Source organism: Anthonomus grandis, chromosome 8 (assembly GCF_022605725.1).
Source record: "Anthonomus grandis grandis chromosome 8, icAntGran1.3, whole genome shotgun sequence".
Lineage (NCBI taxonomy): Eukaryota > Metazoa > Arthropoda > Insecta > Coleoptera > Curculionidae > Anthonomus > Anthonomus grandis.
In genome coordinates, this window is record NC_065553.1 from 9,553,826 (window position 1) to 9,842,183 (window position 288,358).

General features: G+C 29.9%; 15 protein-coding genes, 3 long non-coding RNA genes and 1 pseudogene across 29 annotated transcripts in view; 9 read left to right on the top strand and 10 right to left on the bottom strand.

The window, feature by feature from the left end:
* Positions 1-18,345: 18,345 nt before the first annotated feature.
* On the bottom strand, positions 18,346-21,058 carry LOC126739483 (uncharacterized). The gene is made up of 2 exons (XR_007661641.1): positions 20,911-21,058; positions 18,346-18,656 (listed from the first exon to the last, which is right to left on the bottom strand). It is a non-coding gene; the product is annotated as an uncharacterized LOC126739483 (long non-coding RNA).
* Positions 21,059-25,489: 4,431 nt separating this feature from the next.
* LOC126739776 (PRKCA-binding protein) lies at positions 25,490-32,311 on the bottom strand. Of its 4 annotated transcripts, none has more exons than XM_050445589.1 (8): positions 32,121-32,288; positions 31,142-31,275; positions 27,588-27,968; positions 27,431-27,533; positions 27,202-27,366; positions 26,844-27,037; positions 25,901-26,153; positions 25,490-25,844 (listed from the first exon to the last, which is right to left on the bottom strand). In XM_050445589.1, the coding sequence occupies exons 2-8, from the start codon at positions 31,219-31,221 to the stop codon at positions 25,569-25,571; spliced, it is 1,452 nt and encodes a 483-aa protein (XP_050301546.1). In that variant the 5' UTR covers positions 31,222-31,275; positions 32,121-32,288; the 3' UTR covers positions 25,490-25,568. The 4 variants fall into 4 exon arrangements, with proteins under 4 accessions (XP_050301546.1, XP_050301545.1, XP_050301544.1 ...); XM_050445588.1 differs by lacking the exons at positions 31,142-31,275; positions 32,121-32,288 and adding exons at positions 28,764-28,871; positions 28,933-28,987 and having other exon boundaries at positions 25,490-25,831; positions 25,888-26,153; XM_050445587.1 differs by lacking the exons at positions 31,142-31,275; positions 32,121-32,288 and adding exons at positions 28,764-28,871; positions 28,933-28,963.
* A 7,708-nt stretch (positions 32,312-40,019) lies between these two features.
* On the top strand, positions 40,020-40,840 carry LOC126739492 (uncharacterized). Its single transcript, XM_050445193.1, has 2 exons — positions 40,020-40,177; positions 40,234-40,840. Exons 1-2 carry the CDS (start codon positions 40,163-40,165, stop codon positions 40,705-40,707), a joined length of 489 nt encoding a protein of 162 aa, XP_050301150.1. The 5' UTR covers positions 40,020-40,162; the 3' UTR covers positions 40,708-40,840.
* A 3,371-nt stretch (positions 40,841-44,211) lies between these two features.
* On the top strand, positions 44,212-44,925 carry LOC126739846 (uncharacterized). The gene is made up of 2 exons (XR_007661711.1): positions 44,212-44,424; positions 44,617-44,925. It is a non-coding gene; the product is annotated as an uncharacterized LOC126739846 (long non-coding RNA).
* A 74-nt stretch (positions 44,926-44,999) lies between these two features.
* LOC126739845 (uncharacterized) lies at positions 45,000-46,356 on the bottom strand. Its single transcript, XM_050445662.1, has 5 exons — positions 46,229-46,356; positions 46,056-46,178; positions 45,726-46,001; positions 45,281-45,393; positions 45,000-45,224 (listed from the first exon to the last, which is right to left on the bottom strand). The coding sequence occupies exons 1-5, from the start codon at positions 46,284-46,286 to the stop codon at positions 45,135-45,137; spliced, it is 660 nt and encodes a 219-aa protein (XP_050301619.1). The 5' UTR covers positions 46,287-46,356; the 3' UTR covers positions 45,000-45,134.
* A 4,028-nt stretch (positions 46,357-50,384) lies between these two features.
* On the bottom strand, positions 50,385-51,299 carry LOC126739567 (cuticle protein 65-like). Its single transcript, XM_050445322.1, has 4 exons — positions 51,144-51,299; positions 50,927-51,094; positions 50,675-50,813; positions 50,385-50,569 (listed from the first exon to the last, which is right to left on the bottom strand). The coding sequence occupies exons 1-4, from the start codon at positions 51,153-51,155 to the stop codon at positions 50,502-50,504; spliced, it is 387 nt and encodes a 128-aa protein (XP_050301279.1). The 5' UTR covers positions 51,156-51,299; the 3' UTR covers positions 50,385-50,501.
* Positions 51,300-56,035: 4,736 nt separating this feature from the next.
* On the bottom strand, positions 56,036-58,361 carry LOC126739364 (cilia- and flagella-associated protein 299-like). The gene is made up of 6 exons (XM_050445011.1): positions 58,092-58,361; positions 57,875-58,034; positions 57,676-57,812; positions 57,440-57,616; positions 56,378-56,943; positions 56,036-56,319 (listed from the first exon to the last, which is right to left on the bottom strand). The coding sequence occupies exons 1-5, from the start codon at positions 58,249-58,251 to the stop codon at positions 56,858-56,860; spliced, it is 720 nt and encodes a 239-aa protein (XP_050300968.1). The 5' UTR covers positions 58,252-58,361; the 3' UTR covers positions 56,036-56,319; positions 56,378-56,857.
* A 4,834-nt stretch (positions 58,362-63,195) lies between these two features.
* On the bottom strand, positions 63,196-64,036 carry LOC126739112 (cuticle protein 70, isoforms A and B-like). Its single transcript, XM_050444643.1, has 3 exons — positions 63,879-64,036; positions 63,666-63,806; positions 63,196-63,606 (listed from the first exon to the last, which is right to left on the bottom strand). The coding sequence occupies exons 1-3, from the start codon at positions 63,888-63,890 to the stop codon at positions 63,448-63,450; spliced, it is 312 nt and encodes a 103-aa protein (XP_050300600.1). The 5' UTR covers positions 63,891-64,036; the 3' UTR covers positions 63,196-63,447.
* Positions 64,037-70,070: 6,034 nt separating this feature from the next.
* LOC126739771 (cuticle protein 64-like) lies at positions 70,071-79,982 on the bottom strand. Its single transcript, XM_050445580.1, has 2 exons — positions 79,691-79,982; positions 70,071-70,478 (listed from the first exon to the last, which is right to left on the bottom strand). The coding sequence occupies exons 1-2, from the start codon at positions 79,952-79,954 to the stop codon at positions 70,092-70,094; spliced, it is 651 nt and encodes a 216-aa protein (XP_050301537.1). The 5' UTR covers positions 79,955-79,982; the 3' UTR covers positions 70,071-70,091.
* Positions 79,983-82,210: 2,228 nt separating this feature from the next.
* Positions 82,211-82,624, top strand: LOC126739772 (shematrin-like protein 2). The gene has a single exon (XM_050445581.1). It carries the CDS (start codon positions 82,211-82,213, stop codon positions 82,622-82,624), a length of 414 nt encoding a protein of 137 aa, XP_050301538.1.
* Positions 82,625-86,061: 3,437 nt separating this feature from the next.
* Positions 86,062-93,730, top strand: LOC126739089 (tyramine beta-hydroxylase). The gene is made up of 11 exons (XM_050444606.1): positions 86,062-86,215; positions 89,464-89,675; positions 89,737-89,886; positions 89,939-90,205; positions 90,769-90,966; positions 91,023-91,107; positions 91,165-91,331; positions 91,381-91,566; positions 91,637-91,824; positions 93,348-93,502; positions 93,556-93,730. Exons 1-11 carry the CDS (start codon positions 86,131-86,133, stop codon positions 93,639-93,641), a joined length of 1,779 nt encoding a protein of 592 aa, XP_050300563.1. The 5' UTR covers positions 86,062-86,130; the 3' UTR covers positions 93,642-93,730.
* A 6,537-nt stretch (positions 93,731-100,267) lies between these two features.
* On the bottom strand, positions 100,268-120,238 carry LOC126739098 (casein kinase II subunit alpha-like). 3 transcript variants are annotated; one of them, XM_050444623.1, is made up of 5 exons: positions 119,734-120,238; positions 106,059-106,222; positions 105,113-105,223; positions 104,569-105,051; positions 100,268-100,714 (listed from the first exon to the last, which is right to left on the bottom strand). In XM_050444623.1, exons 1-5 carry the CDS (start codon positions 119,775-119,777, stop codon positions 100,413-100,415), a joined length of 1,104 nt encoding a protein of 367 aa, XP_050300580.1. In that variant the 5' UTR covers positions 119,778-120,238; the 3' UTR covers positions 100,268-100,412. The 3 variants fall into 3 exon arrangements, with proteins under 3 accessions (XP_050300580.1, XP_050300579.1, XP_050300577.1); XM_050444622.1 differs by lacking the exon at positions 119,734-120,238 and adding an exon at positions 116,502-116,639; XM_050444620.1 differs by lacking the exon at positions 119,734-120,238 and adding an exon at positions 111,163-111,410.
* A 3,802-nt stretch (positions 120,239-124,040) lies between these two features.
* LOC126739115 (protein brawnin) lies at positions 124,041-124,317 on the bottom strand. The gene has a single exon (XM_050444645.1). It carries the CDS (start codon positions 124,315-124,317, stop codon positions 124,156-124,158), a length of 162 nt encoding a protein of 53 aa, XP_050300602.1. The 3' UTR covers positions 124,041-124,155.
* Positions 124,268-124,733, bottom strand: LOC126739113 (small integral membrane protein 4). The gene is made up of 2 exons (XM_050444644.1): positions 124,492-124,733; positions 124,268-124,416 (listed from the first exon to the last, which is right to left on the bottom strand). Exons 1-2 carry the CDS (start codon positions 124,643-124,645, stop codon positions 124,325-124,327), a joined length of 246 nt encoding a protein of 81 aa, XP_050300601.1. The 5' UTR covers positions 124,646-124,733; the 3' UTR covers positions 124,268-124,324.
* Positions 124,734-127,308: 2,575 nt separating this feature from the next.
* Positions 127,309-131,979, top strand: LOC126739110 (brain protein I3-like). Its single transcript, XM_050444641.1, has 3 exons — positions 127,309-127,660; positions 129,188-129,382; positions 131,275-131,979. Exons 1-3 carry the CDS (start codon positions 127,618-127,620, stop codon positions 131,424-131,426), a joined length of 390 nt encoding a protein of 129 aa, XP_050300598.1. The 5' UTR covers positions 127,309-127,617; the 3' UTR covers positions 131,427-131,979.
* Positions 131,980-137,240: 5,261 nt separating this feature from the next.
* LOC126739118 (uncharacterized) lies at positions 137,241-138,310 on the top strand. The gene is made up of 2 exons (XR_007661555.1): positions 137,241-137,571; positions 138,116-138,310. It is a non-coding gene; the product is annotated as an uncharacterized LOC126739118 (long non-coding RNA).
* Positions 138,311-142,944: 4,634 nt separating this feature from the next.
* Positions 142,945-154,361, top strand: LOC126739091 (cysteine sulfinic acid decarboxylase). 2 transcript variants are annotated; one of them, XM_050444608.1, is made up of 6 exons: positions 142,945-143,048; positions 149,844-150,418; positions 151,315-151,501; positions 151,559-151,739; positions 153,470-153,630; positions 153,707-154,361. In XM_050444608.1, the coding sequence occupies exons 1-6, from the start codon at positions 142,958-142,960 to the stop codon at positions 154,156-154,158; spliced, it is 1,647 nt and encodes a 548-aa protein (XP_050300565.1). In that variant the 5' UTR covers positions 142,945-142,957; the 3' UTR covers positions 154,159-154,361. The 2 variants fall into 2 exon arrangements, with proteins under 2 accessions (XP_050300565.1, XP_050300566.1); XM_050444609.1 differs by lacking the exon at positions 142,945-143,048 and adding an exon at positions 147,109-147,345.
* Positions 154,362-166,605: 12,244 nt separating this feature from the next.
* Positions 166,606-288,358, top strand: part of LOC126739084 (cell adhesion molecule Dscam2) — a 163,900-nt gene continuing 42,147 nt past the window's right edge. For 2 of the 6 annotated variants that reach the window (XM_050444598.1, XM_050444599.1), the window contains exons 1-10: positions 166,613-166,897; positions 251,523-251,763; positions 255,775-255,860; positions 255,914-256,075; positions 261,028-261,174; positions 265,676-265,793; positions 275,024-275,136; positions 277,447-277,585; positions 277,650-277,852; positions 279,239-279,383. In XM_050444598.1, coding sequence (XP_050300555.1) covers positions 166,852-166,897; positions 251,523-251,763; positions 255,775-255,860; positions 255,914-256,075; positions 261,028-261,174; positions 265,676-265,793; positions 275,024-275,136; positions 277,447-277,585; positions 277,650-277,852; positions 279,239-279,383 — 1,400 coding nt within the window. In that variant the 5' untranslated portion in view covers positions 166,613-166,851. Of the gene's footprint in view, positions 166,898-251,522; positions 251,764-255,774; positions 255,861-255,913; positions 256,076-261,027; positions 261,175-265,675; positions 265,794-274,904; positions 274,945-275,023; positions 275,137-277,446; positions 277,586-277,649; positions 277,853-279,238; positions 279,384-288,358 lie in introns of those variants that run through there. The other 4 variants (XM_050444594.1, XM_050444593.1, XM_050444596.1 and 1 more) reach the window with 4 other exon arrangements.
* On the top strand, positions 173,531-175,538 carry LOC126739101 (tubulin alpha-1 chain-like; annotated as a pseudogene).

Genomic DNA, 288,358 nt, shown 5'->3' on the forward strand with positions numbered 1-288,358 from the left:
CATCATTCGACTCACAGTCTTGCCGACCATCCAGATGCCACCATCCCAAGAGAAAAAGGACGGTTGCGGTTTGACTGTGATGGCGCGCTCGCTGGAAACTGCTCGTTGGTCGTTTGGTGGCGTAAGAAGTTTTGTGTGGATTGGTTTGGGAATTTTAAGCATTACAAGGTATATACCAAAAGTTACTTTAGAAATATTCTATAAGGATTGGATAAAATTTGATTGACTATCTAAGTATCAACCTGCTTCAGTTTTACTTGACTTATAGGAGTCCATTTTGGGGACGGCACGTCTCAGAGTTTACTGTTACTGTTCGAGACTATGGTCCTTGTCTTCAAACTCTAGATGAAACAGTATATATACAGGTTTAACTGGAAAGTCACATATTGAGGAACTCTGCTCCAAATTATCGAAGTTCAACTTGTACACTGAGAAACGTTTATTTTGGATATTTTTACTCCCTAATGTTCCTGTCCACTTTTTGTTTAACTGGGGCCATTCTGCTCAAACTTTCAAAATATTTGCATTGCAACGAAAATGCGTGAGGGTAATTTCTGGTCTGGGCTACAGAGAATGCTGCAGGTTGGAATTCATGAAACTGGGTATTCTTACATTACCGTGTGCCTATATCTTGCAATGCTTACTGTATGTCAGAAGCAATGTTCGTGGGCTTATATGACTCACGCTGATATTCATTATCACCAAACTAGAAACCACAGATGCTTGCTGCAGCCGTAAGACTCTACAGATCCCATAACGGCGGTACTTATCTTATTATGTGATACAGTGCTTTAATGTGTTGCCTGTCTCTGTTAAGGAACTACCGAGCTAAACATGCTTTTCACTCTCTTGAGGAATATCTCTGGACCAATTTTACTGATGTAGACTGATTGGTCTTTGCCTTGTGTTCTGTGTTATTATTGGTTTTACTCTGTTTATTGTATTTTTTCTTTTTTAGAATAATGATTTTTATGTATTTTGTTTATTTTTTGACTTGTATCAGAGTAATTTTTAGTTGTTAATTCTAATAGATGAAATAAAAGTAAAAAAATAAAATAAAACGAATACTAAGAAAAAATAGATTAAATGGAATAACTAAGAACAAAAATACATCATATTGGTATTTTCTCTAAAATATCATGCATCATTTTAGCTAGTTTGAAATGATGACGGTTGTAATAATTAAAATCTTTACTCTTAATTACCAAAACCATGAATGAGAATTCAATTTTCCTCCTATTTTCTATATAATTATTTCCTTGTTTATTAATAGTGTCTGGATTATCTGGAAATAGTGTTTTTTGGGTATAATCGGTCCAAGCGAACAAGAAAAATATCACTTTATTCTCATCCTCGTCTAATTTTCAAAATGAGATAAGGATATATAAATGAGAATTCAATTTTCCCCTTTATTTTCTATATCATGATTTTATTTTATTAATTGTGTCTGGATCATCTGGAAATACTGTTTTTCGGGTATAATTGGTCCAGTCAAATAAGAAAAATATCACTTTATTCCCATCCTGGTCTAATTTTCAAAATGAGATAAGGATATATAAATGAGAATTCAATTTTCCCCCTATTTTCTATATCATGGTTTCATTTTATTAATAGTGTCTATAATATATAGTCTATCTGAAAATAGTGTTTTTTGGGTATATGCATACATCCTGATCTTATTTTAAAATTAGAAGAAGATGGGAGAAAAGTGACATATCTCTTGTTTTATTGGACCGATTTTACCCGAAAAACACTATTTCCAGCTAATCGAGACACTATTAATAAAATAAAACCATGATATAGAAAATAGAGCTAAAATTGAATTCTCATTTATATATTCTTATTTATTTCATTTTGAAAACTAGAAGAGGATGGGAAGAAAATAATATTTATTAAGTGATATTTTCATTGTTTGATTGGACCAATTGGATGAAATCAATGGTTTCAGGTATGTGTTTCAGGATTAATAAATGTATATTTTCTGCCTATTATTTTTATAATACAAGATTATTTCATTAATATCATGATCAGTTTCAAATTCAACGAAACCACTATAAAGCATGTATCAAATTAAAGTAGACTATGATCTCCAGGCTTCTCTAAACGTGTATTTTACAAACTATATACATCTTGGAACAAAATCAAGAGAAGGGTCATTTAAAAGGCAAGATATTTCAAAAATGTCACGGTTAGTGCACACTACCGCTCTATAGTAAAAAGTGCGCTGTGGTCGTAAATTGGTAAAAAGAGTTCTTAATTCAGGTGAAAGTACTCGGCCAGGTGGTTGAACCTGTGAATAAAGTCTATCGGGTGGAACCGATAAGGTGAATGCTCTGTAGATTAATATTTTCGTGCATTTTGTAATTTTTGGTAGTGGTACCATAATTATCGCCATACCAATAAGCAATTTCTAAAAAAAATCATGTTTTTAGTTGAAAATTGTTGTTGAGAATCCCTACTTTTCATCAAAATATTTTTTTGGTATGTATAGCTGCAAAAATAATTTTGGTGGTTACGAGTATTATAGTTTGTGTCGCAGTACATGCTAATCTTATGTAATATTTCTTCTGGGACGCTAGATTTCGTATAGGAAAATGTTAAACTTCTAGCAACTAGCAAATTTCTTCTACAGTAAAATCAACCCAACCAAACCCAAATGTTTTTAGGAGTTATAGAAAAAGTATTAAAAAAAGTAGAGAAACATTTTATTCAGACTTAAACATGGAAGCAAAGAAGTATTTCTTATGTTATTCAAACCGTTACGATAATTATTTACTCCAGTTTTATATATTTACCGCTTACCCTCGTATACATTTAACTTTCATACAGCTCCTGGATATCCAAGTAAGTGCACCAAATAGCCTGCTTTATCCAGAATGGGATTATGCGCATTAAGGGAATGACTAACGGGAAAACTCGCCCTACTTTCGACTTTGACAGGGAGGACTTCGCACGAGGCTATCCAGATTTAGGCTAAGGTTATTATTCACCGGAAAGTTTCTCTTGTTGATGTATACGTAATTTATTTGGAGCTTAAACACTAATTTTAATGCCCAACTTTAGATGACTCATAGAATGATGGTTATAAAGTAAATTTTGTGTGTTAAAAGCACTAAACTTACATTGATAAACAGCTCATGGCATAACAGTTTTACATTTATATTAACGGACCACCCAAAATTCGGTGTTGACTTACTTTGTAACCATTTTTGCGACCAATCAAAATACGAGCCGATAAGGGTTTATTGAAATATTAGCTTAAATAGACCCACCCTTATATTCGTCTAAATCTATCTTTTGGCCTATACTTAACGTTATTGGAGGGTCGATCGCCACCCCCTAAGGGTTCAAAATTACCTAGATTTATCTTAAAGAGACATTCGAGGCGGGTACCTACATTCGGGTCTGAACTAATGGATTTAAAGGGTCCACAGCTATACCTGCAACTTTAGATGAATCTGGTGAAGAATCATTTATTAAATTTCAAGAAAGCTACATTTAATTATACGTACTTTTTTGAAGTAATTATGATATATGTATAAATAGGGTGTTAACAAATTTTCTGTTAATGTTTAATGTGGCACGAACACTGAGAAGAGCAAACTAGCTCAAAAAACGTTTACTATGGCGAGAAATTAGACCAAGTTACTGATGAGTCTTTCCTTTGACGATGGAATGAAAACAAGATTTAGAATTCCTGAATGCATTAGACTGTTTCAAAAAAATTGCAGCAAAACCTTTTTTAACATACTTTTAATTAATTTTGATAATCATCATTCTTGAAAAACTCTTAGTACTGGGATACAAATTTCACAAAAACTTAATTTTCTTTCAGTTCGTGTCGTACATAACTCAATTAGTTCAAATAGGTGATTTAATTTGACAAGATGCCAGCCTATTTTCGTTCAAGAACCTGTAGTTATTTTCCAGTATAAAGTCATAATTCAAAACCATTAATATAAACAAATGCATTATGTATTCAGAAGACTATGATTAGGTCTTATATATTTTTTTAAATGAAACACTCGGGTTTTAACATAAATTTATATTGAAATTCACGTAATTATTCCGTGGCTAAGTAATATAAGCTTGAATCCCACTCTAATCTCTATAAAACCACGATCTAACTATACCTTTTTGTAAAGCTAATATAGATTAAGACCCACATTTCATGCTATATAGTACGAAAATAAATTCTTTAATGTCACTATATATTTTCTTTGTTCGTTCTAATACACTTATACAGAGACCCTCACATCACCAAGGAAAGAGTGAGATTCTTCACTATTGATCGTTGGATGTCCAAATTCAAGGCATGCGCAACGCCTCAGGCGTCCCTACGACTATTATTGGGGTGTACGTTTTGATATAGAAAATTATTTTTTATTATGATGGTTCGGCAGGCGGCTTGGATAACGCTGCTTGAAGCGGCACAAGAAAATACGAATTATTAATTTGACAGATAAGATAGCAAAGTTGCAATTTCTTTACTTTCATTTAAGATTTGCTTTTGCTCATTGACCTTAATTGGAAATACTAGCAGGTGTCTAATTAGCTTTGTGGAATATCCCATAAAATACAATTTGCGACATTTATGGGAAAAGTGGTTTCCTTTCTATGCCATTTGTTGAAATTGGTATGACTAACGCCTGTTTTTAATATTTTGTTACTAATTTTGTTTAATATTATTTTTATATTTTTTAATATTTTTGTTTAATATTTTGTACACCTGTTATTAATCAAAAGTTGCAATTTCTTTGCATGTTTGTCGTTAAACTTGATAGATAGTTTTTCGAGAGTTAAATCCATAAATTTTATTTGTGAGCAAAGTTTCTAAGACAATATCTGCTAAATATCCCCTATTTTGTTTTATCGAATTTCATTAAGCAGCTTTTGAGCTATATGAGTTTCAGCACTGTCGCCACTTTGAAATCCAAATTTCCTCAGTGGCATCTACTTCCTTTGCAGCCAGATATCTCAAAATGAGTTACATCTACGGATTTGACTTATTAGCAAAATCTTTAAGACAACATCTGCTAAATCTTTTACTTCTTATTTTATCGAGATTCGTTAAGTAGTTGTAAAAATATTTGATTTCCAGTCCTGTGGTCACTTTGAAATTCAAACTACCTCATTGGGATCCATCGCTTTTGAAGCGGAATATCTCACAAGAAGTTAAGTCCACGGATTTGATTTATTAACAAAGTTTGTAAGCTAATATCTTTTAAATCTCTTACTTTTTATTTTATCCAAATTTGTAAAGTAGTTTTCGACATATTTGAGTTTTAGTCCCGTGGTCGCTTTGTAATCCAAACTGACTCATTGGGCTCAACTGTCTTTAAAACCAGATTTCTAAAAATGACTTAATTGCACGAATTTCAGTTATAAGTAAAGTTTATAAGACACTATCTGCAGAATCCCCCAGTTTTTGTTTTATTAAGATTTATGCAGCAGCTTTTCAGTTATCTGATTATTAACCCTATGGTCCATTTGAAAACGAAACTTCCTCATCAGCATCTACTTTCTTTGAAGCGAGATATCTTAAAATAACTTAAGTCTATAGATTTGACTTATTAGCAAAATTTGTGAGACAACATCTGCTAAAGATCTCACTTTGTATTCTATCGAGATTCGTCAACTAGTTTTTGATATATTCGATTTTAAGCCCTGTGGTCACTTTGAAATTCAAACTACCTACCATTGGGATCCATCGCCTTTGAAGTCGAATATCTCAAGAGGAGTTAAGTCCACGGATTTGACTTATCTTCCTCAATGGGGTCTACTATCTTTGATTTGAGACTCAAAATCTCAAAATATCTCAATGATTTTGAAAGATATCTTGTAATAGTAGGCAGTGCCATGACTAATTTTATTATATTATTGACTAATTATATTTTTTAAATAATATAATTTCAAAAGATTGTAGCTTAAAAACCTTTATATATGCATCTAGTTTTATATTCACACGTTACAATAATTTTCATTTATAAATTATGGCTACTACCACCGGAAGCGGAATAACTAGTAAAAACGGATGCTAGCACACTAATTGCTAGCATTACAGTTGATTTCGTAAATACCTTTTTATTAATTAAATCTTTACATTTTGCACTTTCAAAAGATTTTTTAGTTTTGCTGGTTTCTTTATAAATCTCGTTTGATCCAGGTTTGTTTTCATTACAGTGTGATATTTTTTCTAAAAGAGTCATTTGTAGATGACTTATACTGCAGTGAGGTTGAAACATGGCCGTTGTTTAGTACAATATGCTACTGGGGTAAATTTGAATGTGTATATATTTATTGGTTTATTTGAGGAAAGCTAGGCAGCCTTTAAATTTCTCATATTATTGATGATAGATGGTCAAGTCGTGTTGAGCCTGACATACATATTAAGGATCTTGGAGTAATTCTTTTCTTATCTTACTTTTCATCCGCATATTTTTAAAATCTATTCAATTTCATTTTTAGCATGGTTTGTAAGAGAAAGGTACATCCTTTGAGGAAACTATATTCCTTTTTGTTATTTGACAATATATTAATTTCATTTTATTTAGTATTGGTATTTTATTGTTCTTGTTGAACAACGCTATCTTATTTCTTGAATTTTCTTTTTTCATCTTTAAACTGTGTAAAATATGCTATATATTATATTATTTGTTAACTAATCTCAATTAGATTAGGTTATTTTTGTTTACATTTTTATAACTTTTCTCCCTCCTTGTCTCTGTTTTTAGCGAAGGCTTTTGTTAGAATAAGATAAAAATTGTAACGAAAGATTCTAATCAACAGAATAATAATTTTATTGGTAATGAAAACCATTATTTTCCAATATTTCTCTAGGATCTTCCGATAAGGGAATACTGCAAATTGAAAGAAAAGAAATTAAACAATTTATCTTCATTTAACACTAAAATTTTGACCAACGTAATAAATTCAAGATTATTTAACAGAAAAGCTCTTATCAAGCAATATCAAGCAAACTATTTTTCCAGAAACTTTGACAAATTTGGAGTTTTGCTTAGAAAACTGGCATAATTAAAAAAAATATAGGCAAACTATATTGTGTAATAGTTTAGTTAGTTTAATATTACATCTTATAAACGCAAACCTTTCTTAAGCTAAGATATTTTCATACCTCTTAGATGCACTGCACCTGGAATGTTGAATTTACCATGTCAGATGAGAACAACACAAAGTCTCGGTCTCAAAATTTGTTATTAATTAATTATACTTTAAGTCGTTACACGTGTTTCACTCCTTAGAGCATCATCAGACCTTAAATAGGTTAAAACCCGACTAACTGGGTCACATTATACACACACTGAATAATATGTTTTTTTTTTAGTAAGCATATTATATTTTTTCTATTTCTTCTCACTAATTTGCATATTTTTTTTAGATTAGATAAGCATTAATTATATCTTCTTAACAGTTAATGAAGCACAGACGAGAGAAATATAAAAAAATGGTAGATGAAAAAGTCTAGAAATAAAAAAATAACATTCGAACCAAGAAAAAAGATCTGAAAAATATTGAGATACTTAGAAAATATTATATTAACATGAGAACTAGATAAATTAAAATGAAAACATAGAGACAGACAAAGCAGCATACAACATTAAACAATAAATTTTAATAAAGCTTCTAGAATCATATGTCTGTCAACAGATAGATAAAGCATATAACAGAAATACTCTTTTAAATTAAACACGTACGTACTTGAACACTTATTTAGCAGAATTTCTAAAAATTACAAGAAATTTGGTTAAAATTTATTGTGATGTTTTATTTCAAATATTTATAGTTTGCAATATTTAGACATTCTTTTTGCCTTTGACTTAACTATTGTCGATTTCCAAACAATAAGCGACAACCCATTGTTTGCACAAAACGGTATAGACGCATAAAGAGCGCACATGCATACAATCGACAGTACAGAAAATCTAATAAATCATAGATCCGTGCCCAATAGAAACTACAATAATTCATAGACCACGTCCCAGATAAGAAAAATAGGTTACTGGGTCAATCAATGTCGAAAACACACACAGCCATTCTGTATACCGCAATAGGGTGGCGCCCGTACAGAAATTTTGGGGACGCACCTTATATTGATTTTTTTTTGACATGGGGCTAAGCCTTTGTTATATCTTACGCGTTAATGTGCTTAAATGGTGCTTATCTACTTGAGCTGCGAAACGTGATGACAACGGAGTTATGATGGGATCATATTAATATGTGCTTAAATATAAAAGTGCTGCGTTACAGTTTTAGTTAAAAGAGTTAAACAATGTTAAATAAATACGTGCATGCACACAGTAGCTTAAATCTCAATTACTGTCACTATTAGTTAAAAAACTTAAGTAGTATCTCCTCATGTCTTTCCAGATAAGACGATAAAAGCTACACTACACTGATTAAAACTAATAAAAATTAAGAATAATAAAAAAAATTCCACTCGAGAACTTCTTGATATTACAGGTTTTATAGGTATTGAGGCTCCATCAATCCCTTCCCAAGTTAGTGTAACACAAATCTATCCGATGGAATTTAGATCGGGACTTTTCGGTTGCCAGTCCATAACTTGTGGTAAGAAAATAATTTAGTTCTAATCCTGACCGTGTACGGTTTTATTTTTGTATTATCATATTGACATACACATCCAATTTTGAACCAATGTGCGTATCTCTATTCGGTCATCGCCTCTAGTCAAAAGAACAAATAGTGCAGAGCGGTCATTTAAATATATCTCACCACAAATGATAATTAGATTATCTCAAACATTCTCATACTCGTAAATATACTATAATTGTTGTCCATTGTTCTTTGGTGTAGGGTAATTGATACCTCCATAAACCATTATCAAAAAACCGTCACCAAACGAAGTTCTTCGACATGAACTGAAGAGGGCGAGATATAGTTGCCTCCACCAATTGATGTTAATTTCAAATTGCAAAACAGATTTACTACTAACATTTTATGTTAAAAACAATGGTTAGAGTCACTTGTTTCTTCACTCAAATTCTAACGGATTACTATTTTTGGTGACAAGAGTATCTAAGAATGTAACTTGGTTATTTGTTTCTTGTTCGAAGGCAAATTTAATAGATGGAAAACTGTTTTAGAGTTGTTCTACACAGTTATTAATATTGCATTTGCTTTTGGCAAACACATCATCAACATCTTATCTTAACCAAACTCGTGAAAAGTATTGGAATGTATTATTTGCATTTAACTCGAAAAAGGTTCATGAAGCTCTGCTAGAAAGGGCGAGAGGAAATTACCTATATCTATATCCTCAAGTTGGTCATAATACCGAATTGTTGTATTGAAAAATATTTTGTGACATGCGAAGTTTTGTTAATTTAAATATTTCTCGGATAATATCGAAACCATTACTTTCCAGAACAAAAGTTCAATCAGATATTCCAAAGTTTCCGGTATAGAAACGCTTGGGACAACAAAGAAAACTCAGCGAACGAAACAAGAATTTCATCTTCACTTCAAGTTGGGGATCCTATAGTGGAGATAAATACTGATCTTATTCTATTGCCAGGTTTATTGATTTTTCGTAAACAATATAATTTTAAAATTGTTGGGTTCGAAAGCTGTAACTTGAATTTATCTCAAGAGGAAACAAGGTTTTTGCAATTCAATGCTGCTTTAACATGCGAGAGTTTAATATATTTTATTTTGGTAAGATTTATTAAGATTCGTTGGAAATTATTTCTTTAGCAAATCCTTTCCAAGACTTTGGCAAAATATCGAATTGATAATTCAACACTTCTATAAGCTTCCCTAGCAGTTTGAAGCTGGTTTAAAATTAAGAAGTTTATTCAGAACATCAAGTTCTTTCTCATTAAAAGACGGAGAGGACTGATTCTCAACGATATTAACTGGTTTTTCTTTTATGTGGCTTATCCTTTGAGTCAACTTTTTAAGTTTTTATTTAGTAAAGAAAACTTGCTAATATATTTATGCTTAATAACTTCAAACACGTCTTTTTAAAAATCACTCCATGATTGATACTCAAAATAAGTTTCTCTAAAAGTAAGCTTTTTAAAAGGTGTGTATGTTTCTATAATATATATATAATTATAACTCTAAAATGTTAAAAAGTTTTGATTATTGGTAACACTGTTTTGTGATTCGAGTATCACACCAAAGATTCCAACCATAGAACCTTCAGGTTTATTTGTCAAAGCTACTGCTAAAAGGCTCTGCCAGCAGTACAATTGATGATAAAAGAAACCGCAAAATAGAATATTCGTGGAGAAAACTATACTAGCAGGTCTTGTGATTTATTGAACTTATGCACTTATTCAGTTTATATGCACTCAATCTTATTTTCATTGCTTCTGTCACCTGATACCAGTAATATCCGTTACCTAATGGACCACAATTTCTGTACCTATTAAGTCCCTTCTTGAATAAAATCTTTGGAATCAACCTATAGGCAAGTTAAATATCTGAAACACTCTCGTTAATCTCAATTATTTATTTATTTTTAAAAGCTTAACGTGAATGTACGCTAGAAATTTTATTTATTTTGTAGAAGTAGGAAGTGAAGTCACTTTGAGTATTTAACTTATATAGAAAAGTTTTCAACTCAGGTTTTAACGTGTTTTACTGTGGTTATAAAATGTTTGTGGCTTTACGAGTATTTCAAAAAGGGTTTTTTCTTCTTAGGAACTAGTATTTGGCAACGGATGAAATGCTTTTTTTTTAATGTTTTTTTAAACAAAATGGCCCGTTACTGCAGCAAATATCACACCTTCCTTCCTCTTTTAAATTAATCCCATTAAGCGGAAAACTACACTTCGACGTATATATAATTCATATTCAAATATAAAAAGCATTTTCAAAAATCAAACTAAATGACAGACAGAATGTGTTAATAGTTTTAGCATTTGAATTTATAGTCGGTTTCAAATTCAATCCTTGAAAAATGAGCAATGTATTGTATGTACATTCCCACTATTCCAACTTTCAAAGAATTTAATTTTAATGTTAGAATATTTAAAGTTTGGAATGGTTATTTTTAAACTTTTGTTAAAATTGGAATTCCAAAAATAAATAATAAGCTTAATGTTTTTTTAATTGCTAAATATACTTACGGAATTTAAATTTGTTTTGAAATTAGAACAGGAAAAGTATTTGAAAAAATTAAAATTCAAGTTGATTTTATGTGATTCTGTAGACGCTATAGTTTGTGTAGTGTCTCTGTTACAGAATTCATGGTTTAAGTTAAAAAAGGTAATAGAGCAAGATCTCTAGTTCTGATTAAAAATTGGATATGTTGATTTGGACTATTTATGCATATTCTGGCCGTCTAACGGATGCCTTAAGGTGAATTCAACTTATTTTATATATATTTTCACCCTCTCCTCCTTACGTTCACCCCTACAATCTGAACTGAAAAAAGTGAAAAGTTAAGGATGTAAAAAAGCTGAGGGCACCATCATTTTTCGACATTCTAACTTCGTATATGATTTAAATGAAATATGTGCTTGTATGGAAAAGGAAATAAAACATAATATTCGAAAAGAAAAACCTGAACGGTAAAAAAAATGAAGGAGCTCCAAAAAAGAAATCCGTTTGCCCTATCCTCCCCAAATCCAAGCCCATCAAGATTAAAGGAAGGGTCGCATTTCAAAAGAGGGTGCGGTAGCAGATACGCAAAATGTTCGTAAAATACCTTGACCCAATTTCGGCCCTTTCCTCGCCCTTATAATATTAAGGACTAAGGGTATTTGTTTTATTAAGAACAATCTTACAGAAATGTAAGGACCGGATATTAATAACGCTTATAAAGAGATTACAAAAATAGGCTTTTATATAAGCAAATATAAATTTAATAAGGTTTATTTTTGTACATTACTTAAAATAATTTACATTCGCTAATCGCGTAGATGTTACCATTCTCAAGTATTCGGTGTATCTTCTCCTATTTAGACCTTTATTGTTATTTGTCGTTGCGATGCGGCGAAACCGATTCGGGTGTGTAAATCGTACCTAATCTCTAGACTCTCAGTTTTCGGTACCGTAGGTATAATGGTTTTTACATATCGTTCCGTTTCACTATCAAGAATGTAAATATAAGTTTAGATCGATCCACATCAACCTTTGTGTAGTTTACTAGTTTATATGCCTGGCAGCCTCTATTTCTGTCTAATAAACAAACAATGAAAAGAGGTCAAGCCGAAAATAAGAGAGCGTACCGCGTAATGTAATGTTGGTAAATTACGGTCTCAGTAAATTTCTCGATGGGAAAGGAGAATGCGTGCTTAGAAGTTCAGTATGCATGGTTGAGACTGATTGCATGGACAGAATCGTGAATAAAATCTCCAGATAAAATGTATAGTTAGTTAATTTAAAAGTAATTTAATGTATAGATAGTCCCGTGTTTCAAAGTGATGAATCGACATGCTTTTAAACTTATTCAATAAAGAAGCGAATAATGCATTTATAAAAAATACAATTTTTCTACATCAATATATCGATTCCACATTCGTTTTTCAATCAAATTGCAAAATTAGAAATTGATCGCTGTACCATCCGTAAATTAAGGAAATTTAAAACTTTTCACCAGCTTAACTCATTTAATTCAAACCTCGTGTAATAATTCTGAATTTTTTGAATTCTTCCTAAAGTCTCAGATGTTTTCAAATCCATAAACGGTATCACAATAATGAAACTTTGCAGATATTTCAAAGTATGTGTAGAAAACTTTTTTAATAAAGTTATCTATTGAGGATTGTCGACCCATATACTTGGAATAAAACAAATTACTTAATTTTGGTTAAATTCTACCTATTTTTGTCGCAGCTTCTGTTTTGTTTCCAGATTTGTTGGTTTGTTCTATAAGCACCTACAGACCTCTAGGGACTGCCATGATGTTAGTTTTAGTTTACGGACGTTTTATATTATATTTATACAGTTATTTTGTTATTTGGTCTTCCTCCACTCACATTTATTTAAATTCAAAGCAGCTTTAGTATACGCGACGTGTTTCGAACATATATGTTTATATATCGTTTTATTATTGACTGAGTTCGTGTGAGTTAAGTGTGATCTGTGATGCATAACAAATCCAAAAGCTTATGTAACTGCATCTTTAGTCCCAATTAAAATTACGTTTAAGACATCAACCCTAGTCAATTTCTACTAACTGATTTATTTGATAAATATGCCGACATTATGTTGTAATTTTACAATAACAAACGGAATTTGGGATATTTTGGTACTTTTTTCTTTATTGCGGCAAAAGTGATCTTTTCTTTATCAAAGAAAAATTTCTTTATCTCGAGAAGCATTATATTATATAAAGGGATTGACAAACATATTATTTATAATGATGCATTCATTTTTAAAAAAAGTGTATTAAGCCCTGTAAGGGGTAAGAGATTGTTTTAATAAATTTAAAGAAACAACGAATACCCATGTAAATTTATCAGTTGCGTCTTATGAGACCAGTATCCATAGTCCAGTGTAAGAAGATAACTATTATAATAACTTTAAGTCTGATAGAACTCTTTCCCGAATCTTGCACATAGAATTATACTTATGATACTAAAAATTTAATAATATCGTCATCGTCGTTGGATAAAAGGTGTCAAGAAATTATTATAAATTTCTCACGCAGATAAATTTCTATATAACTAACAGCTTTTGAAATTTTAATGATATGAATGATCTTGCACTTGGAATTTATTCAGAACGTCAATAATTCTTATAGCTAACCTAAATAACAAAAATTATCACTTTCATGAAAAAACGTTTTTCTTCAAAGTGTTTTAATGAAGAGATGTCAAGGTTCTAGGCTAAAACCGTTTTTTTTTTATCAGAACTATACCACTTGATTGATTATATCGCACCTAGTATTGTAGTATATATTTAAGTATTAACTAAAATAATAATAATTTATATAAATGTAAGCGGATTTCTTAAAAAACATCTCCAGATCGCCAGAGAGCCGATCCAGCAAAATTGCCGAGCACGGCAAGAGGCAGGAAATGCGACGCGGTACTTCTCAGTCCCCGGCCTGACGCGCTCGCGAGAATAAAATAAGTTGAATTGTCAAGTTGGCAAATTAAAAGTTGGTTTTGTAAATTTAATGACTTTTATTTAAGGGTATCAACCCCAAAATATTACTACTGTTTACATAAATTATTTAATGATGTAGACACCGAGGCATTATTTCTTTAAAAACGAAACTTGTTGTCAAATAAGCGGTTTTCTCGTAAACAGAGAATACAAAAGTATTTTCTTTTTTTTTATAATATCCTGATTAACAAATGTATTATCATAGTTTTTTCAACATCTATAAAAGACTTTTACAAAATTTAACCGTCACTGTAGTACTCACCATTAAGGACATCTTGAGAACTCTACTCTTCTTCAAAAATCTTCAAAAATCAACAAAATAATCCGTTCTAAATTATCTAATACTCGCAGCATAACTTAGAAATTTATGGTATGGTTACCTCCCATGATGGTGGAAATGCGAGTACTAGATTTTCTAGATTTTAGCCAGGAATTTCATATGATGAATCGTAGTTGTCATCTTGATATGGTTTCAAGAGTCAGCCTCTACAATGATATTTCATTCTTGCAATAATGAAACTGTCTTGACGGATCTTAAATAGGCATCTAAAATATTTTAGATTTTGCAGTATCGGATGGTAAAGTTGTAAAAAATATTTTTTTTCGATAAATTTGAAATTTTTATTGATATTTTTTTAAGAATTGGCACACAGTGTGCATTCAGAGCCATTTTCCGATACACACTTTAAATTTTTATATTCACCGTTGGCGTTCACGTGGACGCTAAATTGATTATTTCTGAAAATGAAAACTGATTATAATTTATTGACAAAGGTTTTCTTTACCTCAGAAAACTAAACCATGCTTTCTAACTCCTAGTTTTATCTAATTTTAACTTGAAAGCTCATCATTTTGTTACTTCAAAATACTTCAAAAAGCGCAAAATACTTGTTTCATATTAACATTTGGCATAAAACATATCTCACTAATCACTAATCACAACTAAATCTCACTAATCACAAACATGTTCAGGTGTCAAATGTTTGGCATATACAGTGGCCAAAAAAAAAGTAATTTCTACAATGGTATTAACACTATGTTTACAACAACCCAAGTATTTATTTTCACCGTTGTCGGATCTCTAGCATTTTTTACTTCATAAGTTCTTTTTTTAAATACATTTCTCTGGACGAAAAAAATAAGAGAAATACAAATTAAATTTGATGTTTTTGTGTGATCAGATCTTTTTCTAAATTTAGTGAACGGCATACAATTTTAACAATAAATCTTGCAAAACATTATATTCTTGAAGAAAGGCGCTTAATAAATTAGTGAAAATAAAAGTTACGCATTTATTTCCAATGCTCTAAAAAAATTACCCTATTTGTTTGATTTTTGATTTTCTAAAGTTTTAAAGCAATAACAGGTTACAAATAAGCCGCCAGAAACTCGAGGTGATTGCACATGACACGTGAGACACTTATAAAGACATATTTTTGATATCTTTTGCAAATACTTATTAGTACGAGAAACATAAGAATATGTCTGGAGGCAATGAATTTTCATGGAAGCGTACCCTTTTTGGAGCAAAAATATATTTAACAGAGAATAATTTGCTTGAGAAAATGTGGAGCATGTTAACTAAATGTGGAGAGAGCTAAAAAATTAGAGTTGCGGGCAAAAAAACTTTAAACTACTTTCTTTATTCTATTTAAAAAATTCGTTTTACTATAAGGGTTCTATTGGGTTAGTAATTAAAAAATGTTTGTTGCAAAATTTAAAAAACTGTTTATGTGAGAATATAAACTGGCCTAAAAGTATATAAATAATAATATGCAAAACTCTGCATTATCTACCAGAGAAAAAAACAAATATATTTTTACTATTAATTAAATTAATATGATTAAAATAATTAAAATGTACGTGTAGTATATATGCGCCAGAGGAATTTAATAGCCTGTTATAGCATTATACCTTGGAGATAGCTCGGCTTAACACATTTTGCAAAAAAACACGCAGCTTTAGAATATTTGCTGCAGTAAAAAATTTAAGTTTTTCCAAAGTTAGATCACTAATTAGATCTGCCAAATGTTAAGGATCTGTCCAAAGTGGTGTCCTTAAGAACTGTTATAAGTGGGCATTCAAAAAATAGGTCTACAAATGTTTCTTTTACATGAGAATTACACACCGCTAAACATAGGTCTTCTGGATTAAACTGGTAGGATATGTTTTCAATTGTGAACTTACAAAAAAAATTATTTGATGTACGAATTTCTACCATACGTCTTATTAATGAAAATTCACACTTAAAATTCAAATAATTTGCTGGTGTAAGCATTTTTCCATTGAGTGTTTGCACATTTGAGTATTTTTACACTCACTCAACTTTAAACAAAACTATTTTAACCGGTTTTATGAGAAGAAATTAAAAAAGCTTGGTATTCTAACACCGTCATGCTACTAAATACTATTGATTATTTTATAAAAGATTTAATTGCTTTTTGTAAATATTTTTTAGAATACTCTTATTGTGTTAGACACTTATATTATTTGAAATTAAAACTTATTTGTTATGCTGATAAAAATATTATGTTTTGACTCTTCCTGCTATTCATCAAAATAACTGTTAAGTAAATAAAATACAACAGTGATAAGTTTTTTTTTTTAATTCTACATGAAAAACTACAATACTCTTATTTTTTCGGCCTTAACTGTAGATACTTATTAAAAAATCCATGCAATCCGTCTCCGCCCCCCATATATCTAACACGTGGAAGCATTTAGGTCAACACAGACGTTGCATAATCCCAAACGAGGTCGTGCGAGACGCCCGTGGCGCCATCTTGGCTCTTCCTCTAATAAAATAAATTCGCTGTTCTCCAAAGTTTTTTTTTCCTGTTTTTGAGCGGGTGAATCTACGGAATATCCGGAGATTTCGAATTTCGACTGTCGCAGGCAGATGTGACGGGGAAAAAATAAAACGACAAGTCATTGAGATACGTTGTGTAATCTTGCTGGTTGGCATTTGTTTTTTAAAGACTGAACGAAGAATAATGAACGAGGAAACTGCGGTATAATATTAGTACTAGACACGGATATTAATAATTAGAATTTATTCTACTATAAGTAGATATTGATAAGTCGATCTTACAATACTTTAAATTGTTCGTAAGCAAAAATATTAGTCACAATTTGTTCCATTGAAATGGTTTTTATTTCGATTTTCTTTACAAAGAATAATATAAAATACTTTCAGTGAAAGTAACTCAACAACATGTCTTGTACATTCTTATACTATGTAGTTTTACTTTTGCCATCTATGAAACAACTCCAAAGCATTTGTAATATTTTTGATTTGACCGCCATCTGTAAGTATATAGTATTACTCACTATCCAATAATAAAATGGATATCTGTACAAGAATACTGTTTGTACATATAATGGCGAAAGTTTGTTTGAACGAAATTGAATTATGAGGAAAAAAGTGGAAAAAGACGTACAAGAAGACTTGAGCAAGTTTCAGAGAAAAATTTGTGTAATTTCCATATAAGTATATGGTGACCAAATGTACAGGATTTGGATATATTGTAAAGCATTGTGAAAGGATGTGCAGTTTTTGTTGTTACGTATGTTTGTGTAAATAAATGTAAATAAATAAAATAAACAAATTAATAGAGAGTTTTTTGACATAGACTCAAACCTTGGTGTGTATAATCTATACCAATTTTAAACTTTTTATTACCTTATGATGGACACCGCTGTGGCCGAAACATGTTGGTATTTTTAAAACGAATCTCTAGAACAACTCCAGCATAGAATAGTTCAGGAATACCGTGCTATATCAAGAGAATCATCTGAAAATACACGTGAAAGTAGTCTTTATTATTGTCGTCAAAATAACAGAGATCATTTTCAACATTTAATTAAATAATGATAAAAATTTCAAATTTGTGTTTTCCTTGATAAACAATGAAGAATTTTTTGAAATGTGATGTATCACTCGACCTCCCTTTCTATTTAAGATTTTAGGGGTGTATCTCACCTTGTCCAACGGGTAGCAATCAAGTTTTTAAATTGTCACCCTGTATGTCTTCTTGTACGGTATAGCGGGAATTTTTGATATATTGTGTACAAAATTCAAGCTACTTATTCACATTAAGGAATATTTGAAGCAAACGTTCGCATCTTGCCATTTTTTTGATTATTGGCTAAGAAAGTATAAAACATAATTAAACTAACTCAATTTGGACTTAATATTACTCATTAACAAGCAGCATAATTAGGCCAAAGTAAAACACATTTATAATAAACATTTGATTGTTTAATTTCATAAAAATACTCGTATATAAACTGTACAAAATATCTAAAAATTCTTTTAATCTACATTTATTTATCGATGATAATCCCTGGTAACCATTGCAAAATATTCATTCCGAAAAAGTCCAACTTATAATTTTTTTTAAATTTCTATCCCCACCATGGATGTACCGGATGTAAAGGTACAGGGTGTGCTATAATTGTTTTAGTATAAACTGGTACAATCGCTGGTGCCGGGGCAATCACTTTAATTGGAGCAGGATGGTAGACTATCGGAGCTGGATGGAAAAATCCTGAAATATAATATAATAAAGATAAACAAAAAAAATATATATAGCATGAAAAACTTTGTATTGATATCTAAGACAACGTTTAAAGGATATTTTTGAAAATTTCTAATTTTATTCTTTATTACATATAATAAAACGATGTAAAAATTAACAATAATGTACGAAATAATTATCAAATTTACAAAAAAAAGTAGAACATAATTTAACACAGCACTACTTTTTCAAATTAAAATAACAAACAATAATAATAAATAACAATCAGGTGATTTGTACAAAAACACCAGATCATTGTTATTTATAGTACTCGAGTATTATCTAAAGACAGTATGTGAATGAAAAAAAGCTGACTTTTGTATCGCGGTATTTTTAATTTTATTAGAAGATAACTTTAAACTTCTACAAAAAAAAACTAGAAAATGTGTATTATAACTAGTATAAAAGAAAACTTTATAAGGTAAGTTTTTACTGAAATACAAAAATTGAGAAGAGTTAACAAAATGTTAATTTTTTATTTCAATTGAATCACTGAATTCCTTTTTTCTGATCATCATAAAGTTATCTGTAGATATAAAAATAAATACAAACAAGCTACAAAGAGAAAAAAGGAGTATCCTGTATACAGGGTATAAATAAATAGATGCGAAAAATTTCAGGGGTTGATTCTTACTGTATATGAACGTATGTCCTAAAAGGCGTAACTTTTGAGATATCGGGTTGTAAAGATTAAAGAAAAATATATGTTTTTTTTTATAATACCTGTAAAAACCTTGTAGATATTTGAATAAAATTTGGTATGCATTTTTTATGCATTAAAAGGCATTTTCTGAGTCTCACTAATTTTTTTTATTTGCCACTTTTTTTTATTTTTTTTTTGTTTTTGTAATTCTCATTTATTTCTGAGCAAATTTGATCTCTTGACTTTCTTTTGTCCGAGGTTGCGTATTCGATTAAAAAAATTAAATCCATCTACCTAAATGTATTACGTGTTTATTATTAATGTTTAGATGTGATTCTAATTTTTGTTTTAAACCAAATGAAAGAAAAAGAAATTAAATAACTATAAAAAATGTTCAAAATGACCTCCCTCTGCCATTATGCAAGTATACGTCGCCGCATTCGTCGACGAATCTGATAAAAAATTCCGGGAGAATTTTGAATTACGGCACATGAATTAATGATTCGATTTCTCAAGTCATCAATATCCAGTACCGGACACTGATACAAATTAAAAAAATTTGTGAGCCTCAGAAAATGCATTTTGATGCATAGAAAATGCATACCAAAATTACTAAAATTACAGGAGTTTCAGAGGTATTGTAAAAAAACCTATATTTTTATTCAATTTTTACCACCCGGTACCTCAAAAGTTAGGACTTTTAGGATATACGTTCATATAAAGTTTTTTCTTAAAATTTACCAAAGAATCAGCCCCTGAATTTTTTCGCTTATCTATTTATTTATTTATTTATAAGGTGCAATGAAAAATTCAAAAGTTTAAAAAATTTTAGATTTGATTTTGCAGAATATGACTGAATTCATCCACGAACTAGAAAAACATTAAACCTTATCCCAAATTTGAGGGTGAATATTGAAAACCATAAAAGGTGCATGATCGGTGAAATGTGCGTCCAGCTGTGTAATTTAATGATTTGTGAAATGCCCTCCAAAAATTTTAAAAAATCCGAATATTTCTGGAGCAAAAACCGAAAATTCAAAAAATAAAGAATAAACACTTTTTCATGGCCACTTTTTTGTTCTTAAAAAACAGATTTTTTTTACGTTTTCGTTTTTTTCCGGATATCTCTGGAAATATTCAATTTTTTATAATTTGTAAATCGCATTATGGTTCTTGTTATTCTTACGGTTTTTGAGCATAATAAATAATTGTATTAAATTTCTTTTTTCCTGACAATTTTTAATAGGCTGAATCAATTTAATTAATATTTCCTTGCACACTTTTTAATTTTTTGTTTCGAAAACTAACTCAGAAGTTTGATATAGGTGTAAAAAATGTAAATTAATTTATTTTCTTTTTCCTTTTAAAATATAACTCTACCTATATTATCTATTATATAATTTTTGGTTTATATTTAAATTAATTGCTATTTTTCAGATAATTTTAAAAATAACATAATATATCTAAATTTTTATTTTTGGAAATTAAGGTTAAAAGCTGGTTAAAAAAATATATTTCATTAAATTAAAAAACGATATTTTCAAAATAATCCAAAACTAACAAAAAAATTGTTTTATTTACCTGGGGCTGCCAAACAGCAAATTAAGAGAGAAGAAAAAAATAGTAAGTACTTTAACATTTTAATGGGTATTTATTATATTTGTATTTAGTAGGAGACTAAATGCAACAAACTAGCGTTTGCCCAGGTTTTCCTGTTGCATTTATACCTTTTCATGTTTGGATGAATGGCAAGGTAGCCGAGCTGATCATCTGTAAGGAAAAGTGTAGGAACAACAGAGTGACAATAAATCTTCTTATTGCGTTCTTTAGTTTTCGCAAGGATTACATTAAGTTTTCCCGCGATTTTTAATTTTTCTGTTGTGAATATAAAATTTCAATCGCTAAAAATACCGAGAAACACCATTTATTAAGCTCTATAATTCACGTTTTATCTTTAATAAAAAGGGGGCCCAAGATTTAAAGAATTAACCTGGTATATTTAATTTAAAACAATATTTTCTTTTTTTTGGGATGTCCTGTTTGTTTAAACATGAAAACTGTTGTAAAATATGAACCAGCTAGTTTTCTTTGTAATTTTTAACCAAGCGCTTCTAAGAATAAAAATAAATCAGTATACATAGTTACAATAAAAAAAATTATTAGATCCTCTTCACTTTTACACAGCAAATACAAAAAACAAATTTTGCTATTCGACCTATCTAATAATATTAAAAAAATGTTGAAACTTTTGCAGACACTCTGTATATAGTGTTGCGATGGTGTAAAGAGAAAGACTAGATAATAAAAAATCAAATTTGCAATAGTGTTGCTAAATTCTTAATAACGTTAGCGACCAATTAGTTAGCCCTCATGCGATCCGCTAACAATATGCAAATTTTGTTACTTAAGTAGTACAAAGTTTTAAAAAAAAATAGTACAGTTTTTGTAAAAAAAACGTAATTCAAAATCAAAATGTAACGTCATTTCAAAATCTCCTTTTGCTTCTGACAATCGTTCGTAAATCTCATCTCGTTAAATAGAAGCACTTTATTGCAAATGAATTAAATGAAAATGTTAACAGTATCCTTGGACAATTCGATCGAGTATTTTTTTTATTATATATGTGTGACAAGCGGTTACCATTACTTATACCTTACTATGTTTACCTAATTTAAGTAAAATTAAGTTACTGAGTTAAATTTTGAGTTTAATTTTAAAGGTATGAAAATAAATAAATGATGCATTTTATTTTCAATACAAAATTTAAACAGATTAATCAATCACATCTTAAGATCTGTATCATTAGGCAATATTTTATGGATTCATTTTAAGCACTTGATTACTAATATTAATATATAAAGTCATTATATAACGCAATATTCCCGGACCTTCAGCACAAACCAGTATCTGTGTTTTTAAACAATTTTAAAAAACATATGATATATGTAATAATATAAAATATATATAATAATCATATTAAATTCTGATTAATTTAATATAAATTATGCAACACCAAATGTTTTTTGCATTTTTTTTTCTTTTCTAAGTATTAATATGTAACTTACTATTAGAAAGTGTAATTTTATATGGATTTTATTATAATTATTTCTTAATCTTTGTTTATTGAATTTTCTTTTAGTTCCTTGTTTTCATTTTTCTAATGTCATCTTTTTTTCTCTATTAATAAAACATCTTTTCTAATTCAGACCTGGCATTTGGTAATAAATAGTATTTACTCGGTTAATTTAAAATATAAATTTCAATTTTATTGTTGCTTATTAAAATTAGTTATTTTTAGTTAGTCTAGTTATAAGGGTTGAGTGGAAGAACACTTTAGTGAAAACTGAGTATTACTGAAGTGAACTCAGCCTTTTTCTTTTATCTTTTGCCTTGCAGATACTGTAATTCTGTTTTTTTTTTTGTTGAAAGAAATAAAGATTAATATTATTATTACTAATTATTATATTCCTTAAAAAACATTAATTAATTCTTCTGTTCAATAATTGAACGTATGAGATATGTATAGTAGTATTTTATAAATTTATATTTATTTAAATAATGACGTCATACCCAACAAAACAGGTAACATTAAATTATACTATAATATAAATGTTATTATAATAATTTTATACAAAATTATACCTTAATTGTATTTTTAAATTATTTCTCTTTTTTAAAATAAGAAATATTTCATATATTTATATTTTCATAAAAAAAAATATTTTTTAATTTAAATGTTTTTAGATTCTATACCGGATTTTCACACCGTTCAATGTAAACCTAGTCAATAGTACTCTCTTTTATATGCAGGACAGGTGATTAAAAAAACTTTTGATTATAAAAATGCTGACTATTCACGGATGTATCGGAAAATTAAAAATCACGTTATAAAAGTGTTACCTTGTAGCAAATATCCTAAATTTTTATTCTATTATATGGTATTTGTAACAAATAATTAAGGATTTGTATAAAAATCTGTAATCAAAAGGATTAAAAATTAAGTTTTTGTAAAAATAACGTCCTAATCTAAACTAATAGTTTTGTACAGGGTGGGCATTTTATTAGAGGCCTCTCGAAAGAATATAATTTTATGGAACTTTTATTTTATTACATTTTTGTTTATACAAGAAATTCTGTTTGTTAGGATACCCTATATTATGCACTCTACTCTTCGATTAAAGTATTTTTACGTAATGAATGTACTCGTATACACATATTTTTACTCCCTTTAAGGATATTTAATATTTTTAGCTGAAATCATTCAAAACATTATTGCTGATTAATAAACTATAGGTCGCTTCTTTTATTTGAGTCTTCAAAATTATACCGAGTGTTAAATATTGACGTTAAAATTTTACGATATTTACACTTTGTTTAATAGGATAATTTATATATTTTTATGTTGTCTATTTAGACTTTTCCCTTTTAGAGAAAAAAAAATGAAAACTCCAAGTCTCAGTCTCATTTTTTCATTTTTTTTTCTTTTTTTGGTTACGTAGGTCTCTTTAAGATAATGGACGAGTTCTTTCAATTTTCCTTTTTATCTGATATATTTCTATACATACAGACTCTACCTCAATATGCACAAATTATACAAACAATGTATTTCTACATACCTATGAGTGATCAAAGATATTGAAATTTGAATACTAACCAACAAAATAAAATAAAACAATATTAAAAATCTTAAATCCATATCAATTATAAATGCGTTTAAATTTAAAAATTAGGTACTATTTATGTAGTAAATTTTTAATATGCCCTCTTTGGATAGATTTTCCATTTTTTTTAACCTTATTCTTTAGGTTACAGTAAAAGAAAGTTTAGAAACCAGCAATATATATTTATATCAAACAAAACAAAATTAAAATCCTACGTCAATATCATCATAAAAATATATAGGGTCTTTCATTAAAAAACATTTTTACTTAACTTAAATATTGTAAAATTTGAACGTCAGTAATTAACACCCTGTATACTTTTGAAGATATGCAAATGTATACCCTTAGTTTATTAATTAGCATTAGATATTAAAGCTACTTCATTTTAGCACCACGCAATATCAAAGACAAGACAAAATAAAGATGTGTATATGAATCTATTAATAAAAAATATTTTAAAATAAGTAGCAAAGTTGGTATTTATGTCTAACGAACAAAATATACTGTATATACAAAAATGCAATAAAATAAAACTACTTTTATAGTTAAAAAGCCTACCACTTACATTTTATTAAACAATGTAGAATATATTGATGGACTAGCGCAATATATGTTTCATTAAATACAATGTCTTCTTAATATAATACTAAACTTAACAATATTAGGACTTCTAGTAAGTAGAGGCACCATTATATTAGTTTTTAATTTTCAAGGGTGTTTCGCTTATCTCTTCTTTATCAAATACAGTTATATTTTCCGTTACGGTTTCTATATCTTTCACATCTTCACTACTATTTATTGGCACTTCTGTTACGTCTACTACAGGTTTTTCGGTTTTCTCTGCTGTCACATTTTCCGCTTCCTTTCTCATAGATTCAACATCTTTTACAATAAATGATCCTATTGGAAAAATTGCAAAAACTTCTCCATTTTGATACAGAAAACTCTTTATTTGCCATCCTTCTTTGGAAATGACCAATGGAACCTTAACTTCAGCTTGTCTTGGTACTACAGGAAGATGAACTATTGGTCCTTCTAAATTATAAAACTTGGGAAATACATCTTTTCGAAAGCTGAAACTGGTGGCGACTGGTCTTCTCGAGTACAAAGCTTCTTGAGTATGAATTATTTTATTTTCTGCCACGTTTATATAATTTGGTGATGGGTATACAATTCTTGCACTAGTGAGGTGCAAAAGGCACATAACTATGAAGTATTTCGGCATTTTGGTAATACTGATTTTAATTTTTTTGAGTGTTCCTATTTATATTAAAACGTAATTGGTGAATAAAAGAAATGGTGCGCGGTCCTTTCTTTTTTGCATCTCTGTGTTGTATAAGGTATTAGATTTTTTATCAATACGTTATGGTTAAATAAATTTCAATGATAATAAATCAATAGTGTCTTTCTATAACAATTAAGTTTTTACGGTCAAATAAGCACCTAGTTTAATAACAGTCATTTAGTATAGTTATATTATCAGCTGATCTTAAACAACATTATTAAACCATTTTTTTCAAGATTTTATTTCATAATAAAATATACACCAATTTCCTAAAATTTAAATTTAACATAAAACTACTCTAACATTGGCAATAATTCTCCCTCTGCAATATTAGTGGTTTTTCTAGGACTCTCTTCCAAACATAAAGTAGACAATAATGTCAGATTATCCATGGCATCATAGTTTGGTTCCTTTTCAACGTCATCTGTCATTGATAAGCCTGGCAACAAAGGACTGAGATCTTCACTACCATTAGTCTCATTTTCTTTTGATATTGATCTGTTCAAAATTGCTTCGCTGATTTCTTCGGCTGATGAATCGATTTCCAAATCGTCACCTTCATTAAAAACCTATAAAAGTTATAATTATTTAAAATATCATATCGATACCTACAAAATTTACATACAGGTACTACAGGCATGGTACTCTTATATTGAAAAGCACTATTGGACAGATCTACTTCTACAGGAAAGAGAGCAGGTCCTGATACGGCGGCTAGATGCTGCTCATGCATTTCGCTAAGGGCTTTTACTATACGGACGAGTTGTCCTCCAAGTTGCTGGACGTGTTTGCTGTCTAAAAGCTCCATTTTTACTAAGACGTCTGCACGGAGCTTCGCGAAGCGCGTTCTTGCTAACTGTCGACATCGTAAAATTAACCTAAAATTTCGAATAATTCCTATAATTGCTTTATAGAGGGTGTCATTAAAATGGTGTAAAAAAATTCGCGGGGTGATAAATCTCCTAAAAATGGTAAAAAAAGTTCCTATAAATATAAGGCGAAAAATGTATTTTAAGAAAGTTAAGGGCACTGAAAGGTGAATTTAAAAAACGGTAACTGTAGGTTTAAAAAACGAGATAAAATTTCGAAAAAAAATCATCTGCCATAAATTTTGACCCTAAACCAAATGGTGATACTGAAAAATAATTTGAAAAATTTAAAAGTGTTGTTTTTTTAAAAGTAGGGGGTTGTTTATTGAATAATTTTTTTGAGGTTAACGGAAACTGTTTTCCCACTTAGATTTCTTTTTTAAAACTTTCTAGTGCATCGATTTTCACGATTTTTTCAGGATGCATTGATTAAAATAACTTAACAACTTCATTCTGGGTTCGCATCTGATCCTCAATCCTAATCATCAATAATATTTCAATTTTTAAATTTTCCGTTACTTAGTGCATTTTAGTAAAAAGAAATGCGTTTATTCTGTATAAAAGTATGGTATGCATGTGGTACATTAAATTTTAATGGATTAATATATAAGGTGTCTTATTAAAATATGAAAGCTACCACATGACACTCTGTATAATGGTAAAATTGTTTCTTCTATTATTTTTTTTGCATAACTATACCTGTATTCGTAGTTTCCTGTTTCAACTCTATAAATAGGTTCCTGTAAGGCAGCGTATCCGCACTCTTCATCATCCATTTCTTTTACTTTTAAACAATATGCTAAATATTCAAATTTCGCGTCTGCATACTTCTTCACTGTAAGTCTTGTGTCAGGAATAGCTTTGTGGAGATAGGTGCCCATATCTGATAAAACCTTAATAAAAAATATGTCAGTACATACAGTTTAACTAGGCATTTTACAAGAATTATTTTCCTGATATATTGGTGAATATAAGAGAAATAGGATTTTATTTATTAATATACTTGCATGGTAAAATGTCAATGTTACTATTATTATACAAGTTTTAGTTTGTTTACCGGTTTCGCTTTTTTAATCATATCAATCCCTGCCTTTTCCATATTTCTATGTTGTTCCCCAAAAAGTCGGAATGCCTCACTTGCTCTAGGTTGTGGTTCTCTTACAGCCAATGATGCAAATACATCTCCCATTGCTTTTATTGTTTGAAGAAGTTCCACATGAGCCTATATTAAAACAGCTATTTATAAACACATATTATTTACATAGAATCATTCATTTACAACTTACATGTAATACCCTTTTGCAATGATCAACGAGTCCCCTGTACATAAGTTCCGTGTCTTGAAGTTCTTGCATCTTTTTGACTAAAGTATCATTGCACAAAATTGCTCTGGATGAAAATATACAAAATAAATCATAAAATTTAACAAATAAGGCAACAAACCTTGATAAACCTAAAGCGTCAGCAGTGGAAAAACTCATATTCTCTACGAGTCGATGTTTCATTTTCTTCAAAACAATATCTAAACTTTTTCCTTGTTGAGGATCGGCATGTAACTTATTATAATTAATCACCACCTCCTCTTTTGCAGCTTGGATCATCTTGGCCACCTCAACTTTAGTTTTTCCTTTAACGGGTTGACCATTGACGGAGACCAATTCGTCACCTGATTGAAGGGTTCCATCTCTACTAGCCGCGGTGTTGTCAAATATTTGGACTATGTAAAGACAAGGACAGTGTGGTGCTCCTCCACCTATGCTTATACCTATAAGGTTGTTTTCATCTTTTTTCACGGTTACGCTGCCTGAAGTGACAGTCATACCCCTGAAAAAATTTGTAAATACTGAATATTCATTAATATGGAAAGTTTTTTGAACAGAATTCAATTCTAGTCTAATCTAAATTAATTTTTCTTTCTTATTACTAGTTTCTATAATAAAACAGAGGTTTAATTGGAATAGACATCGTATTGATTGTTAAAGGTACGGTTCTCTTATATATAGTTTAGGAAATGCTGGGTATGGATCGATGTTTTATAAGTCACTATCGTTGAGTTTTTAATGCAAAATATGGTCATATTTGTGATCTATAAAAATACGTATTCTGTCAAATTTCGACAAAAATAATTTTTTCGGTGAAAAATTTTGTGCAGATTTTGTTAAATGATTCTGGGAGGATCAATAATTTGAACTTAAATCCAATTTAATACAACTATAAAAAATATTGAAACTCTTAGTTTGTTGATGAATTTTGAATTAAATGCAGTTTCCAACAAAAAAACAAGAATGACAAAAAATAATAAAGTTCCGAAATTTTAAACGATTTTCTCAAACATATTATCGCAGATCCCCAGTATTTGTGAGATGAGATGATGAAATCGAACTGAACTGAATTAGCAAGACACTATTAAGCTTATGAATTAACCTGGTATAATTTCTCCTCTTTTAATAATTTCAAATAAAGACCTTAAAAAACGTCTATTATTAAGATTTCTACATGTGTTACTTCTAAGTCAGTAAGTGGCAAATAATCTCTCAAATATTATTTTATTAACTAAATAAATGTTTTCAAGAGTTATTAGACTCTAGCACTACACTATCCATTACTCTTTGTCCTTACAATGTATTTTCAGGAAAATACCAGTCTTTCTCTAAAATCTTTAAATCCTCTTCCTGCGTAGTTTTTTCTTCATAACAAGCTAGTTCACCTAGTCCACTTTTTTCATCACTATAACATTATGATCAACATTTACTGATTTCTTAAGGTACATAAATATAGTTGTACTTACAGGACAGGAAGGTGCATTTCAAAAGTACTTGGCACTTCCACAATGTTGTCACTCATTATGTCTCTTACGTTTTTAATAATGACTGGAACCTTTGTTGTAAAAAAGAAAGTGTTTTGGTGAAGAGATGAAACTATTTTTTTTTGCTAGCCTACAGCTTAAGCTTTATAAAATTATTCCAAGAACATAATAAAATATGCCTTAGAATTATTATTTTCTTTATTTACTACCGAATTTTATAAAAATTAAATATGGTTTTTATATTAATAAGAACCCCTTATATACAGCTTGTTCTAAGTTTAACTACATTTGTCTAAAAAGTAAAAATGGTTTTGTTGAAGCTATTGTAACAAAATAAATTGAAATCTTAATTATCATTTACCGCAGAAAAAATAAAAAAAATGACTTCGAAAGTTAAAGAATTAATAAAGAAAAAATTTAATTTCTTTGGGATCGTGATCTTAGAAATCAAAAACGCTTATCGTGTTGAAGGTATAGAAATAAGAAAGCTATCATCATTGTTATTTTGATTTTGAATACTGCTGCGTTAAATAAATAAGATAACTCGACGAGGCACCCTTGTCTTGTTTTTCAATGCTAAGATATTCTTTTTCTTCCAACACTTTTTTCCCCAATTTTACTTTAAATTATTTAGAGTTTTAAATTCCCATATGTTATACATAGATCTAGATTTATTCTTAGACCTGCATGGCCGAGATATTGCGGTTTTCTCTTTTTCACTTCTTATAGGATCTCAACGTCTTTCTTCATTCCTCTCAGGGTCTCCATGTCGGCAATTTGTTCGATCCATGAAATTCTCAACATCCTACTATAGATCGCATCCTGAAGGCTTCTAATTTACGCTTGCCATGTACATACGTACACCAAAAGGTTAAACAAAGGTACGCCAATATTTTAGCATATTAATTCTTAGGTCCAAGATCTCGACTTGCTCTGTTTATAGCTTCTTGAACCTTACAAAGATTGCATAGGCTTTCTCAATGCGAATCTTTATTTTTGACTGATAATCCAGAATGCAATATAGACTTCAAATACAAATAAGTAGATAGCAATGCTATCGTTTTAGTAAAAATTTTCAAAAATTTTAGTAACTAAAAAAGACAGTTAAAAATTAGGGTCATCTATTAAGCGTATTATGATAAACTCTTAAAAATAAAAAAATTACCATAAAATTTTAAAAAATCAATAAATAAATAACTTAATTTTCCGGAAACAATAATTATATCTTAGGAACCAAAAGAATTGAAAATACAAAAAAAATAGATTATATAATATGAAAGGATATCTATTTTAGTATTTTTCAAAAACTTAAAAGAAATGGAAGCTCTATTTCAAAAATTAAAATAAAAGTTCAAAAAATAGAAATTATCCATAGAAATAAACTGAATTATTAGAATCGTTATTAAATACATAAATTAAAATTTACCAGAAAACAGAAAACATAATAGTTATATTAGAAAGTAGCGCTACGAACAGATGCAATATACTGGCTCGATACAAAAACCTTTTTAAAATGTTTGCCTGTGGTAATGGATACTTTCCGAAAAAAACTAATTGTTTAAATGTTATTACGCCTTATACATCATACTTTGTTACAAAATAATTCACTTAATTTTGTCCTAATTTTGTTATTACATTTTTAACATTTTTATACTGGTAATTCCTGGGATAAATTTTCTATTTTTTTAAAACTTGTGTTTTAAACTAAGTGATGACACAGGTAGTCGACCATTTTACTTTAATTACTTACTATTAGCACAGTTTTTTTCAGTTTTATCATTTTGCATGTTTGATTAGTAACTGTATCTATGGTTCTTAGCAAAGAATGTTTTACTTTGACTATTAACTTCAATGTACTAAAATTTTAGCCCTTTTATCATTGTAGGTCTTAAGGTACAATACAATTTGTCATACTTTATTGATGAACTTACTCAGAACAATTTCAAAAAAGCAATAGAATACTACAATTTCTAGTATTTCTTTTTGGTACTATTGACACTTGCAAAAATATCAATTTTTAAAGAAAACTATGCTCCTTCTGAGGCTATAAATAATAATGCTTAACGATAATGCTAAAACATCAAGGATTCCCATCTTTTAATAAATTACCCGAATTAGTGCTATAACAGTTTTTCTAGGCCACTCTGTATGTACTTAACTAAATAGCATAAAATTTAAATAGGTACATTACATTTTGTCTTCAAAGTCCCTATAGGTGTAATACACGTGCCTGTAATAGAGGGAGCCATGCGTGTAAGGAGGATATGCCATGTCAGACAGTAGATAAATTGAGCAAACTAAAATTTTCTGATCTACTTGCGTGCACTAAAAATAAAATGTTACTACTACAAAAAAGCTTTAACTCACATTAAATTAAGAAGATAATAAACGTTCGATGTGCTATTTATCGTATGCACATATATTAAAAGATAAGGGCCTTTTGTATAAATGTAGGAAAAAGCATATGCGGGTGTTAAATAGGAAAAATATAGACAACAATGATAAAATTGGGTTGAAAAAATTTAACGTATAAAGTGTTTGAAGTTGAAGACTTTTAAAAATATAAACTAAAGGTATTTAATCAGTAGGGAGAAACTTTGAAGAAAACAAAACGTTAAAATATGAATTTTTTTCTTAATATTTTTGGAACACTTTTTACAAACATTCTGAGTTTTTTTTTATTTAGAATAGTTTGAATATAATTTTCGTCGTGAAATTCATTACCAAAAATTCTAAATTTTAATTTTATAATTTGAATTTCCAATCTTTATACTAATATCAATATTTAAGAAGTTGGAACATTTTTGGACATATATTAACAGAGATTGTTCAGCTTATTTTTATGCAAAAGTTATCGTACCTGAAGCTTTATGCTTACTTATGAGCCAGAATATGTAAAAATATAGATATTGCTTAAGTGCCCTAAAATCTTTTATTTATCACGATTAGACTTTTTGATTTGTTAAAGCAGATGTTGCACTAGAAATTATAAATATTTTAAAATATACACAATCTATCATGCAAACATAATATTTTGACCAAACTATTTACACATTTACAATTATTCCTACTCCGGATAAACCATATTATATCGAATGTATATTCCCACTGGCAAAGAAGATCAATAAACAACATCGAATTGTAAACAGAGCGATTGCGACACTACTCACATTTTGTCTTCCTCTAAAAAGTAATCATACTCTAAGTCGAACATGCCTCCTTACTATTTTTCTATATTTTCTAGCCTACGATACCTATTTTCTAGCATGAAACTAGGCTGTAGGAGTAAAAAAATACGCTCGCACCAAAAATATTAATGGATTTGACACTACAACCGTTTGACGGACCGTAGTTGTGACGGCGCTAAGTTGACGGTGGCGTCGCGACGCCATATTTTTGCGCCGTTGTCAGATGGAACGAGAAGCTTGGTTTAAATTAAGGTTTATCAGGTCATAATTAAGGGCGTCTGTAGAAGTTATTAAAGTGAGCGAGCTTCAGCCCTGGGGGGTAAAAAAGGAGGAAAGGAGGAGGATATTCAATTACAGTATCCAGAAAGTTCTCCGTTTTAAAATTCTAAATTGATACATCTAAGAGATTTCTCGTGTGGTATTTATATATGAATAGTAGTTTAGTTTTTTTCTCCATATTGTAAAATAAGTAGTTAGAAATCATTGGGATTCGGTCTGTTTAAATAAAAATCCTTTATTATATTTACAGAAGCTCCATTCTATTTTGCCACTAATTTGTACCTTCATCAGAAGGAAAGCTAAAAAAGAAAGGAACTACACACTATTAAAAAGTCCAAACGGTCAAACCACCAAATACATCTTGAAAAAATAGGAACACCATTATATTCAAAAACAATAAAATACTTACAATTTGGAAATAAATTAAAGGGATCCTTTGTTGTGTACTTAATATGTATATGTCTCTTTCAATTCTCGAATTTATTTCCAAATTGTAAGTATTTTATTGTTTTTGAGAATTGCGTTCGTATTTTTTCAATCTTTATTTGGTGGTTTGACCATTTGGACATTTTACTGTGTAATCCTTTTGTTTTTTAGCTTTCTTCCTGACGAAGCTATAAATTAGTTGCAAAATATAGAGGTTCTGTAATTGTCCTTAATATCTTTAACGTATATTTGAAACTGTATTCCTGGACCATGGTATTTTTTTTTAAATTGCGGTAAAAGACACATTTATTGAACACCTACCTCGAGTTTATTTTTCTTCTAAAACATGTTGCACAATGTTATTTTTGGGCTTGTTGTCCAACAATGCACAAACGATATTTTCCCAAAATTTTGCAATTCTCATGTTCTTTTCAGTTAATTCCTTGAATACCGCATTGAATAGGACAGTGTTTGTCAATAGTTCGACTAGAATATAGTAATAGCTATACATATAGTATCTTTTTGATCCGAAATATCAACAAAGCATTTTGCTGTATTTTAATTCACTATTATTGATGGTTTCAACATATTACCTTTTCTTGTTAGAACGTAAACCATGTTTGGGATATCTTATATTGTCAAAAATAGAACATCGTGCTTTTCCCTAGTTAGGAACTACAACTTTCGTGTTCCTTTTGTGCATCTTCATTTCGCCGTTTTTCAATGTGGCACTTATAGCTTTAAAAATATGAAATATTCTCAATTAGGAAAGAATCTTAGTAATTTTATCCCTTTGGAAAATGTGTATTTATTAAAATTATATACCAGAAAATTTCCCATCAAAAAGTATTCTCGAAGTTTTCTAGCAATTTCAACAGTTTTTGAGAAAATCGGTTTAAAAGTCACTGGGTACTGAGAAAAACCAACCTTGCCTAGTGAAGTCACATTTTGGCCTCTAACTTGAAAACTGTTACTTAAATGGAAAAAGTGCAATGTATACATTAAAATTATGCAATGAAAAACTTACTTTCAAAAAGTTTCTTTGAATTTTTTTTAAATTTTGATGGTTTCTGTGAAAATTGGTTTTCAAGTCAAGGGTACTAGAAAAATCTGAACCTAGTAACGTCACATTTTGGCCCTCTAACTTGAAAACTGTTACTTTAACGAAAAAAGTTTACTTTTAAACTTTTCCATCTGTCTATCTAGAGAACATCATGAGCCTAAAGTATACTAAATCTGCTATGCTTTTGGATGTTTTGTTTGATTGAAGTATACATTAACTTTGGTCTTATTGGTCTTATAAAGAGAAGATCGAAAGAGTCCTAACACATAGAGCTAAGAAAAGTAATCAGATGTGGGCTTTGTATTTGAACTAGTCCTACCTTTTGGAAAAAATCAAGTTGAAACGATTGACATACAGAATCTTTTTTTGGCAAGTTCCATCCAACTAATTATAGCTTTCACTCTTTTAACGATACATTTTAAGGGTTTATTAACAACAATGTGTGCTTGCATGACATTCTTGGATCTAATTATTCTGATCTAATGATGAATAAATGATTTAATATTTTGTTGTGTAATATTTAAGTTTCAGCAAAAGAAATTATATTAACGTATAATTCTGTTTAAATATAATTCGGGGGACTATTATATTCTTTGACTTCAAGCAATTTCATGAAAATGATCGTTTGAAAATGCTCTGAGAAAAGTGATGGAATCTGAGTTTGTTGAAAATAAATCTTATTCCACAAATTGGAATAATTTTTTATTGTTTCTTCTAGTTCATTTTTTGTAAATATTCTTCTAAATTTGATTTTAATAATATTGAACTTAAAATTGCAAAACTTCTAAAAAATCTAAAACTAAAAAATTGGTTACATGCATATAAATTAAAGAAAAAAATAATAAGACAATTTTAATTCTATTTTACTCAATATAATAATAATGTTATCTATAGGGTTAGCTTATTGTATTCTCAGTGATAAACACATTTTCATCAGTAAAGATCATATAATAAGTTTTAACAATTTCACGGTTCAAATGAAGTTTCTTAAATAGTTTTATAAATTCAGTAGGGTTAATTAGTAGACTTGCTCTAATCTGAATAATATTAATATTCAATAAAGGTAATTAAAGAAATTTCTTTAAGGCACTTATTCCTAATTTATTTATTTAACCAGAGAATAACAAGGAAAATAAGACAGAAAATCATAATTTAATTTCTATTATACATGTATAAATCTTAATTTATTTTTTCCTTAACGACCCTTAACTGAAAATATTATATGAAAGTTGTCTAAATAATTAGGAGTTTACTGCTTTAAAAAATTAAATAATTTACTAATAGATTCTTACTTATACTAAAAACCTGTTATTCTTTCAGTTTCTGGGGAATTAGACAAATTTAAAAAATATATATTTTATAATAAGAGAGGTTCTAAACTATCAGTTCTGTTAAATTTTGGCTTATTTTTTTGTACTTTATTTTTTATCAATTTCGATCGATTTTATCGATTTTTTCATTTGTTAACTTTATGATTGTCGGAAAAAATTGTAAATAAAAATTTAAAATGAATGAAAAATAGAGAAAAAGAAGTTGAACATATATTTTGTTAAAAAAAATAGGCGAACACCTGTAAAATAAAAAAAACAATGGTGTATCGTCATCAATGGTATATCGGCGAAAAATGGCGACATCGTTTTTGCCGATATATATTTTACCCGTTTTTTAATTTTACTAAACTCTATACAATCTTTTATCAACATTGCATTAACATACAAAATATATTATAAATACATTATTAGCTTATTTTAGTATTATAATATTAAAATATATTAACAACTAAAAACTTATAATACCTAATTTGAAAAAATTATATTCCAGCTATCTAAAACTTATTCTACATTAACCAATAATACCTCCAGTCACTACTGGCTTCCTAGAACTGCTCTTCTTAAACAGTTTTTCAGTGTTATCCCTTTTTAGAATACTCACAGGAGAAATCGCACCTCCTGCTTCCACTAGGGGAGTTTTCGACAAGTTTTCTGTCTCCTCTTGATATACATGATGATTCTCTTCTTCTGGTGGCAGTACTGCACCTCCTATTACACCCCCAACATCACTTCCTACAACATTTTCTTGAACAGGTCCTACTATACCTCCAACAGGACTAGTACCAATTATTTGGGGGTGAACTGGTTGAATCAAAATGGGATTTGACGAAATTATGTGTGGTACATGGTATGGCAATATTGCAGGTGTCGCTATATATGAAGGTTTTCTTACATTTAGGTCATGTTGATAAGTTTTGTGAACTGATGATTGAAATTCGACAGCAGGATCAAAATTTTCTGTTAGTTTTTCAGATTTTTCAACTGGTTGGGAGTTTATTAGTGTGGTACTTAAGAACAAGCAACTTATGATAACAATAATATCAGAATTACTCATGTTGTTTTAGGGTATGAGATGGTACTGATTCAAATCAATTAACTCTTTTTATTTATATGCTTTGAATTTTTTAATTTGTAGTTCCTGTGATCCGAGAATTAAACAATAGCGTGGGAAATTTAAAAGAGCCAATAAACTTTTTGTCTAGTATAGTTTGCAATAGATTTTAATTACTGAAATAGGTAAATTACCACGCATTTTAGATGCAGTAATTATGCAGTTTAAATTCAATTTAAAGTTGAATGTTTAAGTTCTGTGAGGTTGGGAATTATAAGTGGAACCTATATTGGTATTCTGTAATTGCTTATTAAGGTTTAAATACTTAACCGAAGCTAAATAGAAAAACTTGTTTAGCTACAACTCCAATATGAGAATTCATCAAAAACAAACAAAAAATAGATCAAATACCATTTTTATTTCTTAAAAACTAAAAACATATCACAATGAAAAAGCCATGGCCTCATAATAAGAATATCAAAAAGACATCCAGCAATCTCAAAAGATCTTTGAACATAATTCCAAATAATTTAGTAAAGAGCGGGGTAGCTAGTGTACGCCACTGGAATTGGTGCAGGGACCGCGACTGGCGCATGCGCAGCAATAAGGGGCGCTGACAGTGGCGTAGCTAGAGCATGATTAACAACGTGCGCTGAGTAAGATGATGCATATGGAACGGAATATGCCGCTGGTAGAGCTGCAGGGACTGCGGTGATCACGCCTCCGAGACAGCTCGAGATTGCTAGGACTGCGAAGATGACGATGGACTAAAATACGAAAAGAAAATTATATTTTGTATCCTAGTTACTAGTATAAGAAGTAATTTAAAAAAAAGTTGCTAAACTAGTACTCATATGTATATACGTTGGAACACTTATTTCTACGGTTATAGTTTTAAATAAATAACTTACGATAATCTTTGAAGCCATTATGCACAAGTGTTGTTTATTTGTGAAGTTCAAATTAAACTGCCTTCTCTGCAAGAAGTCTTAGTATTTATACTTACAATAATTTCCTCCATACCTCCCAAATAATATGGCAAGTGCAAATTGCGACAAAAAAAATTCAATATCGCGTTATACTTTTGCAATCGATAGTTATATCATCAATATAACGAAAGTGATTAGGAATTCCGGTAGCATCGATTTAATTTGGAGTATTATAATGGGGTATAAATATGGAATAGGTTAGAGATGGGCTGGTGTAACGATGGAAATCGATGACTTGAATTCATAAATAATTTTCCCTCCGTTCAAATCCCTATTTGGGATTCTCAATCATCTGCATAGTATCTGCATGTAATTAATACAACATATAAGCTTAATATTTTGCTCTGTTTTAGTGCAAACCTTAAAAAAAAATTTAAACTATTGAATAGCTTAATTTGTATGCATGCATCCCCTTAGATTAGGCACTCTTAGATGAACATAAAATAAGCATAAAAAAATTCGATTTAAAATTTAGTATTTTTATAATTTTTTTAAAACTATATCGTATGTCAGCTGATAATGACAATGTTGCTCCAGCAAAAAGTGAATATCTCAATAAATGACTTATTATGATTAGATATTGGAATACGCTTTCGGAAAATCATTGAGATATGGCAAGATTTATTGATTACCATTGCTTAAATAAAAGAGAATTAAAATAAACAAGATTCCTACGAAAGTGTTAAATCAAATAGTTTTTTTTTTATTTGTATCAAATCCTAACGAACGCTCCTCGAAATTGAACAAATTATACGTGATTCTAGTAGCTACATGTTTAAGAGTGATCATTGTCGGTAATATAAAGTGGAATGCAGCTTGTAGAATGCTTCTAGTTTAACTCTATAGATAAACGGAACTTGGATTTTTTTCATTTGCTTATAGAATTATTATATTTAGAAGAATTCTGTCCTATTAATTGAAAAAGGAAAAATTAAGAAATTGCAATCGGAATCTCTCCATGTTACATTTCCAATATTCGTTGTAATTCGATATCGATTTTGCTAACTATAAATCCGCCCTGATGTACGTTTAAATTGCACTTTCATTATACATTTGCGCTTAATGAATACTAATTTTGTCCTAGACAAAAAGTTACTACATTCATTATATCGTTTAGTATACAACTGATTAAGTTTTACTGATTATTAACTACATTTCATATCTCGTCTTTAGAAGGACATCATTGAAGCGATTGAATTAAAAAAATGTTCTTATGTCGGTGAATCATATTACAAAATTATTAATAATGCCATTAAAGTCACACGTCTTCCTCCGTTTCATATATCACCAACTATACGTTTCTTTATCAACCCTATTAACAAAATTAAATGAAAAAAAATTTTTATATTTTTACTTATTTAGCTGTTCTAAGATACCATATGGCACTAACAGATTATATGCATCTGATAGCAGACAATCAAGTAATTCTGCGTTTGTTCTACTTTCACAACCCACATTTGAATAAAAGATACTCGTATGTATACAATATCTGTATAACCTTGGTGACTAAACTTGCGCATTCTTTTTTATTACTTAAAACATTAAAAATTATGTTTTTAAAAATTCTGTGTAATTTTGGATAATTTCTCAATACTCAAATATTTATTTTCATAGACTCATACAAATAAGTATCGGTTAATGTCAAAAAATAAATCTATAAGCCTTAACCATACAACTTTTAAAATGTCTTAAAAAAAACAAACAAAAAATCTACAATTAACTAAAAACTGATAATATAAGAAAACAGTACCATACATATATATCTTTTTTTCATATATAGCTTTTAATAAACAAACAAATACCAATTATGGAAGTAGAGAGAGAATTTAAATATTCTGTTGTATAAAAAGAATTTAATTGGAAGATTTAAAAAAAAAAAATACTTTCATTTACAGAATTATTAAGATAATTTTATTCATCAATTATTACCGATACGTACCGACTAAAATAATTTGAAACCCCAAAAAAATCTTTTTCTATCAAATATATATTATTTTCTTTTTCTAACATATATATATATTTTTTTCTTCTCTTTACCCTGTCCAACAACCTTCGAGAAACTATATAAAAAAATTATAAAAAAACAAGGATAATGAGACCTAATTTATAAAAAAATAAAGTAGTCTTAAAAACGTTGAAAGTACCTAAGTATATCTTTCCGTTTAAAATTGTAACAACATAAAGAAATTATCTTGCTACAATTGTATCGACATAAATTTCATTGGCAAGAACCTTAGATGCACTGAACACACAAATATCGTAATTTGATTTGTATCTAAGTTAAAAAAAAATCCAATTTTGAATTAAAAGTATAAAATCCGATACGCGATTCACCGTACGCTGATTATTAATTAACTCAATTCTGCTAATTAATTCATCCTATATAATAATCTTTATTAAATGATCTTCAAATATCAGACATCGAGGTGATCTAGAAGAAAATTGTATAGTAAATTAGAATGCAATGTGTGCGTGAGTTTTTTAAATATATTCTTTTAAATATATTTATTCTGGATAAACCATAAGTACTTTATCCTCCATGGTCTTCATTTTTTCGTACTTTGATAAAGCCATACTTTACTATGAAAGTTACAAAAATTTCACTGTTTCCCAAAAATCTAAAATTCGATCTTATTACATTTTAATTAATTATAATTCAAATACATATCACGTATACCCTTTGAATTAAGCAACTTCTTCGCGACATGTACATACATACCTACAATATAATCGATTTCACCAAATCGTTCTATAAGGATATGCAAAACGTAACATATTATCACCACCACTTTTACCAAGTATAAAACCGATTTTTTTTTGACGAAATGTATCAGTCGCTATCACCTTTTTACACGTCGACATTTTTTTAAGATCTCTAATTTAAAATGGCTTTCCTAAAAGTAAGTACGCCATTTAATAAATATTTTACAAATTGCAACCACATACATTTTTTCAGATTGTTGCATTTGCTTTACTTTCAACCATCTACACCACCCGGGCCAGTGTCATAGCTCCACTACCAGCAGTACATGCAGTCCCAGCGATCCGTTACACCAGAGTCGCTCCACCAAGTGTACTACCCTTCTCAGCTCAAGTCAGTACATTCACGAGAAATCTCCATGTGTTAAATGCTCCTTATGCCGCCGGTGTCCTTCCTGGTGCTCCCGCTATTATCCAAAGAGCCCTTCCTATCGCTCCTGCTCATATTCATCCTGGTCACATCCATTCTGCTCCAGTTTATCCAACTGCCTTTGGTGCCTCTTTGGCTCCTAGGGTACTGCCAGCTCCAAGTGTCCTGACAGCACCAGTCGCTGGATATCCGTTGCACGCCCATGGTGTCGTTGCGCCTGTAGGGAGGTCTGTACATGCTGTTGCTCCCGGTGTACCCTTTGTAGAGCCAGGGTTTGCACATGCCTCATTGTTAGGATAAAGCGTTTTAGTGATATTTAGGTTTTTGTAAATATTGTTCAAATTGTATGTTTCGCAAATGTGTGTATGTTATAGTGATGAGTTGACTGATGCATAGGATGTATAAGAATAATTAAAACATATATTTTATAAAATATTTGTTTTTTCTTCTTTAATAAATCAACTACGAATAAAACATATGACACGTCCTTAAATTAGAAGTTAAAGGTAACAAGGACAAAAGATTGTTTAAGTAAATTCTAAGGTGATTAGAATTAAAATATATTCATTGATTATTAATGCTACTTAATGGTGAATTCATTTAATTAATCAGGGGCGTAGAGGCTTTAAGTATTCATGTCTTGAGTGTTTACATCTGACACTCAATTTCTATTTCAGATTTCTATAAGTGTTAGGGATGCAAATATAATGAGACTAACAAATGCAGCAAAGTTGGTGTAAAAACGTTTAATCTGAGGTAGATAATTTTTTTCATATAGTCATTAAAGGCAGTATACTCTCGCCAATAATGGAAGGTATATATTCAAAATGTGTGTAGTGCATTGGATTTCAAGTCTACAATTTAGAAACCTTTCTGGATTATTTTTTTAATTTTCATAAACAGCTCGGGTAGCTACTTGGTTATTTCCTCACAGAATCAACTGGAAAACGCTAAAACAACTTGACATTATTAAAATTTTGTTAGTAAATTTATAAATAAATAACAACTGCACATCGTCTGACAGAGTGTTTGTATAGTGTAGCGATTGTACGCGTATATTTACCTTATCAAATAAATTTTATATATTATATATGATAAATATTAATAACACTTCAAATTTCAAAATGCCGTAAAATTTAAGCCTTGGCGGCACAAACTCCAAAAAAAGACTTAAAGAAACAAAGCGCATTACCCTAAACTCCCAAAAAAACTTCAGAATTTACAACTCAACCATATCCAAGTAGCCGATGAGATGCGCAAACGAAAGAGTGAAAAAGTCAATGTGCAACAGAGGCAGAAAACGATAAACTTAAGACAAAAATGTAAATTCACATCTTTTTATTGAGTAAACACTCTTTCTCTACTCTCGGCATATTTTATCCGTGAAATTTACGAATTTGCCTAACTTTTAAGGATCCCTCAAACTAATGCGCAAATTTCGCAGCGGAATCATAACGTAATATTCGCAGTGAAATCCGCAACGGAATCCATAGAGAACCTCACATCAAAACGAATTTAGTTAATTACGAATCGTATCATATATGTCATACTTTCATTATCAAAAAGACATATATAGATACACAAAAAATGTATACATCTTCAGATGAAGAAGAAGTCCTTGTGTTACTTGCACTGAAAAAAGGGTAATTTAAGGTAAAATTCAGATCATTATCTAAAAATAAGCGTGTGTTTTATTGTGCATCCGATTTAGGAAAAAAAGAAAATGGGTTCACGATATTAATAAAGAAAGACTTCTGCATGACGAATATCATACATTGATGGCACAATTACGAAAATACGAGAATCGATGTTATATCTATTTTAGAATGACTATAGATTGTTTCCATACATTTTTACATCTTATAGAAAATGATATCCGAAAAGCAGATACAATTTACTGAGAGGCTATTTCGCCCGAAGAACAATTAGCCATAACACTAAGGTAGGTAATAAAAACATCAAATATTTCAAAAGCAGTTAAAAAAATATGCCTACCTGTACATATTTTATTATTTAGTAAAGGCTATTTATTTCTATGCTAATGGATTTAATGAGTTAAAGTAGCTAGAAGCTGATAATTCTTCTGCACCTGTTTAGTATCTGATGGCATCATCATGAGCTTGGTTGGTTAGTGTAATATAGCTGTTTTCCGAATCTGGTTTGTAGTATTGAGAGCCTTGTGATTGATCGAAGAATGCAGTATCGTTTGGAGTCATTGGAGAATAAAGAGATATCAGTGACTTACTTTGAACTACCTGTACTTGCTGGTCTAGGTTGATAGCTATTTGAAAAAATTTCTTCCGACTGAAGCAACTCCTGTTCCATGATGATTTGCGCAATTTTCAATTTCAATTTTGTCTCAATTTGTCTCCGAGGAGAGAAACTTTTTATGGTACAGGCGCGAGCCAAAAAAACTTGATCAATTCTATCATTCGCCGGGCCCCTTGTTTAATTTCAAAACATGTTATCATATCTTTCACAGAAGTTGACTGCTCAGAATTGCGCTTTCTGTTTGCCTTGGGTATAACAACTGGAGTTTTAGGCACAGGTGTAAGAGTAGAAGCAATACTCGAAGTAGGTGCAGGTAATACCAATGATTGAACCTGAATAATGTTCATATTTGGTTTTTGAAAAAAATGCCAGATTGTATTTCTTGTAACTCTTGACTCTTACTAATTTGTTCTGATTCGGAAATTTCACTTATTTCTACGCTCTTAGCTGACTCCATATTTATCAATGCTGTGGATTCTGGTGAATGGATGCCGCTAACATTACGTATAGTTTTTTATATCCATTTTTCACTATTAGTTGCCACTTGTCCTATTTTAGATCTATTGCCCGTATAATATATTTAGCATAAGTATTGCGCCGATACCTCCATTTTACTGCTGGGGACACATTTTATACAACAGGCCATTGTTTTATAGTTGGTTTTTCTACCGTGTGCGGCATAGTTAAGTGTGTGAAGCTTTATGCCAAAATTTGCAACCTATATATTTACCAGAACCCGCTAGAGACTCAAGAAAAAAGAAAAAATCTCAAGAAGGTTTTAGATTTACTTTTGCGGCTACTTGGATATGGTTAAGTTGTAATTCTGAAAGGAGTAGTAGGTCAACACAACCGGTAATGGTAAAGACTGCAAGTTAGCCGATTTATAAATCAATTATTCGCTGATAAAAATAGTTAGGGACTAAGAGTACCAATAATCTAAATAGTCATGAAAAGGTGAAAAGATGTTTTAATAGTGAATTTTGTAGTATCATATAGTTCTAATGTAGGAGCTTCTGTTTTAAGAAAAGGAAATCTAGGAAAATATCAAAAAATTCAAAATATTGACTTTAAGACATAAGAAAGCAGCAAGGAAAAAATAGGTGATATTCTTAACTTCCTAACTTAAAACTTAATTTGGTTCCAGTTAATTCCAGAATTGGTACTCTATATTCCGCATAATATTTAACAAAGAAGACATCTCTACTTTAAGTACAATGCTACCAAAAAACCTTGATAAATCTTTGAAAAGATTTAAATGTTTTTGATTGAGTTGATCAGAATAATTTTGCTCCTAAAAACCAGAGTCCAACCAAATTTGTGGTAAATATGGCGAAAATATATAAAAAAGCTATGCATTAAGTTAAGTAATATGGACTTAAGTTAACCTTGCTTTTAAAATAAAGCAGAAATTATTTCTATTTGTGGTACCGCCACTGGTCATATTTCAAATATTACCACTCTAAATGCATTGGTGCATATAGCACACCTTTAAGTAAAAATAAACTTTTAAACCTCCATATAAACCGTAAAAAACATTTGCCTAAATAAAAATGTTTTAAATTTATTTCCAATTACTGAAAGGCCAATTTAGATGATTTTGAAATATTTTATTGGTGGGAATATTTCGTGATTAATATAAATTATCGGAATAGTGAGGTATATGGTATCAGTTGATCAATTAGCAGTATTAACATTATTTTATTATCTGTTTTCACAGTATTTGTCAAAATGTTCAAACTTCGTATGGTAAGTATTAATAATTTTCACCCTTTAATTTAGTTTATTAATTTTGTTATCTTCAATTTTTAGTAGGTAATGTTAAACGAGACTGACTACTAGTTTATGGTATTTTAAAATGGTTTTTATTTTCTAAATCATATTGTGCTCTATTCTCTTTTTCTATTCATTCTCTTTAAAACAATATAATTTTTCTTTTAGTTCGTGTTTGTCATGCTCGTAGCCATGGTCGCTGTAAACGTCATGGAAACTGAAGCCTCACCATCACCAGACCATAAGGCCGAATCTTACCAAAACCAAAACTTAAAGGCATATCACCCAACCAAGGTGGAAATCAAAATTCATCATGAGGAACATCATAAACACCATGGAGATGGCGGTGATGATTGAAACGTTTCTGCTAATTAATAAAGGACCTTTGTGCCATATTCTTGGGATGAGCAACTAAATTTTTTAACCTTTTTGTTATGATTTTGTTTGATAGTTTTAATAAAGTTTTTGGTTTTGTATTTATACTTTATTTATTTTAATTTATAATGAAATTCTATATAAAGTGTTTTCAGGTTAAAAATAAACGAAAAGAATTAAAATAAGCTGCAATTTTAATAAAGACACCCTGTATATTTATTTAATATCACACACACTTTTAAGCTATTATTAATGGCAGATATCTTTAGCTATGCTACAAGTTGTGAGGTTTTTATGGTAAGCTAGTCTTCTTAGTAGTGCCCATGTTCGTGTCCATGTCCATTTACTGCAATTGCCACTGGTCTTATTTGGGTGCTAACTACTGGTACTTGTGATACCGACTAGAAAAACATTAAAGTTTTACTTTTGAAGCTAGAATATTAAAAATAACATTTACTTGTTGAACAATCGATCCAGGATGGATTATGTCAAATCTGGATTGGGTGCTGAAAGCCGTTGGTACAGATACTGCAGGACCAGATGGTACTGTCACTACTCCTCCACTTGTTACTATAAATTTTTTTCAAAAGTAGTTTCTTGTCATTGTCTTTCTGAATTAATATTTTATTAAAGCATTGAATAATATGATAATGAAGCACAATTTTTGCAAAACCTACTAAAAAATAAGTAAACTTCATCTGTTAGGCACACTGATTTAAAAAAAATTAGCTAATTCTTTGAAGCTTAGCCTACAGTTCGTCAACATTTATAATTTCTCTTCTATCCACCCACATGTACGTATGAATTATGCCTTTAACAAATTAAAATACCCGTTTGGCTATCAATAATTCATATTACTTATAGTACCACTCATTTAATAAATAATATTATGAAACTTTTACCTGAGCCAACTGCTACACCAACACCGCCTCCTCCATTTACACCTCCAAGTCCTACTCCACTTCCTCCACCCAGGGCTCCTCCAATACCACCGCCAATTTCAGCCCCAATGCCAGCCCCAGTTCCTGCGCCTAATCCAACTCCAATACCGCCTCCAAGGGTTCCAAAACCGTTGGTACCGCCTGATACTGCTCCGTAAGAGTAGCTAGTGCCTCCACCATATGCAGATGCGCTGCTTACGGCGGTTCCTGAAGAACCTGCTCCTGAACCGCCTGCTCCTAAATAAAACACACAATTAGTAAATTATAAAAAATGCGGTTTTGATCCCCTACCATTTGCTGCTCCTCCTAGACCTATTACATTGGCTCCCAGAACACCAGCGCCGCCACTAAGACCTGCTCCTCCAAGGCCCCCACCAGAGCTTCCGCCAGAAGATACTGCGATTCCATAGTTACCTAAAGAATTATATGAATTTTGAGTGAATGTGATGAAAATATATACATACCTATATGACTTGCACTAGCAAATGCAATAGTGCTTACTAAACAGATAAAATTCTTCATATTTACTAAATTATGTTGTTTCTTTGGTGAGTACTTACTGTGTGATAAAACAAGTTAGTTCTGTCTCTTATATATATAGTAAGATATGTGCCATTTGATATACAAGTAGTAACCTGACTCGGTAAAATTCTAGGTATATTTTTTTTTGTTATAAGGTCGCCGCGGTAAGTATATATTTCTTTAAAAATGTTAATAGTGGTATTTTTTTAAATATGTATTAATATTATTTCTTTTTTTTGTTTTTTTTTTCAGCTACAATTAATTTAAAGGTAACTATAACTTATAGTATCTTATTTCACCTCAATATTTCTTACATACATTACATTTAATTTTACGTTTTTTTGCTTATCTTCGAAGTTATTATGATAAATATTGCTCCTTTTAAACTATCTATTCTGATCTATTTAAACGTTTAATTTTTTTAATGTTGTCATTTGCCTAGGTATGATTATGATCTAGAAAATCCTAAAGTATTTATGATGAGGCAATCTGCAATCAAGAACGCAAATGTTAAAGTGATCCAAAAGTTGGGACGCAATTCTTGCTTTTCTATTCATAATTTTTTAAACACTGAATATATGGTATAGCAAACGTCTTCAGAACTTCGTTATAGTATTAAAGGGTTTTTTACCCATTCGTTAGGTTTAAGTTAAAACAGTTGAAAATAGTCAACAGTCAAAAAAATAGCCAAAAAAGTCCTAGTAGTTTATTAACTTATACCTACACTACAAAACACGATCACTTACATTACTAGAAATATTTATTTTCACTGTATTTGTTTACAACTATTTGTGCCTGATTTCAATCTTATGCCAGTATTTCGAAGTTCACTGTACTGAACTGACAACTGACTCCTAGCAGTGACGCCGCTTCTTATATACTCGGTTGACCATTCCGGAAGATTCGCTGACCTTCGAGATATTGTGTTACTGTCGGTGTGCCATTTGTCTTCGGAATTTTTACAGAAACTTTTTCCATCTTTTGCCTTGCTGTAGTTTGGGGTGCTTTGGGCCACCACAGCAGACCTCCATACGTAAAGGTTGGTAGCACTGCCCTTGAGGTTATTTCAGGTTATCATCATGGGTTGTAACAATCAGGGTAACATAAGAATAATTTCCCAATGCTTGATTGTTTATCGCAAATATTCGTTTGAGCTTAACTTAGAACGCAGAGTTACCTCTCCTCTAAGAGTTTAACTTCTTCTAACACAGGAATTTCCTCATCTAGAGGATCTAAAAGTCAACCAACTTTCGCTATTGTTAAATGGTACTATTGTGGATTTAGGATGACTGATGTCCTTTTTTTCTGTGTCCATCACAAAGCCGGCTGCAGTCGGTCTCTTACTGTTGTACTTAACTTGCTTTTGGCTTTCATAACAAAGTTATCCGCATATTATATGTATAATGCTGTGTTCGGGTTCCTTTCGTTTTAAGAGTTCAACACCTTGTTCCAGTTAGTTATTTCCCAGAATCTTCTCTATCTTGGATACTAGTGTATGTAGCGCTCACTCTGTTAAATTTCTTTCAATTTCTCAGGTGTCTTGAAAGCAAATGACTATTTAGTCCAAACTAAATGGTCTAAAAGATTTTGCCTTGCATTTTAGTCAGCTTATTTATTAGAGTTTGTGGTCCTTGTTGCATCATTGCTGGAACGATACCGTAAGGGACAGCAGATTTGTCAAATGTGCTTTTTATCTATTTTATCTTCACAGCGAGAATCTTGTACACTCTGGGGTACTTTTTGGATTCTCACGGTACTTTCTCCAAAAAGCCCCTTTCGCCTTTTGAATATTGTACTCTGTCAAGAGTGTTCTATATGTGTGCCATCTACCAGCATTTTACCTCAATGATCATCTCGTCAATCATCTGGATAAGTTCAATCTTGCAATGTCTTGTTTTTAAGCCGCTAGTTCTACTGTATCGAAAGCCTTTTTAAAGTCAACAAATATCAATTCTACATATATTATATCCTCCTATCTTTATTGCTTCTATGATGACAGTGTCATTCCCTGGAGCTCTATTATTTTACAATTTTTTCAAAGCCATATTGATGCCATCCAGAGAGATCTTCGAAATATTATCGAAGCCCTAATTTTAAACCCTTATTCGCAGATATTCCTCTGGATTTAGATTTAATTGTTTAGTGTGTAAAATGATTTGACAATTTGTAACAAATTCTCTATTCGACGTGATATAAATAAATAAATAAACCTGTAATATGCAACAACAAAATATTACATAAAAGGTAATATTCACATAATGTGTTCTTTCATGCTACCCGAAAAATACAGTATTATTGGGCAGTTTCAATACTATACTAGTAAATGCTCAACTCATTTCTTAAAATAAAAACAATTAAGGTATATATGAATCTAACAGAAGAGCCTTGTATTGAGCATGCCCTTATTGAGTTGTATACTTCAGAGTTTAACAAAAACCCTGATAGGCAAATGAGTTTTGAAAACCATTAGTTCTATGCAGTGGTATTTGAAATTTTAACATGTGTCTTTGCTTGTGACTGTAAATCTTGTCTTGCTGTGAAATGATCATGTAAATTCTATAAACAAACTGATCAAAATGTAAAGCTGCTCTCCGTCCATGTTTTAGTATTTTATTTTGAACATATATTGGTGGTGTGGGGTCAAATTTTCGCATGTTAAAGACAAATCTAATAGAGGCATTTTGAGCTAACTGAGATTTGTTCTTTTTCCGAGAGTGAAATCATTGTGAAAAAGAACATTGCAGTAATCTAGCTGTGACTAAACAAGAGCCCCCATAAGCATTAATTTGATATTTTTGGGCAAATTATATTTAAATTGATACAAACTTTTAAGTAAAGCATACATGCAATTTTTTATTGACATGTACGTAGAAGTTTAGGACCTCATCAAAAATGACTCCAAGATTTTTTGAAAATGCTGAATAAGGAAGAACACTGTTATTTATATGCAAAGTAGCAAAACTATCTTGAAGAAATTGTTTTTTAATTGTATTAGAATCTATGAGTAAGTATGTGCTTTTGTTAGTATTCAAAATCATCCCATGCTGTTTTGACCATTTAAATATTAAGTTCTCGTTAATTTGCTGCATACATTGACATGCATTATGAGGACGAAAGCCGGATAACAGCTATGTCATCTGCATAAAGATTTACAGAACAAAACAGAATCTGCTCTGCAAGATCCCTAGAGTAGATACTAAATAATAAGGGCTCGGGATACTACCCTGGGGAATTCCATAACCAGTAATAACAGGTTCAGATCTTGCTCCATCAAGTTCTACAATCTATGTCTTCAGTTGAAGAGAACTTTAGAACCATTTGCAAACACCCACTGAAAAACCGAAGAAGTTCATTTTGAGCCAACAGCATCTCATGATTTCTGAAATCTAACAGTACCAGGCAAGAAATACAAGAGGAGCTCATATTGGTTGATATCTCGGAAGCTACTTTGGTCAGGGCTGTAGCTGTTCCATGATTTTTTTCAAACCAGACTTTACTGAAAGTTTAATTTCATGTATATTTATAAATTCAAGCAACATATCCAACATTAATAATTCAAAAATTTTGGCAAAAATTGGTAAAAGGGAAATTGGTTTTAGCTCTGAAGGCTTGTGATATTACCATCCTTGTTCTTGAGTTTGACAATTTCTCTTTTCTCACTTATTAGTTTGCATCTCATTACTTTCATCCGTCATTGAAAGCTCCTGTTATTGCTTGCACTATTGCATCGTTTAAGATGTTTATTTTGGAGTATTTTACTAAGGAGATCTTCTTATTGCCGTTTATTTCTGTGTCCATATCTTCGTTCGTTCTATTTTAATCATTTTGGGTTGTTAGTAGCTAGTGTTTACTTCGATAATTGTTCTTACCGTTCGATGGTCGCTTGATTTTGCAAATCTTTTGTCACATCTTTAAGAGTATGTCTTTTATCAGTTATAAAAAAGTCTATCTCTAGTTCTTTGTCCTTTTGTCTGTGCTCTTCGCCTGGTCCATCTGCGCTTATATAAATATCAAAGATATTTGACAATCTCAATAGCGAATAATTAAAGACATTATGAATTTTCAAGCACCTAAATACCAAAATTTAAAAAAACACAATTTTCTTTTAAATAAATGTTTTATTAACTATAATAAATTAATTAACAGTAATTGCTCATCTATTTACGAAAGGGTCTTTGCATTAAATTTTCGATGTCAGTCTCCGTGGGTTTTTGTTTAGTGAAGAGCTAATCCTCCATAACCGCCAAGACCGGAAAGACCTAATCCTCCGTAGCCACCCAGACCTATAATTAAACATTTGCAAAATTTTTAAGAAAAACTAGTTATATTTGGAAATATTGTATAATGACGTTCTTAGGGTGCAAAAGTAAATGAGAAAAAACTCTTACCATGTACTCCAATAACGCCGACAGGGGCAGCAATTTTAGTGACAATTGGGGCAGCAATAGGCGCAGCAATAGCTTTGGTTACTACGGGAGTTGGATGAAGAGAGATCAAGTTGCTATTTTGATATGAGGTAGCTCCAGCCTATGAATAAACTTATAACTTATTATTCACAATTTTACAGCCCTAATTAGAAACCAATGAAGAAAATAACAAAATGATGAAGTGTAGAATGTTATGTAGATTGATAAACTTACTTTTACGGCAATTGTGGGAGCAGCTATAACTTTATGCCCCACAGCAATACCTCCCAATCCATATCCTCCAAGGCCTCCAAGACTTGCGTAACCGCCATAACCTCCAAGTCCTTCGTCCAATGATATAACTCCAGCAGAGGCAAAAGCGATAAGAGTAGCGATAACACACTAAGTAAATAATTGAAAAATATGTTTCTAATGAATATTGATAACTTACCAACTTAAACATGTTGATTTTGTTTTGTTAAATTTTCAAATTACTTATGAAAGAAACAGATAAACTTTTCGGAATGATTTTCTCACCCCAGTGTAAACGTTTTATAGTAATGCATCCTAAAAAATTGCAACCCCACCCATAGGCGGGTTATTTATTATTATTTAAAGTAGTTGTTCTATACGTTAATTATGTCAAAAAAATCATAAATGTGGAACAAGGGCCTCCAGATTAAAATCCACTCATTCATACATAACCCGTTGTGTTTCAAGAGCTACAATACCGGCATCGAACAATTTTTTTGCTGATTTCTTGACGTGAATAGGCGGCGGTGTTATATACTTTTACAGAGTCGAACTTAGAAAAATAAGAACATTGCAGAGGTTACTTTAGACTTCGTGGATGTTCTTTCTTTTTAATAAAAGAGAATTATTTGAGCTATAATGAAACCACAATTAAAATTACGAATCATATTTAAATGGGTCTCAAAGAAAAATAAAAACCTGTTAGTTAACTGGGTATTTAATAAACAGGGATATTAAGTAATTAATTAATTATAGTGTTTTACAAATGTTTATTATGAAAAAATATCACGTCAATATATTACAAAATTTTTTCTATTCTGTTAAAATGAAAAAACATAGACTGTTTTAAAAACTTAATTAAAATTGCTTCACTAAGAAAATAGCGTATTAAAATTTAATTATCAAATTGGACAAAAAACGTCCCCTTGAACTCACCTCTTACTTTTTATTATAACTCTTTGGATTGTAAAAAAAATTCTGATAATTTTTCCATGCAAATCAAATTTCAAAATATTATGACTTTTCTATGAATTAATATTTATACTTTACCGATATAAATTCACGCATCACATGCATTTTAATATTTTAAAGTAAGAATAATATCATTCAGATTGAAATGGTTCTAAAAAGTAATAAAATAATTACTTTAAAAATAACAGTGAATAACTTATCATTTCTATTATTAATTTATATTATTTTTCTAAGATTTTTAAATTACTAGTTTATAATATTTTCTCAATCAGCATTTTTTTTCAAATTCTATTACATGTTTGGTTTAAATTGGTTATTGTAGGCTTCATAAATCTTTGATATAAATTGAAAATTAAAAGTAAAAATTAATTTAGTATAATTTTGTAATTACCAGGACAATTTTTCCTTGAATAATATTATGGTAATGCCTCTTGAGTAATGATACATTCTTAAGTTTATAAAAAGTGGATTTTTCATAAAACATAATTTAAATTAATCTATAATATAATTTCTGCATTTTAAATTATTGCCCAATAAGGGATCAATTTTTTTTGTATTCTTCAAATTACATTATTATTAGTATATTCTTTCTTATATTAATTTTGAATTCATTGATTGAATTTATTTATTAATATTAAAATTTTTAGGACTTTTTAAGACTTATTTGAGATAAGAATGCTTTAATATTTCTAGACATAATATAGCTTCATTTAACTCGATTTTGAATTTGTTGCTCCTTATTTACTTAACTCTTAATATTTTAACTTATTAATATCAATTTAAGATTAGCAATCATAAGATTAATTATATATTTTATATTTATTAATATATTATGATAATTTAATTTTAATTTTAATCAATTTTATTAACATATCGAACAAGCATAAAAAATTAAACTATTGGGGTTTTTTAGACAAATTAAGTACAATCCTGTCCTGTAGATCTTATAGAGATTTATCTGCTTAGCCATATGATTTAATGCAAATGAAAAATTAAAATTGAAAAGCGAATCTAGTTTTATGATTGCCAATCTAAACCAGAAAAATGCTACTAATAGGTTTAGCGAGGTAGCTGCCTTGTTTTTGTTTTTTTTTACAGTTTAAATTAATTTTACTCTTAATTAAAATATTAATTTAAATTGGGTTTTACCTTAAATCATATTTTGCCAAAATAAATATTTTAAAAATGATACATATCTACAAGTAGAAACGACAGCATTATCAGGCCTAAAATCAAAAATATTATTTTAAATAGAATAAAGGAATAATATATGCTGTGAGACCGTGACTGTGTGCTTTCTTTCTTTTCGTTTGGATGTTAGTTTCTTTGAGAAGAATGAATGAGATTTTTTTATTTAACAAAATTAATGTTTTTTAAATATATAACTGTATATTTATCAATGATTTCAGTATATTAATACTATTTTTACTTTTCAATTTACTGAATAAATAACTCCTCAAATGCTGCATCTACTATTATTTTAAAAGTTATGAAATCTTATAGCACCTATTTAATAACGTCTAAAAATTTTCTTAAAGTTATGCTGTCAAAGTTATATATCATTTCTAACATAATTTGATAGTGTTTTAAGCACATTTTTTACATATAAATTAAACCATTCAAACAGGCCTTACAATGCTTGTAAAAATAAAATAGGAATATTTCCTTTACACAATAATTTAATTACACTAAAAATTGTTCATCAGCATTAATTACATTAAAATAATATAGGGTTTGATTATGGTAGTCAACTTTGTTTCTATAAAATATCGCTAAAAAAATAAAATGAAGCATTATAATGCATGATTTTAGTTTTAATGTATCGAAAATATATTTATAAAGCATCGTGCTCCATTTATTTTATATTAATTTTCTTTATATTTTTTTTGTTTTTTAATTAAGTATTTATCTGTATCTCTGATAATTTAGGTATAATTGATTATTTGTGATATCATTTTCTCATTATATATGTTGCTATCGAAATAACGTAAGTAGGATATTGTTTTAAAAAAATTTAAAGAAAAATAATTTAAGTCCTAATAATTTTTACAAGATCTTAACATTTATGTCGAATAAATTGCTTTGCACACAGTTTTTAAACCTCTTTCAACCTATGGATGCCTATAGATCCCAATGAGAATTTTTGTTCCGAATTACCTAAATAGCCGTGTCCCAAAGTTGAGTAAATTTGGACACAGAGCTTTTTCTTTAATTTTTTTTTAAAATATAGTTTTCGGAGAAAAACATTTTTTTAATTAAAATATTTCTAGTGAAAAGAATCAATGCCATCAGGACCCAAGAAAAATCATTCTATGGAACGGGACCAAATTTGAACGAAAGAATTAGACAATGGGTACTAGGAATGGTGAATATTTTGAACACGTATTAAAATTCCAAATAAAAATAGTACACTAAATTTCACTTTCATCCGTCTAATAGACTCTGAGATATTCCAATAAATATTAAAAAAAAAACAATAGTTTAAACAGCCTGTAGACAGAAAACCAATTAAATTTTGCTATTTTAAGCTTAATCGTTTTATTTTGATGTTATATGCATGCTAGGTTCACTTAATTACGAGACACCCTTTATATCTGGGTTGTTCCTCGAATATACAGGTTGGGGAATCGATCATTATGCATAGAGAGGTGCTTAAAGGCGAAATATGGCAACGCGCATGCACGCGTTTCGTGCGTTCTGCTACTCGCAGGTTATGTCGTTGTTTTTCAGTACGACATAACTCGGAATGGGTAGGTCTATTTTTTACAATATATTTGAAAACTTATCCTATTGTATTGTCGAATTGCCTTCATAATACTCTTTTGGAAGAATTATAAGTAGTCCTAATAAGTTGACAAAAAAATAATAGCACTTTAAAATTCAACAGTGAGCATGCAGTTACACAGCAAAATGAGGCGTGGCTATATAATTATTTCTAATCTGTAAAAAATAAAAATAACAAAACCCCATATCTATTCTATATCAAGACATCGATGAGAGAAAGCGCTGTTGCCATTACTTCGGACAATGGTACTCTTTAATTCTCCAACCTGTATACGACATATTTAAGATTTAAAATTAGAATATATTAATTTAATATTCATAAGCAAAAATTGCAAGAAATTGCTAATAAATCAAATTTTATACAGTAAGTACAGTAAGCTATAGTCTATTTCAAATAAGTAGAGAGTAATCAAACCTCATTAAGTATGCAAAAGGAGTACAGGGTGACCCTCCAATAACGCATATGACTTCCATAATTTGAATTGCGAAATTAATTCTTTTTACGGAGTGTAGGTAGTGCCACTCGGATTTGTCCTCAGTTTGGATCAGTTTATTAACATTTTCTATTGTTATCTATCAGATAAACACTGAGAATTGTACAATAAGGCATGCAGATTGGGTACTACTAATATAAATTAAATCAAGTAACATAACTTTATTGAAACGTTAAAAAAATAATAATTCATAATATGGTTTTAATAATTTAAAAAAAATTTCAGTCATCTGATTTAAATAAAAAATGATTTATTAATTTAAATACACCATGAAGTTTACATTACATTCTCGATTTATTCATTAACTGGGTACTAGGTTCACCTACGCCCTTAAATGACTACAAAAATTTTGGAAATTAACATTTACTCTCTACCTTTTTGAAATACAGTATAGAGGAGTGAGCTTCGTAAATTTCTGAAAATTTGGTAAAGTTAAATAAGGGTAAAAATATTATCTTAAAATGTATATTTAAAAAAACACACTCGTAATGCCCCAATACTTCTTTAATATATGTAAGGATGTAAAGTATCTAGATTATTACATTTCATAATCTATTAAATTGAATATTAATTATTTTTGAAGATTTATAATTTTATTTCATTACCTAGATATGGCTTTTAAATAAAACATACCTAGAATATACCAGCAATGTATATGATACTGAAATCTTCAGGAGACATTATTAATATGATTATCTATAATTATTAAGCTGAAGCTTAAACATTCGCACACCATTGCTGTTGGAACTAAATTTGTGCAACTGATTTTTATTTTATTTCTGTTGGCATTTATTAAAACCTTATTTCGATTGACATAATCGCTTTTAAGGAAACGCAAATCTTCGTCACAACACTATATTTATTAAAATTAAAGCACAAGAATTAAAATAAAACTTTGGATGATGCTCATTTAAAAAAAAGCCTTTGAAAGCCAACGATTACTTATTTGCCATCTCCACCTCCATCTCCATGCTTCTTTTCTTCGTGGTGAATCTTAATTTCTACTTTGGTCGGATGATAAGCCTTCAAATGTTGGTTTTGGTAAGATTCAGCCTTATGACCTGGAGCAGCTTCAGTTTCCATTACATTTACAGCAACCATAGCAACAAGCATAACAAAAACAAACTAAAAAAAAATGTTGTATTGTCACTTTTGTTAAATGTCCGAACTTTAAAGAACTTACCATTCTCAGCTTGAACATGATTGTTTAGTTTTATAGCTTTAGATACACCAAAGTAGACAAATTAAATTGAACTGATGCTTTTCATTTAATTTAATCGCTATTTTATATAAATCAGATATCCCTGCTACCAAGAATATCTAGTATGTTTTAACAACACCCTTTCAAAGTTAACCAGTCAAAAAAACCTATTGAAATTAGCAAATTTGTTTACTAATTAGCCTAAAATATACATAATATATGTTTAATTTAGCAGGTCTATGTTAATATTTGCTCTCGTTACATGCATCATTGAATTTTAGATTAAATTAATCCAAATGCATTTTATTAATCTAGTTGGCCGGTATTTGAGAGGCCAAAGTCATAATAATTGTTAAAATTTAATTTAAAAAAGGTTACATTTTCTTTATAAAATCGTATATTTAATTTACAAGCATACATTTGTAAATTTTTACCCCTAAATAATATACCCTAACCCTTAAATTAAATCCTTTGCCGCACAACATGATCAAATATGATACAAAGCTCGTACAATTTGGAGTAAATGCGTTTTCGAGAGGTATTTTGCCCTTAAAAAAAATCATTATGTTAAAACGCCAATAATGTAATAGTATTAGACACATATCACAATGCTACATACTAAGTAATACACGAAGACATAAATCAGAACAAAAATAATAAAATAAATGTACCAGATCATCACAAAATAATTAGAACACAATTAAACTTTTTTGAATTAGTGATAAGTCAGTGAATCTTTGTAAGTATAGTATATCTGAAGTCAATAAAGTTATTGTTTAGTTCAACAACTTCTTTCATTGATTTCAGATAAGATTTTTAATTTTTTAGTCAAAACTTTAAATACAAATAAATCAGCCACATCTTGACATACAATTTTTGCAAACAGATGATAATAAAAAAAATTTTTAAAAAATCTATATACTTTGTAACCAAATATGAATAGCTCATTTAAATTTAAAAATCGTGACACACTATAAAAATTCAAAAATTATTAATTTAATTTTAAACTTAGCCTGTTATTATTGATGATAGAATTAAAATTACCTGGAGTACTCATGGGATCAGGATTAATAATTTTTCTATCGAATCGATTTTGAAAAAGTAAACCTTTCTGAGGATGTTGCAAAACCTTATAATTACATGAATCGTTCGAAACCACATCACCTGATTTCCAGTGATAGAATCCCAGATCCGATTTTTTAGGCATTAAAATCTTCTTACCTAAAAAAACAAAGAATAAGTTAGCTCCCCAAGAGCTCCCTTAAAAATATTAATATTACCAGCAAATATAGGCTTCCAATCTTCATTAGTAAGTCTTTCAGTATAGTCAATATATCCAGATATTTCTATACCAGCATTGGTAAAGGCTCTTAAAAAAACAATAGTCGAAAGAACCCCTATTCTGTTAGCCCTCTCCCTAATACCAAAATCAAAGTGAATATTAATATTAATATTTTATTTATGTACCTTAAAATATACCTAGCAGATAGTTCCTTAATGAAATGATCTGCATCTGGAGCAACTAGACCTTCACTGGATAACTCGTAAGCTTTGTAAGGAGGATAAAGGTAGTTTAGAACAGCTGCAAGTCTTTTTTCAAATTGTTTTCTACTAAGGGTTTCTCCAGAGCTTCTGTATCCTTAACGATTTGAAAGTCTATTGTAAATTTAATTAAAAAAGCCATAATTATGTTTACCTAAATTTGCAATAGTTCTAGCAACATCCACGCTTTGCAAGTAACACGCATCCTGAGAAGTAGCTAGCGAGTCTAAATATTCTTCGTAACAATTAAATCTTAGCAGCGTTCGATCTGCTTCGATTTGGGGTGTTGCTTTAAAGAAATACCTCGCTGCCATGATCGTAAGACATAAAGTATCACAGGATTCACTTTAAAAAAATTGCTGATAATATTTTACATTGTTTGTCAATGGCAATTATAACTATTTTGACACGTTAATGACTAGTTTCTAAGGTAATAGGTAAATGGGTGGATTTGTTTTTCAATAGTGCAATTTGTAGAATAAACTGGATAGTGTTCAGAGAAAAGATTACACATGTAAGAAAATCAATAACAGCTAGTGAAGAACCTTTGGTGCTTAAGCAAAGATCTGGTTTAGATATCAATATTCTATCCCAGAAGAGGGCCACTCCTTGGGTTGATGAAGCCACAAAATTTATGAAAAGTGTAAAAGCTCTTTAGGCTTTTCTGGCAGATACTACAAGTGCTTTGAAAAAGAAAAGTGCCTAATTTTATCTTTTAAAACTGTAGATTTTAAACATGATTTTAATTCGTACTATGAAAGCTCTAAGATCAAGTAAAAGTTACACAATATTAAACCCAAGTTGAAAATTGATATCCGCAATCTCCTTATATAATGTGACGTCTCTTTCAGAATATCTCATACACATTCGTTTATAAGATAATAAATTTAAAAGAAAAATCTGATAGATTAATAGATCTACTTAGACGAACAGTTTAAACAGACTAAAAGTAAAAAAAAAAAATTTGTTTACATGATTGCACCAGTAGTACACTCGATCGTCTATTCTCTCTATAAACCTTTTTAGTTCAGAAGGACTGTAAAATAAAAATAAGCATCTTACTATAAAAAGTTTTAAATATAATTAAATTAGTCAATTATTTAAAGTACACAATAATTATTTATAACATAACATTTTTCAAAAATGGTGATATTCAAGTCCGTGATGATTATAATGTCCTAACAAGTGTCCAAAATCCTTGTGATGATGTTTGGGATAGTGAATAACTGGAACAGCCTGCTTGGTAACAACTGGAATCACTTGCTTTGTTACTATAACTTTCTTAGTAACAACTGGTACTAGTTCTTTCGTAATATAGGGATGTAGTGGTGGCTCATGAAAAACAAATCCACTTACAGCTGATATCAGTACTAAAAATAGGGCAAACTTTGCTAGTGCACTCATTGTTACTACGAATTGAAAATATACCTTGTATTGATAATTTTTTAAAAAATTATATCTTTTTATACTCAATTTTGGCACATTATGTAACTGTTAAAAACCAAGTGTTTCAAGACCAAGGTCGTGACTTTTAAATGTGGTTAAAAAAAAAGAGATTTTTCCTTGCTTGGAATTTTTATGCTTGAAGAATTATGACCACAATTATTGTTACTTAATCTATAATACCTGAGCAAATAAAATATCGTTCCTTAGCTTGCATTTATTGTAATTTTCCGAACAATCTTGCGGTCAAATATTATTACAAAAGTTATGCCTAAAAGAAAATACGTTATATAGATTTTTACGTTAATAATCTAATAAACTAGGCAAACTTAATGAATATGATGAAACCGTACGTGAATATATAAAAAATATTGTTAAAGTAATATGTATATACAACGTGTTGTGGTGTAAGCTCCTGTTTTGGAGTCGTATTGAGTGATTTGGATCCAGAAATAAAAGAAATACTGGATGTTAGAAGTTGATAATCTGTGTTGTGCTTGTGAATAGTAAGGATTGCTGATTTAACTAGCTATAATTTTGTTTAAAGATAAAATTACATAAAATCGTTGTTTTACAACGTTGCTAACGCATTTCTTAAAAAGTTTTTACAACTATGGAAGTGATGCAATGCGGGTTTTGTACCCAAGCTTGTTATTCTAAGGAAACTAAGACACTTTTGTTTGGATGTGCATGTGACAATTGCGGAAAGGTTTCTTGTAGCGATTGTAGTAAAATATCCTCGCAAGAGATTAGATGTGCAATCGCTAAAACTAGAACCGTCTTGATATGGTCCAAGGATTGCATAGATAACTTTACTAAATTCACTTCTGAAGGCAATTTAAATAATTCTGGAATCCTGATCATTGTTTGCGCGGTCCTCTTCTATGATATTTGTTAGAGCTGGGTCGATGGCATTTTATAACAAATCTAAGTACATATCGCCTGTTAAATTTCCAGGGATGAAAAAAGAGCCTACAATGGAATTTCCTAAAATACCAGCCCATACAACTTCTGGGGTGTTGTATGTAAGTTTCGTAGAAAATCCTTGGATTGTTGTCAGCCCAATAACGGCAATTGTGGCGATTCACTAAACCATTTAGCAAGAAAGAACACTCGTGCGGAAAATACACATTAAATATGAAATTATTATTGTTTAACGCTCGCTCACTCATAACTTCGCAAAACTGCAAGCGATGATCAAAGTCGTCTTCATTCATTCACATTTGCTTCATTCTTGCACTAAGCGAATTTTATAGGGATGGAACTTGTATTTCTTCAATACCCTGTGGACACTTATTCGAGACACACCCATTGCAATGGCCAATTGTCTTGTTCTTAGCGTACTATCTATTGCAACTTTCCCCAATACTGCAATCTCAATAGCTTCATGAAACTATGCATTTTCAATATTCCTCTTTCTGTTATCAACTGAACCTGTTTCGCGAAACTTTGCAACCAATTCTCGGACAATTTTTCCAGAGAGATATTTCTCAGGATGCCGTTCATTAAATAAATCCGCGACCCGATTTCCACACTCATTGTTTTTAAAAAAAAAGCTCAATAATCTCTACTCTTTCTGCAATTGAGTACACCATAATTGATGATAAATTTAAAGGTTCAACAAGTTTTAAACACTTTAACCACAAAACAGGTATCTAGCACAACTACTTGACCTGATTTAAAGGTGAAAAAAGAAACCGGATATTTTTAAAGATGTGTTCTATATTCACTCTGGGTTCAGTCTTACTCTCTCAATAAATTTTAATGATATCGTCACACATTATAGTTCAACTTTCAAGGGCCCATATTTCTTGAACGAGTGACTCGATTTTTAAAAACTAAGCAGCGTTTTTTAGGGAATGGCAAGACCTTTCTAAGGATGTATCACTTGACTCCCCGTCCTATTTGGAAAAAATTAGGAGTTAATAATTTGACATAATAAATTATGTCAAAAGTTGTCCCCCTGACAAATATACTTGACGTATTTTTGGATTTTGCCGAAAAGTTTTTTCCTACCCTGTAATGCCTTGGGGTACGTTTTCGATGGGCCACCCTGTATTTATTAAGTTCGTAGTGTAATGCGGTAACAACGGCAACTCCGGTGCAGTTTTCACGTACTGTGAGTCTGCGTCATTGCAGGTGGGATGAGACATGCAGTGTTGTTTTGCTTCTCTCTTATAAATCTTTCTAATCTAATAAAATCTTTATGTTAATACTGACAGCTTTGTAGTACTTTTGAGATCTGTCGTCGTTCAAACATTAACCTCAAAAAATGGGCGAGATTTACTGGCTTCGCCATTTTCATTATCCACCTAAGAGAGACAGTAATTAAGTTAGTAACACGTGACATTAATGCGAATTAGCAGCTTATGCGAATTAGAACAAAAACGCATTGGATGTGTTTACACACCGGTTTTAAGAAGATGCTTTAACGATGACGTTAACCAGTTGTTCTTTATTGTCCTAACCTAAATAATTCATTGATACATTACTAAGATTGAAGATAAGGCATACCACAACAAAATCAAAGTGACAATTTTTTCTCCCTGTTTTTGTTAGTTGGCAACGCTGAAAATTAATGCGAATTTGGATCTTCTCACATATATACCGAACATTAATGCGCATTACAGGGAGATCATCCAAATATTTAAAACGTTTTAAGTTAATGCGAATTAGGACGCCTAAAACGGTTTACGAGTGTCTACACATGCGTTTTATCTTAATTCGTATTTCACTAATACGCATTAGCGATTACGTGTAAACACGGTAAGTAATTATTGGAGCAATGTAGGAAATTTGGTTGTTTCTTCAAATAATTTAAATTAATGTAAGATAAATGTATTGGTCCCTTTAAGGAAACTACTCCAATGTTAATGTTAGCTTGTTGGTTTTAATCTGTAAACCCACATTGATGAGTTTCTTCTTTATAGAGTCATGATGAAGAGACCTATTTATTTTCTTATTTTGACAGCATCTCATATAAGGGTATTTGAAAAGGTAGGTAGAGGCAAGAATACTTGGAAGTTCTTTAAAGTCGCACCCGTCCTAAGAAGCTTTAGTTAGCTTTACCTTTAGTTGGTTTCCAAAATAAAGATTAGCAGGTCAGATATAGTTTGTTTTTAATAATAATATGAAATCTAAGATTTTCAGTATAGAAGTCTTTTGTTAAATGACTTGCACAGAAGTAGGGTAGTGTCTGGCGTATTAAAAGTTAACTCTAGGATGTAATTTAGTGACTAGACTTAAACTCATAGAGATTCTTACCTAAGATTTTAGTTAATGATTTTCTTTTCATAGTTATCGATGTACATAAGACTACTTTTTTCTTTTAGGGCTAACATTTTCCTAACTTTTAGGTTCTATGGAGATTTCTCAACCTGATGTTTTGGAAAATATATCAGGATATCTTATTGCAACAAGAGCATCCTTAAATTATTCCTCAGAACAAAATAGAAATTTTGATTATTTTAGCTAGCTAGATCGCCTAATTTTAGGAATGATTAAATAATAAAGAACAATAATTTAGTAATTTCAGAATTTTTTTACCAAAAAATATGTCGATCCTGGACATATTATTTACATATACCTCTTAAGAAAGTGGAAGTAATTTTTTTTCTGAAATTTTTTGTGTAAAATAGTTGTCAATATAAAATGTTACACATTAATAAAATTAAAAAGGTTTAAATAATACTAACTACACTTAGCAATAAATCATTTTATTAAAATTAATTAAATGTGTAAATTAGTCTTTTTTAAAAACTTCATTAAAAAAAATAACTTTACAATAAATGGCGAGTACTAAAAACACAAAAATATTGCTTTTGAAATCACAATTTATTAATACAAAAATATATATAATCTATAATATTTACATCGCAGTTTGTCATGCTATTATCTCATATTTTTAAAATCTTTTATTAAAATTACTTTAACAGTTTGGAAGTACATTTTTTTTAATCAGGACTTTATGCATAATATAATTTATGCCAATAAAATTTAAAAAATCATGTAAAATTGTTGTAGGAACTTTGAATGTACTGCCAAACTGTCTAAAATAAATATTTATATTAATGCAAATAAGGATAAGGAGCAGCAATTAATGGACTTTTAATAATAGTGGGAGCAGGAGCATAATGCACAGGAGCGGCGATTAAGGGTGCTGCTTTGATAACAGGTGCGGCGACTACTGGAGTTTTGACTACTATTGGCACGTGAGCAGAAGAGATCTACATAAAGTTAAAAAAACCAAAGTCGCATTTTTGTTTAAAAATATTAATTCTTTTACCTGTACGCTATTTTGGTACGATGTTGCCACAGGTACGTGTGCTTTTATAATAGGGGCGGCTACTATAGGAGCATGATAAGCTAAAGGTTCTCCTAAGTATCCAGCGCTAGCCAGACAGAAAAGAGCAGATAATGCAATAGCCTAAAAAATATGATAATATAGGTAACATTTTTAAAAAAAAGTTTTTTTTAATATAATTTAAATAATACTTACAATTTTGAACATTTTGTTTAGTAATAGTCACAATACCGTTTAATAGGAAACAATAGACAATGTAGAAAAGTAAAGTGACAGCCGTTTTTATACCCCATCAAGTAAAGGCGAAAAAATCGGGGCCCATTGAATTGACCAAGAGAGGAAAACGCAACGGACAGGTCAATGTCGTGACGTAAAGGTACTTTACAAATGTAGTCGTCTTACCTAATTTTTTCTGCAACGCCGTATATTATTGTGCGTGATATACTTTATTGCATTACGGATTTTTCAGTCTTAAGTGCTCCAGCATTTATAATAAATATTTTATTTCCTTGTCGTATGTGAAAAATTAGTTAAATATAAAGCAAACTAAAATTATATACAAAGTGTTCCGCGGCCAAATTTCATGACGTCGTTTGTCATTGAAAAATATAAAAAAGGCCTATACATGAACCCAATAATACAGAATCTTTAAAATACAGGGTGTAATTATCTAATTATCTTAAATTATTTGTAGTCTATACTGTGGGCTTAATAACTTAGTTATAAGTATCAATTACTGGACATGACAAATTTTAAGAAAATACAGGGAAAATTATAAAGTATTTACAATAATTATAAAAAAAAAACATTTTTTTTTCAGAATTTAACACACTATATCTTGGAAACTACTTATTTTCAAATACAGTTTATAGAACTTCTTTAATATTTTTAATGCAGTCCGGGCCGCTGAAGTTTTTGGAATACCTTGTAAGATTTGATGAATATATCTAAACTAATAGTATTTTGTAGTACAACGAATATGTTATATATACAGGGTGGGGAGTCTAACTGGAATAAATTTGCTAGCACTCTTGAAGAAAATATGAAAAAAAAACGCAAAAGCAAGACGCTATTTCGAGAAACTTTGACACTGAGTCAAAGTTGTCAAATCTCCAGGACATGTATGAAATCCTTAGACAAAAACCACCCTCGATAACCCAGGATACAAAAGTGGATATTCTACAGAGTTTTGAAAAATCATTTATCATTAAAACAAAGTTGTAAAAATTTAGTTGTAAAAAGTCAGCAGGAAGAAGAGCCTTTAAAATGAAAGCAGTTTATGAGCTGCTAAAGGACGATAATAGTATCAGAAATTTTTCAATTTAAAACATTAAAAAAAACTTTGATTTTCTTAACTCAAAAAATTGACCAGATGTCATTTTGAAAATTTGTACACATATTCCATGGACAATTTTGTTGAATACCTATTTCAGCGTTTTGCCAAATTCGTAAAAAAAATAATACAATTTTTTTTCTCGAAAATATTGATTTTTTTGAATATTTATTAGACACAAAGTTCATAAAACAAAAAATTGACCAGATGTCATTTTAAAACTTTGTACACATATTCCATGGAAAATTTTGTTAAACACCTATTTCAGCGTTTTTCAAAATTCGTACAAGAATTTGGAAGAAAAAAATTCAAAAATATTGTTTTTTTTTTAAATCTTTATTCGACACAAAGTTCATAACTTAAAAAATTGAACAGATGTCATTTTGAAAATTTGTACACATATTCCATGGTCAATTTTGTTGAATACTTATTTCAGCGTTTTTCAAAATTCAAACAAGAATTTGAGAAAAATTTTTTTTTAAAAATATTGAATTTTTTTTATATTTATTCGACACAAAGTTCATAACTCAAAAAATTGAACAGAGGTCAAGATAGACAATCAGAGGTCATGTTGATTCTAGCAGCACTACACAGGTGCAGATCAGCTTTTGCACCATGAAGAGAGATTGTTAAGCTGGAATGGATATATAAAGTTTATTGGTTGGAGGTGTGCGTATTCACCATTATTAAAAAGTCCTAGTAAAAAAGATACAACTTTATAAAAATATTTTATTGGTTCACCTTGAAAGTACAGTTCGGGGCTTTTAAATTTACATATGTATATTTTAGTGGACAATTTTCTCTTATATTTTGAAATATTACTAAAAATTTTATACTTCTGATTCTTGATAATATTGTAGTACTGGTAGTCTTAATGAAAAGAACTCCAAGTGATGTAATAAATAGTTATAACCTGAAATATCTAGACCAATAGACCGTAAAAATGCACATTTTTAATCGTGCTGTACTTAGCTTTTAAATCGCATTCAAGATCATGACTTTCGTTAAACTAGTTCCTTAAATAATGGTCGATTTGTCATGTGATAATCTTCTGGTCTTTGCATTTTGTAATGGTTTTGTATACTGAAAATAAAAAATAAATCATTTTGAAGGCCTTTTTTTATACCGTAAATGTCTAATAACTACTATTTATAGACAAAGATAATGTATCTTACTACGCTAGAGAAGTACCTACACGCTAATAATGGCCTTATAAATAAAAGGAAATGTTGATACAGTGACCTTTTGTTAGATTTTCTTCTGATTGAACATCACGATTCATCTGTTTACATCCGATGTATAAGTAATTGTATGTAATGTTCCAAGGTAATTATTGCAAATGTGTTTGTTTAAGCTTATGGCTTAGTTTCCTTTTAAATTTTTATATGTACTAACTCAATAAAGATTTATAAGACCTAGTTTATAATTAAATGTCTGCTGCATGGGCCAGAAGAACCATTATCTGCACTTAATGGTATCGGTAATTGTAGGTGTTATCTAGTCTTTATTACCGATTGATCACTTACACCTTGTCTGCCTTGCGAAATTTTTAAAATACGAGTTCACATTTAGTAACAGGTCATATACACGGTGAGTCTCCAGGAATTGTAGCGATTGTCTGTGGATAAACTATGATTAGGAAAAATCTGAAATGTTGATAGTATACTAAAGTCGATCATAGTAGGCTCAACTTCGTTATTTTAAGTGGAACGCTCTATGAATTTCACATTTTTTAATTCTCCATCAGAATCTAAATATTTTGGTGTATAATGTCCGATACCTCTTTAAGTCTTACCATTTTGACATATTTATGTTTTTGTGTCAAAAATTACATTTGCAGAACCTGAAATATAACCGCCTCTATCATTATATTTTGATACGGCTCCTTGTAAATGCAATGAAATTTCGATAATTATTAATAAAGGTGGTCAAATAACAAAAAAATAAATGAAGTTTAATAAGCAGTCTAAAGTATCTTTTTCAAATGAAATGCCCGATTTTTATTATATTTAATTAAATTAAAATAGGAATAACTTTGTGAAGGAATCTCCTATTCCTAAAATTTGTACTTTTTAAAATATTTGCGACATGTCTTATATTTGCGACCTTAATAAAAACTTTCCCAAATTTGGATACATTTTCAACTTTAAACTGAATTATCTTTAAAACGTGGCAATAAGTTAACAGTATTATAAAGCAGACAATTAGTCAATAGTAACATATTGAGATCAAACTTAAAAAATATACGTTTTATTTGCCAATATTAAATTAAACAATAATTTTCATTTGGCTAGCATTAGTGACGTTAAAGTAAAATTGTTTTACAATTCCACGAATTCGGGGCATTTCAATTAAGATTAAGCCTCAACTAACTAAAATAATTAATTAATTGATTTTGATTAAGTTAAAATTTATTTTACAATTCCAGGCACTTTTTTGAGATTTTTTAAATTTTAGGCATTTAAATTAAAAATATATTTTAACTATTTGAAATAATTAAATAATTAATTTTTAATTGACGTTTAAGTTAAAAGTTATTTTGTAATTCCAGCCTGTTGACTTTTTTGAGGTTTTTTAAATCTCAAACATTTTAATTAAGATTATCAATCCACTGTCTGAAATAGTTAATTAATTAATTAATGACGTTAAAGTCAACATTGTTTTACAATCCCAGATGGTTGAAAATCTTAATTGAGAATAAACCACAACTGCCTGAAATAATTAATAGTAATTTTTAATTAACGTTTAAGTTAAGACTTATTTTAAGGTCTTTTGGAGCAGTATTCACCTACATAGGAATTTTTCCTAAATTTTATATAAGGTCAAAGAAAAATATAAGTTAAATAAAATGAAGTGATGAAATAAAAGAATATGAATGTTTTATATAGTGCTATTTTATTTAAATAGATGCTTAAAATGCTTTCTATTTGGCGCTAAACAAAAATAATAATATTTTTTAAACTCATTTTTAACATTCCCTGGAAATAGATGCACACTTTGTAATAAATCCGTTGTCAAAGATAATTAAGTACTTTACACTGAATTATTATTTTTTTCAGAAAATCAGTTGAATATTCAGGGGGCTAGGGACGAAGCTATGACTCACTATGTTCTTCCCGTGAGGTATTTTTTACATGATGCGTTTCCAGATCAGTGGATTGCGAGAAGAGGTCCCATGGAATGGCCGGCGACATCACCAGATCTAACACCCCTCGACTTTTTTCTCTGGGGTCATTTAAAAACTGCTGTGTTTAAAACGCAATCAGTCATGATCTTCGGCATCGGATTATTACAGAATGAGCATCTGTTCCAAGAGAACTGTTTCAAAATGTGAGAAATGAGTTTAAAAATAGGTTACACTTTTGTTTAGCCCAAAAAGGAATGCATTTTGAGTACCTTATTATATAAAATAACGCTTATACTACACTTTGTTTTATTTAACTTATACGTTTCTTTGACCCTGTATAAAATTTTGGAAAATTTCTGGTGCGCGTAAATACTATACACTTTAATTTAAGGTATCACGAAGAGGGTGGTGCCATTTAAAATTTTGAGGTTGGGGAGCATCGAGCCCAAGGGGTGACTCGCCCTATAACCAAAGTGGTTGTAGTTCCCCCTATCTGTATAACAATTGTACTAAATTGCGCTTTTCTAACTTTTTTAGTTTCAGAAATATTTGCATTGAAAGTTTTCAACTTGATACCCTGTATGTGAGAAGAAAGACGGCTGAATGTGTTGGTCAATAATCCCGGAGGTTTTCTGCAATACATTCGTTACTGTAATAAATTTTAGTTAATTTTAACCAATATGTTTTTACGCTTTTTACTATATTAAGTTTTAGTTTAAAAGAACATCGAAATCTTAAAAAAATATTTTTTTAACTTATTCATATAATATGGTTTGCTTAAATTGAAACTCAACTTTCCAATGTAAATTAATAATAAATAGTTCCGCGTTATTTAGTGAAGATGTATATAAATTGATATTAATTCTTGGCTCCACTTAATGAAGCAAATGATTTTATTTCTTTTGTTTTTTTACGCTGCAACTTTCTGATGTATCAAGAGATCTATCGTATAAAGTAATTAGGAGAATCTAAACACAGAATAGCTAATTTAAATTAGTAATCACTCAGAGCAATAAAAAAACTTATAAAGGAAATATAATAAACCAGTGCATTTAAAGAATATCGTAATTATGTAAACTTACGTAATTATGTCATAGGAGAGACATAATTCAAAAAAGTAGTCCATTTTTCTCAAAGAGACCTCTTAATAATAAAAATTTAGAGATTGGAGGGACACAAAGTCAATGGTCTCTTGGTTTATGTTTTTTTTTTTTTTTTTTTAACGATTACACGTGTTTTGGCATCGTCAGATCTAAAATAGAAAGCAACCCTAGTATAAAAACAATAATGCATAGACATAAATTACAATATATGACTTACCGGCAAAGCTATTATTTAAGTTAAAACAAAAATAAATACATAAAAAATAAAAAATAATGCTGACGTTCACATAAAATCCGGTGTCAAAACTAAATAAAATAAAAGTGAAAAAAACAAGCAGAATAAGGTTAAGTTGAACGGGAGAATGGAAATAAATCAAAAAAATAAAATAAAAAGTGAAATATGACTTGGTCGAGAAATGAACCAGAGACCATCGGGTTCGTAGGCAAGCGCTAAACATACGTGCTATCCAGGTTATGATAAATATTGTTAAAAATTAAATGCGGTTTAAAGGAAAAAACATCATTCACAAAAGACAGTACAGGACTCTTTTTTGCCCTTGTGATCTCAATCTTCTCTAATAAGTCAAGCTTCTTTCCCTTGGGGCACTCATGAAGGATTTTTATTTTATTGTGTGAGAGACTAAGTCTTCACATATTTAGGCTTATAAATATCAATACGTGAGGAATAAGAGATTGCTGCTAAGAAAATAAAGGTATCTATTAAACAAGCATTTTAAAAAATAAAGAAAACACATATTTTTTCATTGTATAAAAAGAATAATTTATTAATAAAAACAAAATTATAAAACTACAAATGCCCACAAAACATTCATTTACTACACGCCTCAATAGTAGTGTCCATGTTCAAGTCCGATTCCATGTCCATAGCCTAATCCATAATCATGTCCGTATCCATGGCCAAACCCATGTCCTAATCCATATCCATAACTACTATATCCTAACAATGGTTCATGATGATAACCAACAGTGGGAATTACGGTTTTCACAATTGGTGCTGCAACTACCGTTTTAGCTATCACAGGAGCGGCATATGTCTTCACATATTCAGGTCCATGAATGTCAATTCGTGAAGAATAGGAGGTTGCTGCTGGAAGGGCATGGTAACCGCCAAGGTATCCCGGTGAAGGTGCACCGTAAGCAACTGAGATAACGCACAAAGCTACTAAAGCGAGTTGTTGGTACATTTTCTTAGATGGTTCTATTAAGAACTGCTAAATTGTTTTGAATACAAATTAGCTTTAGACAAGGGTATTTATACAAATGTGAACCACAGTATCCTGTGGTTGAAGCACGACGAAGAATGTCGCGTCATTCACCAAAGGAAAACTCTTTCGTAACGCTATTTTTTTGTCGGAATATGAATGTGAGAAAAATTGGTTATTGTTCCACTTGGTTTCCCACGATGACCGTCAAATATATCGAGAATATAGCACAAAGTAATTATAAAAATTTGATTAAATAATTTCCATGTCTTAACGTATATTTTTGTGTAATGTTTTGTCGGTGGTTTGAGGTTAATTTGCAGGGTTGCCTCTTGCGAGAATGCTAACAGTGGGAATTTATTATGTTTTTTCCTGTAAAATTTGGCGGTCTACTTGTATAATTTGGAAGTTTATTTTATGAATGCCTCGTTAGTTTTTATGAGACTAAGTTTAAAAGTTAAATAATCTGTGGTAATTAGCAAAGGAAATTATGAAATTAGCAGATGATTATGACGACAAAGTTATCATTTAAGGCTAATATTTAAAATATCAATTTAATACAACATAAAAATCTTTAAAAAATGTACTTTAGTGAATTCTTATAAATATAATTGTCTGACTGATTTTCCTCCAACAAAAATCAGTTTTTTTAGACTAAGTAAGATGTCCTATAATTAATGGATTGTAAGCGCGATAAAAGCCTTACTACGCCTTAGGCTAGGCGCTAACATAATTTTTGTATTTAATATATAAGTTGCAAAAAAGTGATTAGATATGTACACTTTTGGACTTTGTTACTTAAGATACAGCTCTGTAAGCTCTAAAATTTATAAATCAATAATTCTGCTTTCTAAAAAAATCATTAAAGATGACTTTAGAATTTTAAAGATATTCTTTATAACAAGAGTTTGTTTTTTATAAGAATTTTTCGATAAAATGAGTATAGTATTAAGCAATATGATCTAAAAAGATGACTTAGTTTTACAGAATTAAAGTTCATACTAAGATCACGCAACATAATCACACTATTAAACTGATAATTTGAATATATTGGTATCTTCTAAATTAACTTACTGATATTTTTAAGTAGCAGGACAGAACCAGAAATATTTTAGTCAGTAGTTAAAGATACAAACATCCCTATCTACATAACGATCAAACTCAAAGTTCAAAAATCATTATACACTTTAATATCCTTATTCTGTTTTGCATTCATTTTATAACTATAATTTTATATTCATTTGAATTGAATAAATAGGTCAATTAAGCTGTCCTAATGTCCTTTGTCTCTTGATAATGATTCCGTGTACGGTTTGTGGCATAAATTCCTCACAACTATTATACGTTTTTTATAACAAGTTACATAATTATTTAACAACAAATACGTCGTACCATCGTCCTTAGCATATTATAGGGGAATTATTACAAAACTAGAACATCCTCGTCTAATTTGAATATTAATTATAAAAAAAAAAATAATATTGCAATTATTGGCATTTTTTTAAAATTTGATTGTAAAGTTGACATGCGGGTAACTATATAAGAACATGATTTGCTTATAAATAATTTATTTTGTTTTCCAACTTTGCTTGTCCGGCTTAAAATATATAGTTTCATAATGTTGAAATTATTTGTAGTTTTGATCGGGTTTGTTGCAGTAGTCCTAAGCGCCCCTGCTCCTGAGGCACAACCTGATGCTGATCCTAAGGCTTCATACTTCTCGGGATATCCACTAACAGGTAATTTTCGCAATTTAAAAAATAAGTAAGATTCTTCAAGTTTTTATTAAAAAAAATTACAAAAATAATAAAAAGTAAATGCGATTAGGTCGTGTAATGCAGAGGAAAGGCTATATAAGCAAAAAGTGTATTTATTTATTTACAGGCTTAAAGCTCATTATCATAAAAAATACATAGCTAATTGAAACTTATTTATAAGAAAAAAAATTAAAATAAAATATTTTGTCATAATTTACAATAAGAGTAACTACATTGTTTTAAAATAATCAAAAGTTGGTTTATTTGGTTACAAATTGATTGATTTAAAATTAGATTTAAAAATATCCAGTCAAATTTATTAAGTATTTATTCTCAAATTATGCTAATAGTTTAGCAGAATAATTTATATAATTGTTAAGAATTTCGTAGCCAAAAAGATGCTCATAGTTTTTCCTTCTGAAACTCAATATTTTAGGGTTAAGAACAGTATAATCAAAGTCAGTAGAGATATTAAGCTTGTAACTAACTGGCTTGTTCTTGTAGCGTTTGTTCTAGGGAGTTTTTATGCACTACATAATACGGTGACTACTAAATCATAGAGATTCTTTAGAATGGTTAAGTTAATAAATTCGGTAGTGTTTATTTAAAAAAAAAACACAGGATTTTTAAGGCTTTGTAACACCATTGAGCAATACGATTAAAGGGGACTTTAAAATTAAAGGTCACACGTTCACGTTGATTGTATCCAGCAAGTCCCAAAAGTTATGTCTAAACTCATTTAAAATTATATTTAATCGATGGACTTTTTTGCAAAAACGTGGAATAGTGCGCGGAAGAGTAATAGATCGCACTATGTCTCGTCCGCACTATGCTGGCAATGTACGTGCCATTTTTGGATGAAACCTTTTCCAATCAGTGGATAGGGGAGAAGACCCATCGAATGGCCTGCTAGGTTGCCTGACCTAACACCATTGGACTTGTTTTGTGAGGATACCTCAAATCGAACTCTGTACTCTGGAAATGATTGTGCAACGAGAGTTTTTTGATCGCGACTTATGATATTGTCAAGCCGTGAATGGCAACCATCTTGAACATTTCAGTTAATGTAATTTTTTTAAATTTCTTACATGAATCGTTTTTTTTTTTCGATAACTGTTGACTTTGAGTATAGGACATGATGCATCAAATATACGTAGAATTCCACGTAAAATTCAAATATTAAATAAAAAAATGGCGCTTTCGCTTGAAAAAATTAAGTTGATGGTCGAAATTTATTTTTGGGCAAGCCTGTATATACAAACTTCACGAAAAAAAAACGCAACTTGAAATAAAAATCCACAGGTCCCGCGTTTTTGCAAAAAAACCCATCGCTTAATTTTAAATGAATTTAGACATAACTTTTGGGAGGCATTTTGGCAGTATTTTCTAATTTTAAGTATCAGTTAAATAAGATTGCATCAGTCATCAAACTTAGCGGGTCAACTTGATCCTCATCACGTCTTCTTTAGTTGCTTGTCAATATATTGATATGCCCACTGCGAAGTGGTAAAGATTGAACATCAATTTCAGAACAATGAACAGCCCTGGTTTTGATGACTTCCTCGTAACCCATAATGCATGAATAGAGCCTTTTAAGCATTTTACCATACTCAAAGAGCTTATCTATTAGCACTGCACGGCTCACAGTATTAAATGCCTTGGAGAAGTCATTATAGGCAGAGTCAACCACTCTATTTGCTTTAAAGGCACAACATACAACTAGGTCATACAATGTCAAAAGTAATAAAAGGGTAGTCTTCATATTTTATTACTTAAAAATTTGTTTTAATTAATTGGTGTTGAAGCAGTACATTTTATAATTATAGTATTAAAAATGTTATATAATTTATTTCATGAAAAAAAAATAAATAGAATTGATTTGTAGAACTTTCGCAATATAATCAAATAATTAATAGTCTAAATTGCTACATTTAATGTTGCGTATTGAAATATTTTCGGAATAAAAGGTAATGAAAAAATTGTTAGTTAAATGAAATATAACATTTATACTACCATTCAATGATTTTCAATTAGATATAAAAAATTAAAAATTAATATAGGGATTGAATACCTTTAAGCAACCTAACATTTGCCCTATGTTCTATTTTTAGGACGAAATATAAGAAAACTTTAAAGGAATGAAGGAAACCTGGTCCTTAATGATATATCACTAACTCAGCATGTGCCAATTTAAAGCACTTTTGGCATGTTATACAAGTTTTCTTAGATTTAGATGTGCAGTAAAGTTTTCTATGACACAGGGATTAAAATCTTCAATTTATAAAAATGGCTTTCCATTATTAGAGTTTTCCATTCGTCTAATGTTTTTAGATGCTAGTATGGCAGATCATACATTTTAATGCTGCACTTCTTAACTTTTGTCCAATGTCTTTTCGAAAAAAGAATTCTGAGAATTGCGAACTGAAGAAATTGGTTGAGAATAAATGTAAATCTTAGGATATACAGCAATCAAAGCAAAGTTTTTCTTTCCTGTCTGTGTAGCTACTCACATTTTTGGCAGTTTTACCTTAGGCTCTTCTCAAAGATGTGTACTGGTGAGGACCCTAATTCCAATTTTTATAAGAAAAAACGGTGATTAAATCTAATCAACTAATGAGCTCATACAATATATAACAGTTGCCTCTTTCAGCACTTAAGATAATCGCAGATTTATGTTTCTAAATCACATAGTCAATCCAACCATTTAATGTTCGTAATGCCATGTTTTCTGTTAGTTCGTACTAATTATTAATATGTAATTTATTGTAGTCAACTACATTTATTTCTAATTTCCCAGAAAACGTCACCTATTACCGACATAGACTCTTGGAGGTATTTTGACTGTTTTTTTTTTATCAGACGCTCGTTTCCTTAGTAGCCTGAGTATTAAAAAATGAAGCATATTTCTTCATTGCTATTTGTTGATGATGTCAAAACTGTCATGCGGTTTTCCTTATGTAATGTTCTATTATCTTAAAAGGACAGTAATTGTTTATTTCGCTAAATGTTACTTTAATATGTTAGCCATCAATAATATTGACACATCTCTGGAATTGGTTTATAAGCCTAAGATGCAGCTAATTTAATTCAATGATTGCGTCAATGCTGTTGATACATAATGAAAGATTAGAGAAAATTATTATTATTAATAAATTTACCCTATGTTACTTATTTTATAAAAATATGTTATTATCAATTTATTATTGTTCCAAATAAGCCAAATTTAACTGGAAATTTAAATACCCTGAACTACATTATACTTTTTTTTCAGTTGTAAGACCTCTGGCATACTCCTACTACAAGCCGTACTCCTATTGGCCATCCCTTTACAGTTATAACTATCCGTGGTATTCAAAATACTACAGCTCCTACTGGTAGCTATAAACCCAATGTTTCGATGAGAAAAAGGATTTTGCAGGTTTTTTTTATAAATTTAAAAATGAAGGTTTTTGTGTAGTTTTTTTAAATAAAATGCCCAAAATTGTGTTGTTTTGTTTCAATTCGTGTAATGTTCAATTAGTGACATAGCTATTGGTGGACAAGGGTGAAGTTGTTGGCAATATGTATATATTTCTTATTACACTCTATCTCAAAAATTTAAATAATAAATGTATTTAACAAGATCCAGCTCGTTAATGACAAAAATTATTTAGTCATAAATATATATGCCATTACTACACTTTATATTGCAATTTTAACATTTTAATTAAATTAAAACCGGATAATTAAAAGCATCTACAAAAAAATTTTATCAATTGATTTCAAAAGTGATTTTTTAAGTAGTATACTTGTTAAAATTAAAATTTAAAATATAAATTATATATTTTATGTAAAGAAAGTAAATTCGAGGTTAAGTAAATTATTTCTTAAACAATTTTTGAAACCATTGCTCCTTAAAAAGGTCACTGATTGACCTTCTATTATCTTAGTATTTCCCAAAAACCATTTAATCTATTTCTTTGTTTAACTTGACGTCATTAACTTTTAACTTTGACTCACTTATGAAACAATACCTTATGAAACAAAAGATTATTACAGAGCTATAAGAGATTTACCATTTTTCTTATCTATTGCAATATGGCATATAGTTAGTCTATTGATAAATGGTTAAAAAACTAGTTGAGAAATATTTTCAATAAAAGAATATGTATAGAAATATTAATATAAATAAGACATTCTGTAAATGGCATTAATCTTTGAATGTCGTAATTTAACAAAAATTATACTTTCTAATCCTAAAACTAATTTATTTAATTTAATTTTAGGATAAAAAATAACAATAGTGTAAACAATCAAAATTTCCCCAATTTCCTCTTAACGTGAATACTGTGTATATGATAATACTGTTACAATAAATTAGTTTTATAATATATTTTGCATACGTTAAATTTGTGAATTACTCAATGTGACCTGTCGTTATATTATGTCCTAATTATGTTGCTATTAATGTCGAGATAAATATATTTTTTTAGGATTTTACAAAAATCTTAATATATTTATTTTAGATAACGAATTGAACATATAATGCCGGTGTAACTATAGCTACTATTTGGACCTTTAAGGTATTTCTTAAAAATGAAAAAGTTAATATTTCAAGTATGTTTGAAAATTGCAAGAATGTTTAACTTAATGTCGTAATCTTCCAATTATTTTATTTGTAATTAAAGGCAAAATTGTTCAAATAGAAAATTTAATTGTAACTAGACTATTTCGTCAAAATTATATCATTGTGAGCAAACTGAAGAAGTGAATAAACAAAATTTTGTATAATTAACCAATAATATTTATTATTTTTAATTTATACATATCTTTCCCTTTTTATTGCTTAATATGTACAAGTAACTTACAAGACACAAATGTTGCAATATTAACAGTATATATATACAAATTAATTCAAAGTAATATTTCACCAACCATGTCCATAACTATCATGCCCATATCCATAACCATCATACAGGTCAGCGTATCCATAAGCTGGTTCGACCACTTTGGTAACATATGGAGCTGCATAAGTTTTTACAATAGGTACTGTATGTTCATGCACATCATATCTGTTGCTGTAGCTAGTAGCGACAGGAACTGCTATATTGCTGTAGCTATGTAGATAACCTGGAGCTGCTAATGAAGATGCCACCAACAAAGCCAGAACAACTGGTACCGATGGGAAGAACATGTTTAATTTATTAGTATAAAATTCTCTAAATAAGGATGGTTACTGATTTAATTTAGAATTGTTATGAGGTTTATATACGAAAAGAATCTTGGAGTATTGCATAAAAGCGTGTGTATAAAAAGTTCAATCATTAATAATGTACTTTTGAACCTTGGTTTTTGTTACGATTGTTTGACATTGATGAAAAAATTTTTATGGTTTATTTAGCATAGTATTGATTGATGAGGAATAGGACTGTTCTTAAAAATTTGGCAATAAATATAAATCAAAGTAAAGGTTTTATATTAAACAAATTATGCTTAAAACTTTTTATAAATTTATATTTCATTAAAGTTAATTATTTTTCAGTTTTTCTGAAGATGACAATACTTATCTCCCATAATTTGAGTGATTGACTGTAAAACAACTATTTGACAAAATGCTACAGGATTTAATTGAAACATATTTTCAAGATATTTATTATATATTATGGCAAAAAACATGTAGATATTATCAATGTTATCACCATAATTCTGAGTGTTTCCTATACAAAAGTCTCTATTGTAAAATCTATTTTTATTTGATAGGTAAACGAAATTATTAGACTTAAATTTCTCTTTGAAATTATTTTGTAGAAAAATGATCACGCATGACCATATTGAAGAGGTTGAGAAAAATTGTTACAAAAATGCCTTTAACATAAATATAGGTGAACATACAAAAAATTCATGATTTTTTTAAAATGTCATGTAACATTTAAAATCAATTTAGTGACAGTATTGAAGTTTCGTTTTTTGACATTTATCATTTAATATGGCCTTAACCTCTCATTTATAATTTGAGGTAAATATTCATTCTAAAGAAAATATTTTAAAAGTAATTAATCAAATTTAGTTTTTATGAGAAATTTAAATACAAATAATTTGAAAAATGCAAAATACAAGTAATTTTATTAATGAGTATATATGTATTTAATTCATTTTAAGAATGTATTTATTGCTTATGACAACTACCAATAGATTATGCCAATAATTTATTTTTAAGTTTTAGTAAACTATAATAATATTTTAGTTAATAGCTACAGTTTAAAAAAAAATTAATTGAAAAAACATCAAAAAATTATTTTTGTCCAAAATCATTAAAAATAAATTACAAAAATTGGTTGTTTTAATAATAACTGGAATACCTATATGATTCTACTGAATAATTGTTAATGAAAGTTTGTTTCAAAGTTTTGGTAAGAATTAATCAGGACCACATTAACAAAAATCAGAACGGAAAATTATTACAGAAACGCTTTCAACAGTTTCAGTTTTTATTAATTCGTCACTTTTGTTTTTTATAATTAAGTGCAAAAATTAATCAGTTCCTAAATATAATTTATGGTAAAAATAATTTTCATACATATTGCTAATTTTTAGTTTCTAATTACATTTATAAACATTAAATGAAATCAATAGAAAACGAAAGAATTAAATATCTGAGCAAAGTGCATATGAAAAAATATCAGCACTTATAGCCCCACAATGGATTCATTGAATTCTCAAAGGATCACTTATATATTAGGCCAATAATTATTTTTAATGCGTTTAATAAGTAGGATTTTAACCATAAAAACTTTAAATCTTGCTCAGTCAAATAAATTCTAATATAATAGTTTTAAATAATGATAAACAATAACGAATCAAAAAGTCTTAATTTTTATTGATTCTTATATGTTACATTATACATATTATTACAAATATTACAATATTAACAGAGAATATCTAAGAAGTGATCGAAAATAAAATTATTAGCCTATATCCTTAATGATCATATAAGTCAGCGTATCTATAAGTTGATTCGACAACTTTCCTAACATATGGATATGGAAGTTTTTACAATGGGTACTGTATGTTCATGTACATCATATCGCGTAATTGCCACCATATTGAGAATAATTCTTATATATCCCACCCAACTCAGAATTTTGGTAATGAGGCAAATGGCTAATTGACAATCGAAGCTATTTTTAATATTCACTAATTTTTTGAACTGTATTCATTTGATTTCGAGTCAATGAAATGACCTTTAAAGTGTTCGCTTTTGATATTTGTTATACCCTCACCTTTTCTATTAATACAAATTATATTTATAATTTGGGGCCAAAATTGTTACCCCAAGCTTGTCAAAAATATTTTTCTACTTAAAAAAAAATCTTTATTTTTCTCAATCAATACCTTAATTTTTTATTGGTTTCCGTAAATTAAATTATATATATTAATACAAATATTAACAGTAAACATCTAAAAACTGATCCAAAATCAATTTCACCAGCCATGTCCATAACTATCATGCCCATATCCATAACCATCATATAAGTCAGCGTATCCATAAGCTGGCTCGACAACTTTAGTAACGTATGGAGCTGCATAAGTTTTTACAATGGGTACCGTATGTTCATGCACGTCATATCTGTTGCTGTAGCTAGTAGCGACAGGAACTGCTATATCGCTATAGCTATGTAGAAAACCTGGAGCTGCTAATGAACATGCCACCAACATCGCCAAAACAACTGGTACTGAGGGGAACAACATGCTTAGCTCAATAATGTGAGATTCTTAAATAAGAATGGTAACTGATGTAATTTAGAACTGTTTGGCCATTTATATACTAAAAGAATTTTGGTTTATTACGTAAAGGCGTGTGTATAAAAAGTAAAGTCATTAATAATGTGTTTTTGAACCTTGGGTTTTGTTACGATTGTTTGACATTGCTGAAAAAAAGTTTTACGGTTTATTAGGCATAGTGGTCATTGGGTTTTAAGTATAATGGATAATATTTTTTGTTTTGTAATTTAAAATGTATAAAGATAATTGTATTTAATATTTAAAGAAAATAAATCTCTCATATAATATACTAATGTTTGTCAGAAACCATTTCTTTCTTCCCCTTGATACGAACAATTGTGTTCGTTCTGTTAAGATTGATTTACATAAACATTTAAAAGGCCAAACAGAAACTTAAAAAAAAATGTGAGTGTAAGTCCTTTAGCTCTAAAGCTAGTTCAAGTTTAAATCTTCAGAAGGCTATTATTCCATTACGCCTAAAATTAGGAGACCGAACGCAAGGGAAACTTTCCATCTAGCGGTTTTGATAATAAGATTAGGTTTTAATTTCTGTAGGGAAACAAGCTGATTTTATAAAAACTTCTAAAATTCTTAAACTGTTTTTTTTCTGATTTACGAATACTTTATTTTTTTATTAAAGCTTTATTTAATACAATAGTATACAAAATATATTTCTTTTAAAAATATGTAATTTTAAATGAAACCTATGAAAATCAAGTAAAAAAGTCAGTAATTTCTTCTAATAATAAAAATCAGTGGTAATACTAAAGGCCTCTTGCAAAATTTCAAACGTGCATTTTTAAACGTGTAAACCTAAAATCTCCATTTAAGCAACATGGATTTTACTAGTTATAAAAATACCTAACATTTATTTTACTAATGATTTTTTTTTCTCATTATCAAAAGGATTATTACAACAATTAATCTCCTAATTATTGTAATAATCAGTTACTTAAAACTGTTTTGAACGAAAAATTGCTTCTATGCTTGAAGTGCTTCTTAGCAAAATAAGTGTATAGTAAATACTAAGATTTTTGTTGATAGGAAAAGTTTTAGTTCTCCAGGATTAATTACTCTTTTATTTCTGCACTTAATGTGTAACAAAATACGTTTACTGTATATGAATACAAATATTCTGATTAAGTCTCCGACTTATACAGGGTGTTCGATTAATAATGATAAATATTTTAACAGCAGATTCCTTTTGAAAAAATTAGGTTAAGCTGAATTTTCCTAGACCGAAAGTCAAAGACAACAAAGATATAGGGTGATAAAATGTAATTTTTTTGAATTTTGTCTATGAATTTAGCATTTATTGTTTCTTTTTAACAAAATTTGGAATATGTTTTTTTATGTGGCAAATTTTAAAATAAACTTTTTTTTAAATTATGCCATAGAGCGTACCACCAGGAACATTTTGAAAAAAATAAAAATTATGAATAATTGCCAGTAAATGATCGACACGATCTTCATTTGTCCCAACATATTTTAAAATTCTTTTACTCAAATATCGACAAATCTTAAGATATATTCGTTCGAATTTCGAAAAGTGTCTATTATCAGTGTTAATATTTACGATATAATCCAGACCTATTTAAACCCTTAATATCCTAACTCCCAAATATGATACGTATATAAAAAAAGTTCATATACTAAATCTTCAAAATATAAATAATGTGTTTATAAGATTTAATTACGAAAATTAAAATAATTTTACAGAACTTATTCTTAATATCCCGTAGGAATTTAATGAAGTTGAATTGAGACCCTCAAAGAAATTCCTTCATTCCGATGAATAAGGACTTAACGCGTGATTCTGCGGTTTATTACATTCCGCTTTAGGTCAGCATTTTATTGAAATCCATTTTTCGCAGTTCACTCCTAAAAAACCGATATTAATTTTTTTTAAAGCACAACGAACGATATTTTAATGAACTGAATTAAATTTAATAATAGACATTTTGTCATAAAAACACACAACCTAATCACAGCAACCTTCAGGTTCAAGATCTTAACATTGACATACAACGCTTCTCTTGTTCGTTTAATAAGTTTTTACTTAAAAAAATAACCTACAATTAGTATAGTTTTCCAAGCATATTTCATTATTTTGATATGCTAATTACGAAAACGTAGTAGGGGTAAAATTTTTTGAATAAATATCGCAAAAGATTTCGTAACTTGGCAATAATAAACAGTCGCTCTTTAACAAACAGATACAAGATGCATCAAGCAGTAGCGTTCCTTTTAGTGGTTGTATTTAGCGTTTGCTGTAATGCTGATCCCTACAGTTACAACAGTTACTACAGCCCATATAAAAATACATATTTTAAAAATGGTTACAGTGACTACAGCGATGGTTACTACGATAGTGGGTACTCTCCTTATGGATATCAGAAACAATATTATCCCTCGGCAGGTTATATTGACCCCATTGGCGGAATAACTAAAACTATTAGCAGTAGCTCTTTACATCAGACGCATCCAAGCTCTTATGGTGGTTATCATGGGTATGTAGGAGGTTATGGCGCAGGATATGGCGGAGCTTATAGCGGATATGGAGGGTATGGAGGAAGCTATGGAGGTTATTCACCAAAATATGGTTCAACTTATGGAAGTTCGCATTATTACAAGTAAGGCGTTGGAAGTGTTGATAAAGTTTTCTAATATTTTTTAGGTTTATAAGTTGTAAATTTAGAATGGTATTAAGAACTTATATAAATGTAAACTATTGTTGTATTTAATAAAAACATTAAATATTTTTTTTAAATTGTGCATATTTATTTTTACTAAATAGTCATATAAGATTATTGATAGTTGAATATCTAGCAAGGCGTGTTTGGTAAAGTGAAAAATGTATTCGGTACAATGCTTCCAGTGTAGTGATAATTTGTTATAAATTGTTGCTGCAACAAATACAGTTACGAGCTGTGGGTATGATACAGGGTGGTGTGAACATCCGCGAACATGTCGACGAAGGTGTAAATTTTACCAAGGTTGTGGCAGAGATTTGAAAAGACTGATGATTTAAGAGAAAGACAAATTGGGCCAACATAGTAGGTTTATTTGAAACCCCAATATTATGCCAACCAGTTAAGAAGTAAGCTTCAAAATCATGGCGCTATTATCGATGCTCAAACAATAATAAATTGTTCTCGCATGTAAACAATCTTACTACTATTACAATACTCTAAAACTGGAATAGTGCAGCTCTAACGTCTTGTTGCAAACTATTTAAGAAGTTGATGGATACCAAGGCGAAACTTTGGTTGAACTTGACTTTCGATGGGTTGACAAGCTAATCTGGTGCCCATTAAAGAGTTTGTTATAGTAAATGAATATCGGTATCAAATTTTGGAACCCCTTGTTAAGTCACACGATGCAGACTTCGGTGAAGAAGTTGCAAAGAAGCGCTAGAAACTTTTTGATGCAAATAATCAGGTATTGACGTGGCCTGCGCAATCCCCTGATATACATCCTATTATCGAGCATTTAGGATATATTGGAAAGGCGTCTTTTAAATCAAGTAATCGTGTTTTAGACAAGGAAAGAGTTTCCGAACTGTAAACAAGAACTATGGTTGCAAATAAATCAAAACGACACTAACAATTTAATTAGGAGCATGCCAAATAGATGTTATTAACAATAGGTTTATTCAAGTACACTTTTTCTTTTATATTAATTTTCCTTTGAAGCTTGTTTTTACTTCTTTAAGTTGTCATACATTACTAATTCCCCGGTATACTACCATAAATTTGTGTATTTTTAGGAAATTAATATTTAGAAGTATTTCCAATATGAATTCAGATATGGTTATTTAATATTTTTTAAATAAAATTGTAAATTTTTATTTAATAAGTCTTTTATTAACTTTATCCTCTAGACCGTCTTGATGTATATAGAAGACACGAGTAAAATACAAAAAAAGGGCTACTTTATAAATAAAAATATCTATACACATGCATATTAATACTTAGGCATATAAATGTATGTATATCTAATCATAGGTATCGACATTTATTTTTTTCTTAATGAAAATTATAGCTGATATAGCTGAGTTTTTATTAGAAAAGTGGAATTTAAAAAATTAAAATAAAGAAAGACAAAATGAGTATCGGGATTTCAGTTGTTGAAGTTTGTTTCCCCGTGCATCAGAAATATATATTAAATGGGATAAGTGGAAAATCTTATGTAAATCTTGTCATTGAATTTTTATCACAATATATGAAATACCTTTGTAATTTAGCTACAGATTCAGTTCACTTTATTGTAATGCGTTAAACACATCTTGCATATACCATCAAAATTTAAAATAGAAATAACTGTAGAAGTAGGGTGCAATCTTAAGTAAGCATATGAATGAGAATAATAAATGTGTTGTATAAGGGTATACCAGTATAGAAGAATATGACATATTATAAAAGTATTTTTATAATAGTAAGAAGGATACCTTTACTCTGTTAAATTTACATTTGAAATCTGGAGTTTTCCCAAATTGATTAAAATTACACTTATATTTAAACAAAAAAGGAACTCTGAATTATTAAATGCCTAGTTAAAACAGCTTAGATTAAGTTATAAGCTATATAAATTCTACTGAAAATAGTTATTCCTATAAATAATTTAACATGGTTTTGTGAAAAATACGAGCGCTTCTAAATTCCTCAGAAGAAAAAAATCTACTTTTTCCTTGACTTTAGCCAAGCGTTTAACACAGTAAAACATAAAATTATTTTACATGAATTAGGCAATTATAAAATTAAAATACAAGGAGCAGCTCTAAAATGGGTAAATTATTATTTTTCCGACCGCTCTTATATAAAAAACTGAGAAGATGTATGCTCACAAACTTATTCCTTTTTATGAGTAATGACATACTCGCGATTGAGGATCCAAATATTTTTACAGCACTATATGCAGATGATTCAAACCTCTGTCTTTCAAACGAGCAAAATAACTTTTAACATAGATGACAAGGCTCTATTCCATGTTATGGTAACCTAAAAATAATACGGAAGATAACACTTAATATAAAAAAGAACTCGTTTTTCCCTATAAATGGGATGTATGACCAAAACATTTTAATTTCTTTTGAAAATGGCAAAAGTATGGAACAGCCAGCTTTAATTAGTTTCATTCTGTGCCATACATGTTAAAAACCACATAGAAAGTTTCAATACGCTCTTTCAATACTAGTTATAAATAAATCTCTCTATATATTAATACACCTGAGTGTGGCTACTTTAATGAGGCCATATTTTATGTCAGTAAAAATTTATAAGCATTTACTTCAACATATTAAAATACTTATTAATATAAAAAATAAAAACAACTAAATTTGCTATTGAAATTTTCAGGGCTCTTTTAAGGTTTGTAAATAGTTCAATTTCTTCAATATAATTAGGTAAGATTAATTTTACTTTGTACTATATATATATATATATATATAATATGATTGTATATATATTTATTACAATACGTATTTATCGTTACGTTTCCTTATATCATATATTTTACTGATGGTTTGGAAAATAAATAGTTTGTATTTTGTAATTGCAACCTAAAACAAAACCTCTGACTTAAAAAAAAGAAAGGACAACAAAATATTCTGGAATTTAGACGTGAAACTAAACTGATAAAATATGGCAAATAATTATTAAAAATTGGAAATTAAATACTTGTTAATTTATTCATGCTGGCAAGGTAAAACCTTTTTAAAAATTACCTAAAGTTATTTTTATTTCTTCGCAAAAAAAAGAAATAATTTATTATTAAACACATTATTCTGTAGACAAATTTAATTGTATATAAACAAATACATAATTAATGAAAATGCCTGTCTTTATTTCCCATCCAAAAAGACCAAAAAACGTCCTCGAACCCTTGGATCCTAAATTCTTGGCTGGTTTGGTTTTACTCCAACAAAGTAAACACAATATATTGTTTAAATATAATTGAAAAAATAGCATAACAATAAATATTAAAAACGCTGAACATCTTCCTGTATAGCATGCGCAAAAATAAACTATATTCTTTGCAGGAGTCAAGCTTCCGTTATCTTATGCTCAGAGACCCTTTGGCTTTTCAAGGCGGATCTTGATAGTTGGGCCCACAGTAAAATACAATTAAATTATGTTCGTAAAATGAAAATGTTAAAAAATAGAAAATTTTTGGTGGTATTAGCGCTTTGTGTTTTGACGTTTCGGGGTTATGTAAGCTGCGAAAAAAGTAAGTTAATATAAATTTTCTTAAGTTCTTAATTATATATTGAATATCATATCTTTTAGCTATTAGGTTTTTATTTATAGGAGATCATTAACTTTTTTTATAAAAATTCTTCCTTATGGTTTTTTTCTAGTTTTCTTTCTTAAATAACTATGAAGAAACTAAAATAGAACAATCTTTTTTGACGCAAAAAAAAATTCTTTACGTGTCAAACATTTAATAGGAATATTTAATTACAATGTATTGATAATTCTTACTAGTTCGTCGAAATTTTATCTAAAATATGTTTTGCTCTAAATATTTATTTTTAACTGCCTATAGTAACTGAAAGTTAATACATATAGAATGCACACATTATAAACATTTAATTGTATAGTTCTGAAACTTAAAAAGTCTATAAATAAAAAATATTTATTTGAAACTATTACTACTTTTAGTTTTACATTCCCTAATATCTTCCTATAGTTAGGAATACAAGGCATCTCAAAAATAATTATCTAAATTTTAAATATGGGATATGTATTTGCGTATACCTTATGTAATTCTTTTTTGCTTTGATATTCAACACAATTTATCCAATAAAAACCCTAAAACTAAAATACAATGGGTAATGATTTAGAAAGTTTGCTTTATAAAAAATTGCTTTGAAAATTAAAAAAAAATCAGGTACTAAAGAAAATTCAAAAAAAGAAGTTACAAAGTCATTTATTATTAGCACTTTTTAATGGTTTAATGTTTAATGTAATCATTAATAGTTAAATCACAGATTTACAGAATATTACAGTATTCTGTAAATCTGTGGTTAAATTGTCTTAGATATATTTATGGTATCAGGAAATTTGACCCTGTAAATTACAAATTAAAAGACGCTAGATGGTTGAATATGGAGCAGAGTAAAATTACATAGCGCTTGCCATTTTCTGTACAATAAAATAAAATGTAGAGCTAATGTTCACACTCTAAACTTATGTTTTAAGGAGTTAATTTCTCCACCTCTACCACACTGTCTTTTTTTATTGTCTTTTTGTATGTAAAAATCGTTTACATACAATGTCTTTAGCTTATACAATGGAATACCCTGTTGATTAAAAAAATTAAAGCTTTCTGTTTTCCGAAGTTCCTACAGGCGTATACTTTTAAATAGCTAATAATATGTTGTGTTTTGTAATGTAATTTTGTAATGTCTTAAAACTGGGCTTAATTTTGTTTATTTTTGGTAATAACTTTGTTATTTTTGTTACACCAAAGCAAAGCAACAAAGAAATGTGTACCTGCTAAGAAGTGTAAATTATTATATTATTATTAAAAACTTTTGAGTTCGAACGATCGATATATATTTTCGTTTTTTATAAGGGATCATAATAATCATATCAGCTTTGCTGCCTTATACCCTTTTGTGTGGTACTACATGAATACTGTAAAAATTATTTTTAGTCTACGTGTACTAGGTATCTATCAGATAAGCTCCTTTTTTTGTTTTTGTTTAAACAACTGTCTACATATAGAAAAACTGTATAATCTATAATTAGTACCAGCACAAATAAATATTATTATTATTATTACATAAATTAAAAAACAGCTTTTAGAAAGACAAAATAAAAATAAATTTGGAACCAAAGAAGTTTGTATATTAATTTAGCAACATTATTTTTATAAGTTATTGATTTCGAAATCAAAATAATAGGCATAAAGAATATTAACAACAAATGCTTTAAATTAAAAGAAATGGTTAGATACAATAATAATAACATATATAAACTAATATATTTGTAAATGTTTAATAATATATTTTGTATAATAATTTAATTTTTTCCTCATAGTATAGTCGGAATTAAATGATGGTTGATTTGACCAAGATTTATCTAGAATATTTATAAAGTTCACGTATTAAACTACTTTATTAAGTAAATTTGTAAACGACAAATTTGAAATGCAAAAAAATTAACAGAATTTTACTGTCATATGTTTTTACAGTTTGTGAATTTATCATTGAAAAGTTGACTGACATAAAAAAATTAAACAGATTAAAACTTGCAAACTGTTCATCAGCCCTTGATTTTGGCAATGGTTCATAAACAATATAAAACCATTTAACATAATAAATAATGTTAAATTACTTTTTTATGCAAATAGTATTAATATATAAGTATTTTACATAACCAATATTTTTTGAAAACAACAATTCAGAGGGGAGGGAGACCTCCGATCTCTCTTAAATATTATATTTTACTGCAATAATCTACTTAAATAAGGGTAGAAAAATACACACACAGAAATGCTCTTAAAAGATAAATAAATGGTTTGGAAAATATTGGAATTAAACACATCTGAATTCATGTTGGAGATACCGCTGAACATTAATTTATCAAAACACAAAAATTTATCGTAACATACCAGGGGACTAATAATGAATATTCGAAATAAAATAAATTAAAGAAAAGTTAAAGGAAAATAAAAAAGCCTTGTTAATAGAGTGTATGGATTCCAGAATTTGATCCCGATATTCGTTAATCGTTAAAAATACCTCAATAATCCACAGTCTAATAACCTACTTAATATCAATAATAATTTAATATGATGAATGTGTTCAAAGAAAGAATATTCAACAAACGAACATAATATATCTAGAAAAATAATTTTCTTCGTCTGAAAATAAAACAGCCTTTTTAGACCATTATAAAATTAAACCTATTTTCTCTTATTATCCTATCCCCTAGACCATTTTCATGTCTGTAGATTTTAACAGCAATAAACTTACCTTTGAAAAAATAATTGATATTTTATTAATATAAATGTTCGATTATTTATATAATTTGCATATTTTTCTTTACTTCTTTTTAATAATGAAAATAGTATTAAAACTGTAAATTTAAAGAGGTCGTCCATATTCTCAAAGAGACCTTTTGATCTATATAAATAGATCAAAAGACAACACAAAGTCTTGGTCTCGAAAATTTTATTTTATAAGTCAAAGTGGTAACACGTGTTTCGCTCCTAAGAGAATCATCCAAAATATGTGGGTCAATTATACACACACACTCAGTCACACACACACAGTCGGTCGTGTTTTAACCTTTTTAAGGTCTGATGATGCTCTTAGGAGCGAAACACGTGTCACCACTTTGACTTATAAAATAAAATTTTCGAGACCGAGACTTTGTGTTGTTGTCTTTTGATTTATTAAAACTGTAGGGATGAAAAATTATTTTAAAATTAAACGTATAATGCATTTAACTAAACTTAATTTTTAGATGATTTTAAAGTGTTTAACATTTCCCTCAACGGTGATCGTACGATCACACTTCACTGGATCGTTGACTATTCCAAAAATAACCTGGCAATCGAAATTCATTTGCCTTCCCAGTTCACTTGGTTTGCTTTCGGATTTTCCAACAGGGGAGAACCCTTTCCGGCTGACTACTGCTTATTGTGGAAAAACTTGAATGAAGAGTTAAATTTAGTTGTAAGCTATACAATTTTTTATGAGTTAAAAGACTATTTACACTTACTAATTCATCTTGTAGGATGTTTGGGCAAATGAGAAAGGTGTTATAGAATTAGACAGACATCAGGATTGTATCCACTTTAGACACAAAGAAACTACTAGCGGAATAACCAAGTTCACTTTCATAAGAAAGTTTGATACTTGTGATAACAGAGATTATATTATTCAAGTAAGCTTTTGTCAGCTTTTTTATTATTAACATCATTAAAGTGATATTTTAGGATGGCACAACCCACATAGTCTGGTCAAAGGGCGCGGAAAAATTTGTTACACCAAAAGGGCTGAATATCAGCACGTTACACAAAGACTCTGGAATGAGTAGAGTTACCCTTTTAAAAAATGTACATGACAATGGAGAGTTGCCTCCTTTTGTTCAAATTTTAGATCTGTTAACTAATGAGGTGCAAGTTCCGGCAGTAGAAACAACTTACTGGTGTAAAGTGTTTAAGCTGCCCCATGAGTTTAAGAAAAAGCATCATATTTATCAGGTGGGTAAAATTCAGGGTTTTGAAAACTTTTAGGGACATTCACTGAAATACTCACCTGATTTGAAGAGAAGGTTTATAAAAAGTAATTTTGGTCTATAATAATATTGTCAACGGTAAAAATTAAAGTTATTGCCAATATCTTATACTTCTCTACTCACTTTTCATAAGGGCTACATTCTCCTTTCAGGATACTTTTAGAAAAGCTCCATTTCTTTCTTCATTTTACTTATCGGTATAAGCTTGACTTGTCAGTCAGTCTGATGGAGAAATAAATGGATTAAGACCACGCATCTTATGTTACCAATAATTATCTATGACCAAAGCATTGACTGTAGATTGTTATATGTTATACGTGCTCACCAACATCAATATATACTAAAAAAAATCTTTGTCAAACAATATTTAATTAAAAAACAGTAAAACGACACACGTTTACCACGTTTTTATTGCACATGGATCTAAAAATAAATACTTTCTAAATTTAATGAATAATGCGACCCTTTGTTCAAGTTGAAATTATTATGATTAATATTTTTTCTACAACTTGTTTATTTTTATCAAAGTATGAAGCCAATATTCAAGATACAAGTGAAGGTCTAGTTCACCACATGGAACTTTTCCATTGTGAAGCAAACGCCAACGATGTAATTCCATTGTACAGTGGTCCCTGCGATGCCAAAGATAGACCACCGAAAACACAAATATGCAAAAGGGTTTTGGCTGCCTGGGCTATGGGAGCATTACCTTTTACCTATCCAGAGGTAAATCTAGCTATTAGATCATTAATTTTAATTAATTCATTGTTTTTGTATGTTAGGAAGCCGCTTTGCCTTTAGGTGGAAAAGATTTCAACCAATATGTAATGCTGGAAGTTCACTATAATAATCCAGGTTTAATATCAGGTAAAGGCATGATTGAAGCAAATTATTAGGTTAAAAATATTTTCTTAATTGGCGTAGGTGTTATAGACAGTTCAGGCATACGTTTCTACGTCTCCGATAAACTTAGAAAAATGGATGCAGGTATTATAGAATTGGGTTTGGAGTATACTGACAAAATGGCAATACCTCCTGGACAGAACACGTTCTCTCTTACTGGATATTGTATTAGCTCTTGTACATCTATTGTAATTGTTTTATTTCTTTTAAGTGTAAATATCTAAAGGCTTCTTTCAGGGTCTACCTGCTGAAGGTATAACAGTATTTGGTTCACAATTGCATACCCACCTGACAGGAGTCAGAGTTTACACCAGACATTTCGACGCATATGGCAGAGAGCTGCCAGAACTCGATAGAGATAACCATTTTAGTACGCATTTTCAGGAAATTAGGAGGCTAAAAAGACCTGTAAAAGTACTACCAGTAAGAAGATTTCTCTATCGAAAATACACAATTCTTCTGGTCAATTTGCCAACTAGTTTTTATTTTTTAGGGACATGTCTTAATGACTCATTGTGACTATGACACTTTAGATAGGAAAAATGTTACTCTAGGTGGATTTTCCATAAGCGACGAGATGTGTGTAAACTATATTCATTACTACCCCCGTGCACCTTTGGAAGTTTGCAAGAGCTCTATATCTGATCAAGCATTAAATACCTTTTTCACATATATGAACGAGTAAGTTTCATCTTTTTTAAATTCAAGCTGAGCATTAGTTTTTACTCAGGCTTTTCTAGTAAGGTTTTTAATTGATTTAATAACCTTATTTATTATTGCATGATGACAGAGTATAGTGTCCTTCAACAATATGGTTAAAATATAAACAGCGAGATTAAGGATAACAAATCAGACCTCCAGTTTTTAGTAACGTCGATACATCCACTTTATTTTTCGTCGTAATGTTCCTAGTCTATATTATCTGTATAGGTATAATGGAGTCTGGTATTTATAAGTTTTACTCTAATATAAAACCTGTAATTTTTTTACATTCGGTGAGTTAATTATTAAAATTCTAAATGTTAATAATTGTGGTCATGTGTTTTTTATTTATGCTGATTTTATCATTATCTATTTTAATTAAATTCAACTAATATATGATTGAAAATTACCCTGAGCCTCCCATTTATTAGTTATTATGTATTTGTTCTCTTTTTTTTATATAAATAATGTACATATAATATAAATAAAGTACGAAATGTCTTGATGATTTTAATTTTTTGTTGTCTTTACTCCATATCTGTAAAATAATTTATTGTTAATGAAACCAACAAAGTAAAAAAATGTTTTCTCTTTTAGCCTTGATAAAGACGAAAAATACGTCGAAACGTCGGCCAACTAAAGGTTTGATTTTTTGTCCTTAATCCCGCTATTTAGTTTAACTTTATTTATTATTAGTTTAACTTTATTTATTAAGCTTTAATCCTATGCCATAATAGATAATAAAATTTTTTCGATGTTATTTTTTGTAATTTCCTATTCTTCAAGTTTTACTTTATACTTTTGATTTGTTGGTTCTCTGCTTATTGTAGATTTCCTGTTCTTTCTTATATTGACTAAAAGTAGCGTCCTTAGTAAGTAGCGTAGATGGAGTTCGCAGGTTTAGGACCAAGAAATCAATCATTTTTTTTTAAGCATGTAACTGAATATTAATTTTAAAACATCAAAATTATAGTCATAAATTGTTTTTTTTTATATTAAAAAAATTTCTTTTTTACTTAATTTATAGGCAAAATAATTACTAGAGGTTTGTTCTGTTTCGTTGCTACTACAGCGATGAAAAAGACGTAAATAAACGCCGAAACGTCGGCACCTTTTTAAAAAGGGAAATTTTGGATTTCTTAGTCCTAAACCTGCGAACTCTGTTTACGCTACGTTCTTTCTTATCTTACTTTTGCTTCGATTGGTTTTCTTTTTTCTATTTTAAGCATAATTTTCATAATTTCTAATATTAATTTAGCTTCGTATTTTATTCTAGCTACAACAGATATATTTTTATATTTCATATGTTTAGTTCACGTTTCCTATACGTAGCCAGAAATACTACTAAATCTTTTTATCTACATTCACGAAACAATCCAGTGCGTCGTGACTTATTAAGTGATATATTGAAATTAACCTTTTTTCGGTAAAAATACTGTTGGAAATTATTGCATTTTAATATTAATTTATACATTAAAATAATTAGTCTGTTAATATCTTAGATGGGAAGATCAACAAACCTCGATGTTCAAACCCATATCAGAAAATTATAATTCGATACATTGGAATAAAATGAGAATTCAGCTCCTAAACGAGGTTTATCACGAGGCACCTTTGAGTATGCAGTGTAATATGTCTAATGGAGACAGATTTCCGGGTAAAAAAAAATAACACCTTATTATTTCTTTAATTTTTAGGTTAAAATTTTAGGTTATTGGGAAAATGCTCCTTTGCCCGTAGCACTGGTTCCTCTGCCACCTCCATCAAGGAACTGTAAATTAGATGAAAGGAAATAATTGATATAAAATAATATTGTTTTAGTGGTAAATTTGCAATAAATTGCTATATTAAAAGCAGTGAAAATAAAAATGAACTATTTATTTTCGGAGCTTGTTTTCTGTTTCCAAAATACCATGATGCCATAAAAAGCCAAATTTTTAGCCTAATTTTATTGCAATATTTCTTTCATACAACTTTCACATTGTTAATTTTATCTTATTTGTAGCTGTCCTTAAGTTTCTACTTTCTGTACTAGCTTCATATTTACTAGCTGTGCTTACCTTGTGCAACCTTTTTAAAACTATAAATTAGCATAGAAATGGCTTAAAATTTGATTTATTCTGATTAATTCTTTCAACCATTCTATAATTTTTTAGTTTTTTATATTTGTATTATTTTTTAGTACAGATGATAACGCGCTAATATTGAAAAAATTATACAGCATAGAGGGGATCTCACTTCAATGATCCTCTGATGTAATTAACTGGGTATTTTTTAATTACTAATTAAATTTTAATGCTTATATAAATAGTATAGTAGTTCTATATAATACTCTAAAGCTTTGGAGTTTATGTTGAGAAATTGCAGACAGATGTGTATTGACAGCTATACAAGGTGAAGTATGGATCAACGTTTTAGTCTCTTTTTCACTTAAGTACTAGCCTAGGCCTAGAAAAAGTTACGAAACCACCGCGCTATAACGGGATTCGAGCAGGACTAAGGTAATGAGAGCACTTTGAAAATTTGGAAAAACTCATTTTTAGATCTCGTTTTTGAGCCAAAAAATGGGATCTAAAAATGCGATATCTCTACTAATATGAGAGCTACGATCTTGTAGGTGGTATCGTTGGATTTTGAAGAACGAAACTAAAGCCTAATTTACACGAGCAAGTAAAACTATCGCAAGTTTATATCTTAAAGCAGTTCCAAATAATTTGCATAATGTAAACAATGTCCGAGAGTTCTCTCCCAGCAAGTATGCTTCCGGTCAGGTAGTTGCGTCATAAATTATTGCAGGTCTAAACAAATCAGGACAGTTCTTTAGCAAATCCGCTATTATTAAAAACTTCTCCATCAGATACTCTGCCATTCGCTCCAATATCGGCATATGTAATTCTATAATTAGCATCGGCAAGTGCCATGAGAACAATACTATTTGTCTCTTTATAATTATAGTAATAACTTCCACTGCCAGGAGGTGCTTGTATAACAATTTGCTTTCCGTCTAATGCTCCCAAAGAATGAGGAAAGTTCCATGTTTCTTCAAACTGTTTTGCAATCTTTTTCCATTCTTTTTCTGTAGTAGGTGCCTAAAAGTTAAGCTTTTGTTACATTTTGTAGGATGTATCAGAAAAGGCAGCTGAAACGTATTTGCAAGAGTCAAGTCAGGAAACTGAGGTAACGTCCAAGACTGCTATTACTAACAAATGCATAAAAAAGAAACGTAGTGCTATTGACAATGATGCTATGGAAAAAGCCATCATCGAAATTAATAAGCCATCCGATGAATATGATTGGAGAATTCGTTGCTTCTGAAATAAGAAATTTAAAATTTTACCAGAATAAAAGGAAATTAAAACGAATAATTCAGAAAGCTATTTTAGACATGTCCGAAATGGACGATAATGAAAGAAGTTTATCAGCTACCTCAACACACTCACATACATCAGTCAGTTCCAATAATATTGAAGATCATTTTTATTCTGTTTCATCACCACCACATTTAACCCAATTGACTCAGTAACATTCACAAACATCTTCCACTGTTCAGTATCAAGAATTACGTTAATTAATTTTCATTTTTTAGTGCCTCGTTCAGAGGCTGACAGCATTCCGGAATTATCGCTGAGATCGTACATACAGGGATACGAAACAGATACATAAGGGAATGGTATGAATCACCTGAAATAAAAAAAATTTTAAGTTTTGTTCTGGTTTTGTATAAAAAAATTAAATATTTTAGTTGTTTGGATTTGAAACTTTTTAAAACTTACCTGTGGCGAAAAATCTCAACGTTAGCACTAACCGTTCTGTTGGTTTGATGGATTCACGCATATTTGTATCCAAGTTTGATATTTTGTCGGCAATTAAACGCAGTAAAAAGTTAAAATCGGTTTCTGACATACGCACGAAATTTTTAAATTTGTTTGGATCTTCACTTCTTAACTCGTCTAACAACATCGCATAAGCGCCAACAGTAGGCCTTCTTGCTATCCATTCTTTCACCCAAATTCTTTCCTTAGTCTTTTTTCGTTGTTTTTGGAAAATTGTACTAAGGACAACAACGGCAGCTGCAGCTCTCTTTCTGCGGCTAGACATTTTTTCGTCTAGCAAACACTATACTATCTATATACAAAACCAATCACTCTATCCCATGTATACACTCAAAATCACTTGCCGCAAGTATTGTCTAGCTAGAGCACTTGCCGATAGAAATTGCTGCAAAAATTTGCTTCAAATTCAAATTCAAAATTGTTTATTTTGCCAAAAGTAAAAAATACATGTATCATTTAGTTACACTTAAAATACACAGTTGACAAAAAAGGACCAATTCACGATTACAAAACCGGTAACAGTGACCGCTGAGCGGACGCCTGCGAAAGGACCCTTAACCTAATAAATAGCTACTATAATAAATACAAAAAATAAATTAAAAAAATAGTACATATAAAGTATGCAAAGAGAAATAAATAAAAAACTACTTAATAAAATAATTCCCAAAAAAAAAACAAATGAAAACAAAAAACAAAAAGACAAATTAAAAGTAAGAGTTCTGAAGAGAATGGGAGCGCGCAGAAGGAAAACGAGTCTTGATGACAGTTAGATTTTAGGGATAAGTCAGGGCGTAGCAGAATATTAGAAACAATATGAAATAAAAAAATTAAAAAATCAAATTAAAAATAAAAAATCTCAACATTCAAGTTATTATAATATTGATCTTATTTAAGTACTTAAATTTATTTATGTGACTTTTAAAACTTATAACCTAGTCTGTTCTTCCAATAGGATCTTATTTATTGAATTTTTAAAAAACAAAAATTTTGAATTCCTAAGGACTTGTGTCAAGCTATTCCACATTTTAACAGCAGTGTATGCAAAACTTTTTTCATAGCATGAAGTTCTATGGTGGGGTACAATATAGCTTTGGTCATTGGCGGTACGCTGTAGCCCTAAAGTAGTTCTTGGAAGCGGTTTAAATTTTTCTAAAAGGTAGGGGGGTTTGCCAGTACTTATTACTCTGTGTATGAGACAGTAAAAATGTTGTTTTCGTCTGTTGGCCATATTTAACCAACCTGACTTTTTCTATCGAGGGCTGAAGAAATAAAATGAGTCACATTACAGAGGTTAGTGATGCACTTGTTGTTGTTCGAGTTGTCGATTCTGTTTATATCGTCTTTTTTGTGAATTGGTATTATTTTAGCACATTTTCAGACGCCTGGAAATTTGCCAGTTTTCAAAATAAGGTTAAAAAATATGACATAAAGGCTAACAAAAGACAAACATGCAGTCTTTAGCCACAAAACTTGGAACACCATCTGGACCGGCTGTCAACTTGTTTTTTAGCCTCCGACTAGCAGCAATAAATTCCTCAGTGGTAATTGATGGAAGAATGTCATTGAGGTCTGAGGAATGAGAAGGAGGATAGGTTTCTGCGAGGTTGATTGGATCTTTATAGGCATTCTGAAAAAGTTTGACAAAAGCTGGCACAATATTTTCTGTTCCTTGAAAAGAATTACCATTGGCATCGCACATGATAGACAGAAGTGAAGAGTGACCTTTCTTAGCTCTAACAAAAGACCAAAACGATGAGGGATCAGTGACAATGTTCTCCTCGGCTTGGCTCACAAATAAGTTATAGGCCTCACGGGCTTGAGATTTTACTGTCTGACAAAGCCTGTTGTATCTGGAAAAATTAAATTCAGTTGGAAAGGAGCTATAATCACGATATGCTTTTTCCTTCTTAAAGATATTAGAAATTATTTGTTTTGAAAACCATACTGGAAATCGCCGTCGTCTTCGTTGTTTTAAAGGTGTTGAAGCAGCAAAAGCTGAATCAAGTCTTTGATAAAGTTCCTTGCAAGCGCTGTCAACGTCAGAAGACTGCACGACGGACAACCAGTCTGCATCAAGCAACAAATTATACATGAGTGGAAAGTCTGCTTTTCTGAAGTTAAACTGCTGTAGATTATTTGAACTTATAGAAGGATTATATTTATGAGGGGAAGCCGATTTAAAAGAAATTGTCAAAGCAGGATGATGCAAATCTTCGTCAATAAGCGGTGATATACTTTTGATGACACTGACGTCGAAATTTGAAAAAACCAAGTCAAGAAGCCTATTATTAACATTTGGAATATTGTTAAACTGCTTAAGACCAAGGATCTCGCGTAGGTTGGTCAAAAGCTTGCACTTGACACTGCTAGCTTCGGTTGTCTGATAAGACGGAACATTAAAATCTCCAACAATCATAACGCGTTTTGTGTGGACCAGATCCGGTGACATAATTGTTTCACACAAGCTCTCTCGGTTGTGCAAGGAGAGACAGATTGCAAATAAAAATAAAATACAAAATAACCATAAGTGAGCTTACAACCTAAAATATTTATAAGTGGTGTGGAGTTAGGGATGTCTTCCAAGTTAACCCTCTCTAGGTGGATGTTGTGAGAAGCTACGACCAAGCAGCCACCACCACGAGTAGCGGCCACTCTAGCTGTCTGTCAGATCTGAGCACTCTAAATGTTTCTGAACACAATTCAGAGTCGAGAATATCTTGGGTAGTTGTAGGTATATGATTTTGGGAAAACTGCCTGCTGATGTTTACGTTTGTTAAAATGAAATTTTTTAATGTTAACTCAACAACTAAACATTAACATGTTTTTTAAGCTTGACTAACGCTCAAATATAGGATCTTTCAAGTTTTTTTTGTTGAATTAACCATTTTCGAAATAACAAACTTAAAAATGTTGATCAAACCATTCAAACTCCACAAAAAACCATTCGAAAAATGATCTTTATCCTAATTTTCAAAGTGCTCTCATTCCTTTAGTTCTGGTCGAATCCCGTTATAACCCGCGGTATTTTCATATTTAAAATTTTAAATTCATTTAGATGGGGCGTTATATGCTCTCTATAAGATATATTATATGATAACCTCATACACCAGTTTTGCATCTTTTGAATGGATCTTTTAGTTACCAATGATCAGTGTAAACACTTCATTGGTAACTAAACACTTCAGTGTAAACACTTCCACAAGTTACTCTCACAAGTACTATCGCAATTTACTATCTCGTGTAAACTACGCTTTAGTTAAAACTGTTGGAATTTTCCAGATAGTGCTTATAGAAGCCGAGATATCGACCTCCAAAGTTTGGAATTTTTCATTTTTCGGGTATACCTCCCCGTATATCGAATCATATCGAATTATATCACCAAAAATTTTTTTTTTTTTAAATCGAACTAACTATACCAGCGGCTTGCTCTCCTCACCTACCTTATGAAAACACCGGGTTCGGATCCGGCCATTCGGACCATTCGGAAAGTAATTTTTGGACCTCGTTTTTGAGCCCAAAAATGGGCTCTAAAAATAGGATCTCGGCTAATATGATAGATACGACCTTGCGGTCTCCTTGGACTTAGAAGGACGAATGTTTTGTGTTTGGGCTTTCCACACACGGTATTCTGGGTGGTGAATTTTTTCTTTAATAAAACACCAATTGTTTGATAAGTGTAATTAGAAGAATGAAATAAAACACTGCACTAACCGTAAAATTCTGTTAAAAATTGTATAGAATATACAAATAAAAATTTTACAAAGTAAAATTCTGATTCTAACCAAATCTTGTGTTATGAACTGTTTAGTGACCTGTTGGCCTGAAGTTAAAAGTGAATGTAATAAAAAAATATGGATGGAATGGAGAATGTGGCTGTGTAAAATGCTTACATAATGAAACGTTGCATTTTGATTATAGGAGGATCTTTGTACTATTTGTCGGCTTTAGTAAGGAATTAGGAAATTGAATAAGCAGTTTTAAGAAATTAAGATCTAATAACTCTGTTTATAAAGCTAATACTGTTTATAAAACTTAATATGCCGCCTGTAATAAAATATTAAATTTATATCATGCGGCTTGTGCGGCGACTAAATAAATTATAGTCTAAACAACGAATCTAAGTTAAAACCGTTGGAATTATCGCGATAGTGCCTATAGAAGCCAAGACATCGACCTTTAAAGTTTGGAATATTTAATTTTTCTAATCAATTGTCAAAATATGACAATCAGAGTGAGGTAAACTCCCTATCAACAGATTTCTAAAACCAGTTATCCTTCATTTTGAATCTTAGTACCGGCCGAAGTGAGAAGTTGTTAAAGAGTTACTCTATTCCCTTTACTCTTTAAACCCCAATATGGGTCTCTCACAACTTAGACTCAACACTTAGTCTTGCTAATTACAAACAATAAAAAACATAAATATTAAAATAAATACTTTTTTTAAAATGAATTGTTATGCGTCCTGGATAACTGTTGATGTTTTATGCTTGAAAATCAGTTAAATTTATTCCTAGTAGTGTAAACTAATGAATATTTTTCATTTGAATCCAACATAAAGGATTGAGTAACCATATACTTAAGAAACTCTATTCACTTTGTTAATAAAGATTTTTTTTTAAATATTTTATTAGGCAAACTAATCTGAAACAAACACAGTCAATAATAAAGGATATTCGGAAATCCATATTAATATAAAAAACATAATACACGACCGCACAAAATTTCCCGTTTCTTCTAAAGACCCTCAGACGTATCTGCAGTCGTCATATTTTGGCTAGACATTTCAAAACTGTTTCTTCTTCTAACTTTGGCGAAATACCTGTGTCTCATGGCGTCCTTGGCTGAGATCCTTTCCATATGATCGATTTTAAGGCAACTTTCTAACAAATCAAAAGCATTACTATCGACCAGGTACTCGTTTTCCGTATTGACGAATCTTTGCCACGATTTCCTTGTATGATGGCCGAGCATTTGCATGAAACTGTTGTCTAGTTGTATGTTGTATTTTTTAATATAGCACATTAGCTCTGATGTACCTAAAATAAATAAAAATATATTGTCTTTTTTTCCTTTGTTAGTACAAAAACTTTATATTAAGGTAAAATTAAAGATACATTAATTTAAAAATAAAAAGTACAACTATAATGATAGTTTTTATTAGAAGTTAATTATTATTTGAATTGGAAGGTTCTTTGAACATATATTGGAAAACATAAAACATATTTTATCAACTGGAGAATTAATATATTTGTGACTTAATATAAACAATGCCAGAAAATTATTAAATATTACACAATAGGGATCAGGAACTATTAAATAACTAGACTCTTTAATTTTAATAAATATTACATGGGGTTTAAAACTGGAGATTTTCATCATTAGAGTTTACAAAATGTAGTCGCTCAACTGGCAGCTGGATTTAACGATCGAATGAATTTTTATCCAAATTATCGATGACTGTCAAGCGTAGTAATCAAGTAAAGCTGTGGCATTCGCTATTTTGAGCTAAATTTCATTTACATAATCATGAAAGCAATAATTCGAAGAACAAAGATTATAGAAATATTGGCCCAGTTGTTTTAAGAGCTATTGCCATCACCGTAACTGCAGCAAAGCAATTTGAACCACTTTGCAGACCTAATACAAACAAATGCAGTGACTTATCCATTAAAAAGCTTTTTAATTTGATAATAATAAACTCTACTTCTCAAATAATATGAAAGGAGAGCACCGATATTAGAAGATTAATAATGGATTTGGATAACAGGACAATGCAATATTCGCAATTGAACACATTGAAAGGGTAATGAAGTTAAAAGAAGAAGACTATCAAAATATTGAACATGTACTATTTAACATGTTTATACTATTTCAGTTGTTAGTATATTTGTGAGCAAAGATTAAAAAAAGTAGTTCTGTTCTCTTAAAGACCAATTTTTGGAATAAACGCACATACTGTGAAGAAAGCCTATGTGGAAGTGTTCTAGAAAAAATTAAAGACAGGTTCTACTAGGCTACTTATTGGAAAGTATTTACTAAGTTTACACCGGCAAGATAAATTTAGCCATTTAACAGCCTAAATCATTTTCCAATCTTAGTTCTTTTTTTCCTTAGTGTTTTACTTTACGCTAGAAAGTTAAACAGCATTTTAGTCCTTTGCTTGGTCCTAGGATTGAGTAAAAACTAATAATTACTGATAGTCTGATGTTTTGAATTATTTATTTTTATTATTATGCCAAGAGACCTGGAATCTTGTTGGTTAAATGAATGTACCTAGTTTTTCGATTCTATTATTATATTTTTATCAGCACTATTAGTTGATAATACTTTTTAAAGAAGTTTATTAATTCCACATCCTATAATGTATAAAGATCCTAAATGAGCTAGTGAATAAACCTGTAGGTTTCTGCTAGTCTAGGTCCCTAATCTGGCCATTCAGGTAATTCTTGTAACTAGAACGGATTCGCGAAATTGCCACACAAATTCAGTTCAATCTGAAATTAATTTAATATTTTAATTTTTAAATTGATTTGGTCATTTTTAGATTAAAAAAATATTTGATAGACTTAGAAAGAAATGAAAAAGTAAACAAAAAATTATTTAAAAAATTTTAATTTTTTTTAAATTTAAGGAAAATTTTGAATAAAATTTAATTTTAAAAAATTTTTAAAACTTTTAAATAGGCACATTAAAAAATTAATTCAATTAAAAAAATTATTTAAAAATCTAAAGAAGTGTGAATCGTGGATTAATTTAATTTAAGTTATCAATATTTAAATTTTCATTATTCAGACTTTTGAATAAAAAAAAACATTTTAAAATTTTAAGAATTTGTTTATTGAATTAGAAATTTAAAAATTATCAGAAACTAGTCAGTTGGTATTTTTAAAACAATTAATTACAACATTAAAATTAATTACAAAATTGAAAAAGAAAACAATTAAATCAACAAAATTAAATTATTAATAATTAAAAATTTATAGAAAGTTAACGAAGAAAGAAATTATTAAATTAAAACGATTAAAAGAAAGTTAAGAAAAAGTTAATATTTATATTGATTTTTTTTTAATTTGTCATTTTTATCTGATTTTGATGACCTTCGATAAAACTGACAGATTCGGCTTAAAAAAAAAAGAAAAGTCTAACAAATGAAATAAATACGCAGAAAATTTATAAAAATAATAAAAAAAACTAAAACGAAGTCAAACAAAATTAAAAATGTTAAAAATTTTTACAAAATAACCAAAAAATTCCTTAAATTTTTAATTAATATCGATTTTTTTATTGAAAAATTAATAAAATAAAATTGGTATGTATATATTTTTTAATTTATAATTTTCTAATAATTCTTAATTTAAAAAAAAGTAAAAATCTTAATTTAATTTTAAATATCCTGACCCAAATTTATTTTCCATTTGATAGTAATTATTGAAAATATTTTCTATATACAAGGTGTCCCAAATTCGAGGGTGACCATTGGGATCTCGGATTAAAGTTAAAAGGTCGCTTAAATTTAGGACAATTTTTTTGTCGTCCTGTTATCTAACATCACCTTATTTCACGACGTTTTGTCGTCAAGCGACCATCATCAACTTTGTGTTTTATTCTCAAAAAAAATTCTTTGAATTACACTTGACAATCAAATAAATATTTCTCATAAGATCTTCGGAAAGAGAGACAGACAGGGTTGGATAATGTTTATTTAAAAAATTATTTTTTTCCTAAAAGGGCTATTTAATCTAATGAAATACAATATAGTGCCTGTGTTTATTGTTTGTTAAATTCCAAATTATTTTCGATATTTCGCGCATATAAGGCATTTTTGTATCTGCTTACGGTTCCTCCCTCCCTCCAATTTGGGACTCCTCTATACATTTCTGAGATATTCTAAACATAATAAGTGCATATATATTCGAGGAAAGATTTCTTGAGTTAGTAGAGATAACATGCCTGTAAAACCAAGATACAGCGTTATTGAGTTCTTTGTTTTTAGAACGGTACCATGTGTATCAAATTTTTGTAAATATCATTAAAAAAATACATTTTTAAGCCATTAAGAAAGTGCTTGTATATAGAATCCAGCTATTAATCGAGGGATGTAACATGTGATCTCTTCCTCTATCTGCTCAACAGCAATACACACTGAAACCCCTGAGATAGAATAAGGCCCTCTAGCTATCTTACCAAACAATTACAGTGCCGAAAGAAACGTAAAATCTGGCCTGTTACGGGTTTTTAACTGGATACTGGCACTTAAAACGCCATTTTCAGGCACTGCTGATAACCTGAGTACCCTTGATGTTGAGGGGAGGAAGAAACTACAGACCATATTATCGGAAACTGCTCAGCACTTACACGTTCTTGGTTCAAATATCTAAGCAATACTAGTTTACCCATCTCCATTACAGTTTACCCATCAAGATAAAATATCTCAAATTGAAACAGATCATCCATTCTTTCTCTAAGAGACCACACAAAAAAAACAAAAGTCAAAAGCCCCAAGTCAGGGTCTCATTAAACATATGTATAATTTCTTAAAAAGCTACACGTGTTTCGCTCCTATCGGAGCATCATCAGGCCTAGACATACAACACTATACAACCATAATAAAATATTTCTCTAAATAAAAAAAAAATATCTCAGACCAGAGCGCCTCATTGGCTTTTCCAAAGCTATAAACAATGACTGGCTTATTAGGAGACATATACAATATACAGCAGTACTGCACATTGTTCACCCAATTTAAATTCAATCATATTTATATCACACTTTTAAAGTAAGAATCAAATTCGCTTTTAAAAATCAGATGCAACAATTATGTTATTTCCAAATGTTAGCAATAGCAAAAAATTTTAACTTAAAATTAAATAAACGAACAAAAACCACTTACCTAATACTTTAACAATCCTAACTAGTTGATCATGGTTATCGTTTCCATGAAAAAATGGATCCTTCCTAAACAGCATCGATGCTAAAATACATCCAAAACTCCAAATATCTAAGGAGTAGTCGTAGTAACAATAATCCACCAATAGTTCAGGTCCCTTAAAATATCGCGAAGCAACTCTAACGTTGTACTCTTGACGCGGATGATAGAACTCTGCCAAACCCCAATCAATTAAGCGAATCCTTCTGTTTTCCAGATCGACTATTAAGTTATGAGGTTTTAAGTCCCTGTGCATTATCCCGTTCGAGTGACAATAGTCCAAGGCTCTTAATATTTCGTACAGATAATATCGCGTATCTTCTTCAGATAACATTAAATAAATGTTTTTAAAGTCTTCGCTGATCACTAGCTGTTCGAATACTAAAGCGGTTAAGTTCATCCCAGGTATATCTACCACTGAAAGGAGCTTTATTATGTTGGTACCACCTATTAAAAGTAAATAAATTTAGAAGTAATATGGGTAAATGCACATCATTATTACGTATACCTCGTAAACATTCTAAAATTTTTATTTCTCTTTTGATTTTCTTTTTACGGACAGGCTTTAGGATTTTTATCACAACTCTTTCTGCTTTTGGTTCATGTACTCCTTCAAATACTAAAATAAAAACATTATTGGACTCATTATAGATATACTCTATGTAACTAGATATAGATAATATACATAGATTTGCAATTATATGTTCGATATGAATTGAGTTTTTTCACGTGGATTAGAAATCAATAAAACGAATAACACTGGCAAACAGCCATCATCGAAATCGGTCCGAAAATCATGTAAATTTTGCCAAATGCATTGACATGAATGTTAAAAGTTGTCAAGAACATGCTGTTTTTGCTCTATTTCATAATTACATTAAATTCGTGTAAAACTGACATATCATGTTGGATCGCCATAATATTTATAGAAGTGGTTGCTTATTATAACTACTTTAACATGTTTGTTGTTTTATCAAACATAATAATCTAATCCTTTATCATTTTTTGCATTACAGTAAGCATGAACGATATCTTACTTAAGGTATTACATACATCAATGAGATAAGCTGATCAAAGTCATATGAATCATTGTCAACTACTGATTCTTATTATAATTGTTATGAATAATAATATGTGATATTGCAAGTGATGTTCTCGATCAAAATTTATATCACTACTCACTAAAAAGATTGTAAATTGTGCAATGTTGCAAAAATGTTTTTTTCGCGACATTATAAATCAAGACCTAATCAGAATAAATGAATGTCATTTTTGGAATCAGCGGCCCCAAAATAACCTAGAAAACATTGTCACAGATTTTTTTTTTTGTATACCAGTGTAATATTTCAATTGGAGGAAAATATCATTTTTTCGTTGAAGAAGGGGGAGTCAGATCCAGCAGGAAAAAACCAATTCACTAATTTACTGATAATAAAATTCTATAATAGCCTTACCTATGCTATACTTTCCGCTACCAATCTTCTTAATAAGATTATATTCCTCTATGTCATTATAGGCCGGAGTAAAATTGTCATACTCGTAGTAACTTTTCGGTTTATGGGAAAGAACATCTGAGTAGACTTTAGATATGGTCTTCACTTGGTTCGACCTTGAATCGCTAAAAAATATTAAATATACAATGATATATTAAAATCTTAAATAAAATTATTAAAATAAATAAACTTTGTGTTTCCTTTCTATTTATTTTTCTTGTTTTCTTGTTACCTTGCTATAATGCGCTCGTAATACTGGTATTTATTATATAATTACCGACACGTGTCGGCAATTACAGCGCAAACTTTTATGTCTGAAATTTATTATCTATTTATAATTATTATTGTTATTTAGATAGATGTCGCCCAAATTTAATGTTAATACATAATTTTGAATGTTTAGGCAAAATACTAAACATTAAAAATTAATCTGGTAGATCTTCCACCAATTTTTTAAATAATTTATCTACTATCTTTAAAATTCATCTCTGCAGCAGGTGTATAATACCATATTTCGGCATCATTCAGAAATTTCATAACTTTCATAATTGTGCAACTAAAAAAATTTGATATTAATGTTATTGAATAATGTTATGTTATAAAATATCATTCAAATCAACTCTGTGCAATCAATACTTGACATTTAAATCAACGCTTTGTATCTTATCAGTATAGCGCATAGTGGTACTTAAGTCTTAATTGCACAGCAGTGTTCCATGTATATATGTTCCAATCAAATGCCTTAGTCCAGTCCAAGAACACTGACTCACTCATCTAACTACTAATGCCTGAACGTCTAATATGCAGAAACCTAAAAGGTTCCGACGTAATTAAATTTTCAAGTCAAGTTAGTCATTAATCCATGTTTCACTATTTTATCAAGGTTTTTGGAAAATATTTCTACATGTCGCATTAGGTAAAGTGTTTTTAATTGAATTTTTAAAGAGAGAACGGTAATGGTTTGTCGATACCCAACTGGTATATTTTTCTATATATAATTGTCAAACCGGTTAATAGAGACTATTTTGTCCATATAAATGTTAGTAGTTTAGTATTATTATAAGTTATGTCAATTTTGTCAAATTCTTCTAAAAAATGTATAGAGGCAATTTTGCAGTTTATTGCTTGCCATTGAAGTGTCTTATCATACAGGGTGTTTACTAAACATGCGGCAAAAATTTAAGGGAGTATTCCTTGGACTATTCTAAGGCTATTTTAGTCTTTTATGATTTTTTATAGGACACAAACAAACAACTCTTTCAAATACACCAAAAGCGTTTTTGATTACGTTACATCCAGCAATTATCCGCTTTCGCAAATCTTCTACATCTTCCACTGGAGTAGTATAAACTAATGACTTTTTGTGTCCCCATAGGAAATAATCCACGGGTTTTAAGTCCGGGGATCGAGCAGACCATACGTGAGGTCCACCTCGACCAATTAAGCGATCTCCGTACGTTACTGTTAAAAACTGTCGAGCCAAAATGCTAAAATGCGCTATAAACCATATTGCATTTCTTGTAGCCGATAGTACATCCTCCAGAAACTTGGGTAGCGTTTGTTCCAAAAAGTTGCGGTATACCTCGCCGGTAAGTATTCCTGGCAGAAATACCGGTCCAATTAAGAAGTCACTTATAATTCCCACTCAAACGAGAACTGATGTTGATAGCGATCTTCAAGCACCTGGTGTGCCCAAGTCCCGTTACTTACATTTAAAGTATTTGCAATTTGTCGAGTAGAGGTACCTAGATCTTCTTCTACCATGGCCAGCAACATTCTCTTCTAGTTCTACCGTTATTACTGTCATTGGCCTGATCCTCCACTTCGCTTTAATGCTTCTGTTTCACGAAGTCGTTGATGTATCCTTTGAAGTGGTTTTCTATTGGACACATTACGATTAGGAAATCGTTGATTGAGTAATAGGTTTAATAATTATTTTTAATTAGTTAATAATTAGTTTTATAATTATTCAATCACCGGTACAACCGACTAGGTTCTAATGTATTCCCATCAGCAAGTCCATAAATGTAATGAATGTCAGCCGTCTCGGAGTTTGTATAGCCAGCCATTCATGATAGACGACTTCACTAACAAGACAAAATATCCTTAAAATAGTCCATAAGGAATAATCACTTAAATGTTTAACATGTTTAACACTCTGTATAAATATTTAATCTATGACTGAAAAAATAACAAGTTTTTAATAGGAAAATGCGAAATAACTTAATTGCACTCAGCTAATTGTATGCAGGTAATTAAAAAACTTAAATAAAATTAGTAAAAAAAAATCGGTGTTATTATAAAAGATAATTGAACGATATCATAATTATTATAAGTACATAAACGCATGATTATAAATCGCATTTTATTGTAGTTTTGCTTGCTATAAAATATATTTTTAGACCCAATTTTTTTATACGTATAATCATTATCAATTTAAGCGTGATCAGATTCATTTTGATTTTTAAAATTTTCATTTCAAACCTTTTTTTTATATTGTACCTATATTATTATTCTACGTGTACTTTTAATTATTTTAAAATAATTCTGTATATAAAGGATGTCTCAATCAACGGTCAAATATTTCTGAAAAAGTTAATTTTCGTGAAAAAAATTTAAACAAAAGTCACATGGAATTGGAACTAAAAAAGGGAACTAAAGGGTGACATCGAATTTGACCTTGAGAATGTCTTTGACGGTGAATTTGACGTTAACTTCGAAATTTTAAATAGGAGACCATATTTATGACTACAATATGTTGAACTAGTAAAGCTGTTGGTAAAGTGACTTTTTAGTATAAATTAGCTTATAATATAATATATCCTTATATTATTTTAACCGTATTATAAATACTCAAAGATATTAAAAGGTATATGGAAAAGATTTAACTTAATGAATTAAAGATAAAAAAAATAGCTGAAATCACGTGGACTGACTTGTACCTTTGTACCTACCGAATTATTTCCAGGAAAACTCAAACACGATGAACTACTAAAAACTAGACTCTATAGGGTAAACTATTAAACTAAAGTAGAATCCTAAATATACTTTATTAATGAACCTACTAACTACAAAGTGATAAAGAACTATAAAGATAATTAACGTTTTTAAATTTTTTATTGTTATGAAAATGTAAAACGTTCTATGTAAAATGGTGTATATTTTCGAAAGTCTGCTGATTTACTTTTTAAATTCTACTAGCATACATTTCCTCTGATATGAATTACAAGAAAAAAAAGGTAATTAATTATTTTATAAAGGTGTTTCGAAGACTCATAAATAATTACCTGTCTTGTAAAATACTATGTATCTTCAGGGTGACTTAGTGATTTATTATTTTTAGTTTGTTCGTGTCTCAAAAAAGGATAAGTTTTCGATCGCCTCTGTTAGCTTTTTATAAGTTTAATTTTACAAAACTACCAAAAATATGTAAAATTTTCTTTGCATTTAAAACTTATCTGAATGATTACAAGAGTTATTATACAAATAATTTTTTAATCTAAATATTGCTGTAGAAAGCTGCATCTACATGATTTTTAATTTATTTTATCTTACAAGGAAAAACTTTAGCCTGGTAGCTTCGGAATGGAAATCTACTTTGGTGACAATATTAGTAAAGTCATTTTTTGTGATATTTAAAAAAAATGCTTTTATTGCCACAAATTATGCTATTTGGTAAAGATAGAAAACCATTGGAAGACCTTATAAATGTTTCAAGTAATGGTGAACGACTGTCTACTGTGCAATATGCTCGAAATGCTTGGGTTTAATTATATCATAGTTTAATTATAACAAAACCCCATGTAGAACATGTATGTCAACTTTGTGAGGGTTAATTTCTTCACCTTTTCACCGAACATCAGTGTTCCAGCAGTCGAATAAAAGACCTTAAACTTTTTAATTTCTGAAATACCTACAACCAGTTTTTTAGAGGGATAGATTTGGGTAAAGATCAGGAAAATTTAAATTCAATTTATTTTTTTTCTTTTTGTCTTAAGAGGCACGATACTTATATCAGCTTTGCCGCCTTGTAGTCCCTTTGTGTGGACCATTATAACTAAATAAATCTTACTATTATAATTATTATTATTTCCTACATCCTTTAAATAAACTGTTTTTTTCTTAAAATTTTAATTTTTTAATTAGTTTATTAAACTATAAAGAAACATTCTTTCAAGTTTCAAAACCTTGTAGGAACCTTGAATAATCTATGGTATCAAAGAATATACTTGAATTATTACAAAAAACTGTATATTTTTATTTTTATTCCAGGCGTTTAATAATATTATTTTTTATACCTTTTAGATATTTAGAACCTCAAAACATAAAAATAAAAAGAGATCGAATACAGAGAATTGAAAAATTTTGCATCCATTTCAACCACAGTTGTAAAAGTAAAGAAGATAAAGATGAAAGTAGAATGGAAGGGAAAACATCAGAGCAAAGCAAAAATAAAAGTAAGAAGAACATTAAAATAGAGTAAACACAATGTAAAGTGCTATAGATGTTTTGACGCTGTAAATCTGAAAGTATGGTTAAAATTGGCCTAGAAACATAATTTTCTTATCTAGGTATAGCGAAAACGGATTTCTTAGTTAAAATGTAGCTATTTAAAGTACCTTTTATATATTTGAGGCTTTTAGAGTAAATATCAATTATAAAATAACCAATGTCTTGACTGATTAATCAGTGCTTTTAATTCTGAATAATTAAAGCCAAATTTTATACATATGCTAAGAATTTAAAGAAATTGTTTGTCAGTCAATATAATTAATATTTATATAAATTTTCGCATAAACAATTAATTTTAAAAAAGGCTTTATAATGCGGACAACTTTTCTATCGAACTTACCATACTATATTACAATTTTAAAAAATCTATAAATTATTTACTCTTTGTTATATTATTTGGTAAGCAACCTAAGTTTTAACAAATATGTAAGGTACTTATGACCACTTTCATTACTTTCTCTTCCCATTAACATTATCCTTAACATTAATCCCTACTTAATGTTATTAATAATTTGCATAATTTCTTAAAAGAATGCCAATAGCATGTAAATACCTGGTTTTAGGTAGGGTTTCATGAGCTGGACTAATTATACTGTTCTTCCTACTAATTTCCGAAGGTTCATCGACTTCATAATCCAGACCAATTTCGTGATACAGATAGGAACCCATTTCCGTTACAAATTCACTTAAACGTTAATATTTTGGCGGCTATTCTTAATCACTAAGGTCACGATAAATCCCTACTGCCACCCGTCACGTATCTAATATACTATAGATAAGTAGACTAATGTAAATAAACCTATTTTAGTACATTAGTAATCTATTGTGGTATTACCGCAAAATAATGTTTAAACGATGTCACCACAATTGCACTAAAAAAATTGATTCGCCTATAACTCGTTAAACAATGTACTTTGTTAAAACTACTATAGCAGTACTAATAAACAACATATGACTGGGCAGGATGAATTATCATAAATTAAATTTTTTATACGATGACGGCGTCGCTTTAATATCACACACCGGTTTTCACGTTTATGTTTTTGCACTCCAAACCGAATTTTCTATACCATATGTACGACCTATAATGAGCTAAATACGCTATCTTTTATTATAGATATGAGATAGTTCATTTAAGCGTTACTAAATAACTATTACGAAATCGCATGTAGTATTACAAATAATTATTGCTTAAATTAGGTGTAGTTAATAGATTTTTTTTAAGGGTTCTGAAGCAAAGCAGTAAGCAATCAGACACACCCAGAGTCAAGAAAATGATCAATTAGGCAAGCCAAACCAAGATATCATCGATATCACCACAAACTTTGTAAGGCCTAATATGAGCGGTTCTTCGAATCCTGCCGATCATTCGATTTTTTTCAAAAGTTGGTCCGTGGAGCTAGATCGTGTAAATTTTTTCATTTTGTTCATTGTTTTTTATCTACGATGCTCTAATCTTCTTAATATTTGACAGCATTTCAACCTGCCTATTTGATGCTGTTCCTTGCTTAGAAAGTTTATCGGCTTTCTTATTACTTCCTTGAATAGGGCTGATGCAGCCTTAATTGCGAGATACCAAATAACTGAAATATTACGGGAAAAAAAAGTCACTTCTAGAGTAATTTGAATATGATTAAGGCTAAAATAACCTCCTATCCCTGCAAATAACATTATCAAATTTTACGGATTATTGTGGATTTATCCGGAACGGACTTTGGCAGTTGAACTAAGTTTTTTTTCAGAAAATTGTAGTTGTCCTGAACATGCTTTAATTCTTTTCACCATATTATGCCACAACGCTTACCATGTTTTAATCCATTTATTCAGTGTTCGTTTTTGTAGAAGACTTTCACAGGCAACTGCTCCTATATAAAAAGATGATTAGTATTTATAGGTAATAAGCAGAGTCCAGTATTATGTTGATGTTGTTCCACGATCTCGATAGACACCTGCATTGGATAGGACCTGGATAGGAGAGCGAATTTATGCCAACAATCCCATTTTCATCAAAGAAAATTTCATGCCCCGTATTATTTTGAATATGTTGCCATATTTTTAAGTCTCATATAGATCGTTATTGTTCTTTTATTCTCTTGGATATTATTACTAATCGGTTTTCCAAGGCTCTTATAAATGTCTGGCTATCGATACTGATACATAAGACCCTCCTTTTAACTGTTTGTTTCTTGCACACGTTTCAATTTTTTTTTAAAATCCTTGTGAAGCTCCACATTTTCAATATCCTGTATCCATGTCCATCTCTTCGTGTTCAAGATTCCTGTTATTTTTTCAACCTTTCCCATCTGGGATTTTCGTTTGGAAGCGCTTCCCGTATTCATTTCTGGTAATACTGGAGTGCTATCCTGAGGTACATTAAATAGCGACTCTTGTAATAGTAAATCTAGGATGATTGTAATCAGGTTATATAACCGCTTGACGATACACCCTTTGATATAAAGGTCCAAGCATCATTCTTACAGTATGCTTTATTGAAGTTGTCTTTTCATTTATTTCCCACTATGACAATGCTACGTCAGCTTTGATTTCACTACCCTCGAGGAGTAAGCATTTTAGTATAAATGAAGTAACCATAAAATCTTTTGAGGTTTAAGTGTTTCTCAAAAAATCTTAAATATTAAATTTTTTTCGAAACTGATGGTTTTACAAGACCATATTACGACCTTATTTTTAATTTGAAAACTTTTAACAAGAAATTTATTTCTTTTCTACACTTTCTATAAAAAAATATTAATTATGTTTAATTTAATTCTATTTATACTGATAAGCTTGTTTCGTTTTCTATTAGTATGGTGAAATTAACACTCATGAAACACATGAAACATTTACAAAAAATGACGACAAGATTTACTGCTTTGCAAGAAAAGAAAATTGAAGAAATGGTAAAAACTGAAATTTTAAGCAGATTTGATAATGCTGATTGAGGAATTATTTCAAAAAATCGTAAGCAAAATGGACATTGAATTTAAAAAAATTTGAGGAACAGAATAAGCAGGTATTGAATAAACAAATGGAAGAATTGAAAACCAAAATAAGTGAAATCAAAGTTGAAAAGGAAAAATCCGATAAATTTTGAAGCAGAAAAAACTTGAGAATATTTGGTGTGGAGGAACAGCAAAATGAAAGTTCTATGGATATAGTGTTTAAAATTTGAAAAGAAAAAATGTGTTTTTACAAGAAAAAGGGCCTATCTGGGTCCATTTATTAAGTTAAAATCAAAAATAGAAAGAATCAAAAGGGTCAAAAATAACAGTTCATTAGGATCTAACGAGACAGATTGAAACGGATTGAAATATGTAGGAAAATATAATAAGGATATATATAAATATAAATAGGAAAATAAAAGGAATTTGAACAAAAGAATGTTTGAACTCAAGGTTTTAAAGTGTATGTTTATGAAAACAACAAAAAACACTACATTTAGAATATTAAAAAAAGTAATTTAATCAACCAATAATTTTACACTGTTATGTAATTGTCCGACTGTCTGAAAAATTTATTTTTTTTGTGCATTTTAAAAAATTACCTTTTTTTTATCGTTTCTTGTGTTTTTTTACTTATTTACTATTATTGTAGTTTTTCAAAACTTTTCATTTAACATTTATTTAATTTTATATTTTTGTTAGTTTTTTGTAAGTATTTTCAGTTTTAAAGCATTTAACATGGTAAATCTTGTAGAGTTTTTGGATGGGTAAAGTCAATATAATCAAAAGAAAGCATATCATATTAATGACATAAAAGAAGTTGATTCTCAAATTAAAAACTGCGCTTTAGCTATAGCTATTTTTAATATAAATGTACACAGTTTTTAGAAACACGTCGATGAAGTTTGTATTTTGAATAATATAACAAAAATAATTGATATATTTATTTTGACAGAAACTTTTATATTAAAGCAAGATGATTATCAATTAAAAAACGATAGCTTTTATTACAATAAAGTCAATTATAATAGTCATGATGGGATATTTGTTTTTGTCTCAAATTCATTTATTATTAACAAAGTTAATTATATAATGTTACATCAGTTTACATTTACTGAGATTTTTTGTGTAAAATATAATATTACAAATAGAATTATTGCAACTTATAGACCCCCTGCTTCTACTTGTGAACTCTATCAGAGATCTTAATAAAATATATATAGATATACATATCGCACAAGTAATCCAAAAGTGTCACTATACGAAAAATGTAAATTTTTCAGGAGAGTAATTTAAAGTTTTCGGCAAAATGGAAAGACAAATAACGGTGATTATATTGATAATAAATGAACGATTTTTTTATCACAGTGAACGATGTTTTGGCTTTAACCATTTTATTGAACAGAAATGGAAAATAAATTCTTTTATTTGTTTATTTTTTAGTTTTTTGATTTATAGTGTCACTTTTCCATTTATTATATGCAATATTTTTAGAATTTGTTAAAATTTCCAAACCATAAAATTAAAAAAAAATAGAAATATGTAGAAAAGCATAATATTATTATATTAAATGAAACATGAAACATTTATTTTTACACACAACTGCTTGAACAAAAAATGATGTAGGTAGGTACTTCTAAAAAATATTTTTTATCTTAACTACTAACTTAACTTAAACCGACCATCTAAAAGACTACTTATGCACCGCGAACTTAACCATAGCTTAAAATTTAAACCATCACTGTTATTTTCCATTCAAATTCATACAAAATAGCTGTCGTTTACGTTTAAATTTTAAACTACGGTTCAATTTACACTGTGCCAATAAAAGTTTACATCACTGCTACAGAAATGGCACTAAAGCCAAATTAATGGCTATAAAAACAACTGCAAAAACAAAAAATTAATTCCTAAAACAAAATATTCAAAAACCTGGTAAATACAACATAAACACAACTTTAAATATGGACAGCTTCCATTATGAAAAAACAAAATATTTTCGTTTGGTAAATTAAATATAGTGGGTAATTATCATTACAAAATATTATTATAAAAGGAGTGTACATAGCATTGAGGTATTAAGGAATTTTCAATAAGATTTTTGATGTCTTGTTTTTTTCGATCGAACAATTTTTAATCTTTCTGTGTAAAGTTTATTTAATTGAAAACTTTTGCGATTTTGACGTGTTGAACGACGCGCCGAACAACTAATTTGCTTAAAAGTTTGGTCACTGTATGAAGTTTTGTAATATATTTCAATTTGGGTTTGGCTAAACCGTCACTAAACAAAAAATGTCACTATTGCTCGCCACGAGCGTATTAATATTGCGCAAGCCATAATGACACTTGCGCCATCCAGAGGTCTCTAATGTAATTATTCAAGATATTTTGTATAGTGACATTGTTGCCGGTGTGGTTCGGAAGAGTTTTATTGTAAAAAGTACATTTTGCAAATATTTTGTATAGTGACACTTTTGGATTACATGTGCGATATGTATATATAATCATACTTAGAAAATCGTAGAACAACGATATCTGCAATAATTGGTGAAATAAAAATTATTTGTGAAGTGAATTGGTGATAATAATGTTGGGTAATAGTAGTAGTCCATAAGATATACTAGAATGACCGTACTACAATTCAGATGGAGGTCAACAGGAATGTATCAAGTATTTTTAGCCTTTACAAAACACTAGTCAATTATTCTAAAACCCTTACCGAAATATTTTTAACGATCGTTAAGAAACAAATCTATTATTTTTCCTTTAACCAAAAAAAGTTGCAAAACAGAATGACAATTAATTACTTAAATATGATTCATTAATTATAAGTACGATAATGCAGGATTAAAGTTATGAAAATTTCATAACTGACTGTTTTGAACTTTTTCAATTATAGTTAAAATAAAATTATTGTTTAACTCACCCTTATAAGAAAGAATATATTTACCATAAATCTGATGAATCTGGAGGAACGGAAGAAGACGGTATGGCCGTATGTTTTAATTTCGACAAAAACATTTTTTTCTTACCGGCGAAACGAAAAATGCGGACTAAATTAGCGTAGAGCGAATTAAATTGTTAACTAAACGTGCATAAATTTTTTTTATCGGGCAAACAAAATTATTAATGTTATCAAAATGCTACTTATACTATTACGCAACAGTATACTCAGGTATAACTAAGTATGTCTGTATATTTACTTATTTATTAAGTTTAATAAAATAGTTCAAAATTACTAGTTAATCTTTGGAGTTTCCTTGATAACGTCAAAAAATGAACATGTAATATACGACAGGAATTAATAAAAGTAATATTTTTAATGTTAGTAAATTATACAAGGTGATCTAAATTTGATCCTTGGCATGAAGGAATCTAAAATGGCACGATGTAGTTAAATACATTAGATCTAAATGGAACGGTTTTTCATCCTTAACAAGATAGTGTTTTTTTTTTACTTTAAATACGATGTTACGTTTTCCAGAACATGCAGCTCTTCTTCAAGTAAAGCAGCTTATCAGGCAGTTTAAATTTATTGTTAAACTTGATAATGGATATGCAAAAACGTGTACTTACTTAATTCTTGATTATATTTGGCCACGTCTCGTAAATAAGAACAATAAGTATTCTACCCATTCCTATGTCATAAATTGAAAGCAAAGTTAAAGTCATCTACATCATGTTTTGGACTGATTCATCATGAACGTTTCTTATAAACGTAAGCATAAGAGAAAGAGGGAGAAGAGATTGTTCAGAGAATTAGAATAATATAAGCCGAAAATTATGAAAGATCATAATAAAGATATCAGACTACCTTATCTATATAAAGTCTGTATGTTGATTAGTTTGGCAATAGCTCAGAAAATAAAAATCTTAGCTTCTACAAGTTAGAAAATATGAAAAGATCTTTTTTGTTTCTTTTAGAAATACAGTATCGGACAAAATTAGAGAGACTCGACTACTTACGTCTTTTATGTAAGATAAAAATGATTAAATTCCTCTTTTTGTGCTGAAGGATGTTATGTTTTGAAGTAGTTTAAAAAGGCACTAAAATAAATTAAAAAAAAACACATTTCTCAAGATTTATTAGGAAAAACAAAAAAATGCAAAAAATTCTGTGCGACAAAATTAGAGAGACTTATCCTTAAAGTACATTTGTACCCTATACTAATGAAACTAACCTAATACTTTGTCCAGTACCCTTTATTCTGGATAACTTTTTCACATCTATTCGGCATCGATCCAATAAGATTCGAAATTACAGATCCGGCTGTAATTGATTTCCAGGCATTCTCGATTTCTTCAAATAATTGAGCACGATTCCCGATGTTTTTAGTGCGAATCTTTTTCTCTATAATCTCCCAAAGATTTTCAATTGGGTTCAAGTCCGGCGATTGCGGTGTCCATTTTAAAACTTGAATTTTGTTAGCCAAAAACCATTCCTTCACAAGTTTGGCCGTATGTTTGGGGTCGTTATCGTGTTGGAACGTGAATCTTAGCGGCATTTCCCATTCGGCGTAAGGCAACATTACATCTTCCAGTATAGTCCGTTACCATTAATTTGCCACCTCCGTGCTTCACAGTACCAGAAACATATTTTGGATCATGCCTTTTGTTTGCTGGGCGATGTACGAACTGCGCTCCATCACTTCCAAAAATATTATATTTAGACTCGTCGCTAAACAAAACCTTATTCCAGTCCTTAGCTGTCCAGTAACGGTGACGTGTTGCAAATAACATTCTAGCAGCTACATTTTTTTTTGATAGATGGGGTTTTTTTGCTGGTCTCCTTCCAGGAAGCCCCGCCTCCACTAATCGCCGCTGCACAGTCCTGGATGAAACCCCAGGCGCCTCCAATTCAGCCAAAATCTGTGTTGAAGATAGACGCGGATTATTCTGACTTAGTCGTTTAATTCTCCTGTCCAGCAGTACTGAGGTTTTTCTCTTGCGGCCACCTCTTTTAAGGTTTGTCACTCTTCCACGGAGCTGATAATTTTTTATTGTTCTGGAAACCATTTGTTTACTGACGTTGAATTGCTCTTTTATTAATTTTTGTGAGCGACCTGAGTTTTTAGGCTTCTATAATTTTTTCTTTTAGGTCTATGGAATAATGTTTACCAGGAGGCATTGCTAATGATATTCTCAAACTAATAAACAGAAATTAAACTAATCGCGACTTCAGCGAAACTAAATACAAAATGAGTCTCTTTAATTCTGTCGCAGTAATTTTTTATCAATGTTAAAAACATTCTTTAAATAAATGTAAACATGAGCTACTAAAATGAATTGTTGATAATAGAATTCTTGTCAACTCCGGTATACACTGCTTAACAAATATTAATATTATTTCAAGTACAAAAAATTGGAGTTGGCAAATAGAGAAGTCTCTCTAATTTTGTCCGATACTGTATATACTGGTTCGTTTAAAAATTAAAACACTGTATATGACATAAAAAACGGACTGTAACCCTACCCAGTTTTGGGCATATCTGAAGAGTAATCTAAATTTGGAGAAATCAATTTTGCAAATAAGAAAACCTTACATTGCTGGATTAGACCTAAAAAATGGTTTTAGAGGAGATTAAGCACCTGTTTGGAATATATGCCTCTTTTGCTGCTTACTGTTTTTAAAATCCAAATTGGATAAATAAATTGCAAATCTGCGGGTTTGATTTCATTTCATTATTATAAATAAATAAATGAAGCCTAAAATGTAATAAAAATTGTACCTATGCATTTTTCAGATAATAGCTTTATCCGCAGTTTGAAAAATGTAATAATATTATTAATCAAATATTTACAGAAAAGTGAATCTTGCTCCAAGAATACTCAAATATTTGTCGCAGATCATTCCCAGATATTTCAGACCATTCATAGAATTTTTGTTTACTTTCATGTGAAAATTCGTTGAATATCCATGGAATATATTCATTGCTATTCGGGCTATTAGATACTTAGAGTTATGAGACCATATAATTAATAATGCGCTTGGTATATAAAACAGCCAGCAGCAATTACTTTAATTATAGAAAATTTAGAAATTGCATGCACGATATTTAAAACTGAACATGAGGCATAATCAAAATACTAAACACCGCATATACAAACACGGAACTTATCATTGTTTACCGCAACTTAATTTCACATAAAATAACACCGAAAATTATGATATTTGTACTTACGAATTTTCATCCTCGTAGTTCCCCAAAATAGGCGGTTTAAACATTTTATTATTTTCTTTTCCCGCCCCCAGTTTTGCGAATTCCAACAAGTTTTGACAGGAAATTTTTCAGTAAATGTCAAACGCAACGTCAAGACTGACGTGAACTACAACTCCAACGGTCAGGAAACTTCACATGCACCCCACAGACAATTCAGATATTTTCTGATGTTTTGGCGAAAGTGTAAAAAATAATTGTTCTTATGCCCGCAAAAATATGATGCAACCTCGAAGCTACCGTATGATGTATGGTTTGCTTAGCCGGTATTCGGTAAGCAGTAAGTCGAATAAACGTACCATAGGTAGAAAAGATAAAGAGATTTTTAATAGAAATTTTACGACTAATTGGTTAGAGATCCAACAAACACACAATTCATGCCGATCCCAATCCCCAAAAAGAAAATAGAAAAATAACTAAATACTAAAACACACACAAACCATAGATTAATGCACAGAAACTACTACAAATTACAAAAGACAAGAGGAACATAAGTAAATAACATCATAACCTAAAAATTCGAATACGTGATCAAATACGTCACGTACGTCAAATGTCAATTTCTTTAGAGTATGACAAGCTTCAGGATACGCAGAATCCAAAAAAATACGCATTCAAAAATTCTTTCCTTGTTTGCAATCTGTGCGCATTATCAGGCTACGGCTTACGACAATTATGTGTATGGACACCTTAAAAGTCTTAACAGATAGTATGAAATATTAGTTTAAATTATAAATAATTTATAATAATATAAAAATGATAATATTATAATTATAGTATATTATTTTCAATATGGGTATAGTTGCCGTCAACGGTAATATAATTTGCCATTAAAGATAGGCATAAATTAACGGCAAAATCGAATTGGTGGAGGCAACTATGTATATACTATAGTATATTTAGTTGCTGTTAACGTTTAATCTATTTTGCTGGTTCTAGTATCATCAAAGATGCCGCTGGCGGAGTTGTACAGGGTGTTTCAGAACTATGGGATCAAACTTTTAGTGGTTGTTTAGTGCAACAGTAGAATCCATTTGAGTATAGGAACCCATGTCCGGAAATGTGTCATTACACCACTACGGCCCTAAGACGCGTTTAAATTTAGAAAAAATATTAATTACCTAAATAGGATCTGATGCATTTATTTTTACCTTTTGTATATGATACCATCACAACAATTGTTCAAAAAGTTTCCTCCAACCTCAATACACCGATTTAAACACCGCACATAATTTCGGCGGACTACACTAAAAATTTGATTCTCGTTTTGAATGATTTCAAGTGCTGCTGTTATTCGTCCAATTAAGTCTAGCTCTGATTCTACTTGAGTTTCGTAGACTAAAGACTTTACATGTCCCCACAAGAAAAAATCGAGCGACGTTAAATCGGGTGACCTAGGAGGCCAAGAAACTGCTCCACCTCTGGCAATCCAACGGTGCCCAAACCGCTGAGCCAAATACTCGCGTACTTGTACAGCAAAGTGAGCCGGCGCTCCATCATGCTGAAACCACATTTGCTGTCTAACGTTTAGTGGAACATTTTCAAGGAGTTCTGGGAGAACTTCCTCCAAGAAACGCAGATAAATAGGTCCTGTTAACCGTTCCGGTAGAAGGTATGGCCCAATTAAATAATCATCAACAATGCCTGCCCTTACGGTCTGTTGACAGACCCGTTGCGTCGTCTGCCCGTTGACAGACCAACGATTCTGATGTTTTCTTGGAAAAATTGCATAAGTATTTTCTTCGTCCAAAAATGGCTATTCCTACTATTAAAAATACCGTTTCTTGTGAAAGAGGCTTCATCGATCCACAAAACATATCGTAAAGAATTTGGTTGTGCAATGATGTGATCCAGAAGCTATCGACAAAATTGAACTCTAGGATGATAATCGGCTGCATTCATACCTTGAACTTTCTGGAAGTGGTAAGGATAGAGTTGTTGCTCGTGTAGTACCCGCCAGACAGAAGCGTTACTCGTATTCATATTCTTAGCGACATCACGTGTGCTATTTGATGGTTCATCGCCAACTCGCTGAAGCACCTTTTCTTCAAATTCGACCATTCTTACGGTTCAAGCAACATCAGTATCATGCATCTTGGTCTTAAACATGCCTGTCTCAGCGAGGCGCCGATGAACCGCAATAAACTTTTTGTATCCAGGATGCTGTCGTTCGGGATAACGTTCATGATACAACCGCGATGCTGCTCGTGCATTGCAGTTTGTTGCTCCGTATGCCAAATACATTCCGGACATGGGTTCCTATCCTTAAATGGATTCTTCTGTTGCACTGAACAACCCCCAGAAGCTTGATCCCATAGTTCTGAAACACCCTTTGTATATAGCGTTTGACTCTATTTAGCAGCTTTGTAAAAAGTGGTTGATCTAGTACAACATACTGCTGGCATTGTTTCACAACATAATACTACTCACCAAATTTTATTCAAAAAAATCAAAAGATCGAAACTTATATTATGTGTTAGTCAAAAAATCACATTATTTTATTTATTTGCAATACGTATATACATTTGAAGTATTATGTTCTTACAAGGCATTTTTATTTTGCAAATTCCAGAAGACATTACTGGAATAATACGTTACTGATAAATTCTGCAAATATTTCCAATAACAATATCTAGGTAGTACAAGTACCTATACACGGTGACAATTTAACAAACTTGAAATGGCCATATATTCGAAACGAAAAACTGAATAAAAAACCTCTAAAAACAGTTTCTATAAAGCGCACGGGGAACAAAATCAAGCATATTATCTCACCCTTATCTGCAACCCATTGGACAGGGTGAGATACACCCCTATAAAATCTTAAATAGAAAGAGGCTCAAGTCATACTTCGTCTTGAAAAATACCTTCCAATGATACCACAGAAAGCCACATTCCAGCAAATTCTTCTCTGTTCATAAACAATAAATAAAAACACAATTTTGAAAGTTTCTCTGTGTATAGTACGGCATTCCTGAACTATTCTGTGCTGAAAAATCCACAGATTTTAGGTGACACCACAAAAAGAAGTCACAAGGTCCGGAGGTCTAGGTGGCCATTTAAAAGGACCTCTTCTTCCAATCCACTGCTTAGGATCTTAATGATCATCCAACCATTGCCTAACGGGAACTACATAATGAGCAGGTGCTCCATCCTGTTGAAATTATAATAAGCCTTCTTCTAAAGATACATTTTCGTGCATGTCCCTCTGATTTTCTAATTTTCGCATTATTAATGGTTTAATTCACCCCTGTAGCATTTCAGCATACATGTACTGGGTATGCCCTTTTTCAAACAAATGTGCTGACAGTTTTGCTTATTAGCATTCCCATTTAAATAAAAGCATCACAGAAGCAATATTTTTAACAAGTCCAGGTTCTATCTGTCATTAAGTGTTGCTTTGTTAGCCATCATTTTGAACATTTTATTGAATAATAATAAAAATTTCCAAAATGTGTTTTTATTTATTGTTTATCCTTGATAAACAGAATCGGAATTTCTGACCTGTGGCTTTCTATGGTATCAATGGAAAGCATTTTCAAAGAGCTTCAAGATGATGTATCGATGCTTCTTTCTATTTAAGATTTTAGGGGTGTATCTCACTTTGTTCATGGAGTTGCAGATAATAGTGAAATAATATGCTTGTTTTTGTTCCCCCTTCATTTTCTAGAAACAGTCCTCAGCTTTTTTTAAGTTACTTTTTTGTTCCTAATATATGGCTATTTCAAGTTTTTAAATTATCAGCTTGTATACCTGCTTAGGTATATCTCAACATTTTTAACAATTAATACTAAACGGAGTGCTTATATAAAATATAATTTTTTTGTTGTATTTTTATTTTATTTTAATGATCTTTTATTGGCTTCAATTTTTGAGGCCAAACTATATGTATGATTGTATTAAAAATATAGCCCCAAGTGACCTCAGGACAATCTCCACAATTTAGATATGTAGCTTGCAAGAGAAAAAAGAAGTTTTAATAAAAATTGATCAGCCCTTTCCTACAGAGTTATAAGGATGCATAATTATTGTACAATATATTTACTTTATTACATCAGTACTTCGCACTATGGATGACAGCTGGTCAGGTGTGTTATCAATTATTAGCTGGTTGTTCTTTTTAGCCTTACGTCTGACAAATACATTTTAAGACCTGCTTTTTTTATCTGTAAAATTGCAGTTTTTAAAACTAATGTGCTACTAAGGACTAAAAAAGAAAAAGTGCTTAATAGGTCTTATTAAAAAAAAATCTTGTCCATAAAGTGGTTAAATCTGGTATCATTATTAATATTTATTTAGAAAGTAGTAACAATGTTACGTTTGCAATTTCTTATAAATACAACCATCTCTAAGTGAATAAATAACTGTCTAAAACCATCTGTTATACTATTTGGTTACTTTTTGTTCCTGTTCCAGTTTTTCAACATATTTATTTATATCATCCAATGGGCGATAGTAAATATGTACTAGTTGTGAGCCAGCAAACATTGATAATAGAGCACATGTAGAAAATTTTAGATATTGACCCCAAGATACTCCTGCTGGCATTTTCCTATTAGCTTTTCCAGATATCTTCCTTGTTTAATTGACTCTCGTACTGCCTTTTCTCTAATATGTTTTGTGCTTCTCTCTTTTTATAGGTGTGATCTAGATAAATATAATTAATAAAAAATAATAATTGTAATGATTAAATGTATTCTGTACAGATAATAGACAACTTACAAAAGTTAACCTCTCCTACTCTCCAATTGATCATGGAAAATTCCAGTGCCGCTCCAAGTACAAAAAAGAGGGGTAAAAACCTATAGATTCCGAAAGTCTTTTTTCCAGGCCACCGATCTAAGAGCCTTCGAACTTTAGGATCGTATAGTTTCATTTACCCTAAAGGTTTAAAAAAATAAGAAATTTTATTTAGTTTTCATTATAAAAAATTAGGTTATATTGTTATGTAACATGTGTCATTTTCATTTATCTATTTGACAGAAAACATCTGAGTGAAATATCGGTCAATTAAGGTGGATTTCAACGTTTTGCACATACTTAGGAGGGATTTCTGCTTGTAATTTTACAACCAACGATGTGATTAATCAACCTTTCAAAATATTTAGTTTTTTTAATTTGATCAATAGAATTTGACTTTAAGTAGACGGCTATATACTGACTATTCTAAAGCTTTTGACTATATCAATAATAAACACCTAATTAATAAATAAAAACTTGAATCTTAGTGATTCTGAAATTAAGATACCCTCTGTCTTATCTTGACTTAAACGTCTCATCATGTCATTCTACCAAATTTTTTTATAGAACTAAGAATTTGTTGAGATTTGCATATTATATTAATAATTATAATATCAAAAGTATATTAATAAACACTTTACTTTAATTATGGGTAAAATATACGAGGCACTTTATTTGATATCTCGCCACTCTAAGGACTTCTCCCCATATATGTCTTCAAGAAGTTATATATATATTTTTTATGTAGTATGCTGCTCCTAATTACCAATGTTACATTATCACACAACTTTTTTTTGTGGCATGCGGTCGGTTTAACTTTGCAACCAGTTTACGTACCACATTCTTTGTATATTATAATAACAATATTCTATTTTATTATTCCTTCAATTCGATTTAAAAACCTTCACCCATCTTTTAAAGAAATATATTATAAAACATTGTTATTTGGTTTAACACCTGGATTGGGGGAGATTCTTTACGGTGTTAAGCATAAATTTAATGGAAATACTTTTATCTCATTAAGATGAGCTGGATAACCGGCTAAATTGTTGTAAAATTTTATTTTAATTAGAGTAATCGCTTGGACACATTTAAATCTTTACGTCAATAATATAAAGGTATCTTAAGATATGAACGAAGAATATTTTGTAGGCGATTGTCTACAAATATTATTCCAGATATAATTCCTTTTAGTAAATATATCTTTGGTTATTGCCGTCATATCTCTAGATCCAAGTGAGTCTAGTATAGGAATTCCAATACTAATACTATCTTTTCACACTTGCTCAACAACTTTATTTCCTGATACCTGTATAAGCCTTAACACAAGAAAATTGTATGCTTTGTTTCATCAGATTTATACAACGAATATTTTTTAATTTACCTTATGATTGGATACCACCATGAGCAATCTCTTTTCTCAATAGATTGCAGTACAGATCTATATTACAGTATAAAATGAAGTGCTTATCTAATGGCAATGGCTTCACTTCTAAAGGATGCATGTAATTTATATAAATTTTTTTATATTTAAGATTTGCATCAACTTATACTAGATGAACTTTAACATAAGTTTATTAAACCACTAGACAGGATTGGATGTTTCTGAATTGGATTATGTCATTAGATTAAATATCTACTAGGTTTCAAATAATTATAGTCTAGAAGATAATGTAGATATTATTTTTATAGAAACTTTATTTTAACAGAGAGATTTTAGTATCTAGATAATCCAATAGATACGACCTGACTTAAGCCTCTTTACGGTGACTTATCATCATACTAATTATGGATACAAATATTCAATAGCTCTCATTCAGAAAAGTTTTAATAAGTTTCGTTTTCGAGTTGAGCTTTATGCTTTTTAATTAGTTAGGAGTGAATCTAAGCAATTATAATTTAGGAATAATTATTATTTGCATCTCTGTAATTTTATATTTGTATAGCTTTAGATCTTTTAGGTTATCTTATTATATCTAATTAATATACTGTTACTGTTGAAAAATTGGAGATTTTGTCTACTAATTAAATAAATAAGCACTCTTTAAATAGATTTTGGACTTTTCATCCGATATTTTGGGACTTTTTTAATATTAAATAAATAGATATGATACAATTATTAATACAATTAAGATTTTTCAGAAACTAAGACCTAAACAATAATGAAATATTGTCTTACTTCTTTATTTTACACATTGCTATTTACATAAGTCTGAATTTATCCAACACATTCTTTCCCCGTATGTTTTAAGAAACTCCAGAGACTTAATAGATGAATCGGGAAATTTACAGATTATTGAGAATGCTTGTCGTTTATCTTCATACATAAAGACACCAATTATTCAAAGTATTCCCAGATATTGTGAAGAATATCGTGTAATTTGATGTAATTTAAAAGTTATGAGGTTCCGTAACAATTTTTCAAGGATTCAGGCTCGGTGGCATACATTTTCGATGTCAGATGTCCTTACAAAAAAATCAAGAGAAGAAAAAGCAAGTAATCTCTCGGACTATTCGATAGCATCTCTTTTCTTAATGCACCTACCTAAGAAATGTTTCATTCAGAAAGTGTCGTACACGTAACCTATAATGCGGAGGAGCTATCTTGCTGAAATATCGGATTTTCTTTGTAGTACTATTGGAAAAGAAGTGCAAATAAAGTGTTCAAACAAATATACATCAACTTTTTTCACCTGAAGTTCAATTATTAATTTTTATGTCACGTGACCTCACTGCTTATAAATGCTCTTGTGAATTAGCCCTTGTGACGGTTACTTGTCAGTGTCAACAATGTCAACACATTAAGATAAAAATAAATAAATTAATATTTTTGTTTAAAAATAAATAAATATTTGTGTTTAATTTTTTATCGGTTTGATCTTCATTTAACATTTGAGACCAGTCACATATTAATTACTTTACGTACGTTGGAACTGTGACCGTGACCAAAAGCAATTAATTGAGAGCCATTTTTTGATTAGAACAATAGTTCCTCAAGGAATACAAAATAAAGCAGTTTGCAATAACATTATAAGGGTATCCTATGTACAGGGAACAACAAGCATAACAAAAAAATATAATTACTACTGAGTCATCAACGTAGCAACAATGAGCTCCAAGGAAGCCCCTCCCCCCTATGCTGAATACCCAGGTAATTATTTGATCCTTTTTCAACAGTAAATTTCCATTATAAACCAAATTCATATTGGGAATTACCTGTTGAATATATAAATATAATGTATCACGGTTTTACTTCAATATGCATATCACAGTATTTTAAGATGCAGTGAGAAGAAAATTGAATACATGTTACTTAAGTTTTCCACAGGAGTATGTTAGAATTGGTTACACAGAAATATCGAAATTCTAGAAACACTCAGAACCATTTGACAAGCAAAAAAGGAAAGAATAACATTTATTAGCATCTCCTAAAGAATTCATTTATTTTCAAGGAATATGAAACCTAATTTTATTTGCTAGATCAGCAATGTGAGAAGTAGAATTTAAAACATTGTTAAATCTTTGCTAACACATGAAATCATGTAATTGACATTATCAGTCATATCCTTCTCCTTCTATGCTATGTATCTAAGGAACTTATATCACACATTTTTAATATCATCTATATGCCATTTTTACGATAGAGAACATTCGACAGAACAATAATCACATAATCGAACAGCTTCAAATTTTAGATTGCAACAGCTCTATAAGAGAAAATTAAAAAAATATATGGTACAACTTCCTTACAGTATGAAAAAACTGTAACAACCATTTTGCTTTATTCAAGCACTGTTGCAGTATATTAGCCTCCGTTTTATAGAAAATGATAGTGGTGTATGACAAGAATCAATTTGCAGTCAAGCATATGCTTGTTATTGTGTTATTTCTGTCTTGCAAAAACCCTTGCCGACTTTGACTTAACTGGCTGAAATATACTTTTGTTATTACTTATATTCCTATATCTAAACAGTGCATATTCTGTATATATAACCTGATTTTTTTAGTTACATTAAGTGCTATGATTTTTTTATCTGTATTAATGGTAAAAATCATGTTATAGGTTCATGAAAGATTTAAAAAGCTAAAGTCTTTTAGAGAAATAATTGAACAAAAGATATATCCATGTCTTTTTCTGAATCAGACTCGGAATGTTATAGGGTTTTTTTAGTTTTTTAGATCCTATGTCTTCCTATGTCACAACTTATTTATCCAAGCATATGAAGGCTCTTAATAATATAGCTGAAAAGATTATAAATTGGGAAATTTCTAAATTATGAGTAGGTTTAAGCTATTGCTGATAGAATTTGCGTGTATACTGAGTTTTTGCTTAAAAAACAGAAAGAAATATTTGTGATATGAGAAACTCTTTAGAATTTGCACCTTAATATCAAAAGTTGCCTCAAAAAATGTCTTTCCAAAAGATTCAGTTTGCTGATATAGATCAGATCATAAGGTATCATTAAACACTCCTTTTTTCTTGCACTGGTTTTTCCTCCATTACATTTAAATACTTATATTGTTACCATATTATAAATTGTTTTAAATTTGTGTTGTTAAATATTTCCAGCACAATGCCAAAAATGAATATAAAAAATATTTTGGCTTTTGAAATTATAAGACATTAGCTCTAGTCTACAGATTTTGGCCAGAAATTTAACCCCATTTCATCTTTCAGGAGTATACAATTTTCCACCAGCACCAAACCCAGGTAATCATCCACCACCACCAGGTTATTACCAACAGCCATCCCCTTCAGCAGGTTTTTATCCACCTGGAAATTATGGACCTCCTCCCACAGCTCCACCAGGTGGATATGGAGCAACAGCAACTACAGTCATTGTTACTCAGCCTCCAAATGTGGTTTTTGTTGGTAGGTTATTAAATAAATTTAATATTTTTCAGCTGATTTGTTTAATTGTATTTTTTTCTTGAATGAATCAAAGTTGAGGAATTGCATAAAATATTCAAAAATTTATCTATTAAAATCAAAAATGATCTTGATCGATAAATATTTACTAATAAGTATATCATTTTTTTTCACTAGCATTCATATTGTATTATATATATATTTTTTATCATTTAAATTTGTAATTATAGAAATTAAAAAATTAAAACAGTCTCAAAAGCTTAATGAACTTGCTTACCGAAATTTAAAAGGCAAGTTAATCTGGTACTAATATTAATGAAATAAACAGAAATCATTAAAAAGTAATCTTTTTCCACTAAAACCATTACTCATGCAAAAATTTTGAACTCTGGGAGTCTTGAAGAAAGTTGAGATTTTGGCACTTTTGCCGATTATTCACCAATGAACAATTGAAAGCTCACCTTTATTAGTTATTTTAATTAGTGGATACTAAATACCATACTGCCCTAATGTTCTGTTACAATAAGTTACTAGTAGGATTATAAGGGCAATAGTTAAATCCCCACTTTTTTAAGGTTCTTTGTTTATTGTCCAGTTTTGTATTTCCGAGTAAGGCCTATTACATTAGTCATTCCTAAGATTTGTTAGTTATTCCTCTTTTCTTTGCTGCCTTGGTTTAAAATATTCTTTCAAATATGCATATATTTTTATATAAATATATTAAGGTTGAAATTTAGTCATCAACTCTTATATGCTTATTCTTGATATATATGCTTATATTGAATGAGGGATTTCAATCTGAGTATTATTCCACTTTTTTTTTTACAAGTAGTAAAAATCTTCTGACATCATAGTCCTCTTCTAACATTCCACTACCTCAATGTAATTCTACCAATTAAGAGGTCCATCTAGTTCCTCTGGTTCAAACCTGCAGAGCTTGATCTATGTTTGTGATATATAATGAACATCAGAAAATTATAAGCTTGTCGAAGTTTGACATCTTTACTACAATGTATTATAGACTCAATATTAATCCCATAAACGCTAATAACTAATCATTTTATCACCGTCATTTCTTCATATTTCACTATTTTGCTGTTTGTTTTGTAGATTTTTTTTATAATTAAGTTTGAATTAGTTTTACTTAAAAGAAACCATGCAGATCTACTTGTAAACTGGGTTTAAGCCTATTTCGAGTACTTACGCAGACTTGTAGGCCCAGAAACCAGGATATGAGTATATCTTAGTCTTAATACCAGATTTAAAAAGGGTAACATAAATACTGTTGTTTAATTAATAAGTTTGGTTAATTTGACATAGATTCATATAATTCCATTTCAAAACTGGCTTATTATTTGTTTTTTTGAATTTTAAATGATTATTTTCTTTCTAAGTTTAGACAATGTACTTTTGATGTATTGGCAAGTCCACAAGTTTTAAGGTGCTCATATACTAAAACTCGAAATCTAATACTGGATTAGGAAATTTATAATGACAAAATAATGTGTTGTCTTTATACCCCTCTCTGATATTCCTTATAAGTTTTTATTTCAAACTAATAGGCATAGACATAATTTACTGTTTTGAATCATAGTTGAACTGACCCCACTCTACCGAAGTGGTTGGTGCTCTCTTAGGAGAGTAACCCCAAAACAGTCACCTCCCTAAGTCTCTCTCTTAGCTCTCACTTTCTATAATTTTGTCTCTTCCCCCTTCTTTTTCACCCATTTTTCCTTGTATGTTATTATTCATTACGCAACATACAATTATTATAATTTAAATTAGAATAAACATATCATATTTATAATTTTTAACAAGATTTATATCTCAAAATTACCTTGTTTTGAATAAATAATTGCTCCAAATTATACATAAATTTTTTCTTATTATTTTAGGTGGCTGTCCTTCCTGTAGAGTAGGAGTCTTAGAAGATGAATATACTTGTCTCGGCGTTCTGTGTGCAATTTTCTTTTTTCCTCTGGGTGTTCTCTGTTGCCTCGCCATGAGGGAAAAAACATGCCAAAACTGCGGTGCCACTTTTGACTAAATTATCAATTATTGATGTATATTTGTAAGTTTTACTGTCTTTTATCGATAGTTTTTTAATTTGGACTCAAAGTGCCCATAACACTTATATCATTAAAATAATATATAATTTCCATAATATTTTAATATACATATCGCAACTACCAAAAAAAAACAAAACTAATAAAAAAAGTCAATTTTCTTCCTATCTATGTTTTATACTCACCTGATATTATGAAAAGCAGATGATATGAATTTTAATAGTTGAATTACATTTGAAAAGTATTACGAATATTTACTTTAAAGCTAAGTTGATTTCGTTCGATTTTTCTTCACCGTTAGATACCTTGTTAAATAGACCAACATATTTACAAAATTTTATGGTTCTTCGATTTGTTTCTACTTTGCAGTTGAACAATCAATAAATATTCCACAATGGGTCAACACTTTGTTTATGGGGTAATTACTATTAAGTTTTGATTATTATATAAATTTTATAATAGACATTCTAGTTGTTGCACATAAGATGTAGAATATGTTCCTATCGAAATATATTCATATGTTTTTAAATTCTATGTGATTTTTATATGAAAGTGAGGTGCCGCATAAATTGCATTGTAAACTAAAATCTTCAGCCTGGCAATCAATAGACCTGGCATCTGAAGATCGTTAAACTAATGAGAAGAAACTATATAATCTTTTGCCAATTGACTGATTTCGTTATTTGAAATGGGATTTGTTCAAGACTAATTAGTAATTACAGATCCTCTTAGCATACATACAAAGACAAGGCAAAAAACCTTTTTATTATTACACAACAAAATGGAAACCTGGCAACGCATTTCTCTTGCAAATCATTCAAGAAGTTGACAGGTACCAAGGCGATTTGGGGCTCTGATGGTGGAAGTATCGATAGCAGGTTTCCGGATCTGGTTCCCATTGAAAGCTTTTTAAAAGTAAACGAATATCGGGATCAAATTCTTGAACTCATTATTTATTCATCCACGTGCTTTAGTAAAAAATATTCTAATTCAGGTATTGTCATGGCCTGCACAATCCTCAGACCTAAATCCTATCGAGCATGTTTAAAATATGTTAAAAAGGCGAGTTTTAAATCAAGGAATAGAGTTCCAGAATAGGGAAGAATTGCTGAATTGTATGTGACAGCAATTACAAATTGAGAAAAACGACATTGACAATTTAATTAGGAGCGTGCCAAACAGATGTCGAGCTGTTACTAACAGAAGTGGTACACACACTATTAAAGAGTTTTTCTTTCTATTAAATATTCTTCAAATTTTGTTATTTCGAATTTTCGATATTTTACTTCTTTAAATTGTCATAAATAATTAATTCCACGGTATACTATCATACATTTTTATGTTTTTGATAAATTAATGTTCAGCAGAGTTCCCAAAATGCATTTTAATGTGTGTACATCCATTCTTTAATAGAAAGTTAAGCCTATCAATATACCATGCTTGCAAAAGTCTTGTCATTTTACGATATTCTTTTATTATTCTACGATTGGGGCCATATTATGGTCCCAAGTAAAGCTATGGCTCCACACCTTATTGTGCCTCATCAATGCTGAAATCCTTAATCCTTGAAGGTTCATATGTTTTATGAATATGGTTGCATAATTAATAAAAAGTAAAATATTACCACTCCTCTGAAAGTTCACTAGATCATTTACATAAATGAAAAATAATATTGGTCCTAGGATAGATCCTTGGGGTTAACCTAACTGTACCAATGCAAAGCTCATGAGGATTATGTTGGTTTCAAGACACTATTGTCCCCTGTCAAAGAGGTAAACTTTCAAGTAGAACACTCTTCTGGCTGGAAACCACATGAAGCTATGTTTAAGTAAAAAAACACTTTGACACAATTCAAAATCCTCAATTATTTGATGTACGAGATTATCCCTTAATTATTTGATATAGATACGGCAGCACTTTGGTCTTTAATTGGACGGGTCATCTTGTGATTTTGTAAATTGGAGCCATAATTTTAAAGATATTTGAAAATGTGTTCAGAAAAATTACTTGGCTGATCATGAATCTCATAAGCTTCAAATTATCTCAGGTTTGAATGCTGACTAAAAAGTCAAAATGGACCTTATTGCAAACTGAATAAGTTATTAAGAGAATAAAACTTAACTAATCTAAGCCTTGGCATTGAACAATAAAATTTTATATTAGGTTTTTTTAAGTGGTGCAAATAATATTCCAAATTTATTGAGATACAAACTATTCACAATATTAATATATGATATTGTTACAATATATTGGGAATCAAAACTTTTTTAGATAGGTTTGCAACCTGTATCACTAATAAAATAAGGGTAATCCAAAGACCGCTTTAAAATATTCTTATACAAATGGTAAAAAGTCTTCAATATGTCTTGTAAAAAAAGGTTATAAAGGTCTTGAATGTTAATGTCTGTGGATAAATTCCTCGTCTTGATTAATATGATGTAATTACATCTTAAAAATATTGCTTATATGAAACCCTTATAGGTCTGAAACTTACGCTATATCGGCGTTATTTTAGGTTTACCACTACAATTATTTAGGTTGCCACTTTTCCATATTGTGAAGAAAATACTTAAAAAAAAAGTATTTGCTCTCCGTGTTTCATTGGGAAAGGGATAAATTTTAAACGTAAATAGAAGTTATTCAGGAGATTTAGAAATCCCCATAATTTATGGATCTATCGTCGCTTATAACCGAAATATAGGGTGGTTTAGATAAAATACCATTCCCTAAATTCACCTATGACTTGTGAATAACCCGCCATTTTTTTCCACATTTTGTTTTATACCTACTTATGCTGACTACTAGGACAAAAAAACACAGATCAGGTTTTGATTCGTTCAAATTACCCGAGTTTTCAGGGTAATATTTTGCTCTGAACATTGTATCAAAGCTTAACCAACATTTTTTTGTACGTACGTATACTTACGAACTCTGTATATATACCAATATACGACATGATAAAAAGTAGAGTCGAACAAAATACCTTCCTTCTTCCATTGGAAAAAAATAAATTCATCAGTACTATGATATTACAAATGTGGAAAAGGGAAAGTTAAAATCAATAAAGGTCATGTGCTTTTTTAATATAGTGTATCTTGTATTTGAACCAACCAGTAAATTAATAAATTTAGTATTTATATTAAACATATGTTCTTAAGTGCCGCAATATCCCCATCTCCAGACAATGTTTCCCGCCTGAATCTCTGAAGCTAAAACTTTCTAATTTATTAAGAGACCCAACACTTTCCCAATAAAAGACAAACTCAACGCTAAGAGCGATGTGCAACATCTGTTCAGTCCCTCGTAATAATTTTTATTAACTAGAAAACGGAAAAGTTCTCTTTTAACACGAAACTACCAAAGTTTTAGTGAATGAAAAGTTTTTAAATAAAGGTCTACAAAAGCTCTGCTTCCGCCTTTCAGATACTCTTCTCATGCAGAAACCCAACTTTATTTCACTTTTTGTTTAGGAAAAGTTAAGAAAAGAACGGGGTAATATATGTCATGTAGTATACATTGACAGCTATTGATTGGCCTGATTTTATTTGTGTTTGTTTTATTGGATTGAGAAGCCTAACTTTTTTGAAAACTTGATATAAGGAGCTTAAAGGATCATATCTTTTTCTATATTGCAAATAACTTTTTTTTTGAAGAATGGATGAATAAGAACAAAGTCATGGTTTACAAAAAAAACATTAAAATAAAATATATTGCGAGTTGAAAACTCCTAAAGGTCAATATGATATCCGATACGTGATTCAATAAGTGAGAAATAAACATTTTATACCATATCTCAACACCTCTCATTTTTCTGGTACTCTCACTGCATTACCGCTTGATTATCTTGCACTGTCAGGATACCTCAATGTCGCATCTAAAGGATATTGCATTTACCTGGATGTTATTTTAGGATTAAAGATTTTAGAAACATAGAAAGCAGGTACTGCAAATTTCGATCCAAGTCCACTGAGTTAGAGCCAGTATTTGCAGCTGAATTAATTATTATTAAAGATATTTATTAAGCCCAACACAAGACAAGCTTCTCTTTAGAAGGTTTATGAAACAGCGTTTTATGAAAAAATATCGAAAACTTTTGATAAGTCGAAGAACACTACCACCAAAGTATCATAGTCAGTGTTACAAGAATATACATCATTCAACTAATTAAACTCCGTAGCATTGATTGTTGACAAATTCGTCTGAAATTGTGATTTGAAGTTATGAAATGGTTTTCCTTAATAATTCTCATAATTCGCATTCAAATATTTTTATAATTTTGAAAGCCCCTATGGCTATTACTAGGACGAATCTTTTGCAAATAACCCATCGTCTCCAGCCAAATTGGTTTATGGTAGTGTATGGTCAAAAAGCAAGAAAAATGTGTAGTAAAAAATATATTTATTAGAACTGATACCTATGAGGAAAATGATGGGTGTATGAGGTTTTGTCTGCGGTTTATAAAATTAAAATACGTATATATCAGAGACGTTTGAATTTAGCCAAAAGGAAATTGTAATTGTACTATCAATCTTGTTTTTAAATTAAATTTGAATAATTCTGATATCTTATTAACAGCTTAAGAAACATATTCTTTTAGAAATGATGACATTAAAATTCATATAATAAAAAAATGATGTATTTCAATATGAAATAATTGATTAAATAATTGAAAATATTATATTATATTCACAGAAGTTCTTATAAAAAAGAAGTAAAGCAACTTCCTGAATTTCCACTAATAATGAATTTTCGAGAAAAACTTTCCGGAGATGTTTGCAAAGTATTTTTCTTCGCCTTCTCTTATTTAAAGTTCAGAAACTGTGTTTCTTTGTTGCCGCTCAAAGAGCCTGTTTGCGAGGGATTTTAAAGTTTTTTAATTTGTCCAACTTTTCCCAAAAGAAATTCGTAACGCGGTTTCGGGGGTTTCCTTTCGCCCGTCTACTTGCCCTATTTTACATTGTCTAGAATTAACTGCGGGAGTTGATTGCGTGCTTTCACTTATTATAATTCTAGGATATAAAATATTTGCCGATCAGATATTACGTAATATAATTATAATCCTTTATATTACTAGTTATTTACATGCGACAAGAAGTGACACAAGGAATTAGTTTTTTGCATTTGGCAAGTTCATTTCCTATTAAGATTCATACAAATAATTATCGGTCGTTACGTCAGACTTTGTAACGAATTTACAGAATTTATTGATAATTTGAACCTACTTAACGTAAGTTTGTATCAGTTCAAAAAAAAAGTGAGGTAATTTTTTTGTCTTTACCCTTTAGTAAATTGACAAGGTTGGTTACACTATGAATATATGATATTCATCTAGAAATATATTGCAACGTTATTATAAACATCGAAAAACTAACTGATTCTCCGTCATTCCGGAATGACACAAAAGGTACGACGCACGATGTCTCGAAAGTCAGCGAATCTTCCGGAATGGTTAGCCGAGTATATCAGGAGCCGCGTCGCCGCTGCGAGGAAGTTATCAGTTTAGTGCAGTAAAATTCGGAATATTGGCGCGAAATTTAAATCAGGCATAAATAGTTGTAAATAAATATTTCCAGTAGTCGTAGGTGATCTGGTTTCGTAGTGCAAGTGTGTAAATAAATTAGTTGACTATTTTTGATTGTCTTTGTCGATTGTTTTAATTCATACCTAACGAACGGGATAAACGCTACAATATCTTAGAGACATGTTTCTTTTAATTGTATTTAACATATACTGCCTTGTTTAGCGAAAATGCGGCAACTGCAAAATTCTTAAAAATTGAGACGATGATGCGGCGTTTTTCTTAAGCACGGAACATTTGGAGCGATTTTGCTAAATTTAGACTGCTTTTGTTTACCCTGCCTGCGCGTTGTCGCTGTTTAATCATATCTTTTGTGTAGTTTGTATTTGTATTTAGTTGCAAGTATTACGCTGGAAATAACATTAACTTTAATTAATTTTTTTTCGAGTTTGTCAAGTTTAGTGTATATGATGTTACTATAGCAAGTGCAACGCAGTAAATACTTAATATTAATAGCAAGAATGTCTGAATGAATGAAACGTATTATGACAATAAAGAAACAAAGTGTAACAAAGAAACAACAAAGTACACAGGCATCTGCAGCTACGGTAATAGCCAATGATATAAGGATTTTTCCAAATAATGATAAATATTATTGTGAAGAACAGCAGTTGTTATCAGTGCCACTAACAACCTCTAATTTGCATATTAACTGCTTATTCACGGCAGAGAAAGTATTAATGTTTATCATAATTATTAAAATAAAGCCGTATCATGCCCTGAGATTAATGGTAGTCCTGAAATAATAGGAGATGTGTCATATATTATTTACAGAAGAAATACCTTAGGATAGTGTTTGTAAAAGTATATTTTTGTTAAAGTATCAAAGTTTTCTAAACTTTTAAGATTTCTCTACAACAACTAAAGCTCAATTCATGCATGTTTTAAATAATTTTAATATTAAAACGACAGAAGAAGTCCCAGGTTATACTGAAAATTCAGAAAACTTTCTTATAGTGCCAGTTGTACAATCAAGAAATAACTTTATTCTTGGAATATTTACTACGGGAATAAAGTTATTCGCTGATTGTAGAAATATCCCTTAAAATATGTTTTTTTTAATGTAGTTTTTCAATTTTTTATGATTTGTAGGGTGTATAACGACTATAGGACTATAGGATAGACATAACGGCTCTAAATGAAAATAACAATAGCAATAATGTTAGTGAGGAAGGCAGCCAAAACGGCAATCGAAGTGACAGCCCTATTGAAAAAGACGAGGCATTGTTATTCTTTTTTTGCTTTTATCGAAGTTATAATGTAACAAAATTATAATGTTGATGTTTATACTACGTGTAATTTTTTTAGGTTCTTTTCATAACTCATACAAAATCTGGAGCAATAAGAAAAAAAAAAGATAGTGTTGAAACAAGAAATCAACATAAACTTGAGTTAATCAGCAAGAAACATGCTGCCCTTCATCCGTGTATCAGGTCGAAATGTAAATCAAAATTAATAGCGATTTTTGGGGTCTATATGAACAAAAAAGAATACTTAATACTTTTAAATATGCTTTGAAGGATAACTATTTAAGCATGTCTGTATACATTTTTACTTCTGTCCCTTAGGTTATAAATCAAGTAACGAAATATTTATTTATCAAGTTCTTTCTTAAATACCTAAATGCAGCATTACTCCCGTAGCAGATAAACATGATCCAGCAAATTTTGTCGCTAAACTGAAATTAATAAACACATAATAATCTTTCAATTGCGCTGTATCACACTACCGTCATGATCATGTGCCAAATGAATGACTATGGTGTAGTAGGCTATTATTACTCATGTTTCGAAATATCAAATTAAAATCACGTTATTGACGATTTAAAAACTTTATTCATATACGTAGGTAGGTCGCGTCATATATTAATTAAACAAATTAGCTTAGAACCACTTACTAGAAACCCAAAAAAACTAATTTAGGTTAAAGATAATGTTCAACCAAATTAATATTATTCTCCAAATACAGATAACACCTTCTGTCTAACTTAAAACACTTCTTAACATAACAGGTGAGTAATGCTCTCGAACGCTTTGAGAATTATTCTCCCTAAGCTGATCCTCAGATTTAAAGCAATTCTGACATCTCCTGATATACTACCATTCACAAAGTCTTCTTCGCCTTTCCTCGTCGGCAGGTCTGAAGGTTTGATAGATTCTGAGTTTGAACGGGTGGAATGTCTGTTTTCTCAAAATGAAATGGGCAGTAGATTTCGGTATTCCAGTGATATTGTCAATTTTCTAACAGGTATTCCTGGATTTTTAATTATAGCTAAAACAACATTATTCTCTTTTTCTTCATTGCAAAGCTTATAACTTGACAATACTGCTATCTTGAATGCATCATACTGCTTAAGATTCAAACAATCGTCCGAAAATTTGGGTACTCGGAGTATTAAAACTTTCTAAACGGCATATTGTGTAGAAGGCTTGAAAATGCGCAACTTTTTTTGTGATTTAACCATCTTTGTATCTCGTTTGCTTTCCAAGATATTCATGATAGACATCCTTATTTTGGACACACTGTGCCTGGAGCTTTCTTAGGTTAGCAAAGGCTTTCGATACCATTTACTACAAATTAATACCTGAGAAAAATATAGTTTTAGCGATTTTGGGGTTGTTGACTGATTATTTACAAAAACGAATACAGTTCAGTCTCATTCAGCCCGTTAATTATTTTGGCGTTGCTAATGAATATGAATAGTTTATAAAATTTTAAAAATATAGGATTCCTGACAAACAAGTAACTTTCTTAAAATTGATTAGCAGACCTTGGCAAATTTAAAGCATTTAAGATGCCTTCAAATTAAACATTTGAGAGCTAGAATAATTAGTCCCATAGCTTCGATAAAGTTAATTTACCCATCTATTAAAACGATGACCGACCCCCTGGAGACAATTCGATCGGCAAAGAAGATAGGACTCAAGTAAAGCCGAAAGTTATCGTTTTCCATAACACTTTTTGTTTTTCTGCAAGAATATTTTTCAAAATTAACCCTTAGCTGGTACGGCGGGGTCCTGTCTGACCCCAATCACACATATTTAGACGTCTTAAGCGCTTTATTAGTTCCGTAAATTGGTGACATTTAGTTGGTATCTGACGCTCGTACATGTTCAGCTTTGAGCTCGCTGTCTCGTGAAAATTTACGCTGGTAGGGTCAGTAAGGACCCCACGATACCACCAGTAAAGTTTTTATTTGGAAAATAATATGTCTTGTAATTTTTTAACGTGTTGTAAATTAGAGAAGATATGAAACCGTGTTCGTAGTGACCCTTCCTTTGTAAATCATTTGAGCATGTCAGAACTACGAGCATTTGGATAGCTGTTTTTGTGTGGAGTTTTTAAACCTGGAAGGGAAGATCCAGCATCTCTCTGGGATAAAAGTGGAAAAGGTAAGGACATATTTCAAGCGACAATGCACATAAATGATTTTTATTCCTTTTGATTGCCTTAAGATTTGACAGCGCAGAAACTAGGGCTGATAGAATCTCCGCAGGAAATAATTCAGTAGCTATTTCCGATATTTTGACAAAATTATTAAGAATTGTAGTATTAATTATTCCTGTTCCGAATACGTAGCTGTCAACGAAATGCTAATAGCTTTTAGAGGAAAATGTAAATTCCACAAGTACCTGAAATCAAAGCCTGCAAAATATGGCTTAACAATTATGTGTCCTTGCGATGCTGAAACGCACTATTTGCTCAATGTTTTTTTTATATACGGGTAAAAATAAACAAAGGCATAATCCAAAAAATTTACGTGTTCCCACTTTGGTTGTGTAGGAACTTGTTGGGCCTATTTAAAATACGAATAGAAACATCACTGGTGGTAACTGCTTCACTTCTACTGAATTAGTTGAGGAGCTGAAAGCTAGAAAATTTACATTTGTAGTAGCTATGCGCAAAAATAAAAAGGATATACCTTCAGAGTTCCAGCAAAATCAAAATTGAAAAGTAAATTCTTCAGTCTTCGGATTTACTAGAGACAGAACACTGGCATCTTTTATTCTCAAGAAAAATAAATCCGTGATACTGCTTCCCGTCATGCACCACGATAATACGGTTAGTGAATCCCGAAATAAGAGAATTTTATAATTCTACTAAATCTGGTGTTCATAGCTTCAACAGAAGAAGTCGCGGATGGCCTTTTACTGTATTTTGTGCCTTGCTAAATATCTTAGTAAATTCTGGATAACCTGGATGAGGAAAACACTCGAAGAACCTTTAATCATCTTAGGAGAAGCTTTGATAAAAGAACATCTACTTGAAAGATAAAGTTTTCGTAACATATCAACGGACTAAAAGAGACGACTGTCAAAGTTTTAGGCATGCCTGTTCCATTTGAAGAGCAAGCTTTAGCTCCAAATCCTGCAAAAACAATGAGGTGTTGTCTTTGTTTGAATGAAAATGTTTTACCTATTCCGAAGCAGTCTGCAAGCAGCATTCGGTCCAAAAAGTAATCTGTAAATCTTGCAATAGAACCGAAATGTAAGTTATAAATAGATCATTGTTATTTTTTAACTAAAATGACTAATTATGTTTTTACTCCTTTCAGGGAGTCAAGTGATGAAAAGAAAAAATGCAACTTCAAAGACAAATACCCTTTTAGTAAAATCCTTACTTAATAAGGAGTGTAGATTTTTTGTTTGCTAAATATTTTTTAATTTTGTTATAATGTGTTCTTTTGAAATAAATGTATTTGTTTAATCATATTGGGGAGTTTAAATGCTTATAAAAAATAAATTAATCATGGTCATATTATTCTATATTATATAAAAAAAAGTATTGTGAGAAGTTTTAGTTGGGGTCAGTGGCGATCCCACCATACCACTTACGTAATTAAAAAACATGATACCAGGTAAGGGTTAATAATTTGTTTGTTTAATTGCTTTCCAGTATTTATCTACATCCTTCGTGTATAAACGGAAATGATCCTTATGCTTTGTCAAAGTCCTAATTTTTCTTCCCAAAACTAAAATTAAATCTTGACTTCCTTTTTCTAAGGCCTAAACGTGCGTATTACAAAGTAAAGCTGTGAACGGATTATAAAATTGTACACCTGCAGTACTAGTTATACATATATATAGCAAAATAATAATTAAGTATAATATCCCTGTTAATAAAATGTAAAATTCCCGCGCAAGGTCAAAAATCGCTGTCTTGTCTTGATGGTTTTCTATAATAATAATCAAGTGTTTTAATTAATTTTAAATTAACTAACCTTTCTTTGCTGCTGGAAACCTTGACTGATCTATTTCGTAAGTGCATTTGAAAAAAAGTTTAAGCTGAAACAATAGGCTTGCAAGAGTATTTTAATAATCAACATAAAAACATTAGGTTGGACTAATCAGTCTAATAAAATTTTATGTTTTATTTATATAGGTGAACAAACAGATAAAGGCTATTTAAAAGTAGCTATACCTATATAAAGTATACTTCCGATATAATTATATCGGTCAAATATTAAAAGAAATACCTTTGGAATCTAATTAACAGATTTTTAATATGTAAATAATATAGGAACGGGAAGCATTTTATATTTTGGAGGTAATATTTTGATAGCATGTATTCTCCTATATACTTTATGTAGAACACTAGCTTTATTAGGTGGAAAAAAATTAATTAATTAATATCCGATTAAAAATTGGTAATAAATTCCTCGTGAATAAAATATGAAGGATCTATTTTGAAACCTTGACGTTTGAATATAAAAAACATAAAAACATTTAAATTATTAAAATTATACAACTACTAGGTTACTTATTTATGTCATAAGGTCGAAAAGCTAAATAAAAAATGTAAATAAATAAAATTGAGCATTTCATTTAAAATATGTTCAGTAATTATAACTTTTAAAACACCTTTTATTTTTTGACGTAAAGATTTGGTTATGTCTTTTTGACAATTATCATTTTTTTTAGCGACACAACAAAAATGTATAAAAAATGCCAAAGAAACTTGGTCAAAATTTTCTTTTCCCGCCAGATCTCGCACATGACCATAACACCAGGAAAAAAAGCATTACGTAAGTTATTAGAACAATTGAATTACAAAGAAAATCGAAAATATAAAGTTACGGTAATCTATGCGCATATTATATGGGCTAAGTTAATATGGAATGTTTATATTTATCAGCATTAATAGTATGTAGATGAGTAGATCATAACGCGCGCTAATATGGGGCAGTGAAAGTAAAAAATCAACTGATAATAATTCATACATCAAACGCAATTTTAACTAATATGTTACGTTAAACGTTATATTGGCTTAATTTTTTCTATTTGTATTTTAAAAATATTCAAATCGTTTTCTGTCGTATATAGGAAAATTGCTAACCCAAACCAAAAATGTTGTTCTTGTTGGTGTTTAAATATCTATTTTATTTTTTTTTTTTTTTAATTTTTATCAATCTTTTAAGCATATTTCACTTATTTTATTACAAAAGGAGGATTAGGATAATAGTCTAAGTATGTGGAATATTAATGATATTAGTAACAACATATGTCTTATTGATATATGTTGTAAATAAAACAAATGCTTTTTTATTCAGGTGACGATGTTTCGATCTTGGATGAGATTATCCTCAGTATTCTTAATGGTATTATTTGAATGTGTATTTGTGCAAATTTGTATATGTATGTTTATTTTGTTCCCGTTTTTTAACTTATTATTGTATATATTATTTTCAAGATGATTTAAATTGACAACAACAAAAGCCAAAATTTAGTATTTTGAAGACAATCTTATACGGGTCGAAACGTCGACACCTCAACATTGAAGTTTCTATTTTATTTGGACTCCATTTCAATAGTGCCTTTGGCTATTATCACTGTGGGTCGCAAAACTTCGTCAACAGAATAATGAACTTTTTTATAATATTTATTATTCAAATATACCTTCTAATATAAAACGCATTATTAATAGTTGCGCTATAGATTATTTAAGAGTGACATACGCCTTACAATATTTCGCTTAGGAATATAGTAAATTAGTAAATAAGTAATGATTGTTCATAGTTCTTTATTGTTTTGCTATAACACTATTTACGTTGCAGGACTTATTTCTAACGTCATCAATGAGAATCTTTCTACTCAAATTTTCCCTTCTGCTTTTAAGCGGTCAAAAGTAGTGCCTGTTTTGCAGCACATGCGCGCTAGCTCGTGTATGTGTTATCGGTTGTTTTTATAATCGCAGTTCAGTCCGCATTACTCTTAGCATTGTGTGAATTTTTGTAATAAAAAAAATGTAATTTTCTATGTACTATGTTTAAGTGGTAATAAAAGTCTTTTGAATTTGAACTTTTTTGAATTTTTAAGAGAGGAGAAAACACGAGTATTGCCAACTATCGGCCGGTATCCGTATTATCATCCATAAAAAAAATTGAAAGGGTTATCTATCAAATAATTATGGATTATTTAACTCACCATCAAATAATAATATACATCAATACGTATTCGTTCGCAAAAGATCGATGTAAATGGCCATTTACAGTGCAATACAATATATTATGGAGAACCTTAGAGAAAGGCTGCAGTAACTGGATTGTATTTCGATTTGTGTAAGGCGTTTGACACGGTTGACCATTCTTTACTGCTGGACATCCTAGGGAAAGTAGTGTAGAAGGTTAAGAGATGTACTGTCTGAGGTATATCTTAACCTATTTTAATTCGGACAGATACAGTCGATGTTACAATGTGGTATTTGTGAACAGGGCAATGTACGCTGAGGATGTAGTAACTATAATTGAGCGACATAGAAGCGATTTGCGCATTCTGTTGCATAATTCAGCCTACTAGGAAAGGGGTCCTCGTATTTTACGGCCATCAGGGCTTACAGGTTGCTACCTGCTGATATTAGGGCATTAAATCTACAGTCCAATTTAAAAAAGCTGTTTACCACTTGTTACATATTACTTGTTTTTTTTTTTATTTTAATTTTAGGTAGTCATTGTAACTTGTGTTAGATTTTGGAATATTTATTTTAAATTTTGTTGATTTGTCTATGTATTATAGGAAAGAAAAATTAGGACCTATTATATTCTATGGGAGCTAGATCTTCTTTTATATGATGCTTTTTTACATAAAATACGACTCCTTTAAAGTACATTACTTCAGCATAATCAAATATATGTGCCTTTTGAATTTTTGGGCAGCATTGACTTTAATTTGCTATTCTTTATCAACTGGCTTCTGGAAAATAGCACTCACTGAACTGAGCTCATTGAATTCTCTATGATCTATTGATGAACAGGCTGAAGTGATTTGGTAAGTAATTTAGCCATCATCTTAAGTCCAAAAAGATTTCTGTTCAGAAAAACACCATATTCCTGGTCTATTTAGAGGATATCGATATCCAAGCTTCTATGAACATATCTCCTCAAGGTTTGGAACATTTAAACAATAGTAAAACTTTGGTGCTGTGAAGCCCGCTTAATAAGTTCTGTCTATTTCTGGTATTCTGTATCTACTGTTAGTACTTCTAGTTAACTAGAAGAATCTAGTTTACTGTTAGTACTTACTACTTAAAATCTCCTTGACTCCATAATTCACTTTTCGATTTTATCTCCTACAATTTTTTGCTTTTATTAGTTTGGGCAATGAACTCTTTTTTACATTTATTATTGGTAAATCTAGTTAATAATAATTTTAAAAACTATTTAATAAAATTTTTTACCATAAAGACACACCATAACAGTAAATGCAAACCATAACAGATTCGCATTTTCATTCGCAGTCTTTACTAAGCAAGACTTCCATTTTGTCAACTTGGTAAGCAAATCTAACTTATGGCGTATTTGTTACTGCCACCCCCTTAATAGCACAGAAACATACTATGAACATACCAGAAACATTCGCTTACCACATTAGAAACATGCCAGCAATGATATTTCAAATCATCATGTGATAATTTAAAATGTAATGATATTTCCTTACAGATTTACCAGAAATGTTTTTGGCATTAACCAAGTCACCTTTTTTAACGTCTGTATGACATCTTTCATGTCGTATGTATATCTTTATAGTACATGATATATTTGCTGTGGAAATATACCACAAATGTTTTATTTAAAACATTTATAGCAATATTTTTGATTTAGATCTTATTAAAATAAAAATCAATATTTAGTTGATCAATATTAACACATAACAAAAATTGCACCTGCCTTAAACAAATATATTTTTTTTTTAATCTTAGAACTAGGCGTATAAGAAAGTGTTATCTACATGCAGACGAATTTTAAGCCCTTATACCTACTACAACTAATTTCATTCACAAACGCGGAAATTACACCGTTGAAATCTAAAATATTAAATCACAAATTAATACTTCTATTCTACACTTTTTAATTATTACTATATAATAATTAATTTTATAAAATAAATTAAAAGACGTTTGCACGACATCGTCGCGTCACATTAACAAAAACTTAAAAGCGGCTATTAAGCCGGCGAAAACGATAAAAAACACGGCCTGGGACCCGTCACTGCAGATAGTGCTGCCAACGTAAATCCGGTTACTCTGTCATTTCTATGGCGGTTAATTTAAATACATGATTTAGATAATTTTGGGATAGTTTTGCAAAATATTTGTAGAATATCGTATGAGAGTCACAAAAGTAATGTTTTACAAAATTCATCGCTAAAATGTAGGATAAATATCTGAAACATTGGACCATAAATGGCATGTTTCTGACATATCCTGTGTTATCTGGACCGTTATGAAAGAGCTTTTGCAACCTTTACAATGTTATATTAAGACAAAAACTCTTTTATATTAAGACAAAAAGTCTTAAAACTCTTGCTAAATAACAAAATTAATATTGAGGACATATATTCCCACAAATGATTTCTGTTATAGCAGCTAATGGCCCATATAACAATAATATGCACCAATTTGTGGTGCAACAATTAACCGATTGTCACAATTAAGACTAATAACGGAAAATCCGAATTTTTCACAGAACCATCGGAGAGAATTGATCCATTAAATATAAAACCTTATTTCACAGTAAATTTGCAAAAGCAAGGTAAAACCCCCGCCGACGTCATTAAAACCGACGCTTTAAAACACCAAGAAGTTCTTGAAATTGTTCACTTAATTTTGCGGTCACCATCGCGCCCAACCAACGCTAAACTCGGTGGTTGTTGGTTCAGTCGTGCAGCTTACGAGGGACCACTCGAAAATATTTCAGTATTTTGGCTTCTAACAATTTTTTTCAATCGGGCAATTATTAAGTGATTTTACAATGCCAGCTAACGGTCAAAGGGATATAATTTTGGAGGAGAATGAGGTATATAGTGACACTCTGGGGTCTTCTGAAGGTAAGCTTAACAGAGAAATATCATCTTAATGAAATTTCATATTTAATGTAATTCTGAAAATAATTATATTTATAATTTTTTCGTTTAGTCAACAAACGATTTTCGATGAAACATTAAGAAGGAAAGTTTGATTTCAGTTTAGAATAAAATTAATACAAATTTCAAGCAGTAAAAGCCCTAAGAGAGAGGAGAAGACTGTCGGATCTCTTTTCAAGAAGTCAGGCGTTTTTTCAAGATCCATGTCTTGAAAAGAGGAAATATTACATTTTTGTCATAAAAATTAAAATTCTCTCCTATCAATTCTTCTCCCCTTGATAAATAACTAAAAAAAGTTTAGAAACATCGATTTATTTAAAATTATATTTATAAAATGAATTTTTAAATATTTTATAAATATATGTTTCACAAAGAAAAATTGCAGCCTTTTTGTATATTAACATGTACCATGTTTAAAAAAATGTTGGTTTATTTTATTTAAGTATTTATTTAAGATATATGAAAATCTTTCTATATATCTTCTGGCTTTAAAATAAGAATTTCATCCCTTAAAATGAGCGATAGATTTTATATTAAAAAAAAATATTGAAAAGATCGCCTTAAAAGCAGAAACATGCATTTATTAATTTAAGCACTGGTATTTTCTTATTACAAAATATTTTGACAAATTGTGAAACATTTAATTTTTATTTTTTTAATATTAAAATATTTTTTAAAATACTTAATTTTAATCATTGATCTGATTCGCATAAAGTCTTACAACAAGCACAGAACACAAACTCACAACAAATCATATATATGTGAAAAATTCTCTTTTTTAAATCGTATATATTGTTATTAAATAAGAAACTAGCAAGTTTCAACTTTTTAGTAAGAATAATAATGCAACAGACGACAACAGCCATTGGTAGAATTGCGTACATGGGCATGTTCCAGAGCCTAATAATGTAGGGTGTCTTTGGATGGGGTCAATCTACAGACTGGCATTCTAAGCAGACAGACTAATGTAGAACAATATTGCTAACATATCAGTATAGCTTTTACTATTACCTTTACGTTTTCCAAAAAGATCAAAAAGAATTAAAGATATGGTTGACAATTCACAAAAGACGAGAAGCCTCCGTGACGTCAGATAATTCCATAAATATAAATTATTAAACTTTTTTGACGTGTATGTTTTTCTTTTTTGCGGTTTGCTTTCATAATTAATTTATTCGTTAATCATTTATTAACAAATTAAATTTTAAAATGACATATCCATTTATAGAGATTCTCGGGATACCATACAAAAACTATTTATAGCTATCCTAAGTCATGCCAAAATTGGTATATCCACTTAATATCCATATAGGTTACCGTACAGTCAATAATCTATTTGGACATTTCAAGATCATGTAGATCCTTTATAAAGTTCTATTGTTTAGAATTTTTAGACTGTGGTGACCACAAGAATCCATCTAAGTTTTAGGACCATAGCTCTTCTGTCTGTCATGTAAGTTGTCAAGAGATTGGTGAAGATAAGGATGGTTTTATTTTTGAGCAGGCTTAATCTGTTACTCCTAACCAGTCCATGCCAGAGATGCCCTGTTGACTCTGCTTGAGTTAATCTACACCAGTCTCAATATGGCTGCAGTGGTGTTCTGTGATGCATCCAAAGCATTTGATTGCGTGGATCACAAAATACTGAGAATTAGAGAAATTAGAGAGATATGGCTGATCCTTGGAATAATTCAAAACCTTTTTATCAGCACGTGTTCAGAAAGTAAACTTTGACAATTAATCCTCACAGGAAATGAAAGTTTCCACTGGAGTGTCCTAAGATTCTGTATTAGGACCTGCCACTTTGACAGATGACACCACCATTTTATGGCATTAAAGGAATTTGACCAATCTGTGAACACTGATCTCGAAACAATTAAGGAGTAGTGTGATGCAAATAATTTTTGTTTTTAATTCCTCAAAAAAAATGTGTTGAGTTTTAAGTGTTCTGTGAATGATGTTGTGTTAACAACCAGCCTATTCTAAGGCACCATTCTAGCAACTTTTTTGGTATAACAATTGATGGGTCTCAAGCCTGTTACATCCTGGACTAATATTCATTTGAATTAATAGTCTACTTTTTTTTATATAATTAGTGTGTTTTATTGTTTATATATTTTATATTGTTGAATTTTCAATATATACAATACACACTTCCCATTTTTATACTCAAGAATGTACTCTGGGATATTTGTAACTTATAAGAATTAATTTAGTTTATAGAAAGGCTTTGTCAACAACTCTGTGATGTTAAAGCTAGTTTTTGAATTTGAATATAGTATTTCGTACAAAGTTTGAAAGCATGTGAATCTTAAAAATAAAATAAAATATATTAATTTGTGACAATAGTCAATAATAGCTGAAACTTTGACTTTTATGAGATGGTTAACCATACCAAATGTAAAATAAGAAATTAAACATAATAGCGAGAAAACAATATTTTAATTTATAAATCTTTTCAGATGAAGAAACTACATTTCTATCAAAAACTGTCGAACGAACCCTAAGCTCCCAATCCGAAGAAAAACCCATAGGGTTCGAAAGTGTGACAACAAGACGCGACCATGAAGCATTTCTTCGTGAATGCCTCGAAATTCTCCTTAAAGAAGCCGTGTTCGAGGGCACCTCGAGAAAAAATAAAGTCGTCGAATTCAGACAGCCTGAAGAATTACTAAAAATTTTCGATTTTCAATTAACAAACGACCCCACTACCCAGAGTGCAATGGTGAAAAATTTGCGGGATGTCGTTAAATATTCTGTTAAAACTGGTCATCCATATTTCGTCAATCAGCTATTTTCTAGTACCGACGCGTATGGTTTAATAGGACAAATATTAACAGATGCCCTAAACCCTAGTGCTTATACATACGAAGTGGCACCAGTTATTATTTTGATGGAGGAAACTGTCCTTAGGGAAATGAGGAAGATAGTTGGTTGGGCAAATGGTGATGGTGATGGTATCTTTTGTCCAGGAGGATCTCTTGCCAATGGATATGCTATTAGTTGTGCCAGGCATTACTATTTTCCCGAGGCTAAGGTAAGAATAATAAATAAAACTATAATGCTACTACTTATCAGAGCTACTACTTAAGGATTTAAGCTTAGAACATTGAAATACTAGAATTAGGATTGCACTATGGGCAGTTTGTTTGCTTGCAATATATTTGATGCAATGTCAAAAAATTCCTCTAATTTTTTTAATAAAATTTATTAAGATACTCTATAAAGAGGTCAATATTCAAAATTAAATAAATGCAGATAACGTATATTAGGGAAAAGGGCAACAACATCGCAATGCCGCTCGAAGGAATGGTTCAATCCACCGACACAAGGAATCTTTACCAGTGACATCGTCAAAAAATATTTACATGATAAATATTTATTAATACTAGATTATGGTTTAAATTATACACAATATTACCGTTTATGAACTCTTTATTCGTTTTTTAACGTACTTCATTATAGTAAAGGTACCTATATAATAAAATATATTTTTATAGAAATTAAATATTTTATTAAGCTTTTATTTAGGTTTATTTATATGATCCCTATTCTACGTTTATGATGACGGTTCTCCCTTGATATGATGTAATAACAGTATCGGTATTCTCTTGTACAAGATGCCACTTGCAAGATGACACCAGCTTTTGTATGCGCTATTGACATTCCAAATTTTTCAGAAGCGGTTTTAAGAATAAGAATGTTAATATATATTTTTTTGCTTTAAAAGGTGTGTAAACTTGACAATAGAGAATCGGTGAATATGTTTGTAAACAAAACATCCCCCTTATCCCTGAGCACATGTTGAACTCAAACAAGGTGGTTGTTTACTAATTCTAGTCTTTCAATATTCTAAGGAATTAAATTATTATTTAAATCAATTGTTAAAACTATCTACTTATCTTTTTAATTTTTCTATAAATTTTATTGTAGACAAAAGGTTTACATAGTCTTCCAAAATTAGTTCTATTCACATCACAAGATGCTCATTATTCCATTAAAAAGCTATCCGCATTTATGGGTTTGGGAACCGAAAATATCTGTTTAGTAAAAACAGATGACAGAGGTAAAATGGATACTGATCATTTAGAGAAGCTGATTGAAGAAACAATAGCGAGCAGTAAGTTATGAAATTCAGCTGCATGTACTAAAATTAAATAAATTTTATATTTACTAGATGCCAAACCTTTCATGGTATCCGCAACTGCAGGAACTACAGTGCTGGGTGCCTTTGATCCTATAGATAAGCTCGCTGACATTTGTAAGAAATACAATATTTGGCTTCATGTAGATGCGGCATGGGGTGGAGGTTCTCTTATGTCTAAGAAGCATAGGGTGTTACTGAAAGGAGTTGAAAGGTACGGAAAATTAAACAAATCTTTAAACTTTATCCCAAGTTTTAAGTATTAGCCTTCGCAATATCTAAATATTTAAAAGTGCTAATTTCATATAAAGTATTTCAAAATAAAACAGGTTTTGTACCAATTGTGTTTTTAATGTTCGTTTTATCTGAAAGCCCATCTTATAACTATCTAACTTTATTTATTATTTTTGTATCTATCTTTTTAACATAAAAAAAAATTTCCTTCTTGCTTTAAGTTTATACTAATATACTAGTATATAAAAGAGGCAGTTTTATAGTCATCTTTTTTAGTACTTGTCCCTCTATCTAAGATCTGGAAGGTATCCGCGTTATTAAGCTCTTCACTAACTCCCATATTATAAACAAAAATCATTTTGCATGGAAGCATGAGAAAATCAGTGCATCCAGCTTTGTACATGTTGCTGTACTTATTATGCTATTAAAGCTTAATAAATACATCCATGCTGTCGAGTTTCAAGGGATTTTAAATCATATCTGCCTGAGAAATATTCCCTCCTTTCCTAGCTAATGATTATACATTACAATCGTCACGTAATAACCTTATAGGTCTATAAAATGTTATAGACGATTAAGACTTGTTGTTTTTATCAACTTTCCCTCAACCTATCACAAACCTGTATTATGAAATATAGTGATGTAGACCTGGAAAATGCTTTTATTAGCACTCATATCTTAATAATTTGTAAACCTATTTTTGACTAATTGAATTACATTTAAGATGCAGTAATCCACTTCAACGTGTCTGTACCTTTAACATTTTCTTTACCCTGTTTTACCTTGAGTTATTAAGACATTGTGTCCCTACTACTTTTCATTGGAAATAGAATATTTACATTGCCGAAGAAAGTCTGATTTTCTGAGAATTTGAATGAATTGAATCTGAAGTTCTGATTTTTTCAATAACAGAAGCTATCAAAATATGAATATCACTCCTCTTACTTCTCCCCAATTTTTTTTAAATCAAAATCTGCAAGAAATTTGGTTTTACCTAAAAAAACTTGGTGTACTAGTAAAAAATGTAGAAACTTACTTGCCTCCTTACTTACTTACCTTCTTCAATTATATTCACAGATTCTGAAACATGGTTCTCTATCTAAGGCTTAACTACTATTAGCGAGTTAAATACAATATTAAGTCGCATGTGCCCGTTCATATTCAGTATTATTTCGTAAAATAAATATAAGTTGATCATTTCTGTAATGCTCCTATAGTGAATTCTCCCAATTTTCCTTCTGCTTTCATTCTTTATAGATTTAGTTAAATTGGATTCAATGGAAACTCCTTAGCATCATTTGCTTGAAAGTTTTTTTAATTAGTTTCCATATTTTTAATAGTTGTTTTACATTCTGGTCCTGAAGAATACCCAATACTGTTTCCTTGAAGAGAGCTTTAGATATAGGAAATTCGAAAATTAGAAAATTGATTTGAATGATAATTTAAGATATTTATAGATTTTATATTTCAACAACTTAGCAATACTAAAAAACCTCAGGTTTGCCAGGTTTAAATAGATGGTATTAAAACATTCGTCTTCTTCCTTGCCTTCTCCTTCTGCTTTATTTAGCATACAAACTTTCGTACTTGCAACTCTCTGGTGTAACAGTGTTTTTGATGAAGGAAAACATTTTTTCCAAAAAAGAAAGAATCTTAAAAATCGTATGCGTATAAAAATCAAGTTAAAAAGAACTTTCTTACCGTTTTTAGAGCTGATTCTGTAATTTGGAACCCTCATAAGCTCCTTACTGCCCCCCAACAATGTTCCACTTTCTTGGTAAGGCACAAAAACGTCCTCGCTGATGCTCATTCACAAAACGCAGTCTACTTATTCCAAAAGGATAAGTTTTATGATACAAGTTACGATACAGGTAAACAAAAATCTTAATTTTTTTTTCTACCTTTCTCTTAGTTTTTAAATATCTTCTTATCTCTCCATTGTCCTAGGTGATAAGCACATACAGTGTGGCCGAAAAGCTGATGTTGTTAAATTTTGGTTTATGTGGAAAGCAAAAGGCACTTCAGGATTAGAAAAGCATATAGATAAAATATATGAAAATAGCAAATTCTTTTTGGAAACAATCAGGAACCGACCCGGCTTTGAGCTCTTCTTACCAGAACCAGAGTGCACCAATATCTGTTTTTGGTACGTACCAGAGTCGCTTAGACCAGGAAACTTTAAGGAGAACATGCAGAATAAGGAGTTCACAGAGAAACTACATCATGTTGCCCCAAAAATGAAGGAAAAAATGATGAAGGAGGGTACCATGATGGTCACCTATCAAACACAGTCAGATAAGCCGAACTTCTTTAGAATCGTCTTCCAGAACTCCAGTTTGGACAAAAATGACATGCTACATCTTGTAGAGGAATTCGAAAGGCTTGGAAAAGATTTATAGAACAAATACTATTGAAAGATTTTAAATGTAAAAAATACATAAGAAGAATACTTATTATTTTTACAATGTATATAATGTACGTTTTATGTAATTTATTGCTTTTTAGTATGTAAATTTTCTTGCAAATTTATTATGTTTTGGGCAGACTTAGGCGGGATTCCAATTATTCTGTGAATAATCATTAATAAAATTGATTGCACATATATAGATATATTTTTTTCGAAACGTACATTTTAAGGTGGGCTTTGCAACCACAATTAAAAAAGTTAGAAAAAAGATTATTATAATAGTTTTATAATTTTAACGGAAATTAATTTGCCTATATTAAATAGAGTTGCTAATGAACAAAAACAAATTTAAAACTCATCGCTACATCAATCCATGTAAAATTCATTAATTTTTTAGCAAAAAAGAATACGCAAGGGTTAGGCAGCAATACGGGGAAAATGAGATACATTCCGAAAGTCAGTCCGTTAAATCCCAACAAATAATTCATTGCTTTCGCCCGTGTCAATCAATACATACCCGGACAAGTGAACAACGTTTCGAATACGAAATAAACGGACGCAACGCGCCTGGATTAAGGGCACATTGCTCCCTCTACCCTTTGACAAATATTGACCTAATTTTAAAATATTTTGACTAACTTCATTTCATATAAGCAAAAAAAAAGAATTAGATGCCAATAAAATGTCTTTTTTTCTGCCTTTGTTCACGAACAATAGAAAATAGTAAAAAAACTGATGAGGATATGAATATAAATAATTCATCTGTAAATTGTACGTAGAACCTCAAGATCTAGCACTATCAGAAATTAGAGTTAAGCTGCTACTGCCACTATCCGCTTTTGACCCCATCCATATACATCATCAGGATTTAGCATTTCACTTTAGAGTATTTAATATTAATGGGATATTGGATGGAATACCTAGGCATAGACATGACTTCCCTCTAGTAAAACGCAATAGTTTGATAATTACATATTAGATATTGTTCCTATTAAAAATGTTTAAGACCGTGTTAAATTGGTAAATGTTTGATGAACCAATAAATGTTTATGTCTTTTATATATTTTTAAAGTGGAAAACCATACTAATATTTACACAAATTTAAGTAACATTAGGCAGTTGTGATCTAAGATATTAAATATAAAAAGAGAGATCTAGATATTAAAGAATGGGTCCAAGACTAACTCGTGACAGTGAAATAGCAGCTCTATACTAATTGCTTAGCGCTGATGAATTGATAAATAAATTTCAAAGTCAACGATAAACTTGGGCTTTTGCAAAAAACCGTCAAAGTTAACACCGTACGAATCACTCAGGTGGACGGCCGATTCGAACAATTGCAGCAATGTGATAAAATAAACATTTATATTTACATTTTACGCAAAGGAAAATAGAAGCAAAGGAAAATAGAACCGAACACTATTGCAACCTTTTTCAAAAGGAGTATAAAAGTAAGCAATCAATAGGTACTTTGGTATTAAGTAGGTAGAGAAAAAAATAGCAAATTGAGATTAGTTATTGTGAATTCATAACAATATAATAAATTTATCTGACTCTGCAAGCGAAAAATTGTTAAAAATATAAGAAAACTTAAAGGATCTCATATTGGAATCACAGAGGACATAATAAAAAATTGACTTTTCCTTCAGGTTAAAATAAAAACTCTAAATCTACAATATCGGCGTCTTTAATATAGTACTTATGATAACATGTTTCGCCTTCAGATTATCAGACCGCCCGTTCAACACAAGATTCACAATATTGTGAAGTGAGAGACATTATAGAATAAAAATTACTGATTGCTTTATATACTTGCCTTCTGCAGTCCATACTATAATGGTATCGGAAGGTGCCTACAGTAACAGTATTAAAAATCTTTTTATGTTCAAAATGCTGTATTAAAAATATACTTACTGACTGAGAACTGTTACTTCCAGAAGAAATAATTTATTCAACTTTGACCCCGCAGCTAAATATACTCCAGTATACGTCTATGCTTCAACAAAATGAGATGATCGATGTCTGGTTGTGGTACTTTATTCTACGCAATTTGAACTTCGTGGATTAGCTGTACCAATGTCTATAGTGGATGGTGCAAAGTGGTTAGTCTACTCCCCATTATACCCCATACATGTTTGATAGGATTTAAATACAAACAGTAATGCCCGTTCCTAAAGAAAGTCCGCAGTATGACGAGCAGTATAACTAAGCAGTAAGACAGTAAAGTGGTTTGTAGGACATCATTAACATAACGCGCAGCAGTCATATTGTCTCGAACCGAGAGAAAGGATGATCGGCTATCATAGGCAATAGTTCAACAAACAACTACTCCAACAGTCCTAACCTACACCCAAAAAAAATCCAATTCTATATTTAAAACTAAAGCCACTCTTGAAAAAATTATCTTGAAATAACTGTAATTATGTTTAAATCTAATAAACAACATTAAGATAAGAACACCTTAATTTTATTTTCAAATGTATGCTAAATTTGAAGTAAATCTTATTTTAAATCGAAATAAATTTGTAATGGTTCAAGAACAAGCTATATTTAACATTAGGGAAAATATTGCAGTTAAATCAATCGTAGGTTTCTGTTATTATAATTACATATAATGTTCTAACAAATATATTTTCCATGCCTTCACAGAAATATTTATTTTTCCTAAATCAAGAATAAATTTTTTTCAACCGGGAATAATTTACCTTTCTTGAAATGCACAACAGATTAATTAAATTTTATCTTCATTCTGTGCAAGATGCAAAATTATTTCACCCGATATTTGCTATACTTGGATCCAGTTAAAGATACCACGGAAACATCACGTGGTAACACTTGCTTCGAACTTCCTAGTCCACATATACTATATGGTATACCTACTATATAAAAAAGAATAAATATTTTTTTAATAAGAATATGAGTTTTTGTTGCCCACACTTACGTTGTTATATGCTTTTATTTCATAATGAAATAAAAAGCTTGACCTACATATTATTATATTAATGTACGGATGGAGACCATATTATAGGGTTCAATCAAATTATAATTAATCAAATTACCTAAATTATAGATTAAGGCTAACGTTATCATTTGTATTAATGACTGGTTGACTAACAACTTAAATAAATGCCATAAGATTTAAGTTTCATTTTACCTAACCTAATTCATTAATCAATCTATTGAAGAAATGTTGAAAATTAGCTAGTTGGCGAAAATACGTTTTCTTTTTTTAAATTGTATAGCATTTTTCAACTTTAATGATACAGCAAATTTTATATTCTTATTTATTCTTATCTTTATATTTCAAGTTTAGTTACTACTAACTAACAATATATTTAAAAAATTATATTAAAAGATTCCTATTCTTAAATAAAGCTTTTATCCTATTGTAATAATATTTGCAAACGTGTTCTGCCGAGTATTGCTATACTAAGACAAATATTATTAATATTTAAATAAAATGTAATTTTTGCATTGGATTAATACCAATACGTTTTCTGGAATAAAATTAGTTGTTATTGCGTATATATATGAATCTAAGCTTATCTTCAGTCAAGATTATTAGTATTAATTATAGTGGAGTTTTTTTTTCCGTGTAGACTGTAGATGCCTCTCAACAGCAAGACAGAAACGAGATTCCTTGTTGAAGATGTTGAAGATGACATTTTGCCAACCGTGAATGGTACGAAAAAATCGTAAGGTTTTTCGATTGGCTAAGGCGATCAAGGCTTGAATGCGACGATAGAGTGTATGTATAATACCAGGGCTACCTTCTACTCCACACCATTAGTCAGCGATATGACGCGTAGTAGGACTGTCTCGTACAGCTAGTTGTTTAAAGCACCCATCTTGATGTTCTGTGGTACACTTCGGTTGACCAGTTAGCCTGCTGTGTGCTCTTCTACCTTCTATCCATATTTGATACACACGTATATGTCGTTGTTACCATAGCACGTTACCAAAGTCACAATAGTCTAGGGTCGCAGTGGAGGGACACAAAATACCCCACTCACAACAAACCTACCATAGGACGCTTTAAATGTAGTCATTATGATGCCGAATAATCAAGTTGAAGAAATTATTCCTTCTATGTGTAACACTTTTTATGTCAGTGAGTATATTTCAAGGGACACTTATACTCTAACTTAACTAAACTATGTTATTGTTTTCATAATTATACAATGCTTATTCGGTTCTTAACGTACGCCGCCTTTGTATTCGTCGTTATCCTCGCCCGCATCATAACTTATAAATATTGTGATATTAATAAAGTTGAGTTTTGTTAATGAGTTTATAGTTACAAACATGAAACTCAGCTACACTGGTGACAAATTTGTAATGCAGGACAATTTAACAAACAAGTTTTTGACTTAAGCCTGACCCTCGTGAATATTATTTATGTTAAAATTATTTTAAATAAAGTTTGCTTTTATTTGATATCTTTGTAGTAACGTACACAAAGTATTATAACTATGCACAGTAATATAGAAGAACGGTTTTGAAAATAACAAGATAACCTACATAAAAAGAAATAATTTTATTATTTATTTACAAAAAAACAAAATAACTAGGGTGAAATAAGAAGAGAATAATAGCTACGCTGCTCACAAAAAAATGTTGGCAATGAAAAACAGGTTTTTGTATATCGAGCAATTCATTTATTTTAAACAGGCAAAGCACTCTCGACCCCTGACACTTATTTCAGTGACAATTGTAAATTGTACAAGGGCATTTAAACTAATGGAGAATTAATTTAATCTTAGAAATTCAATTTGGCAAGATGATCTACGTTTTAATTCATTTTCAGGACAAATCAGGCAGTAGTAGAGACTCAAAATGCAACATAAAGACGATGAAAAATTAATAAATCTATCTTACTATTGCTATTGATATTATTTTTATTTTTTGGACATAATAACCATCTCAGATGAAAGTATGCTGGAAGAGCGTAATCAAATAATGCTCTTTGTATACAATTATATAAACACAATTGAACACTCCAAATTTTTGTAAGGTGAAGTGTGGCATTGACTCGGACTGAGAAAATATTTGGATTTAAAAAGTGGTAGGATTCCAGTTATGTTTGATTATTTCATTAAAAATATTCAGCTTTTAAGAGTCTATAATATCAAACCCCTAGGTGTCTTTTAAATGTCGAACTAAATTATCTTCAGCAAATTGAAGGAACTGCAATGATGTTCATAAAATAGCTAAGGTTAAAGAATTTTAAAAATGTATATATACATTAAAAGATTTTAAAAAAATAATGCATATTAACTGAGTATACATTGTGTCAATGATAATTCCTTTAAATATGGATAGAACTATTATTTCTTTTTCAGTGCAATATTAGAATCAACGTATTATATTATGTTAATTTTCATGGAACTGCATTATTTACTCTTACCCTACAAGATAACAATAGATCTTTCTAACATAAGACTATATTGAGTCTATTGAGATAAGTTTCCATCCACAGTTTATTATTATTATTTCAGCACCTCTATAATGTAGCAGATTTGTATGACTTCACAATTTTCATCTACCAATCAATTATTATTTTAACTTAAAGCGAAATGCAACTTGTTAATTAATAATAGATCTTCAGTTTACTCAATATTTTTGGGATAAGAAGCTTAGAAAAGCAAAGCAAATTAAAAAACGATGTTAGCCTTTTCTTAACGCCACACCTTACAGTAACCTTCGTTTTTTCTCTTCTATACAAAATAATCTCTTTTTTGCGTGTTAGGGCTTGGTTTTCGTCTTTAATTAAAATAAACTATAGATCCGTGTCTCGGACAATTTATCAAAGAAAAATGAGATCCTGTAACACAATATTAGAGGCGACGTGAAAAAAATAGAGCGGAGAAAATTTGAAGCTCATCCCTCATCCTCGGATTAAAATTGTAACAAAGTAGGTCGGGAATATATTATAAAGATAACTTTGTTGTTTTTAGGTGAGATAAGCAGAGTTATTTATGCATAGAATGTTGAATTAATGACCTGAGAAGAAAATGTTCTTTAAAGGTTGTGAATAAACTATAATAGGGTTGGTATTATTATATGTATAGCGTGCATTAGTATTTATAAATATGGAATAAATAAAGTATTGTAAGGTATTACATATGACATTATAATGATTTCTGAATAGAAGTATTTAATTGTTAACAGCGCTCCCTCAGTTGAACTAGATAGATAATGCCTTTATTTAACAAATGAAAATTTGAACAGATATAAATAAGAAGTGTAGAATAATAGAAGAAATACATTCTGTTTTTTAGATAGATTCGTGAAACCCACTAGGCATAGGCTACTCTTACTTAACCAGTAAATTTCCGTCATCTGACATAAATCACCATTAAGTTACGATTATCATGTCAAATAGTGAACAAAATTTACTTATCGCTAAAAAATATACGAATCCTTAGTTTAAACAAAAAACAATAAATAAAAAAAAATATTAATTTTTGCAAGCCATTCACAGAATCCAAACAGCCAACAACCCAAACAGCTGCACCCAACAGTATACACTTTATTGTAACTATTGTCCAATTTCTTTAGAGAGTAATGATTCTCACACCTTATATTTAAATTTCTGGATATTGTATTTTTTGATTTCGTGTGATAAGGAGTTGTAGTTAAGTTTAATCGAGTTGTATGAGAAAGATCTTTTGAAACATGATAGTGTGATATTGTGGAACAGTAAATGTATTTTGTTGTCTTATATTAAATTGATGTACATTATTTCTAGAACAGAATTTATTTTTTTGAGATGAAGAGGAACTGGGGGCTGATAGGAACCCGTGCACCAAAATGCCCAAGTGAAGAGTTCTATGCTGTTTCATATTTAACCATTTGCACTCGGATATTTTGTGGGATATATGATCGTATTTTTTTAATAGGAGGAGTCTACAGCATGCATTTTAGACCCTTTGTATTTTACTTTAGTGCTATAGAGGCAAGGTCCATATATGAAACCGCAGTATCCAAAGTACTAGGATTTCGCATAATTCATTTTTTTTTTTTAAATTTAGAAAATGACGATTGCTATATAGTAATTTTAGGGAGCCCAATGCTTTTCTATAGTGCAGCTTTTAATGTATTCATTAAAACGCAGGTTCTCATCTACCAAAAGCCTTAGATTTTTCACGCTTGTTAAAGAAGCTAAAGGAGAGTTTTGTAAAGTGAAAAAAGGATTTTCTTTTACATATTCCTTTCATTTTTAGGGCCAATACAAAGTACTTTGGTTTTATCAGAGTTGAATTTTGAATTATGATGTAAAGATAGAGAGCTAACAGTTTCTAAGTCTCGGTTAATATTTTTTTGGGCCTGTTGTATTCTGATTTTGCAGGCTTCTGTAGATGTTATTATGTCAATTATGTAAATGTTAACGAGGAGACAGAACACAACCTGGAGGAATTCCAAAGAGAATATTTACAGTTGATGATTCTATGTTATTATATGCTATTTTTTGTTTCCTATAGCTTCGAAAAGATTTTACTAGTCCAACAGAGTCTTTATTTTTCAAATCAACTTTGCGAGGAGAAGCCGGTGATCGAGAGTATCAAATGCTTTGGAGAAGTCGAATCATAAGTACACTTACTAAACCATCGTCATGGGATTTAGTTACCTCACGCAAAACCGCAGTTAGTGCGGTGCTGTAATGTTTACGAAATCCGCACTGTGAGTCGGACAATATTTTTTTTTCTAATTGTTTAACAAATGGTTAAAGTTACACCCTGTACTCCCTGAGCCTAATGTGGTAAGGTCGTTTCTACAGCTTAGATAAGAACATTGTGACTCAATACATATTAATAAACTAAGTCGTTTTCTTCGATCTGCATCCTATATGCGCATAATCAAGCTCTAAGTTAAAATAGACACAACTTTGAATAAAATCATCTTCTTAGAGCATAGATTCAAAAATCATAATAAGAAGAACTCATATTTGTGCCAGTACAATTTACTTTATTACAGTTTAATTGATATTTGTGAATTTAAAATTAAATAAAATGAAATTTAACAATAGTTTTTTATTTATATGTTTGATGTGCCACACCTAAACCGACCCAGCCAAAAAAAGTACTCGATCATATACCAATAATCTCAAATATCGATCATGCACATGCCTTGTAAAAATACTGTCCGCAATTATTACGTTCAAATCGGTAACTCGCGCCACTAATTACAAAAGTCAGATTTTGCGCGCCTCCCTCCTCGAACTTCCCCTTGCAGCCCCCACCATTGCTTTTAATACCTGAGATGTAAAAAATGTTGGGCAACGTATCAAGTAAGCGTAAAAATCCCGCGCCTACCTAATAAGCACCCCTAGGGAAGACTATGAAGGGGTAGATGAAGCTGGAGCAACAGATATACTGCTCGAAATAAGAGAAAAAAAGTTAAAAATATAAATACTAAGAAAATAGTATTTACTTTTTGTAATTATTAATACAATAGGTATTTACTTAACTAATAGGAATTTAACTGTATTAAGAAAATGTTATAAATAAACTAGTCCTATTAAACATAGTGTTAAAAGCGATCCAGCAAAAACTCTAATCGAGAAACTGAACGTTTTAAATAAAATGGAGAGGATTGTACGCTCACAAAACGTATATGAGCATAAGAAAGATGATTTCGATACGATGAATCATAAATAAATAAGAGTTTTTATGCAAAAGTCATCAGCAAAATGGAAAGGTAAACAGAAAAGTATGGATATGCTTATGAATGAAACCACAATCAAGTTTTTATTTTTGACAATGGCAAACTTTCATCATCTGATTGGCGCAAAAAGTTGGTTAAAGTTGTTGGTTAATGATGTTCAAGTGCTGAAATCTCTCTGCGTCAATTTTTCACTTAAATATTTTCAATTTGCTGCTCTGTTTCAGGAAAAATAAGTTCAATTATTTTCTATTATTTTCTATGAAGTATTTCAAAGTTTTTATGTCCCTACTTTCAGTTAATTCTGGTAATGGCCAATTAAGAAAAAGCATTTTAACAAGCTCCAATAAATACCGCTAGAGAGGCACCAGTTTTTAATTTTCTTGACACTCCCACCAACATTTTCTTTTTTTTTGCTCCTTGAATTTTTCTGGAAGAGTGACTTGCAAAACTAAAGATTATATTTAATTATCCTTTTACCCATTTTTTTAAAAATATTCATTTAATAATAAATATTTAGATATTTGCTTCTTTGTATCTAATAAGCATCACGGCATATACTTAATTACTTCTGTTGCCAAATTCGATTTTAATATTGATTTTTGTCCGTAAACAAAGAAAATGCTCGTAGTGTCATTGAGAGACAAGACCATATTCTTAGATTTTTCTCTTAATTTCTAGTCTGTAATCTTCCTTGTTAACAACATTTCTGCTATCACCTTATTAATGATCAAAGTACAACGTGTAGATCAGGTTTGTGAGTTTATATTACACTAATAATAATAATTGTATAATTAAGTCTTATTTCACTCACATGTGATGATAATATTATGTTATATGCAATAAAAATATCTTAAAAATATTATTTTTAAGTTTGCTAAGGTTGAGAACAACTAAATATTTTTATTATAAGTCATTGAATTAAATATATATATTTTATGAAATATAAAAGAAAATTAATTATTTAAAGTCAATAAGCGAAGAATTGGTTCAGTTAATACATTAATTAGGCTTGAACTTGAAGAAATTTATTATGCCTTTAATTTTAAGTGGAATGCGTTCATTATAAAACTAAAATCATACTTGTGGATTTTATTTTGAAAATGCAATAGCTAATAATTAGTGAGACTGAATTTATGTTATAATAATATATTCAGTTTCTTTTTAAAAAAACGACCCTAGGTTTTAAAAGCTAATATAAGAATAAGTAAGGTTAAGAGTTACTGGTTAGCAAAAGTTGGCCATATTTTAAACAGAAGTTTTATCTTATTAACATCACATAATTTTAGTTGAAAGACCTACTACTTATTTTTCTTAATTGAAACCAATTTAAAAATTTAAAACCAATTTTCGAAAATTGCTACTGGTAAAAGGAGCAAATTTCTACCCATAGCACAACAACTACCTTTTCACCAATCTATACTGTCGTCAGTTCCATTACTTGATTCATATTATGTGATTCTTTTAACCTTTTAATTTAAACAACTCTATATGAAGTCTCCTTACCTACCTCATACCTAGAAAGTTGACCAGATAGCCTATCTTTCCTTAGTGTAAATGCTGTATTTTTACTCCAAAATCAGAGGTGCTAGAGTTAATTGAACACAAAGTAGTTATTTGCTCCTTTTCCATTGATAGACATCTTATACTAAGTTGATATCTTTTCGATACTACCTGCTACTGTCGAATATAGAACAATCCATTCTAGTAAATAAGAATTTCTGCTTTATTCTCTGTTTTATCTTCAACTGAAAAATCAAATGCCCTTTCTTCTCAATGCAACTTATTCAATCTTTTCAATCTTACTTTCAAGGTCCTGATCTTCTTATTGTCTCTACAATTGCAAAACGGGGATTATTTGACTCTAAAATATAACGTACTATCTACCGAAAATGCCATGTTCGGTTACAGTGGTTTTTATTGCGATTTGGGGATCGGAGTCTTTAAATTTTCGAGCCCTCTTATATTTCTTCCTATTCAGCTTCTAGTATTTTACTTTTTTTCGATAAAGTTTCCTTTTCTTTTACACAAGTTTTATTTTTTTTATTTAATTTACACAAGTTAGCACAATTTATAAATATTTTATTTTCCAGACTCAAATTTATAACTGCATGACTGTTTAGGGATCCAGTTAATAATATTGAAATTGGTTTAGAAAATATACTTTTGGAAATTATTTGTGAAACAAAATTGATTGTAAATAAACACTACGGCTTTGCTGGCAAGTCCGAAGTGAATTTAAATTGGAGGCTTTGGACAGGACTCCCTCAACTTTAGCTTCATTCTACGGTACCACAGTATAGTGCTGCAAGAACGTTAGTACCTGAATTATATTTAAGATGCCTAAAGATGCAAAATCCTTTCGCAAAAGAACTTCATTCAAAAATAAAAACTGACGCCCATGCAAGTAATAATTTTTTGTTTTAGAAGGAGTAATGCTTACCCCAAAAGCTACACAAGGTACACGAAAAAATACTGAGATTGAGATTATGTATTTGCGTACCTGAAAGGCTTTAACGCGAAAAATAAAAATCCTCATTGTATAATATTAAAATTAAAGTGTTTTTATCTAAAATATATCCCTTTTATAACCTATAAATATTCGAAAAACGTAAATATTGTTGTTCCATATACATCCACTGGACAGTCCATAAGTACCTGCCCGATTTTTATAATACTATCCAAAGAACGTCTATGAGATTAACTTGGGATGATCCCATTTGTAGCCCGTACTGTTCCAAAGGCACATCCCTAGGACGCCCCCAAAGATTTTATGAGATGTAACGGGACGTTTCTGGGATTTATTCTTTATGCCCCATTTTTGCATCACTAGGTCGTCCAAGGAACCAAGGAGCAAACAAAGAAAGTTCGTCAATGTTTCACGGACGATTTGACATGTGGCAATGTCCTGCTGCAACCACATGTCGTCAAAGTCAATAGCTTTTAACTGAGGCACAACAAACTATGTTATCATTGTTTGCATGATAACGTTCGCCATTCATCGCTTCTGTATTATCTTCTTCGTTTTCGAACACACGTTGTGGATGCATTGCTTTGTGATAAATGATTCATGGATTTTCTAAGCCCCAAATGCGGCAGTTTTGCTTATTAACGAAGCCATCGAGGTAAAAATAGCCCTCATCACTGAACATTGTTTTGTTTGTAAAATCAGCAGGTTGCTTTAGGATTCAATTGGTGAATTCTCTTTGCTTTTCATGGTCTACTGGCAGAAGTTACTGAGTCAGTTGGATTTTGAAGGTATGCAGTAAACCTTTAGTGATAATTTGCTGAAAAGTGCCTGTTGAAATGTCCAATTTTTGTGCCCGATTGCGAATTGACATCTCCGGCCTTTCTGTTACACTCTCGCGACCTGGCATGATGTTTTATTCTGAACGATTTTGTATACGAGCTCGGATCGTGTGTTGAATTAGGAACATAATTTCTACCGAACATTGCGTATAGTGATAATAATTTTTGACAATCAGGACGCGTTCTTTTACTGTGTAATGTTGCAGGTTTACTAATTGTCATCTGTCATATCATAATATTATGCCATTATGACTGTAAAACATGGCGTGCAATTCAAACCTTGCGTTCTTATTGAAACACCCTTTAGAAACAAACTGTGACCTAACTAAAATGTCCAATTTTTTTGGCAGGCAGTGTAAATTGACGAAATTCAAACCATAAACCGGGGGTGGGGAGATGAATATCCCCAACCATCTTCCCCCAACGTCCCCGCAACCCCTATGAGTGAATTTGCGCGCGCTCCAGCATCCCTACGATATCCGTCAGTTTTCTGCCGACTCCCTTGTCCGGATCACCGAGGAGTCCGATACAGAACCGGGGAAAATGCCGTATTTCTAACCCTGTATATATATTTTTTTTTGGTGACACTCAGGGGTCTACTTGACAGTACCCTGTATTGGAGTTAGAAGTAGTTATGACGATGACTGTATAGTTTTTAGATAGAATTACACGTTATAGAATTATTAGAGTTTATTGACATTTCGCGCGCGCGATGTCGGTGTTACATTTGTTTTTGGCGGGCTTTTTGACATTGACAGGTAAGAGAACCTTTTTTAATATCATATAACCTTAATTCTATTATTTTATAAGTTTTTAGATAAGTTATTTATATAAGTTTTAATTAATATTTAAGCTTTTTAGGTATAACTAGTATTATTAGTCAATCAACAAAGTACTTATGGTGTGAAAAGTCTATACTCACCAATTATAAATTAAAAACAAAATCAATAATTTTCAGTCTTTCTTTTTTATTACTAATTTTATTACTTTTATAATTACTTCTAAATTTAGTCGGAAACTATTGGTATGCTGTATTTTAACATTTGGTCGGGTAAATTAGCAGACTAGTTATTAGGATTTTTTAGGGAAAATGGAGAAAATGTACTTTTGTTAAATGAAACTAGCGATATTAATAATTTTTCCAAATTTGGGAAGTTAGCTTTGAATTTTTTAAGAGCAAAACAAATGAATCATTGTTTGAGCAATAAAATGACAGAAGCGATAGAAATAAAATAAATAAATACTGACAGTTACGCGTTAGCAAAGTTTGTGATTTTTGTACAATCTAAATTAATAAAATGCCTTTTACGCATATTAAAAAATGTGATATATTAGAATGTTACTTTGTATGCCGAAAAAGTAGTGACAGAGCACCAAAAAGTAGTGACTTGCCAAACCGAAGATACTTTTCAATTCTCTACAGAAAATTAGAAGTTACGAAAATATTTTTAAATGAACTAGAAAAAGGAACCAATTTGTAGTAAACAAGGAAGTTGAAATTTATATTTTGGCACATGTTAAAGCTCACATCGAAAACTCAACTATAGATTTGGCAAGACCTTACTATGTAAGCTAAGTAACAATATGGCGGGTCTTAAAGAACCATAAATTTATGCCATATTAGTATCGACCAGTACAAATATTGGCGTTAATGAAAGAAGACTTGCTTTTTGAAACTGGTTACGTAATGCACATGATAATATTTGAAACTGTATAATTAGGAGCGACGAAGCCCATTTTTCAAACAAAGGTATGTTTAACCGTAAAAATGTACACAATTGGTCCCAAAGAATTATTTTCCTTACTGATCCCAGAAACCCTCAAAATTCATTTCGTATAAACGTTTTGTGTGGCTTAATAGGAAGCCAAATAATTGGACCTGTGTTTTATGATGGCACTTTGACCGAAAGGAGATATATTATCTATCTTACCTTATAATATCTGAAGGGTTAGAAGATTATTTGAATAATGTTAACTTGAAAAGACGAAATAAAATATTTTTCCAGCAGGATGAAGCATCTCTCCATCAACTAAATCATGTAAGAATATTACTTCATAGACTGCTTATCGCTAAAAAGATGGCCACCTAGGTTATCAGACCTAACCCCTCTTGACTTTTATTTTTAGGGTTATATTAAGGATAAAATGTATAAAAAAACACAGAGCCGTTGAAATAAAATTGGATAAATAGATGGAAGATCAATCTTAAGAGCTATAAGACGCGTGCTTAAGTGTGTTCAGAAATGTATTGATCAAGATGCCGGTGTTTACTTATTTAATATAAATTAATACTTGATATTACTTCAACGTTTCAAAGCGAACTTGCGTAAATTTGGTAACATTATAATAAATAATGTATAAATATCGCTAATGACATAATGTAATATCCCTATGACTTTATTATTCTTAGATTTAGGCTATTAGTGTAAATAAACTAAAAATGTCATCGAATTGCAAATTTAATTCGATATAAAAAATTAGGCTGTATATTTGTATTATTTTAGAAAAGGGAATTAAACGCTTAACGTAAAAAATGGAAAGTCAGATATGTTGTATAGTCTTGCACAGTACTTTATTATGTATGTTTAGGCATCCATTACTTTTGGTTCTGTACTATTTTATGTAAAAATACGTATTAGGGGATTTCATTTCCCAGGAAAACGCGATGTTTTTAATTTCTCTGTTTTCACCATTTCCATTAACAGAAAAAATTTCTTCTGAATTACTAATTCAACCGACCCTGGATCATAAATATTAACAAATATACCAAAAGTGTCGATTTAATCAGAGGCATCCTGTATAGGGTGCTTGAAATAGTTGTCTTAAGCACTGCCATTTAATTAGAATATAAAACTCTTCTCATAATTAGGACCATATCGTATATTTTTAAATCAATTCTTAACTCTGCTGAATAATTGAAATTTACTTTTTACTTAAATGTTGGAATTTCTTTTATATACAGGGTGACAATTTAAAAATTTGAACTAACTATAAATTAGGGACGAAAAGCTCAATAAAAAAAGCTGAAAATAGTTTTATAAAATGAAGGGGGAACAAAAACAAGCATATTATCTCACTCTTATCCGCAACGCCTTGGATAATCATCAACTCTTTGGATGAATTGCTAAAATCTTAAAAGAAAAGCGTTTTCGTTATTTTGGAGACAATAATAAAGTCTACTTTCAAATTCTTCACGTACATTTACAAATGTTTCTCTGGATATAGCCTCGCATTGCTGAACTTTATTCTATAATGAAGTGGTTCTAGTGATTCAGGTTGCGTTTAAATAACCACAGATTTTAGGTGACTTCAAAAAAAAAAGTCAAGATGTGTTACGTTCAGGGACCTAGGTGGCCATTCAATAAGAACCTCTTCTTTTAAACAACTGGTCCTATATCATCCAACCATTGCCTAACGCGAACTACATAATGGGGAGCTGCTCCATCCTGTTCGAGTTGTAGTAAGCATTTTTCTAAAGATCAATTTCCGTGTATGTATGGCATCATATCCCAAGATTGTATATTGTCATTGGGATATTTGCTGGCAGATTTAAATTAATTATTGGGCACTTTAAACACAACAATATATTGAATAATTAATAATAATCATTTGAATTCTTTAAGCTGAAAACATGGTCCCGTTAGCCATATTATTAATGCAAACACGCACATACATAACGCCCTACTGCAGCTTACGCACAAGACCGCTCAGCTGCATTCGAGGGTCCAGTGATAAAATAATAATTATCCATATCCCGGAATCGATGTTTGTATGCAGGTAGGCGTTAAGGGGTGGAAAGCGAAGGGGGGAAGGCGAGGGAGGCCCGGGAACCCCATTGACCCAATTTTGGCGCGTGCTGCCGGCTGCTGCAGGCCAACATAATCTCCATGACGGATGGATGTCACATTTTGGTTGGACCATACTTCAATATTTATGGATCTTGAAGTAACTCTTTAATATTATTAGACTTAAGTGAAAATATAATCAACACGCCATTATGCCAGAAGTCTAGTCTAAGTGCATAATATTAATGATTTACCAAAGGATCACAGAGAGATATTCCATTAATAATTGCCAAAGCCGAGAATTTCGAAAACTGTAGAAAAAAAAGTTAATACAAAAAGGTCCTTACGCTACTCGAGCACAACATCAACGTTTAGTTTAATTTCAAAAACCAATAAATCAATGGATAAATAAATTTTGAATTTTATGCCCCAAAAGTTAACATTTAACATCCTGCCCGAATCACTTAAAAAAATATATGAGAAATACTCTTTGAACTACAATTTTGCAAGAAAAATATATTCTATAATAGCTCCTTAACAGACTGCAAAAAGTTCCGCATCTTCACAACACTACCAAATAAAAAGGTCTTTTTAATTCTCTGTAGTTTATTTTGCAGTTATAATATTAACTCATCCAAATTAATTTTATGCAGCTAGAAAATATATTTAGTATCAAGTAGTTTTTCTTTTTACTGTACCATTGTAAAGTGATGTAGGTTCTTTTTATAAAATCATATTTTTCTGTTCATTTTATACCGTACGAGCAAAAATTTTTTTTGCTTCTGGGTTTAAATGTTTATATTTGTTACTCTTAGCAGCGATACATCTTTTATATAGAAACAATAGGTAAAGATACAATTTTATTAATATTATTGTTAACAATACTGCAACTGCTTGTTTAATTTGGTGAATATTCGACAATTTTTTCTCTACATAAGTCAATTAAATTTAATAAAGTAATGGTTTTTAAGCCTTAAGGCAGATTTAACAACTGAAAAAATTATAAATTTACTAACACGATGTGCAAGTTGAAATTTGCAATTCAGTTCAATAACAATTCAAGTTATTTTTATTATATTAACATTACTGGCAACGAAAAAAACTAACGTAACCTAAGTTTTTTTTAACAATTTTCCCAAGGGTAAGTTTTTAAGGATTAAGTGGTCTTTTGGTTTATAACAATTAATACAAAAAGCCAAATTTATTATGAATCCAGATAATTTCTTTTAATTTCAATCCAAAATCATCAAGTCAATAGCGTAGATTAAATTTTTTTAATTCCATTGTTAGGTAGGTCATATCTATTATCTAGGTCCCTGGTTTCTAATGAAAAGTAAATAAATATCTTAAAATTGTGTTTCTATATCTAAAGGAGGCAACAGATAAGGAAACTGATTTCTATGCTAACCGAGGGTATCCAAAAATGAAAGATAACTAGTTTCAGAAAATAGCCACGTCGGCGCTGTTAGTGAGAAGTGTTTCTCACTCTCATTGGCTCAACACACATTTTGACAGTTGACAGTTTTGTTGTATACTTCTCACTAACAGCGCCGAGGTGGCTACTTCGCGAACTCATTTACGAAGCGCGGAGATCCGTCTCCTTAGTTCGAGTATCCTTGCTGTAATACTTGCCGTAATACCGCATTCTAAATCTCAGTTTAACACTTTAAACGGTCTTTAAGAAACGTATTAAAAACTAAAAATAACATAAAAATTCATCTAAATAAAACCCTGTATCTTAAAATTGTTATTTTAGGGTCTATAAGCGTATGAACTTTTCGATGGGTACGGGAAACACCCCCTTCAAATTGTGGCAGCATGAAGTACTCCGTAGATATTTGTCATTTAATCTCAAATTCTACTACAAGCTTCGTTAGTAACAGCAAAAATCAAATTTCAAATCCGCCTTCTTAAACCCCAAAAGGCTTAATTAGTCGCTCCTCCCTCAAAAACGGCTTGCCATAAAAAATGAAAGTAATAAACCCGTCGTCGACCCTTCGACCCCTGTCCCATTATTCCGACCCCTGGGCCCGCTAAGTCCCTTATTATATCCAAATATTAACCGCGTCTGTCCCTTTAAAGTACAAAATTGTCCTGCACCGAACATCAACCCCATAATACAAAGGGGTATCGCTTAACAGCCGCCCTTGTCTGTGCGGCCTCCCTTGTATACGGATACCCCAAGCTTCATTTATAGGGATTCTATTGTCTTAATATTACACGTATGTAGATTGTTGCCGGTAAGAGGCCTTATAAGCACGAACAGTTACGCCATCTGCTGTTAAGTACGGTCAGTGGACCATTAAGGGCTTAAAGTACTATTTTAAGGGTCTCCGTTTTATGATTATACTTGCGGCCGTGGACATATTGTTATGGTTTAAGTGCGCTTTAATATTGGTATCTAATAATATTTTCTATATTGTTAGGAAAATATTTGTGTTAAAATATTTTAATGAATAAAAAAATATATGAATGTGAGCAGAAGGACAAGGTACCAATGCGATAATCATAAGGGCTAAAACATATGATCTTTATAATATTTATATCACTGATGAAGCAAAGTTATGTTTTTTTGTTTGAACCTCTAACCAAAATTAGAGATAGCTTTAGAAAATTAACTGCTTCTAGAGGCGCTACCTACACCTGACCATGGCATTAAATTGGTTGGACTTAAGGCTTATAAATTGAACATTCGAAAGACTTCATTACGGAAGTTAAACAATACAGAAGCTTTTTTCATAACATTATAATTGGTGATAAAAGGTGATATTTTCAATACGATTCTTGGAATCAAGTGGCAGGAGCAAGTGTGCGGAGTTAAAGGCATCAGATTAGCCAAATCCCAAAAAAATTATGTTTGGAGAAGTGGAAGGCCAAGATAATAATGATTTGCTTTTACTATTCCAAGGGCATTGTTTACAAGGAATTCGTTCCACCAGAGCAATCCATTTCTGCAGTTCTTAACGTTTCGATCTTAACGTTTTAGCTCATTGTAATCGTTCAGAATATCACAAAGAAGAGAAATGATGTTCTACCTTCTTCTAGAGGACATATCGAACGATGATCTAAAAAACTCAATTTAAAACTTACATAAATGGCAATGACAAATATAAAATTGTAAATTGTATATCTGGAAACGTGCTAAATTTATATAAACGCAAGGGTATCAAATTAATCTTAAAAAAGTACTTCAAAATTAAAGACGTCTAGGGTATATGTTCATAGCAAGGTTTGTGCTTGATTTCATCCAATAATCATCCCGATTTTTTACGCAGTATTAAGCAACACCCCGTATATAAGGAGTTATTTTAATACTGGGGAAGGAGAGTCGCCCTTCATTCAACCTTTTAACAGGATCATACTATTTGTATTATGTGTTCATTTTGTCATATATCATGTGATTCTATTTCTTCTTTAATGTTGCAGTTCACTTTTCTATTTCAAAAATCAAAAAGGCGTTTTTATTAAACGTGTTTATATTCGTGTTTAAATTCGTAGTCAAAAGGTGAAGTTAGTTTAGAAAGCTAAATAGCAAGCTTATCTGAACCTCATATCCCCAAGTTTTTTGACTTTTTTTTGCGGTGTTTTTTCAAACAACTCAAGCAAATGCGTGAATGTTTCTGAGTCTATGTCGGCCAAGCCAGAGTCTAAATCGGTAACGCCTGTCGAGAACTCTACTGCCTTGAGCATAGAATCCAACCTGATGGTCAAATGCCATCTGACAATATGTTGGAGATGAAGATGACTTCTTCAACATAAATGCTGAAGGCAAAAATATGCCCAGGGTAGTATTTGTTGGAATTTACAGACAGCTGTTCCACCCTGAACAGCTCATCACAGGAAAGATGCCAACAATTACTTGCGTAGTTATTACATTATTGGAAATGGTTTTGGACAGGGTCAGGAAATTGGCTAATCAATGTACTGGAGCCGTATTTTTGAAACCATTCGACTTTGATTCGATATTCTTTGATCGATATTCGTATTTTCGACCGCTTCGTATGCGAACTTTTTCGCACGCGGTCTCTTCAATGGGTATTATACCATTCGAATTTCAAAGGTCGTGTGCGATTTTCAATTTGATTCTGCCAATTGTCTTGTTTTGATTTTAAACTAGCTTTGTTTTTTTTTAATTTGTGTGAGTTGTTTAAGTATTTTCGTAGTGTTTTTTTGTTGTTTATTGAAAAAAAAATAACAATAATCAAATGGCAAGATTAAACCATCTTGTGCAAAGAAACGTCGCCGATGCACTGGAATAGCATGTACTCTTCATTTCTTGACCCATTTGAAATGTATTCAGACGCTCAATTTAATAAATTATTATATAGATTAAGCAAGTCTATAACGATGGAACTGATGTGCTCTTTATGTGCTCCAGAGACTGTGTAATCTGTCCGCTACTTTTGTCCACAAGGCTTATACAGTTTTAGCTGAAAAATCTTGGCTGAATTTGCCCGACTTTAATTCCGGGTGCTCTTCTATAAATGACATTAGTTCTTTCTTTTGCTCACTCGACACAAAATCGTAATATTTTGTATTTTTTTGAATCCATCTTAAAAAAAAGTCAATTCGAAAAACCCAAGAAACGCCATGAAAAAAACATCAAAATTCCCTGATGTTTTTAAACTTAAATTTTAGGTTAGGTTAAAAAATCGTCATAAATTATCGTCTTCATCCCGTTTGACTTCAATAGCACTTGACTTTGCTACGTTGTTACTACATTTCATGTTCGTATGCGAATTAAATTTCAAATGCTGTTGAAAAATGCACTTTTTAATTCGTGTCCGAATTTTTCCGCTCGACTTTGTTCGCATTCGAAGATTCTCGCATGGCCCCTGGACTCTTGATCTTCCACTTTTTCGGTGGTGGCACTGGATCCGGTTTCACTTCATTGTTGGTAGACCATCTCTCAGTTGATGGCAAAAAATCCAAATTGCATTCGCTATTTACACAGCCCCATAAGTGTCCACTGTAGTAGTTGAATCCTAAAACTTAATTTTGACCACCCACACTACCTTGAAACATGCTACGATATTTGCAGACGTAACTTGGAGAGAGAAAGGCCCAGGGAAGGCTTATTGGCCAACTTGTATCTTCTATTACTGATTTTTTAAAGATCAATGGTTCCCTTAATGAGAGAATTCCAAACTTGGAACTTTACCTTCGTATCCATTTCCCTCTGGTAACTTATCTCAGTTATCTCTGCTGGGAAAGCTTACCATGAATTGCCGAAATTACCAACACTTGCTTTGAACCTGCCAACCAGATGGTAAAATGTAACATGGAAAGTACATACTGTGTATTGTATAGAGGTGATGTTGTACCGAATGATGTCAATATCGTCATCGCTACAATCAAGACCAAGCGTACCATCCAATTCGTTGAGCGGTGTCCAACCGGTTTCAAAGTTCGATTGCGAAATGCGATTTAGCTAAAGTGCAACGTGTTGTATGCGTTCAATTGCCATAGTCCTGCTGCTATTACGGAAGCTTGGGATAGGTTGCTCCACAAGTTCGATATAGAAGATGAATTCTCCGCTGCTTTGGAGAATGATTATAAATAGACTGGCATGAACTCCAGAGAAGGTAAAAAAGAAGGTGCCGAAGAGTTCTAAATGAGCATTAAAAAATCCATTTTTTTACTGAAAAAGGAAACTCCAAGATATTAATGATGATTCTTAATGATGTTTTTCGCTAAATTCAAGAAAAAAGTAAAGACAAAGTTACGATATTCATAGACTTTTTTTCAGTCAGTGGCATAAAGTTCAGAACTTCAAGAACTATTATTAGTATTGTAGAGTTGGCCACTATTAGTATAATTATCTTACGATTTTAGTTTAAATAAATGGAAAGCTTATTAGCTTACCACATCCCACTATTCATTATTCTAATAATTTTCCTATTCTACGTATTTTGGTACGGGTTACTTGAAATTTTTAATTTGACTTAAAAACTTTTAGATGTCTCCATATGTTTTAGAAGGTCAACAATACACAAAGAGCTTTACTAAGTTTTAAAATAAATTTTTTATCTTCATAGTATCTTATAAAAGTCACCTACGCCCTACAAAATTCTTGATACCTTAAAAAATAAATCATCGTTGTTACAAAAAATCTGATAGCAAAAATACCTGAAGACTATCCAAGTTATATATTGCTACGTGACGTAAAGCAAATTCCATCAAATCCGCTGAAGTAAGAGTCCATTATAGAAACTTCAATCTTGAGGGACAAAATACGTACAAATTTAAACTCTCGAGGTATCCGCCCACGCTGCCAGCCGTCTACACCACGAAAATATGTGGAAACGCAATCCTCCTAGCTCTCTGAAGCATAATGCCCACTTCAAACTCCATTAATCTCCAAGACGCGAAAATGGAAAGAGTTTTTCCACCGCTGTGTTTTTACTGGGTCCCGTAGACGCTATTTTAAACATTTTATCTGATATTTTGCTAAGGAAGAATAAAATATTCAGCATTATTAAGGAATAATTAAGAAAAGCTTTCACGGTATTTAAGAATTATTGATATTAGATTAAATGAATAAGCTATGGCGCTTTAACTAAAAATATTATTTCGCCAGTTAGGTTAGCGAATGCTTTTAAAATTGCAAATTCACAATAAAAGACATTTTAATTAAAGGAAATAAAAGAATTGCTATGGTTCTCGTACAAGATGGCTATCGTGGCGACAAAAGTATAGGAATATTTAGTTTTTAGAGAATTAATGAAATTATTATTAAGAATTCGAGTGAATACTTTTGCGTCAGAAGCACATGAAACATTTTGGTAAATAAGCATCCTCTAATTAAAGTGGAACAACTTACGCTAACTAAAATATGTAAAATATTTGTTAAAATTGTATTTTCTTAATAGGACACATTTTTTAAAATTAATATGTAATTAGGATTAAAACTTCTCTTTCGTGATCAGCATGGACATATACCCGTACATATAATTTCGGATTATACTCGTAGTCTAATAATAATTAATACGTGGAATAGTACTTTATATTAGTTAGTAATTTACAGTAAAGTTATAGTTTCTGAATAGATTTTGGGACTTAGTAGTTTTTGGGCTGTATTAAGCATCTCTTTATTTTACATGGAAAAGATAACCAAATATACTTCTACCTTGACTTTTGTATTTATGCTACATTTTTATTCGAGTCCTATAATATAATAATATAATAGCTCATATTTAAATAGATAATATAAAGATTCTATTAGTGGAAATAATAATATGCCAAGACCTTTACAATTTCCAATAACCTTAAAATATTTGATTTGAAATTCTCTTTCATTATCGGCCTACATAAAAACGCATCGACTTTTGTGCCTTTTTTTAAATTTATGTAACTTTTTATTGGAATGTCGTTTTTTATATAAATATCTTGGGATGGTCTATAGGCGAATAAATCCACTTAGATTTTTAATCAATCATTTCAATTATTTTTTCCTAGAATTGTGTCACTATTTTAATCTAATAAAGTCCAAATCATAAGAAAAATTTGTTGTTTTTTTCTCTCATCATTGGTCAGCCCATATAAAGATTTTCTTCTTGTTCACTTGCCTACCCCTTTACCTCGACGTTCTCGAGTTGCTAAGACTATTTTCTTATCTTTCGTAATAATAGCAAGATCCCTGGAGATTACAGTCGTTTCGTCTCCCGAACCCTCTAATCTTAACCCTGGGTTGTGTCCGCTTCCTTATTTTATATTGTTTTCCTTCACTTAAGTCTTGGCTTAATTTAGGATTCTATGGGTTAAACGCATTACCGACTTAATATAATATTTGCTAAAAGGTTCGCTGTTATTCTTTTGTTTTCTTAAATGGTTTCATTCAATTTATACACCTCGTGTTCAAGTGAATTTCTACACCATGACAAACGACGCGAGTTATCCATACTGAGGAAGATAGCGATCAAATTTATCCAGGCGGTCGGGTAAACGGGCCCTTTGTTTAAACTGGGTTAAGATAACATGGCATCTGTGCATATAATTCCGGATTATTGTAGCTCCAATTAACTGAAGCCCTTATTCTAGAGCCCTGTCTAATGATTAATACGTGCGATTGTACTTTGAGTTAATTAATAATTTAAAGTGGAGTTATAGTTTCTGAATAGATTTTGAAACTACATCTTGGAGCTGTATTAATTCAGTCTTGGTTTTGTATTGGCGCGATAAACAATTTTATAGATTTTGGAAATTACTCGTTTCATTGCAAAGAGAAGTGATAAAAACATGTTTTTTTTAATATCGCAATAACCGACTTTCGTAATAGTCCTATGGTTGGAATCTTGGGTGTGACACTCAAATTATGAGACAGTTTTACCACTAACCAAAACTCTTTATTTTTACTCTCGATACGTGTTTCTAACGATGTTAGCATGTATGGGCTGGAATTATTAAATTATTAGTGATTATTATTAATTTATAATCAGTTACTTTATTCAAAAACAAACTAGCTATCATGAAATTGAATATACAATTGGAATAAAATTCATAATACTGTTCAATGTCAATTATAAATATTACAGTATCTTTAGTTAGAATGCCTAATTAGCTTCTGACCATCGTGATTTAATTTTTGCTCAAATTATTTGTATTACTCTACATCTGTATTCAGTACTCCTTCTCCACCCATGTCTTATCACAACACAAATACAAATACACACACCCGTAAAATGGCAGGGCCACAAGCGTGTGGGGGGATGCAAAACCGGTGGCAGTAAAGGGGCTGAGTTGGGGGGAGCACAATTGCAGTCTGCATCTGCATTCGATTGACCTATCTCTCATTGGTGCACACGCAATGACGTCACGTCAGGACAGTGGGAAACGTCAGGGGGGCAGTGGAGCACCAAAATCGACAGAGGGGCGAGCAGGGTAATGTGTGACGCACACACACATATACATATAGCTAGATGCGTTGTTTAGATTTCTGTCGGCGGTATTTGTAGTTTAATGATTAATTGGAACAATTCGTAGTTGGGAGTTAAGCAAACTCCACCAGATGAATTCAATTTGTTTGTGATGAACGCGTACGATATATATCGATGAGCGGCTTGACCGGTTGGTTGTATGCGTCGGACCGAGTAACTCTGATCATGTTGCTTAATGGAGCTTGTCACTATTATTCTAACTTATGGAAATATCATATATACGAGGCCTGGCTTTTAAATAACGAGACTGGTTAAGAAAAATGGTTTTATTATAAAAATTATTTTACATTCGAATGCTCTTCTTCAATATACTTCTCTCCCATCACAAGCATTTCCATACGTTTTCCTCATTGATCGAAGCAGTGCTGGAAGAATTGTTTGGTGAAGGCCTGTAGGAGCTCTGCTATTTTTTGTTTTACTACTTTCATCGACTTAAATCGGTCTCTTTCAAAGAAAATTTTATCTTTGGAAACAAAAAAAAAGTCACGCGGTGCCAAATCTGGCAAATACGGTGCGTGTTCGAGTATTGTAGTGCATTTATCGTCCAAATACTGCTTCACAGGTAGCGCGCTATGGGCAGGTGCGTTGTCTTAATCTTTAAAATCCACGAGTTGCTTCCACAATGATTCTTTATCGACATGAACAGTCTCTGCAATCATCCGAATGCTCATTTGACGATCTACATGCATAATTTGATAATGAGATTTTACGGTTTTTTTATTAAGAGATAGAGAATTGTCTCCATAGGCCTCTTGCAACAATTTATAGCACTCAGTCGGAATCATTTTCAATTTAACCAGAAATTTGAGATTGATATACGTTGCTCATGTTTTTCGTCATAAATGGCTTTCGGCACAAGAAAAACATACGTTCGTTTCAAACCGTTACTACACAAATACTATAATAGTGACGAAATTGTGTTTTGGTACATGAATACAAAAGATTTCTAGGTACCCAACGCATTACTCGTTTTTTTTCTTTTTCCTTGCCCTCTAGAGGCATAGTCTCTAGTCATATTATTTAATAGTCAGCTCTCGTATATGTTTGTTTATGTATATGGTGTTACAATTACTAAAAAATCTTATTTTTTAATAAATATTGCCGTTTCTTGAAATCTTGAATATACAGTGCTTTAAGATAAAAAAAAATCATTCATTTAATTTATTTATATATATATTTATTCAAACCATTCTCTTGTCAGTTTATTATAGCCCACTGCGAAAAATTAAGTTTTTTCCAAAAATTCGGGTTTTAATATTTACTTGTGATACATCGTTAAAAACAAAATTTTGCAGAGATTTTAAAAACGTAATAATCTAATATGGCGCCCATAAGAAAAAATATATAAAAATGCCATCATGTAGCACGAAAAAGTGGCAATGCAAAAGTATTTTAAAATCGGATAAGAAAAAAAAAGAGAAAGAAAAAAAAATCCAGAAAAAAATAAAATCGATTTTTCAAAATTCGGATTTTTTCGAATATCTCCGCAACCATTCGAAATTTTTAATTTTTTGGAAATGCATATTATTAAGTTAAAAAATTGTCAATTTTGCTCCGATTTAACCACTTTCCATTTCTTATAGGTTCCGATATCCTCATGTTGAGGGTCGACTTTGAAACACCCTGTACAGTATATGTTTTTTAATAAATATTCTGATTTTTTCAACCATTAAAAAATGTCAGTTTTCCGCATATAGTTTGAGTTACAAAGATTATTCTTTGTTCGAAAAATCCATTACTTTTTCAATTAAAATGACTCAACCCATTAGAAAAGAAGAAAAAATTATATATTTAAAATATTAAAGTGCAGATTTCATAAAACTCCGAGGCAAGCCGTAATTTTTCCTCCCCTCAGACAAAAATGGAATTAAAAATAAAAAACGATAAAAATGTAAATTACGGGAAAAGAATGAAGAACAAAATGAAAGGCGATGTACGTCATATACATATGTATGCCCGCAATTACAAAGAGCCACTACGTTCTACTACCAGCGAATGAGGCTCTATATTTTTCCGAGTCTATACCCCTGATTACACCTATTGTGTGAAAAATACGAGAAAAATCCTTTTAGAAGTCGGCGCGTCTGGCCTAGAATAAGAGATGGCTAGCTCGGAAGAAATCCCCACCCTTTAGGAGGTTTCTTTTTTGGTCAATTTCTCTCTATTAAATCAAACTGATAGAGATCACGTTTTTTCCGCTAACAGCGAACTAATATTCAGAGGCACCTGAATGGAATTAAAAATTAAAACTAAGTGATATGAATTCGTTTTAGGTGTTAATGTAAAAATCATGAGACCGTTCCCAATTAAGTTATGCCTAATTAAAATTTTTTAACTAAGAGTTAATTGTCTGTAGTGTATTTATTAAAATGTAATTCTTATATATTATTATTTCACTTAAAAATATGGCAAACATGGAGATTAGTAAAGGAGTTGCATATAAGTTAATAAATTATTATACTTATGTAGCAAATCATTTACTTCTTTATAGTGTACATACAAATTCCTATGTTTTAATTTCTTGGATATTCTGCACAATTAAATATCCATGAAGCTTTATTTTTAAAATACTATTTTTATAAAGCCCCATTATGTGTAAAGTGAGTGAATTTATGTACAAAATCTAATAAAATCCTTTAAAAGATCGCCTAATAATCATTATATTAAAAAAGGAAATTAAAATTACATTTACACTGCTACAAAAAAATAATCTGTCCATAAATAAAAAATTGGTACGTAAATGTTAGTGAAAGGGTTATTTCCTTCTCGGAATAATTCAAAAATAAACGTTTTTATTAAATTTTGCATTTTGGAATTTTACCGGATAGTTATATTGCTTTGTGTAGCTCAATGAGTAATTGGAAATTCATTTTGCATTTTAAAATTTATGTATAATTAAATTCAATTACTGTTTGTGTATTTAAAGACATTTCGGACAATACGTTTTTGATACTATAAATTATTGATTTACTTAAACACTATGAAACCGCCTGCGATAAAAAACTTGTTTGGATATCTAAATATTTTGTCATAAAAGGGAATTTTATAAGAAAATATTGGATTATAATAAACAACCAGTTCCATTAAATTATACATATTTCTAGAGAAATTATAGCCTGTTCAGTAAACACAATTAGCAGAACGAATCGCAATAAATGATAAAAATAGAAGCATATAGACAAAAACTTTTTGTCATAGTGTTAATGTATGTATAATGTAATGTGTAATGTCTCAATATAGAAGATTGCTGTTAATTGATTATCATATGTTACAATATTTTATCAGAGATATTGAAGATCCAAATTTAAATTTTTAATAAATTAGACACAACCAAAAAGAGGCTATTTAGTACAAATTTGCCTTTTAAGTAGATAGGATAAAAAATCAGCAAAAACCATAAATAAAACACATTTTTAAATACGGATTTAGAGGTTTTTGATATAGAAAAGAAATTTCAGATTTTGAAATTTGGAAATACATATTTATGTACAGTTTTCTTATTTACAATTGTAATAAGAAATCTTATTAAAAAATTGTAAGCATATGCTAATAAACTGCATACGATTCTCAAAACTGCCATTGTCATATTCCTTATATTTACAAAGAAGAGCTTGGCTGAAATTCTTCAAATAAATTTTCTCCAGCACAAATAATATGCGCATTTTCTATCAAGATGCGACAACTTCCTTATTCCGGTTCTTGTTTTATTTATGTATTTTGGAATAGTTAGGTATAGTTATGGTATATATATATATTTTTTTCCCACAGATCGTTAAGTTTTGGAAATAAAATTTAAAAATATAAATAGTTTGAAAAAAAAGAGATAATATTTTTTAACTATGCTAAACGAAATTATTATTCCAATTATATCGTCCTTACCTTTTCACCGGAAACCCCTTAAAGCTCTCATTGCCAAGCAATATTAAATTTTAACTTTCCAATATTTCAGCGTGACAATTTTTAATTAAAAAACAGCAAAAGGCAAATCCGTAATTAGTGATTTTTTCCACAAAATAAAACTGTAGCTATATCGTCATCCTCGACGCTGATGATGCTGCTGGTTCCAATCTCTCACGGAGCGTCAGTTTTAATTTGAATGTTTAAAAAGGTTTTTTTTATTGCTTCCTTTTCCGTATCTCCCGTTCGAGGAAACTCTTTTAATCCGTGGGTTTTTTTGAAACAGAGGAAACGCTTTCTTTGGCGGTCGTTGACATATTCTTTTTTTAGCGGCATCCAGCGAGTAAGCTCGCTTTTAATATCGACTGCTATCTTGCTAAAGGATCTAAATTCACGCTCGTGTAAATTTGTAAAACGTAACCTTCGTATATTCATTATACGTGCTTTTAAAAAAAGTCTGTTTTAGATAAATAAAAATATTTGACACATTATTCGACACAAAGTTAATTTATTCTTCTACAATTAAGCCATACGAATTATTTTGGATGAAAACTAAGTGCAGAAACTTTGAAACGTGATGGGAAGTAAATATACAAATATAAACTCTGTAAGCCCCTATCGCCCCTATTTTTCGGGTTTGGCGAATAGTTAGTTAAGGTCAAGGATCAGAAACACGCCGTTTTTAGTGTCAAAAAACTGTTTAAATTTAAGAATTTTAGAATTAAAATAAAGTAATACAGTACAATAAAGGGCCTTAAGTCTTCGTTATGGAAGAAAGCCTAATAAAGACCGAAGCGTTGGTCTCGTAAAAACTTAAGGTCTTAGATTTTTATTTGGCTCCATATTTAACTGAAACCTATGAAATTAAAATTAAAAAAGTGAGTAACTAAAATATTCACATTTTCTTGATAATTCTTGCTCATTCTTAAATGAACTGATTAATAAATTAAAAAATATGTTTGAAATAATCTTAAACAAATTCTCTGAGATATTATTAAGAGTATCTGGTTAGGTTTAAAAAGCTACATCTATTAAATTTTGGATCACTACTAACTTGTAAAAGGAATTGATATAACTCTATAATAAATTAAATTTACAAATTTTACCTACAAGTATAAGGCGAAAAATGCATATTAATAAAGGCACTAAAAAGCTAAATTTAAAAAGCGGGTTTTTTTGAAATTGTAAGCTTAAAAAACGAGAAAAAATTGGGAAAAAAATCCTTTACCATAAATTTTGACCCTAAAGCGTTCGATAGAACGTGGTGGTCCACAAGTTTGGTCAGGAAGATCACCAGATCCTAATCCACTATATTTCCACTTATTCCACTTGAAAACTTTGATTTACTTAGTACCGATTAATACTAAAGAGCAACTACGACAACGCATTATTGACTGTTCCAATCAAATTCATACAACCCCAGGGATATTTCACAGGGTACGTAGATCGTGGAGAAGAAGAGCAGATGTCTTCATTGAAATGAATGGTGGTCAAAATGAACATGTATTATGAATGAATTAAGGTAATTGAATTATTTCGTTTTTTAAATTAATAAGATGTTTTCAAAAACATTAAATTTTAATTTTTTAATTAATTATTTGATAACTATTTTGTTAATTTTGCAACTTCATAAGTTTATATTGATTAACCAAGTAGCAACTCGTCAGAGCGAACTTTTGCCTTTTATTTTCTCGAAAACCATCGCTCTAGGCGATTTGTAACAAGAGTTTCTTTTTTTGTAGGAAAAAATATGTAGTTTTCAAAAAATAAACCCACGTGCAATAAAATAACCTTAAAAACTTATTCACGAAATAATCTCTACCCTTTCCAATTGATTTAGGGTCAAAATTTATGACAGAGATTTTTTTTCGAAATCTTATCTCGTTTTTTAAGACTACAATTTAAAAAAAAGCTTTTTAAACTCACCCTTTCAGTGCAACTCTCTTAATATGAATTTTCCACTCTATACTTATAGGAACTTTTTTAATTATTTTTAGAACAACTAGCACTCTTTTACTCACTTTTTTACACCATTTCAATGATAGAACGAGTAGTACTAGAATTAACTTAATTTCTCATTAGAGTAACATATTTCACCTTATTCATAGTGCATCGTCAGACTTCAGACTTCTGACATTTTATTAAAAATCTTCTATATATTCCTATAATATCGCGTATGATTAAAAAAATATTTTTAATGATAGAAAACAGAAGAAAATTAAATTATTCCTGTAGTAGGATAGAGCATGTGAAAATAAAAGTAATACTTCTAGAGCAATGCTTTATGAATATATGAAAAATTATTTTGGAAAATTTTGGGAATTACTTTAGTATATTTACCTCCTCACTAGTTGAACCTCACGTTGAACCAAGTCATTGACTTACTAGATGTAAGATACCTACCTAAGATATATACCTATGATTATGCCTCAACAAACCATAATATTAATGACCCCCATACTATATAGGATATCCAAATGTACTGGGAAACATTAGGACATGCCCAATCTTTAATCAAAACCAATATTGTCCAAGTGTTTCAAAAATCATATATCTTATACATATATCTTACTGCATTTTATTATTTCTATGGAAATATCGTTTCCATGCGAGTTTCTGATTGATTGATTGATTTCGAAATTATGGTAACCGTGATCGAACGAAAACTGTTAAGAAACTAAATCTATTAATTTGTTGAGGGAAATTCTATGCGTATTATTTTTCTATTAAAAATATTTAGTTTAAATTCTCATAGTATATTCCTCAGGTATATTTAAGACACTATTAAGATTTATTAATGATAAAATATATTAAAACCAAATACAAGAAAAAGTTTATATAATAGTAAATAGTAATGTAATTTAAATAACTATTTTTCAAGGCCTGTTATAACTGAATTTATCTGATTATTAAAAATTTATTTATTCTGAATAATTACAAAATGACAAGCATTATACCGAAACAGATAAATCTTAATAGTATTGGGACCGACTCCCAGAGTTCAGATTTTCAGCAATTTCTTTAAGACAATTTCATTAATCGCTTTCTTTTATATAATTGGATTTTTTGCTGAGATATGGTACCTCGCCACTATTAATCAAACACCTCATAAAAAACATGATTGCTCAAACAACTAATCAAGCTTCTCAGCATATTTGATCTGTGAGTTATATTTAAGGGTATCCACTTACCTACTACTGTAAATCTCAACTTATTTAACATATTCTGCATAAAGTTTGATATCGTATGAATCATACTCATACAATTTTGTTGAAAAGACTTATTTGTGAAATTAGTAGAATTTTCTAAGCAATTTAGGCATGTACTAAAAGACACATTTATTGAATGACGATATAGGTTACAAACAAAAAAAATATAACACATTCCCAGAGTCTTCTGTATGAAGGAGAATGAAAAAAATTTATTATCGACAAAGAAAAATTCTAATGAAGTCCCGGCATATTTAGAAAATAAGTTGATTCGTCACTAAAGTATATTGTTTTATTACGTAAATGGGAATTTTCATCAATTTGCTGCCAAATTAATTAATAATTTTCTGTAACTAACTCTATATATAGAAGCAGTAGAAATAAAACTCTGCAAACTTTAGAATAGATAAAGTTGGATTCATTGCAAAATGTCCCAATACTTTGCTTCAGCATGTTTCAATTACGACTCTTTATTTAGTGTACTTTTCATTACAAACGGATTCCGTATCTTGAAACTTTAATACCAGTTCTAGTTCATAATTATAACCTATGTTCTTGTCATCCATCCCTCTCATTAAATGCTTTGAGCTATTTCTATTTCTAAAAACTATTTCTGTTTCTTCGGCTTTCCTATCCATCATTTTTAACTAGGCGTCAAAATCACAACTTTAACGACAATAATCAATAAGCTTTTAAACGTCTTAAAAATGTTTGTTATTGCAGCATTTTTTTGTACCTCAAAATTAAAGAGTAAGGTAAATGCGGCAGATACTAGACTGAAACGAAGTCTGCGAAAAATTTTAAGTATATCAAAGTAAGATTAACGAGAGGTGAGGAGGCAATTGACAGAACTATATATTATAAAATTTTTATTAAATGCCACATTCAATTATAAATATGTTTATTTTTTTAATACGTTTTTAAAGACGGTTGACGTTGACGTTGATTTTGAAATGAAAGAACTGCATAAAATTCTAAAATTATGCAAAATTTCATGCACAAGAAAAACTCTTCACATAAAGTATCACTGCATATCATTCACCATCAAAAGCAAACAAACAAACCGGTTTTTTCCAAGAAGAATTGCAAATCGACAAACTCAAGACGTCAAGCGAAAACTTCACGTTCGCGTCTCCCTATTCATTGAACTTCCAAGAGTTTGAAAAGTTCCGTTCGTGAATCCTTGAAAAGTGCTGACAGGTCGGCTCTATTCAATCCGAAAGCTGTGGGAGGAAGGGGATTTGTTTGTTGCTGTGACTACCACGAAGCTGTATAAACGAGCGTAAAAAACATTAATTTATAACTTATTTATTTACCTTTTGATTTTCAGATGCAACTTTAGAAATAGAAAAAATTTAATGCAATGGAAGGTTACTAGTTTAAGCTATTTGGTCTTTTTAAAAATTAAAATTGACTGACTACAAATAGATTTTTGCTAACATATAGCTAAATGAGCTTTTAGAAACACTTTAGTCTATTTATTTTTCTAGTACTATTTATTTTTTAGGTATTAAATTTTATAATGCAGTTACAAAATAAAATACGAAGAAATGATCTAGCAATAATATAATCTAGTGGGACATTTAAGCTATTTTCTAATATTTTTATTATATTTTTAACCTAAAGCAATTCTAATAAAGAATCGAACCTACGCTGAACAAATAACATTTCACTGGCTGTCCTACGCAAATAATAAACACCCTATGCAAATAATACTATGTCTTGGGCGACAATATTAAAATGTTTTATTTATATTTAAGGAAAAAAAATAGTAAAAATACCTACTGGTTAGTAAACCTTTTTGTAAACAAAAAATACGCGGATTTAGTTCAATATATTCTTGGTTTTAAAAGCCAAATAGTGAGCTTGATCTTAAAAAATACTGTGGGTCTTAAGCGCTTCCTTAAGCTAATAATAATAACAACTTGAACTAAATATATGAATAGTATAGTCTGATAAAACTGAAGTAAAATTCCTTAGCTTAAAATGTTTTCAAAAAGAATTATATTTAATTATAGAGTAGGGCTATAGTTAGTCATTAGAGGTACCTATAGAGCCCTAGTTTTAAGTTTAATTTATCAGAATGTAATTCAATATTCATAGTCGCCATATCTTAATTTTATATTGTGCCATATAGGCATATAGAGTTAAATTTATGATATAAACGCGTGGTAAAAATATAAAAAAAAGTACTCTGATGTAAGCCCTATATACATAGAGGATATATACACATATACAGGGTGGTCCAGTTTAAACGTCATTAATTTTAATACGTGATAGAGAATTTAAAAAAAATAGACTTTCATTATAAAATTTTTCTCAGAAATGTTTAATAACAAAGATACAGGGTGTTAAAGTTAAGAATAATTAATTGTTTATTTATCATAACTTTTAAACTACCAACTCAATGTTAATTAAATTTTGCATGCAGATTATTGTAGTAAATTTTCAACTACCGATGAAAACAATTAAGAAAAAAATTGCCAGTGGCGTAACATACGGAGGGATTTGGTCCTTTTTTGTCTCGAATCTGCGAGGTGATGAAATATTTTTTTAATAGAATTCAACTGTTAGATTCACTATTTAATTTGGAAAAAAAAACGTTACTCTTGCAAAATTATGATTTAAGGCACTGTTTTTAAAATATCTTAGTTTAATTGTACAGAAACGCCAGTTAAAATGCTGCAAAAACTAAAAAAAAAGAAAATTAGGCTTGAATCTTAAATTAAACCTGTCAAATGAAATAATGGTTTAAGGTAACTTTTGATCATCTTTTATATTTAACTTTTTTACAAATCCAAGCCTGATTTCCTTTTTTACACATTTTTGAAACATTTTAGCAGGTATTTCTAAACAATTAAAGTAAGATATTTTAAAAATAATGCATTAAATCATAATTTTTCCAAAGTAACTTTTTTTTCAAATTAAATGGAGAAGCTAATAGTTGACTTTTTATAAAAAAATATTTTATCACTTCGCAGATTTGAGACAAAAAAGGACCAAGTCCCTCCGTATGTTCCGCCACTGGCGATTTTTTTTACAATTGACTTCGTCAGTAATTGACAATTTAACTACAATAATCTGCATCCGAAACTTAATTAAAATTGAGCTGATAGAAGTTATGATAAATGACCTTTGAACTAGACCACCCTGTATACATGTTCGTTATGATTAATAGCATATGGCAGTTATCACAAGAGTTAAATCATGTTCATGTTCATTCCCTAAATCTTTACTATACTTTTTGGTTAGATAAACATTTTAATGTTATAGTGTAACTAAACTGCAGTATGAGGTGGTATAGACCTCATTCTGCATTATATTCGGATATAGGATATATTGCATTATTGGTTATAAAAATACACATTTCATAACCAATAATGCATAAGCCTAATGGACAACTTCAGATTGACAAATTTGAACTTATGCACTAAATTTTGAGAAAAATAAACTGTGTAAGTGCTGTCTTCTGTACGCCCATGACAGCTGGCATGAAGTTTATCGATTTTTCTTTGTGACAGATAGTATATTGTAACGATATTATAAACACCAATAAACCAGCTGATTCTTCATTATTATGGAATTATACAAGTAATAGACCAGACGACATCTAAAAGTTTAAGCGAGAATTTTCCGGAACACCGTTCTGCCGAGTATATAAGGAACCGCATCGCCGATAGTAGTCAGATGTCAGTTCAGTGTTCAGTTCAGTTCAAAGTTAAGCTTGGAATACTGGTGCTGAATTTAAAAAGTAATTCAATACAATAAAAATAAATATCTCTAGTAGTCGTGAGTAATTGTGTTTTCGTAGTGAACTGTATAAATCAAGTAGTTGACTATTTTAATTTTTTTTAAATTGACACCTAAAGAACGCGAAAAACGCTACACTATCTATAATTTTAGATTTCTAAAATTTAGTATCAGGCCTGTTTAGAGTTATAGAATCCGTAAGCTAAAAGATTATCTTGCTATTATTTAAACCAGTTATTGCTAGAGTATAACAATAAAGAAGTTCTTAAAAATGCTAAAAAACTCAACATTTATAACCAATTTTACCGTTTACCATTTATATATTTTATAACTGACTACCGGAAATGACAGACTTCGATTTTACTTCTTCTTCTTCTTCTTCTTCTTTTCCTTCTTTTTCCCATCGTTTCACCGAACAACAATAATCCAAATGCACGTACTACGTCGCATCGAATACAGATTCGCATACCCTATTGGCATATTATTAACATGGACGGCCTATACAACGGAGCATAGAGCACGGAGATATATGCATTCACGTGACTCTCGTCTGGAACGGATGTGTCTCCGTGAATTAATATCCTGCATTTTGTGGTATGGAATACGGCGAATGGACTGCCGGAAATGCCGCAGATGGCTTCATGGACGCCTTCTCTCTGTATTCTGTGCCTCTGCTATACTGCATGGATTTATTTTGATGGGGTTTGTCCGATAATGGTGTCGATGACTCTTAAGCTGAACTATATTAAGAAAAATCGATTACTGTGTCATCGGTTTAATATGTTATTGCTCTAATGTGATTGCACTATTGCAAAAATTCAAGTTTGCTTAATAACCGGTGACGATATTAGCAGTGTTAAAAATTATAATTCATATACAAACTTAATTTCCTTTTTCAATATGTTTTCACGGCAGATGTTTTTAGGTTTTTGATAACTGATATTAACTTAACATTTTACCTGTTCTAGAACTAAAATTTTATATAAAATATGTAACCTTAAAGATTCTTCATCATTTTATTTTACAATATTGTAATTCAATAGATAACACTACATTCCGAACAGGCACCAGGTATTTTAAGACTACAAACAAACAAAATGTAGCCTTAATATTATCCTTAAAAAGGCACAAAAGCTCATTAAACATAACTTAAGATTAATTTAACATACTCGATGGTTTGGATAGGTCTCATTTGGTACTCGACCTTCCCTGTCAAAACGATTCACGTATTCAAAGGAAATCTTAAGGAAGTTTGGTACGCAATAATAATACTGCAAAAAACTTGTTTGTTTTTCTCGACAAAAAAAAACAAAACCCTATTTTTGTGTTTCTCGACAAAGATTTTTCTGAAACTCTTATTCGAGTCGCTCTAATCTGCTAATAACGGTAAAATCCGGAATTTTTTCCGCGAGGCCTGTCAGAAAAATTTTCAGTCGGCAACGAACGTTCCGTTCGGTGAAGGCGTGAAATTGGATTGCTCTTTGGACAGGTCGGTCTCATCATTCCAGAAAATACGAAGATGACACGACAAAAACACATGATGAAATTTCGTGTATTTGTTGGTGTAGACATGTTTTAATTGATACCAGTTATAAGTTAAAAAAATATTAGAAATACAAATTTTAATATATAAATAGAAGATATATAATTATCGAATTAACCAACTGTTTTCTTAAAACAGTTATTATACATTTTCCATACCAGGTGTCGCAATTTAATCCATAGTTTAATATAGGTAGTCTGAAAATATAAAAAAGTTGTTTTGTACATTTTTTGCTACGCATTTTTTGAAAATGGTTGTTTTTTTGTGTAGGGTATGTTCTCATAAATAAAAAATATTATTCCTATATTAATCTTTTTGATACTTCGCACTAAAGTGAGTCAATAAATCTAAAAATGGCAAAATATTGAGTTTGAAATAATCCAACACTTTAAGAAACAATTTTATGATAATTTGGAAGTATAAGTTTTCAGGTCCATGAATCGGATAATTCTTTGATAATGTACAGTTTCTTATACAAAACCTATAATATCTACATTGCCGATTTTGCATTTATTATGATTTCTTTTGTATATATGTCAACTTATTCACTTTTGGATTTAATTAAGATTTCTTATAATAATTTGTGTTTTTTCTGCAAGTTTTGATCATTTTTCAAATTATTTTCTAATAAATTTATGTTCAACATTTTATTTTTAAATGTAATCATGTATTTTCTTGGCTATTTTATAGACGATTTTTTCCTTTTTGTAGCCCGAATTTTCTCAATCTTACATCTCTGAAGAATTCTATTTTTAAATTACTAATCTATTTTTATCTTCAAGTAAAGGGTGGGCAAATAAGCGAGGTAAGCGGCTGTATTTTAAGACCTTTAATTTTGACCTTTTATTTTTGTATTTTTTTAATTATTATAAAAGTGGCCATGCGCAAATCCTGGGAATTATTTTCAAGTTTCGTACTTTACCGCTACAGGGTGTAACTGAAAATTAAATAAGAAAAACGTCTTTTTTTCCAAAAACTGAATTAAGATTCGAACGATCGTAGGGGTAAGAAAAGCTATTGACAGTGTAATCATTAAAATCGGTGTAAATTCTAAACCGCCTTTTCGATTTAAGCAATTCAAAATTTGCTTAAAAGATGTTGTAACTGTTTGAAATGTCCGATCTTATTACTACTCTATAGTTCCCAAAAAAAAAGATCTAGAGGGTGCCATTTGTAATAATTCCAGATTTTCTGATTTTACTTCAAAAGTTCAAATTGAACGGTATATTTTTCAACATCATATTTGAAAAGCTGATAAAATTTGCAAAAATATTGTGCAAACCGGACGATGATATCTTTGCTCCTTTTAGGGAAATAAAGTTATGGGGAATTAAAGTTTTTTTTACGCACCGAGTCAAAACTTATGTAATGTCATCTCGTGCTCGGCCTTAGATTGTCTAATTAACGTATAAACGGATAATAGGCGCCAAAACCAAGAGAAACTTTTAAATAATATTGTATGACAACTTCAACTATTTATTAGACTCAGTTTAATTCGTGACAATTTGGCTTCTGAATATCTTCTGCTCGATTTTTTGTAAAATGCCTTTTACAATGATAAAACTGATATGATTTGGTTTTCTTTAAGTGCTTTCAAAATACAGCAATAGCTGAAAGGCAATATACAGACAGTGTATCCAGATGGCCGTCATTATGGCAAAAAAAAAACTACTTTTTAAATATGATATTGTAATATACCGTATTAAGAATATGATTAAAAATGCCGTTTAATTTGAATTTTTAGAATTATTAAAAATTGCGCCTTCTAGATTCTTTATTAGGAACTATAGAGTAGTAATAAGATCAGACATTTAAAATAGCTACATTGATCTTGCAAACCAATTTTGAATTGAAATTTAGATATTACACGGATATTAATGATTACATTTTCAATAGCTTCCCTCTATCGTTTATACCTTTACTATCGTTCGTCGGCTAATGAGCATTTAGCTCTAACGAGATTTTAGCTAAAAGAGGATTTTCAATGCTTTTTGACAGTATTATCAAAAGTATAGGTTAATATAGAAGTTTATAGAAAAAGAACGTTTTTCTTATTTCATTTTTAGTTTATCCCCCTAGCGGTGAAATACGGCAGTTAAAAATAATTTCCAGAAATTTCTCATGTATATAATAAATTAAATTCATTGTTGCCAAATGTACAGGTCCTAAAATAAAGCCTTTTACCTCGCTTATTTACTCATGCTGTACATTTTTAAAATATTGCTTAAAATTAAGTGATGTGGTAGACACATGATCACCATATAAAAACTTTAGTATATTATATTTTCTGGTATAATTTATCTCCATATATACAATAAGCATAATTTTTATTGCAATTTTTTGAGATATTTACTTCTTAACAGGTATAATATCGGTGTCAAAATAGATTTTTTAAAAATTTCCTATTGTTTGTATTTCTCAGTTTATTGTAAAAGAACGACTTCTTTAAACCCATTTAGGTCATATTTTTAGGTCTTATCATAATATTTGCAGTGGAAATAGAAGAAAGATTAGTATCAATAATAAGGCCTAAAGATTTTAAAGTATTACTTATCACAATAAGGGTATCATTTATTTTTATTTTGAGTTTCTCGCTTATTCTGGATCTATGGCTTTTATGTCCTTAAATAAATGAAGCTTAATTAGAAAAATAAGAGTATCGTCGTTGTACAAATTATAATTACTAAGTATAAATTGTATAAAGAAGTGGTCCTAATGTACTTCCTTAAATGACACCTACAAATAGAGGTATAGTATTAGATTTGCAACTTTCTAAAACTATTTGCTGTCAACAATTACTCAAAAAAGAACTAAAAAACTTAACAGCACATTTTGAAAAGCTTATAATAACATTTTCTCTAGTTCAAATAATTAACTCAATCCTCAAAATAGTGTTTTAAATTGCCTATAAAGTCTCCCAGAAAATATTCAAAGACTCTGACAAAAACAAACACCTCAAAATTCAGTTATGTGAATGGGTCCGAAATTGAAATTGCTGAATTCAAAGCACGGCTGGCTAAACTCGTTGGAAAGAAAGTTTTAAGAAACGTTGGACCGCATAACAATTTTTATCTCGAGATAATGTTATGTCTGGGCACGTTCGCACATTTGAAAATAGTAGCGAAGTTTCGCTTTCGTGCCATTAAAACTCTTTAAGGGTTCAAGGTTAACGGCGATTTCTGTAAGAACAATTATATTATTTTATATAAATAATTGCTTCCTGTAAGACTTGAGTAAAATATTTTTTATACTTAATCATTTAGAATTCATTTGATCACGTTGATCTGCCATCCTATATAAATTACTATCTTACTAAAACAAATTATTCTATCAAGTGTGTGCTATATATAGGATCTTAGGAGATTACTCGAGTTTAATCCTAAAATGCTTTGAATTCCAATAGTATAGAATTGCCTTTAAGCACTCGACTTACGAAACAATTTAATTCAAAACTTTTGAGAAACTTTCAAATTGGTCTCGGGTGGATCTAATTCAGTTTCTTATTTCGGTTTATAAAGCAATTGGATTTTTTTGTTAGCGCCTTTTGACTTAAATCTTTATTTAAGAAGTTTTACTTACGTTTTATTTTAAAAAAATAAATAAAAAACTTGCAATTAGTAATACAGCAATCAAGAACACCTCATGGTTTAGTCATAGAAACCATCATAATAAATAAGAGCATCATAAGGAAATTGAAGGCAATTTTTCAAACCACGACCATAAAGAATCAAAATTAATTTCCAAGTTAATTTTTAATATTATTTCAGATATTTAAGATCAGTCTAAGTTTTTTTCTAATATAATAAACTATTTCTAATCCCTTCTGAATTGTATATTCCTTAAGACCGTGAACTTTTAAGACCATATATTAACAAATACTAATCTATATCATCAAGTAAAATTAACGTTAATATAGTAATTATTTTCAATGTCTATACGAGACAAACAGTTATACAAATTAAGTTCACTAATGATAAATAATTGAACTAAACTTCAACAATAATTATTCAATCATTTGTTTCGCAGTCGATGGTTTAAGAATTGGAACTTTATTAATTATAATAACTACAACCACGAAATACGGTTAAAAGAGCTATCTACTTAGTTAATTAGATCCACTAATTTCAACGAACAACGAATCTGAAGGTTGTTAGGTGGTTAGCAATTCTGACAAAACTAAGTACTGAAGAAAAAGAATACCAATCTTACATAAATTACAAATTAAAAGAAGCACTTTGATCTAGAAATTATTAATGTTATCACTATTCTGTCTTTTTCTTTTTCAAATTTTTAATAACCTAGATGGTTTATTATTGAATAAATGGAATTTTTTTTTAAGAAACTCAGCTTTCCATTGGCTGTAACTTAAAATTGTGTGATATATACACATACGTCAAAATGATCTAGGAGTTTAAGGGATTAAAAGACAATTAGATGTTTGGAAATTTATTTTTGAAACCTTGAAACTAAACACATCTGACTTTCAAACACTAATTTATCAAAAACTAAACAATTTATTGTAGTAAACCGGATATTTAATAATGTATGAAGAATCAAAATAACCAAATTGCACAAAAGTTAATAGAACAGAAAAAGTCTTTGTTACTAGAGTGTATGACCACCCCTGTTGATGATGACAGCTCGACATCTGTTTGGCCTGCCCCTAATTAAATTGTCAATGCTGTTTTTCTCAATTTGCATACAGTTCAGCAACTCTGCTCTGGTCAGCAATACTATTCCGTGACATAGAATACGCCTTTACTACATATATCAAACCTGCTCGATAGGACTTAAATCAGGGGATTGTGCAGGCCATGATAATACTTGAAAATTATGCTACTCACTTTTCACTAAATTTAGTAGGGCGTGGATAAAAAATGGGTTCCAGAATTTGATCCCGATCTTCATTTGCTGTTAAAAACCCTTTATTGGAAATTAAAACCATTACAAAAAGTTAATATTTTTTACGACAAAATTATTCTTCAAAAATAGTTTTACATTATATAGCTTGAAAACTATGCTATAGTAAAATCTATAAGCTTTATGTTTTAAAATTACTATAAAAACACTCCTCACGGTTTGACTACGTAGATAAATCCTAAGGTGGTGTTTAAGGAATAAATCAAACAATTTCAGAATGGTGCTTTTTAAACTACTACAAGCGTGGCATACTCACAAATACAGAAAAGTTTACATCTTCATAACAAGTTCAAATTAAAAAATATTTTTACAAATCCTTAGCGTATATTTCTGAAAACTTTCTAGTTTTCCAATATACTGTTTAATATATGCTAGTGTTTTCAGATTCCAGGACTATTTAATTTTAATTCATAAAAATACTTACATTAAATCTCTTAATAATAATTGAGATTGATCTCACATCAATTCAACCTTGATTTCTTCAATTAAAAAGTTCCTAGTAATGAATACAATAATTAAAGTGGGAATCTTGAAGTCTTATCTTAGCCACAAGATATGTAAATTAAAAGTAATGTTAATGAAATAAATTTACACTAATACAATTAAGAATAAAAGGTTATTAATACAGCCTCTAACAAAAATTATGTCCGGAGACGCTTCATTTTCGAGATGCAATTTTAAACTGGAGAATGTTAAACTCGTTTTTTTAATCAACTTTTTATTAACATCTAAAAAAACATTTTTAATTTTTATTTGCCTAATTTTATAAAAATATCAAACTCAAAAAAATGGTTACATAAGCACAAAACAAATACGTTTTAGTTAGCTCATCATTTACCACGCCATGGTAATTATTATTAAATTATTATCAAATTATATTGAATTATTATTACCAATTTTTTTTTAATTTTTAAATAATAAATATATTGATAGTTCTTCGGGTTATTTTGAAACAATTTAATTTTTTTATAGAGGCCAAAAATATGCTGAGATATGAATGAAATGATATGAAAACGAAGAACAAGATACGCAAAAAAATCAAGTGGCATTTTTAGTGGCAACCAATTCGGTAGACGCGTTTTTTAGATCTCAATAAAAAATCAAATATTAATTTTAAAAAAAGTTTGGCACCCTGTTTCTCGAAAACGAAGCGACTCCGGATATATATTTATATGAACTTCTTTCCTTAAAAAATTACAAGAAATCACCCCTTAAAGTTAAAGTCATTGTTTATGCTATTAAAATATTAATAATAATTTAATGTCATAAAAAACTACTTTAAATTGTAGCAATTTAAACAAAAAGTTTTTTTACATATTTTAAACAAAACGTTTTCTAAAACGGAGGTAGTCAACATATTGACCAAAAAGCCGTGACTTAAAGACCGTTTATCAAGATCATTTTAAGGGCAAGTTTGATTGTAAGATTCATATGATCTTGCAACCTACACATTTTTTTAGTTTTTAAATTTTTAATTTTTAATTTTTTATTTTTTTTAAGTCAAATATAAAAATAGGCAATTTCATATAAACAATCACCTATACCTTGAAAAACGGTATCAAGATCAAAGTGATTGTATTCATGTTTTAACCCTCGTTGTTGTTCGCTGTAATTGTTAATAAGGTATTCGCCTAAAACTGTCTTAAATTTACCTGCAGTTGCCATACTTCTATAGCTGTTATTCAGATCAGGAAGAAACAAAGCCCGATTTCGTATTTCTGGCGATGTGATATATTGTTAGAGCTAAATTTCTTTATATTCTTAAAAACATTTGCACATAATTGAGAATATATGCACAAAATGATCTCAAAGTTTCTAGTTACCTAAAAGAATCACGATCTGATCTCCTATGTAAAATTTAGGCTAAAATTGTTTGGGCAAAATGAAAATTCTCTTATCTTAAAAACTGTTATACAGCGAATTTTATATGCCATATCTCGTATTTCAATAAAAATTTGCGATTTGAAGATTGTTAGATGACCAACTTAGAGCTAATCAGAACTGAGTATTGTACTTTTTCATAAGTTTACTTACATTTATTTATTTTATTATAATAATCAGTGATCGTAATAGACTAGTAGCATTGTTTTCGATATGCTTAAAATTTAATTCATTAATAAAAACTAAGAATAATGCGTGTCTTTGACCATATCTCTTAAGACTTGGAGATTGGTGTACAAAATCGAAAACTCGTGGAAAAACAAAATCAATAATATGACACTGAAAATCACCTAACTTAGACACAGGACTTCTATTTAATGTAAAGCTTTGCTGAAATGATAAAGAGTATATTATTGTTTTGTAAAACATGTCAATACAAGTTAAAACTTTAAGGCAAGCCCAAAAACCTTACGCTAGGCAAAATGGCGGTTGCGTCATTAAGTTTTACACAATCTGCGTACATATCAAGCGACTTAAAACTAATATCTTCTTTTTTTTGATAATTTTCTAGACATGACAGATATTTCGTTTTAAAAACAGTTGTTTAGTAGTAACTTATAAAAGTGAGGTTGTTCATAAAACTTTGAATTTTGCTTGCTTTAAATTATTCACCACCAAAAGAAAACCACATTCGAAGCAAATTTATTCCAGGCACTTGTCCATGAATATCCAAAACGAAATTCCGCAATTTAGATTCTTCTTAGCGTGAAGCTTTTATTGTGGTGGCCAGTCTTGAGAGGAATCTACGATGCTATACGGAAATACGGCGAGAGGTTGCGTGTATTTTATTCTTGGAAGAGACCATTTATCTTTTTCGGGAGAGCCGCTATCCCCGGGAGATTTAGATGTTACGAATGAAGGAGCAACAGAAAACAGATGTAGCTCGACCGCCGCGTTCCCGGCTTTTTGTTTCGTTTGTGAGATTTAATAAAATATGTGGTTGGTGGTTTTTCATAGTTGGCATTCTGCTCCTTTTTAAAATTATTTCTTGCTATAACTATGGTTTTATATAGCATGTTGTTCATAAAAGATAAGTTATCATATACATTTATTGTTAAGGAAAAGTTTGTGTTTAAAAACAATTTACAAAAATTTAAAATGATACGATACCTCTTTATACAATATTAGTGTTTAGAGAAAAGACGTTTATTAGTTGTTTAAGAAATTGACTAAATAAAAAGTCTTATTGATTTTATAATAAGTAAAGCCAAAAGACTAAACTAACCCGACTGTTAATTTAATTAAATAGTCAATATCAGCAATATTGATAATTAAAAATTACCTTTTTAATACGTTGGCATAGATAATAGGCAATTCGTATAAACTGTTTTTATTTTATAGTAACTGATTTTTTTTTTAAATTTTTATCTTTAACAGAAACTCGTCTAAATAATGTAAATATTATCTAAATAATGTAGAATACCCTGTATGAATTCTGAAGAAGATTAAATAAAAAAACTACTATAAAAGGAAGTGAATAGGTCTTTCACATAACTTGTTTTCTAAATTTAAAAAAAAATGTAAATGGTATCCATTTAAGTTATGCTACATTATATTTTACACATAGGCAATTAAACTTGAAAGTCGAAATATTTAGTAATCATATGCCATGCTTTACATTTATACTACATAGGTACCTGTTTTGGGCCTGGTAATTTAATTAATAACTTAATTAAATAATTTAAATTAGAAAAAAAATTAAAAAAGTTACCAGACTGTAGCAAATAGGGACGCTGCTCCGTCACAGTGAAAACAAGGGACTATTTCTGATCCAAAGACGCACCCTTAGTGATTACATAACGTAAAGTTATGTATAGGAACGTAAGAAAAAATGCAATTAATTAAATAATTAGAAAATGTACAGGCACAAAAAAAGAAAAGTACTCGACTTACCCTTAGTAGTAGTTGTGACAAATAGCTTACTCTTCTCACCTCTTGGGATTCATGGTGAAGTAGAATGCAAGGTATATAAGGTTTATGAATGAAGCATGTAAGTAAGAGAGTAAGGAGATGATAGATAGGTCGAGTTAAAATATGAATAATGTACCAAAAAACGCGTGTCCTATACCAGGCGAACTTTTCTATGCAAAATAAGTAGGAGTAAGTTAAATGGTGTGAAAATTATTTATAACAGAATAAAATAAAACTAAATTAATTGTTATGTAACTTATGAATAATTGAATTTGAAGAAGAAACTCAAGACAAAGTAAGAACTAAATGAGATAGAAAGAAACATTACCCTTATAATAAAATATTTACTAGCATGCTTAATTACAAATATAAACAATACTCTAAATTGTATATTATAATAACAAACTTTATACCATTGCATCAAGAAACAAAAAACTTTCTATATATACTTAAAAGGCAAAATACCAAGCAGGCGTTTTCGTTAAGACTGATTTATAGGTTTGATAGTTTAAAATGTACAAGAATGTATTTACATATTTATTTAAAAAGGTGAATTATAGTTTGTAAAATTAATATTGTTTTTAATTGTTTTTTTTTGTTGACAACTAGGTAAATAATAAATGTTTGTCTTTAAAGAGCATTTTATTAAAATATTTTTTTTATAATAATTGAAAAAAATATTAATACTATTTAATCAACAAAATGCATACCTAATTAAAAACCAATTACTAATAAGAAACATAAAATTGAACAAAATCTTCTCATGATTTTAAAACAAAATTTTGGAATATTACAAGGATATAAGCTACTCAAATTTTAAAAAAGACAGATATATGCATTTATAAAAGTCTTTTTTTTTCTATATCCGCAATTCAATATTCTTGCACTTCGTTAAATGGTAAAAATACTAACTCTTGTATGACAATATTGTATATTAAATGTTTCAAGTGTAAACTTAAGCGTATCCACATATTCTATAAGCATTTAAAAAATGTGGATCGGATCCATTTAGATTATGCAACATTATATTGATAAACTATATAAAAGCACTGTTTTAATTATATATAATAAACTAATTACATGCAGGCTCTCCTTTAATTAAATGCCAATAAAATCACTTTATTTTGCAATTAAAAAATATTCTGAGGGTGTATTTAAAAAAAATACATATATAAAAAATTGGAAAATTATTTTTATATTTAATAAAAATAGAATATAAGATTTAGGGCTTATTTATTTTTATTTTGAAACAAACTGAAAAATCCACAACAAACATCTTGGAAAAATGTACATTCTGGACCAGACAAGAATAATGGTACCTAGCACTATTTAAGCATAAAAAGTTTTTCAGTTTGATACTTTTTTTAATTCTGTTACATTTTTGTCATATTCCATAGGTTACCAAATTGATTACAATAATTAAAAATATAAATAAATTTATATTTTAAAATGAAATTGATAGAAGACAATACGCACAGCAGCAGTGTGTACAACACTGCGTGAAATGACAATCGCTTTAAACATGAAAAGTATACCGAAAGTTTAGTTTCAAAATATGTTTTAAGAAAATATTACTGGTGGCTTAAACTGAATTTCTAATAAAATAAATTACAAATATAAACGTAAAAAAATTGTATAGAAGACGGTAAAGAAATTTAAATGGATTGTATAACTTCAAAGCTTTTTAATTTATATTGTAGCCTAAAAGTAATAACTTTACCAAACTATAAAGCTGCCCTATTCAAAACCAAATTCCTGCTTTTTGAACTGGCGCTATGCAATTAATGCAACAAAACTAAGCCAAAAAACCATTAAAGCACCGAAACTCCGCTCGAGCGTTTTGAATCTGCAAAATTATTTAACACCCTTTTTGTCTCTGCACCCTGAAACTTCTGGTATAGGTCTGGATTAATCACATCGACACAGCAACAAACTTTATACTTAAACATGGTTGCCGCAACACGTCAGTCCATTAAAGACGAAAAAGCATTTGTCAACCTTTCGATGTTGAAAGTTGTCCAAATCTCATTAAGTATTATACCTTGTTTGAAGCGGGCGCCGCAGGACTTTATGGCGCGAAATTACTCGCCCAAGTTTGCTTTTAATTCGTTTAATTACTTGCCAAAAGTAGTTAGGAGTATAGTTTTTGCTGCATTAGATGACTTTAGAAAGTGTTTTTTTAAGTGCCATGTTTTCCAGGAATTTTGATGTGTCATGTTTTTAAAATATAATTAACATTTTGCATCATTATGTTCAATTAATAGACATTTTTTTAAAGGTGATTATTATATATAAGTTTTAATCAATTATATTTGAATAAGTATAGAATTGGATGCTCTCAATCTTTAGTAATAAAGTTTTTTTTTAAACAATCTCAAAAGTTTTGAAACTGGGTGGATTGTTTTTTTTTTTATATAAAATCTATTTTATGTATTGGACAAATCATATCATAATAAAAATATATTTTTACTCTTAAAAGTCATTTATTAGCCTTCCATCATTTGTCATCTAGTAAAAAAGGGGACAAAGACCCCACAAAGTTCCTAATTAATATTGGACCAAGCATTTTCTGGTATTCCTGATGTGGAAATCCCTCCTATTCGGTCACTTTTAATGTTTTAGTTATCCTTACTTCTAATGGTCACTTTACGTCGCCTATGTATGACACTCTACATCCACAGACGATTTGGTTTATGCAGTTTATGCAAGTGTTCAACAGGTATTGTGTCTTGGTCTTCGAGACTAAACCTCGTAAAATTGTCTTCAAAGTAAACTAAATGTACAAAATCGTTAAAAATCCTGTAGATCCTTTTACTGTTAAAATAAATGACACAACTTTGAAAACTCCCTGTATATCTTCTTAGAGTAAGTAAATTCATCGCGATTTTACATGTTATATTAACAGCACTAAGCCTGAACAGGAAATTTTCTTGAGATCTCTAGCATACAAAGCAAATATTGACATATACAATAATAACAACTTTAAGATAGAATACAGTTTTAATCAGTTTACTGACGTACTAATAATACTACGCTTAAAATCAGGCGACAGATTTCTGAGGTATTACTTTTATTTAAAATATTGAATGGTCGGTTATATTGTCAAACTATTTTGAAATGCTTATCAACTAAAAGACAGAAGGAATTATGTAGGCTTCTGATATGATTAATTAATAAGAAAGTTAATAACAGTTAAATTTGAAAGAGAAATTAATCATTTGTAATTAAAATAATTTCATATATGAAAAATTCATTTAAGCACATATTCAATTTTTCTTCTATAATTAAGTATGATATCATGTTTTCGAATTAAAAAAAAAATGATTGTAATATCAATTTGACAAAAACATTTCGTTTTTATTTTTAGATTTTTTTTGTAAATGTTTTACTAAGCACAGAGCTGAAAAATCAGCAAAAGCAAAGAGAGATGGCCGCTGAAAATTAACTATCTGTGAACTGTGAATCCCCAAAAGGTTTGAGCAGACGAATTTTCTATCTCTGTCTAGTCCGGAAATTACCTTTTCTTCGGAGCGTACTTCCGGTTAAATTCGTCGGCAGAGGCGGACAATTAAGTGCTCGACTCACCATTGACTGAGTGATTAAAAATTTCACAGGTCTGACTTGCTCGGCTTAAGGATGAGGCGAACTTCTCTTTAAAATAAATTGGATTCAGCTTGGAAATAATTTGTTACTTCAAGGCTTCAAATTAAAGTGTGTTTAGTAAACGTGTTTCTTATAATGTTACGTTTTATATAAAGGAACTGCCTATAAAATATATTTCACTATTTCACTTTTAAAGTTGAGACATCTTCCGCCCATATCTGCCAATAGCAGTTTACTTGGAAGATTACAAAACTGGATCCAAGGTTCCTCTTTGAACAGGCCTTGTACTATCTAGTACATTGAAAAATCTTCTTTGATTTAATCTTACCATATCTCTACATGCCTGGAAGATGTTTCAGTTTTCGTTACGCATGGATCTACATAGATTTATTTTTTATTAAGAAAAACTAACAATTATACCCATAACTGGATTTGAACGAATGATTTAGTCTTATATTTCTGGAAGAAATATAAAACTATATAAGAGTATATTAAAATATAGAATATACTGAAATCTCTTTCGAGTAATGTTAATTAAGTTTAGATCAAGTTAAGAGGTACCTGAGAAACATGTGGTCAATATTGTTTTTCTTTCCTTTACTTAGTTTTAAGATAGCTCTTTAGAATTATTTTCTTTTTTATTTTTTTTGCTATTTTTGATGATTAATACTATTAATTAACTTTAAATTGTTGACTTAGCAAACGTGAGCTGAGATTTTTTTAAGTTTCATGTTTAATAGAATTTATTTTAGTTTGACTACCTAATAATCTAACCTATTATTGCACTATTGTTTTTATAATAGTTAATGGCGTGTTCCCGTCAATAAATAAATAAATTAAGTAAAAGAAATGACAGGGAAGAAGGAAGTTAGCAAGTTACACTAAAAAAGGAAACAAAATTTGAATAACTCGCAAATTAAGAAAATCTTCTTTCTTCTTTCTTATGTCCATTCCATTCTCTTAAAATTAGACCACTGATTTAGATTAAGCTTGTAATTTAAAGCAATTTACAAAGACTACGAAAAAGACAAAAAGAATGAGAAAAAACAGTCAATATCATTAATATATAATAATACCAGTAAATCGAGGTTCAAATGTTGTGATACCTATATTCTGCCTGTTAAGTTTGTTACAATTGTTCCATCAAAAGTTAATGGTTCATCTTAGTAAGTTACTTGCTTTCAGCAGATTTTCTTTTAAGGTCAATTATTCATTTAAAAACTATCGTAAATTTTAGTTTCAAGATCTTATGTTTATATCTGTTTCTTCTAATGTAAATTCATATTTCTATAATATTTAAAAGATTCCAGCATTGTTCGGACAAAGTGCAGGGGTTCAGTTATTATTTTGGACAAAAGTGACACACAGCTACGAAACTTCAGAGAGAATATATTAATGACATCTGGCCAAGCATCAAGTTCATTTCAGAGTTTTAACCTTTTAGGCTTATAGAGATCAAAAACTCAGTGCAAATAATGGATTTTATAATATAAATCAAATGAATTGAGGTCATAAATTTTCTTTAGATCAATAGTTGTTAAATTAACGATTATTTACTACACAAAATATTTTAACTATGCCTCCAAAACCCGAATATTCTCACCATATTTTAAATAAATATACCAAATTTAACAATGAAATGTTGGTCGCCTAACGGTTCTGAAAGCAAACGTTCAGTAACTGTCAAATTTTTTCCCTCTGTCGGCTTTTTCTACCGGTAGTCTCCATCCGAAGCTTGGATAAAATATCGCCACTCGTTTGAAAGTGCTTTTTTAATAATAATACCGCATAAATTTTATTTTGCAGTTGCCTGATAAAATATGTCTGGAAGCATTATGTTTATTTCGTCTGAAGTTTCCGACGCTTTTTGAAAACAGTCTAGCGCCGATGAATTATGTGTGTTCGGTTTAGTATCCATTGTGTAACGTATGAAATGTATTAAGGAATTTATAAGGGGGATTTATATTCCAGGGCGTATAAATCTTTAAACAAATTCGTCAGATTTGAGAGAGAGAAGGTTTGATAATATTTAACAGAAAATATATTCTTGTATAAAGACAAAATTGCAAAGAATCTTAGGAAATTTACATGCATTGACGATTGAAGATATGAAAAAGTATTCAAGTGAAATGATGAAACTTATTGGTATTCTGAACAACATGATTATTAAATCTTTTAAACCAGTTACTCATCCAGAATTTTATATATTACCCTTATGTAAATATGAGAAAGTTTCAGCCTCCGGTATCCTTTTATAGTTGCCGGGTTACAGCATAATATTACATTACAAGGCTTTTATTTACTTGACTGACTGTTGAATTAGGTAGAATAGAGTTGTTGCCAGAGAGAATATATTGTTAGGAGATGTCTTGTTTTATCTTGTCATGTTTTATACTTGTATTTCCTTGCTTTCTTCTAAAGTAAGTTTTTTTTCACATTTTTTATTAACATATTTCTTTAATCTGGATGTTCTGTTGTTGTAGCTAAAATATTATTCCATTTTTGGACAATACTGCATAACTTAAATGGGTAACATACACATTTTTATAATAAATTGCAAAATTTATCATCAATCATAATGCACTATAATGAAATAAAAGAACGTATTTAATTTTATTTAAATAGAATGTTTGAATCTAAACAAATGCTGCCTTTTGTATGACTTTTATATATTTTCTTATTTTTGTTGCGATTTTATATTTTTATATTAAAATAATAAAATATAGAGTGGAAAATACCTAGTATGCTTTATTTCATTAATTAGAATAATATTTGTTGTAGGTAGATTTCACAAAAATGAATAAAATGGCGAAAAAAGTGGCTCGTCTTCATTATTTATTATTTCATGTTTACTTCCACAAATGTAGTCTAAATATTTTACTTATATGCTGTAACATAGTTCTCGGCATAAACCACCCAAAAGTAGAGCTTTGCACAAACTTACTTGAAAATCAGTAAGCATCTAAGTATTAGCAGAAAATGTGTTGGTGTCTTTATTGACTTAACCAAGACATTTGATAAAATATCGCATAAAAAAACTTATAATTATTATGAAGTAAATGAATTTGAATATTTTGCATCAAGGATTGTTTATATAACATATGCTAAAGTCTTAAAATAAACATTATATTAAGAAAAGAGACACTAATACAAATTAGAGTACCATATAGCTTATTTTCTTGAAATTAGAAATATGACATATTAAAATAATTATTAAGGTAACAATTAAAATTAAAAGAATCTGATTTAATTATATAGTAACAAAATGTCTTGAAATACATATTGTTCAAGATCGCGAAATAAATTATATATTGAATATAACAAACTTAAAAGCTTAAATAATTTTCTATCATAGAAACATTTTTAAATATTAATGAATTATTATCATTTTTAAATCCTCGCTTAAGTAAACTTTGAGTTAAATTTAGATATGGGGAGTATTATAAAAATTGATGTTTATATAAACTGTAATATAGGGTGAGTTTTTTAATATATTATAATGCGATTTGTCAAGAACGGCTTCAAATTTTTTTGACACATTTTATAATATTATTAACATTTGTTTCTTTATCCACCTAAGATAGAGGTGTGCAGAAAAAATTATAGGGCGGCTGCAGTATTATGGGTAGAGAGGTTTCTGAATATTCCAAAATCAAATATCAATATTAAAATCCTTTAAACGATTAGAAACCAGACGTATGACTAGTAATCTAAAAACCAAACCATGAGATCGGATTAAAAGTCAAACAAATAAAAATAAGGCAGTTGATGTTTTAGGAGGGGTAGCTATTAATCCTGAAACAAGTACCAAGCTGTTTGCTCTAGATGCTGTAATTAATCAAACGTCAATTATAGGCATTAAAGCAATTCTGTATAGGTACAAGTTTCTTCCTTACCTCATTACACTTCATTAAGAGCTCTTTGAATATGACTTTGAGAATCTTATTAATTTCAACTCTTGATTTTCAAGAAAAATACGTGAAAAAATGAATATTTTTGAGAAACGTTATTTTCCTCTGATGAAGCTTCTTTAAATAATTGTGAGCAGGTAAGATTTAGTTTATTTCAATATTTTTTAGAAGATAAACCATACGCATTACTGGGCGGCTAATAAATCTTCACTGGATGAGAATTGTACCAAATCAACATCTCTAGTCTATTGACGTATATTGTACTATTTTGGAGGAATGAGTTCTTGCCCGGCATTTTCTCCAAGATTATTTAATTAGATAGATGTATTCACATTTTTTAATAAATCAGTTAAATATAAATCCTGATGTACGGTTTCGCAGAACGAAGCTTTACCCCATTATATCACACAGGCACAGGTAATTATTTAAATGAAATTTTTGAAAACAGGTGGATTAATCTAGCTGGTCGTGTCAACTGACCTGCTCGTTCGCCAGATTCGACCTCCCTTGATTTTTTATAGGGTTTTATATGGGACCAAGTAATGGATACTGCACCTACGACTTGAGATGACATGAAAAACAGAATGCGTTCTGCTTGTGCGGTTACAAAACTCATTTCACGAAAGAATAAGAAAGTATTTGGAAGTCTAACGTGGTCATTTTGAATAGCTTCTTAACCATAATGCTGATGCCAAGAAACGTCAAAAGAAAATTTGCAGCCTTTTTGACATATCGCAACACTTTAAAAAATTCAATGTGTATAATATCCATAAGCATATTATAGAAACTATAGGTATATAAAAAAATAAATTTTATTCCTAGTGAACAACAATTTATTATTAATTAACAATAATTTTTAGAACAAATCATCGGAATAAGAACTTAATACATGACAACAATTTGTTTATAGGTTCATTTTCGTATAATCATATTAAAAATAGTTTAATTTTTTGTTTGTTTTTCAAATATTTGAAAGTAATAAATTAATTCCATAATTTTTTATTAAAATTGAAATTTAAAAATTTTTTCAAAAACCTGTAAGAGATTATTGAAATGTTTTATAATAAGCACAAGAGCCTTTAATAAAATTATCTATTTAAATTGAATTTTTGTTTATTTGTACTTTGCATTGTAAAGTCTTTTGATTGAAATTTATTTTAGTTTACTGTCGTTCTACTACTACTCTACTCTTACTACTCTAAACAATTGATTTAGTTTTAAAAATTAAATTTTGAAAGTAATTAATATTTAAGTCAAATTATATAATTAAATAAATACATATACGCCTGGACTATATTTAAAAAACCTATGCAATTACTGAATATCGAATTAGAATTCGAAAAATATATTTTCACCATTCCCTACAAACTTATACGCTACACTGAATTCTAAAGTATCTGTGTTCAAGGAGAGACACTTATAGTTTTATTTATTTTAAAAATATTTTTAGTAAATTCTCAGACAATAACCGTATTCTCTCTTTCGCAATTTTGTCGCATTAAGCCTCGACTTCTCGCAATCCATCCCCTACAGCACAATAAAACCAATAAAAAAAATCCGGCTTTGCGACACCTTTTCAACTGAATGTCGCATTCCTGCATTCCGGCTACACCGGTTCGGTATTTCGGAAATCCCGTTAATTTTAATTCTTCGCAGTATTACGAGGGCATATTTCACAAACCAGTGTTACCATGCTAGAAAATTAAAAATGCAGTTTCAAAAAATTACATATCTCCTAATGGTAATTAGGAGGTCTGTTTTATTTATAAAATAATTACCATGTTAATTAGAATTCTGAAATTTCAGTAGAAATTACTAATCGGTGATGTTTGAAATAATTAATAACTAGGATTATTAGCATGTTATGTCGAATTAGGAATAATTTTAGAGTGACAATTAAAAAACAGACAGAATTTTTGAAAAATAATCTTTTTTACGAGTAGATAAAAGCAATACGCCAAATCATAAAAATGTTCTGCAGCCCGACACCATTAAGTGAATTTATTAATCTAAGTTCTAAAAGACTTAATAAAATAGCAATATATGTTATATGAGGCTACAAGGGCCACTGACAGAGCTAGATCTATCAACATTGCTAGATCCTATATTTTTGAATGTTGTTGTGGATGTTGACACAATTTCTGCTACCGGTATAAGCGACCATAAGTTGGCATTTTGTAATATAAGCGTACCAAATTTAAAAGGTGTCAAGAAAATAATACTATTCCGCAGTTACAAAAATTTTAATGAAACCTTTTTAAAATGGAGCTTTTACAAGTACACTGGGATAACATAATTAGTCTTGATCGTGCAAAGGACTAATTTTTGAGTGTATTTGAAAAATCAAATAAAATGTGACCAAAAAACAGCTTTCTATAATACAAGTAAACTTAAGGATAGTTTGCATAAGATTATTCTTGTTTAGAAGCTCGAAATTGGGAGGACTGGAAAAAGCCTATTCTTCATACTTTCAGTTCATCAGTAAGGCCTTAGGTCTGGTCTAGTACTACTACTGCTCTTTTGAACATAACTGACAACATAGTAAGGTCATTAGATGAAGACATCATGGTTCTTCTAGTCTCCTTGGACTAATCTAAGGCTTTTGATCTGATAGACCATGATTCACTGTGTCCTAAATTAAAATATTTGGGCTGTGATGAAATCTTTGTCTCCTTTTTTAGGTGCTATATAACAGATAGACAATAGAGCGTACAAATTGGTAACAAGTTTTTTTCTGTTAAGACTGTAATATCTGGTGTACCACAAAGGTCTAGAATTGGACCACTTTTGTTTCTTATACAGGTTTTGACATATTCCAGGTAATCACAAATTCATATTTACCATACTATGAAAAATAATAAACAGGCTTTGCGTTATTTTGACCCCAATGAACCAGCAGAAGCTGAAGCATCTCTTAATGAGGAGCTTAAATTTATAAATTATGACTTAAGTAAATAATTTAAAAATAAATCCTGATGAAACAGAGGCAACTCGACTTGACGCAAAAAAAAATTTAAAAAATTACTAGAAGATAGGTTGCACTTGAAACTAGGTGATACAAATTTGGGATTTTCTACAAATGCGAAGAACTTAGTGAAGATGTGAAGATGTTACTTAAAAAAAGTTATGTGAAAAAGAAAGTTCTCTGTGCTAACAGATTTATTTTATATTTTACAATTAGAAAAAAACTCTGAATTATGAATTATGTAAACTTTTCACTTTGTCTTTGATATGCAATAGGAATGGTTATGTGTAAGAGTAGCCTAAGGGTAAACTTCGCCATTTGTATTCTTTATTATTTATGTATTATATAAACAGCTTTATATCTTTGTAATGTATATGCATGATTAATAAAAGACGATCTATTATTAATAATATTATTATTTTTTAATAAATAATTGTAATAATTTATAAAAAAATAATATATATTAAAATAATTTTTTTATAAAATGTATTAAGGGTACTTCAATTACATCGTAATATGGAAGCAGTATATTCATCAGAATATTAAAGCTTCAAGACAATAATATTTTTTTATTTATCTGCCTTAATTTGAATTCTTATTTAAGTGATCTTTATTATTAGCAGCAGTAATAGTTTTTCTACAAATTCCTCTTTATATAAATACGAAAGGTAAAAATTGAATCGATTTCTGTATCCTTAAGAAAGTGGGAAAAGCAAATAGAAAGCATGCTAAAAGCATACAATGAAATGATACACAGTAGATAAAAAAGTTTATGCAAACGTTAATGGCATTATTATAAGTTAAGTAGAAGACCTAAGATCCCGTACTAAAATATCAGATATTGTGGTATCTAACTATTAACATCGAATCAGAACTTTGGCATCAGAAAAAAATCAAAATAATGTATGGGTTTACGTTTTTATAGATCAAAAACATCAGTCATTATTCTACGGTATATTTATTATCTATTAAGTGGTATTCCAAATTCCAGGTAGACTACTACGTTTACAAGATCTAAATTTCGAACACTCTATATAGGTAGAGTCTAGAAGGATATCCAGGACAGATATCAAAAAATAAAACCTTCCATCCTTGGAATTGCTGCAAAAATTTAAAGCTGTTAATTAGGTGTAAATCACATCATATATGTCTTTATGTTTAAATGAAAATACCCAAATTAAGATAATCTACAAAAAATATTCCAATTAAACTTCTTTTATACACCTGAGATAAATTAAAAGTTTTATTCTGTGGGAAAATATCTCATTCCAAATTCTGGTTACAGCTTATCTGACATATATTTTCTTTCATTAACGATTTATCCGTCACGTAATATCTTCGGTCGTAAAGGGACAGATACGTATGGACAAGCGACAAGGAGGCGGTTAATAGCTTTTGGTCATCCCGACTTTTATGTATATGGACTGTAGGAGGGAATATGAAACGTTAGAAGGAGTTTTGCGATAAGAATATCGCAAATGTGGCGGAATATATCGTTATCTGATTTCCAATTTTTTACTCCTTTAAATTGCACCTCCTAAAATATAAATATTAATTACAATTAATTTTAATATGGCTTTACAGTATAATTTTTTCCTGTAACTAAATTTACAAAAAATCTGCTGAATAACGTCCCTTTCGCTAATATTCTCATTACATCGGAACAAAAAAAGGCAAGGTTTTATGTGGCTGTTAAGCATAAAAGCTGCTTTTGCCGTTTCGAGGCACAATATCGGAATTATTTTGGGGTTTATTTGAAAGAAAATGGGAGAGAGAATGCTCAGGCACAGAACCCTTATTTTTAGTCTGCCAATAATAAGCCCCAAGTCTTCCGGATAGAATAAATTATGCTTTCCAGATGTTTTCGAGGTGATTATCGTAAATTTTGAGAAAAAATAAACTTGTATGTTTTTGTAAATATTTTTTTTCTAAGTTTCTTATTTAATAAGCAATAAAGTATCAGGGACCGAGTTTGATTCGATTTTGATAAGACGGCACAAAGCTTGATGATATTTTTATAATACATAACATATTGTACGTTAGAGATATTAAAATTTGATGAGAAAATAATGTTTGAATTTGATAACGAGAAACTTACTTTAGACGTACAATTTAAGCTTACAACTGTATATCAGAGAATTACATATACTAAGAAGATTCAAACATGTTAAAGCTACTAAAAACAGTTGCTTAAACCCCACTCAGGGATAAAACCTTTAATTTATTTCAGGTTTAAACTAAATAATTTACTTCGGTTTATCCCGTTAACGAAATCCATTCCAACAGGCGACTTTTCACGACACTCGACTCCCCAGCCTTCGGCCAATTAATATCGTTAATTAGCCGGCCTCCAGAGGCACGAGAAACCATTAATTCCCAAAGGCGAAACACCAAACCTTAATGGGTAATGGGATTCCGACATTTAATAATAAATTTTCTTGAAAGAAGCCTGGGTGAGACTACCTTAAAATATATTTTTCGATTCACTAGAGTCTCAAATAATACAGTATGCTATTAGCCTTTCCTTTTTGGCAGTCTACAAAATAAATGTACTTAGTCTTTTACTTAGCAAAACGACTACAAAGTTAGAGTTATTTATTTATTTTATTGGGTATTGAGTCACTAAAAAGGTCATACCCTCAATTATTGAAAAGACGAAGAAAATAGATTTCCTCAATTTTAGAAAAGAAACCGATTTCAAAATTACCCAAATTAGTAGTAGCAAGCGCATTTATAATTTTCAATGAAGATAAATGCATAGCTATTTATTCAGTTGATTCTAATAATACATGGATTCCTTTGCTAAAGAGAGAGGTAGAATAAAAATAATTGATAATTAGAAGCATATTTTATTCGTGTATTTTCTTATTAAATTATATTAGGAATACACCCTTTAATTTCTTAGAAAAAATACCCTTCGTATTTTCTTTGTTATTTTTTGAAACAGTTTATCAAAGACAAAGGTCAAATTACAATAAAAAAAATATTTGATAAATTGTAATAAAAATCAGCAAACAAGAACAAAAAAGAAAAGTATTTTTGTATATTTAACTTTGTTTTATTTTATTTTATTTTATTTACCTTGATAATGGTAGTAGATTTAGCTACCGAAATAGTGGTTAAAATTACGTTTTTTTATTTAATAAAAAGGTTTTTGGTTCTTTTTAATTTCAATAAAAAAACATATGAATTAATGCAGTATCTCCTTTTAACTTGTTACTGAGCTGAATATTATTTATTGTTTTAGTAATTAAAATTATCTAATTTTGAGTTATTTTTTTATACAAAACTTACGCGATAAAGCAAAATGACAAGGTACAAAAAAATTATTAAATATTGTCATAAAGATATGTATAATTCAAATTGATGATGAACCAGAATTCCCAAATATATCAAATTCTAATGAATAAATATTGAAAACCTTTGTTTAAATTACAAATATTAGTTAAAATAGGTTTTTACTTTATTTTCGTATGTTCTACCTTATATCTGATTTGTTTTAAATTTAAATTTTGAACATAGTAAAGGACTCTGAGTAATGTGGACAATTTTTTTCAAATTATGTACATACGTTTATATGTTATAAAAATTACTAGTTAGATTCTAAGAAAGTGTTTGATAATATTTTAATACTTACTATACATGTATAATATAGTAAGGTAAGAATGAATAAAATAAAGTCTTGACGGAATTTCCAGCGGTCTTAGTGTTTAATGTAAATTGACTCTCAATAAAAATAGCCAATGAATATAATAAATTATGCAAATTTTTTTTAAAAATGAATAAATGTTTTTTTAATTATACAACAGAATAATCAGTTTACTACTCATAATATAACTGATTTGATAATATATATATTTAATTAGAAGTTTCATTCCAAGGTGTAGAAAGAAAGTGTTAAACCGAAAACTGTCAAACTAAGTTTATATATATTATGGAAGATAAACGTTCAGACGAAGAAGAAGTTTTAATTAAAAGTTTCCTGAACCATACGACGAAAAATATGAAAAAATATAATAAATCAATTAGAATTTAAGAGAAAAATAAAATCGTATAAGATTTTGTAGGACAAACGGTTGAAATGAGAGAAAAGAAGATGGCGGTAGGTTAATAAGTTTGATATATATGTAAAAAGCTATAAAAATTAAGATTTTACAGGAAGGAAGTTTTAGTTTACATTCAAAACATAGGTGGTAGTACTGAGAAGGAGCTAGGCACGAGTCTGACAGATAATAAAACAGTGTATAAATTTCAAGCTTTGCCATAAAAACAACAAATAGAAAAATATTCAATAGTACATCATGTAAAACGTTGTTTCCAAACAATAAGAAAGTCGATTTCAGATTTTAATTAATTGGTTCTCTGACGAATAAAAGTTTATCTTATTTTTCCTGTGGTATTAACAGTAATCTCTGTATTTATAGTCATAAATATTTTTTATTAATCATGGATTTTGATTAAATTAAACCCAATTATATGCAAACCAGCTATATGCAGGTATTAGTAGTATTGATTAATTAACGCTTACATACAACATTTGTAATTTTATTTTATAACATATGTTTAGGGCAATTTCTATGCATGTATTAGGATTTGATTTGTTTATAGAAAACATATTTTTCTTTTACTAAATATTAATAAAAACATCACGAACAGTTACTATGAACAAACATCAATAATGAATACAACAATAATGAAAAAATATATTATAGTCTAGCAAACGACTCTGCTTCCTGGATACCATTATTATCTACACCTTGTATAATCCTTCACCAGTTTCTCTAGGACTCTAAATAATGTTTCTTTCTTCGTTAAAATTTTATGCATTTTGTATCTGAATCCTATAAAAAGATATCTATAGGATATTTTTCTTAAATATATATTATAATTAAATATATTATAATTAAATATTTAAATGTTGACAGCTTTAAAAGCAATTAATAAAGAAATAAAGAACTTCCAGTGCCATTAAAAACCATTCGTTTTTAACAAAGCATGTCATCCGTACACTAATTTGTTCCAATATCAAAAGATTAAAAAAATTAAAAAAACATATTGCAATTTTAAAACCTGTAATTGGAAAATGACGTGTGTTTTACATATAGTAGTTTAATTTCAAAACAAACCACCTTTATTAAGTTCTTAAAAAAAAGAAAAAAAAAACGTCAATCTAGATAGACAGAGCGACGTTTAATTTTATTATTTGGCTCTGATAATCACGTTCTCATCTCCAGCTAACCTCACTTTGATATGTTAAGTGGGAACCCATCATTTAAATGTTTATTCTGTTTAAATGTCTGGCAATAATGAATATTTTATCGATATCATACTTTAGTATGTCAAATGGCTATCCTACAATGAAATACATTCTTTTTAAGGGCATACAATCTACCACCCAATGGTGTATAGAAAATACACAGTAAGTACACAGTAAGTTTATAGACTTATAAAAAGTAAAACTGTAAACAGGTTTTTAAAAATAAACAATTTAATCAGTTCACGGAATGTAATTTATTAAGAGCTCAAAATATGCTCCATTATTCGCTAAACAATAATAAAGACTGCTTTGAAATTATTCACGAATATTGGCAAGTATCTATCCGCTAATATCTCTACATCCGCGAGTAATTGGATCCTTTAAATTATTAATATTTTCCGATGGGGTTTTTTAAATGCCTCCAAAGAAAAAAATCTGGTGGTGTTAAGTCTAGCGATCGTGCAGGCCATTCAATTGGGACAATCCACATCCCTAAAAATGTTCATTTAAACAACTCTCGAACTATCAAAGCGTAGTGCGGGAAAGCTGCATCTTTGAAATTATATTCGTTTAGTATCCCAACACCCACTTCATCCATACAAAAATATTTTGACTTAATAAAACAAGCATTTTTACTGGTAAATTGTTTCAACTTGCGTCAATTTTTTTAGCGGAGTAAGATGGAAAATTGTTAATATTGAAATTTAAAAATTATGTGTGACACTATGAGGCAACCATTTGACCTGCCAAAGCTTAAGTTGATAACACGTCCTTCATTACTACACATGTCCTGCATTACTACATTTTTACATTTTTATATTTTTGCTAAATTAATGTTTTTTTTTAGTTATTAAGGGTGGTTCATTTTGAAATGTAAACGCTGTATAAAAGAAAGTAAAATAATTAGTCTATTTATTATATTAACCTATTTATTTCAAACAAATAAAGACAAAAAGACAAGCTAAAGAAACAATTATAAGTTAAATATTATTTTTTTTACCAGCCTATATCTAAAAAAGTTTAATTATCCTCTTTAAATTATAACTTTATTGGCCAATAAGGTTTAATGCTACATTATGAAAATAATCCTTTGTATAAACTAATTATTGTCGTGTTTCCTGACTCGCACCTTAGCATTCAACCGACGTCTTATCGCCCGTATTTAAATCTCCCCTCTTAATAGTCGTTTCCAATTTTCACCAAAATTCCAAGACAAGTAAATCAAAAGGCGAAGGCTGGGGAGGTCTTGAAAATGACATTCGAGAAGACAATAACTTCGTTAGAGGATTAGCATAATAAGGCTTCTCTTTTATTAATAGGGAAAGGGCGTGTTGTAATGACACTTTGGGTTGGACGCTATAATCGAAATAAATTATCCTACGGATTTCTTTTTTCTTGTTTCCCTAGATTTAAATAAAATATTCAATTATGTGGTATTATAATTTTGACGTTAAAGCGGCCCCTTTAGTTATAAAAAATGAAAAATAAACTCCTTATCCCTTCTTTCAGTGGGATACTTCAAAAACAATAAATTTCCTAATACCACTACGACTTTTTTTATAGAACTCCACATTTCATTTCTATACCCTTTGGGATTATCTCCTGCTCATACAAAGGGCTCGCGAGGCGCACCCTCTGGTGGTCTATGTGATTAATAAATGTTAAAACAAACAAGAAATCTTTTTTCTATCCTGAGGGCTGGTTTTGAGAGCCGTATTTTAATTACGAAAGACAATAGGAAACAGGGATTCAGACGAAGCCGGAGTTTGGATTGTTACAAATAGTTCAGTGGCGTGTACTTATACTTTTTCGTAGATATATTTTTTTTTCAAGTACAATATTTATTGGTTTATACCAGGAACTACTTTTCATACCAATTCTAATTAATAATTAATAAAAATTTTTATGAGAAATAGATCATACCACGCAACAACCAAAGTTAAATTTAGGGAATATTAGTCCGTGAAGAGATGCACGTGAAGTTACAGGGTAAAATACTTCCAAATAAATAGATACAATTTTAGACAGAAATCAGTTTTCTCGTTATAACACTTAATCCGGTATCATGAAATGTATATGAAATCTCAAGATAGTACTTAAAATTCTGTAGTTTCTGAAGGCCGATCTCAATATCAATAAAAATTTGTTGGCTGAATATCAAATATTGCTATTCAGCCGAAAAATTTTAATAAATTATGATAAATATGAAATTGAACAAAGATTTTTTTTTGTTGAAGCAAAAACGTTTTAAATAAACAATGTGAGATGTAAAAAATGTGTTTATTAAGCAATTATTGACTAAATTACTATGAAATCTTAAACAGAAAGTCTTTTATTTGAGTGGTGCTGAATAATTTCTAAAACAAAATCAATAAGTTAATAAAGATTAATAAAACAGATCAAATGAAATAAAAGCTACATCAACAATTCTAGAAGAGACAGCCGTAAAAGAAAACTTTATGCCTAAAAATAGTATTATTATAAAATACAACACGCACTCGTCAGACTAATATACGTAAATATCAAAAAGTATATGTATGAGTAGACCTAGCCTGCCAGATTTCACTACAATATCCTTACATAATTCTGATTATTTAAATTACGATCACTGACAGTGTAGCACTAGAATTGTATAAATAGTTTAAAATATTTCGGACTATATTATATAGTTTACTTTAATGACATATTCATATTGATTATGTAATAAATAAAATCCGTAAATTATTGCATACATTTTACATCTTAAGATAGTCATTGTCAATAAAAGACAATCTTGTCATTGCAAAAAAGTTAAGAGAAATTTGTACTTGGTTATAGTATTAATTTATGTTTTGAACAAAACGGATTAAGACATATTTGACACTTGCTGTAATAATAATAAAATGATAACCATTTTTAATATGCTTGTTTAATTATTATCCTGAATATTTTAAAATAGTTTTATTTTAGTTAGATTTTAGACTAAAGATAGGCAATATGTTTACGTAATAAAAAATTCTTCATTAAATGCATAAAAAATATATAGTATATTCGATTTGAAAAAAGTGAGTAATGAAGCTTTGAAATTCGTAAAATTTGAACGATAACTACGGACACTCTGTATATCACAGAAAGAAACCATTTAAATCAAAATAATCCTCCATTTTTTTAGAATCCGGATTAAACCTAATATTGACATTAAATTAACATTTCTGATGTCAATATGAAATTAAATGGCGCAGTGGTTTTTTAATTTAAAAAAAAAATAAAAAATTATCGCAGTCAAGATGCGCATGACAAAGTAAACATATTTATCCTATATACTAAGTAGCCTAGGGTGGTCCCAAAAATGACATCTCATTTAAAAAAAAATGCCTCTTATATCACCACACTCTTTTGAAGTAGCCTGTATATTTCAAAATATTTTCCGAAAAACGTCCCAAAAAATTTTTAATAGGTTAGAAAATGTTAACTCTTTTTTTAGGCTTTATGGAAGAACGACTCACTGTTGCAGCACCCGGTATATTTATATTTTTAGAATTTTTGAAAATATAGAAACTTAACAAGACCATATTTATTTCTTTCTGGTTTTATTTAAACAGTGATTTAAAAAAAATCATGCTTCTTTTACTATGTTTTTTTTTTCTAAATAAAATAATTTTATTAACTTAAAACTCAATTATTGGGAGTTTTAATTGACTTTTGTCTTTGAAATTATTAGAAATAATATTTTCGCGCATCATATAATGATATTGTAAAAAAAAAGATAACATTAACTTATAACTTAAACATGTCATCCCCCTCGTCAGTATCTGTGATAAAATACAGTAAACTAATTTTTATGTAAAAAAAAACGCTAAATGAAAATCGAATGACGGTTTCGCATAGGATTCGTGCGTGGGTACATGCCCAATCTTCGGCTACCGATTTTTAAACCGATTTAAAATCTCATTTATCTTGTACAGCGTCGAAAGGGGGAGCTGTCGGACGGACCGAGTGCAACGAAATGGCGGATATTTATTGAAGTATTTATTTTACATGATGGATAGGATAACGCTTCAGAAAATATCAGATTAATCTTTTCTGAATTCAAAAAAGAAGGATTTCGAATACGTTCGTGCCTTAAGTAAAAACTCGACCAGGCGTTTTATATGTGTTTCATCTAGATACCGAATAATCTAGTTATTTTTTTCTCTATTTTATTTAAAAAAGCGATTAAAGAAATAATGAAATTATTATTTTTAACGTTTAGCGTTAATCTTTTTATATTAAAGCATCCTCCGGATACTTGTCTTTAGTGAATTATAATAGAGCAAGCCCTTTTTATTATAATAAGCATATTTAATATCAAATCTATAATATATGTATTATTAATTATATAAATATTCGAGTTAGTCTTAGAATACAATTAACAAATACCTACCTAAAATAATATATTTTTTCACAAATAGATTGTTTTAAAAAAGCCATATAAACGAGCTTATTAAAATGATATAGTAAAACTTATAACAAAACTTTTAAATGTAATAAATCTATTAAGAAAGTTGCTATTGTATTCTTGTAAAAGTTCCATCCTCTAATGCCCATAAAATAAACATTGGAGTCTTAAAATATCATTTTAATTTTATTGTTACTTTTGAATTTTGAATTCCTGATATTTTTCTTTCTTTTTTTAACCCAGATAGATGCGTATTAAATATACCTTTTTCATATATATGTGAAGTATCTAGTATTTATTATAAGATGTTTTCTTATAGATGTAGCAAAAATAGTAAAATGTTATCGTATTAGTCAGATCGTATGATTTTTATGTTCGATCAAGTCACTGAAGGCTTTCGTTTTTAGCATAATTTTTTTTGAGTTGTTTTTATTATCACTTAAACTACTTTAAATTTAAGTGATAATAAAACCGATTCTACTGCTTCTGTTTACATTAGCAAGTCCATGAAAACAAAATATTTATATAGTATTAAGGTACAAAAAATTATGGAACCAAAACCTTGATAATATACCAAAAAGTAGATAACATACTAAAATAATGTTTAAAGGCATAACTTAAATGGATATGGCTCGTTTTGCATCATATGGAATTTCGAACTTAATTTTTTCGACACTGCATAAAGTGTTTAAATATAAGCGGACGTAGAAATTTTAGTTATGAGCATCTTCAATGATACGAATTAAGGAATAAAACTGTTGATGATAATTACACCTTAATGGCTTTTTGACATGTCACACGGTATTCCATAAAGATTTGATTATTAAATACATTGCTGGAATATTCTAAAAATGTTTTCTAATTATTTTTTTAATATTGTCATTAGATTCGAATTTTGTTTTCAATATATATTTGCAGATTGAGTTTCAAAAAGTTTAAACCTTAAAATGTTAAAATTATTTTCTTAGGTAGCGAATAGGTAAAGGAATATGTCCATTTGTATGTTAACTATCCCTTTTTAAATAATTGGGTGGTGTCTAGTACTGATTAAAAATTATAAATAATACCAAAAAACTTAACATATATTAAGATATTTAGTGTTTTGCATAAAAACTCAAAGTCGATTCTAGGAAAAAAATAACACCCAAGATCACATGCAATTTTAAATTTCTTTATTTTTCAGGGCATAAAAGCATATAAATTTTTTTTTGCTAGTGTACATGTAATATTTACGTTTATTTAATCGTATTTAACTTTTTGAAGCTGAAAATAAACTTTCTAGAACATATTTTCATCGAGATTTAGTTGTTATTTATGATATTTTTGGTTGAGCCAATTAAGATTATGCCGTTCTTGACGAAAGTCCAAAAAAAATCGTAAAAAAGAGTCGAGAAACCCAAATTTATGAACGGCAAAGTGCAGAAAAATAAACTCGAGTTCTATATTATCGGACCATAAATCCAACTTATATAAATGGAATACGAGAAAGAAAAGAGAGTGAGGAAAAAGCAGTGGACCAGGAAAAACGTTTTATTTTTGCTTCTATTTGGCTAATTTGCTTCCGGCTATTTAGTCATAAATTAAATAGGATTATAAGAGAATTTAATTTTTTTTAGTTAGGTTAATGCATTAAAACGCGGAAGAAAATAAATAAAACAAATTAGTTGAGTATAAGTAAATAGTAAGTTATAGTACTGTTAGTTTAAAGCTTTAAAGTAAGAACCTTTACAAAAAGTATGTCGATAGAAAATTTAAAAAAAATAGATATATTCAAGTGGAAAAAAGTGGTAAAATCTAAAAAAACTTATATAATATTAGTTAAAAGCTTAAAGCTAGTGCTGCTAATGGCCTCTAGCAGCAGCTATCAATATACAAAATTAATTTTAATCAAAACTTATAAAAACGATGATTTATTAAATCAGTTTATTACCAAAACATGTAAAAAACAACTGATAAAAATATTGTAACAAAACTTAAAGGCCTATTTTCAATTCCTTCTATTTTAGCTGGATTAGTCTTGACACCTTTTTATGATATTATATGAAAACTTCTTTTTGAAATAAACAAAATTTTTTAAGGCTTAGTTTCAGGTTAGTCTGTCGGAGCTTAACAAATTGCTCTTGAATATTCTTTAAATAATCTTCTAAAGCCTTTTTTAGTATTTTGACGTCATCCAGATAAGCAAAGCATGATTCCTAAGTCGTTCATCATAACACAGTTTCCAAAAGCCTTTTAAAGATGGCAGAAGCATTACACAGACTGTAAACTGCCAACTGCCAAATCCTATTCCAGTCCAGAATGTAATCTTTTTCTTATCTTTTGGATACATATTCATCTGCCAATATCCACTCTTCAGATTCAATATTGAAAACCATCGATAGCGTGTCCAGGATGTCATGAATTCTTCATAGGTGATAACTGTCTTTCTTGGTAATATAATTCAGTAGCCAAGAGTTCTCACCAAATCCGGTAGATGCATCCTTTTTCTTTACTAGTACAACTGGAAAAGTTCAAGGACTGTGGAATAGTGCTATAACTCCTTGTGTCCTGGTGTGTGTATCTTATACCAATTTTAAACTTTTTATCCCCTGATGATGAAGTCCGCTGTATCCGAAACATGTCGGGAATTATAAAACAGAATGTTGTTTAATAAGCAAGTGGAGGGAGAATGTAGGATTTTTATTTTACCACAATCAATTTTATTAACCTAAAATAATAATGTGTACAAATGTTATGATGTACTTAAAAGAATTAACTTAATAATAAAATAAATATTAACCATTACTTTGGCTATTATTAGCTTTAGTGTAAGAGCACCTTAAAATTATGGATTTGCCATTACACCAAAAGTCGCTTGTCTAACCTAGAAAGTTAGGTTATCTTTTAAAATTCAAAACAAACATAAGAGAGAGATTAGTTTTGAGACATGAATGTTAAACGGAAAGTTAATAAATAATGTCCAACTTATATAATGTCTATATCAATAGCAAAATTTCATATAATGTTATTGATATAGATATTACTTTCGAATAAAGGCTTTTGATCCAGTTTACAAGCGTAACTATGTGGTCTATTATAATGAAATAACTAATACAAAATTAATTATTAGAAAAATATTTAAAACAACAGTGAAATAGTGAAATTTAAAAACGAGGGCCATAAAACATATTTTTAAGTTTAGTATTTAATAGAATATACTACAGTAAAGTTACCAAACATAAAGAGTACCTTATTTTACTGATTACATGGTTTACTGACTACCTTGTTCACTATACATAACAAACATAGATCAAAAATGGCTCCAAGAGGGCTGCAGGACTGAGAAGGAGAACCTGGGTGGATCTATTTAAGGGTTGAAGTCAATGTAGTTGTAGTGGAAGTTATTGGACATCTATGAGCTGAGAAGATTTCTACTTCTTATAGTATTAGACCAAAACCAAAGAAAAAAAGCGGAAGAATACCCAGATTGAGGGATCATTAAGTAGGTTTAAGCATGGATGGTAAAAATGTATAAGTAAAATCGGAAAAAGTACCAAGAAATCAATTTTCTTTAAAAACTTGTTCTTCAAGATTCCTAGAGTTCAAAGATTTTCACAGATATGGTTTAAATGGCGATATGAAAGAATAAGCTAGAATCTTATTGGTTAGAATATGACTCATGGCGTTAGTGAAATCAAAACAATAAAAAAAATTAATATGATTAGTTTCATTATAAGGGCTAAAAAGTATTGATATCAAAAATGAAATAACTTATGTCAGCATTACTAATTTATTTCCTTATAGGCATACTAGTATAAATGAAATTATTACTTAATGAGTCATATTAAATGAAGAATAATCTCTATATTTAGCAAGAATCTTTTTCCACAGCTCAAATGTTACCCGATCAAGACCATGATTAGTATCTGCAAGCAAGCAATGTGGAATTGAATGAAGATATTATTGTGTTAGAAGAAATACTACCTCTCAAAAAAAACTAACCAAACCTCTGAGAAATCTTTTAAAGAATCTACGAAATATGACAAACTTACGATAAGATCTTCAAGTAAGCAATTTTGTCCACCAGCCTGTAAAACACAAAATAAACCAAATTGCTTCCCTTTGGATCCTTCAGAAGCTGAGGTAATTTACATCACCATTGGTCAATCTACCCCAACGAGTGAGTGCAGAAGGGGTAATTTAAGACTTAATGCCAAAGGAGATGCTGTGATTGCACAATGTATTAATGTACCTAAGGAGAGATAACTAAGAAGCTAAATATTCTATATGATCTTTATGTACTTTTTTACTTTAAAAAAATTGCATGTCAATACAAGCCGAACTTTTCTTAAGAAAGTGCTAAGAAGATCCATTGAAATATGACAGATGGCAAGTTGTTTTGTCCTTTTTTACCTGAAACTCAAACTGCTTACCATTTAGTTTGGGTTTCTTTTAAATAATTTAATCGGAACAAAAAGCGCAAAGTTGAAAATTATCAAATATTTACCATTTTACTGGAGCACCCGGCGGAAAAATAATTCAAAACCGACGTGCCGTTACTTTCTAAACCGAAAACGAATTGTTCCCGATACGCAATTCCGTACCCTAAAGTTCGTGTGGTAACCCCGGCTAATCTTGTTTTCGATTTTAGCGAGTTTCCAGAATACTCTTGGGATATTAACAGTTGAGAAAGCGGAGCAACGTATTAAATATCGACTTGCCTCCAATTAGTTACAAAATTAGTGATTACGTGTTGATCATACCGTATCTCAAATAGAGAAAATATGTTTGAATCGAGTCAAAGCTTTGAATAATTTGCCTGATTTCCTTTTGGTAGACACAAAAGCGAACGACGAGAGAGTTTGTTCTCGTTTACAATGCTTTTGTAAATGTATTTTAATGAACACCTATTACTGCGGATTGTTTAAAGAGGGCTTATAATATAGAAATAAATATGCGCATGTGTAAGTTTAAATAAAAAGGGAACAAAAGTAAAAATAACGAGCTTGTTAAAGCTCGACATATCAAATATTATGAAAGGTAAAGAGATACTACAAAAATGACCCAACTCGATAAAAATAACTCCATCATAATTATGTTATATAGATCCATCATCATTATGTTGAGCTCTGTCAAAGGTAAAACAAGAAAACCCTTTTCCCAACTTATTTTTCGAAATAAAAAAAAAGAATAAAATTGTCAATATTCAACTTCCTTATTAGTTCAGAAGGGTAATTCTCTCGTAGAGATTTCATTTTTCTCGCTTTTTGCGTGTTGGTTGTTGCTGGCGGAAGCCTATTTATTTCGGAATAAGATGATCCGCCTGGAACCGAAATCTCCGGCACCGGGATGAGAGACGAGAAAATTGAAAATAAGAATTCCAACTAAGAGTCACCGTTTTGGCTCTCGAGTCTACCGAGGGCGGCGTAAATTAGATTTTTTTACCGAATAAGTTGTAGATGGTATCGTGTTATTCGGATGTTAGACCCGGGTTTGGCCGGGGGTTAGTTCGAAAGGAAATAGAGATTGAAATTACGGCTCTGGAACATGCCAAATGAAAATAAAATAACCTAGTTTTTTTTTTTGTAATCTTTATTAAGAACGTGTTTGGAGGACTAACCTTATTTTTTATGATATTACGAAATATAAATTGACGTAGCAAACATTGGGGTTAATTAAATTGCAAATGTATTGCCTTTCCTAAAATAAATAATACCACCTCCCTTGCCCTCGATATCTGTTTTGTGTATTCTTTTAAAAATATTAGAAAAAAAATTGAATATCAGATCAATTTATATTTATGGGAAATTGATCTTCTTTCAAACAAACAATCTGGGTTTAGAGCTGGATACAGTTGCAATACTGCCCTACTTGATATTGTGGATAATATCGTTAATGCTTAAGATCACAAACTTTCTTTTATCTTATTTCATTAGATTACATTTACAAGCATTTGATATGATTAATCATCTTTTGCTTACAATTTACGTTATAATAGTTTTGACAAGTCTGCTATTGAATTTATTTCATCCTTTTTAAGTAATAGGGCACAGAGGGTAATGATAGCTGACAAAATTTCAGACTTACAAAAAGTGACTTTTGGAGTTCTTGAGCGCTCAATATTGAGTCCTTTACTCTATAGAATATGTTCATAATCTAAACATTCGGCAGCAGTATATCTTAACTATACATGCCCACAATAAACAAATATTTAGAAAATCTTATTCTTATTTAATTGTCGCAACTTTGAATAAATATAGGGAAAAGAAAGGGCTTTTAAAAGGCAAATAAAGCAAAAACTGTTATCTGAAGATTAGAATAGATTTAAATAAATTACATGAGAACATTTTAAATAGTTTTATCATTTGTCTTTTCCTAGCCAGTTGCCTCCATTTGTATTCGCAGTTCCTAAAACTAACAAAACCTTAAACACATTCTCAAATATTTTCTGTATTTAATTTTTGATTTTCATGATATAACTAATAACAGTAAAATATTAAGCACGTGAAACCTTATAACATGCTATTTTAGTCTTATTATAGGTACGTGCTATTCTATTATTATTTGTACATATTTTATATAGAAAAATACAATGCCATTTTCTTTCATTTAGGCTTCAACAGCCAAAGCTAAAATTGCCTTTTACTCCTTTATTATATTTTTTACATCTATCTACGCTAGGTTTTTTTGTTAATTGGGTGTAATAAATGCTTTATTCAAAAGCTTCTCTTACTAGTGCGAATTCGTTAAAAATAAATTACGTTTGATAGTTCGTAGTGCGCAATAAAATCTGTTAATTGAATTTTTTTTTAAACTTCAGTAATGCGTTGCGCTGATTTTTCATTTGATAGCAGACGTTTGTTTTGTGTAAAAATAATACTCAAATTAGCCAGACTATTATATTTGTTATGTTTGCTTTTAATTCCGAAGTGATTGATTTCATTGAAAATGCATTACAATCTAAGCTGAAACAAGAGATTAATTAAATTTGTTTTTATATATTTATTACTATTTTATTCATCACGTCTCATAATATTTTACTTATAAGATACTATGTAATGTAATATATAGATATTTACATATTATCAGAATAATTTATTATATATTCTAAAGAAGAAACTAAATTAATGGGTTATTTTAAGTAAATTTAGAGGAAGGGGCAAAAGAAGTCATCATACAAAAAAATGTTACTATAAGCTTACTGATAGAATTAATCGTTATTTTATTAACTTTCCTAAATATTTCACTTAAATATTTAGGAAAGTATTTTATAACTTTATTATTAATGCTTATATATTATAAGATTTATCTAATATACTGATATGTGTGTATATAGTATGTATAGTGATGTTATACGTATATATCGAAAACAGAATGGAAGATAAAATGGAATCTTGTGGAACCCTACTCTTAATTATAGAGTATTCGGAGTGTCCTGATGATGTTGCAACAAACTGAAATCTTCTATGTAAATAATTTTCCATCATACGTACTGATTGGAGAATCCTATGTATGAAAAGATGGCTAATAAAAGCTTCTGGTTCATAGTATCAAAAGCCTTAGAGTAATCTTGAAAAACTAAAGCAGTAGTTTTTGCAGAAGCATTTGTATTGCATACGCTTTAAATCGAAGAAACCAGAAGACAAGGACCATAATATGCGCCATCACAATATAAAGTGGGCCAATATAAGAGTGCCGTACCGAACATCAAAAGTAAAAAAATGAAATATCATAAAGGCCAGTCCTTAAATGGGTAAAAATATATTAAAGTAGTAAAACGCCGAACCGCAAAACCAGAACCAGATGCACGGTCCTCACTGAAAAGGGATTCGAACCGATTTATTCGAATGCCAATTGAAAAACAAAAGAGATTCAAAATGGCGTACGAAGGCGACCCCAGTTGAATTATTCCATTGGAAACGTGCCCTTCCGGCGGTCGGACACTGGAAACGCTGCTCGGTGGAATATTTTACGCGTTTATTAAATTTCTCACTTTTGTGGCCGTTTGAATAAAACTGACCGGCCGCGGTCAAGGGGGCTATTACGGTCACATAAATATCGTGCCCCTTTTAGTTTTTCAAACGTATGAGGTCAGTAGTGCAATTTTACAATTATCTGGGTAGTATAAAATTGAAACCGAACATATTAAATTTGGCCCGCTAGCTAGGTATTTGAATAAAGGATATCGAATATTCGCAGCGAAAGCCATATTAAATGCCTGCTAAGTCATAGTCAACTGAGTATTCTAACAGGAGGGTGCCAAATAGCCGTAAGGGTGCGTTAATACCTTTGTATGTTCGAAATCCGATATACTCCACTCAAATTTCTATATGTGCCTGAACGACGCTTTAAATTGGTTTTAGATGTTTTCGAGACTGGAAGTTAGAGTTACCCTCATACATTTTCGGGTCAATTAATCCATTAAATGAGTATGGCATTAGGCAATTGGCATTGTTAAGGGGTATGGAGGAGGTTTTCAGCTTTTGACTTATTGAGGCTAGGAATAAACGCTTTTTTTTCTCAGTTAATAATTATTTCTAGTATATATGAAGTATAATGACTTTCTAACTAATGAGCTAACTTTGTAACTAATGACCTCCCTATGAGTTTTTAGATTTATGTGGGCATTTGTAAATCTAATAAAAAATATCTAAGCAATCCAATATAGCAGATGGTATAGAAAAAAGGTGAAAATGATTTCTTCTTATCCAGTTGATTTCTTTTAGAACACTCCTCAGTTTATTATTACTGGACTAGAAGAAATATAAATTTCTTTGCTATGTTTGACACACTTATAGCTATAATTGTACACTTTCGAGATATGCAGTTTGTTTGCAAGTATATAAATAACTCTCTCTTCAGTGTCATAATATTCCTTATACTCGCACTATACATGTTAGGGAATTAAATATTATGCAATACGCATTGTCCAAAATAATGGCTGGCATCATCGCTTCCTCTTTATCGGCGTGCCTCTTTTTCTGTGTAATTGCACGCTGTACGTTTATATTTGCTATGGATGTTTATACTTCTTGTAAATTATGGATTATGGAGTATATTGTAGGATTTTAATTTCAATTACATTTAAAAATATTAGTCCGATTCATTTGGAAAAAACAACTTTAAATGTGATTTCGAGTTTTTAGACATTTTTTTATCTATAAGATCGTCATAAATAATACTAAAGGGCAATAATCTGTTTTTGAAAGGGTCCAGGACCAACAAGAACTAGAAGAAATGGTTTGTAGTATCAAAAGTGGATTTAACACGAACAAGTAGAAGTGATTGAGAGTGTGAACCATAAAATGTTTGAGGTATGGATCATAAAACTGTTACCAGTAGTTCCACAAAACAACTTTAATATATATAAAATAATTCCAAAACTCCAAAAAGCAGATATTTCCCGAAGACCAGTGGCGAAGAATGAAGTTTTGTGAAAACAAGCAAATGAAGATAAAAATTTTTTTTTGAAATTTTCTATTTTCAGATGAATGTTTTCTTTATTATATGGGAAACAAAATCCTTCTATTGTATGGAAAATGAGCACAGAAATTTTGTCCTCAGTATCCTTAAAAATTGAGGGTTTGGGCTGGTATGTTGAGCGACCATATTTAACGTAACGTTATGCTACCAAACGTAACGTAACGTAACGCTCAAAATATCGCGTTGTGTAAAAAAGTTCTTCCTGCCATTCAAAGCCTCCCTAATTTAGATCGGAGATCGGTCTAATTTTAAGACAACTCTCCTGCTTGTAATACGGTTATGGTAAAAGAATTATACAATTACTTATACAATAGTCTTTCTAATCATGCTATTAGTGGGACTGGCGATATGAAACGGTCCTCTAGATCTCCAGATTTGTCCTCAAATTACTTTTATTTTTAGGGTTTTACAAAACAAAGAAACTAATTAAGAAGATCGATTTATGTATTTTTATCGACGTTCCAACCTCTATAATTATCCTCAAGACTATATATCACAGATCGTCTTCGTTAATGCCAAAAAAAAATTAACCAAGCTTACAAACTGAGGTCACGAGAAATAATTTACAATTAATATGAAATTGCCCTAAAGATCGTTGTTTGAGAATGTTTGCCCTCTTATGAAAAAGAATTATTTTTACAAAATTTAAGCAAGGAAATGGGTCTGATTCAAAAGAAATATTTAATGAATCAGAAAATGCATTTGTGGCGTATTCAGGAAGTTTTCATGATAAACGAATAAATCACTATCAACCATCGCCAGCTGTTTTTTTTTTCTGTGTTATTGTTTATATTTTTGAAAATCTCATAAGAGGTAATGAGGTACAAAAATACTGTTCTTCCTTATGATTAAACAAAAAAAAGGTAAAAATTGAACAAAGGGAACTCGGAAAAACTTACTAATCAATGCAATATCATCAAGGGTTATTTAAGAGGCTCTTGTAACTGCGTTGGAGAATGAACATGCATGTAAAAGTCATAACAAGCAAATAGATTTTAAGCCTGAAGTATATATTCCAACATTTACCAAAAAGTAGTTAAATTGTAGTCTGGGAAACAATAAATAATTAGGCCTTTATTTTATACTCGGCGAAGACCAGCGAATGGTGTTAACTTAACCAAGTACATATAAAATTACAATATATAAACTAACTTAATATACAAAAAAAAAACAAACAAAAATTTAGACTTAAGCTTAACAATACAAATATAATTAAAAAAATAAATGATATTCTACAATAATAGCAATATAAATAAAACAAAAGGAGAAGAATATCCAAAAACAAATAAATTAATGAAATAAAATTAAAATTGTTCCTAAGTTGAACACAGTCATTAAGTACTCTATTTTATTATTGACTTTCCACCAATACTGTTTTTAATCTATTTTTGAAGCTTTGAAAAGACTTGTTAACATAGTCACTAATATTATATGTATTTAGTAGCTTTGATGCACAGAAAGAAAATGACCTTTGAAAAATTGCAGTGCTGTAACGGAGTAATAATAAAATATTTAATATAAATATAGTTCGTGTAATGGTACAGGGCTATTTAAATAACTATAGATATCATACATTACAATCAATACAGGCGCCATCGAGCTTAACTAAGTTACAAATACAATAAGTAGGATGCCAATAAATTGAAAAATAAGCGCGTGGTCTAAGATCGTAAATAGAATAATCATGACGTGAATTATTTCTCTTAACCTCAGTTTGTTAGTTTGCTTAGTTTTTTTTGTTAGATGTAGGTAAAAAAACTACTTCATACGATCAAGTATATATATTTGTCGACGTTTCGATCCCTTTAAATCTAAGATCATCGTCAGGACTCAACATTGTTATATATTGTTAAATTAAAAATTCCTTCTTCCGGTCTAATTCAAGCATAAGAACTAATTTTATTTAAAGTCTTGCTCTTTAGTATACTCTTGCCCTTTAGTTAACTAAATATTTATAAGATAAATAAAACTTCACGAGTTTTCACTCCATGGAGAGACAACTAGATATGAAAAATATGTAATACCAGAAAACTTACCGATCTCTATGGAATAGTTTAGGAAATACGTATATTGATACTTGTTAAGGTTCCAATAGTCTTTGATTCCTGATACTTGCAGTAATTCAAAAGATGCTTACGTTTTTTTTAGCAATTTTAATAAAACATGATTTGATTCAACTAAAAAAATACTCGTGAAAATTGAATCTCCAAAGTAATGGATACATGTAAATTGTTGCATTAACTTACTAACAATCTGAGTTGTGAGCTAGGTACAGCACATTAACTTCCTACATTTTAAAGTTCATGACAAGATCTAAACTATTGTTTAAAATTCTTTGACCTTTATATTCTCGTTTGCATCTTGGCTTTGATGATTGACTAAACGTATTGTTAATAGGATTTTTAAAAAAATCTTAAATAAGGACGTTAATCACTAAATAGAAAAGAGAAATAGTTTTCCTAGTATATGCCAGTTAGTTGAGAGTAATTCCCGTTTAAAATTTTCATGTTTTTCAATTTATTTCTTAACCATTAAGCGCATCCTTACCAAGTCCAACAATTTCAAAGACTGTATTTATATACGCTTTTATTACGAAAATGTTCGTAAACACAAGTCCATTTGCCACGAACAGGCGCGTATTATACGGTCTAAAAAAAAAGGTTTTATTTCGCGGAAAGACATTACTTTTAAGTGCGGCGGCTTATTCGATGGGCAGAGACCAAACTTCGGCCTTTTAGGAACAGTGGAAACTTTGGGGAACGTCCATTAATCTTCCGAAAACTCACTTGTTGAACTTCGGGGAAGTTTAAGACAGTGCCAGTGCAGGCGAGACACGCCACCCGCCAAAGAAATATTTGTGTTTGAATGTTTTCCTGGTCTGTTTTAGTTCTTCGTTTAAGTGGATAAAACTCGTGAAAAGTAAATAATGGATATAAAGCGCTTTTGTTTTAAACGACATAAAACGTAGGATGTTTTTTTTAGTTTTCAAATACTTCATATATTGTGCTATTAACAAAGTAAACTGAAATCAACTTATAAGTAAAAATTTTACGTTGTTAATTAAATGACTATTAACCCATTTCATAATTTAATATTGAAGGAAAAGTTTTAATTAAACATACTTAAACCTATTTACAAAAATAAACTTATCTCAGGCATCCTCAGCTAGATAATAAACAAACACATTATACGTGCAGGTATGCCAAACATAAACTTAAATACTGAAGTTTCGCAACTGTCAGACCTCGAAAACTCTAAGAAACTTCGCCTCGAACTTCTGAGAAGTGAAAGTTAAATCGTCTACTTCTGCATTCATAGTCAAGTTAAAACTAAGTCGATTAGATTCTGTGTGCTTTTATTATTATATGATTACTCTATTCTACCATTTTGAGAAGCATGGCAGGTACTTCCGTTCTGTTCTATCGCGGGTGTAATTTAAACTTTAACTAATTTTAGGAAATTGCCTAAGTGCTTTTGTGGGAATTAATTTGGTTTATAAGTCATCCTGAGCTATTTGATTTTACCAGGTAAGACATTGAGTGTATATTATATGTAACTTTTAACTTAACTGATTTGTATGACAATAATTAACTTATTGCATTATATGAGTCTTAGTACACATAAATATATATTTTTGACATACGTATGTGAGTAATAAACCTACACGTCTATGTATTACTACTAAAGTAAAATCTAGATAATTTAAAAATATATATTTCTTTTAAAATTTACCAATTTATGTCAGGATGTGTTACGATACGATTCATTTTCTAGAGTCAGTTATATATTCGAAAAAAATCAGCTGGGATAGTCTATACTGTATCTATTTTAATGTATTATATTCTTATACAATTTTTATTTACAGATATAATGGTAATGTTCTGCCAAACGATGTATCTTTAGTAAATTAATCTCCAGTAAATTTGGATTTTTGTCGAATGGTATCTGCAGATTTCAAAATTCTGCTACAATTAATAAATGCATCTAGAACTAAACAGATCACTAACAGGAGGCGTACCATTTCTACTAAGAAAGATTAGCTGGAACTTTCCGATTCCTTGCTTCTAGTGGTAGTTATCAGAGTTTGAGTTATTTCTTTTAAATCTCACATATATATTTAGGTACTTTAAGATTCTTGAAAAATTATATTAAAAAAAAATGTGCCTAGTTCATGGTGCTTTTCTTAGTTATAATAATGTTTTTATATAAATATTTTAAGAATTAAAGAAAATTAACAAATTAAAAAAAATTATAATTTTTATTTAGTTACAATAACGAAATAATCAGTGGTTGTAAGAATTTAGGAGATTGAAGCAATGATGATGAAGATTTAGGTGGTTCTACAAGAAATGTAAGGGAGGAGGACGATAAAGAAGAAGCGACAGAGGCAGATGATCCTGATTGAGCCATAAACTGAGATCGAAACAGTATTTGATCATTATCGTTCATCACATATTACTCAGTAATGTGGGCCATGGTTTTTAGCTTAGCTGCAATTAAATTTCCAAAAGCGATACATTCGCTAGTTTTCTCCCTTCTTGCATTTTGACCGGAAGACATTGAAATGCCGCTTTCGCCCTTTGATCTGAATCATTTGTAAACGTTCTTTCTTCTTTAATGGTTATCGCTTTGGTGAAACAAATTTCTTTTTTTAACTGTGTTCGGTTATCAGGAGAGACATCTTGTTCTCCGTTGGCTTCTGTTGTCTGTTCGATCGTATCTGAATTTCCTGAAGACTCGCGAATAATAGAGGCACCTATCATTAGATTTCTCTTCATATGACTGAAAATAAATAAATAAATTCAGTACTTCTATCTTTAACACTGGTTTAATTTGCAACAATCATAATTATTGTAATGAACGGTATAGTCAAAATCTCTTTTAACTAGTGAGTCCATTTTATTTTTATCTTTTATTTTATGTATTTATTTTGACATATATTTTTTTATTTTGTGTACGATATTCTTAAGCAGTACGCATTTTTGAAGCTATTATTATTCTTGTTCTAAATGTTTTTTGCATTCGTATTTTCAATTGTTTATAATATTTTTTATTATACGTAATTAAATTAAAAAAAGATTTTCTTGAGAATGCTTTGAAAATTCCAGTTTTATTTTATTAATAGATCTTAAAGGTCAGAGAACTCATCCGTAATGGCTGCCTAGCGCCCGATAATCCGTAAAACTGCGCTCCAGTTCTTAAGACTTTTTTCTTTAAAATATTTTTATGTATTAAATGAATTTTTATGGTGAATTTTCCTTATAGGAAAACCCGAAATATTATACTGCTGCATTATTGCAATTATATTGCTAATTCTATTTATTACATCAGGTAAAAAAAGACAAGATGTATGAAACTCCTATAAAAAACTTAATTTAATTTTAAAGGAAACTTTAATAAATAGGTGGTTTTACAGAATATACTGCAACGGAAGACACAATTTAACCAACATTATTAATACAAGTTTACGTCACTTACGTCTTATAATGACGAACTCTTTTATAATGTTTATTTATTTATAAATTTTTTTAAACATCTAAAAATAATATTTTTAGTAGATTTTTTTAAATGGTTTTTGTGTCTTCCTTACTTTTCGAGAATATAAGAAAATGTTTTATTGCATAAATAAGTGGTTGAATATAGGGAAAATAACTTTTATAATTATTAAAATTTGATATTTGGAGAGCAAAATTACATTAAAAGTATATATGAAATTAATTTTTATTTCACGTTGACACGAACTAAACAAATTTAAAAATTATATATATTTCGAATCATTTTGAAAAAAATTATAATAAATCGGTACATCTAAAATAGTACAACCTAAAAATCTAATTTTAAATTAACTTTCTAGCCAAATTGGAAAGACACGAGTTATAATAATACGGTATTTCTAATAATTCAATTAATATGGATGGATATCAATTATTTAGACAGAATAGACCTGCACGGGGGACCGCAGTTACTATCTACATGAAAGTTTGGAATATCTTAAACATATTTGAATAAGAACGCAGATCTAATAGCTGCCCTTTATCAATAGGAATTATATACAAACCACCTAATATAAACTGTAATGGGGTTTCAGTTTATTTTGAGGATATCTTTTACAGTTCTATATAATGTATAACAAAATATTGTGCTTGGGCGATTTTAGTGTTGACTTTTTAAATGTTTATACTGACTTAATACTAATGCTCTAAATCATACACTCGCAACTTGAATCTTACTCTTACTAGTATACTTCTGAACTCACTACAATTACTAGGAATAGTAAAAATATTATTGTTTTGATTTGTTATGCAGAATAGAGAATGAATTGCTAAATAATGTTTTAAAAGAGGAAAGTTTGACAAACTTAAAGATCTTGCCAGCGGAATCTAAAGTAAAGTATGAAAAACCATATTAGCCATTTGAAAAATTTTGTAGAGAGAGGATGTGCCTCTACCAAATTTAATAACTTCGACAATTAAATAAGGTAAAATAGGTTTTATTTAAGCAAGTTTTATATTAAAGCATCTCTCCCGTTCGTTACGTGTGAAGTAAAGCAATGAAAAAAAATAGTAAATTTATTTAGACATCACTTCGAAAACACGATTACTTACGACTACTAGACATATTGATTTGTACTGTATTTATTTACAACTATTTAAATTTCGCGTCAATATTCCGAACTTTATTTCACTGAACTTCACCACGCGATGCAGTTCCTTATATACTCAGCAAAACGCTGTTCTGGAAGATTCTCAGCAACCTTCGAGACGTCGTGCGGTGTGCCACTTGTGCTTACAATATCGTTTCAATATATTGTTGGGGTTCTTTAGGAAACACATTTGAAGATCAAAGGGTATTAAATTGAAACTTGAAATATCAACTTTTATCTATGATCTGAGTTCACTATCTACCGGCTTATTGGCATCTGCAAATAAGAAAATTGGTAACAACAGGATGCTGATGCTTGCGCAAAATGCCTTTTTTGCATTTAGAGATGATTGGTAATGTAATGTAATACCATTTAATGCCAATATAGATTAGACACAAATTTAAAATTGTTAATTAAAACACTTAAACTAGATAAGATTATATTTAAAAATAGCTAGAAAGTATACCTTAAAATAAATACACTTATATTAAATATACAGTTTTTTTATACAACATTATACAAAGGGAACCACATTTAAAATATCAATCGCAAGAGTATTTAAAAACTCATCAAAAAAGTAAAATGTTATATTCTATGCTCCAAAAGTGTATTGTAGAATTGACTTTAAAAAAATTCAGGTCTATTCGGATACATTTTGAGCCTCCAGTAACTTGGTAAGGTTCCAGTTGAATCAGATATGGCGGTCATGCTGTGAACTATAAGTGGCATACAAGCAATATGTAATGTCAGAATGTTGATCACTTTGCATACTTGTTGCTAAGATAATTATATCGATAGATTATGAAGGCTCCGTTTTCTGTTTAACTTTGATATACTTAAATGTATTTAAGATTTTTTTTTCAAACTAGGCTAGATTGAAAATATTGCCACACTTTTGAGTATTTAAGTAAATTAAGTATTCATTACACAATTTGTCTATTGCTTATACGCTTCATGTAATACAACGTGGAAATCGAATTTTTATATACATTATTTTGGGTTTTACATACGTTTTATTTAAATGATCGGATACTGGCATTCCTAATGAAATTAAGTTTAAAGGAAAATTTCAAATTTCTCGTATTTCGATAAGTTTTTTAATAAAAAAACTGACTTTGGCAAGAAATTGTCGGAAAAGTTTGAATGTTTATTTGAAAACTTAAAACATGCAAAAAGTTTCTTGCAATTCCCTAATTAAATTTTGTTATGCAATAAATTATTAAAATTTATATATTTTGTCATTTCTTTGTCTTCAAAGTAAAAATGTGAATATTTCAAAACTCATTTATATAAGATACTCTGACAGAAAAATGAACCCCTAATTAGGGTTTTATACTGACAGCAGATACGTCCTAACAAAAACTCTACCTATTTGAATTTCTCTCGGCAAAAACACACTGCCGAGGGAAAAAAAGAACGCGGAAAAATAAAAAAAAGAAATCTCAATTTAGTGTGTTCCCCAGCGTTTTTTGGGCCCGTTTTTCCCGAATACCAAACTCCTTTAAATATTCATAAGGGCTTCACCTGAACGTTGCATCCTAATGGGGTCTGAGCATTAAACTTTTATATTTTTGTTTCGCTCTGATGCAGCTTCCGTATGATTTCGCAACGATCTTTTAATTGATATGGACTACATTCGAAAGTAAACTGCGATTAAAAACAATTTAAAATAGTGCATAAAAGTTTTTTGGGTCTGTACTATGAAAAAAATTAGTTTAGAAATCTGAGCCGAGTTCCAATAAGTAAACCCAAGCAGGGTGTCAAGAATGTCAATATTTAACACTTTACGAAACACGATCTGAAGAGTGTGCCTTAAAAATACCCTTCGAGCAATTCGAAACCTTTCGAAGTTTGAATTTGCCATCATGGGGCGCGTTTCATCACTAGTCGGGTTTATATTTGAAACCGTATTTGGTTAGCCTAGTTTTTTTAATGCCGCTAGAGCTTGAAGCTGTATTCAAGTGGATTTCCTTGACACATTTTAAACATCTCTAGTTTTATTCCAGTAAATAAACAAAGATTTTCAGTATTAATCAATAGTTAAAGTATAAGTACAATTACACAGCTTACTAAAGAGATCAATGTATTTTTATTAATGGAAAATACGTAATGTGAATTTATTTGTAATGACGGAATGTAAATTTCAAAATATATTATATAGCCAATGTAAACAAAAAGTTTTGTATACATACATATCAATTGAAAATCTAATATTTACACTAAATATGAATATTGACATTGTTGAATCACGTGGTAAGTTCTTATACAAGCAACTTAAAGTTACCCAATAGGTCAAAAAGTGTTTATTCAGGTTGCCATTCTGATCCACCTATACTGAATTACTTGTGCTACTCCTAATAACCCCGAGTATCATTTTGTATGAACTTTTGAGCACGCAATAATATTCTTTATCAAAGTTTTCTTTAAATATATTAGATCCAGTAATAGGATTACCGTAAACTTTCACTTAAATATGTAGTTTTGGAAACTATGGCTTCTTTAGCTAGATGGATAAGTATTCTGCGTATAAAACGGTTGATAGGTATTGTGTTGAAAATTCACATCCTTGATCTATGTATATGATATTGACATTATTGTTTAACATTGTAGGGTCGTTCATAGTAAGTTGGTTAGTATTTTGGGCAGTGTTACCTGTGGTGGCATCATCTTATAATTAGAACTCACAAGTAACTATTATATTATAAAAATATTAATATACAGGGTATCTTGTGACAGACATGTTCATCCAGGCCCGATTTCTTGGCCGTCACGATCTCCAGTCCTAACTCCCTTAGATTTTTACGTCTGGGAGCAGGCTAAAGCTTTAGTTCATGCTACGAAGGTGCCTGCGAGAGAGGTATTAATCGAAAGGATAAACGGCGCTTTTGGAACAATGCGAGAAGAAATGCGCTTATCTACCGTAACTGTTGAAGTACGAAAGAGATGTAGAGCGTGCATTAGGAATAGAGGACAACAGTTCTCAACAGTAATTCCTGCTAGTTGTAATTTTATTGCCACCAATAAAAAATTTATATGGTTTTAAAGGCGACATTTTAAGTAATTTGAGAAAAAAACATTAAACAATTCGTATCTTCGTAACTAAGGACCCCAAGGTATTAGAGTAAAAAGCTTTCAAGTGACCCCAAGAATATGCCAAAAAAATTTGTCGGTTAATGTGCCGAATACCCTGTATATATACAAAAAGAGTTTTTATTTAAATATTATGTTAAGTCTGGATTTTTTGTCCTAGTTCATTTTGTTGAATCTTATGCTTTGTTCTTTAGTTACATTTTATAGATGTCCTCTAAGAAAATGTAAAAAAAAGACTTACTACTAGATAGACCTCGCGAGAATAAAGTTTAAAATCGTATAGCCAGTTCGCCCGATAATCATGTAACTTCAAACATTTGGCTTTAAACTTGTTCTCCATTGGTAATAAAGTAATAGTAGGGCTAGAGATAAATTAAATATATACTTCTTCAATAAAATAACATTCGATACAGTTTCCACTTAAAAGATTATGACCGTTATATCTGCAGTATTACAAAACGGATATCCATTACTTTAGATATCCCCTTAACATAATGCATAGCAGTATTAAGCATTCCAAAACCGCACATTAAGCGATCAAAATTCATAATGAATCGGCCATTTTCATATTCCCGATCAGTTGAGATAGTCGATACGAAATATGGGACGGCGGCCGATGTTCATCCAGGCAACATTCAGAATTTCCACTAAACATTCGATTTAGCATAGTAACCCATAAATTATTTGGTGCGCGTGACGTCACAAAGGGCCCTTCTCCGGTCGGAATTAATCAATTAGACCAGTTCGAGAGAGCGGAAGAGTGAGTTATATGTATACGTGGGACCTGCAAAGTAACGTCGGTTTTGATTGGATTCAAAACTCGGACCTAGATTTATAGGGAAATAGTTCAGAGCTCAGTTGGACATTTATAGTGGTTTTTTTTTCCCAAAACTTTAACGAAACTTTTTCTATTCTATAAATAAAGCGAGCCATTCGATTATGCAACTCGGCTAACTACAATTAAATAAGCACTGTCTTCTATTAAAACCGTTTTTTGATTCTAACAAGAGCAAAATGTCAGAGTGATGACGTCTATGTGGAAGAAAGGTGTTACTAAAAAGGGTACTCTATGGAAAAATCGAATCGCAGGGTTTTTATTTTGTTAGTTTACATCTTGTCGAACTAGAGATGTTACTTGCATTAGATATGTTACTCAATTTTAGATTTTTCAGGATATTATATTTTACAGCAAATTTATCAAATTTTCCTCTCCTAATCCTAGGATTTTTTAGTTAATATTTTTTTTTGAGTTAGAGCCAATTTTGCTTTTTCCTGTCTACTGCAGATTCCAGGTTACGGATGAAGAAGATGAAAAAAAAAACTACAGATGAGAAACCGCTTCTGGATGATTCAGTCATTGTCAAAGCTTGGTATCCTTTTTCCTACTTATTTGTTAAGATATAATAATAATAATGTATATGTATTTACCACTAAAGCTATAACAGCAATTTCTTCTACTTAATAGTAAAATTTCTTCATTCCTTCAAGAGTTAAAGCCCTGTAATAGAATAAAACTTGATTTATTATATGCTTCTTTGATCTTTTAAGTTTTTTTTTAAGAGGTTTAGATAATCTGCAAATAGACACCCTGGACGTTGGATAGTGGTGATTCTTGTCAAACGTCCAGAGTAGCGTGGATTTAGAGTTGGTTATACCCCGACCCACTAAAACCCATTCCTCTGGTCAAGTTTTTATGGTTAAACTATACTGGTTACGTAATTAGTCAATATTATAAGAGGTTTAGGCACATTGTGTACATGCTAAGTCAAATTTTCAAAGGAAAGTTGCACAGGCTAAATGCTTTATGAATATTTCAGGGGTATACAGTATTAATATTTATGAAAAATTGTACACAAAAATAGAGTTAAGCATAGTAGAGTCATATATATAGTGCTTAATAATACTTCTTCGAGGCTTATTATATGCTCTTATTATATGGTCAAGTTTTTATGGTTAAACTATACTGGTTACGTAATTAGTCAATATTATAAGAGGTTTAGGCACATTGTGTACATGCTAAGTCAAATTTTCAAAGGAAAGTTGCACAGGCTAAATGCTTTATGAATATTTCAGGGGTATACAGTATTAATATTTATGAAAAATTGTACACAAAAATAGAGTTAAGCATAGTAGAGTCATATATATAGTGCTTAATAATACTTCTTCGAGGCTTATTATATGCTCTTTCTACATAATATCATATGTAATAAAAAATACCAAACCTTCATTTTAAATTATTAGTATTAAGATCAAACCATATACAGTAAATCAACTCAATAACATACACTTAAAAGCGAATAAGAAACAAGAAATTAAAACAGATAAAAGGAAGCGGTCAATATTGTATAAGAAATAAATAAATAGGTTATTGACGCATTTTCAGCCATTGGATATATATTTACAGTGATTCTTAATTTGCTTATTACATTTCTGTATTTGCAATTTTAGAACTTGAATTTTTAATTCTCTTAATACCTCCCCTTAGACTGTTTTGATGTGAATGTAGCAAATAAATCCACTTTAAATGAAACCCGACTAAGAAGGAAGTTTAACGAATGAACTCCCATAACTGCCAAACCATTGAAACATAACCTGTTAAAAGAACAAAAGAAGATTCAATATCAGGAGGATCTTTAGGCATTAAGCCCCTTTATACAGAGCGATTACGACCTGCGCTCCTCCCCATGTACTAAACTCTTGAATTCTCTTTGGTCCACCAGAGATATGATCAATATGCTGATTCACCCTAAACAGTTGGATGTTATGCTACAAAAGATTGATAATTAGTTTTTTAAATTAATGTGAATTTATCGAATAAATCAGCTTGTACCTTTTTATCCCTTTAAAGTTTTTAACTTCTTCTACGAATTAATCCACTAAGAAATATAGAACTTAAATTCAATTTTGTTTAAATAAACCCATAAAAGAAAGAAACCCTTGAAATCCATTGTTAGTTAACCCCCTATTTTGACCCTCCGAATTTCAAAATAAATAAATTTAAATTTTATGAAAATATATAGCCAATCGTCAAAAGAAAACGTTCCTTTTATAATGCCAAATGGTCCAAAAAATAAAAGAGCATGCTCTTAAATAAAAATATATGAAACTGTACATACTTCCAAGTAATACAAACTAAATAACAAGAAACACTAAATATACAACTACGTTTACATTTCGCATCCGCCTCTGGTGAATATCAAAAGGAGAATGACTTTTATTTCTTCTTTTCTTTTTCTTTCTCGTACTTTTACTTTTACATCTTTGAATTTTGAATAATCAGAGTTAGCTGGGCCAGAAGAAGACCAGGGTTGTGATGAAAAAATTGATTAATTTCATTTGGTTTTTTCAATGAGTGGAATTTCTTAGAAAATTTATTAAGGTCCTTCCACATATTAGATGTACGTGATAGTCGATATTAAAAATGCCTTTTTTTTTTCATTTTTTATTCTTTTGGTGTTTAAGTTGCGAAGCGTTCTATTGCTTTCTCGATTTGCCGGGGTCCTATTTTTCTTGTTCACGTTATCTCTGCGATAACGTGAACTATTCTTTATCAAGAATTATGATCAAACGGTAGTGTTCCTTTAAATTCCAATAATAAATACAAAAGTTAAAAAAAACGCACAAAACAAAAAGTTGAACGTCCCGGTAAATCCCAATTTTCTCGCTCGCGAACGCCAGCAACATTCCCTGACTTTTCCCATATTTGTATCATCTTATCTGATTTTACACGTCAGCGGAGTTCGTCGCGTTCCCTCTTCCCAGATGACTGACTCTGATCGACAAAATTGCTGATTTTGCCCGTTTTTTCCTTCACCTCCGTTCCCCGTTACGGGCGGCATTAGCTATTCAAGGCACGAGGTAGCCCGATAAATCTCGGATGATTCACTAAATCGCTTTTTCGTATATTTATTTATGGATTTTGTATGCCTAATCTCGAACGTAGAGCGTGAATCTAAGAGGAATTGGTAAAATAATTGGGTTGTAAAATAAATATTTTTGTCATATTCATGTCAGGTTTCTAAAATGAGTTAAAAAGAAATATGAGATCATTTAGATAAAACTGGTGTCTATTACGATTATACCAATTGAATAATAAAATTAATAAGCATTGATTAGAAATCCTTTAGGATAAAACATTTTTAATGTATTTTAAAACTACATATGTATAAAATGTAGCTAAAAAGTAAAAATCTATGAAAAATTAAAGTCATATTAATAACTCCTCATAAATCATTTACATCACAATTTTAATAACAATTATTGCTCATTTATGCTTCAGTCCAATTATTAAACGTTCCATATACCACATCATTTTAAATATTTTATTTTATATAAGTTTTCTCAAAAGATGCTTTGAAGGCTCTTTTTAACTGAACTAACAGAAGACGCATTGAAAGAATAATAATTCAATACATATTGTAGCATTTTTCGCGTTCGTAGTCAACTAATTATTAATACACTATGAAAACACGATATCTCATGACTAGTAGAGATATTTATTTTTACTGTATTTATTAACAACTATTTAAATATCGCGCCAATATTTCGAACTTTACTTCACTGAACTGACAACTGATTACCATCGGCGATGCGGCTTCTTATATACTCGGCAGAACGCTGTTCCGGAAGATTTTCGCTTAACCTTCGAGATGTCGTCCGATGGAGAATTACCTAGTTTCTTGGTGTAACCTAAAATAGGTACAAGGAATTACAACTTACAAGTAAGTCACTTAAATTATTTTCTAGAGGGACTAAAAAGAAAAGGTATGTTTTCTATTACCATGCGTAAACTACTTACTTTACATACTTTACAGGGTATATAAAGTTTTCCATTTTAATGCAGTAGCTCATATTATACCTGGTCATTTATTTTAAATGTAGTAGGTTGATTTGACACATTTACTGAGAAATTTGTTACGCTTCATAAATTCGTTTTCGAGACTCACATTATCGTTGTCGGACTTTACCATATGTTTTATTTTTAGCTTAAATTCGAAAGTACTGGAGGTAATATACAATATATACATATATATACTATATATATATACTACTACTATATACATATATACTACTATATATAAACATATATACTATATATACAAGTATATAATGTATATTATACAAATTGGTTATTTGCTTCTGCTCGTTATTTCTTACGTTTCATATCATTTTTCTTTTTTGGTGTCTTGGTTACATTAACTCGAAGAAACCAAACAAGTGGAAACACCTATCGGCAAGTTCTTTTCTTCCTTTTTTTACTTTTGTTATGCAATATTAAAAATATATTTGGAAAAACCTTATGATGTATCTTATATTTAATTAAAAAAAAAAGGTACTATACCTATACTATAAAAATAATATTATTAGTGTCCAAACAGATGACAAATTTTTGTTCAGCATGTTTCAATATATTTTTAAATATTTTTTAATTAAATAGTCTTGAGTAAATACGGTATGCTTTAGTTACAACCTTTTTTTCGCCTTTAGGCTATTAACTTTCTTTATCTGACTTGGGTTTTATTTCCCTCTTATTCCGCGGTTACTGTTAAGTGAAACTGTTGTCTTCTTCTCTTTTACACACTTTCAAACTTATTTCAGTGACAGTCATATGTAGTTTTCACTAGAACTTTAGGCTTTTAGGTTTTCTGACATTAATTAGGCACAACATTCCAGGAATATCCATTCTAATACGATTCATTTTTTGAACCTAGAAATATCCTTTAATTCCAAGATTTTATAAAGTAATTTTGAAATTTTCTAGATATTTTTACTAGCACTATATTCGTGGAATATTTCTCGTATATCTTTGCATTATTAGGGTAAAATATATAAAACTCTCTTCTATGCTAATTCATCGTGAATACTAAATACCTATTCAAAGTATCCATTTTCAAAACAATTTAGTATTTTATGACTACATTATGTAAATTCAAATATTATAAAGTTAATTTACCTCATTCTGTTACTAATTAATGTTGTATTAATTTTAATTATTGTACGTAATAATCTGCCAGCCAATCAGCTTTATCCCCTATATTTTTTTATTTAAAATATGAAATTATAATAGGATTTGAATGTTCAGTTCCAATAAACCAAATATGAAATATTTATTGTATGTAAATTTCCGCTGAAATGTTTCATTATTTTTTTTTCGTTAATTTAATTTAATGCAGGCATACTGGCATCGAAAAATTTAATATTTTTTGTTTAATATAATATGGTTATTGAATACGACTTATGAATAAAATATTACAATAAATATTTTAATAGGTGAAATGGAAAAACAGACACGTGCAAGATTAATATTTATTTTGTGAACTGACCTTAAATATTTTTAAGCGTATTTTAAAATCGAATATACTCGGATATACTACATATATTTTATAAAATCATATTCAACTTCTTCCTCTATTTTCTATATTTAGAAAAAAAGAGCATATATAATACTTAGTATAGGGTTTCTGTTTTATATTTAAATGTAATATATATTTAAATAAATAATATATTTTAATGTTTTATGTTTATTTATCCCATACTATTCCAGCTAATATACTCAGCATTTAAACTTTGATAATACATATTGGAAATGTATATTTTCACTACTACCTAAATAAATACTACATTAATTCGTACATAGTCGGCATACCTAAAAAAAAATAATATATAAACTTAAGTTATGATAAAGTAGCATAGATTAAATTTACATTTTTTGTAACAAAACAAGCACCTAAGTACAAAATTAACGTCTCATAAAATCATAAATTTAAACGACAAAAACTTTCTCGAGAGAACTCTTGGTATCGCGTTTGAAATCAATGTTAACAACGGCTGTCTACAAACTCTGACAATATAAACGTTACCAAACTCCTGTACAATGACACTCCATAACAGCATGGTGAAACCGTTCGAAAAAGATCTAAAAAGAGATAGCAAAACTGGGTTACACTATCTATAAAGTGTATTGCCGCAATCGTCGGTCTAATGGGTAGTTTTTAATGCACCAAAAAAAATTTTAAAAGCAGTTTGTGGTCGTTGTAAAGGAATATTGTTATAAAGAGGTCTATTAGAGTACAAATTGCTATTGTTTACGTTATTAAAAAACTTTTATAATTATATAATTTTTGAAGATACTATGTAGGATGTTTCATATACAAACTCGTAATTTATGGGTCTATTACCGTTTATAACCGAGATGACTTAGCAAAAATACAATTTTTTTAATACACCTATATCTTTTAAATAACCTTAGAAAACTCACCCCCTATATTTAGAATTTTGAGATTTTGTTGGCGAATTAAAAAATATACTAATTATAAATGTATGGCTTATTTTTCTTCAGAAAACTTTCACATGAAAATTTTACATTGAATTAAAGACCTTTAAAGGCGTAAAATAAATTTGGAAGATTTACTATGATAAAAATACCGACTTCAAATTTAAGATAAAATTACAGCCGATTATAAGATCATAAAAAAAATTATATTATATTATCATCTATATTAAATTATAAAATTATATTATCATCTTGCAAAAAAAATTAAGTGGAATTATTGTTTCGTCAATGATGTTTTTAAGCAAAAAATGTAAATTATTTAATAAAAGATATAAAATCAAAAAATATTAGGTTCAAAATTCTATTAAATACTTACACTATATTATTATTTAATATTAAATTCAGGAAGACTTATTAAATGTTACAAACTTCATAAAGACTAATGTGTAAAACCATTTAGAATTTAAAAGCACTCCTATTATTAACACAAACTGACTTTTTCATTGCCTCATTTCTCATAACTGCTTTAGTAAACATGTTCAGTCTGTCTCTAGAAGGTAGTATTCCTATATGAATCATTGACTTGTTAAAATAGTTTTGTCTTTTAAACTATCAAAAGTTAAACTAAAATTTCAAAGAAATTATCTTCTTTTCCCTTGTTGCACACATGTTTGTACATCTAGAAATTAAAGCTTATATCCCAATCCATATATCTATTTCATTGTGCATGAGCAAATATTTTTGAGAAGCTTCTTTAAAATAAAATAAGCCCATATATTTCCTTATATAGCTATAATATTACCAAGAGGGTACAAGTTCTCTACTCTGTACGGTGCTATGTTGTCTAATTCAGACTCTGCAAATATCCCTCTAGGGAAACCGCATAGAGCCTTCTAACAAGTTCGTATGTCGTTTATCTTGTCACGTATGCCGCGGAAGCGTGATGCTTTATTTTGTATACTCCAATGTTTTACAAGAATTTTATTTTTCATATTTTTTATACTTTATTTAATAATCAATTGTTTCATGAAATAAAGAGCATCTGAGAGTTTAATACCAAAAGGAAAATAAATCAAGAAAGGCTATGGCTAGCGCTTATATTTTTTTTTGTTTTTTCCCTTGATTACTTGGGATGTATCTATGGATTAGAGGGTGGAAAAAGGGGAATTCCAATTCTTTGAAACACATTTAGACCTCGTCGGCGAAAAATCCGGAAAAAGAGACGGATAAAGACCTTCTAATGAAAAGGAGTGTTAGCTTGAGAAATAGGCGGAGTATTTCTTTATAGGAATGCAGTAATCCTGAAATAAAAATTAATGAGTTTTGTTTTAAAAAATTAGTACTTTTGCAAATATTTTTTATAATCCAAATTTAATATTCGTTGGTGGATAAATACATTACATCTAAATAAACATATTTTTATCAGTTTAAGATTTTTTTAAACTATTTTGAATTTAAATTTTCAAAAAAATTTATGGACCATTCTTACGTTATTCATTACTTTATCTATACATTCTTAGTCTACTATATTTAAAGATGATTTTAAAAAGGTTTTTTTTTTGTAAAAAAACTTGAATTAAATAAAGGTAGTTTTAATGAGATATAAGGCCTTACAGATATTCAGGTTGTTTTATTATTATTGCGAAATTTTAGGACAGGTTTTCTTATTTAAAAATTGAGAAAAAAAATCGATTGACCTACCTCTGAACACGCCTTATTTCTTAGATACAAGGTATAAACGTTTTTTTTTCTAAATAATTTTTAAAATTATGCCTATTTAAATTAAAATTATTATGTAAAGTATGGCTCCAACTTATAGGGGACGCTTCCTACATGGTTTTATTACACTTTTGATACCTCATAACTTGTAATGCTAGCTTCAATTAAATCCTAAGGTGAAAAAACAGATTTCTCTATCATTCTCGATTTTGACGTATTTTGATCCTTTAATAAAAGTAAGTAAAAAAAAATGATTTCTCCATTTTGTTATGAGAGTGTACAAAAACGTAATTATACTCATATTAACCTTAGCATACGCTAACTTATATTATCTCTGATGTTTATATATATGTAAAACTGCCACTAAAATTTAACTATATTTTAGTTGCAGGAGGTTTTAATGTTGACTTTATTTCTTCTACAACTCGTGCAAATAGTCTTAAACCGATTTTAGCTATTTTTAACCTCACCCAATGAATCATTGAACCCACCAGGATAAGTCCTACTATAGGCAGTTCTTTTCTCAGGGATATGATAATTGTAAGCAAAAATGTTCATTAAGCTCCGGATCATTAGCAGTTTCACAATCCCTAACTAATCACAATCTTGCATTTTTGAGAAAAACAATAATGACAGTTTCCTCAGAATTTACATGTTTCACACATGATCACCTCTTATCAGAAGGTGATCTATCAGATAGGAGGAAACCTATAACATTAATACTATAGATAAAAAAATAGAGATTTTCAATAAAAAGATCTTCGATCATATGAATCGATTTGCACCAATTAAAAGTAAATCTTTTTACAAAAAGCCTTATGCTCCTTGCATAACTAGCAACATTAATTTACTAATAAAGCTAAGAGTAAGGGCACTTCGAAGATTTGAAAAATCAAAACATGATTATCACGGACAATAATATAGGCAACTACGTAACCACACAAAACACATTATTAGGGAAAAAATAGCCCATTTTGACCCCATGGCAAGGCAAAGAATTTTGAACCACATCAAAGAAACAAAACTTTACACATAATAATAATAAGCAAAATGTATTGGAGGTACCCGATAATTTAAATAGCGTAGCGCGCGTAACGGAAATTCATGATTTTTTTTCTAATACGTTCAAAATTACCTGATACCTGTTCTGCGGTATTGATTAATTATTACCAAAATGCCAGATATACTGGTGAAAGTGTGCAATTTACACATTTGAGTTATAGCAGCTTAATAAAAATTATTTCTTCTATATCATCTAATGTCATTGGTCATTGGGGTAGATGAGATATCTATAAAATTATGTATGCCCTTTTGTTTTGTCCATTAATAAATATTCTAAATACCTGATAAAATTTAAGCTTCAACTTGGAATAGAGCCATTGTTAAGCCCATTAGAAAAATCGCAAAACCGAATCAATTAAATAACCTAAGACGATTAACGTCTATATAAAAAATGGTCGAAAAACATATTTTTAATTAATTAAGTTCATTTGCCGAAAACCAGAATATTATTCCAGAATGCCAATCATGGTTTCATAAAGGTTTTAGCACAAATACAAGTCTGGTCAAAACACTTAATGATATACGTTTAAATTAGGATGAAAAAAATAGTACTTGCATGACTCTCCTCGATTTTAGTAAGGCCTTTGATACTGTTAACCATATATTGCTGGCAAAGTGAAAATATTTTGGTTTATCCAATGATGCCATTATTTTTGGAGAATCATTTTAGTCGGGTTGAAATTTCCTGAGAATTTATTAAAGCATTCTCCGAATATCAACGAGTTTCCTGCAGCATATCACAGGGGTCCGTCTTACCCCCTTGCTTTTTTCATTTGCTATAAAACATGCTACGATACAACAATATGCCGATAATTTGCCGTTATATATACAGGTTAAGAAAGATAACATTCAAACTGTTCAAGATCGTATTATCAATGACATAAGGAACATTGAAGTTTTTGCTTAAAATTATAATCTCAACCTAAATACATCAAAATCTCAAATCATCGTCCGAGGTAAAGGTTGCATTTAGATATTTTAAATAATTTGATTCCTATTGTAGATCAAATAAAAAACCTTGAGGTAATTTTTAATAGTTCTCTTTCTTTCGAACCGCATATTAAACTTAAACTAAAAGCTGCCTACACACGCCTTAAAAACTTTACAATCTTAAAAATATTATTCAGCCAAACAAAAACTCGTATCGAATTTTTTCACCAAAAATTGACTTTTTTCGAAATCGAACTAACTGTACCAGCGGCTTGCTCCCATCAGCTACATTATGAAAACACCGGTCTTTCTTTTCACCATCATTTTTTGACCTCGTTTTTGAGTTCAAAAATGGGCCCTAAAAATGCGATATCTCGGCTAATATGAGAGCCTTGCGAATGGTCTCGTTGGATTCAGAATGACAAAACTAAGACAAAACCATTGGAATTTTTCCGAAAGTTCCGATAGAGACCGAGATATCGACCTCCAAAGTTTGGAATTTTTTATTTTTCGGGTATATCCATCTTCCTTATCGAATTTTTTTACCAAAAAATTTTTTTTTTCGAAATCGATCTTACTATACCAGCGGCTTGCTCCCATCATCTACATTAAGAAAACATCGGAATATAACGGGATTTGAGCAGAACTAAGAAAATGAGAGCATTTTGAAAATTCGTAAAATGGTCATTTTTCGACCTAGTTTTTGAGCCCAAAAATGGGCCCTAAAAATGCGATATCTCGGCTATTAATTTATTATAAGAGCTACGACCTCGCGGAAGGTCTCATTGGATTTGGAAGGATGATTTACTTTATCTTTACTCATTTCAAAATGGCGGCTTAATAAAAATCTGATTTTTTATTTTAGAATTCTATATTTTTAAAATGCTTTTTTTTATTTATTATTGGGTGTGCTAACATTGCTGATGGAGCTAACCTGTCTTGACATGCTATTGGCTTTCTACAGCTCATCTTTAACTGAACTATTAAGAGTTTGCAGTATGTTTTTAGAGCTTCTCTGGGCGATCTATAATAACGAGCAGTTAACTCTGTCAATATAGAGATTTAGAACTAATTTAAAGTTATATCATATTCCTTTTAGCAAGTTTTAGGTGAAAAAATTGTTTCGAATTTCCTTTAACTGTCTTATTTTTATTTTCAGCTAATGCCCAAGGTTTCGATTCCCACCTCCGAGGCCCCGCTTTTGTTATGGAACCGCCTCCACGTCTTGAATTTTCAAATTCGAGCGGGGGTTGGTTAGACTGTTCCGCATCAGGAAGTCCTCAGCCTTCCATCGATTGGCTAAGCGTAGATGGTACCTCGGTAGGAGACGTTTCCGGGATCAGAAGAGTGCTTAGAAATGGAACGTTGTTTCTGATGCCTTTTCCAGCTGCGTCTTATAGGTAAATTATTCCTTATTCCTACTCATCTATATAGAATGTCTTAAATTCGTCTGTGGATGACATAACCCGTGAAGAATTAAAAAACTGTAAAAAAATTTCTATGAATCTTCTTTTTTCGTATAGAGGTTCTATAAAATAATTGTTGAGAATATAATAATAAGATTTTTTCTATGCTCTGTACAGGGTGATTCATTAAGAATGGACAATCTCTGAACTGGAGATACTACACACCAAAATATGGCGATTGAGCTTAACATGTCTTATACAAATGTTGCAGGTTTACGAGACACAAAGTATTTAAAGTTGGAATTATTTTAATTTGAAATTTCTTAATAATTCTGTGATTTCGTCTTGAAAATTGGTGAATTTAGCATTATTTATACAGGGCGTTAGTTACACCCTATTACTTGGGTAAATTACAAGATAATTTTTTTCCTTATCAGTTATGGTTTAAACGACTAGAAAATCTTAAAGGCAGTTCAATTTTGAATGAAAAAGGTACTCTTGTTTATTTCATGTAACTTTATCAGTTTTTAAGTTATCTCCATTTTAAACATTCAGCGTAAAAAATCTTAAGCCACCGTTATTACATTGGCTTGATAGGAATTTATTCTTTTAAATTACTACTATGCTGGGTAACAACAGTAAGGATAAAAAATAATAATCAATCAACAATATTAAAAGAAAACTTCAAAGTAAATGCTCAAAATGCCCGCCTTCCACTTCAATACACTTTGTAAGGCGTCTCCTTAAAGATTTTTGAATATTAAATAACACTTGTCGATTATTTTTGATAACATTAGCAGCTTCTTAAATTTTCTGTCTGTTCTAATTTTTCGATGGAATTAATTGTATCTTTGTAAACCATGTCCTTCATGTGTGACCATATTGAGAAGTCTAAAGAGTTTAAGCCTGGACTTCTAGGTGGCCAAACAAATTCACTGCCACGCCCAATCTATTGGTGAGGAAAATTTTGCATAAAGGATTTTTGGATTCCTACAAATGATTGTTTTTCTATTTAAAAACACCTCGTCTACTAAACGTCGCCTCATCGGTAAAAAGAAGCTCATTAAGAAATTCCTGGTTTTCGGATTGTTTATCTAGCATAAATTAAGCAAACTGTAGGTGAACTGTTAAATTTTGAGGTAGCAAAGTTTGACAGGAGTATAGTGATATGGACGGAGATTCTCTTTCTTTAAAATTCTCCAAATAAACGATTGGCTTATTCCTGTTACCTGTTACCTGTCGTAGTTACTTAACCGACGAGTACTGAGATCCGGATTTTTCGAAATACCTTCATCATCGACGTTGATATTTTTTGGAGCACCATTTAAGGAGGTTTTAGGATGAAAACACCCTGTTTCGTCTAGGCTGGTATAAATACGTCTAAACATTTTGTGATTGGGTTGTCTTCGATTTGGGTATAATTCTAAATACTTTCTGGCTGCATCAAGTCCACTATAATTTGACTGAGCAAAAACGCAAATCATATCACGCATTTCACTGTTGGAATTTTTTTTTACTACAAATAATACATTCTTACTAAGTGACAGTAAAATTGTCACATAATTTTTTTACATGAAAAACTGATAAGTGCTGACACAAGCCTACTTGAAAAAAACTCAATGTAATAACGGTGGTTTAGGATCCTCTACGCTAAATGTTTAAAATGCAAATAACTTAAAAACTGATAGTTACATAAAATAAATAAGAGTACCTTTTTTATTCAAAATTGAACTGCCTTTTCGATTTTCTAGTCGTTTTAGCCATAACTGATCAGGCAAAAAAGATATGTTGTAATTTACTTAAGTAACAGGGTGTAACTAGCGCCCTGTATAAATAATGCTAAATTCACCACAAAATTCGTAATTTTCATGTCAAAACACAAAGTCGCCAGTTTTCAAGACAATATTGCTTAAAATCACAAAATTATTAAAAAATTTTAAATTAAAATTCCAACTTTAAATACCATGTATCTCGTAAACCTGCAACATTTGTAAGACATGTTAAGCTCAATCGCCATATTCTGGTGTGTATTATCTTCAGGTCAGAGATTGCCCATTCTTAATGAATCACCATGTATATCTACCCAATAATTCCAAAATAACTTTATTCGTTATATAGGTTTTTAAAATATAAACATTTTTATGAATCAATTATTTCGATATTCACCATAAGGCCTCAAATCCGTTCTATTGAACTATTCGCATTTTTTCAATTCCTTAACCACATTTATAAGCATCAAATTACGCAATTTTGTCATGATTTATAACGGACACTCTGTATAAGGAAATCAGATAGGAACTAAACAACTTAAACTAAGAAATCCCGGTAGCATCAACTATCTATTATGATTCGATAAAATATTTTAAGCCAATCCATACTGTTCATGTAATAAATATGGGGTTTCCAACGATATGCTATTTTAATATGACTTATAAATATTCATCTATTTATATTCTCAATATAAATAACTATCTACAATCCTATACTATATTTAAAATAGGTAGAGAGTAACAAAATGTTTTGTGGTCATCCATGGGTGTAGGTAAACTTAGTCCCTAGTTAATAAATAAAGCGGGAAAAAGAGTTAGCGTTTAAAGGCTAAAAGGTAGGCGCGATTTTTAAATGAAGCGCAGATTAGTATGATTATTTAATATACTGATTTGGCAGGTTATGTAAACTTCATTGTTCTTCCATCAGGTAATCTGGAGAATGTAAATAAATAGAGCTGGTAATAAAAACACAGAGTACAAATATTATTTCAAAAATGTGAAACATTATAGACACGATCGAAAATTTGACTTATACGTGAATTGTTCTCAGGGAAAGGTGCAGATTATAGGTTATAGGTAAAATAAATATTCTTTTAAATGTCTAGTTAGATTTTTTTTAATATATTTATTTTATTTCAAATAATTGGAGTAAATAAAAACAATAAACTTTCTTACCTTCAATTTAGGTTAATTCTCTTCCAGGCAGCTAATGTATTTTTCACACTATTTCAATATTTATTTTGTTTCTTATAGTTTATGTTATTTTTTTCTTTGTATTAAGTAATTTTCGCTTCTTTCATGCAATAGCTTTTTATTCATTTTTGCGAATTTATATTTAAAATCACTGAAAAAAGTCTTTAGCTCGAGTTAACTTATTTTTGAAAACATTAAGTAATTTCTGAAAAAAAAATAAACGCAGTTAGTCGGTTTTGGCTTTATCCAGGCAATTTAAATAATTTTCAAATTATTATATTTTTTTAAATACATGCCCATTAAAAATAAAATAAAATAAGCTCAGAATACGCCAATAATGTTTAGACCAAACCATAATGCTGTCATGATTTTAATAAAAAATAAATTTAAAAGCACTTAAATAAATTGGAAAATTTATTAAATTTGAACACTTAGCTATTTTTGACTCTTTCTAGCTTTTGGTGTCTTTTTGTCTCATTTTTAATTCCTAGAAGCAAATTTTTCGACCAATAAAATTCTTTTAAAGACAGAAAATTAGCCCAGAGAATTTAATTAATAAAGGGATAAGTTTGTCGGGACACAACGTCAAACAACAAAGTCAGAAAGCAAAAAAAAAGTACATATTGATACGTGTTTCTACTGATTGGCTGTATATTTAGTTCTAATACGTGTAGTTTTAAAGGAAAAAATATATTATCTATGAAGAAGGATAAACTACCTGTATGATACAACCTAATTAGAGCTGATTTCACAAATTAGTTGTCAGTGCGTTTTTAAGAATTTTCCTTTGAATTTTTTGGTTGTCCTGCTATGTGGGCAGGTACCACATTTTAAATAACTAATGAATATTTCCTCTTTATAATAGAATATGAAATACAAAGTTTCTTTCTTTTTACAAAAAAAATTAAACATTAGAAAGAATACTTCCTTTCTAATGTCCGTTTCAACTTTAATTTCAGCTCTTTAATTATTATAAATTTTATATTTAAAAAAAAATGAATAAATACTTAAAAACTTACATTTTTTTAAATATATTTTTTAGACAAGATATTCACAGTACTGTCTACCGCTGTGTGGCATCCAATAATGTCGGTCGTATTATAAGTAGAGATGTCCAAGTCAGGGCTGGTAAGTTATTTGTATTCTTCCTAAGTGATATAATACACAAATATTTTTTTTAGTGGTAACACAATCATTTAAAGTGGAGGTAGAAGTGATAACAGCCGCGAGAGGCTGTACGGCCGTAGTAAAATGCAAAGTGCCAAATTTCGTTAAGGACCTAGTTAGGATAATCTCATGGGTGCAAGAACCCAGCTTTTTTATTTATCCGTCTTTACAAGGAGGTAAGTAAAAAACAAGCTGCAAGCTAACATGATTTAAAAACTAATTTGCGTATTATCTCGAAGCTCGTCTCATAAAACCCCTTTTTATCATCCTTAATAAAATGTATAAGACATGGCGTTACAAACATGCATTAAATAATAGCTGATTATCTCGGGGCGTAAACAGATTATCTTCGTTACTTTTCACTAAAATAGGAGCAAAGCTACGGGATGAAAACATCACCGGATCGATAAGTAATTTTCCAACCGGCACCAGGCACTATTTTATTTTATAAACATTGGCCATTATTAGCTTTTTTTAATTAAAAAATGAAAATTGGAAAGTCAAAGGTCGAGGATAATCTTGTTATAAACAGGTTGTGTTTTGTATTTTTAGAGCAAGTCCACCCCGCTTTTGTTTTGATGGTGTTAAATGAAATTTAAATGCCAGTTTATATGGAATATTATCATATTTTTAATGTTTTTTTAATAGCAAAATGGGAAATATGTTGGACCGGAAAACAATAAGTTCATTATCGTGTGTATATTTCTTCTAAATAGGAGCGCTTAATTTAATAGTAAGTAGGCTGAATTAATTAGTTTTGAAATATTTAATTATTGCTTCTGAGGTATTTTTTATTCTCCTTTTTATAAGTTGCATAATTCTTAATAAATTTATTTCAAGACCAATTCATATTGCTAGTTATAACATTCTTAAAGTAGCTATTAATGATCCTAGTATTAAAGTATTAAGCTTAACGTAGCTTATCTTTTTGTGTATACTTATGCATTGATATATAAGAATTTTTGATATTTTATATTTTGAGATGTTTTTAATACCAAGCACTTAATCGTTTAAAATCACTATACTCTCAATTTAAAGGAATATCCTTTTAATTTAATTTTTTACCCAAAAAAATATGTAAACATTGTTGAAAGGATTTTCAGAGATGAAACCTCAAGTTGAGTATGGAAACTGAGTATACACTGTAAAAATATTTTAGGATTTGTAATACTTACTTTACAGAATATAATATATACTATATGTAGAATATTTTGTAAACTTTGGTAATTTTCATGTCAAAACTATATACAGTGCTTTTATTTCAAAATAAACCACCCTCAATAACTCCTTAAAAAAAAAAAGAAAATGGGCACGTTTAATTTTATATTTGACGAAGTTCTGTCAATCACACCTCACTTTAAAATGTCTATTTAATAGTGTTAAAAGAAATTACGCCGGTTGACATACCAGCAAATTGACGTTTTTTTTTTGTATGAAGTTAGTAAGGGTGGTTTGTTTTGAAATGAAAACACTGTGTGTAAATCTATGAATTACCGTCTATTATATAGTATTTAGTATAGACGGTAATTCATAGATATATAGTATATTATGTAAACTTTGGTATTACTGATCCTAAAATATTTTAGAAGTAAAAGGCATGTTGTAAGGCATAGTTAGACTTACATTGTCTCATAAGTTATATTTTATAGTTGGAGATGCTTACCAACCAAATACTCAAAACTCATACGTCATTCTGCAACTATAATCCCTTAAAAATAATTCTGTCGTAATAAGTTTATTTAATGTATTTTCATGTGGTTTGTACCGTTTAGTTATTTCGAGTATGTACGAGTATATACTTTTTCTAATGCTCTAATTTTATAAGCAAAGTTCAATCTTGGTAAGGTAGTTATGTAAAAATCCAAAATTATCCTTCTTGGAGTAAAGAGATTCTCGAGAACCTTTATATCCACAAAAACTTACAGACTGGTGAAGTTATGGTATTACGGTATTATCTTTAACTTACATTTTTTTTATAATTGAAATTATAGTCAATAATGAAAAATATCAAACTATGCTAAGGAATCATTTGTCTATATTAGTGAAAATGGCTTTGGAAAGCATATTTTCAGAATGGTTCTGAAATCGAGTTTTAGGTATGATGTCTAGCTCGAATCCATCGTTTTACCTCATCTCTAAAATATTTAACTGGATTTAGATCAGGACTGTATGCTGGCCACACCATAGCCCTAAAATGGACTTTTGCAATGTAACATGATAATAGCACATCCAGATTTTCATGAAATCATTGATTTTTACAAAATAAAGTTTCCTGAAGCATAAATTTTTCTTGAAGCGAAACATTCGAGAAGAACTAGTAAATGACCTCCAACGCAACACGCTAATCCAACTAAGCTAAATGTTATTCTTATTAGGACGCCCTTTATAAACAATCATCTTATACTTTTTTCTGTTTTCGTGACAATTTAACGCAAACTACAAATGTAATAAGGTTTCTTTAAAAAAATTAATCATTTTAGCAATATAAAATGTTTAGTCTTTTTTTCAACAAGATACTTTGCGAAGCGACAGTGCATCTAATTAGTTATAATTACAATATCTTGTTTAGCCCTATTTCCAGTTATTTTTGAATTTAAAAATTAGCTGTACGAGCATTTTGAAAAAAAAATCCAGTATTTGAGGATGACCCGGAACGCGAATCCGGAGTCATGTAATGGAGGTACTTGACGCGGAGTTCAGGCGCACTCGAAAATTGTAATTAAAAAACTGTGTCCCGGTTTTTATTTTAATTGCTACTCTAAAATCTATCGTCGGTAGGTTTTAATTACTTCGCCTTTAATTAAAAACGACAAGGTTGCAATAGTATTTTTTGAGGTTTTTTATTTTCACTCTTGCCGTTTTCTCGAATCGTCGATTTTGCCTTAACGAAAAATACTTTGTTTAAATGGAGCTTGAAAATAACTTTAATTACTTTTAGAAGAAAGAAAGAAGGATTTAATGGCGTATTTACCAGAAAAGGGGTACTGATTTTTATTTAGAATAAGATTTTTTGATTTTAATTTTGGTTCATTTTATTATTAGGTTTATAGACGAATAACTAAAGATAAAAATACTTTTTAATTATTTAATAAAATATTCAAGTGGTGATGGCGCCATATTAATAAATTTTTATAATTCTAGTTACTATTAAATTAATTTCATAAGAAGTGGACCTTTAGATCATTACTGAGATAAATATTTTTGCTTTCTCATGCCAATAAAAAAAATTAAATATTTTTAACAGAAGTTTAAACTAATAAGTTACTGTTGATAAATATTTATTTTCTGAAAGCCGATAAAGGAAAAACCCATTTCATTAGCTTCAAGTCGTTAAAATATATCAGCGATAGCGTTTGCAAGGCAATAAAAAAAACAAACTTCCTTATTTATTACAAAACAACGAAACTTTAAACCTGTAATAGAAATTTGATTTATAACAGGTTTTACTTTACCGTAAAAGGAATTTGATTCCAAGCAAATAAGGGTTTTTTTGTCGTTCTACGTCGATCCACTTTTAAATTAAATGGTAATATTAGATTTGCCAGGCGATGAGAAAAGTAAATAAATTCATTTCTCTTATTTCAAGTAAATGAAAACTTAAATCAGCAACGAGAAACTTATTTTCTTTAAAATTAATAGGAAATATAATGACGATGTCATTCCATAATCAATTGCTTTGAAACATCAAATTGTTTTGGGATGAGTATTTGTGACGCCATCTTAAAGTCATACTTTAAATTATAAATAAGTGAATAAGGTCACTGGATCTGAAGGATCGAGCTGTTATAATATTTAAATTTTAGTAAAATCTGTATTGTTGTGACGAACTTATAATGAGTTTCTTATGTTGTTGGGTATTACGTCACTTTTATAGTTAACATCAATTTAGAAAATACTATCTTACATTCTTAATTATTAAGTTCACATTCCTTCTAAATACGTAAATTCTCTTTTTCTTTTTAATAATTAAGCGTGTGAGTATTTTCGACATTGATTTTTACTATAAGAGTGACGTGATACCCAATAAAATAAGTAATTCAGGAATAATGGCAAATAACGGAGGATGCAATGACATTATTACTGTAATCAATGTTTTATGAGGTCTTAAAACCACACAAGTCAAAAAACATTTTTAGGGAGGTAACGAAGTCACGAAGCTGACGAAAAAGTGCCGAAACACTACTCAGTTTGTTCACCAGATAATCAATAGAATGTCTCCAGTTTAACAGAGGATCTAAGGAACTTTTTCCAAGATTATTTTTGTTGGACCATTAATTCATTAAGTCAACTTTCCGAAAGTTGACTTGATGAAGGAATCATCACTCAAATCATCAAGTCAACTTCCGAAAACCATATATACATGCCATCAATTTTGCTTTCAGTTAAAATAAGCGAAGTATCGACAATATATTGGCGAACAAGTCCTCGTTGAATTTTCTATTTCTGATAAATCGTCTCCAAATAGGATAAAAATAAGAAGCCGCCAGATTGCCTGAGGTATATCCTGTCTCTGGTTAAGATTCTACATCAGGAGAGCCGTTTACCTCGGCTAATGGATAGAGCAATAAACTTCTTTACTCATCTAGAACTTCACACTTAGTATAGAATATCGTCCCTCCAATGCTAAAACCGCGAATGTGAAAATTTGTAGTTTGGAGAAAACCCCCATTTAACATTGGAATGAGCACTAAAAATACACCCTATTTTTTAGAGTGCTGATGTATAATTAGGATTGGTCACTGTTTGAGTTGCAAATTAAATTTATATTGATTTTTAATTTTTTTATTTATTTTCTATAAGAGCACATTGGTTGTTTTGGCATATAGGCGAAACATTAAAAATTTGCACATTCGTGGTTTTGACATTAAGGGGACGATATATTATTATTATTTCCAAGAAGATAATAAAAAATAATGTCGTATTAGTTACAAGCCTGTTGAAGCTGTAAATCATTGCCGAGATGGCTTTATCGCTTATTCGCCCGTTCTTACCGGTTACAAAATAAAACTAAGAAGTTTCAACAAAATTCATTTACTACATTCATTCCTATGTACCAACTACGAAATTAAATAAGTAAAATTTCAATGCTAATTTTTATATATTAGTAAATTTTCTTATGTTTTTTTAGATGGAAAGTTTCACCAACTACCCTCCGGTGAACTACTAATCCACAACTTGGAATTTAGTGATCAATTTCCTACATATCGTTGCAGGACAATGCACAGACTGAGCAGACAAGTAGTGGTTAGCAGTGCGGCTAACGTCAATATAGCAGGTAAAGCAATCTTACACTATTTAATTCATCTGACATTATCTATGTCGTACAGGCTAAATTAGCTTATACATTAAATTAAAAAATTCGTCGATCCAAGAATAAGATGTGAAAAATTTCTAATTAAATGTAATTTCAAAATATTTTTGTGCATTTGTTTTAAAATATAAATACTGATTAGTAATGTGGAATATCTAACTTTGTTGGATCAAAATCCAACATTTTTTATGAAATTTTATTATGCTAGACATAAGTCAATAATTTATTGTAATTATAATAATTTATATTTATAATATTTAGATTGGGTTAATCTCCATTAATAAACCATAAAATGTTTGAAAAAATATTACACATAATAATTTGTGATTTTTAAGACTGTTACTAGTTAAAAAAAGACATAACCCCTGCGTAAATGAAGGTTAATTTAACAACTTCTTAAAAAATTATTTTTGAATCCATTTTCCATTTCATTAAAGTCTCATAAGGTGACCAAGTTTGAAATGCATATTCCAAGACAGAACACATTACGTATGAAGTCGGAATTAAATCTAATGATAAAAGTCAAGGTTCCTCCAATGTGGTTGCTAAATGTTAATATGCAATCAAGCAGGGTATAAAATCCTTTTCTTCTTTAACCCTATTTATTTATGATTAATGCATTAATTGTCTTTTGGGTTTAGTAAAAGTTATGCATTTAAACTACTTGTCGAATTATTTTATTAATGGCAGGTCAGTTAAAAAAAGAGGTAGGTCAATGTCATCCTATAATTTTCGTATCAAAATTATCAGAAAATTGCAAATATTTAAAAGTTTAAATTAACATTAATTTCACGAGAAATATAGTTATCAATTTTGCCAGTAGTAAGGAGTAATTTACTTTGTCGAATGCTTTTAAGAAATCTATATAAAAACCAATCAATCTGAGCTTCCATATCAAGGCACTTAAGAAATAATCCCCAAACACAAGCAAGTTGGAAGCAGTTGCAATACAGAAAACTCAAAAGTCAAAGAATGTAACTGAAAGTTGTTATAAATCAAAGATTACATGTATTTGGCCCTTCTTAAAATACAGTATTCGTCATACCCCATAAACTTAAACAAACAGATCATTTTTTGGTGTTACAATATATTCAAGTGAGTACACAACTACATTATTAATACCAAACAAAAAATATATATTTTAACACTATTGTAACGATATTGGCAACACCACGAATACCAGCTGTTCGTCATTTCGAAATGTCGCACGACGCGACATGTCTGGAGACACGTGAAAGGTTAGTGTAACTAGATAAATAAATCAGTTGACTCTTTTTGTGCATAATGTGCATCGAGTCTTTTAATTCACATTTATTGGTTTATGTGTTAATGGGGTGTATAGAATGCTATATTTTAAGATATATTTATTTATCTGATGATGCCTAGATATGGTGAAACACGTGTAATCTTTGTCCATAACTTTTAATTAAACACTTGCGAAATCTTGACTTTTTCAACATAGGTGCTTTTTATATAATTTATGAAATTTTGATGATGAGTAAATGCCAGGCCAGGATTGATGGTACACCAACAGAACCAACTGAAGTTTTTTCTTTAAGATTTAAAAAAAAACATAATATTATTTAAGTATAATTGCTTTAAATGACTAGAAAAATATGCTCGAAAATCGAAACTTTTAATTCTCTAAGGATCTATATCTATATTAACATTTAAGTTTTTATAATTATAAAACCATCGATTTAAAAGCTAGTTATACTAAAATACATTGCAACAATATTTGTCACTTGTATTCTTGTAAATGATTCAAAATATGTTTAGGATGCCACAATGTTTAGGATATGAACGAGATTAAACTTTTGGATTTATTTAGCTGGATTATTGACCCCTAGGTCTAGGTCAAATAAGAAAAACTATTTAGATTCCAAAATTAACAAGCATTTGGGCTTTTGGCCTTTGGGCCATCTTCAATGCCAATTATCTAAGGACTATTATGTAATCCACAGCAATAATTAAAAGCCAATAATAATAATATTTATTTATAAAACGACTTTAAATGTCTCGTCTATAAGTTCATTTTTTCTAAAAGTATTTTATACACCTAATGTATAGCAGGCTTGTTGATGGCTATAACGCCAGAAAAAACTGTCATGTAATCCTTAACAATTCTCACTGGTCTGCGTCAAGTAAAGTACTTTGGGCACTTGCCTGATACAGACTGTACTAAAGATGCTCTTAGAATACATAAATCGTCTTTTATTCCCTAAGTTCTAAAAGCTACATAGCCTGCCTTTTTCTAAAAATCAATTCCTTATACATAAATCAATCACTTGCTTTCAAGGTACATGTGTCAAATTTCGATCTTTTTTACGAGGTTCATTAACTCGCACCTTCGCGAAAATACTCTCTCTGTAAAGCACATAAAAACAAAGGAAATACCGAAGAAAAAAACGACAGGGAGGCACCGTTTCTCGTTCTATATTTAAGTAGTAATCCCCAGGGAAGAAATAAAGTAAAAGTGCCAGGCAGGACTATTTTCATTACGCTCCGTAGTCGGAAAACCTTCCGGGGAAACGTTATTTACAATAAAAAAGCAGATTTTGCATTTTCTCGAAAAGAATGCTATCCTGAAACGTTTCTTTCAAAGCGAAGCTTAAACAATGGCAAAGCTTTTTGGATAATTAATGTAGATTTCTCAGGTTGCGGCCAAAGAAGTTTTTTTTCTTTTCTCTAACTTAAACTGCCCGTGAGTTGGACTGACCTTGGGAAAGCGAGAAAAAAAACACGTTCTTTAAACACTTTTGTACGACTGGTCCAGAATAATAATTTTCAGTATTAGAACTTCATGTTTGATTTTGTATTTTAACCTTCAATAATAAAAACGTCCCATCTCATAAATACTTTTTTTAAATCATAGGCAGTATATTCTCTTTTACTTGAACTTATTCATTAAAGATACTCATCATGCATTATCAGTAACTAAAAAACAACCTAAAGAAACATATTCATTTCTCTACAATGAAGTCAATCTAATTTAACAGACAATCGTTGAAAAATGTAAACTATCCATGTATAAAAAAAGTTCCTTTATATTTTCAGAAATAATCCACAAAGATATACCATAAACGAATTAGAGCAGTCAGGCAGATGTATGTTTTAATTATAATTAATATACTACATCTTTTAGCACAGAAGAAATCATAATACCAAAGTAAACTCAATACATAGAAATATTTTTTTTGTAAATACATAAAAATAATTCTACTATAATAGCCGTGGCCATAATTTCTTTTGGACACCTGTCAAAATCGATAGTACTTTAAGTATCCAAAAATACCATGAGTTGCTGCAAAACCAAGTTTTTCCTGCCATTCAAATCCTCCTTGATTTAAACCTGCTATCGGTCTATTTTCAACAAGACGACTATCCTGCTCATACTGCGTTTCTGATAAAAGCATTTTTGCCTGATTTTTTGCGTAATATTTTGCGAAATTTTATTGCAAGTAAAACAGTTACCCCCATCAAAGTCAGATACTAACGTCTTACACCTCTATAATTATGTGTGATGATCGATTCCCCAACCTGTATATGGAATATCTACTTGTGAAAAATGTTAATCCAAAAAGTGGAAAAAATTACATTTTTAAAATTTAACAAACGAGAATTCTCCTTATAATCATATTTTTCCTGATTCTGCGTATTTTTAAGGTATTTTACTTATTTTATACGATTATTTTTTAATATGATCGTGATCCTCGTGATACATGGACCCTCCAAGAATTCATTGTCCAATCATCCAATTATTCTTCTAGTGATATTTTAAAAATAATTTAGAAGTACCCAAATTTTGTTTTTTCATTTTTTATCAATTTAATTAGGTAATAAAATGAGAAAATGCGCTGACGAAAACTTAAAATATGTTAAAAAAAAAACACGGCAATGCGATTTCCTTGGCCTTTCGTGACTATTTACTTCGCAGCAAGCAATACATAAACATGGAGTTTGGATTTTTTTACTTTACTTCATATACAATAATATCGTGGAATTCTATTGTTATTACCTAATTTGGTTTTCATATAAAAATCATAGTCATCATTTTAATCCTTTATGAGTCTTTGATCTAAGCTGCGTTTTGATGACCAAAAATAGGACAAATACAATGTATAGAATTTTAAAAATGTCCACTTTTCACGTATTTGATTTTTCTCTTACAATTTGGATTATCCTTGAATTATGTGTTTTTTTAAAATTATGTTCACAGTTTTCATGATTTCATTGACGAGAATCATCTTTACATTTTGATCCTCTATAATACTTAAATCTGAGATGCATTCAATTGTTCAATTGATTGATTGCCCACATTGTTCAACGATCTTGGTGCTGTCGCAGGTTTACTTTAGATTATCGATATCGCTAATCGATTTTAATTTTAATACCCGAATACTGGAAAATAGTCAATTCTTAAGATTGATGTAAAATATTTGCTAAATAATTTTATTCCTTTTAGATCATAGAGGTATCGCAGCTCCTGTGATCATAGAGAGTTCAGGAACTGTTACTGTAGCGCAAGATGAAGGAGCAGCCTTAATTTGCATTGCTCAGGGATGTCCTTCTCCGGAATATCGGTAAGTTTAAATTTAATTTAAATGCAAAACTATTTATTTTTTTATAGATATATATAGTGTGGTAATCTGCATCGATGGATTATAGGAAAGCTATAAATAGAAAAACGTGGCAAATTTGTCAACATGCCAGAGTTATCGAGACACCCAACTGAAATATTTTGGTAGTTTTGGCATTTCGGAAGTAGATGTCAATTGGGTTTTGATGTCAGCTTTTAATTTAAATGGAACACTCTATATATTCGTGAATATTTAATTCGATGTAAAAATCTAAGTAAATGTAATATCATATACCTATACCTATGGTTTATTATATGTTATTATGCAAATATGACGTATCAAAAGATCATACTTCTTTTTCCTATACAGATTTAAATTTGAGTTTGAGTTATCAAGGTTGACGATCGACCTTAGTATTTACGTATTATTTGACGAATATTAGTAACAAATGGTATTTAACAAATAAATAAAACAAGGAATTAAATAAAATGCCAAGAGTCGTTTTTAAGTTTACCGTGCTTTTATGATTATTAGATTATTGATATATAGTTTATGATTATTTTTTTTTAATAATTTAAGTTCTACGAGGTGTACAATTTGTCTATGCATCATTTTTATATAATCGATCCATGCAGTTCTCGAAGAGTCTATAGTGAAAACTCCTATAAAATAATGATATGTACTTTTAAATAATTTCTCATTACTGTATTGCTTTGGGAAAGTTGAAAAAAACTTAGTAAAATATATATACTTCACTATCACTAAAATATATATACATATGAACTTGTGGAAGGGTACACCTGAAGACAATTCCTATTATGGCCTTTGCCTTTTTATTTATTTAATTAAAATTTTAGCTTTTAAACGCATTTTTATCTTTTAAATGCAAAAATTGTGTTGCATATTTTGACACATTGTTTCAGTTATCTGATATTTCAAAAATTAAGGTATTATTAGAAGTTTTAATTGAATATTGCACTTTTATTTTCTCGGTGTGTCTTTTCTATTACTCTACTAATATAATAATAATAATAATAGTAATAATAATGAACGTCTTTTATTAAACAAAAAAATAATTTACAGTGCGTATCATACATACATTTCTATAGGGATATAAGAGACGCGAAGTCTAGCCGTGTGGCTACTCTTACTTAACCTACCTAATCCCTCTAAAGTGAAAATAAAACAATATCATGCACCTTATTAGCAAACAGCTCTTTAAATGTACGCACACATTGTAGAAAAAGAAAGTTACTTAAAGAATGATTATACACAACGACAACCTGTGCGATACAAAAGATCGTAATATAATAGCTTTATCCAATAGCAGGTAGAGATTTTCTTTAAAAAGTAGATAGTTATATTGTAAAACAATTTCAAAACCTAGACCACTTCAGCATACAATGCCCATACCTGTTTATAAATTCTTCAAATATGTTATAAGGTTGGTTTATTACACAAGTTAGATATACTTTTCTTGGTTATTTTCTCACTTTTTCCATTAACATGCTGCCATCCTCAACATGCTCATTTTAAGTGTCTTTTTGTCTTTAATTTAAAAAAAAAGAAAGAGAAAAAGATTATTTCTTATTGATGATTAGTTTGTTGATTAAATAAAAACAAGCGCATTTTGTATTTAAATTTAATAATATTTTAAAATTATCAGGTATGGAATTATATAAGATGATTGCATCATATGAAAATGATCTTTTATACATAGATGTTTTATGTAACGGGATGGAGAATTTGTTTTCGTTTCTAATATTTTGTCCATGAATGCTTGTCCTTGGCAGAAATTTATTTTTAAGAGTATTTGAGGTGTTAGTGGTATTTAGATGCGTATGCACAAAGTTTGAAAGATGTGGTTTTCTACGGTTTTCCATATTAAGCCAGTTAGATTCTACAATTTTATGACTAATATCGTCATGCTTCCTGGTTCTATATATCAATCGACAGCATACGTTCTGTACTCTGTGTATTTTGTATCTGCACCATTTCAACAATTTCTACTCATTTGAACTAAAACCGTAAAATCCTCTCAGACCACAACAAAATAAACCTTAACGAGCCTCATAACTTTCATGCTTATACAACTGGGCTATGTACAGCATCAAAAATCAGGTAACTTTAGTAAAAAATAAACCAAGTAGCGCTTTTGGCTCATCAGAAGGTCGAGCTTTGCTTTTTAAATCGGCCTTAACGAGGAATCGATTGAGAAACCCCGTTCTTTTGATCTAGACTTTCTGTGATGTATTTCCATGCCTCTTTTTTCTCGTCTCTTTATTTTCTACGAATGCAAAAGTCTGTTTCATCGGGTCGTCTGCTAAGTGTCACGCTGTGGGGTGGAGGTTCTTTGCTAAATTAAAAAAATATATATATTTCTATTGCTTTTAGATATACCAGGACATATATGATTAAAACGTCTACAAATTTTTCGACGTTTTCTTTAGATGCCTGTTTTTGCCTAGCTAATGATATCAGTTAAGGTGCTGAGTAATCAGCTAATTACAAATAAAATTAAAACTATTTGGTCTTAAATTTAAATTTGGATATTTTAGTAAGAAAAACATTAAATCATTTAAAAAAATTTAAATTAAGGAAAAACTTACTCTAACTTATTTAGTTATTTTAATATATGGAAATACTTGAGAAAATATTGGTAAGTTAGTGAAAATTAGAATAAAACCTCGTCAGTCTATATGGCGAAATATTCCTGAAGGCTGAAATAAATTAAGGAGCAATCAAGCAGAACCATATAAATCCATCCTTTTTAACAAAAATGAGTTTCATCAATCAAAAATCATGTTTTATCCTAAAGCATATGGCAGTGGCCAGTATTTAAGGTGGAAAATATAATCTGAAATCAAAGGCTTCAAATTTGGTTAAAGATAGTATAAAAATGATAATCTCCATCAAAAAATTATATGAGATATTAAAGAGTTAATTTTCTATAGGAGACCCGTGAGAAGTTAAAATCCTTTTTAACAAAATTTGCACCTTTTTTCAATTATGCACATCACCACACAAATATCTTTTAAGTAGATTTCTATTTGTTCCTATGCGAAAAAATTGTGTCAAATTTATTGGAAAATTAACAAATGTCTTTCACGGATTCAATTGCTTTAATTATAGTGTAAAAAAGACAATTATTTATTCTGCGGGATATATTGACAAACTGCTAAAAAAAATAACTGAAAGAAATTTTATTGAAAAATATTTGAGCAATAATCGTCAACTCTAAATGACGAAATTGTTCCTGAAATAAATTTGCATCCAAATATAATTTCAATGTTGAAATATGCCTTTATTACAAGAGTCATAGACAGACATTTAAGGCGTTATTGGAGTGGAACTGAATCTTATATTTAGTATTTAAAAGATGATTAAATTAGAATATTCAACAGTCTTGTTGTTCTATTTGAGGTGTCTTATTTTATTAAAAAAAATATTGTTTCTATTATTTCCTACTTGCTTATATTCTGCAATTTCAAAAAATATTTATATTTTGTCATCAATTCTTGCCTCTTCAATAATAATTTTATTTGAATTTCATAAGTTGTTTTGTGAACATTATTTAGTCTTTTCCATTTTATTTTTGTTTATCTCTGGAAAAATGTATTTAACACTTTGAGCAAATTAGATACCTGCTGCACATTTTTACTTCTAATATAGCCTGAAGAGTCTATCTACGTTAGCATAAGGGTAAATTTTAAGGGATTTTCTTAACCGTAATTAATCAATTCAGTTATATCTAGAAAAATAAGGTTCATTTCATATATATTTTTTTACGTACTTTTAATAAACGTTGCACCAAATACTAATTAAAATGAGATTTATCGGAGTTTGTTGAGGGCCTCAGGGAAAAAACTTTATACCGCTAGCCAATCCACTCTCGACATTAGGCTATTCGACTTTTTTATATTTATGGTAATTTAGGCAAGCTACGTAGGAAATTTCCATTTGTTTAAAGGTTATATTTTTACATTTTTTATTTATCGTGGTTTTAAATATTCATACAGCACCGGATTAAACATTAAAATGATTTGTATGTTTTTGTTTTGTTGCTGGTGCCTTTTATATTTTACACATTATTTGTATATTTAAATTTATTTATAAAAGGCTTTTAGTTTAATATTTAAAACTGTACTATACTTACTGTTTTATTTTAATATGGGTATTGTGGGTTGCGATGTTTCAAAAAATTAACATTTCTTTTGTGCATAAACAAAATTTACAACTTTCATTTATTATTTAAATATGGGTATTGTATCGAAATGATTATGTAAAATTAAAAATTTTTAAATCTTTTAATTAAAGAAAAGACTGGTTCCAGATTTAACGGGAGTTTTGTGTATGAAATTTTCCGCATGTTTTACAAGTTTTTTCAGAATGATTGTCACATCAAAGAGAATCTTTGGAAAAGGTAAAAGTCTTGTAGAGTCACCGTTATTAAAAAAACGCATCATTTTACATGATCCAGATCAGTGGATTGGAAAAAGAGGTACGATGGAATGATCGACGAGATCACCAGATCTAACACCCCTCGACTTTTTTCTCTGGGGTCAGCTTCACTCGATGATCTTCGGCAACGGATTATTACATGATGTGCATCTATTCCAAGACAAGTGTTTCAAAAAATCTGAATAATGAGTTTGAAAATAAATTATTCTTTTGTTTAGGTTAAAATGGAATGCATTTTGAGCATCTAATTAAATAGAATAATATTTCATAAAAACAGAGTTTAATTTATTTAAATTATACAAGTAGTAAAAGTCCAGTGCGCTTGAGCTACTGACCTTAGGATATGGGTGCACTAACCAAAAGCAATTTTCATTAAATATGAAGAAAAGCAGAGTATGAAATAGAGTTGACGGGTTCATGTATTAGATGACTTGTTTGATGTTCATTGTAATATTTACCTTTATATATGTCTCTTTTAATTTTTAGCTATGTCAAATATATAATAATAATAATAATAATAATAATAAGACTTTTATTAGCCACCAATACAAAAAAAAGCATAATTACACAAGGTAATATGATTATATACATGGAATTGAATATTAGAATATTAAACAAAGAGAGCATATTAAAAACAATAGGTTATATAAAGAATTTAGTTAACACAAGTAAGGCAACTAAAAAGCCATGCATTCAGACTTCCAGAAAAGAAGGAAACAACTTCCTGGATTTTGTTAAGGCTTATAATAGAAGAAGTGAGAGAAAAAAAAAACAATTCTTATAGACAAACTAAAAAAAAAACAAATAGGTAGGCATATACTTATGAGGGGAAAAAGCAGTAGGGGGAAAAATGGATGAAACGGAATGAAAGAATTCTTCTTTTTTCTTCTTTTTTTTTTTTAAAACAGTTAATTTTTGAATAATAAATGTTAATAGAATATTTTACGTTGCATTCAGTTAGTTAGCATGTGCGTAGTATTTTAATAAAGAAAAGCATTCAAGAAAAATTAAGTTTGATTTAAAAGAAGAAGCTTGGTTTTTAATTTAAAAGTTTTTTCAGTGACAGTCAAATTAATTATTTTGAACTTATTAATCAAATTTGGTACGACATAAGAAAAGGATCGCTTAAAGAGTTCTTTGCTATGGCTAGGAATTGTTAAAAGATTTTTACGTCTTATATTAAGATTATGCACATCAGTACGATAGGTAAGCTTTTCAAGTAAATAAGGCGGAGTTTTTGATTTAAGAATTTTGTAAGAAAAACATAAAATATGTAATATTCGTCTATTGTGCATATTTAGCCAACCTGCTTCTTTTAATTTATAAGAAATATGTTGCCGTCTTCTTATACCAAATATAAGTCTTAAGCAAGAGTTTTGAAGTTTTTGGATTCTACCTGAGTCGGAGTTATCGAGACATGGTCCATAAATTGTGTCGCAAAAATTTAACGGTGATAGTACTAAAGCATCACAGAGCAGTTTTTTGATACTTGAGCTTAAAAAATGTCTTTGACGATATATTGTTTTTAAGGCAGAATATCCATTTTTTAGTTTAAGGGTAACATGTTCTTTGAATCTAAGTTTATAGTCCATTACTAGTCCAAGATTTTTTGCAGAGTTTTTAAAACTTATTATATTGTTATTAAGGTGTACATTTAAATTATTTAAAATATTAGTTCGATGATTGTCACTACAAAAAAGAATAGCTGCTGATTTAGTGGGGTTAATCTTTAGAAGTAATTTTTGAGTTTCTATATTTAAGGTATTTAAATCCTCATTTATATATTGATTAGCTTGGACAACATTAGTGTGATGAAATGAATAAAATAGCTGGGTGTCATCTGCATAGCAATGGTGCTTACAGTGTAAAATTTTTTTAGTAATTTGTGAAGTATAAAGAGTATAAAACAAAGGACCAAGAATGCTACCTTGGGGTACCCCAGAGGTAACATCCAGTGCATTTGATTTATTGTTATTAAGCACTACTCTTTGTTTTCGATTAAACAAGAAAGAAGACACCAATGCCAACGCAGACTCAGCAAAACCCATATATTCTAATATAGCCAGTAATATTCTGTGATTTACCATGTCAAAGGCTTTAGAAAAATCTAAGAGAATCAACACCGTAGCTTTATTTTTATCAAGTTCCTTAAAAATATCATCAGTCACTTTAGATAAAGCGGTTGCACAACTATACCCCTTACGAAACCCAGACTGGTATTTAGGAATTAAATTATTTACATTTAAATATTGAACTATTTGATACTCCATAACTTTTTCTAATATTTTTGATAGTATAGGAAGTACAGATATTGAGCGAACATCATTAAATTCAACAGGATTTTTTATTTTGGGCAAAGGAATAACATTGGCTTCTTTCCATTGATCGGGAAAGCAGTTTTGTTCTAAACATACGTTTATAATATGTGTGAGTGGTTTAATTATGGCAGGACAACAAAGCAAAATCAGGGTAATGTTTAATTGATTAACGCCAAATGCTTTAGATTTAATAGATTTTAAGTAATTTATTATATCTTGTGTCACCAAATTAAATTTAAATTCAGCCAAATGATTTAACCTATGTTTTTTAAAATACCCAACAAATTCTTCGTCAGGGTTATTATTGTTTTTGTTAATATTAGAAAAAAAAAAATATTAAGTTTATCTACATCTTGCATAAGAGGAGGAAGTTGTATATTTGATTTATTAGAAATATTTAGTTTATTAAGTTCTTGCCATGTTTTTTTGTTATTACATACTCTAAATCTGTGAGCCAGGTATGCCTTTTTTTCCGCCCTAATTGAACTAGTTGCAAGGTTTCTGTACTGCTTATAATTTTCCCAATCCTCGCGACTTTTGGTGTTTCTAAATTTACGTAAAGCCGAGTTGCGAAGTCTTTGTATAAATCTAATATTAGGAGTAATCCAGGGGCAATATGGTCTAGTTTTACCCTTTACGTTTTTTATAGGAGCATGTAAGTTAATTAATTCTAATAAAGATTGAGTAAAAAAAAAAACTTTATTATTTAAATCGGCCATATTGTACATATTATGCCAGGGAATCGATTCAATATCAGACTGAAATAAACAAGTGTTGATATTTTGTAAATTTCTATAAGTGAAATTATAAATTTGAGGCTTAGGTATATCAAAGTTTATGTTGCAGTAAATTAGCATATGATCCGATATTTCAATATCCCTTATTCCACAATTCTCCACCGACTCTAAATTTGAGAAAAGTAAATCAATTAAAGACATAGTGGTGTTGGATATTCTGGTAGGGTCAGTTATAAGCTGTTGCAAACCATATAATTCAGTAATTTCGCTTAATGATACCTTAAAATTCAAATCTAAAAAATTTATATTAAAGTCACCCAAAAGTAAAATAGACTCATAGTTAACATAAAAGTCGGTCATAATATTTTCAAGACGGGAATAGAATAGATGTATGTCGCTCTCGGGAGGACGATATATATTACCAATTAAAACTTTTTGATTATTTACTTTTAATTCGATCCAGACATGCTCAAGATAACCGCATGTTTCCTTAAGAACTTCACGATAGTCGATACATGATTTTACATAAACAGCTATACCACCTCCCCTGCTTAATCGATCTTGCCGTATGAGACTATAATTTTGCAATTCTATGACTTCGTTGGTAACCCCTGCATGTAACCATGTCTCTGAAACCCCAATCAAATCATATTGATAACTATCTACATGTACTTGAAAGATATTAAAATTATTTAAGATGGACCTTGCGTTAATGTGTGCACATGAAAACATTATTTTAAAGCAAAATAGAAAATTTTTTGTTAAACAATTAAGGTAAGTAAGTACAGGAAAAGGAGAAAAAAAAAGGGAAAAGGGGTTAGAATAGGGAGTATATGCTTACAAAAAAAAGAGAAAAAAAAAACAAAATTAAACCTAACAACTATCTATAATTATATACACATACATACATATACATATATTTTCCCTTTTAATGAACACCGAGTTAAGTAAATTAAACACTTATTTACTTTATTTTTATCGTGTTTGTACTATCCTACTCAATACAAAGAAACTTTAAGCAAAACAGAAAATTATAGTACCTATAAATACGTTAAAAAATAAATCATTTGCATTTAATTATTTAACATTTTCAATTTTTTGGCTTTATTGTTATTATATGCATATATATTTAGTAATCATAAGCGTAGAAATATCATTAAACAATATTAGTACCTAACTTTCAATCATGAATATTATCTACAACTTATTGTTTACAAAATAATGCAATTCAGAAAAAAAACAAAGAAAAAAGCCTTTAATTTATTTTTATATCAACTAGGCATGCAGAGAAATTTTTAAATTTTTATTATAATAATAGTATGCAAAAGCCAGTCGATCTTTAAATATAAGTTTAGTTTAGAGTATAGGAACGTCTGTATTTATTTTTTAGGAAGATATAAATAAACATTTTCATTATAATAGTAAAATACATGCACAACCTAATGACCAAAATATTAACGTATTTAATTAGAGAATTCATTAGAGTACCTGTTTTATGTGAAGTCCAGTGTTTACCAGCTGTCATTTTTTCTATTGAACTAACCAACACTATATGCACATACATTTTTGTTTTGACTAGATACGTATTTAAATTGTATGCATTAGAAACGTTTCAGTTAAATTGTTTGTTATATAAAGGTAATAATACAATCTATTTAAATTTTCTAATAAAAGTTCAAATTATAAACAACAATACTATAAAAATGATTTATTTTAGGTGGTACTCTCATGGTAGAGATGGAATTGAACCTCCAAGTGTTATTATGCCTGGTCCAAGAGTAAGGCAACTAGGACCGGTTTTAGCTATAGAGGCGGTCACATCAGAAGACGGTGAGTAGTTATTATCATATAAAACTAAAACAAAAATATTTTAATCAAATCCGACTTTTTTCATCCTGCCAATCATGATACAGATCCGACTCTGATTAAAGAAAGGCTTTGTCACAGAGTGATCGATTACCACAGACACAGACGGTACAGTAGGTCTTTTGTGCGAATCTCTTCTATAGAAAATATACTCGTATTTTACTCTTATCTTTAAGTGGAAAAATGGTCGTTCGGTTTCACTTATTTCCCGTTTCTAATAGGATTTTGTCGCCTAAGGGATAGGTCACAATAGGAAAGGAATTGTGATAAAATGTTTGAGGAAAAAACGGCTTGAATATTCTTTGAATAAAATAGATTTTATGGTTATTACGCTTTGTAAAAATAAGCAATGAACGCAAAGAATATTATTATGTGGTTAAGAGAAATTGATTTTTAAAGAGGCAAATAAAATGAAAATACATTACATCTTGCTTTTTTATTAATTGGGAGGTGATTTTTCCGCTCAAAGAAAATACCACTGATTAAATCTAAAACCGAAATGTTTGAAATAATAAGAAATGGTTAAAGATTTTTTTTATTTTATTTTGAATATAGTAGAAGATAACAAGATTTATTTTGAATATAGTAGAAGTTGCGCACAATGCGCAACAAGTATGTATTTTAGAACAAAGTGTCTTGTTTTGGTGTTCTATTTTGAGTGTTGTTTTTAGATGTTTTCCGTTTTTAACAATGTTATAAGAGTGTTTACTTTAATGTTGTAATATATTGTATTTATTTATAAGTAGGTATATCTTCTTTAGAGAGGGTAGAGAGAAAAAGCAATTAAAGCAAATAATTAGATAAGTTACTGGTATCTGTGATAATTTATTATTACTTGGTACCTGCTGTATATTTTTATAGAAACCTGATAATCCTGACATGTTTAAACAATTATCTTTATTGTATAAACACGAAATACATGAATTTGAATTTGAAAATTTGAATTTATTAGACGAATTTGAAAACAAAATTACCATTATTATAAAAATGTGTCTTTATTTTAATTATAATTTCTCAAAGATGTTTCTGGATTATTTTTTTCTGACTAAGGCTCGTACTAAGGAAGGGAGACGTTTTGTTCTCACAGGGTCTTTTATCAAGATAACATTTTAGATTAATAGGGCAAAGTGCAATCTGAAACAGTAAACCCAACAGCTGCACGGCTATAATAAGCACAGCCATTTACTCTATTGAACGTTTGATGTTCAAAGGGTTTGTCTTTTCTTTCATATAAACGCGAGTAAGGTAGAGTTGGCTTTTAAACGAAATTGCCTAAAAAATAAATCCATATTAGTAATTTTTTCTTAAAATATAATAACCTATCCAATATACTATCACTATACCATATCAAAAGGTTCTGTATAATTTGAAAAATTTCAAGGTCAAAAAATTAAAATAATATAATTCCATATGAGACTATGTTTTAGATACTTGCAAAAATTTATATATTTTTCCGTAAATTTTTCCTTTCAACTCATAAAATTTCAAAATTTAGGGGCAAACACCTCTAGTTCGTGAAAGCAAATTGGTAAATATATATAATTATAAACAAATTAGAATTGTAAAAGCTATCTTCATTCTAGAACATTTTAGGATCTTTTCCAGATATTTATGAATTCCTCGTGCTACACTCAAATGATCCAAATACGGCATTTACGTTTTTTCATTTTGAGGTATCAAAATTTAATTATTGTTAAAATGCTATATTAATTACCATTAGCTTCACATAGTTTTAGTCTTATTTGTATTTTTCGAATCATTGGTAAAGAAAAGTAAATTTATTGTTTCACACGTATTTATTTATACACAAGGTATTCAGAAAATGGTAATTTTGAACCATGCTGAGTTAAAATTTTTACCAGGTTGAATCAGGACTCAACTGTCAGTTTTATGCTCAGGAAAACGTTTGGATGACCTATTTACAAGAACTATTTGACCTATACTCCTTGAAGATGTTATATCTAAAAGCCTCACATAACACAACTCTAAACTAATCATTTTCGCAGATATATATGCTATAGAAACACACAAATCTCTTGATTTTCTCGAAGCAATAATAAATTTTATAAGAAACTTCGTCAACCTTTATTTGATTTTCTGCTAAATTTGATCAAAAGAAAGTCAACAATTTTAAAATTTGTGGTTTCTTTTACGACTTTTTGCATAAAATATTTGCCTTATAAATATCTACATATACATAACTCTAACCCTCAATGCTTTAAAACTATATCTACACTATCTAAATAAAACTCTTTTTTTTTACTAAACTTATAGGTGGCACTTATCGTTGTACTTCAGCCAACGCAGGAGGTGAAGCTAGCGCTGACATCCGGTTACACGTACTCACTCAGCTACATGTCGAAATATCCCCGCCAATAATAAGTGTTCATATTGGTGGTAGTGCTGAGTTTAGGTAGGATGTGATAATCGGCTTTAAAGAACAATATTATATTAAAACGTTGTGTTTTCAATTACAGATGTGTGGTAGCATCAAAACATGAAAGCACCCATATGGTCACATGGTACAAAGATGGTAGACAACTACCTAGCACCGGAAGAGGATCCAGTGAAACCTTGATAGTAAATAATGTGGGTAGGGAGGATAGAGGAATGTATCAGTGCGTTGTGAGAAGAAGTGAGGGAGACACCGCCCAAGCGGCGGCCGAACTTCAACTGGGAGGTAAGAATCCAGAAATAATCAATTTGTGTTGAGCTAGAGTTAGTTGCATTAAATAATAAGTCTTTAGTAACAGAAAAATCATAGGATTAGGTTAAGGTATGATATGAGTTAATAGGAATTACAGGACGTTAAAGTTAATTACCTTATTAAAATATGGATGTAAGTTACACTTTTACAAACAATTAATAACGAATTTTTGAAGCGAATAACTAAATGATAATAAAATTGTAAGATAAATGCTTGAACTATTATTATTTATGAATGTTTTGAAATAAAAAGTATATGTATTTCTTCCAAAGCTGGCATCAGTAGAGTAAGGGGAAGAAGGTTAATGCGTTTACTAGAATAGTTTGAAAGCAGCATAAGGATTTTAGCTTCAAGATTTAAATTAATACGTCATTGGATTATAACAGCATTTTATAGTATTATTGTGATTGATCATTTCATCGGTCCTACCTTTTTAATTAATCTAAATGGTTTACCAGAATTTAGAAAATATCCCGGTAAATTCTTCTTTCAGTAGTTAGGTGAAGCCTACTGGACCGCTCGAAGTCCTGACCTGAATTCTTCAACTATTTATTTTTCACTTTTGGGATCTGGTTGGACTAGATAGATTTAATTGATAGACTGACCTCAAATACCTGAGAAACTTATGGAACAATATTACAGAATTTTGAAATTTAAAAAATAAAATCTTCCTCACTATATCACCCTTAATAAAGTCACTCTTTCTAATTATTATTAACAATTTTTTTTTCTAAATCTATATACTTTATACGACAATACTTATATAAGTATTGCACAATATAAATGTGCAATATGTTTAAAAAATGAAAATTAAAAAATGCTCTTGAAATTTAAAAAATAAAATCTTCCTCACTATATCACCCTTAATAAAGTCACTCTTTCTAATTATTATTAACAATTTTTTTGTCTAAATCTATATACTTTATACGACAATACTTATATAAGTATTGCACAATATAAATGTGCAATATGTTTAAAAAATGAAAATTAAAAAATGCTCTTGAAATTTAAAAAATAAAATCTTCCTCACTATATCACCCTTAATAAAGTCACTCTTTCTAATTATTATTAACAATTTTTTTGTCTAAATCTATATGCTTTATACGACAATACTTATATAAGTATTTATTGCACAATATACTTTAATTGACATACCATCTTTTTAAGTAGAAGCTTTCGTTAAATAAAAAAAAGTTAATTAATAAGTTTTCTTTACAAAACACATACGTATACTTCTTGCATACCTTTCATAACAGTTATAATATTTTATGAATACGAGATCCAGTTAAATTTTAGGTATATTTGATGCTTTTTTTTTGGGAAATTTACCAGTATTAAAATTATTCCATTTATTTTCAGATGCTCCTCCGGTATTGCTGTATAGTTTTATAGAACAGACTTTGCAGCCTGGTCCAGCTGTATCCTTAAAATGTAGTGCTTCTGGCAATCCAACTCCCCAAATCTCTTGGTTATTAGATGGATTTCCTTTACCTAGCCATGGAAGGTAAGCATTTAAAAGTGAACGGTTTTAGTATGTAATTAGATACTTCAATCTAATGGAGTAGTATTTTGTTGGTAAAATTATATTATACGGTATATATGGTTATATGGTTGGTAATATTATGTTAAGATATGGAGCCACTGGATGAAAAAATATGCATTATTTATTTATTATATAAATAACTCCAGCTAAGTTAGTAATTACATGCAATAACCAACTAAATATATATTTTTACTGGAAGAAGTAATAAAAATACGGGGAAAAAAGAGAGAATTTTAGACTGAAAGTAATTAAGCTAAAAAAATATTTAATAAGTAGAATGATTACAATAATAATCCTTAAATCACAGATATTGCAATTCCTACAGATAGGTGTTAAATATAAATTTGTGAGTTGCTTTAAATATTTGGTTATAGATAGTACCAATTTAGTCATTGGTGATTGATTGACTGCATGTATTTCTCTACTCTAAGATCGACTTTAGGAATATTATATACATATATTTAAATCAGGTCATAGATAAAATATTACGAAAGTTAACAATCTAGCTGCTGTATGAGACCATATACATTATTTTGTTTGAGATGAAGGTATCTCAGAAACGATTTACATGTGTGAAATATATGTTCCAATTCTTACCATTAGAATATAATTTCAGAATAAGAAATATAGTTTGTGATATTTCCATAGCAAGTTGTCGATACAAGAGCAGTCCATACGTTTTGAGACATACGTCTTTATTGACTTCCAATTCTGATAAATTGGAGACTTTTAAATTTGAAACTTTATTGTTTCTCTTTTTTTTTATTAGTTTTATCATATTGCGACTCACAACGCACAACCAGTAAATATGTACCTTGAAACGTGTTGCAACTCCAGGACAACCAGTGAATATGTAGCTTAAGAGACTTTGATCAATTGTTGACTTTTAATCGCGTGAATGTGAAAAGCACAGCATAAAGTTTGACATAAATGACATATAAATGATGAATCCCAAAGATGGAGGAAGACGTGTGTATCTCGCGAGTTAGTCTCTGTAACAGCGTTGCCAACCGTACTATTATAATAGTATGTATTATTATTAAATATTATGTACTATGTACTATTCAAACCCGTAATGGTACGGCAAAAATCTTATTATTGTTGAACGTGCGTAATTTTTTTTTAAAATGTACGATATAAGCACCAAAGCTTTTTTTTTCGTGTTGAAAAAATAAACTGTACATTCAAAAATAAATAATAATCCTGAATGAAAAAAAAAATTCCCCCAAAGTGACCTAGTCAAGATTTAACAGTTAATAAACTTCTAAAAACATACTCGTATAAAGATAATATTAATATTATATTTAAATAAACATCAATTATCACATATTTTTAGATAATTTTATTTAGTAATATAAAAAAGATAGCGTACATAAACTTATTAGGTTCAAATTAGCATCAAAAGGTTTTGTACCTTTTATTTTGCCTGCCACTCACAAACTTGTAAAACTTCAAATTAACTTTCGAAGCTCTTGGGGATACTAAAACCGTTTCTTTTTAGGTTAACTTCAAAAGTTATGCCTAATAACAAAATTAAAGTTTTTAAAAGTCTATATGCCAACATGATACAGCTTGGTAGGATTTTTTTAGTTTTCACTTTAAAAATTAAATTTACCTGTTTTATATTAAGGGGATCAAGAGTGCATATCTTTCTATTTTTGCGTTTTTTTTTCACTGGATGTAAGAGGAACGTCCATTTACGCTTTAAAACAGGCCGGAAAAAAAATAAGAGAGTTAAATTTGCTCCGCCCGGAAACCGTTTTACGCTCTATTTCCCCACGTGCACCTTCATTTTTTTATTCACTTGGTCCATTCATTAGGAGGACAGAGAGAAAATGTCCTGGTAGTGTCCCCCATTAGGGACACTGAATTTCTCGCTTGACTATGCGCTTTTTGCCTCCCTTTTAACAACTGGGGCGGACGTCTCCGCTTTATACAGTTCCTGTGTTTTACTGTTTTATTACTCTATTTTTGGATTCTATATATTTAAATATTCAAGGGTGTTACTATTTGATAAACAAATCGAATGCCTATATCTTTTACTAAAGTTAAAATACAAAAATATGTTTATAATTTTTCACCTTTAGTTTTTTGCATTTTATTAGATGACTTTTTACCAATTGCTCCGAAAGTAAGCGAGATACAAAAAAATTAGACCAAAGTTGCTCAGGACAGAGCTATTTCTCTCTTCTTCTTTCTATATAAATGAGAATTCGACTTGTCCACTTTTTTCTGTATCATCACATAATTTTCTTAATAGTATCTGGATTGCCTGTAAATAGTGTTTTTCTTCCTTAGTTTGCCAGCCTATACCGAAAAACATTACTTTATTCCCATACCCGTCTAATTATCAGACTGAGATAGGGATTGAAAATTCCACCTTTTTCTATATCATTACATCATTTTCTTAATAGTATCTAGATCGCTTGATAATAGGCTTTTTTCTCCCTAAACTTGTCAGATTATACCTAAAAAATATCACTTTATTCCAATATTCCTCCAATTCTGAGACTGAGACAGGGATATATAAATGAAAATTTGACATTTCAAAATATGGACACTATTTGTATTGGCAATTTTAAAAATATAGAAGAATTATTACTGACCCAATTGCCTACGCCTATGTCAGGAGGTCAAACTCATCTCGGTATCTCAACACTGCATGACCCTTTTCGTTTACGACTGAAACTCTAAAATACGTCCGGAGTTGAACTAGGAAACAAATATTACGGATGCTCCTTACATTAACCCTTTTTTGCGCAATATGCTGTTTTTAACGGGTCATTTATTTTAAAGCACAAGAATATTGCCTTGCTAATTACAGGTTTTTCCAACTTTTATTTATTTGTTGTTTAAAAACTATATGTTTAAAATATAACAATAGTAATTGGGAAATTGATAAAAAACATCAGATCAAGAGCTTGGAAATATTCTGTAATATTTTAATTGGTGCAGCAGCTATAAAATGCTATTTAGGCTGTTAGGTGGTAAAATGGTAAAATAAATACACATATCATGAAGATTGACCAAGTAAGTTTTTCGTATTTCTTTTCAGCAGCTATTCCAGGATAGGAGCATTAATTCAGACCAAATAGTATGATGTTAAACATCAGGAGTTTTATCATCATGTTAATCATAGGAGTTACCAAAGTTAGCTGTCTTTATTGCACACATTTTTTAAGAACTTGTTGTCAATACCAACCTTCTAGACTTGGACTTCTCGACCAAAACCATTGGCAAGATCCTGGATCAATAATTCAGATGGTCTAAATCAATTAATTTTGACAACATTCATAATTTTATTTGGCCATCTTTACTTAATTCTAAACTTAATAATTTTATTTTATATGTTTTAAGAGACACATGAAATCTCATACATAAAAAGAATAAATTGAAAGGACAATAATGATATCACTGATTACCGAAATTTCTAAAAATAGCAGAAAAAATTCTGGCAAGAGAGGATCTTAAGGGAAGAAGATTAAGTAATAAGTTACCAGAAGTGATTATCAGAATTCTTTGAAAATGAAAATATCTATATCCCAACATCATTAAGATTGATGGATATTACATCAATCAATCATCATGATCGTATTTTAAATTATTGGAACAATTATTCCAATACAAAAGAGTGGTCAAAAAACTGTAAAAGAATGCTGATCGTACCGTAATTAGGCAATAAATGCAACTTGCATATAATCGTTTTATCGAAGATGTTTCTGAGCTTAGTCAAATTTGTCGTTATACCATTTGGCTTTTCTTAATTTTTAGTAATTTAAGTATCCGGAGCAGATTTATATATTTCCAATCATTCCTACTAAATTGGGTCACAAGCATTTAACAAAAGTCTCGCAAAATTTCATTAAGGCCTTTCGTTAACAAATAGTGCAATTTATTCGAAGTTCACAGGCGTTTCTGTTTTGGCAATCGATTGCCGTTGAAAATGAGAGAATTTCAGCGACACAGTTGACTACCGGGATCGGTAATTAAAATTACGTCACCAGTTTAAATTGTAAATTGTTCGAGAGCCCCGCCTGTGCATGCCTATTACGTTCGGTTGCAATTATCAGATGTAATTTTAACTTTAAATGAGACAATATTTGAATTGGTTATGGCTGAGGGTAATTGATAATCACTTTGCCATGGATATTGAAATTTGGAATGGGTTGTAACAAAATTAGAAGCACGCAATGAAGTTAGGCTCCACCGAAAGTGACACATTAAGGCCTTAATATAATGGATGGTCTCTTTTGAGCTTAGATTTATAGCTTTAATACGTTGCATCAGAAGTGTTCAGACGGGCTTATATGTTTTAGTTAGTAACCTTATTTATAATTTATTAATTATGTTTGTTCAAAAAATATGAGCCATGATAATAGACTTTAAATATATAAAAAATTAGCTTTAATGTAAAAAAAAATAATTTTAGAAACAAAGCTACTAAAAACACACAATTGAAATACACATAAATTAACTATAATTCTTTGTACTGTAAAATAACAATTTTACGTGGACAAAATATTACTATACTACATAATCGTAGTTTTATAGTATATACAAATAGAAAAAAAAAACAAAACACAACAATCAAATCTAATAACATAAATAAATTTATTACAGTAACGTTTTTGTTCTTCTGTTACGTATAAATTAAAACATTCTATGCCCAAAAATAGTCAATAAATTTATTTTACATGTACACACTAAACACATACGATCACTTAAAATTACTAGAAATATTTATTTACACTGTATTTACTAGTATTTATGTCGATTTTAAAAATCGCGCCAATATTCTGACTTGAACTGAGCTCTACCTTCCACGCATCTCCATAGATGTCGTGCGGTGTGGTGTGCCCACTTACTTCCGGAATCACGAATAACAGCTGGTGTTCGCGGCGTTGCCAATACCCTCCCATTACTATAATTATTAAGAATCATAATAGTTTTTTAGATTATAGCTCATTTTTACAAATATATAAATTATCATTAGATCTTTATTTTTTTTACTAAAATTATATTTTCGACTTCGACGAGATCAAATATAAAGCTTTGCTATAACTATTTATCACTTAAAGATTCGTTAATCAGTAAGAAAGAGAAGTGTGGTTTTCATGTGTAAAAATTTGATAACTAAGTAATATAAAGGCTCATCGACTTACGAACACCAAACGGCTTATTGACTTGGAAGAATCTATTTATATCAGCAAGAGTTACAGTAAAATTCATTAATTTCAATTCATATAAATCTATTAGCCAAAGAGTTAACTCAATTGAGAAAAAATTGCACATAACACTATTAACTAGATATTTTAAATTAACCTTCTGTCTTTGTCTTACAACTTATCTTTCTTATTCAATTTTAGCTGAGATCTATAATAATTTGACTAGCTTTATTGTTTTTATTTACTTTTTTTTCTGTTCGTATTCGCCTTTATAAATAATATTTTTTATAATTTTTCAGATATCTCATTATGCTGTTTTCAATTTTCCCGTCTTTGTTATTCTCGATCTATGATTTTCTTATCATATACTTTTCTAATTTAGTTTTCTCTTTTGTTGTTGGTTCTTTATTAATATGCTTAAAAAAATTAAGTTTTAATAATTTTAAAGAACTATGCACAATATATTATATGTTCTGAATACTTTTATATAGCATTCTATATGCCTAAAGTCAGCGGATTGTCAAATTTGACGTCATGGACTAATGAAACATACGACATGAAAGATAAAAATTTATACAATATTTATTACAACCGACGTTCAATTTGTTGTCCATAATTTAGTGCAATTTTAAAGTCAGTAAATAACTTCCAATTTTGACATTTCCAATCACCTGTGGATCGACTAGTCTAATTTCTTGTCGAAGTCTTTGCTTTAAATCATTAACATTATTTGGTCTATTCACATAATCTTTGGACTTCAAAAAGCCCCATATAAGAAAAAATCTAATGGTGTTATATCCGGTTACCTTGGTGGCCACTCAATGGGTCCAATCCATCTGTTAGAAAAAGTTGACCTCATCAGAAAAAATAATATTTCGAATTAAATTCCTATTGTCATTATTAGCCTTAAGAATCTGCTCACAAAAGTGCATTCGGCGGTCAAAATCGTCTTCTAACAAACAATGCATGTATTAGTTGTGATGATATTTATTTGCACGAAGTATTTTTGCCACCAATGGATAGATTCCAATTCCTTCACTTCGTTCTTTCTAGATAAATGCATTTTATTAAAAAATGATGCGTGAAATGACAACTAATATACAATTATACCCACAAATGCATGACAAAACGTTATCAATTAGGTTCTAAAATATCAAACTGTTCGAAAATAATATCGTCTACTTACTTTCTAAGAAATCACATAAAAAATTAATGTTGGCGTCAGAGACATCCTATAATCACTGTTTTTTTGGTCAAATTTTTCTCCTTGTATTTTTACCTTCAGTTTTCTCCTTTGTTGCTCCAAAACATCAAATTTTTTTAATAGAAAAGAAAGAAAATATATGTACAAAACACTGCTAAATAAAAATTCTAAATCAATCTTTTCAGGAAGCATTTTATAAAAAAAAACCCAAACACAAAAAATTACTATAAACATTTTTCCTTTCTCCAAACGTTCCGCAAATTACCCTTGTGTGCCCATAGTCGGAACTAAGCAGAAGTTATGAGTGCGGCATCGACCCTAGAGTGTCTGAGGTCCTAATGAAGACAAACCCTACAACATGAGCAAAGAAATATCGGCCCTATTTAGGGGTTAATTTTAGGAAGCCATGGGGAGAAAATCATTTGTATCCATTTTCACGCAGCATCAAATCTACCGCGCTCGAATGTCGGGCAATATATTTAACCAGAACAGGTCGAATTTGTATTGTTTGAAAAACCTGAATTATGTAAGCAATACGTTTTCCTATGGAGAATCAAGTGCCTTTTCATAAAAACAATACCGAAACGTTCTTAAAAGTCTTAGAAGCGAGAGTCGTCTTAGTCTTCTCATTTAAAATTACGAATTTGTCGTCGTGCGTTGCCAAGGAAATCCACGGGAACTTTTGATACTAATACCCGGAATTACATAGAAATACGGTTTTGAATTTCAAAATTGTTGTTTTAATTCTATTTAATGGAATAAAGTTGCCGCTTTAGTGGGGCTTTTCATTCCGATTTTAGGGATTAGGTGTATTTTAATACGCCACGTGGAATAGGAAAATGCTTATTTTAGAATTAATTTATTTTATTGAGTATCTCTTATGTTGTTTATAGAACCCCTTATTTCCAGTTTCATGAATTTAATTTTAATTTGTTTTTTTAAATAAATAGTTCATATTTCACATTTTAGAAAATGATTTAAGGAAGTTTAAAGCTAATGGAGAGGAAATTAAACGATAAAATGTTGATTGATGATGCCACTCGAATACACATTTTTTAGAAAGAAAATGAAGATAAGGCAGAACAAGTTTGAAAATGGTATTTTGAATAAAAAATAAAGAATAGTCAAACAAATAAGCTATCATTCTTTGGTTAATATAAGCTATATACGCATATAAACTATAAAAATTTAAACTATACAGGGAAAAAACCAGATATGTCACTTTTTATTGAAATTCTCGGTAGAGGCGCCATTGAATTCTTCGAATGAAGACGCTTATTTTATTAAAACCGGGAAACAACCACCGTAGTCTTGCGTAAATTAGTATCTAAAATATAGCGTACCGAATAAAAACCAGCATAGTCCAAACGTCCAGGGAAAAAACCAGCGATGTCATGTAAACAAACCGGCTGATAGATTATTCATTTTTAAAAAACGTGCCAGTATTATTGTAACCGCAAAAGTGTGACTTCTTGTTTGTCTGTGTGATTATTAATAAACCATTATGGCTAATAGTGATTCGGAGGGATCCGTTGAGAACAAAAGTATGCCTTCAAAAAAAAGAAAGAGAACCAGTCGGATGTCAGAGGTCTCTAAAATGTTGAAGTTATCCACTCATGAAGCTGGACAGCCTTGTAATTGCTCAAGATTAAAGTGCTTTGAGGTACTTAATGAGGCGCAGAGAGCAGAAATATTGAGACATTTATCAAAAAGATGTTTAACCTCTTTAAGGAAAAGCATCTAAATGATAAAGTCTCGTATGAAACGTACAGAACAATCTTTAATAAAGAATTCAATATTGCTTTTGGATATCCTAGAAGTGACACATGCGCAACGTGTGATGAATTTCAAATTAAGCTTAAAAGTTTGACTGATACTGATAAAATTAGAGAATTAACCATTATGAACGAGTTGCATAAAAGAAAGGCTGAGGCGTTTTATTCAAGGAAAAGGCAAGCCAAAACGGCTGCAAAAAAAAGCAACAAAAAGGAAGCCATCTGCATTGATTTTGCAAAAAATATTTCAATTCCTAAAATTGCCACTAACGACGTGTATTATAAACGCCAATTGTCTATGTACGCCTTTAATGTACATATCCTCTCTTCGGGTCAATCTATTTTTTATACCTTTCATGAAGGAGAGGCTTAGCCTAGGATCAAATGAAATTGCATGTTTTCTTCTCCATTTTATCAATAATTATTTAGACGACAATGTTGAAGAACTGCAAATCTGCTGTGACTCTGCCGGAAAACAAAATAAAAACTATACCATTTTTCGATTTATTCATTTTGTAGTAAACAACAAAATTCATAATCTGAATAAAATAAAAATCACATTCCCTATAAGAGGACACTCACAAAATATGATACTGGATTGGAAATCATTTTTAGACACAATATATTTACAAAAATGTCCATTTAAAATCCAGATTTCGAAGGAAATAGTGGCATCATCTTATCATAGCCGCCTTATCTACTACCTTTTAACATACAATGGACCAGTTTTCTCTGGATTAATACGAAAACGCTTTGACCGAAATTCAGCTTTAAGATGCGGATAATTTTTGC

Coding starts and splice junctions, on each gene's coding strand:
- LOC126739776 (XM_050445588.1), bottom strand. Junction 27,534..27,587: donor GACGCTTTAGGTTTATCAAG/GTTTGTTGCCTT, acceptor ATTTTCATCCAG/AGCAATTTTGTGCAATGATA. Junction 27,367..27,430: donor ATTGCAAAAGGGTATTACAT/GTAAGTTGTAAA, acceptor GTTTTAATATAG/GCTCATGTGGAACTTCTTCA.
- LOC126739845 (XM_050445662.1), bottom strand. CDS start 46,286: ATGAAGAATTTTATCTGTTTAGTAAGCACTATTGCATTTGCTAGTGCA. Junction 46,179..46,228: donor TGCTAGTGCAAGTCATATAG/GTATGTATATAT, acceptor ATAATTCTTTAG/GTAACTATGGAATCGCAGTA. Junction 45,394..45,725: donor TGGTGTAGCAGTTGGCTCAG/GTAAAAGTTTCA, acceptor AAAAATTTATAG/TAACAAGTGGAGGAGTAGTG.
- LOC126739567 (XM_050445322.1), bottom strand. Junction 50,814..50,926: donor CTCCCACAATTGCCGTAAAA/GTAAGTTTATCA, acceptor GTTTATTCATAG/GCTGGAGCTACCTCATATCA. Junction 50,570..50,674: donor CGGCGTTATTGGAGTACATG/GTAAGAGTTTTT, acceptor GTTTAATTATAG/GTCTGGGTGGCTACGGAGGA.
- LOC126739364 (XM_050445011.1), bottom strand. CDS start 58,251: ATGGCAGCGAGGTATTTCTTTAAAGCAACACCCCAAATCGAAGCAGAT. Junction 58,035..58,091: donor TAGAACTATTGCAAATTTAG/GTAAACATAATT, acceptor CAAATCGTTAAG/GATACAGAAGCTCTGGAGAA. Junction 57,617..57,675: donor TTGGAAGCCTATATTTGCTG/GTAATATTAATA, acceptor TTGTTTTTTTAG/GTAAGAAGATTTTAATGCCT.
- LOC126739112 (XM_050444643.1), bottom strand. Junction 63,607..63,665: donor CGTACCAAAATAGCGTACAG/GTAAAAGAATTA, acceptor AACTTTATGTAG/ATCTCTTCTGCTCACGTGCC.
- LOC126739771 (XM_050445580.1), bottom strand. CDS start 79,954: ATGTTGTTCCCCTCAGTACCAGTTGTTTTGGCGATGTTGGTGGCATGT. Junction 70,479..79,690: donor ATAGTTATGGACATGGCTGG/TGAAATTGATTT, acceptor AAAACAATTTAG/CAGTTCTTAATAGAACCATC.
- LOC126739772 (XM_050445581.1), top strand. CDS start 82,211: ATGCATCAAGCAGTAGCGTTCCTTTTAGTGGTTGTATTTAGCGTTTGC.
- LOC126739089 (XM_050444606.1), top strand. CDS start 86,131: ATGAAAATGTTAAAAAATAGAAAATTTTTGGTGGTATTAGCGCTTTGT. Junction 91,108..91,164: donor TAATCCAGGTTTAATATCAG/GTAAAGGCATGA, acceptor TAATTGGCGTAG/GTGTTATAGACAGTTCAGGC. Junction 91,825..93,347: donor TTTTTCACATATATGAACGA/GTAAGTTTCATC, acceptor TTAATATCTTAG/ATGGGAAGATCAACAAACCT.
- LOC126739098 (XM_050444620.1), bottom strand. CDS start 111,278: ATGGGTTCCTATCTGTATCACGAAATTGGTCTGGATTATGAAGTCGAT. Junction 106,223..111,162: donor GAAACCCTACCTAAAACCAG/GTATTTACATGC, acceptor AATATTTTTTAG/CGATTCAAGGTCGAACCAAG. Junction 105,224..106,058: donor TAGCGGAAAGTATAGCATAG/GTAAGGCTATTA, acceptor TTTTTATTTTAG/TATTTGAAGGAGTACATGAA.
- LOC126739115 (XM_050444645.1), bottom strand. CDS start 124,317: ATGCCAGCAGGAGTATCTTGGGGTCAATATCTAAAATTTTCTACATGT.
- LOC126739113 (XM_050444644.1), bottom strand. CDS start 124,645: ATGAAACTATACGATCCTAAAGTTCGAAGGCTCTTAGATCGGTGGCCT. Junction 124,417..124,491: donor AGTAGGAGAGGTTAACTTTT/GTAAGTTGTCTA, acceptor ATATTTATCTAG/ATCACACCTATAAAAAGAGA.
- LOC126739110 (XM_050444641.1), top strand. CDS start 127,618: ATGAGCTCCAAGGAAGCCCCTCCCCCCTATGCTGAATACCCAG. Junction 127,661..129,187: donor CCCCTATGCTGAATACCCAG/GTAATTATTTGA, acceptor TTCATCTTTCAG/GAGTATACAATTTTCCACCA. Junction 129,383..131,274: donor TCCAAATGTGGTTTTTGTTG/GTAGGTTATTAA, acceptor TTATTATTTTAG/GTGGCTGTCCTTCCTGTAGA.
- LOC126739091 (XM_050444608.1), top strand. CDS start 142,958: ATGTATAAAAAATGCCAAAGAAACTTGGTCAAAATTTTCTTTTCCCGC. Junction 143,049..149,843: donor ACCAGGAAAAAAAGCATTAC/GTAAGTTATTAG, acceptor AAATCTTTTCAG/ATGAAGAAACTACATTTCTA. Junction 151,502..151,558: donor TGAAGAAACAATAGCGAGCA/GTAAGTTATGAA, acceptor TATATTTACTAG/ATGCCAAACCTTTCATGGTA.